At 35.2% G+C, this 260,727-nt stretch overlaps 2 protein-coding genes across 3 annotated transcripts; both read left to right on the forward strand.

The window, feature by feature from the left end:
- Positions 1-6,871: 6,871 nt before the first annotated feature.
- IGF2R (insulin like growth factor 2 receptor) lies at positions 6,872-156,321 on the forward strand. Its single transcript, XM_051998050.1, has 48 exons — positions 6,872-7,249; positions 43,907-44,043; positions 57,421-57,545; positions 59,006-59,104; positions 66,219-66,351; positions 68,295-68,415; positions 70,348-70,453; positions 74,439-74,601; positions 74,817-74,994; positions 77,742-77,845; positions 79,905-80,069; positions 81,262-81,402; positions 88,995-89,138; positions 89,982-90,119; positions 91,068-91,215; positions 91,754-91,931; positions 92,574-92,689; positions 93,689-93,857; positions 97,639-97,815; positions 101,161-101,259; positions 103,397-103,498; positions 108,840-109,035; positions 112,344-112,514; positions 113,751-113,894; positions 114,020-114,195; positions 114,595-114,682; positions 115,066-115,281; positions 116,328-116,458; positions 116,799-116,896; positions 117,429-117,565; positions 118,050-118,243; positions 120,094-120,220; positions 120,975-121,094; positions 122,454-122,710; positions 123,025-123,240; positions 125,070-125,219; positions 128,055-128,216; positions 129,603-129,810; positions 130,178-130,324; positions 130,923-131,157; positions 131,983-132,119; positions 134,652-134,766; positions 137,023-137,169; positions 138,125-138,312; positions 139,245-139,431; positions 142,549-142,698; positions 149,055-149,124; positions 149,821-156,321. Exons 1-48 carry the CDS (start codon positions 7,053-7,055, stop codon positions 150,235-150,237), a joined length of 7,524 nt encoding a protein of 2,507 aa, XP_051854010.1. The 5' UTR covers positions 6,872-7,052; the 3' UTR covers positions 150,238-156,321.
- An 18,812-nt stretch (positions 156,322-175,133) lies between these two features.
- Positions 175,134-239,763, forward strand: LOC127562389 (solute carrier family 22 member 1-like). 2 transcript variants are annotated; one of them, XM_051998052.1, is made up of 12 exons: positions 175,134-175,679; positions 194,811-194,914; positions 198,002-198,156; positions 199,009-199,177; positions 201,354-201,468; positions 202,001-202,110; positions 205,161-205,375; positions 207,720-207,828; positions 210,646-210,758; positions 219,791-219,887; positions 222,409-222,499; positions 239,606-239,763. In XM_051998052.1, the coding sequence occupies exons 1-11, from the start codon at positions 175,269-175,271 to the stop codon at positions 222,473-222,475; spliced, it is 1,665 nt and encodes a 554-aa protein (XP_051854012.1). In that variant the 5' UTR covers positions 175,134-175,268; the 3' UTR covers positions 222,476-222,499; positions 239,606-239,763. The 2 variants fall into 2 exon arrangements, with proteins under 2 accessions (XP_051854012.1, XP_051854011.1); XM_051998051.1 differs by lacking the exon at positions 239,606-239,763 and having other exon boundaries at positions 175,135-175,679; positions 222,409-224,157.
- The last annotated feature ends 20,964 nt before the right edge of the window (positions 239,764-260,727 follow it).

Consider the following 260,727-nt stretch of genomic DNA (forward strand, 5'->3'; position numbering starts at 1 on the left):
TTAAGGAACTTCTAATAGGAGAGGCCAATAGATAGAAGAGAGGAATGAAAAAAGAGAGATGTTTTGGACTGGAAAATTATAGGGCTGGTGAGTTAAACTATAGAGAAACTGATGAATATGTTCTCTCCAGGAATGGTAATGTTAATTTGACTTACGTTCCCTCTTAGGAGGAGAAAGGAAGAAAGAAGATACATTCAAGAATATTTGACTTGAAGATGGCTGGCAGAAGTTGTGGGTCTGAGAGGAGCTAATTATGGAGAACTCTTATAAATTAAGAGAGAGTAAAGCGCCAGGGTAGGAGCTGATAGTTTTGGAGGGTAGAAGACATTACATGAAGATTGCTGGAGAGAAGCAAGCAATAAATGTAGTTGATTTGGATTGAGCTAGTCTTGGAGTAGCTTATCAGGATATAAAGTTTCTCCTGACTTCAGTGGTACTTCTCCTCTGTCCAAGTGGAAGATTATATCTGCTTTCAAAACTGGAAGTTCTAATGAGAGAAGTTTCTCAAAGGCCTCTATCTTATATGTCTTTCTGAACAAATCTCAGATTTTTACATTATTTTTTAGGTAAAATCTATAGCCACATCTTTAATGTCATTAATATTTCTCAACTATAGCTAATTCTTTAAAATTGTCTTCATGTTTTATTTTTAAAAATATTTTGTGGCATTGTTATTCACCTTTTTCAAATGTATTTCCCCTTCCTAGAGAACCACCTCTTGTAACAAAAAAGAGTTCAGCAAAACTCATAACAAGTCTTCATATTTTAAAAAAATGTATTACAAATAACATGATCATTACTTCTACATGATGCAGATTAGCAGAGGCAACTTGTTTATTTCCGTATAGACTAAACTTTTCTGTGGATTATTTCTTGATTTTTGTTCTCATTGGCAAACTCTTCTTTTTAAAGAAGAGCCTATTTTAAAAGTATGAGCATAGTAGTTGGAAATCTATGAGATATGATTTGAAGGATGCTACTGCAAAATCCCATCTGTCTGCAAATAACAGAATCACAATTAGAAGAGTCTGGAATTTCAGAATTGGGAGAGACCTCAGTGACAATCTAATCCATTTCACACCAGGAAAGGAATCTTTTCTATAATTCATATACAAGTGGCCAATCTCTACTCAAAGATCTCCAAACCAAGGCAACCCAACACATATAGAAGCAGCTCATTTACTTTTGGACATCGCTAATTATTAGGGAGCTTTTCCTAATTTCAAAACAAAATTTGCCTCTGTAGTTTTCACACGTTGGTCCTGATCTGTCCTCTGTGACTAAACAAAACAATCTAAATCTTTCTTTTTCATAATCACTCATCAAATACTTGAAGACAGCTAGGCTTAGGTCTCCTCTAGATCTTCTTTTCTCTAATTGAGATTTTTCTAGTTCTTTTCAGTCATCCTCATATGACAAATCCAAGGCCTTTCACCTATCCTTGTTTCCCTCTTCTGGACCCTCTCCAGCTTTTTAATGTTCTTATTAAACATAGTGCTCAGAATTGTACTGTTCCAGATGTGGTTTGACTGAGGTGGAGTCCAGAGAGACTTTCACTTCCTTATTCCTGGAAGCTTTGCTTCTCTTAATGCATCCCAAGATCTCATTAGCATTAGCTTTTTTGGCTACCATATCACACTGCTGACTCATGTTGAGTTTGTAGTCCACTAAAACCTTCAAATCTTTTTTTCAAAGAGCTGCTTAAGGATTCTTTTGTATGCTTCTTGACCTTGTTGTGTTGCTGTTCCTGGTGTCCCACTGGTGGGGCTATTGGGAATTTCAGCAATTGTCAAATAACCTGCTCTATCCATACAAAATTGCTTGTCAAGGAATTTAACACATGTGAGCCAAAAAGTTGTATAAAAGTCACTTGCTACAAATGAAGTTAGCACCCTGGTAGAGGGTGGGTACTAGGGGTCTTCCCAAACTACACGTGGGCCTTTCTCAACCAGGCCATGCCATTCTTCTTTCTTCAGCCAAAGACTTTCCAGTAGTTGTTTTACTGTTCCCCTGGTCTCTAGCTAGATAAGATATTCTGTTCTGAATTCTGAGGTCTTCCTAAAGGTCTCCTTCTTCCTGAACTATGTTTATTTTAAATTAATTTCATAGAATATTTGTTCACCTAGTACAAAGGAGCATGCCCATAGTAGTTTTTCAGGGTGCTATATCTTGGTAAATTATCATTGAACATTCCATAGTTGAGCTGTGCCAGCTTATTCAGTTGGGCTTGTGCAAAACAAGGATGTCTCTCTCTATCCTTGAGCTATGAGCTTATTAATTCCACACATACAGAGGCACTAGCTTTCTCAATCTTTCAAATCTCTCAACCGCTATAAATTCTCTTATATTCTGAGAGTCTATAGAGGAGCAAGACTATAAAGGAAATGTTTAGGAATTCCCTTAAATAATCCTAAACAACTCTACAATCACTTATGGGCCACTGCGAAACACTGACTAAACTGAAGAAGTTCCTCAATGAGCTTGAGCAATTATAAGACATTCACCATTGGATAAAGGTAACTGACATAACACAGGGAATGTCTCATTGGCTGACTCAAGGATTAGCTTTACTTTATATGGTTTTTAGAAAGCAAGAATAAGGTCCAGAGAGTTTGCCTCTCATCTTTTCCCCTTATGTCTCTTGAAAAATTTAGTAACCTGGGGATAAGGTAGGGTAGGGAAAAGAAAGTTTAAGGACATCGCTTCCTGAACTACAATTTACCATGCAGAAAAGTGAGGATTCTTTGAGCAGAGGCAAAAAGGGGAGATTTTCAGGCAAGTACTAGATTTGAGACTTGCTTTATGTGTAACTCCAAGTTCAAGAGTTCTTTAGTTCAAGTTCCAAGTATTAGATGTTCTATAGCTAGAATTCTTAACATTTTTGTGTTATAACATGACCCTTTTATCAGGTAAAGCCTATGAACCTGTTATTGGAATAACATTTTAAATGCATAAAAAAAATACAAGCTTACAAAGGAAACCAATTATGTAACAATAATAATATTATTAACAATAGCTAATGTTTATACAGCTCCTACTATGTGTCTGACACATGAAATACTGTTAAGTGTTTTTTAATAGCTTTTTATTTTCAAAATATTTGCAAAGATGGCTTTCAACATTCACTCTTGCAAAACCTTATGTTCCAAATTTGTCTCCCTTCCTTCCTCCCCACCCATCTCCTTCCTCTAGACTGCAAGTAATCCAATATAGGTTAAATATGTGCAATTCTTCTAAACATATTTCCATATTTATCATGTTTGTGCTAAGTGTTTTACAAAAACCATCTCATTTGATACTCAAATAATTCTGGGGGGTAGGTGTTATTATTATCCCCATTTTACAGAAGGAAGCAGAACTGAAGCAAACTGAAGCAAAGACAGCTAGTCAATGTCTGAGACCAAATTTGAACTCTGTTATTGAGAGATAACTATTGAAATAATTATCAAAAATACTTTAAAAAACAAGTTCCCAAATGAATATAAACTGCTTGCATTTTTGTTTTTCTTCCCAGGTTATTTATACCTTTTGAATTCAATTCTCCCTGTGCAACAAGAAAACTGTTCGGTTCTGCAAACATATATTGTATCTAGGATATACTGTAACCTATTCAACATGTAAAGGACTGCTTGCCATCTGGGGGAGGGGGTGGAGGGAAGGAGGGGAAAAATCAGAACAGAAGTGAATGCAAGGGATAATGCTGTAAAAAATTACCCTGGCATGGGTTCTATCAATAAAAAGTTATTAAAAAAAAAAAAAGTTCCCAGATCCTAGGTTAAGAACTCCTGTTCTTAATGTGTCTTGCTCCTTGGAGAAGAAATAAGACAGTTGACATGGTTCCTATGCAGTGTTCTTGAACTTGAAGGATTTTGGCTAAGCCAGAAGCTTGAGAGTTTCAACTACAGACAAAAAATGTAATATGCATGGAAGCAGCATAAAGCAACATCCTGGGGAGCATTGTCTAGCAGTGACTAAGGGAGTAGCATGCAATAGAAACTTTGAGATCAAGATCCTTCAGAAAAGTACAAATATTTGCGGGCCTTCATCTCTGCAGCATTAGAGGAGTGAAATGGCTCTTTTGAACTATACCTTCAAATATACCTTAATCTGAGCGCTCCCTATATGTCTGCCTCTCTACTTATCACCTCTATGAGCAACAACTTTTCCTACTGATTTTAGAAGTATTCATTTGAGAATGAGCCCTAGATTTATGGGATATATTTTTACTGCTACTTTTTAAATAATATGGTATTTAAATAAATGCCCTTGTGATCTCTGGTTAATTAGTAGAAAGGAAGACCTATCAGTCCATCTCATGAGCTACAGTTTCCAGAGTCTCAATCTACAGAGTACCTTGAAGCTTGGGATCTTTTGTTGTCTAGACTACTCGGTCTGAGAGTATGAGTTGGGGAATAATCCAGAGAGGTACTACATGGATATATATCCCTATAATAATTCATAATTCACATAACTCACTGCCTTATGTATTGAATCTAAATATTTCTTTTCTACTTGGCATAGTCCTTATGGTGGGAGAAATATCTGTATTTCAGGTACACTTTTCCTTAAGAAGAATTGAAAATATTCTCAAATTAATTATGTGACTAAGGCTTAGGCCATTGACATAGTTTTCTGGTTGCACAATAATCAGCCTCCCAAGTTACTCTGAGAGGACTCTAGCATAGCCAACATGGAAAAAGGGATGTTGTGTTCAACTGAATCAATACTATATCCTTACTGAGTATCCTTTCTATGCCACAAGCTAAATAAAGGTCCTTTTTGTTAGCTTCTCAATAGTCTACAAGTGTTTCCTCTTATACTACTTCTGAAGCTAAAGCACCAGACTGAACTTGAGTCAAACTCAGACAACTTGTTTTCCTTTTGTCTCCCCCAAATATTTTAACTGAACTTTAGATTAAGTCATATTTAACTAACACAGCTAGAAGCCCATGGGGCTGTCATTTGCTTGTTAATTCCATGAACTGGCTCCCAGGAAAATTTCTCGATTCAGGCTTCCCATATGGTCAAATGCCCCGAGATTTCACAGTGTTGCAGCTGCCTCCTCACACTCCACCCCGGTTAGCAAGAGAAAAATGCCTGAAGCACTAATGACATGAATCTGTTCTTTTTAAAAGTTCTACCGAGCAATAAAACATGATTCAACAGGTATCTTTTGCCACATCCCAAAGCCTTTTCCAATTCACACTTCTATTTCCCTTTGATACCCAAATATGTAGAAACAGGCCTAGTGGGAGGCTGAAGCAACAATTGTTGCATTTTATCTGCTTTTCTTTAATCCTTCCTATCCTTCCCATTTTCCAAGATCTTCCCAAGTTCACTGACAATGGTTCAGCACTAGCATTTGCCAATTCGTTCAGTAACAAGGGTTCAGTATATCTGGATCAGGTGACACACTCATCAATGGTGTGGCACTCTCCTACCATTTCCTTACTTATCTTGGTTAATATCCCTCAATATCCATTTTAAAAAATTCTCTTTTCTGATCCAAAGATCATTCTCCTTGGCACATAAGAGGAGGTAAATCAACAGTGGGGCAATTCTATCTTTTCTTTTTCATGTCATTGCTGTCCTAACCCAGCCGTGGTTCTATCCCTTTTTTGTTCCTCCTCTTTCCCTCAATTTGACTTTAAGTAGTACAAGCTTATTAAATTGAGTTGAATCCAGGATACTATTTCAACAGGGCAGACTTTCTTGTTCTGGATACTTTGTTTCTGTCACTGAAACCTATCCATATTTTTTGTTACCATACATACAGGATTCATAGAGTGGGCGGTCTACTAAAATCCTCAGATTTAAAACCACAACTCCAGGGTGCCTTTCTTATGGCTTTTTTGGTAAAGTTTCATATTTATTATTAAACTGCATCTTTTTAAAGGTTTGCAAATTCTCGTTTATAACTGGAAGAAGGCTGAGAGGCCAGCTAATTCAAACCTATCTCTTGTTAGATGGGGAGGGGCTCAGAGAGATTAAGTAATTGGCTCAGCGGTCACGAAGATAAATAACTATCTAGTCCACCATCGCCCAGGTAGCCCTTATCATGCGTGCATACATTATCTTTTGGATTCCTGATTCTGTTATCCATTTGTTATCCTTCCAGATAGGCTTTCAGCAACTGTTTGAGGAATGAAGCAGGGTACTTTTGACAAGCTTCGAGGTCAGGATATTTGGCTACAGGTGATAGAGATGCAGCCAGCCCGCAAGCATTTCTTAAGAGCTTTCTGTGTGGCAGGCATGGTCCATATAAAGAAATCATAATAGTGCTTAAGTCGTACTTCAAGATTTTCATGCATTATCTCATCGGATCCTTACGACATCCCCGGGACGTAGGTGCTAAAAAGGCCCAACCCCCCCACAAACGACGTCTGCAATTTCCCGGGGCCGGATGATAACAAAAGCAAGGCTAGTTTTGGCTTGTAAGCCTGGACCATGGAAACCCATTCGCCCGGCGTCCGTGAGGCATCCTGGGAAGCCTGGGAGCCGGGGGTTATTACTTCCCAGAAGAGCGGGGGTCATGCCGTTCCTCCATCCTCCCGGTGTGGAGCCTGGGAACCCCCGATTTGGACTCGGGTGGCGACCAGATGCCCCAGGTTCACCGGCTTCGCCTCGGGCAGGCCACCTGGGCGGCCCACGCAATGCGGGACCTCTCCCCTCCTTCCCCACGCTCCGACCCCACGTGACCAGGGAGGCCCAGCACGAGCTAGGGGAGCGCGAGGATCACCTGAACAAGGCGGTCATGTGAGGCTGGTGGGAAGGCGGGAGGGGGGACAGGGGAGGAGGCGAAAGAGAGGGGGCGGTGCCCAGGCGGCTGCGGGGTCATGTGATGCGCAGTTACTGGGTCTCCGCCGCAGCCGCTGGTGCCGCGCTCTCCTCCTCCTCCACCTCCTCCACCTCCTCCTCCACCTCCTCTTCTTTCCCTCCCTTTCCGGCCCTGGCGGCTTGAGCATGACCCGGGAGCAGCCCGGAGCCGTTGTGCGCCGCTAGCCCCTCGGCCGCGCGTCCCAGTCCCCAGTCCTGCCGGAGTCCTGAGCACGATGGGAGGCGCCGCCGCTGCCGCTGCAGCCCTCTCGACCGTCGCCGCCCCGGCTCCCAGCGCCCACCTGCGGCCCTGGACTCGGCGTCCTCCTCGGCCACTGCCGCCGCCGCCGCCACTGCTGTTGCTGCTGCTGCTGCTCGTCTCAGCAGGAGAGATCGCCGAGGCCCAGAGCTTCGAGTTCCCGGAGCTGTGCAGGTAGGAAGATGCGGGGCGGGGGTGGGGTGGGGGAGGGGGTATCGGATGAGGGATGGGGGGGGCTGCTTCCAGGGCGGCGTCGTTTCTCCAGACTCTTTCTCCCCCCCCCGCCCACTTCGGCCTGCTCCCACCCCCGGCTTCCCCGGGGCTATGGGAGCGCGAGAGGCGTCCCCCTCCTCCGCCCCACTGCGCATCCTAGCCGAATTCACTCCTTTTTTACCTATAAGTTGTAATCTTTGAGGATGGAAGTGGGGGAGGGGGAAATCCTGAAAATTTCTTTCACCTAGCCTGGGGAAGAGGCAGAGTGCTGGAACTAGCAGCCCTGGGGCCCTGACCACTTGTGGCTGTCATTAAGTGCAGGGCTGCTTTGTCTGTGGGGGGGGAGGGGGGACTTTGGTCCGGCTGCCAGGGCCCATCTGGATGACAGGCGGCTGGTGTGTAGTTCCTGCTTTGCATCATGGTGCATCTGGGAAACTTGTTTCTTTGTGTGTGTGTGTGTGTGTGTGTGTGTATGTATGTGTGTATGTATGTAGGAGGGATGGGAAGAAGAGGGGGCAAGGCGAAGGGAAGGGTGTGCGTGCGTGTGTGTGTGTGTGTGTGTAGAAGGAGTGGGAGGAGGGGGGAGGCAAGAAGAAGGGAGGAGTGTAGGAGTGGGAAGAAAGAAGGGGGAGGCATAGAGGGGGGGAGAAAGAAGAAAGAAGCTAGGAGAAGGGAGGGGTATGACTGTATGTATGTAAGGAGAAAGAAGGGAGGAACTTATTTTCAGGGTTCACAAGTAGAGGCTCTGACTAAGAGACCAAGTTCTACCACAAATTCGTAATAGCTGCTTTTTGTTTCAGTTGCTCATTGCACCATGGATTTTTTTTTTCTTTTCTCAAGTAATTAGTGGGTTTCCTGCTTTAAGTGTGAAATGGGTGAAGGAGGGCAAGAAGGAATCATTCTATCTGAACTCTACCTTTCAGAAATTGTCCTTCATCCATCTGACAGCTATTTTCTTGTATCATGGCCAATAAGTCACTTGTTTAGATGAAGATTATTCGAGTTAGGGGACATTTGCCCTAAGAGCTACAAATGTATTACTGATGGATCTGTTATGTGATGTTAAATGACTTGCATATTGGTAGGGTCTTTCTTTGGGGTGGTTTTTAAAATCAAATTTCCCATTTGGGGCTTAGTTTTGTTTTTTTAAACCTTAAAATGGTATGAAGAGTTCTGAAAGGGTTTATGTAGTTTGAACCCACAAATGAGACTTTGAATACATAAGATCCATTCTATTTATTCAGCAATCACTTATTGAGCACCTTCTATGTGTAACATTTATACTTTTGTGATTGTTATTTGAAAAGGAGTTGGAAGGCTAATTGTAAACATAAAGTTACTAGGAATTGAGCATAATACAAAGGATCTGTAAAACCCTGTCTTTGCAACCTAATAGAACTTTTCATCATATTAATATTCAAGCTCTATTAGCTGGCTGCAATCTACCTTTTTCATTCCTTTTCTCACCCCAGTTTTACCCATTACAGGTATTCCAGCCAAAATGTACTATACTGCTCATTTCCAAATATTGTCCTGCTCTCGCCACAGTGCCTTTTTTGGGGGGGGGGGGAAGGGGAGACAATCTCTTTTGCTTCCTTCCTTTTATTCAATTGATATACTTTCCTTCCATCTGGGATTACATTTTTTCAGTTGAGATGTTTCCTGTCTAGAAGTGGTTCCTCTCTCCTTGAATCTCCATAGACATTCTGTACTAAATCAGCTAGCTCTGTGTTACAACACAATAGGAATTTTATGAATGCTTGTTAGATCATGGATTGTACACTTTATGTATTGCTTCCTCCCTCCCTAGTGGATTATAAACTACTTGCCAGTAAAGATTATGCTGTAGTCTCTTGGGATCCATAGCTCCTTTCTAGCCTCAATTCAAGTATCACCTCCTCCTACAAAATGTCTTTATTCTTCCAGTTGTTAGTCCCCTCTGTGTTTTTATTTTATATATTAGGAGTTTGCTTATCTATAAAATGGGGATAATTGCACCTACCTCAGAATTGTTGTGAGGATCAAATTGAGATATTTATAAGTACCAGATACATTTTAATTAAGTGCTTCATAAGTGTTAAACTATATTATTATTGATCTATGACATGTATATTCCTCATACAGATTGTAAGTTCCTTGAGGGAAGGACTATCTTTTTTGGTTTGGGTAGTTGGCTCATTTTAAGGGGGGGCCAGCAGTGATGTAATTGGAAGGAATTGGCTGAGAAAAGCTGAGTTCAAGTCCTGTCCCTAAATACACAAAGGCTGTAGGATCTTGGGCAAGTCACTTACTTATCAGTGCTTTAGTCAACTTTCTAAAATAAAAAAATTGCAGAGAAGATGCTGATTAGCATTGGTACATAGAATTTGCCCCACTAGGGAGTTTCCTACATTGATGAAATTACAGGTAGAATTTCTATTTCTATCCTGGCCTCTTAAGAGAATATCACTCATAGTAAATGCTTACTGAGATTTTGATCAATTTTTTTGCTGAGCACCCATAACTTGACTTATGGGAGTTTTCTTATAGAAGAAATCTTTCCTGGTCTCTTTAAATTCTATTGATTTCTGATTTCCGTGTATATATCTTGTTTGTACATAGTTGATTAAATGTTATTTCCCCCAATACATTGTGAGCTTCTGGAGAGCTGGAACTGATTGTTGGTTTTGTTTTGTTTTTTTGGTCTTTGTAGTCCCAGTCTTTGTCCAAGTTCTTAACCACGGAGTAAGAGCTTAAGATTCTATTGTTCATTGACTGACTTCTATTTTAGAAAGAATAGCGAGAATACTGTGGAGAAGTTCATTTCTGTTAGAGGCTATTATTTTATTGAGTTTATATTAGCATTTAAAGAAGTAGCTTATTGCTGGCACAGAAATGTATAATGTACTGTAGTGTAAGTATAGAAGATATATCTGAAATACTAAACAGGATGCTATCCTGAAGCCAGGTCATGGTATCATTGGGATCATAGTAATAAGAGCCTTAGACTTATCAACTGGGCAACCTTGAGCAATTACTTTAGGTCCTTAGGTCTTGGTTTGCTCTTCAATCCCAAGAGATCAGGCTCAGTGATCTCGGATCTCTAAAACCCCTTCCCCTGTTATTCTGTGTCTTTGAAAGGAGATTTAAAAAAAAGCCTAAGGCATTGTAATCTGTTGTAAAGTGATTTGAGAGAAACCAAATACTTAAAAAGCTACTTAAGACTTGCTCACTCTATATAAAATACTTGATTTTACTTTGTGAGACTACCTTCTGCCTTTGGCAAATGAGACTTGTTTTTACATTGTGATAATCACATGAGTGTATTAGCTCATACTCTTCTAGTGTTTCAATTAAGTAGGAAGTAATTTTTTTTTTTTTTTTTATCTTTAAAGACTTCTGGTTACAATCCGACTTGTGCCTAAATTGCAGATCAAACTGTCCTGTAGATAAGTTTTATTAAAGTGTTCACATGATGAAAGTTAAAAAATATTAAGTAAAAATTGAGTAAGCTATGTTATTGTAATCTTAGAGGTGTTTATGCATTTCTGCATGTCCACCTAATGTGAAAAAGAAAATAGCAATCCCACTAGCTTTCCTTACATTTTTCCATCCCAAAGATTTTGATGCATATTTAGACAGCATTGTTATATATACACGTCCTGAGGTTATGGGAACATAACCATGAAAGACAAGGATTATCCATTTTATATAAAAGTCAACCTTCAAAACAGAATTGTAATTAAAGATTAACTGGCTTTGGCACTGACTTCCTATATTTTCCTCACCTGTTAAATAAGGGAGCTCACTAAGGATGATGCCTCAGGTTTGCCCTCACTTTAAATTGTATGGCTTTTCTGTACTTATTATGATGACTCTTGTCTCTCCTTTCCTTTATTTAGCTTTGGACATGTACTCCATTTTTTTCAAAAATTAATTTAGTTTTTCAGTTAACAAACATTTTTTATTCTTACCATTTATTGAATACTAAAAAGAAGAAAAATAAAACTTATAACAAATGTGCATTGTCAAACAAAGCAAATTCTTTCATTAGCTGTGTCCAAAAATGTATGTCTTGCTCTGACTCCATCACCTCCCTGACAAGCAGTGGGGAGCATGTTTCATGTTCTGTCCTCTGGAAATAAGGATTATTATTTCATGGAGTGAAGTTTGTCAAAGTTTCTTTATAATGTTAAAATTCATACAACATTTTGTCTGACTCCAAATCTCTCCAATATACATATTTCATATCCATATGATATTTTGATTCTGGTAAGAAATGTTTGATCTTCAGGTTGTAGAACAACTAAGAATTTTTAAAGTGCAGTGTATTTTTGAAGAATGTGATTGGATGAGTTTTTTTAATCCAGGTGGCAATGCTGAGTGTTTACTGTACTGCTAAAGCAGGATGTGGTAAGATAGCTATTTGGTATAGTGGTACAACGATAATAGTTGACATTAAAACATTTCATACTTAGACTGGTTCCCATCTCCCAAACTAGCTACTGTGGGTGGAAAGGTATCTTACATTCTGCAAATGCCAGAATTGTTTCTGCAATTTGTAATTTATGCTCTGTTCCCGGTTTATTAATATATTCTAAAAGCTAAATAATTTGCTTGGCATTTGGTAGATGTGGACTCTTTTTTTTTTAATAGCCTTTTATTTACAAGTTATATGTATATGTATAGGTAATTTTACAGCATTGACAATTGCAAAATCTTTTGTTCCAATTTTTCCCCTCCTTCCTCTCACCCCCTCCCCTAGATGGCAGGATGACCAGTAGATATTAAATATATTAAAGTATAAATTAGATTATGTGGACTCTTAATCTTCAGTCCCCATATTAGCCTGTAGTCCTCCTCGATTGCCTTGCTGAGGTACAGTAAGATTAGGTCACTAGCTCTGTAACTTGGAGGAAATAAATGGTACAGCCTGCACCTCCTCACTATCAGGTTATTAATCTTTCTATTATAGTACATTGCATTCATAGACAAAATGAGACTTGAATTAGATATTGAAGGACTGATAATACTATGTTTTCTGAGATTATAAAATATATTTTCTTCAGTCACTAAAAAGCAGGGAGCCAAGGTACAGGTGTGCTGGAGTTGATAATCCACAATCAGCTGTGTGTGGGTTCAGATGACAGTGTTGATGTGGGAGGAGATAGGATTTACAGAGTTGATAGTAATTTAGTAGTATGCTGCTTCCTAAATGGTTTCTTAATTGTCTCTTTCTATACATATTCATTGAACCTTAAGGTTCACCTGCTGAATTCTTACTCTCCAAAGGCCGGATATCTACCTGAGTCTTGGTTGGACAGACCTTTGTTCCATCTCCAGGGGAAACTGATCAGATATGACCTGTATAACTCCAGGAACTATACAGCCAAGAAGTCTTTTTCATTCCCTCATTTTTAGAGTCTTTATACATATAGTACTGCAAGTCTTGCATGTAAAGGAAATTCTTTTTCTTTAGGATAAGAGGAAAATGCCCCATAATACTGGGCAGGAGAGAACTATAACTGCTCAGCCCTCAGCATGCCCTCTGATTAAGAGATCATATAATACACATGAGTGCTCTGAGAAGTGGAGCCTGGGAGCCCCTCATGGCTTGCCCTTGTTATATACAGGACCGGTTTTGCCAGTCCCTCATTCTTCAAGTTCACGGAGCTGGCCAGTGCTTATTTATGTTTGTTGTCATCCTACAAAGATGTTCTGCTCCACAAGATTGGCCTTTGTTAGTCTCTCTTTTTTGGTTTTAAACTTTTCCTTTAATTCCTTAAGATAGACCTTCTAATTTGTAGTCTATGTAACTCTGTAGGGATAACGTCTCTACACTTAGCTAACCTTGTACTTATCTAGCATTGCCTTTATGTTTTCCTCCTGCTTATTTATTCACCACCTAAATTCTTACTGTAATTGAATTTTACTATTAGAACTATAATTTCCTATTCCTATTTCTGTGAAGCAAAATAGGTTTTGCCTACCTACATCTGGGAACTGAATAAACTGTCAACAGCATTTAGTAGGGTGTCTGGCATATAGTAGATACTGACACATTTCCTCAGCCTTGAACTGCAGGAGCAAATTCCTTCAGTAATGAGAGGAGATTCCTTCCTTCCATCCTTATAATATGTACAGATGTGAACCCCCAGTGGGGGGAGAGACTGTTGGCTCCCTGAAGGGTTTTGGTTGGAAAGGAAGAGGTATTAGAAGAATAGAAGCCAGGAACTCTAGGACATTGGTAAGAGAAGATGTTTGAAAGTTTGTTGGCCTCTGGCAGTGATGGTAGGTAGAGGAGGGATGAGTTTCTGCTCCTCATATTGGGAAGCTGGAGCTGTTTATGGGAACAGAAGCTCTTAGCCAATTTAGGTGATAGAGATGTTGGTATCCCTGGTTGCAGTGGTGGTGGGAAGGAAGGAAGATGCTACTGTACAATGAGTTCTCACAACCATGTCTCTGCCAGTTTATCAATAACATGCTGGTGAACGATTGAATTTTAGAGTTGGAAGGGACCTCTTAGGCTACATCCATAATGTAGTTGACAAGTATCCAATCTTTGGTTGAAGATCGTCCATGAGGGGGAGCTTCCTGACGGTCTTTGGACATATCCCATTATACTTGTGGTTAACTCCAATTGTTTAGAAAATTTTTTCCAACATGAAACATGTTTGCCTTTTTGAAACTTCACACATTGTTCTTGTTCTCCCCTTTGGGACAAAGCAAAACAAGTTTCATTCTGTTTCACATTCTTCAGAAACTTGAAAATAGTTATCATATTCTTTCCTGAGCCTTCTCTTCTCCAGGCTTAACATTCTCACTTTTTTGGACTGGTTCTCATATTGAGTGGACTTGATTCTTCTTGGGGTGGGAGAATGCATTATGACTTATAGAAAATCAAACCAAAAGTTTTCCCGGGGAATGCCTGACTTTGTAATACATAGATTCTGAATGTGTTTAGTCTTTTAAAAGTAAATAAAAATTCTGCAGACTTTATTGTTAAATACTATGCCCTTTAAGAGAATGATAATGACTAAGTAGCATAAATCTTTAATGCCTGCTGTGTGATCAGCACGATGCTAAACGCTTTCTGTGTGTGTGTGTGTGTGTGTGTGCGCGCGCGCGCGTGCGCGCCTGGTGGTAAAGAATATTAGAGGGGTTAAAGATAAAAAAAGAAAAGTATAATATCTCTAATTATCAAGGAGCACATACTAGTCAGGAAGGTAACATTAACAATTAGAGCAATCCAAACTAGTATATAATTGAGTACGATACTGTGTAATATAAGTGTTCAAAGAAGGAGGAGATTTCAATGTGGGCTGAATGAATAGAATCATGAAATGCTAAAATTAGAAGGTACCTTCAAAAACTATGCTGTATCCTGATGGTAACTCAATGAGGCAAATGTTTAGCTGATTAATGGTAGTGTGGGGATTTGAACTAAGGTCTCCTGATTTTCCATGTAAGGTAGAGAGAAATAAGCAGAGGCTTACTAAGTTTATAAACATTTAGTTAGCAGCCACTATGTACCAGATACTTTGCTAAATGTTGGAAATAAAAAATGAAATGGCCCTTGCCCTCAAAAGAGCTTATATGTTTTATGAAAGAGAGAATATGGACATTCAGATAATAAGTTAATGTTGAGGAGGAAGCACTGTTAGCTAGGGAATCTCATGAAAGGCTATATATATGTAGGCAGTACTTGTGCTGAGTTTTGGAAGAAATTAGGGATTCTAAGATCTTTGAGGAAGAAGTCTAGTTAAAGGGGACAGCCAGTACCTAGAGCCCTAAGAGGACATGATAGGTGTGGAGAGCAGGTTAGTTTAATTAGGGTAGGCAGCTTTTGATAGACAGCAATAAAGAAAAAAGGGAAGGAACAAGCAAGGGGCAGCTATGCTAATCACTTTACAAATATCATCTCATTTGATCCTTAAAATATCCTGGGAAGGATGTCCTATTATCTTCATTTTACAGTTGAGGAAACTGAGGCAGGAAAAGATTAAGTGACTTTGAACTCCCCTGATCTTTGTGACTTCAGGCCCACAGCTTTATCCATTGGCCCATCTAGCTTCCTCTAAAATAATACTTTGTAGAGTAGTGATAGGATGGTAGTTCTGTGTTATGGGAAAGTAATTTGGATATGTTTATGTAGATTCAAATAATTGCCAGTTCAACAAGCATATATTAAATGCCTATCAAAAAAAATGAAAAAAAAAATTGACAAATAGGGTTCTATGTTTAAGTCTAAAGGTAATAGGGTGCCAGTTTGAATATTGCAGAAGGTACTTTCCAAAAATTGTTACTATTCAGGAGGGAAGGAGAATGTATAGGGTTACAAATTTACAGCCGGGAAAGATTTTAGAGGCAGTCTAAACCTTCATCTAGTAGATTATGAAATTGAGGCACAGGAAAGTGGATCAAGGTCATAGAAGGTAGCAAAGAAGTGGAATTTGAGCCCATTTCTTCTTAATTTCAGATCTGTTTTTTCCCCTATTACAATTGCACACTGCGTCAAAAGCTGAATAGAGGTCAAGGAAGATGAAGAAAAGGCCATTGGATTTACTTTTTTCGGTGATTTTTTTTGGGGTGTTTTTAAAACCTCAGACAAATTATTTCCAAATTCCTCGTGAATTTTGGTATGTGTGGGAGCCTTCTGTCTTTGACCTTTTAGTACAAAAGACTATCAGGTTTATCAATTAAAAGATTCTTTGGTAACTCTGGACAAAGCTGTTTGGTCCATTGCTGGAGTTAGAAGTCACATTGGAGGCAACTGAGAAATTTGTGATGTATGAGGAAAAAGGAGTTTGGCAGTAAATGAGAAGCTCAGTTTCAGACTAGAACTTTTTAGGATGGCCAGGCCAATTTAAAATTTTATTTTTTTTTATTATTTTTTTACAATATATATGTGCGGAAGCGAACAGTTCTCTTGTTGCACAGGAAGAATTGGATTCAGAAGGTAAAAAATAATCTAGGAAGAAAAACAAAAATGTAAACAGCTTACATTCATTTCCCAGTGTTCTTTCTTTGGGTGTAGCTGCTTCTGTCCATCATTGATCAATTGAAACTGAGTTAGGTCTCTTTGTCGAAGAAATCCACTTCCATCAGAGTACATCCTTATACAGTATTGTTGTTGCCATGTATAATGATCTCCTGGTTTTGCTCATTTCACTTAGCATCAGTTCATGTAAGTCTCTCCAACCTTCTCTGTATTTATCCTGCTGGTCATTTCTCGCAGAACAATAATATTCCATAACATTCACATACCACAATTTACCCAGCCATTCTTCAATTGATGGGAATCCATTCCTTTTCCAGCTTCTAGCCACTACAAACAGGGCTGCCACAAACATTTTGGCACATACTGGTCCCTTTCCCTTCTTTAATATCTCTTTGGGGTATAAGCCCAATAGTAGCACTGCTGGCTCAAAGGGTATAGCTTTTTGATAGCTTTTTGAGCATAGTCCAATTTAAAATTTTAAAAGAACTTAGTACTTGACTCTCTGTTAACAGATAAAGAGAAATCGAAGATGAGAGACTTGAGTTGATCAAGGGAACTTGAATGACACTGAGGTGATGAGAAGAGTAGTGATCTGTTATCTAACTAGAAGGTTGGCCTAAATAAAGAAAAGGGCTATTTGTTAGACTGGTGCAAAAGTTGAGCAAAATGGACTTTTTTTTTTTGAAGTATGTAATAGAGAGAACTCACAATGGTTAGTTTGGCTTCATTTTTCTCAGTAAAGTAGGAAACAAAATCCTTTGCTCATAGGGAAGAGGGGCCAGTGGAGGGTTTGGAACAGCCTTGGCAGAAAATAAAAGAAGAATAACTGCTACAAAGTAGAGATGGCACAGTTAAAGTTAGATAAACTTTTATAGACCCAATTGGCAATTGACTTCTTCCATTGTCTTTGGAAAGGGGATTAAGAAGGGATGAGGTAGAGATAATACAAATGTTGAACTTTGCCATGACATAAATCATGTTAGGGCAAGAGACAAGGGACTACAGGGTGAAGATCTTGTATAATTTAATGAATTGTTTTATTAAGACTAAAGGAGCTTGAGGCTAGACTAGGAGTGATAGCCAAAACTAGATGAAGGGGAAAAAGGGAAGGGGAGGGAGTGGCTAAAGTTGGTAATAAGGACAACGAATAATTGGGAGCCATGGTTCTTAAACTGGGGAAGGAATATATTTAAAATTCTTGTTAAATTCTTTGATATATAGGATTACTCTTTGGAAGGAGAGAAAAGAAGGGATGCAGAGGGCACTTTAGGCAGCATAAAGACAAAAGATAAAAATTAAATAAAAAACTTTGCATTTTGTACTTTCTGGATATAAAGCTCTTTTGAGAAAAGTAAGAGAGAATGACCAAGTAAATGTCCCCAGTCATTTTTATGAGATTCCACTGGCCTTTGAAAGGAAATTATGATACTTACAAAAAGGCTAAAACAATCAAAGTTTTATTTGGGCAGTTCTCAAAATACCTTTTTTTTTTTTTTTTCAGACTTTTGCTGTAGTCATTTTTAATAAACCTAATCCACTTTTAAATTTGTTTAGTCATTTTTTGCCAGGGTAAGCATTAGAAACATTGAAAATTGTCATGCTGTTGTGAAAGATAAAATTTTACACAGACATAAATATATATTTAGTTCCTAAACAATATATATATAAAATGGGGGGAAAGGGAGGAAAGCAAGAATTGGTAAACTACCTTGATTTAAAAAAAAAAACAAACCTCATACTAAATTGGTCAGATTTCCAGTTCTCAAATGCACAGTTATTGGAGAACATGGATTATTTTTTAAAACAATTTGACCAGCTTTATTTTAATACTTTAGTTTGCCCTCATATAATTGAGTATAATTTTTGGACAAATAAGGGTATGCCTGGTTTATCTCGAAAGTGCATGGTATCCATCTTTACTACATTTAGACCAAACTGCTCTGATTTTTCAAGGCCATTTGTAATCTAGCCTTATTTAACCAGTCCAAAAATTATTATCACCCTTGTGCCCTCCAATATACTTCGTTTTAGGTCAAGCTCCTTGTTTCACATTGTATCAAGGCACTTGTCTATATTGTATCCCACATCTAAAATGTCTTTCTTTTCCTTTGTTGGTCTAGTTCTTATTTTACACATCTTTTATACACACAGTAAGTAATATTTAATTATACAGTTCATAAATTCTCTAATTGTTGTCAGTTGAGGGGTATTACAACTTAATGGAAAGAGCCCTGAATTTGGAAATCAGAGGTTCTTGACTCTGCTGTTTACTTTTTCTGTGACCTTGAGAAAATAATTTTCAGTACTCTATAGTGAGTTGGATGAGTAAAGCCCATGGGCCTGGACTCTGCAAGATTGGAGTTCAAATCTAACTAGTTTCTTCCTCTGGAATTCAGAAAGCACTTGTCTTCCCCATGTCATTCTTTTGACTGGCTATCCATTTCTCAGATATGTGGTAAATTGGAGAATGTTTCTGATTCTTTTAAAAGTTATGAAAGAAAGTTGCTTTCTGCAGTGTTCACTAATGCAAACAATGATCAAATGCTCAGTTTTGGAGAATACTCCTAATCTCTAGGATTTAACTATTGGAGAAAAGATAACTCTGGTGAGTTTATAAGAAAAGACATGAAAAATCTAATTAGTTTGGAATTATGTCTCCCAGACAACATTTGAATGAGTGTGCAAATGTTAATATATGATGTTCCTCAACTCTTCCTTTAATATTTTGCTGAAATTCTTATTTTATAATTTAAAAACATTTATGCTATCCCAGAAGAGGCATCTTAAGTTATGCCAATTTTGGATGAGTTCTTACAAAAAGATACTTGGGTTTAAACTCCTCAGATCTGAATTTTAGAGTATGGAAAAATTGAGCAGAATCCTAAGGATGTGAGAGTTTATTAAAATCATTATGTATTTGACATAAAGACATAAAATGAAGCAGAATTGAAAATTTCTAGGTAAGGGGATGGGAAGTAATTGACAAGAGGCCTAATGGAGTGTGTCTAACATAGAAGGTGAAGTCGAGTAGAAAAGTTTGGCTTGGGTTGGAGTCCTGCTTTGGAAATTTGCTGGCTATTTTATTGAATTACTTGTTTTACTTCTCTCAGCCTTAATTTTTTTATTTGCAAAATAGGGATAATTATTTGATCCAGCTTCAGTGAAGAAGTCACTTTGAAAACTTTAAAGAACTATGTAAATATGAGGCATTAGTTTTGTTTCTAGTCTCTTATTAACAACTAGTTGTATAACTGTGGGCAAATTATTTAACCTCACTGTTCTTTAGCTTTCTCACCTGCATAATAAAGGGTAGGATTTGGTAATTTCTAAAGTGCTTTTTAATTTTGAAATTCTTTGTTGTTTTCTTGTCTGTTGACTAGGACACTCAGTACTTTCTATTAAGGACCTCTCTGGTATGCCTAGAAGGGCTGGAGACAAGGCTGAGTTGAAAGCACTGAAAAACCCTAGGAAAATGCATACAGGATTCAAGAAATAGGAAAACACTTCCTTCAGTTTTCTATGTTAAATAGAACTAGATGCCATCCTTTCCAGCCCTTGATGTGGATAGGACAGTTTCTATATAATTTCTACACCAGAAGTTGATGGTTTTAATCCAAGACAGTTTAGTAGATGTCATAAACAATCCTTAGTTTGGAAGGGAAGGCAGTGTGTGAAATTATTCTTCTGCCAGTGCTTCTATTTGCTGTTTGTGGAGTGAATTAATGACTAATTTATTACTGAAGAGTTACAAAATACTACTTTTCCCCAAAATGCTTTGTTCCCCCAAAAAGTTTGGCTCTCATTTGGCTTAGTAGTGACTGGGCAGTGGAGGTGGGGGAGGACTGAGGACTGATTCTTTGAATCTTCTGGCAGAATAAATAACAGACTCCAATAATTAAAAATTACTAGGTAGGCCAAGATTTTTTTCCCCAACTACATATTATGTATCATAAAAAGCAAAAACAGACATTATGATCCATAATGTAGTTGGGAAAAACTTTACCCTATCTAGTAGTTTTAATTACTGGAGTCTGTTACTTATTCTGCCACTAACTTTAAGACTGAGCAAGTCACTTCATATCCCTAGATATGTTTCTTCACTTGTCAAGTGAGAGGATTAAACTAGATCCAAAGTAAAGTCCCTTCTAGAGTATAAATGACATTGAATGACATTGGTCATTTTTTGGTTTTGAGAATGCCACAAATCCTTTTAAATCAAGGTACTGATAAAATCTTTAATGAATGAGGATTTAGTGGGGCTTATTATTTAAAAAAAAGAGAATGTTATAAAGCCTATGCTTAATTTATATGAATTAAGCACATTTATATTTATTGCGGTAAGGGGATTGTCCTTTAAATTGTTTTGGGGAAAATACTAGAAGAAAATCTTACATTGTGAAGATGAGAGAATAAGTAATTCAGCTGGGAGTTGAGGTTGGCTTAGTTGTCTTCTCTGATGATCTTAGGACCATTTGCAAGAACAATGCAAGCATGTTGAATTTGAGCCACATGTTGAATGTGAACCACAACTTTTCATATATATGTTTCTTTAGAAAAGACTAAAATTGGTAATCATGGGTTCATTTACTCTGTTCTGATCCTCTCTTAATGAGTTTTGAGAACAGCTTCTCAACAATTCCCAATAGATTATTCCCAGTCAGACCTTCTTTCCCTTCTTTCTTTTGGAGAGGGAAGAGTTTTTATACAAGAGCAAAGTGGAGGAGAAAGACGCTAATGGGGAATCCCTTATAGAGATCATAGAGCTTATCAACTTTCATCTTTTGCAGATAAGGAACTGAAGCCCAGAGGAAAAAAAGACTTTACTTCATATTTCCTTGATGTTGGTGATGGTAGCCTAATTGAAAAGGGAAGAACCAGCAAGGATTTTTAGATTTGGACAGTTTACACAGAGTAGCTTAGCCTATCCTTCTTACCCAAAGTTCCCTTGTCTCAGTGTTATTTTAGTGGTTTGCTTTCTAAATTAAATTATTCTGCTCTCCCTCCACAATTCCTTGCAATGACTGTTGCTTTTTCTACCCTTAGGTTCTATTACAGCCTTTTTGAGTTCCACTAGCTTTCATCTCTTCATTTTCTGTTCTCAGGTTCATTTCTTTTTTAATCGCCATCACCCTGACTTCAGGGCTGTAATTTATGCAGAGAATTATAAAGCATCTCCAAATTTTTTGCTATGGTCATCTTTTTCTTCTGATAATGCGCTCTTTTTTCCACTGGTGAATTCTTCTTGAAACCTCCATTTTGAGGAAGGCTCCTAAACCAATCATTTGTGCATCTCTGGGATTTACTCACTGTGTCTTTATCTGGGCTCTTTTTTCCTTCCACCGTTCACTTTTCACTCTCTTTTATGAGTGATTGTCACTCATTAATTAGAATGTAAGCTCTTTAGAGGGCAGGAATTGAATTCATTTTAGCTTTGATTTGTGTCTCCAGCATTTAACCCAGGACCTGGCACTTCATATATGCTTCATGATTTGACTTCCTAAGTCTTCTCAAGGATAATCCTTGGGAGGGAAAAGAGGAATATCTCTGTAATTGAGGTAAAGTGACAGAGTACAAAGAACACTGTGTTCTCAAATTTTTCTCTTTCCTTCCCTCCTCCCCAAGACAGCAAGTAATATGATAGAGATTAAATATATTATTATGCAGATATTTATTATTCTCTCTATATATATTGTCTGATAGAGATTAAGCATATTTGTGATGTTGAACAAAAACAAAAGGGAAAAAACCAAGAAAGAAAAGCAAACAAATGAAAAAGGTGAAAATACTATATTTGGATCTACATCCAATCTCCATAGTTCTTTCTCTGGATGCTGATGGCATTTTTGTCCAAGTCTGTTGGAGTTGTCTTGAGTCATTGCTGAATGTAAGTTTCTTAGAGACTAGGACTATCTTCTTTTGTTTGTGTCATAAGTTAGCATAGTCTATGGCACATAATCACTGCTTCATGTATACTTCATTATTCATTCAAGGTTTTGACCTTGGTCAAGTAACTTAATGCCTCTGAGCCTCACTTTCTTCAGTTGCAAAATGGGGGAAATAATACCTACCCTTTCTATGTCATAGTCTTGTTCTGAGGCTTCTGTGAGGTAATGAATATCAAATAAATGCTGTTCAGCCACAAAGTTTTATTATTGTGTGTTTTCATTAGTTAAGTCCAACTGTGGAATCAGTTTTACTGAGATAAGGTGTTTATTGTACTTTTCAATATTGATAATCTTGAGATTGACAGTCTCAATAGAAAGATCACATTATATCTCGAGAGATTCTTCGTATCAAAGTGCCCACCTTTTAGGCAGCAGTTGTTCAGGATAAGTTCATTTTAGCCAGTGACGTGATTTCCTATTCTCCTTTTTTTGTGTTTTCTACCAGGGCTAATGCAATTCTTCTTTCCCAAGTACTTCATTTATTGGCTTTGTTTATTTTTTATTAATTTTGTATCTGCTTTAATGTATATATATAGTATATATGTTTTTCCCCTTTCATAATAGAGTGTAATCTCTTTGATAATAAGAATAAAAGAAACTTTATTCCTAGTACTTTGCATAGTGCTTGGCACATAGTTAATGCTTAATAAATGCCAATTGATTGCAAAGAAGCATGTAAAGACTTACATAAACTGTCACAAAATGAAGTAAGCAGGGCCAAAGAAACAGTATGCACAATGACATCAGAATAAATGGAAAGAGCAGCAATCAGATCTTTAAAAAAAATTTTTTTTACTTATATATGTACATTATGAATTATTGGAAGAGAAAAATCAGAACAAAAGGGAAAAGCCATAAGGAAAAAAAAAGAAGAAAAAGTAAAAAAAGTGAGTATAGTACGAATTGATTTACCAGTCATTCTCCATATTTCTTTCTTTGAATTCAGATGGCATTTTCCATACAACGTTTATTGGGATTTCTTTGGATCACTGAAATGCTGAGAAGAACCAAGTCTTTCATAGTTGATTAATGCACAATCTTGTTAGTATGTGCAATGTTTTGGTTCTGCTTCACTCAGCATCAGTATGTAAATCTTTCTAAGACTTTCTAAAATCAGCTTGTTCATCATTTTTTATAGAAATAATATTTCATTATTTTCATATAGTATGCATTATATTCAACATGGGCATCTACTTATTTTCTAATTTTTTGCCACCACAAAAAGAGCTTCTACACTTAGCAACTAGATCCAATGAAGACAAATACTGCAAAACTATATTAAAAAAGTTTGATTCAGTTTCAAGAAAATATTTTCTTGCAGAAATTGGGGATCATTGGGTATGACACAGTGCAGATAATTTTAGATTCTTTGGATGCATGATTTGAATTGGGTTCTTTCTCCTTTTTTTTCTTTAAGTATTATAAGAGATCGCTCACTGGTAAAAACAAGGTATAACTACAGATCTTTGAAAAAGATATTTATTGATTTATCTCCACTAATTGAAATATTGTATGTAGGTGTGTGTGTGTATTTATATGTTAAAAATCGTGTCTAAGTTTGAAGGGGCAGATCAGTTCTCTAAAAGCCCCCCACAGCTGTAAATCATAACAACCCTGAAGGAATTGCAAATCAGCCTTTACTGACACAGATGTTGCTTGTGGATTGGGAATGAAATAAATTGGAGGCAAGAGAGGAGACAGGTTAGAGACAACTGTCTCTCAGTCTCTATCATTATCGTCCTCTCACATGAAGGGATCCATTTTGCTGGGCTGAGTTGGATCCTTAGAGCCACTAGCAGGTGGCTCCCATAACATCCAGCAGCCACTAGCACGTTGCTACCGTAACATTTATATAGTTATGTATATGACACATTATATCTAACTCAACAGATCCAGATTGCAAATCCATTACATTTTTTCCCTAACCACCTTTGCCTCTAACTAAAGTGTTGAAAGTTCTTTTAGCCCTCCAGATTTGAAATTGTTTTCAATTTTTTATTCTCCTTCATAAACATTTACAATTAATTGCAAAGTCTGGCTGTTATTACCTATGACATCTTTTACATCTTTGCACTTTTCTACTGTAGTTTGGACATTCATCATTTCTTGCCAGGACTATTATAGTGGAACTCCTAATTATTCATTCTGCTGGAGAGATCTATTCCAATCCATATTCCAAAGTGTTTTTTTCCAATGTAGCTATATCATTTTACTTCTCTGCTTAACTTGTATGGTTCTTTACTGCCTCTATAAATAAAATGTAACCTCACCTCTATCCCCTTCACTTAGTAAGGATTTGTAAAAAAAAAATCTCCGTTTCTTTAGTTATTTTTCAGCATTAAAATTTTTTTTGAGAGGGTCTAGATTCTCTGCCTCTCTTCAGCCATTCCCCCACCCATTAAAAAGGCAAGAAATATGACACCTATTAATACATGTGAAGTCATGCAAAACATTTTTCCATATTAGCCATGTTGCTAAAAAAAGAAAGAAAAAGGTGAAAAAAAATGTACTTCAACTTTGCACTTAAGAATTCATCTGTTATCTTGCTGGAAGTGCATAGTCATTTTCTTCATGAGTTCTTTGGTATTATCTTATATCATCATATTGATCAGAATAGTAATAGTGAAGTCTTTTGTTATTTATCATTGTTAAAATATTGTTTACTATGTACAGTATTCTTCTGATTCTACTTCAGTTTGTATTAGTTTGTATATCTTTCTAGTTTTTCTGAAACCATTCTACCCATCATTTCCTATAGCACAATAGGTGTGCATCACATCATATACTACAACTTATTCCACCATTTTCTTGATTGATGGACATCCCTTGAATTTCCAATTCTTAGCAACCAGAGAAAGAGCTGTTATAAATATTTTTGTACATATGAGTTTTTTTCCCTTTTTCTTCAATAAGCATATATTGAATATTCATTGTCACATGCTGGAAACAGTGGGAAGATACAAAGTGTAAGACATAATCCTTTTCCTCAAGAAACTTTTAGTTGGTTGAGGCATTATATATATTCCCACTATTATTTCTTGAACATAATAGACATGCAATAAAAAATTGTTGAATTGATTAATCATAAAAATATAAACAAAATGGTAAAACCAGTAAGTGCTGGTGATAACAAAGCCCTATTCAAATTTCAGGTGAGATTTCTTGTCCATAAGCCAAAAAAATCTGTAGCATTTAAAGAAGTTGATTTTATGTTATCAAGGATCATGTGACAGAATATAAAAAGAACTTAGCTAGGTAAATATCTTAGTAGATTTCTGTTATGAATCCTATTTCAAATTGCAAATTAGTTTTTGGGGTTCGTGGTACTTCTCTCTGGTCCTTTTAATTGAACCAGAAGAACTATAAAAAGTCAAAAGTCTTCAAAATCAGAATCTTTACAGTTTTCTTTCTGTTTGTCTTTACATTTTTGTCCTTAAATGATTTTGGATGACAATATATAAATTCTATTTTTTTAAAAAACCCTTCATTCCCTGGGCCCAACCTATTTTTCCAGTGTCTTTATACTTTCTTTTCTCTCACTGTGTAGTTCAGCCAAATTGGCCTTCTCCATTCCCTTCACATGGCACTCTATTTCTTATGTCCATACTTTGTGTTGGCTGTGTCTCATATCTGGAATGTACTTTCTCACCTCATAAAATCACTCTTTCCTTCATGACTTCACTAAAGCACCACTATCTTATACTGGAATATTTTCTTGATAATTCCCATTTCTATTGGCCTTTCTCTATAATTACCTTAACCTAAACAATCTTCTTCCCTATATACATAACATAAGTCTGTGGTTTCCCTTGATAGAACTTTAAGATATTTTAGAATAAAGATTGTTTTTTCTTTTTTTTCTTTTTTTGGTTTGTTTTTATGTTGTGTTGTGTATGTTTGTTGTTTTTTTTTTTCTCCTAATGCCAGTCATGGGACCTTGTACTCAGGTACTCGGTAAATATTTGTTGATTGAATATAGTGCAAAGAGAAGTGTATTGGGAATCTGGAGACCTTGTCTTAGCACTTGTGACCCTGGGCAAATCATGGCATAATGTAGGGCCTGTGTTTCTAAAGTCCCTTTCAGTTCTGTCATTCTAATGATTCTAAATCACTCCTTTCTGAGTCTGTGTTTCCTCATCTATTAATCTAGTCCTCTTATAATTTACATATAAAATTTTAGAAAATACAAAAATTCTTGGCTGATAGTGCTGCTGTTTGATACTTACATTTATTGGAGTACTTTAGTTAGCTTTGTTCCTGACATACTGATAATGGGACCTTGATAGATGCCTATCCTTTGAAGAGAAACCCCTTAAAAATACTTTTCCCTATGTGTGGTCTGGGACCTTTTGAGTCTTCTATAGTTTGACAGTTAAAAATGGGGAGAGTGTTCTGTTGTGGGGAAGAGCCAGATGCCTTTAGTTAATGGTATTCATTGAGTTGTAGGGGAGGGTAAGAGCCTGAGCAGGGGTATTTAATTGGCATACTTTAGGGAATCTTTGTGTTTGGATGGGAAAATTTCTTTTATTTTTATTTTCACCAACCTTTGATTTTTCTTTGTAATCCGTTGCGTTTTATTGTGTGCATTTAGAAACATCTGACTAGGGGGAGGCTGAAGAGACTGCAAAGTGTCTCTTGATGCCAAAAAAAAAAAAAAAAAAAAAAAAGGTTATTAAGGAAATATAGAGATGGAGTTTGTGCTAATGAAGCATTGGTTTGACAGTAGGGAAAACCAATTACTATGCATCTGAAGGGGACCTTTGTAATTCAGATATCAAAAGGAGACTTTGGCTGAAAATTTAGAAAGTGCCAGAGTAAGCTTGTAATTTTTGTCCTCTAGAAATGGATCTTAACTTGGGATAACTCCTCCAGAATTAATTATTGGATTTTGGAAATTGTCTTTTTTAACCTCAATTTGAATTTTTTGAATTTTTTTTCCCATTAAAACTTAAATATTTTCTTTAAAAACATTAGGAAGGAGTTGTTTTTCACAAATCCATTCTGGCTAAAATTAGTCATCTTTTTTGTTGGTATGAGGACTTAGTTTTTCCACTTGTCCTTTAAATATTTCACTCACAAGACAGATGTAGATTTTAAGCCTTCTTTTGGTATTCTTTATAGAGCAAGCTCAGCTTTGGCAAGGCTTGTCTGTTGGTTTCATGACAGCTTTTGATCTTTGCATTATACATTTAATAATAGTAATTGTAATAGCTGGCATTTACATTGCAAATTAAGATTTGTAAAGCAGTTTATGTCATCTCATATGTCTGCCCTTACCACAACCTTGTGAGGTAGGTGCTACTACTTAGCCTCATTTTACAGATGAAATTGAGATTAAAAGGCTAACTGCTTACTCACGTAGCTAGTGTTTGAGGCAAGTTTGAACAAGTTTTTCAGATTCCTAAGTCCAGGACCCTATTTACTGTTCCTCCTAGTTGCCACCAAATCACTTATCTAACTTTTAGGGTTGAGTTATAGATTTGAAGCTAGAAGTGTTCTTAAATTACTTAGTTCAGTAACTTCATTTTATAGATGAAGATACTGTGGTCCAAAAAGTTGAAGTATCTGGTCACAAAAGTAGTAAGTGGCAGAATGGGATGTAAACTTGGGTCTTCTAACTTCAAAACTTGTTCACTTTGTTGCCTTCTAAGAATGGCTTTATTAGTAATTCAATACATATTTTCTATTGGGTTTATTATACGTTATTTGTCTATTTAAAGTCTTGTTAGCATGGACATTTGTAAGTGTATATCTGTGTTTTAAGGCGGTCATAAAATGACTGTGATGGCTATTTATCATCAGAGCATCTCCTCTTGTATTTTCCTGTGATTAGCCATCCATGTTGTGTGTTTGATCCCCCTTGTGAACAACCTACTTGCTTGGAGCAGAGTTTTTCTTTTCTATGAAGCTAATTGGCCTTTATGGAGATAGAGCACCTGACCTGGGCCTCATTAACATCACTCTGACAGAGCCAGCTGGTCCAGAGAGATAACCAAATCTGGTATTAGACATGCAAAACAGAAAAGCTAATGGAAAGGCTGTGTTACAGAAAAGGTCCTCATCTTTCTCTTATATGATTTGTTGTCAGATTGGTCATTGTTTTCCTTTGCCTCAGTGCTTTTATTGGCACACTGGGGTATAGTTAGCCACTGGGCCAAATTAGTTTCTTGTATGTTCATTTCTTAAAACTGTTAAAACTTTTCTGTTGTTTGGAAGGAAAAATTGGTTATTTATATTACTATTGTGAAGAATGAAAGACAATCAGGAGTCCTATATTAAGGTAATAACAGATAGCTTTTTTTAGATTTGCAAAAAATTTATATTTTTGAACTCATGATTTTCACAACAATCTTGTGAAGTAAGTATTGTTATTTCCTTTTTACAAATCTAGGAACTGACACAGAAGGAGGTTAAGTGTCTTCTTAATGGTCGCACACCAACTAACTACGAAGTGTCTAGGCAGGCTTTGAGCTTAGATTTTCACTACTAGTCTACTGCTCCATTCACTGTGCTACCTAACTAGAACACCAGTCTAATATTTTTGATTACCAACTTGATAGTTTTACCTGAATTCATGTGATTGGTTCCTAAGCAGTTAATTATCTTTTTTTAACCTTTCTTTTCCCTTGGTTCACTTTTTTTTTTTTTTTTTTTGTCCAGAGGATAACTTCAGAGTTATGTTTACCTCTTTCTTTTCCCTTACTTCCTATATACATTCAGTTGTCACAGTCTGTTCACTTTTCCATTTCCATTGCAAGCAACTTAATTCAATTCCTTAACTCTTACCTAGATATTTATAGTCTTTATGTGAATCTTCCTGCTTCAATTGTAACTTTTTCACAACACTATGATACATCATTATGATCACTTATTGTCTTTCTAAAACCTTTGTTTGCCTATCACATGAAATAGGAATTTCAGATCTTTGATATTCAAGGTGCTTCATTATATATGAATACTCTTACTTTCTAAATCCAACTAAAACGATTCTTCATCTTCTTTCCTCATCACCTTCTATTCCATCTTTGATCCTTTCTTTACATTGTGTCTTCTCTTTTCCTAATGCCTGGAAAGAATGACCTTTTCTATTCTTACTCTCCCCATATTCTACTTTTTTGATGGTATTACCTTCCCTTGACATTCAGTTCAGATGGCAAGCTTTTCCATGAAGTCTTAACTGATTCTACTTGAAATTAATTTCTTTCTTTACAGATTTATTGTAGCATTTTACCTAGATCTCTCCCTTATTTATCACATCATCCTTTATGTTATCATTTTTGTGTCAGTCTTCTACATTAAATTTTAAACTCCTTGATACTATCTTGCCTTTGTATTCCAATTGCCTAACCCAACTTCTTGTCCATAGCAGGTGCTTGATACAATGTTTTAAAATGATGCAAAACTCATTTCATAATTACTTTTCGAAATATATTACCATAAAAAATTATATAGTGAACTATATCTTTGGGCAATATTTAAAAAGAAGAAAAACAATTTTTACTTATTTTCTTTGTTCTTACACTATATTTGAAGGTAATTTCTGACTTAGGATTTCAAATCCTGGTTTACACTACTTATGTGTCCTAATTCTTGACTTTGCATAGTTTCCCATGGAAATTGAAGATTAATGAGTTATGTTTCCTTGCCTTCTCTTTAGATCATATATCTCTATTCAGCTTTGTGGGTTTGTTTAAAAAAAAAAAAAAAGGAAGTGAATTATTTCCTGTATGAGTGTTGTTATCTGCTGTATTGCATTGTTTTCATAACCCCCAGATCAGGGCAGAAATCCATCATTCCCAATAAGGTAGGTTTTTTTTCCTCCTCCCTGGATATTATTCGATTCTCTCTTGGCTCTTTACTGACAGCATTGAATATATCATGACCTGGACACAATGCTATAAATGTCTATTCTAGTTCTCTTCTCCCTTTTCTTCTTTCCCTGGATTTGGAAGATTCAGCTGTTCTCTTTCTCTCTCCATTTTCCTTTCTCTCCCCTTCCCTTTTCTTCTCTCTCTGTTCTCCTCTTCTTTTCCCCTCACCTTCCTCTTTTCTCTCCTCCTTTCTCTTCCTTAAGCTAATAAGTTGGAATACTAAATGTGAAAAAGGGCAGCACTAAGCAAATTGATTTGATGAGTAACTTATTTCACTAGCTTGTGTTATAAGGAGTGTCAAAAACTTAGGGGATATTCAAGTGGAAAATTTAAAAAAATTCTAATCATTTAGATTTATTAAATAAGATGACAAGGTAATCTTGGCACATAGTTTATGTAGAGTGCTCTCTTTCTTTTTTTTTTTCTTTTTTTTTTTTTTTTAAATTTTCAATAGTATTTTATTTTTCCAAATACATGCAAAGATAGTTTTCAGCATTCATTTTTGTAAGACTTTGTGTTCCATATTTTTTCCCTTTATTTCCCATGTGCATATTTTCCTGCACATATTTCCATATTTGTCATATTGTGGAAGAAAAATCAGATCAAAAGGGAAAAAAACCCCAAGAAAGGAAAAACAAATAAACAAAAAATAAAAGGTAAAAATACTATGCTTCACTGTATTCAGTCTACATTATTTTCTCTCTGGATGTGGATGACATTTCCCATCCTAAGTATTGGAATCACCTTGAAATACCTCATTGTTGAGAAGAGCCCAGGTCATCACAATTCATTATCACATAATCTCTTATTACTGTACACATTATTCTCTTGGTTCTCCCTTCACTCAGCATCATGTAAGTCTTTCCAGACATTTCTGAAATAATCCTGCTGATCATTTCTTATAGAACAATAATATTAAAATTACATTCATATATTTATAACTTATTCAGTCCAGTTGGTGGACATCCACTCAATTTCCAGTTTTTTGCCATTACAAAAAATGGCTGTTGCAAACATTTTTGCACAGATGGGCCCTTTTCACTCTTATGATCTTTTTGGGGTACAGATACAGTTGTAGAATGTCCTGTGTGAATTTACTTAATAGACACCTGGGATTGTATGTTGTTTTTTGACCTAAGTGTTCATAATTTGACATTCTATATCTACTGATTAATAATTGTTTCCTTCTATTATGTCATTTTTCTTTTCTTTCTCTGCATGTTGTTGGAGTAAGAGCACAGAAATTGAGAGGCATAAATAAGATACATTTGGTTCTTTTTTTTTTTCCCCCCCAGATTTTTGGGACATCTCACACTTATTTGAGTTTTTAGAACTGTGAGGAGTGGTGTACAGAATATTATCAAGTCTTGTTCATTCTATCTTTTCCACACCTCTAGTATATATCCTTTTCTCTCCTTTGACATGGCCACACTCCTCAGGTTCCCATCATCTCATGATTAGACAACTTTAGTAGACGACTGATGTTTGCCTGCCTTAAGACTCTCCCTATTTCATTCCTTTCAATCCATCTTCCACTCACCCCTCAAAATAATTTTCCTATAATGTAGATCTGACAATCTCCACCCCCTGTTCAATAAATTCCATTGGTTCCCTATCACATCCAGGATCTAATAAAATCCTGTGTAATCTTTGTAAAGTGCTTAGCACTGTGCCTGGCACATAGTAAGCATTTAGCAAAATATTTGTTTTCTTTCCTTCCCTTTCCCCTTACATTAAATGAGTCTTGTTATGCAGCCATGTTTTTATATTATATATGGCATCCAAGTTGTGGCAATATCAAGTAAGGAGCAACTTTTTCCTTCCTCTGAATTGGTTGTCAGTGTAGGACTTGTGTATTTCCATCCACTTGGCATTCTCCCAACATCTTCAGGATGTTATGAAATTTAAACTAACTAGGATTAAAATGAAACCCTTGTGCTCTGCACACAGATGTTGATTGGCAATCACACCTACTGGGACAGTTTCAGCAGAAGTAAGGAAATTGGAATTGGAGAGGAAAAGGTGTTACTTTTTAACTTCAGAGCTAGCAAGATTTAGAGAAAGCTTGTCTGCTTAGGTTGTATGTGAATTGATGTCTTAGAATACCTTTGCAACCACAAGACTTCTGGATATTAGAGGAGCTTTTAGTTACATTCCTCTTTTTTTCCCTTTATTTTTGAACTTTTGCCTTCTGTGCCTGATGTATTGGCCAAAAGGAAGTTTCCAAAATTATTGAAGACAGTTGTGACTTGGCCCATTAGGTTGGACTTATCAGTTAGTAGCTAATCAGTTATCTTTTTGCAAAGTGAATTTGAGATGGCTAAGGTAAATTTGGATATGTTTTTCTCTCTAGGGTTCAGAGCCTAAATTTGGATGCAGATGATGGTGAGAATGCAGTCAGTGAGGGAAAGGGGATAAACTATTAATTATTTTAGAGAGGGCCATTATGTGTTAGTAACAAAGGCCTCTCTTAAGAGGTTTGGCTATTTGAGATGTGAGGAGAAAGCAGAACTGCCTCAGGAGCCAGTAGTAAAATATGCTGTTGGGGTAAGAAAGAACTTGAGAAAAAAATAGCATGTCATCTCTAAGTCAATATAATCTAATAAGGTTTTCCTTTTTTTTTTTTTTTTTTTTTGCTGAGGCAATGGGGATTAAGTGACTTGCCCAGGGTCACACAGCTAGGAAAGTGTTAATAGTCTGAGGTCACATTTGAACTCAGGTGCTCTTGACTTCAGGGCTGGTACTCTTAACTGCAGCGCCACCTACCTGCCCCTAAGGTTTTCCTTTTTAAGAGGCTTCGTCACATTGAACCAAGCCAGTGTTATTTGCAATCTTTGCACTCAAGACTTTGAAAGAATAGAGAAGATCATATATTATAACAAAATCTGAAGGATTGGCCTAATTTTTGCCATTGCATAGGAATTTTATTGTGGTAACCATTTGTTACATTCTATCAACAGAGTGGAAATTTCTTCCGGATAAAAAGTTATGGTGTAGTAGAAAGAGTGTTGGATTCTGAGTCAGAGAGTTTAGGTTCAAAGCAAAATAAAATGATTTTGAATCAGGTGATTAATCAATAAGCACTTATTAAATGTCTTCTCTGTACTAGGTCCTGGGGTCTATGATTCTCTCTAGCTCCAAGACTAAGATCTTCGTGATAGCTCACCTCAGTTATATTATGAATTGCCATTTGGAATCTGTCCAACACTTTGAAATTATCAGAGGTATTGGTGAAATTTTGTCATGCCAAGTGTCCCAGCTGTTTGTTTTTTTCCAATTCAATATTATTAAAAATTTATTGAACAACTTCTGTGTTCTGGGTGCCATAGGAGAAAAAAGGAAATGAAACAACCCTACATTTGAGGAGTTTTATATACATGAGAAAGATAATTGAGTACATAACGCAAATGTCTAGTGAGGGGTATTTAGATAGCAAATGCCACAGAAAAAAGGAAAATTTAAGTGACATGAAAAGATATGGCCTGTTATCTATTTGAAATAAGCAGGTTCAGTTTTTGGAATAAGCCTATGTTTTTGTATGCTTAAATGTGTTCAGTGCTGGGCTACAAAAAATTTGCTTATCTTTGTGAATTCCAAAGCCAGTCTCAGCAACAATTCCTTGAATAGGTCGTTTTAAGCTCAGGGGAGCAGGGTTTCTAAAAAAAATTTTTTTAGGTTTTTTTTTTTAAATTTAATAGTTTTTTTTTATTTTTAAAATATATACAAAAATAGTTTTCTGCATTCACCCCTGCAAAACTTGGTGCTCCAAATTCTTCTCCTTCCTTTCCTCCCACTTCCTCTCCCAGACGGCAAGCAATCCAATATATGTTAAACATGTGCAACTCTTCTATACATATCCATCTATACATATCCATCATGCTGCACAAGAACAATCAGACCAAAAAGAAAAAAGAATTGAGAGAGGGAAAAAAAAGGCAAGCAACAACAATAAAGATGAAAATACTGTTGTGATCCACATTCAGTCCCTCATATTTCTGAATACAGATGGCTCTCTCCATCACAAGTTTATTGGAATTTACCTGATTACCTCATTGTTGAAAAGAGCCAAGTCCATCAGAATTGGTCATCACATAATCTTGTAGTTTTTGTGTACAATGTTCTCTTGGTTCTTCTCACTTCACTCAGCATCAGTTCATATAAGTCTTTCCAGGCCTCCCTGAAATCATACTGATTATCATTTCTTATAGAACAGTAATATTCCATAACATTCATATACCATAACTTATTCAACCATTCCCTAGCTGATGGGTATCCACTTACTTTCCAGTTTCTTGCCACTGCAAAAACGGGTGCTATAAACATTTTTACACATGTGGGTCATTTTTCCTTTTTTATGATCTTTTTGGGAATACAGTTAGTGGTACAGTTCTAATTAGGATTAAATTACTACTGGAAAAATTAAGCAAAATTTCATGGTCTTAGGGCACTGGACAGGATTTGGAGGAGGAATGGTAGATTGAAAAGGAGATTTTAAAATCACGAACTGTCCTAACAGTGTTTGCTATGTGTATGGGCATTTGAGAAGTTGCTGCTTCAATTTTTTTTCTCCAATTTGGGGTGGGGTTAGGGAAATTATTTAATTTATTTAATACAGTTACAATTTTAATATTTAAAAAATCAAAATAGATTGTTACTAATATCAGGGTTTTACTTCTTGTGTTTCATATCATGTTTCAGTTCCTTTATATGTTGGTCAGATATTTTTTCCCATCATTTCCCTTTTGCCTGCTTATGTTGTGACTCAGATAATGTGTGCATAGATGTCACCCTCATCTATGCAGTTTGTGGCCATTGACTAGTAAACAACTAAATTGCATTTGAGCAAAGATTTGCCTATGTCAGAGGATAATAGGATTGAGAACTAGAAGACTCAATAAGTTCAGTTCTCCCATTTTCTAGATGGAGGAAATTGAGGTTCAAGAAAGGTGAAGTTAAGTTGTTGAAATTACTGGTCTTTTAATGAGCTAACAGGGCCCAAGAAAAATAAAGGGAAGAAATGATCTGATGAAGAAAAGAAAGCAGGAGAAAAACTGCAGCAGCCATTTCCCAAAAGCATGTCCATTCAACTAGGAAATACTACTAAGCAGTTTTGTCACTTTGAAATCTCTTTTAAACTCCCTCACCTTTCATTTCCCCAAACTAACACTAACCCATTAAATGATTTAATCAAGGTTTCTCCACCTTGTGTCTGGAGCACAATTTAAACTTAGTTTAATTTGTAGTTTGACCCACGATGTCACTAGAGACTAGCCAGATTTCATTATTTTATTGCTTCCTTGTCCTGGGATCAATTGGGTCTTAATTTCTCTTTCTTTTGATTTGATACCTTTCCCAATTCTGAGGCATTAGTACTTTTTGTATGTGTTTTAGTCGAAAATTGTCTATGTGCTTGTTTGAATAGGCTTGTTTCCTCATCTAAAAAGTGTAAATGTCACAGTAGATAATTGTCAGGAAGACCCAATTCAATTTTTCCTACTAGCTATGTGACTTGGGGTAAATCACTTAACATGTCAGCCTTAGTTTCCTAAAAATCTTAAAATGTTAACTACCTCACAGAATTGTGAGAACAAAAAAAAAGATAACATGCAAAGCATTTTGCAAATTAAAAAATTTTTTTCTTTCTCCCAAATGTGAAGACAATTTTAAATACTAATTAAAAAACAAAAACAAAAACAAAAACCTTAGTGAGACTAACTCTAGGACTGTATAGCTTTTTAGGAGATCTGCTTGTTGCTGATCCTCTATACCAAAGTTCCAAATTCTTTCTCTTTTCCTTTCACTTCCCCTCCTTAAGATGGAAAGCAATTTGATGTAGATTATACATGTTCAATTATGCAAAACATTACCATATTGTTGTGAAAGAAGATACCCAAAGGGAAAAAAAAAGCCCCACAAAAATACAGAAAGTAAAAAATTGTATGCTTTGATCTTCAGGGAGGTTCCATTAGTTGTTTCTTTTTGGAGGGGGGATAGTATTTTTCAACATGAGTCCTTTGGAATTGTCTTAAATCATTGTACTGCTGAGAATAACCATGTCATTTTCAGGTGTATCATGCAGTATTGCTGTTAATGTGTGTAGGGTTCTCACTTCACTTTGCATCAGTTAATATAGTCTTTCCGGCTTTTTCTGAGCTCAGCCTGCTCATCATTTCTGATAGCATAGTCATATTCATCCTTCCCCAGTTGATGGGCAGCTCCTCCAATTCAATTTTTTTTTTTTGCCACTCCAAAGGAGTTGCTTATGAATATTTTTGTACTAATAAGTCCTCCCACTTCTTTTTCTTTTTATTTCTTTGAGATACAAACTTAGCAGTGCTATTGCTGGATCAAAAGATAGGCAGTTTTATAAAGCCTTTTGGACAAAGTTCTAAATTGCTCTCCAGAATGGTTGGATCAGTTCACAATTCCATTAATTAGTACTATTGGTACACTTACCAATATATCTCATTTATCCCTTCCAACATTTATTGTTTTTCTTTTCTGTCGTATTAGCCAATCTGATAGGTGTGAGGTGGTACCTGGGATATGTGTTAATTTGCATTTTCCAGATCAATAGTGAATTAGAACTTTTCTTTTCCATATGATTATAGATAACTTTGATGTCTTCATCTGAAATCTATCTTTTCCTTATCCGTTGACCATTTATTAGTTGGGGCATTTTATAAATCCTAAAGCACAGTGTAAATGCTTTGTTGTTGTTATACCTTTCTAGTCCTTTGGTTCTAGATTTTCCATTCAGGAGCTTCATGGCTCCTAAAGGAATGAAATGTAGAATAGACAAATTTAGGTGGGGGGAAATCAGATGTCTGACCAGGGAAATAATATCATGTATGAGCACAGTAGTGACTATTTCAGTTTACCAGTTTTTATATATCAGTTGAATTGTCTTTGTTCATTGCTTTTTCAGTGAATTTGCCCTCCAAATTTTTGGGGAGAGCTTTTTCAGATGTCTTGGATATGACATTCATATTCCTATACAAATATTGATTAGTAAATAAATCTATATATCTGGCCCAGACCAGTGATTTCACTGGTGCAAAGAGAGGAAGCTATCACTAATAATGCATATCTGCCACATTTAGTCTTAGGTGTGTAGGGGCACTGAATCTAAAGGACTTGTGTGTGTCAGAGGTGAGATTTGAACCTAGACCATTGAGATCAGCTTTCTAACCACTACATTGTGTTTTCTATCTGTAATCTGACGAATTCTAGGACAGTTAAGGCATTTTATGGAATAACTTTTCAGTATTGTCTTTAGGAATAATTTTCTTTTCTTTTCTTTTTTTTTTTTTTTAATAACTTTTTGATAGAACCCATGCCAGGGTAATTTTTTACAGCATTATCCCTTGCATTCACTTCTGTTCCGATTTTCCCCCCTCTCTCCCCCAGATGGCAAGCAGTCCTTTACATGTTGAATAGGTTACGGTATATCCTAGATACACTATATGTGTGCAGAACTGGACAGTTCTCTTGTTGCACAGAGAGAATTGGATTCAGAAGGTATAAATAACCTGGGAAGAAAAACAAAAATACAAGCAGTTTATATTCATTTCCCAGTGTTCTTTCTTTGGGTGTAGCTGCTTCTGTCCATCTTTGATCAATTGAAACTGAATTAGCTCTCTTTATCGAAGAGATCCACTTCCATCAGAATACGTCCTCAAACAGTATCATTGTTGAGGTATATAATGATCTCCTGGTTCTGCTCATTTCACTTAGTATCAGTTCATGTAAGTCTCACCTGTCCTCTCTGTATTCATCCTGCTGGTCATTCCTTACAGAACAATAATATTCCATAATGTTCATATACCACAATTTACTCAACCATTCTCCAATTGATGGGCATCCATTCATTTTCTAGCTTCTAGCCACTACAAACAGGGCTGCCACAAACATTCTTGCACATACAGGTCCCTTTCCCTTCTTTAGGATCTCTTTGGGGTATAAGCCCAGTAGAAACACTGCTGGATCAAAGGGTATGCACAGTTTGATAACTTTTTGAGCATAGTTCCAAGTTGCTCTCCAGAATGGCTGGATGTATTCACAATTCCACCAACAATGTATCAGTGTCCCTGTTTTCCCACATCCCCTCCAACATTCCGCATTATCTTTCCCTGTCACTCTAGCCAATCGTGACAGGTGTATAATGGTATTTCAGAGTTGTCTTAATTTGCATTTCTCTGATTAATAATGATTTGGAGCATATTTTCATATGTCTATAAATAGTTTCAATTTCTTCATCTGAGAATTGTCTGTTCATATCCTTTGACCATTTATCAATTGGAGAATGGTTTGATTTCTTATAAATTAGAGTCAATTCTCTATATATTTTGGAAATGAGGCCTTTATCAGAACCTTTGATTGTAAAAATGTTTTCCCAGTTTATTGTTTCCCTTCTAATCTTGTCTGCATTTGTTTTGTTTGTACAAAAACTTTTCAATTTGATATAATCAAAATTTTCTATTTTGTGATCAATAGTGATCGGTAGTTCTTCTTTGGTCATAAATTCCTCCCTCTTCCACAGGTCTGAGAGGTAAACTATCCTATGCTCTTCCAATTTATTTATAATCTTATTTTTTATGCCTAGGTCATGAACCCATTTTGACCTTATCTTGGTGTACGGTGTTAAGTGTGGGTCAATGCCTAGTTTCTGCCATACTAATTAGGAATCATTTTCTTGCTGAATTTTTGTTTCAGACATAATTCATAAGTGCTGTCAGTGATATCATTGAGGTGTTTGTTCTTGATATAGCTATTAAATGTCTTGAAACTTTCCTTGTTAATTTTCCTCACATGACTGTGATCTGGATTGATTTTCATCCTCCAAGTTACATGACAATAATCTACTTCCCAAAATTAAGTACTTCTGCCATCTCTTACAGAAAAGCACCCCAAAGCCAATTTAATGAGACCCCTAAAAAACAGGAATTTTTTGAGAGGAAAATTTTTTTTTGATGATTTGTACCATGTCTGCTTTCAAAAAGATGAAAGTTTATTTAGAGTGTTTTAAATTCAAATAGTGGTAATAATGTTTATCATTCTGTTGCTCAGTTTCTCTGTTGCTCAGTTGCTCTGTTGATCAGAGTTAGACTTCTTATTCTCTTCTCCACCCAATCTGAGAAATCTTTATTGTCTTCTGTCTCCCCAACTATGAACACTGATTATTTGTTTTAAGGACTGTTTATTTAAATGAAAAGGTAAAATATTAATAATAGTGATGAGCTTCTATTTTAACAGTGTTTGAACATAATGTAGCATTTTTGATGTCCTGCAGATCTTTGAAATGGACTCCTACCTAATCAGTCCGTTCTAAAAGATTGCCTTTTCACTTGTTCTGTTGTCATGCATGTAAAAAAATACACATGTTAAAATACATTATAATATATTAATATTTGCAGATCAGAGATTTCGGGGCTGTATATAACAGCAAGATTCTAAGTTGCAAAAGGGAATATATACATGTATATGTAGAAATGTTATATGTCTATACATTTTTTCTTGCTCTGGAATTGCTTTCTTTAAGTTTTTTTTCTGTCCTGAACTTAAATGCCAAGAGTTTTGCCCATATCTATATCTATATCTATATCTATATCTATATCTATATCTATATCTATATCTATGCATCTCACAACTTAAAAATAATTGTATTTCAAACTGAATTTCATGTTGCTTGCTTTTTAAAAAAAATTGTAACAACCATGTGTTACTCACAAAACTGCCCTGCTTATCAGTGTTTTGTTCTGTTCTGTGCATTTTTAAAAAAAGATTTTACTGTCTCTTTTGACATCACTTTTGATACCTCTCCTACTTATTCTGCCATTCCCTATTACAAACCACTCATGTACTTTAAATTGTGTAAAACAATTTAGTGATTCAACCCTCTAAAATTTTTTTGTTGGTTAGGAAGTTGATTTTCCCCCCCTTAGTTTGTAAGGAATTTAAGGTTTGTTGCTCTTAAAAACACAATCTTAATATTCTTTAAGTTCACATGAACTTTTGAATATTAGTTTTGATATTCCTTGAGGATTATTCAGGGTCAGCTAATTGGGCAAATGTTTTGCCACTACAATGTCTAGTGTGTATATTGCATTCTTAAAGCTTTGCTTATGATGTATTTTTCTGATTGCCATCTAAGTCTTCTTGGCTCCAGGAGGAATGTTTGGAGTACTGACTAGCTTAACTAACTATTGATATTTAAACTCACTGTTCAGTATATTGGTGTAGACAGGGACTAGGTTTCTAGATGATGAAGGGGATGTTGTTGCCTGGTGACTTTGCACCAGGCTTGATGCTAAATGAAAGATAGGTTGAAATGGGACACCTGGCCAGGGGTATCCAAATTAGGATGTTGAGTTCAAGTACTGCCCCGCCTGAGGCAATAAGATGTTGATTGACTTCTGTTGGTTTTTTTTTTTTTTTTTTTTTTTTTTGAGTGGGAGTTGCCTAGGCTGATAAAGATCACAGCTTTAGATAAAAAGTACTATTAGATGACTGAACCCTATTGTTCCCTAGTATCTGGAAGTGGAAGGTTGTAAATTAGAGAGCTTGGAGAAATCTCAACTTGTTATTCAGTAAACATTTATTAAGCACCTGTATTTCCACCAGGCCCCATCCATTTACTGGGGATACCTAGAAAAAGTCAGTCCCTACTCTCAAGGACCTTGATCTAATAGGATAACTACAAGCACAACTCTGCATAGAATAAATTGGAATAAGTATCACATACACCTTTGTTTATTTCCTATTTTTGGATAGGCTTGCCTTATTTTTTTCTTCAATTGAACTTCACATCCTAGCTGCCATTGGTAGGTAAGTTTAATTAATCTTGGTAAATGGAATTTTCTTTTTCTTTCCTGAAGATGATTTTGCTGTTCTCTTTCAATGTTTCTTCCATATGGTAAATTTACAGATGCTTACTTTGGGCTGCTTGGTGGTTATGTCATTAAGCATTAAGAACCAGCTAGTGCTAGGCATGAAAGGCAGGGTCATAATCCTTTCTTTCAAGGAGCTCAAAGTCTAATGGAGGGGACAACACGCAAACTTCAGCTATATACTTCTCAAGAAGCTGTACACAGGGTAAATTGGAAGTAATCAACAAATGGAAGGCAGTAGCATTATGGGGGAGAGAATGGCCTTAGATAGAAGGTGGGATTTTAGCTCAGACTTCAAAGAAGCTACGAGGTAGAGATGAGGAAGAACAACTAATGAGAAAATACATTTCAAAGATATTATGATTATGTCTTATTTGAGTAACTGAGAAGGCCAGTGTCACTGGTTTACAGTATTATAGAGAGTAGTGAGAAAACTGGAAAAGTAGTAAATGGTAGGTTATTTTAGCTCGCACTGGACACTGCTCTTCTGGTGGATTATAAAACTTGTCTGCTGGAGCCAGTGCATCTTTATCAAAAATTAACAAATGAATGGTCTAGAGAACTAAATTTAGAAGTTCTCTAGGGTCGCTGGCTCCCCCTTTCTTTTGTTTTTAGAGGAGTGTCTTAATGTCTCTGTTTCTTCTTTCTACAATTGCCTTGAGGATTAAAGGGTGTGCCAGTGGTGTGTAAAATCTTATACTGTGCACAAAAGTGTTCAAAATGTTTGGAAGTATATGCAGGTCCATTATCTGTTTTTATTGCTTATGGCACACCCATAATTGCGAATGCTTGTGTGAGGAATTCAGTGACCACTCAGGCTGTCTCTGCTAGTATTGCAAAACTAAATCCTGAAAAGGTGTCTACTACAACATGGATAAAAGACAGGTGACCAAAAGATTTATAATGGGTCACATCCATTTGCCAGATTTCATTGGGTCTCAAACCACGAGTGTTCTTCCCTGGAGGGGAGCGTAGGAGGGTAGGGTGGAAAGGAAGGCAAGCTGTACAGCTTTTTACTATGGTCCTAGTTCCTCTTTTGTTATCCCAAATTGTAAATGCAAAGTTCGAGCAGCCTGATGGTATTTATTTCTTAGTATTTAGTTAGTTATTAGTTAGTATTTAGTTAGTTATTTTAGTAGTAAATGGATAGGTTATTGCTGCACTAGAAAAATCAGAGCAATAAGAAAAAAAAATGAGATAAAAAACAAGCAAGTAAACAACAACAACAGAAAAAGGTGAAAAATACTGTTGTGATCCACATTCATTCTCCATTGTTCTCTCTCTGGATGTAGATAGCTCTCTTCATCACAAGTCTATTGGAATTGGCTTGAATCACCTTATTATTGAAAAGAGTCAGGTCATCACAGTTGATTATCACATAATATTGTTGCCGTGTACAGTGTTCTTGGTTCTACTCATATCACTTAGCATCAGTTCATTTCTCTCCAAGTCTTTCTAAAATCATCCTGCTGATCATTTCCTATAGATATTATTCCACTACATTCATACACCATTACTTATTCAGCCACTCCCCAACTGATGGGCAGCCACTCAATTTCCAGTTCCTTGCCACTACAAAAAGGGTTGCCACAGACATTTTTGCACACGTGGGTTCCTTTCCCTCTTTTATGCTCTCTTTGGGATATAATCCCAGTAGGGACATTGCTGTATCAAAGGATAGGCACAGTTTGATAGCCTTTTGGGAATAGTTTCAAATTGTTCTCCAGAATGGTAGTTCACAACTCCACCAACAATGTATTATTGTAAATGGGTATGTTATAATGTATTTTAAAAGCCAGGATTTTATATTTACTCCTGAAAATATGTAGGGATGTTTTTTTCATAGAAGGATAGCATGATCAAATTTGTGTTTTATGATTATTTTGGTAGCTCAGTGGAGGATGGATTGAATCGAGCAAGGCAGGTAGATCAGTTAGAAAGTTCTTGTAATGGATGAAGAATGAAATGATGAGGGCCTGAACCAAGGTGGTAACAAGGTAGTGTTAATTGATTATTATTTTGTAAAGGGAAGCGAAGATTTAGATTATAATATTATAAAGTAGTAATAAAACCAATGATAGTATTATAACTTAAAACCATCTAATTTAACATGTAATTTAAGTTTAAAACCAGTCTATATCTCTTATTGGTCATGCATATCTTATGCTTTTGTCTAAATTGAAATTTAAAACATTACTATTTATTACTTACCCCTTCAACATAAGATATCATTACTGTTTTTTTACCCTAATTTTAAAGCATTATTATTGTTATTTAACTATTCTTTGTTTCCCTACTTAGATGGTATTTTCTTTGTACTTATCGTACTTCTCTCCTTTCCGAACCTCAAAGCGCCTCTTACCTACACTCAGTAGGTTCCCTGTAAGATATTTGTTGTTGTGTAAAAACACTGAATTGAGAGTCTGGGAAACTGGATTCTAATCTTGATTTTGCCTTGAATCTTTCTTTGTGACCTTAGGAAAATCATTTAATCTCTCTGGGTATCATTTTTCCTTACTGCAAAAGAAGGGCATTGGGTCTAGATTTCCTTGACTGTTGCCTTCAGCTTTCTTATTTTTTGATTTTTGGAATAGTTGTATATCTGATCCTTGAGATGAAAGTAATGTGATGAGCTAGAAATGTACAGATTATGATTTTTGGAGGACTATCATAGTAATCTTTATAAGGTGTATATTTTCTTAAATCTAGCCAATATAAATCCACACATACTCATGTGTTTTTCCCCTCTTAAAGTTTATCATTTTAGGAAGTGTAGTCTTTAATTGTTGTGTGCTTGCAGTCAGAATAACAGTATGGTAATTTTGGAAGAATGAAGTGCATTTATTAATTATAGAGGCTTTCTTAAACAAAATTGACTTGTAAAATTGTTTCATTTTTATTAGAATGTAATGATTATTTTTTCTTCTTCCTAGTTATACATGGGAAGCTGCTGATATTGAAAGACGTATACTTTATAAAATAAATCTCTGTGGAAATATGCGTATTCCCAAATGTGAGTCTAGTGCCATCTGTGCATATGATTTGAAGAATTCATCTTATCGTTCAGTAGGTAAGTTAATCTACTTTTAAAAAACTTGTTAAAAATAAGTTCTAAAGATTCTTCTTCATTATAACCATTTGCAGTGATTGTATCCTAAATATAAAGTTGTTTATTCTCCCTGTGGCTTCTATATTTCTTTAATTATTTTAAAATTGAGGTTTTTAGGATTTTTTGTTTGTCAAATGTCATTGGGTTGGAAAAGCTAAGAGATGGTCCTTTTAAAAAGGTCTAGCTTTGTAAGATTTTTGAATATTTCATTAACATTCTTTAAGCTACTATAATAGAGTATTTTTTTTCTTTTTTTTTTTTTTAAATTTTTATTTAATAATTACTTTATATTGACAGAATCCATGCTAGGGTAATTTTTTTTACAACATTATCCCTTGCACTCGTTTCTGTTCCGATTTTTTTCCCCTCCTTCCCTCCACCCCCTCCCCTAGATGGCAAGCAGTCCTTTATATGTTGGATATGTTGCAGTATATCCTAGATACAATATATGTTTGCAGAACCGAACAGTTCTCTTGTTGCATAGGGAGAATTGGATTCAGAAGGTATAAATAACCTGGGAAGAAAAACAAAAATGCAGATAGTTCACATTTGTTTCCCAGTGTTCTTTCTTTGGGTGTAGCTGCTTTTGTCCGTCATTTATCAATTGAAACTCAGGTCTCTTTGTCAAAGAAATCCACTTCCATCAAAATATGTCCTCATACAATATCGTTGTCGAAGTGTATAATGATCTCCTGGTTCTGCTCATTTCACTTAGCATCAGTTCATGTAAGTCTCGCCAAGCCTCTCTGTATTCATCCTGCTGGTCATTTCTTACAGAGAGTATTTTTTTTTTTTTATCACAATTCATTTTCAAAATTAAATTTGATTGTCATGAAAATCTGCCTTTTCTCCCTCTCTCACTTAGAATGCAAGAAAAACAAAACCGTTGCTACAGATTTGTGTAGTCAAATAAAACAAATTGCCACCTTGTCCATGTCCAAAAACTGTTGGAATCCTTACTAACTGCTAACTCATTAGAGTTGATCTAATCTTACAAGAAGATGTTTTGGGCAGAACCTGAAACAAGGTACTAAGTAGAACTAATTAGTACAATGCTTGTGTTTGCACCTTTACTCATTGGAGTTCACAAGTATGGGAGATTCACAAAGTAAACTTTGTAACTTTGGGAATTCACACCTCCCTTGAAGCTCTTTGAGCCAGAGAGCTCTATGGGAGAAAACCCATAATCCCCCTCTCTCGTATCCCACAATTCATCCCTCTTATATAAAAGAAACAGACAGAGGCTCTCGGTCAGATTTCAGCGGAATTACGCCAGAAGCCCTCTCTCCGAGGCGAGGCAAGAAAGAACATATTTCACTTAGCTGGCTGGTCGCGGAAGAGAGTTCAGCTGCATTGGAGAGGAGCACTCTGTTGCAGACACAGAGCACGTTGGGAGATTTCACCGGAATGACATGAAGAGTGGTGCTGGCTGGAGGCTGAAGAAAGCAGAGGCAGAGGCTGAAGGACAAAACCTTTGGATTTGGAGACATTTGGAGGGGGGGCTCTAAGCTAAACCGGCTGTGTTTTGAGAAGAACAAGAACTCCAACATTTGAACTCACAACAAAAAACAAAAATCAATATTTTGTGCTTTTGAGTGTATTGCCTTAACTCAGGTAGTGGGTACCATGTTTCCTTATGAGTCCTATAATTATCATTGGTCATTGTGTTAGTCAGAGTTCCTAGGTTTCTCCAAAGTCATCCCCTTCATAATTTTTTTAAAACATAAAAGTATCCTATTATATTCAAAAATAAATAAATTGTTCAGCTTTTTTCCAGTTGATGAGCACTTTTTCAGTTTCCAATTCTTTGGCACCACAAAAAGAGCTATTACACAAATTTTTGTACATGTGGGCACATTTCCTCTTTATCTTTTAGTGAGTCCTAGTGGTATTTCTAGATCTCAAAGAGCATGCACAACTTAATAGGTTTTTGGGCATAATTCCATAATGCTTTCCAGAATGGCTGGACCAGTTCACATTCCACCAGCAGTGCTGTAATATACTTATTTTTCTCATAGCCCTTTTAGCATTTGTCATTTTTCTTTTTTGATAATAGCTTTATTAAAAAAAAAAAAAAAGTAAAGATAGTTTTCAACATTCACCCTTGCAATTTTTTCCCCTCCCTTCTCATCTCCTTCCCTAGCCAGTAAGTAATCCAATATATGTTAAACATGGCCCTCTTTCTTCCAAGTTAAAATATAAACTCTTCTGCAGGGCACTTAAAGACCTTCCCACAGGCTAACCCCAACCTGTCTTTCCAATCTCACTATATATTTCTCTCCTTTGTGCCTAAAATAGCCTTCTTGCTGTTACTTACATTTAACATCCATACTTCTCATCTCTGTGATTGTGCAATGGTTGTTCCCAACTCTCTTTACCTACACTTAGTTTCCTTTTAGATTCAGTAAAAGCAACGGTTATACTACAGGTAGGGAATGTCTAGCCCATGGGCCCTAAGGCCCCCCAAAATCATTTGCAGAGGCAACCTCAGATGATGATTAGCTGAAAACCAGGTACAACAACTTCCCATTTAATAGAGTTCTCTTAAGTTCTATAAGTTGATAATTTTTTATGGCCCATGAATGATATTATAAATATTTAAATGGCCCTTGGCAGAAAAAAGTTACTCACCCCTGACCCACATAAAAGTTTTTTTTGATCTTCCCTTAGCTCCTAGTGCCCTCCCACCAAAACCTATCTTCCAGCTGTATAGATAAATAGATAGTCTACACTTCCATGAATTAATTAATGAGCATTTATTAAGCACTGACTTCCTGCCTTATTAAGCATCGTGTTAAACAATGTGATAAGAACTATGCTAAACTCTGAAGATATAAATAATTCCTGGGCAAGGGAAAGAGAAGAGAAGCAAGGGAAAAACTGGATTGGCATCAAACCCAGAGCACAGCTGCTAAGAACATTCTCTTCTTTATAAAGTGGAGGCAGGGATGAAAGAAAGATATAAAACAGGACAAGATGAAATCAAATGATAATCACAATTCTGAACATGAATAACACAAATTCACTCATAAAACAAAAGAGAATATCAGAATAGATTATAAAGCAGAATCTAACAATACTCTATTTACAAGATATTTGTGAAACAAAGTCACACAGAATTAAAATAAGAAACTAAAAAAAAAATTATGTTTCAGCTGAAATAAGAGGTAGCAGTCCTCCACCAAGAGAGGCAAAACAAATTTAATTAAAAGAGTTAAACAGGAAAATACACTATGCCAAAAGATATCAAAGACAGTTAATTATGTATATAAAACAAATTCATGAAACACAAAAAGATAGGACAACTGTCAGTAAACCACATGTACAAAAATCAGATTTTCATAAAATAGAAAACTAGATGATGATTTGCTTTGTAATTGGATTTCTCTTTATAGAATGATGAACTATAGGATTCTTTATTTAAAAATTTTTAATTGATAACCTTTTATGTCACCCATTTTCAAACATATTCTGCAGTCCACCTCAACAGAATCATTTCTTTTAACAGAAATTGGGGAAGAATAAAAATACCAGTTTAGCAAAGAGTATAGTGTATCATATATAGTGTCTCACTTCAGTCATTATGTTTTATTTTTATTCTTAATAAGCACAAAATCAAATGGACATTTTCATGAAATTATACATTTATTGTGAACAGCTTGTATTAATAAGTCCAACCTGTAGCTTTCAAAGCTGTCTGGTTTGTCTACTTTAAAGTCTTGGACTTAACTTTTTTCTTTCCTTTTCCTTCTATATTATCTTCCCTTATTCTCTTTAATAACTTTTTTCCCACCTTACCCTCTCAAAAAAAAATCCTTCAAACAACCATACGTAATCTGAAATAGATGGCTAATTCTGCATCTTGAGTATCATCTCTCATTAGGTGAATAGCATGCATTATCACAATTCCTCTCTAGTTTTGGTTGGTCATTATGAAATTTAGAGATTTGAAGGAGAGTTTATATAATGTTAGTGAATACATTATACTTTTGGTTTTGTTCACTCACCATCAATTCATACGGATTTTCCTAGAAACCACCATATCATCACATCTTTCTTTATACTAATAGTCTATTATATTCATAAAACATAATTTTTTAACCTCTCCTCTTTCTTTGAATTTCTTAAATATAGTACTGGTATCACTAGATCAAGAAGTACACACAGTTTAGTGATTTCAGGTGGGAGTAGTAGTTCCAAATTGTTGTTTTGGTAAAAATAATTGCACTACATTAAGTTTTGTTTCATTGTTTTTCTGTTCGCTTTATTGCTATGTATATATTTTTTTCTGTTTTTTACTTCTGTTAGTCCATATAAGTCTCTGCTTTTTTAAATTCTTCATGTACCACAAATGAGAGGCTTTCTGGCATAGGAGATAAAGACTTTTCCAAGTCAATCTTGGTGGATTCATTTCTTTCCCCTTATATACTAAGAAGCTCTCTCTAAGAATATTAGTTGCAAAGTGGGTGAGCCTATCCTGCGATATTAAGTTTCCCTTTGGAGCTTCCTGTACCAGTGAAACAATAGATCTTGTCTGAAAGCCAAATTCCTTAAATACTGGGAATCTGCTGTTTGCAGGTTCCCAGTTCCTTGTTATATAAAATGGTGATGCAAGTGAGGAAAGAGGGAGAGGGAATACACACATAAACACACACTACCTCCTCCCCCCATTTCCCCACCCCTACCTTCCTTTCAGGTTTAACAGCTACCTCTTCCAGTGTATTTACAGTAAGATTTAAATTACAAAAAATTGTTTTTTTATACATCTCAGGAATATATGAAATTATTTATCTTTTATTTAAAAGGAAGAATTCAAAATAATCTGAATAAAATAAAAATTGAATCTGTCATGGTGAATCAGTTTTGTAGAGAGCTTCCTAATTTACTGAAAAAAGTGTAGGCAAAAATTAAATTCTTGAGTACTTTTCAGAAGAACAACACGTAGGGGAGAGGGTTAATAGAGTAAAAATTCTGTCATCCAGACGCTATAAGAGCAAATATATAACAGTCTTGGGCTTTCCCTTTTTCTATACAGCCCAAGTATGTATTTATGAAATTCATTTTTATTCTCCTGATGTTACCAATTTCAGAAATATGTACATGTGTGGGAGAGTATGCAGATCTTTGGAAAGACTGGATCTTGCCTGTGACTCGATTTTCTTAGGAAGAAAATGAGTTGGTTTTCTTAAGAGATTGCATTTCTTGGTTGTCCTTGGAGTTAGAGGTCTGGTTTTAGATCTCTAGTTGTGGTTTCTAGCTTTAGAAACAGGCCAAAATTTATTGTTTTTATTTATTGTGACCCAAGCATTAGGAATGTGAATCTATAACCTGAAAATGATAGCATATATCACTTTTAAAGTACTTTTTTTTAGCCCTAATTCTTACAGTACTTATTTTGTGGGATAGTGGTTAGCTACAAATGTTTTTTTTAAGTATTGGCTTTCTTTCATGTTAAATGAGGCTCCCATCATTTCTTGTTGGGAGTATCAGCTTCTTAACTCATTTTTTTCCCTAGTCCATCCTACATATTTGCTACCTGCTGAAACTAATTTTTCTACTTTTATATCATATGTCATTGTTCTAAAGAACTTATAGCTCCCCATTTTCTTCTGTTTTGGGGAGAGTCAGCCTGTAAACATTGATATAGGGAACACTTCTGTCAGTTCAGGTCATAAAGTTGTTGATTGGGTCCTGTGGAACAGAAAATATTGCTTTAGGAATAAGTTCCTGGGGGCAGGTAGTTGGCGCAGTAGTTAGAGCACCAGCCCTGAAGTCAGGAGGACCTGCGTTCAAATCTGGTCACAGACACTTAACACTTCTTAGCTGTGTAACCCTAGGCAAGTCAATTACCTCAGCAAAAAAAAAAAAAAAGTTCCTGAGGAAAGAAATAAATATGCAAGTTGAAAATAATTATATATCTAATATTACATAACAAAGAAAAGTGATGAGAGCTATACATTATATAGGAGGCCTTTTTCCCCCCTATTTCTTTGAGATTTAGCCAATGGGGTGGGAAGGGAGTTTGAAATATTCTATCAATGTTGATAGAACTACCAGAACGTGAAACACTTGGTCATACCTTTTATTTATTTTGTATTTATAATACCTTGTTTCTATAATACCTTGTTTAAACATTCTATGTTTATATTTCTATCTTTATATACTTATATATGTACATATTGGATTTCCTTATATTGAACTCCTAGGAGTAGGAGGTATTTCATTTTTTTCTCTTTGTATCCTCAGAGCCTAGAATATTGTTATAGTAAGTGGTTAGCAAAAACATACTTGATTTATCATAATACCTCACATCATGGATGTATTCCTGTCAGTGAAGAGGAGAAATATATAAATAAAAAGAAAAAAGTAGAACTAGGTTTCATAAGGCCTTGAATCTGGAGAATATTATAATACAGCTGGATAGAGATGAAAGCATTGGGAAGAAGACATAGTAGGAGGGAGGGTTTTATGCTTAAGGCACTGCTTGTTATTCCACACATTCTGATGAATGATCTTGTCAGCACTATACTTTAATTCCAAAAATGCTAACTTTGTGCAAAATGTTTTTTTGGGTTTCCCCTTTTGAAACTATCTTTAGAGCTTTGCATTCTGTCAAGTATTGTCTGTGGAGGTAGAGCCAGGATGGTGGAGTGAGCGGACACAGCAGAACTTCTCCACTGTTCCACAATGTATCATACCACATTTTTTTCTGCCCAGGGCAACTAAGGAAAAGAGAGTACATCTATGGGAATTGGGTTCAGGGTTTGGTCAGAAGCATGCATTCCATTAACCAGGAACTGATTAAAAGTTGAGAGGCACCTGACTAGCAAGTGCCATGTTAGAAAGAGATTAGAGACTCCTGAACTACTACTAGGTATAGGAATAGGTTCCATCTGGCAGCTTTGTTATCTGTTACCATAGTACGGATTGTATATATAAGATGGAAAGGAGGAGTTGTGAGCATGGGTTCTAGTTGTGTACTGAGTAAGGAACAAGTTCTAGGGAAAAAAATATGCCTATCTTTGTGACTTTGATCCCAGGAGCAGAATATTGACTCAGTTCTAGCCTTCTTTTAACTCAGCATGTGATTTTGCAGTTGAATAAACAGGATTGGAGTCGCAGACCTAATGGGAACCATCACTTCAGACACTCTGAATTGGCCCAGCATTCCAGTGGGATAACAGTGACCGAGTCCATTAGCAGTTTCCTGAAACTTCCAACCAAGGAAAAGCCAATAGTTCCAAACCTGGGTCAAGAACTTATACTCAGACAAAGAAGATAGTGAATAGACTTTTCCCCAGATTACACCACTTTTGGAAATCTTGCAGGCCTCTGTATTAAGCTATGAAAGCAAGAGAGGATATAAAAGGACAGAACCTGAGAGTAGATGTTCTACTTGCTTTCCAAGGAGTATACTGAGCCTAGCATTAAGATAAATTCCAAAGTTAAGAAGGTTGTCAGACTGAGTGAATAAATAAAAAGAAAAACTAGATCAAAAGCTACTATGGTGACAGAGAAGCTCAAGATGCAAACAGAAGAGAATGACTTTTTTTAAAAAACGTATATACATAGCTTCAAAGAAAAATTCAGTTTACATAGAAGTCCAACAAGAATTCCTAGAAAAAGTTAAAAAGCAAGACTTGGCAGGGGGATGGGGGTAGGAGAAAGAGCCAAACAAAATTTTAAAACCACATGAGAAAAGAAGAAAAAAGAAAAAAAGTTTCTCAAGTTATGGAAGAAACATGTGAAAAGAGAATTAATAGCTTGAGAAAAGGGGTAGAAAACCTTAATGAAGAGAATGATATCTTGAAAATTATTGGCCAAGTGGAAGATAGTAACTCCATGAATTATGATTATTGACTGTAGCATCAAATCTTCATCTTTTAAGGGTAAATTGGAATTTTGGAAACAACCATGACTAAGGTGAAATTTAAGAATGTGGTAAATATAATGTTGAGTGATTAGTTTGTACCTAAACTTTTTAAAAATCTATATTGTGTGCCGCAGTATTTTCTCTATAACGTCAGTTATTGGGCCACATATAATTTGTTCTTTTCCATTGCTCAAAAGCTGAGGAATTTCTAAATAGTAAAACTGCATTGAGTATTTGACCCCATGGATGAATTCTCTGTGAGCATTGTCATTGCTGACAAAGAAATAAATCAATACAGTTTCATATTTTTTGACACGAGTTTCAGAAATGTTGCCATTTTCCCATGCAAGTTTCGTTTTTGTGTCATACTGGAAACATGTTTCATCACAGGTTATGATCTTTTCCAAAATGAGAAAGAATAAAATGTAAGGTATTTGATGTTTCTTTCATCACTTAATAATCTAACATTTCTTTTCAAAAACTTGACAGGTTTATTTTCTTTCTACACAAAATTTACCAAAATTAATCAACTGTCATTTTCCTATGTCTGGTTGGTTGGTTGTCATGTACATTCTTTATTACCTTTAAAAACAAAACAACTGAATTTCTCATCCTTGAGATTTCTTTTTTCTTATCTCATCCCTCAAGCCTTGTTTGACTATTATCAAGCATCTCATTTGCCTATTTTACTTAACAGAATCTGTCCAAATCACCACAGATGCTGCCACAGGTATAAGTTAAGAGTATTCATATTTGTTATATATACCTTAATAATCTTTGATTATATGGTCATACTTCTTCAAGAGGGATTTATAAAGGAAAATCAGAGAAAAACTTTTAATAGTAAATGTGTATTCTTTCAAGTTTTGAGTCCTATGTAATGGCTAATTGTTTTCTATATAGTAATTTGCAATCTTTGTGATTTTTAGCTAGGTTGTCTTCTTTAGGGTCGATAGTCACATCATAGTAGAAGTAAGCCGGTTTTGCATGTTTGCCATGCCAGCTTTTGAGCCCTCAGATAAACATTTGTAAATTACTGTGGTTTTTTGTAGGGGGAAATGTCAGGATTTTTGATCTAGAATCTGGGTAGGGGATGGGAGGGCTCACATTTGTAAACTCCTCCAGTGCAGATATATGATTTACAGTTTTAATAAGTTGTAACTAGACTATGGCTGTACTAGGAGGGTTCGAACCTGAATTCATTCATTTTAGCTTGCTTCTCCTGAATTACATTTGTATAAATAAACCAAAAAAAAGTACTGGATACTTTGTAAAAAAGAAAAACTAAAAATTTAATGAATTAAGCAATTAAAAAATTTTTGAATCCCATAGACTTTTTTTTTTTTTTTTTTTGCTTTTAAGTGATTTTTATTTGTTTATTCCTAGAGACTTTTTTTCCTGACTTACCTAGTAAGGCTTCCTCATTTTTTTTTTTTTTTAAACTGTCTGAGGCAGCTTGGTAGCAAAAGTTGAAAACTGAGATGATCTTGGGAAAAGGCTATTCCCCCAGGATTGGTGAAATCCAGTGAATTCCTACAATTTTAACTACTTGATATTTATTGAACATCTAATGTGGTTTTCATTGCCTCCATAATACTGTACTGTTTGTGATACCAAGTTTCAAAATTGTTGAAGCATTTATTACTTTTTAAAAGGAACTTTATCATGTTAAAAGAAATGATGTGGCAGATTCTTGGCTACTTAAAAGACTTTATGATTTTAGTACCATAGCTTTTTCAATAGTTTATTATTAAATCCAAATTCCTTATATTTGATAGATTGTTTTCAAAAATTGCTATAATCATAAAATTCATTACTTGAAAGACCACTATGATGATGATAGACTCAGCCAGCATACAATTCGTGGCCAGATATATAATTAGCTTTCTGGTTTGGTGAGGACATACCTTTAAGAAACCAATCCCTTCCAGGCCGCAATATAAAGCATCACCAAGAGAATGTAGTTTGGTAAAGGCATAAACAAAACATTCAGTAAAAAAAACAAAAAATTTTTGTAAGTGCTTTGGGGGAGGTATGACGAACAGTAACATTTAAAAATTACATAAATTTAAAAATACATTTTATTTTTTCCCTCACTATTAAACAATTTTTAAACATTTATTTTTAAAGTTTTGAGTTCTAGTTTAAAATCTCCTTCCCATCCCCCACTTCCCTGAGATTTTAACCAGATAAAGGCTATATGTATGCTGTTATGTAAAGCATTTCCATACCAGTCATTTTGTACAAGAGGGCTAATAAAAATAAAAGAATGCCATTGTGAAAAATAGCATGCTTCAGTATGTATTGAAACTATTAGTTCTTTCTCTGGAGGTAGAACAATAAGCTTCAACATTAGTTCTTTGGATCATTGTATTGTAGAGAATACCTAAGTCATTCACTGTTCTTCATTGGACATATTGCTGTTACTGTGTATTACATTCTTTTGGTTCTGTTCAATTGACTTTGCATCAGTTCATGTATGTCTTTTCAGAGTTTTTGAAATATTCTGTATGCTATTTCTTACAGCACAATAATATTCTATTACAAAAATATATCATAGTCTGTTTATCTATTCCCCATTTTATGGGCAGCTTTTCAATTTCCAATTCTTAGCCATCACAGGAAAAGCTGTTAATATTGGTCCTTTGATTCCCTGCCTCCCTCCACCACCATTTTTGATGTCTTTGAGACCTAGCAGTGGTATTCTTAGATCAGAGGTTATACATAATTTTATAACCTTTTGGACATAGTTAAATTGCTCTCCAGAATGATTGCATCAGTTCACAAGTCTACCATTAGTGCATTAGTGACCCAGTTTTCTCACATCTGCTCCAAATCCAACATTTTCCTTTTTGTCATATTAGTCACTCTGATGGGTGTGTGGTGATACCTCAGAGTTGTTTTAATTTTCTGCGAATCAGTAGTGAGTTAGAATATTTTAAAATATGACTGTGTGGCTTTCCTTTTTCTGAATACTGCTTATTCATATCCTTTGATCATCTGTTAATTGGGGAATAACCTGTATTTTTATAAATTAGACTAAGTTATCTATATATTTGAGAAAAGAGGCCTTTATCGCCTCATTTCCAAAATATATAGAGAACTGACTCAAATTTATAAGAAATCAAGCCACTCTCCAATTGATAAATGGTCAAAGGATATGAACAGACAATTTTCAGAGGATGAAATTGAAACTATTACCACTCATATGAAAGAGTGTTCCAAATCATTATTGATCAGAGAAATGCAAATTAAGACAACTCTGAGATACCACTACACACCTGTCAGATTGGCTAAGATGACAGGAAAAAATAATGATGAATGTTGGAGGGGATGCGGGAAAACTGGGACACTATTGCATTGTTGGTGGAGTTGTGAACGAATCTAACCATTCTGGAGAGCAATCTGGAATTATGCCCAAAAAATTATCAAATTGTGCATACCCTTTGATCCAGCAGTGTTTCTATTGGGCTTATATCCCAAAGAAATACTAAAGAAGGGAAAGGGACCTGTATGTGCCAAAATGTTTGTAGCAGCCCTGTTTGTAGTGGCTAGAAACTGGAAAATGAATGGATGCCCATCAATTGGAGAATGGCTGGGTAAATTATGGTATATGAATGTTATGGAATATTATTGTTCTGTAAGAAATGACCAGCAGGATGAATACAGAGAGGATTGGCGAGACTTACATGAACTGATGCTAAGTGAAATGAGCAGAACCAGGAGATCATTATACACTTCGACAACGATATTGTATGAGGACATATTTTGATGGAAGGGGATTTCTTTGACAAAGAGATCTGAGTTTCAATTGATAAATGACGGACAAAAGCAGCTACACCCAAAGAAAGAACACTGGGAAACGAATGTGAACTATCTGCATTTTTGTTTTTCTTCCCGGGTTATTTATACCTTCTGAATCCAATTCTCCCTATGCAACAAGAGAACTGTTCGGTTCTGCGAACATATATTGTATCTAGGATATACTGCAACATATCCAACATATAAAGGACTGCTTGCCATCTAGGGGAGGGGGTGGAGGGAGGGAGGGGAAAAAAATTGGAACAGAAACGAGTGTCAATATAAAGTAATTATTAAATAAAAATTTTTAAAAAAAAAAAGAGGCCTTTATCAGAGATATTTGTCACACAATCTCCCTCCTTTTTTCTTAGTTTTATTTGTGCAAAACCTCTTAAATTTTATATAATCAAAATTATTTTATATTTTATGGTGATAGGACAGATAAATTATTCTATGTTCTAATTTGTTTGTGGTATTATTCTTTATTTGTAAATCATGTACCCATTTTGACTTTTATCTTGTTATATGGTGTGAAGAATAGTCTATAGCAAGTTTTTGGAATGCTATTTTCCAGTTTCCCCAGTACTTTTTGTGAAATGAGTTTCTGTTCCAAAAGTGTGGCTATTTGGGTTAACATATATCAGATCACTCTGGTCATTTATTATAATATAATTTATTCTACTGATCTACCTTGCTTTTTCTTAGTACTAGATTGTTTTGATAATTACCACTTTATTAAAAAATAAGATAATTACAACTTTATGATTTTGAGATATGTTATGGCTAGAACGCCTTCCTTCACATTTTTTTTTTTGTTGTTGTTGATTCTCTTGACATCCTTGATATTTTGGTATTCCAAATGAATTTTATTATTTTTTCTAACTCTATAAAACATTTTTCATAGTTTTGTTGGTATGGCACTGACTAGATTAATTTAGGTAGGATCGTCATTTTTATTATGTTTGCTTAGTGTGTCATGAACAATTAATATTTTTTCAATTGTCTAGATCTGACTTTATTTGTGTGAAAAGTGTATTATGGTTGTGTTCATAAAGATTCTGACTTTGTCTTATCAGGTAAAATACTGACTCCCAGTATTTTATATTGTGTACCATTGTTTATCTACTTTCTCCTATTTCTTGTTGCTGGATTTTGATAAAAATAGGAATACTGATAATTTTTATGTGTTTTTTTGTTTGTTTGTTTCCTGCAACTTTGATAAAATTAATAATTTAAAATAATTTTTAGTTGATTTTTTTGTGGTTCTCCAGGTATAACATATCATCTCCAGAGTGATAGTTTTGTTTCCTCATTGCCTATTTTAATTTCTTTATTTTCTTTTTCTTTGATATTACTATAAATAACATTTTTAGTACATCATTGAAAAATAAGAGTAATAATGGGCATCCTTGCTTCATATCCTTATTGTATTAGGAAGGTTTCTACTATATCCCCATTACAAGTAATGCTTGCACAGTAACATTTAAATCAGGAACTTCGGAGAATTAATTTTAATGACAGTACATTTAGAAACACTTTGTTGCATAGTTTGATTGCTAAGTAAAACTCAATTTAAAAATTCTACAACCGTTTTTGTATTTCACTGGAATTATGTTTGAGGTATATCTATTTTATAGTTGACTTTTTCTTTTTCCCCTTCATAGGAGACTTAACTTTGAAAAGTGGAACCAAATCCTTGATGGAATTCAATACAGGGGATTCCTGTCTCCAGCAAGATACGAGGACAACAGTGCATAGTAGTATTGCCTTTTTATGTGGAAAAACACTGGTTAGTCAACATAGATTCATTCTACATCTTGTCTGTTATCTTATAACAAGTGTGTTGTTACTTGTGTATTCTGGTCAAAAGTGAAAAAATAAGCAAAACTAAAAGGACTCTTTTTGTTACTTAAAGCTAACTATGACTCCTACACTACCTAGTGAGAGTCAAAATTATCTAGAGAGTGATGAATTAGAGTAGGTAAGTTAGTTGTAGGGGAATTTTTGTGTTGTTAAGTAGGTTCCTTCCTTTCTAGGGGAGATGAAGAGGAAGGATGGGATGAGGTGAGAGAGAAGATGATGAAAGAAGGGGAATGGAGGGGGAAGAGGCAGTAGAGGTTATAATCCTTGAGAAACTACTAAATGTTAAAGTGGATTTGAATGTATAAAGAAATGAAATTAAAAAAAATACTGAGCATACAGTTATTTGATTAGTCTGTTGCCATCAATGGTAATTAACAAGAGGATTTTTTTGGGAAACAACTTTCTTTTGAGAAACAGCTTTTTGTATTTGGGGGGGTTAAGAGCTGTTAAGAAGTCTCCGAGCTCATTTTTATGAGCAACTGTTGTGATGTTGTGATTGCCTATTGATAGATTTAAATCTGCCGAAAGCAGAGCAGATACCTCAGTGTTCAGAAATATGGAGTGAGTAATATTCTTTTTCTCTCTGTCTCTGTCTCTCTATATTTCTATATCTCTATATACTTAAAAGACTTAAAATCTTTATAAAATACTGGTGCCATAATTTTTCACCTGAAGGAATTTGAAAGTAGAACTTTTATTATTAATTTTTGATCAGTCTGGGTTACTCAGTTGTCTCAATTCCTTGTAAAGCTGTAAAACTAACAAATCCATGCTTTATGAAAAGCAGCCAACAATTAAATTTTAACTAATTAGCTTCATTTAATTAATTCCATCTTTGGTCCACAAGAAACTAAAAGTCGACAAATAAGAGATGCATCTAGAAACGTGCTTCCTTCTGAGACATATTGCTAGGCCATTTGGAATTGATCATCCTGAAACCTGTTATCTTCTAGGACATCCGAAGATAAATTATATTTGCATTTATTCTGAAATTGAATATCAACATAAGTAATTCTTCATGGAAGGAACCAAAATTTTGATTGAGCTTAAAGGGATGAGTCTTCCAACTCAGCTTGTGGTATAGAACTTAGCTTTGACATAAATGGTTTTTGATTAATAGGAAAAATCTGCAATTCGAGAATAGAAAAGACTGCATGGTTTAATTATCACAGTTGTATGTTAACATATTAACAGTGGTACGGTTGAATTGTATAATGCATTGAAGGTTTTAATTCAAAGTGACTTAAGACAATGCCAAGTGATCTTTAGATATAGAAATGGGCTAAAACCTTTAAATCATCTTGATTTTATTTTAAAGAAACTTTAAAAATTTTAAAGAAAACATCTTATAATTGTGGTTTTGATTTTTATAATTTTTAAAAATAGGGAGCGCCTGAATTTGTAACCTCAACAGAATGTGTGCATTACTTTGAATGGAGAACTACTGTGGCCTGCAAGAAAGACACATTTAAAGCTAATAAAGAGGTAACAAGTAAAATTTTACATGTTTTAAGTTCTAGTGATATACAAGGGTTGAAATGCTCATTTTGAGAGACAAAGATCATTTTAATTATCACACCCCAATTTAACAAAGCTAGTATATCTTAGTTGCCTATTTAAAATAGTTTTGAACAGTATCTAAGTTTAGAATGAGATATCCTAATTTTAAAGGGCATAATACTTAGATTGATAGTTTTCGTTTTAGGCCTTTTTACATATATGACACAGACTAGTCCTGGACATTATTTAATAAATTGCCTTCTCAAGCTCTGTGGGTTAAATGTTATACTAGTTATGACTAGATTATTCATTTTAAATAAATGAATCATCAGGATAAAGATCCTGGATTATTACGTATGTCTCTGCATGAACTTGTAATCTCTACGTATTCCTCATCATGGATGCTTTTTTTTTTTTTTTTTTTAATTTAACTTTATTTAACTCCTTTCTGTGTTCAGCATACTCAAAGACAGATCCTTAGTAAACAGACAAACTTTGTTGCCAGTATTATTTAAAAAAAAAACTTTTTATCTTCTAAAATCTAATAATTTTTTAATGCTTTGCCTAATCCTTAAAAAATGGATGCCTTCTTTACCTGCCTTGACTATTTCGTTTTTTTTTTTTTAATAACACAACAGCTATTTCTAATTAAACTATGCATAATGGGATCTAATATTCTTACTGTTGCTTCCAAATTCTTCTCCAGGTTACTTAATTTTGGCCTCTTTTGTTTCCTACTCGTTTCCCATTTTATATTTCGGGCAAACTCATTCAAAGCCCCTGTATCTTAATATTTTGCTCATACCTTTTTATAGAGTATACATTCTTCACTAATGTCTGTAGTCTTGCTTTTCTTTTTATCATCTAATAATCTCTGAAATTTACCTTCTATGAAAATGAAAGAGAAGTGATGACTGATGTCTGTTCATATCCTGTTTTTGACACTTACTGGCTAGGTGACTTTGGGTTAGAGACTTGTCTCAGTTTCAGTTTTGTTAGAATGGAGCAGTGGATAGAAAATGAGCTTTGGGAGACTAGCTTTAAGCCCCACTTTGGAAACATACCTGTAGAACAAGTCACTCAACCTCTCATTGTTCTACACGACTGTCCAAAACTAAAAATTGTAGATTTTCACCAGTTAGGGATTTACCTATGTAGTTCTAGACCAACAGAAAGAAAGAGAAAGGCAGAAAAAAAATACTTATTCTGTCTATCACAGGGTTATAAAGAAACATATACTTTGCATACTTTTAATGTGAGATATTATTAATCCCTTATTTCTAATTCCCTTGATTCTGTTTTGTTTTACTGCTATGAAAAATACATTTAACTTTTTTTAAAAAAGAGATTCTGTTTCTTTTGATACCCTATGTTAAAGGACTGCCACAGGTAGTAAAGAAAGCTATAAATACTGTAAATTTAATGCTACATATTTTATACTTGTGAAGCAGTAAAAAAAAAAAAAAGAGGCAAAAAAAAAAGACATGACAACAGAGAGGCAGAGGAGAGACAAATAGCTCCATTCTTGAATGGAGTAGAACAGATAGAGGGAAAATTATTGGTTGAGAGTGACGAAACCTGTGAATTTTTGGGCAGACAATATTTTGAGATGGAAATCAATGTTAATTCTTGAGTTTCCCTACCTTATCTGAAGGGAATATATAAGTGATACCCCTTATCTCAACCAAAGTTTGTATGTCATACCCATTCTTATTTTTAATTTAATAGAAATGAGTGCTTGAGTTAAAGAATCTTAAAACTGGATGGATCCTTAGAAATCATCTAGTCTATTTGATTTAGAAAAGAGAAGTTTGAGAGTTTGAAAGACTTGATGATTGGTTTAAATCTAAAGATCTAAAAAGAGGATTATTTAAAAAAAAACTTTTTATCTTATAAAATCTAATAATTTTTTAATGCTTTGCCTAATCCTTAAAAAATGGATCTAAAAAGATCTGGCACTGCAACTGAAGTCTCTAGGTTCCCAGCCCAGTCTTCTTTCCACCATACTAGGAGCTCAAATATTTTCTTAAGGGGAAATAATTTCCTTTTAAAGTAACTCATTGAGATATTCTTGAAGTTGCTTTAGAAATAGTCATAACTATGTCCTTTAGCAAGCTAGTCACATCATTTTTAATTTTCTTTTTTGGATTTCTGACCTCCTTTTGTTCTCACACTTCTCCTTTTTGGTTTTTATTTTTTTGTTTTATCCTGATAACAGCCACTGGTTTTTATTATCTAAATATCCCTCTTATCTTCGTTCTGCTAAGGAAAAAAAGTTTTTTCAAAGATATTGCTAAGCACTCATTTTATTTTCTTTCTCTTTTTCTAGATGATGTCCTATTTGTTTTCATTTCTTTCAGATGTAAATCTCAATTCCTTTTTAGAACAATTTCATTGTAGTATTAAATCATCTCATCTCACCTCAGTTTTGAAATTGACTTTAAAATATTAGTCTATTAGTACATTAATACTGAATAAGTTATCCTCCCTATGTACTGAAATTGCTGATCTATTGTTAGTGAGCTTTAAAAAATCTTGTACAAAAGAAAAAGAAAGTATATAGGAGGTATAGGAGAAGGACAAAAGCCTGCTGAACAAAAGGGAAAAGGGGATCTGAAAATTTCAACCAAATGAACTTTGAGTCAATTTCTGGTAAAGTTGAGAAGAGATTTTTGTGAACCTTTAGAAAATGAAGGTCACTCAGAGCCGTCATGGCTTCATCAAGCAGGTCACTTCAGATTATGCCAGATCAAAATGATGCTATAGATATAGTCTATCTGGATTTAGCAAAACATTTAGCAGAATCTTGTGCTATCCTTATGGATAAGATAGGGATATATGTATTAAATATTAAAAGAGATGGATTGAGAATTGATTGTGTAAACTAAAGAAGTGTAATGATGGATGATGTCAGCTTAGAGAAGATCTCTAATGAAAAGTTTCATTGATCAGTCCTTGGTCCTATATTGTTGAATTTTCTTATGAATGACTTCTTTGAGGTATAGATGGCAATTGTCACAAAGCTGGCATGGTTAGCTAATATAGTGGATCCAAAAGTTAATGTCCAAATATATTTTGGCAGCTAAATGGTGAGCCACATTTAATAAGAAAACAGTTCATGTACATAATACACACACACACACACACACACACACACACACACACACACAAATAAAAGTCACTAGGATTAAAAAAAAAATCAAATTCACAAGTAAGATGAAAATGGTGAGAGCAACTTTGAAAAAATTTTAGGAATTTTGGTTGACCAAGCTGAATCAATCAACAAATAAAGTGGTAGGATAAAAAAAAAAAAAAAGACCACATATACACTGGAATATTTCTAGCAGCATTTCTTGCAGTATCAAATAACTTGAAACAAAGTTTCATTTTTATAATGGGAATGCCTAAGTTGTGGTACCATACCATAATTTGTTCAGTTATTTTCCAATTGATCTCTATATAATTCCTTTTTTGCTTCTTTAGAAAATATTTCTTTAAATATTTCAGCATCCATGAAGCTTTTTTTTTTTTTTTCCTATTCTATTTTTGACCTCTTTGGGATATATGTTCTTTAGAATAAGAGTTCTTAATCTATGTTTCTTGTACTCTTACTTTCAGGGGGTCTGAGAACTTTGAGAAGGAAAAAAAAAACCTTCATCTTTCTTTTCACCAAAATGTAGCTTAAACATAGTATATCTTTCATTTTTAACATTTTCCCTAAAAACATTATTTTGAGGAGTCTAATCCTTACCAGACTGCAAAAGGAGATTGTGACAAAAAGAACATTTAAGGACCGTTGTTATAGTATGGATTCTCTGGGGCTAAGATTGAGTAGCTAAAGGGCATTTTTTGTATAATTCCAGCCAGGTTGTTTTCTATTTTAATTGAAATTCATAGCTCTGTCAATTGTATTAGTTTTTTTTTTTTTTTCCTGCAATCTGTCCAGTATTGAATTTTTAACTTTTATCACAATTGCCACCTTAGTGTGAATTAAAAGCTCAGTTTTCATATGCATGTCTCTTATTAGTAATTGGCAACATATTTATATGATTGATGATAGTTTGAAATTCATCTTTTGAAAACTGTTCTTTTGACCACTTACGATGAGGGATAGTTCTTGATCTTACTAACCGATGTCAAATTTCTATTTATAAGGTATTTTAGGAAAAGCTATTTCCCTAACGTCAGTTTTTCTTGCTATCATTCTGACTGAAACAGTTTTATATTTTGCAAAAAGCTGCTTAATTTTATTTTAAGTGGATTTATTTTATCTTTCATGATTACTTCTTTCTCTTTTTCAATTTCCATCTCAGATAATCCAAGTTTTATGTTACTTTTCTGAATTAATAGTCACAATAATTTAGTATGTGAAACAGATATTTTATCTTAATTTGTCCATGTTATGGGCGCAATGACCTTTAATTTTTTATTTATTTTTACTAGATGATTAGCTCATATGATTCATATATGAATAAAGGATAATCAGACCCAGAGGTTTTGGAGGGCTTGCAATGTGATCCCATTTTTAACTAGCTGTCAGAAACAGTTTTCTATGTCATCTAAACTAAGAAGTAAAAATTTTAAAGAGAAGAAAATATTACAAATTACTATCAGTAAAAAGATACGACTTAAATTCATTTATTTCCTCACTGATCTTATGCCCCTTGTTACTCTGAGAGATTTATTCTCTTCAATGAATCACTGACTGGCATGACAAACACTTCCTTTATCTCTCAGGCTTAAGGGTTTTAACATGATAGGTTTTAGCATACATATCATATATGATTATAAATCTAAAGCATCAGTGGGTCCAAATTCATTAGTGGGACCTTGATTTCTCCACATATGTGTGCACATATATATTCACACATGCACATTTAGATAGTTGGCAAAGTGAAAGGCAAATTTGTGAAGTCTTTGCTCTAACAGTATTATTGAAATCATTCCATATACTATCTGACCTTATGAGAAGTACAGTTCTATGAAATTGTATGACTCTATGGCAAATCTAAAGGAAATTTCTGAAAAAAACAGAAGTAGAAGAAAAGGTTAGTGGGTTAGAAATTTCCCACAAGCCTTAAGTTATGAAAGTCAAGTATAAGGTTAAGTAACTGGATTTTAAAAATAGACCTGCCTCTGAACGTTACTTTAGTTGAAAAAAACAGAAAAAAAATTTTTTTTAAGTGGGAGATTTAGGACAACCAGGAGACATAATGGATGAAGTTCCAGACCTGGAACATCTGCATGGGTAATTTTTTACATTATCCCTTGCACTCACTTCTGTTCCTGCCCTTCCCTTCCTCCACCCCCTCCCCTAGATGGCAGGCAATCTTATACATGTTAAATATGTTATAGTGTATCCTAGGTACAATATGCAGAACCAAATAGTTCTCTTGTTGCATAGGAAGAATTGGATTCAGAAGGTAAAAATAACCTGGGAAGAAAAACAAAAATGCAAACAGTTCACACCGATTTCCCAGTGTTCCTTCTCTGGATGTCCATCATTGATCAGTTGGAATTGAATTAGATCTTTTCTTTGTCGAAGATATCCATTTCCCTCAGAATACATCCTCATATAGTATCGTTGTTGAGGTATATAATGATCTCCTGGTTCTGCTCATTTCACTCAGCATCAGTTCATGTAAGTCTCTCCAACCCTCTCTGTATTCATCCTGCTGGGGAGATTCATCTTTTTGCGTTCAAATCTGGCCTCAGACCATAGCTGTATGACTGGGCAAGAAACTTATCCCAATTTACCTTAGTTTTTTCATCTGTAAAATGAACTGGAGAAGGAAATGGCAAACCACTTTAGTTTGCCAGAAAACCCTAAAAGGAGTCACAAAGGACTGAACATAATTGAAAAGTAAACAACAAGAAGAAGGGGAGATTGGACATTATGAGCACAATGAGTTGAAAATGATTTATGTACTGGCAGTATTTTACTGTCATCAGAATTGACATGACTTGGTCAAAAATATGGATCTAATATATATTCCTTGGAAGGGTAGATTAAAAGGATGCTAATGTATTTCAATACATTGTGGACAAATGAAAACTTGAAATTTGGCTTCAAACAGAGGTGTAATTATGGAGGATGATTGTATTTAGATGACCCAAAGACATAAGATGATAGAAAGAAATAAAAAAGCCTCCCCTGGATTTTGGAAGAGTTGCATTGTCTAATGAGTTCAGTGACATTTTTATTAAACTTCATCTGCTGAGAAAATTGTGATTAGGATAATAAGTTATTCCTAAGAAAAATTATATATATGGATGAAAAAAAAACTATTCATGTTAATATAAAGTCTTCAGAATCTTGGGGGAAAAAGCTTCTAAATATCATGGCCAGGTAGAATGCGCAAAGAGGAGAGTGGCCTCACATAAAAAGCAACAGTAGTTATTCATCTATGTCAAGCAAGATACATGTGAAAAATGTTACTATCCTTTCTTTTTTCTCTGTATAAAGTTAGCAAATGATTTTTTAATAAACTATATAATAGGATGTCATAAGGAGAGGCTGCCTGGCCCAGTGGATAAAAGCATTGGCCTTCAAGTCAGGAATACATTTGTTCAGGGCCTGCCTCTGATGAGGCCTTATTGGGGACCCTGAGCAAGTCACTTACCTTTTCAGTGCCCCTAGACAGCACTCTTAAGTTGGTAAGATGCTAAGCACATGCTAATTTGCATTGGAAATTTATTCTTCCTGATTTCCCTGTACCAGTCAAATCATAAACATTCTCATGTGTGCTTCTTACTGCATTAAGATACGCGACTGTGTGTTTTGTATGTGTGTGTGTGTGTGTGTGTGTGTACACACACACACACACGTTTATTTTTCCTGTATTGCCGATGCCCCAAAATTCATAAGTTTGTGTGTACTTTTTCCTTAAAGCTATTATGTTATTATATTTTTGTTTCAGATTTGCTTTAATTTATGTACATAGCTTTTATAATTATAAAGTAAAGTAGTAGTTACATTGATAAATCAAAGAAACCTAAATGTTATGAGGTGAAAAATTCTTAATACCAGTTTAATAAATGAAATATACTTGGTGAATACACGATAAATTATTTATTGACCTTTTTTTCTTTTTTCTAGGTGCCTTGCTATGTATTTGATAAAGAGTTAAGAAAACATGATTTGAATCCATTGATCAATACCTCTGGGAACTACTTGGTGGATGATTCCGATCACGATACTTCCTTGTTTATCAACATCTGTAGAGACATAGGTCTGAATCTGTGTTTGTGGGGAAATAATGTTGTTTGGGATTTTCTCAAGGCTCAAATCTTGGTTTCTGAAGTTACTTTCTCAAACTCTTTTCTGGTTTGAAATCGACAATTATAATTAAGTCTTATTAAAACACTGTAGCAGTTGTCTACTGTAAAATGGGTATTTTACCCCTTCTCTTTACTCATAATCTAGTGGTTTTCTGTTTTTCATTTCAGTCAGTGCATATTCTTGATCACACTGATCAGGCTGGAGCTCTTATGCTATGTTAGCTTTCTGCACAACAGGACTCTCATAGGTAGATCTTAATCCTGTAGTGTGTTACTGGATATCGGGCAATAGGGAAGTTAGAATAGGGCAGGGGTCCTCAAACTACGCCCGCGGGCCAGATGCGGCAGCTGAGGACAATTATCCCCCTCACCCAGGGCCATGAAGTTTCTTTATTTAAAGGCCCACAAAACAAAGTTTTTGTTTTTACTATAGTCTGGCCCTCAACAGTCTGAGGGACAGTGAACTGGCCCCCTATTTAAAAAGTTTGAAGATCCTTGGAATAGGGTATAGTGACTTTGCCCTATTTTCTGGTAACCTTTTGAATAAGTGATCTACAAAAGGATCAAATTAGATCTTCTAGATGTGCCCTGTGCCCTAAGGGGAGAAGATGAGTAGGCACAGTTGTGACTTCCTTGTATTTTAGGGAAGAATCCTGGTGGGGAACTTTTGTATCTGCTGACTCATGTAGTGCTTCATTTTCTAATTGTTGAGTGTGTCCCAAGACATCCTAGAATCTGTTGACAGGAGCCCTAGGAGTTTTGCCAAAAATAGTTGCCATAAGTTTTGAGCCAGTTGACTCACTTTTAAAAGTCTAAAGGCCCAAGTCCCTAGTAGAGTCTTGTACTTGGCTCTGTTTTAATTGATGATAAAGTGTTACGCTCTTCTATCAAGGGCAAGATGATCAGTTCTTCAAGCTACGGCTTTCTTTGGAAAGGTATTGAGAACCAAGAGCCAACTTCCTTCTCTAATTCTGGTAATCTAGAAGACGACCCTGAATTGAATTAGCTGAGTACTTTTGTGTTGTGTTCTTTAAGTTGTATTTTTTATTAATTTATAAACTGAAAAACAATTTTTTAAAAAATGGATAATTCTACCCCCAATTTCCCATTTCTTCCTTGGTATTTCAGATTTTGGACCTAAAAAAGTTAGACTAATTTTCAAAAGCTTTTTTTTTTTTTTTAATTTTTCCAGTGTTACAGAATAATTTATCTAAACTAATCCAAGATAATTTTCTTTTTTTGGTATTTATTTATGTTAAGAGATTTTTCTTGTTCCAGGGGCATCCTGTTAAAATGCATTCTTTTGGAGAAAAACAGTTCTTTATAGAGTGGATTTTTTCTCAGATGCATTGAAAACTAAAATTCCTTCATGATCAGCCAGTATCTTGTGTTTTATTGTGTATAGAGTTCCTATTGTCAGGAAAATCTGGTTCAAAATTTGCCTTTGATATTTATTTCCCAAGTAACCTTGGAAAAGCCAGCTGAGTTCTCTGATATTTAAGACTAACTCTGAGGTGTTAAACAGATAATCATAGGTCACGTTGGGGTTAATAACACTCCTAAGGACTGGAGAGTGTGGCCCTGCATATACTAAAATGAAAAAATTAAAATGTTTCTATTGGATTTTGATGCCCACTGCTGTATTATGACTGAATTACAGTCTTTATCAGGGAGAGAATTCTCACATCAAAGTCACAGGTCCTTGATTTCTTGAAATGGGCAAAGTCGTCTACTTAGTTATAGAATGAGTATGGTATGAATTATGGGAAGAATGGGAAGTTTGGAGATAACAAATATAACATGCATGAAAAAAATCTTGATTCCCAAAATTAACCTTGTTCATTGACCTACTCTGTAATCTGTCACTATTGATTTTTTTTTTCTTTTAAATTAGGTGGCTCAAATCAGGAGACACAATTTTGTCCCCCAGGTAGTGCGGCATGCCTGGTGAAAGGGAATCAAGCTTATGATGTTGGAAGGCCAAAAGAAGGTCTGAAATTAGCAGGCAAAGACAGGTTAGTCTGTAGAAGTAGTCTTCCCCTTTGTGTTATTACTTTAGGACAGTCTAAATTAAAAATTCTGCCTCTGTTTAGAACTGAGAATTATTGACATTTTGTTAATCTGGTGCTTAGGTTTCAGCACCAAACACTGCCTTTGATTTTATGCTTATCAGTGGCTGCTTTGGTTGTACAAATCTCCTGTGCTACCTTTAGGATTGTTTTCTCTCATTGCTTCCTGCAGGAGTGGGTAATTTGTTGAGGTCAGTCCTAGACATTTTTCATAATTCAAAACTAAGTAGATATTAATTTTGTTTTTTGTTTGTTGAATTTGTATTCCATCACCACTAATAAATATTAAGCTCTTACTAGGTGCCAGGCACTGGAGATGTAAAGAATGAAACCGTATGTACTCAAGTTGGCTATGTACTTTTTGGGGATATAATAAGTACACATAGAAGCGGAGTAAGTGTAAAATTATAAAAATAATAAATATAAAAAGAAAAACAGAAACAAATATAAGGAACTAAAATAGAAGTGAAGGAAAGAGATTGCTGTTTGAGGGATTTGGAAATGGCATCATATAGATGTCATAAAGGCAGTGGTTGAGCTGTATTTTGAAGGGAAAGGGAGGGATTTTTTGAAGTCAAGATAAGGAAAGAATATTTCAGAAATAAGACCATCAGCACAAAGCCTTGCAGACAGAATATGGACTGTTGTTATATGTGGGATCAGAGACAGGCAGTTTGATTGGGTTGCATAGTTCAGGAAGGGGGATTGATGATGTGCAGCAAGTCTAGGAAAATATAAGGCACACTAGAAACTAGAGTTTTGTTTTTTTTTTTAATTAGTTTCCTATTTTATCCCAGACTCAAGAGAAGAGTCATTGGAGTTGATTGAGAATAGTGTCAAAGAAGGAATGGCAAATAGTATCCTGTGTAGAAAATATTGTTATTTTAATATTATCTACTGCGAATATTTTGTGCTAATACTGTATCTTTGTGGGGTTCATTCTGCTGTTGGTCTTGTTTTTAAAAAAGAGCCGAGATTTCAGTCTGAGTGTATGGATTGGTGTTTTTTCCCCCCCTCAGTGTCTACAAATTTAGGATTCCCTAAAAGTCTACAAGTAGTAGATTTTCAGGAATTTTCAGTAATCTGGCATTGGTGGCATATATTTAAAAAAAATTAAAACATTATTTACTGCCATCTGTTTCTCAGATTGCAACTGAAAGAATTTCAATAGTATTGAATAAAAAATTTGAAGTAGAAAGATAATAACTGGGGAACACATTATAAAACAAGATGGGCTTCTGCCTTTTCAGTTGTTTGTTAATAAACTGTATTCACATCTTCAGTAGAAGGGGCCCTCAGAATATTTTTCCAGATTTCAAGGTAAGACCTTTAATTTGGATTATATATGAATCTGGCCATTTAATGATTTTGTGTGAAATTTTGTGGCTTCCTTACTTGGAAAAATCCCACTGAAGAACTTAGAGCTTTTAAATCAGTGATTTATTAAGCCAGTGGCATTCATTACCTTTTAGTTGGGGGGAAAAAAAGCGAGTAGTTTGCTAGGGTTTCTCTTATTTTAGTTTTTTGCTTGATTATGGGATAAGAGTTTATATACTATTAAGATTTAAAATTGAGAACTGTTTCTTTTATTCTGAAGATTTATATTATGTCTGTTAAAGGAGGGTTACTTTTTATTTTTATTTTTTAAAGAGACAGTTAAATGCTTTCACCACACAGTACTCATTCAAAGTCTCCATGGATTTTAGTTTTTGGAAATAAGGAAAATAATTTTTTAAGTGAAAGTTATTCATAATTTTTAAATTAAGCCCTAACAGTGGTAAATGTGAGTAAATGTTCTAAGCTCTGGAGACAAATAGTTCTTTTTGAAATGTAAATTTGACTTTTAATCTGTTATCTTCTGTTTAATTTGTATTTTAGGCTTGTCCTTAGTTATGTTAAAGAAGGGGAGGATCATCCCACTTTCTGTGATGGTCATATTCCAGCAGTGACTATTACATTTATATGTCCTTCAGAGAGAAGAGAAGTAAGTTATTTTATTACATAGTTTCTTTAAAGTTCTTTAGAACTGCTGCTGAATTATCATACAGCTTAGATACCCTAGGACTGGCTATGTTTTTGCATTATTGGATGTAAAGGGAAGAGCAATGAAGGATTAAATTTCTATATAAGTAAACATAGAAATTGAAATGAGACCTGTAGAGTTAAGTTTGGCTACACAGGAAGCCATTGCAAAAGTATAAACAGTTTACTGATTGATTTTTGTTTTTATTAATCCGAGAGACTTCAACGTAGAGAATTTTCTTATGAATTAGAGAATTGTATTTGCTAAGTTCTGATTTGTACCAAATTTAATAAGCTCTTCAGCAAGATGCTATTTTAGATAACAAGATACAGTTTATATTTATTTTTATTTTTATATATTATATATGTATTTATTTTAATTTTTTTAATATTCAAAACATATGCATGGATAATTTTTCAACATTAGTCCTTGCAAAACTTTGTTTCCAATTCTTCCTCACCCCCATTCCCTCCCCTAAATGGCAAGTAATGCAATATATATTAAACGTTCTAAAAATATGTTAAATGCAATATAGGCATACATATCTATACAATTATCTTGTTGCACAAGAAAAATCAAATCAAAAAGGGAAAAAAATAAAAAAAATAAAATGCAAGCAAACAACAACAAAAAGTGTGAAAATGCTATGTTGTAATCTACACTCAGTTCCCACAGTCCTCTCTCTGGGTATATATAGATGGCTCTCGTCATCATCACAAGATCATTGGAACTGATCTGAGTCATCTCATTGTTGAAGAGAGCCATGTTCATCAGAATTGATCTTAGTATGATCTTCTTGTTGCCGTGTACAAAGGGCCAGTTCTTCTTAATTCACTTATCAGTTCCTGTAAGTCTCTCCAGCCTCTCTGAAATTATCCTGCTGATTGTTTCTTATAGAACAATAATATTCCATAACAAGAATACAGTTTAATCGAGGTTTGTTTGCTGTTAACACAGTCAGATTTACTTATTTATTTTTTGCCTTTTATGAGAACAGTGGCTACGTTCCTTATCATTAAAGGTAATCTCTTTTCCTAAGAACTTCATATCCTTATTTTAATTTTTTTAGGTAAAGACATATCACTGGGCTGGGTCCCTAATCAAGAAACCTTAACTGATTCAGGTGGAGGGAAAGGGAGTAATTTTTTCTTTTTTTAAAAGCTGAATGATAATATGACATAAGCTATAGCATTGGCCTGTTGTGTTTGGGGAGTGGCTTAGGTAAGTTGGAAAGGAGAGCTTCTCTCCAGAAAGTTAGCCATCAGATATGGTTTTGTTGATGGTAGTGGTTGTTATTTACCATAAGAACTTATCTAAACAAATATCAAAGAATGATTTGTCTGTGTACCCACATCCATGCAATTAACAATCTTTACAATATTATTACATTATCTTTGTAAGTAATGGGTTTAGCAGAAAGCATTTATTTTTTAGGCTTGTTCAATTTAGCAAGCATTTACTGTGGATCTACTGTGTGCAAATTGGATCTTTGTATAACTAAGGAAAAGTAGGGGAGGCCTCACTATTTATTGAATAGAGACATTTAATATATAGATTTGTGAATTTTTATTTTGCCTTCTATTGGCCAAAAACTTGTAACAAAAATAGGTATGTAAGTTGAAATCTCTGAAGATGGTGCATGTCCAAGACTTACTTTCCAATTGTTAATTTCTTTTCAAAATCAACGTCTATAGGGACAGCTAGGTGGTGCAGTGGCTAGAGCACCAACCCTGAAGTCAGGAGGACCTGAGTTCAAATCTGGCCTCAGACACTTCACACTTCCTGGCTGTGTGACCCTGGGCAAGTCACTTAACCCCAGTTGCCCTAGGAGGGAGGGGAATCAATTTATATATTGATTTTAATTTAGTAATACCTGCATTATTCTTATTCTCCTGCTCTCCTTTACCATGTATATTAAGAATTTTAGTGGTTATTGTTATCTTTGACCACATCATTCTAATCAGTGTGTTTATTGTTATTTTGATTGAGCTATTACTTTTTAGACATCTCCTCCTAGAAATCTTTCATATTTCTTTGAATTCTTAATATTCATTGTTATTTCTGTTGAAATTTACACTGCACTATAGGTATATGCTGTTTACTCAGCTTACATGACACCTAGTTTGTTTCCAATTTCTTTTCATGTTTGTTGAACCTGTGTTGAATTTTGTCAATCCATTGTCTTTGCCAATTTTGTAGGGTTCAGGTAAAATATAGGGCTTATTTAATTTTAATTTCTTTTGTTAGCATTCTTGGACTTTTTAGTGTGATTATTGATACTTTGAACATATTTTGAGGCATCAGTCAAATCCATATTAGTGGAGAGGTTTAATTTCCAACTTATAGTTGATATAATATGACACAAATAGATAAATAAGTAAATAAATTTCACAGTCCAGGATTCAGATTGAATCTTTATTTTGAGTCTAGTTCAGTGATACTTTAGGTGCTTGATTAAATGTTATCAAAACTTACAATAATTTTAAGGGTTTCTTTAGGTTGTGAGTTGACTGACCATATTTGAATATTTCTGGAGGTATAAGTATTCTCTGAAAGCCCATATGGGAAGCCTATGATGGGCACATGGAACTACAGCCATTGTTTTTAGAGTTAAGTAAGTAAATCCTCTTTAGTCTTTAGATTGTGGATAAAGGATTTGTAGACTTAATGAGCTGGAAGGTCCCTTTGATATTATGTAGCCCTCATTTTACAAATGAACAAGTTGAGGCTTAGAATACATGACAACTGGGACAAGGGACACAGATAATTTCCTTTTTTTTTTTTTTTTTTTTAAGACAAATATGCATTTATTAAATGTTTACTATGCAACAATCATTTTGCTAAAAGTCAGAGATACAAATACAACAAATGTTTGCTATCATTTTTTAAATGTTTATTTTATAATAACTTTTTATTGACAGAACCCATGCCAGAGTCATTTTTTACAACATTATCCCTTGCATTCACTTCTGTTCCGATTTTTCCCCTCCCTTCCTCCACCCCCTCTCCTAGATGGCAAGCAGCCCTATATATGTTAAATATGTTGCAGTATATCCTAGATACAGTATATGTATGCAGTTCTCTTGTTGCACAGGGAGAATTGGATTCAGAAGATAAAAATAACCCGGGAAGAAAAACAAAAATGCAAATAGTTTACATTCTTTCCCAGTGTTCTTTCTTTGGGTGTAGCTGCTTCTGTCCATCAATGATCAATTGAAACTGAGTTAGGTCTCTTTGTCAAAGAAATCCACTTCCATCAGAATACATCTTCATACAGTATCGTTGTTGAAGTATATAATAATCTCCTGTTTCTGCACAGCTAATTTCCTATGGCACATTACTGCAGCATTCTGGGTTTCACAAATATGAGGAGCCGTGCAAGTCTCTTTAGTATATCTTTATGCAGTTTTACTTAGCTACTCTTTGAATAATGCCTTTTTTTTCCTTTAAAACTTATTAATAAAATTTTGATCACCAAAAATGTTTCCTCTCCATTTCCTAGTATTCAGATTTGGCTAGTAATTGTTCATATGTGTTTCTATTTTTGTGGGATTAATTTTTTGATACTAGTTAATGTTCTGAGGTGCATGCATATTTGCATGTGTATACGACCTGTGTCTCTAGTTTAATTCTCTCCATAGCAAATATTTAATATGTCTTTTCTAATATAGAGTCTATGTAGTACAAGATACTTTGTTCTAATTTACTCATTTCTTGGAATGTTGTGTCTAAATTGAAATGTTATGTTTTAAATTCAGTCAGGGAGATGAATATTTGGGGAATCCTCTAAAGTGAGCTAAAATTTCTAAATTAATCTTATTTATTTGGTCTTTTGTTTGTTGAACTGAGAACAAAGCAAACCTCCCATTTGGCTTGTGGTGTGCTCATCAAACATGGATGGAGCTTTGTGTTTTTAAATAACTTTTTTTCTGTTGGGTTTTATTAGGGCACAGTTCCTAAGCTTACTGCTAAATCCAATTGTCGATATGAAATTGAATGGGTAACCGAGTATGCTTGCCACAGAGATTATTTGGAAAGCAAAACTTGTATTCTGAATAGTGAGCAACATGATATCTCTATTGACCTTAATCCTCTCACTAAGAAGAAAGGTATGTATACTATGATCTCCTTATGCCCTCCTCTTTATTAATTAGTAAAGTTGTATAATCATTAGGCATGTCATGTCAAGCTTAGTTTGGGACCTAAATGAGAAATTTTGAATGACATGAAATGAAGGAAAATGTTTCTTTCTGATCCCTGAAAATGTAAGGGGACTCTTATTTGTAAGTAATTTATTTCATTTTGATTTATTTGTTATTTTTAGGTATTGAATCACCATACTTTGCTACAGATGGAAAAGAATATTTTTATTATATGAATGTATGTGGAGAAACTGATGCTCAGGTTTGCAGTAGTAAAAGAGAAGCTGCTGTTTGCCAAGTGAAGAAGGATGAGTCAGGACAAGTCAAAGTGGCTGGAAAATACCAGAACCAGACCCTCCGGTGTGTTATCATGGCCTCTATGTGATGATGATGCATACCTCTGTTTATTTGCTTTAAAAAAAATAATAATAAATTTGAGAACCTTATTATCTCCTGATGTCTCTCCTCCCCAATCCTACAAAGTAGACAGAAAACTTATCTTAAACCAGCATTTCTTCTTGCTACAACTAGGCTTGAAATTTTTGTAGAGCTGTTTTGATATCAAATCACCCAAATGACAAAACACTGAGTTTTGTTTTTGTTTTTTGACATGGTAATTGATCTTAAGTGACCTGCCCAGGGTCACACAGCTAAGAAGTGTTAAATGCAAGATTTGAACTCAGTTCTTCCTGACTCCAGGGCCAGTCCTCTCTCCACTATGCCATCTAGCTGCTCCTTTAAATACTGTTAAGTTGGAAATCTATTTGTGTAGTATGCATGAATGACACTGTGTGTTAAAATTGGTATTTTTTAAAAGAAGTGGTTATCATTCCAATAGAAGCAACAGAAATATTAATTAGATTAATGTGTAATTTACATTGTTAATAATACAATTAAATTAGTATGAAATTGTGTCCATAAATTCAAATCTGTGGGTTTTGTTTTTGAGATATTAGTTTTTCTATAACAACTTTAATGTTTGTTGACACTGAATTATAAAGGTATGAAGGAAGCTTGCAATAACTACAGGTAAGGGACAACTTCCAAAAGGCAGCTTCAGTGCAACTTTTGAATTTAAATGAACACTTTTTACTTTTAAAAATGTTGTGGATCTGTATAATTTTGTGAGATTATATGTTGACTTTTACCACTCTACCTAAATTTCCAACATTAATTTAGCTACATAATACTGCCGATAGAGTTCATAAATGTCTATAGACATTTGTTTGTACAGTTCATAATATGTCTATAGAGTTTATAAATGCTGGCCTAATGAATAGCAGATTTGGGGGTATGAGATGTCATTACTAAAGCATATTAGGGAAACATTAAGCAAAATATTAAGCCAATTTCCTAAATTGCCATATATTTTCCGTACTGTCAGTTGCTACTATTTTCAGCTGCTATGACTTAGGGAGAAGTCTAGTCTTAGTGACTTGTTTCATATTTTAGAAGTAGTAATGTTACCTAACATTGAGCTAAGCAAAGACTTGGATGCTTCACTTGCTTCTTAATTGAGACTGGCATCGGTGTTTTCTTCTCATGATATATGGTCTGAAAGTGGTCCGCTTGTCTGTGAGATACTTTGCTTAAATTTGGTCACAGCTATGTCTTTGATTTATGCTAAGACCTTTATCTTGTCTGAGGTCAGTATTGCACTTTTCTATATTGGCCTTTTAGCAGGACCCTAGGATCTACTTACCTTTGTGCCGTACTCTGAGCAACTCACATTCCATACCCGATGGTTAAAGCCACTCCAACCCATAACTCTTATGCTCCAGTCTTATTTACTACTCTACTTCTTGAAGTGTTGAGACTTGCTTGGTTATCTCTTGGAAAACAAGATAATCAAGTCTACAACCATTTATTAAGCACTTACACATGCCAGGCACTGTGCTAATAAGCACTGGGAATTCTGAGAAAGACAAAGATCTCAACAAAATAGAGAATAGAGCTAGAGCAATTCAGTTGAAGTTGACCAGGAATAAACATTGTAAAGTCTTGTAATTAAATTAAAATAAAAGGTGTTATAAATATAAGATGGAAGAGACATAGTTAGATATCACTTCCTCAGAAAAAGGTATGGATGTCTTAGTGGAATTAATGGGCTCAATATTGTGTCATCTATTTGGTAGGGCAGCCAGTAAAACGAATATTGTTATTACAACATTCAAAGAAAAGCATAGTGTCCAGGTTTCTTAGAGAGCTATATTTGATCTGTAGGGTTGTAGATAGCACATTTTAAAGGATGCACATTGATAATCTGGAGGATATCCAAAGGAAGGCCAGCCAATTTGGTGAAGTCCTGCTTGATCATGATGTAGAAGGATTAGTTGGAGGAACAGGCTGTATTTAACTGGGAGGGGAGAAAACTCATTGTGAGGGAGGGAGGTTGGGAAGGATATAATGGGTATCTTTCAGTATTGGGAGGGTTGTTAAGGAAAGGAAGTGCTATTAGGCGAGTTCTTTTGGCCTTAGAGGGAGGAACTAAAGTCGTAGTTGAGAGTTTGAGGAAGGTAAATTTAGGCTTGATGTAAGAAAACAATTTTTTAACATGAGAGAGCTCAAAATGAATGGCTTGTCTTGGAAGTTAGTTGATTGTTACTTTGAGGGCTTCAAGCAAAGGCTGATTATAGAACGTGTTATGGAGTGGATCCTTGAATTACTAGTTTTAGGAGATACCTTTTGAGGTCTTTACCAATATTGGAAGTCTGTGTTTCCTTTCTTTTCTTGTCCCCTAGAAATAATCAGTGACATCATAATTCTTTAGAATATTAGTGTTTTGTAGAACATTGTTTGAGAAACTGCTATACTTTGACTTTTCTTACATATGAAACCCAGAAATTTTTAATTTAGAAAGAGGAAAAATGTTTTACTACTTATAGCAAAATATCTTTAATTTTTTTTTTTTTTTTGCTTAAATATACTTCTTAACCAAGGCCAAAATGATTGAAAGACACCCCTTTAAAAATTTCAATCATTGAATAGCTTGCTGTCTATTGGAAAACTGATTGGTTCTTTGTGTGTTGAAAGTCTTAATTAAGGGAGGGAAAGTAGACTAAAAGAGAGAATTTTGACTGTAAAATAAATTTGTTAATGAATTCTAGGTACTCGGATGGAGACCTCACCTTAATTTATTCTGGTGGAGATCCATGCAGTTCAGGCTTTCAGCGAATGACTGTTATCAACTTTGAATGCAACAAAACAGCAGGTGAGGTTCTATTTGATATACTTGCTGCATTTGAATTCATGATCTTGTGCTCAAAAGAGTTGACTAGAGTGGTCCTTTTCTTGGGAACTAGGCATAGGCAGCCCCTTAATCACTAATACAAACCTTTTTCTCTATTGCCTTTAAGAGTGGTATATCTAGGCATTCTGTTCTGTGGCCCTACAGCTTACTAGAAATGGTTGTTTCACTTGTTCTGTACTGATGTAGTGTAGTAAATATAAAAGTAAATCCTATTATCTTAATCTCCTTGAAGTCTTTTTCATTTAGGATTCATCTCAAGTATTTTTTTCTGTAAGCCTCTTCAGGTGTTAACCAGGTGATAGTGATTTTTTTCCCCTTACCAGAAGCAACACTTTTCACTTAAAGTACACTTTAGTCTACTTTGTTTTAATTTTGTTATTTGTTTACATTTTTATCTTGTTTCTCCTTCTTGATCCTAAACATCTTAGGAGGCACTAACTATATCTTATCTATGTGTGTATTTTCTTCCCTTCATTTAATACTTAGAATAGTGCCTTTTCCATGAAAGACATTTAATACTGACACATAATGTTGAATAGTTATTCCACTGTTGGATTTTTAAAAAAAATTTACAAGTTACATTTAGAGGTTAACTTAGGTACTTAAGTTTTGCAATGGTTAGGCCATTGGACTTGGAGTCAGAAAAATACAAGTTCAAATCTGGCCTTAGATACTTATTACTTATCTAAGTAATTACTTGTGGTCTTGGGTAAAGCAATCTTCTTTCTGCTTTGGTTTCCTCATTTGTAATGGGGCTGATAATAGCATCTTCCTGCCATGGTTGTTGTGAAGACAAATGAAATGCTTTTAAAGTATTTGCAGTTTTTAGAATGCAATGTAAGTTTGTGCTGTCATTGCCATGATCTCGAATGTAGAAATAAATGTCTAAACACTCTTATGACATAAACATTAACTTTAAGGAAACTTTAATGACAACGGATTGTAGGAAAATAGTAGATGGCTAGGTGTCTGAGGCCAGATTTGAACTCGGGTCTTCCTGACTTCAGGAGTGGTGCTGTATCACTACATCAACTAGCTGCCCTCTCATCATTTCTTATGGCACAGTAGTATTCCATCACAAATATATACTACAGTATACTACAGCTATTCCCTAATTGATGGACATGTCCTCAATTTCCAGTTCCACAAAAAACTGCTAAAAATACTTTAGAATGTATAGATTCTTTCCTCTTCTCTCCACTTTCTTCTCTTCTCTCCCTGTGTGCCCCCCACTTCCCATTACTTTGGGAAACAGATCTAATTAGTGGTATTGCTGGATCACAGAAAAGTAAATTAGACCAACTTCAGGATGATAGGCTTAAAATTTTTCATTAATCTTTCAAGAAACTAAATTAAGAGTCAGACTTTTGAATGAAGACATTGGCATAACATACAACCTGAAAATCCAAATATCATGCATCATCAGGAAAGAGATTGAATGAAAGTATCAGGTAAAACGGTACAGTAGAATACTGTGTATTATTCTAATCTTTGAGCCTAAGGAAAATAAATGAAGCTATAAGATAAACTGAAATAATGAAGTGGGTTGAAGGAAATATAATGCAGATAAAACTTTGGGAAGAACAGATATGATGGAAGTCTTTAAAATCAAGAATAATATGTTTAGGGTGGTCTTGGAAGTGTTCATGAAACATTGCATTGGACAGTGAGAGAATTTGGAAAGTGTATTATGAAATTATACCTTCAGAATGTTAGTATTGGCAGTGGCATTGACCTTAGTTTATATTTGCTTATTATGCTTTTAGCATAATAAGATTTTAGATTTCACCGAACTTTTTCTAATTTGTGTTTTTTCTATATTTGTATCATATACATGTCTATGCTATTTGTTACTTGGTAGAATTATAACCAAGATACAGATTTGAGATTGAGCAAAAAATAATTTTTTAAAAACTATTTGAGATCCTAACATTTTGATTGTAACAATCACATTGTATGTATATGTTGTGTGTGTACATGTGTGCACATATATATGTGTGGTATACATGTTTCCCCATAGGCAATGATGGAAAAGGAGCTCCTGTGTTTACGGGTGAAGTTGACTGCACCTACTTTTTCACGTGGGATACAAAATATGCCTGTGTCAAAGAGAAAGAAGATCTTCTTTGTAGAGTCACTGATGGAAACAAACGTTATGATTTATCGGCATTGGTTCGTCACTCAGGTATAGGTCTTTGGAGCATTTGTTCTCTGCACTTCTTTCCTTACTTTCCCCTTCTCCTAATTCTTTCAAGTGGGTGCTATTTCTGATTATAGCCATACTTGAATTATATTGAATTTTAGGAATGGAAAAGGATATTAGAAAGCAGAAAATTTAGGTTGTACATGTTGTAGGGAGGAAGTAGGTCCAGAGAATTCAAATTACTTGCCCAGGGTCATTCAGTACTTTAGATAATTGAATTGAGAAGTTGACCTTTAAAGTACCTTCCATAGCTTCTTGTCTTGAGTTCTTAGGTTTGTGTAGATCTTGTCACTACTCAGATTGTCACTCTTATTTAATTTTTTAATTTGTTCTTCATAAAACTCTTCGTGTAGATATAGTGTAGATATAATTGCAGTTTTAAAAATGAATAAACAGATGCTCCATAGCTAATCACAAGCCTATAATCGGAATCCTAGGTTTCTTTTTAAAAAAATTTTTTGGAAGGATTTTTGGAAAGGATATTGCATTTATTCTATTATTTCTTATTCTATACCTCCATTTAGGTGTATTACTGGTGGCTTTATCATCTTATATTCTTCTAATGCAACTCACTTTCAAAAGTGTGTAATAAAGTATTTAAACTTGCTTTTTTTTTTTTTTTTTCTTTTTTTTTTTTTTTTTTTGCGTAAAGTGCTTTTTTTCAAATTTTCCTTTAATTTTCTTTCAGAAACCTTTGTCACCATATGTCCAATGTGTATACTGTTGAATGTCCAATGTGTATGTTTTTATTTCAAGATTATTGCTATTATTGACTGGTTATTTCTATGTGATTGTCAGATCACTGTGGAAATAATTGAATTCCCTCCTATGACTTAATTAGCTAGATGATCTTTGGTTAGTAGTTCATTAAAAATCTGAGTTTCACTATCCTTATCTGTAAAATGAGGATGAAAATTAATCTCAAGGTTATGAAGAACTTTCTAAACCCCAAAAGTGCTAAATAGACTTAAAATTTGATTTCACTAATATAATGTATTTTGATTATATGAAAATAAAATCCTTAAAAATCTCATCTCTTTTTAAATTTGGATTAAATTTCTTTTATAGGTTACCAAAATTTAACTCTAGTTTTGTTTAGATTAATTGTCTGTGGTGATAGTATACTTAGTAAGTCTACTTACTTTTTGGCTGAATGTAAAATTTTCTGTTTTAGAACTGGAAAAAAATTGGGAAGTTGTGGACAGCAACCACATAGAATCAGGAAAGAAACACATTTTCATCAATATCTGTCATAAAGTACTTCAAGAAGGGAAAGCTAAAGGCTGCCCAGAAGATGCAGCTATATGTTCTGTTGGTGAGTATAATAAGAAGATAAAACTGTAGTAAGTTTACTTCTAGAGCTTAAAAAACTTGATCACTTTAAATGCAGAGACAAATATCTCATTCGTGAGCTATAAAGTTGTATTGCTTAATGAACTTTGAGTCTCAGAGAGAGCTTCTGTGACTAGGCCGTAGTTTAGGATCAGAAATAAAGATTGGCTATAGATAACATGAAGAACCATTAAGAAAACACTCTGTCTTGAACACTCTTGTGTTTTGTGAATTTAAGACAGTATTATTGACAATTCTATAAATTAACTGTGCTTTTACAGTTAATTACTCAGGTCTTAAGTTGTGGTTTAAGGAAAAAAAAAACAATTAGAAGAATCTTTAGATGACCACATAACCTCTGATTTGTCTGGAATAGACATATTTTCAAATAGCCTACAAATTCTAGTGCTTCAGAAATTAGTAACTGATTGAATTCAGGCTGAATTTTTATTAACGTATTCTTAAGGTCAAAAGATGTAAAATATTTTCTGTTTTAAATTGTAGACTGAGAAAGCTCTGTGACTTCTCAGAGATCTAGCCAAATTGTCTGGTGTTTTATATGTGTTTATAGCTATATACATATGTAGTCTGACTGTTTGTGGTGTTCTTGGCAAAGTGGTGGGAACAACTGGCTACCACTTTTCCCGATATAAAAATTGAACATTACTTCAAGTATTAATATGTAAAAGCCTTAGTTATTATGGCTCCAAGGCAAAATAGATTGACTTCAGTGAAGGGCAAAATGATGAAGTGGATAAAGAGCCAGTCTTGGGGTTGAAAAGACCTAAGAAAGTCCTGCTTCTCATACATTTAATTTAGTTTAAACATTTCTAAATGTTTTCTGTATATCAGCACAGTGATAAGTAATGGGATGCCAAGGCAAAAAGAAAACAATTCCTGCCCTAGAAGAATTTAACTTCTACACATGTCCTTGTGACTGAACAAGTCTCTTAATCTTGTCGTGCCTCAGGTACCTCTAAGACTGAGTTACCTATGTTGATTCATTGGTAGAGGGTATGTACAGTATTCTGAAAAATGCAAGAGTAATTGCTGATTGGTTCTTGAATGTCAAACATATTACTTTAGTGAAGATAGTTTTCACACTGAGTCAAATATCTAGACCACAGTTAAAAGGTAGTTATGAGCATTGCTCATAGGAAAAAATCTGATATCACTTTATAGTCAGTGAAATGTTGTTGTCTTTATTAATAAATGTATATTTCACTAGCCAAATATAGTAGAAAATGCCTATATTCCCAGCTACTAGGAGGCTGATGCTAGTGGAATTTGATGGAGCTAAGGAGTTCGGAACTACAGTGGAACTATAGTTAATTGGTTGGTTGTACTCAGCTCAGTATCAGTATGGTGGAGTCCTTGGGAGTGGAAGGACTAGAATTGGGGGTTATGAGATAGGGGACAACCACTAGGCTGCTTAAGGAGGAAGGGATGAGAATTGGTTCATATAAAAGTTTCTGTACTGGATAGCATTATGATCAGGCTTATGAGTAGCCAATTCAAGATAGGGAGACATGATTTTCATCAAAACAAAACAAAAAAACCAGGTTTTTTTGAAAATGAAACTTTTTGCAAATAGAATGGTATTTGCATATTACATTAGGAAGATGTAATCAGAATTTCTTATTTTTAGAGTATTATCCCATGATAATATATATATTGTTTGAACCAAAACTTTTATCAGCAAGAACAAAATAGTAAAGTAGTTATCGACAAATTTTTATGAAGTAGGACATGATAATAGTGACTCTTCTAACCTCAAAGATTGAAAAGTTTTTACATCTAAAAAAAATAAAATACTGGGAGTTAATGCCAATGTTTTTGAACTTTTTCTTTCCAGGTGAGACAAGTTGATTATTAATGATTTTTCTTTGTTTAGTGTTGTAGCATATTTATTAGTAATTTTATCAATATGTCAACTGGATTGTTTGTCAGCTGAGGATACTAATATAATTTCAAAGAATCTTCTATGAAAAAGGAATTTTAGCAGCCGTTGCTCAAGTGATGTATGGTTGTGACACTTGCATGCATATATATATATATATATATATATATGTATGTATGTATGCTCTTTTGTATTTTTTTTTACTTATTTCATTAAATATTTTGCAATTACATATTAATGTAATTTGCTATACACCCTGGGGTATTGCAAAGCACATGTGTGTTTGATAACTCTGATGTAGATGATGCTCTTCCAAATAATGTGGAATATAAACATTTTTTCCCGTATTTTTTATAGTGTGAAGGGAATATATAAATGTGATTTTTATCATACAAAAAGATATTTTATTCCACTTGAGCATACTGTATTACAGAATGCCTGTTTTTGAAATGTTTCTTTTAACATATATTTTATCCCTCTGTTATTTTTACATCACCTTTGTTCCTATATATATTCTTCTCCTTAACCTGCAAACTCATCCTCTTAGTAAAAAAATAAAATGTAACAAATGGATTGACAGAGCTTCAGTTCATCAAAACTCAACAAAATTATCAACTGATTCTGATGGGATTTTCGTCACCAATATTCTCTCTTTATGGTAGCTTTTGTTTTATTTGTATTTCCTAACATAATCTATTTCCTTGTGTGTACTTCCTCTCTTCTTTCTTCCCTCTTTCCCCCCATGTTTTCCCTGAGAATCCTCCATGGCAACATACAACATAAAAAAAGGGAGGAGGGGGAACAATTTGGGAATATTAATCCACTCCCCAAGTCCAGCTATCATATACAGTGTTCAACTCTCATAGTTCCATCATGTCTGAAAAAGATATCTTCTTGTATATCTTCTTTGGAGCTTGTAGTGCTGCTCATTGTTATTTAATAGCATTCATTTTCTTTTTCTTTGCATTTAAATTAATATAGTCACTGTGTGTTTCATCCTGATTCTGCTTATTTCATTATATTAATTCATGTTTCTTTGTTAATTCTTAGGGCATTATATTCACTTACTACTATTTGTTTACTGTTCCATAGTGGATGGAAATATATAGACTCTGTCAAAAGTCTTATCATGGTTTTAAGCTTTTAATAGCTTAGTTTTATTTTCTTTGATACTTTTCAATCACATTAAGCTTATCATTATTTTTTTTTTCTCATCAAAATGCTTTCTATTCTAAAATTTTGGGATCCTTCCTCAGAATTTTACTCTTGGATCTAAAACGTTATCAATATCTATTTTTTAAAGTGGAAGACCATTCATGTATTGGTACAGAACACTGCATATGAAATATGTTTATATTTCAATTAAAAAAAAAAGTTAGACCTTTTGTTTCTCAGAATTGTGGAAGAAAAATTTGTGTAGGGGATTGAAGAGGGACCCTGGAAGAGAGGTCTATCAGTGGTAATGACAAAAGAAAAGAGGGTAAGTAAACTATTTTTAAAAAATGAAAAGCAGCTCAGATGGAGATGGTCAAGAAAGATAGCTTTGAAACTAATATGGTATTTTTTAAAAAAGCAAGTTGTAAACATCATGGATTCATATAAATATACCTATATATGTTATATATATATATATATGTAAAATCCCTTTTTGTTCTTTGAATATGAAAATGCTTGTGTTGAATTTGGAATAAAAAATAAAAATTATTTTAAAAAAATGTCTGTTTTTTTGTGACTTGTAACCACAACTCTTGCATTCTAATCTGATCTGAAGCTAAGATGATGAGTTTAATTCTTCTACTTGACAACTTTCAGAAATTTGAAGACAGTTGTCATGTTTATTCCCAGGTCTTGTCTTCTCTGTGACTTAATAAATGACTTCTGTTATAAATGTTCCCTGTTCCTTTAGTCAGTGCTCACATGTGCTCACATGCAAGTGACATCTGTGGTTTCCTCACTATCCAGATCACCCTCTGGATGTTCTAGTTTGCCATTATCCTTATTAAACGATGGCAGAGATGGCATGAGATAGAGTACAGCAAGGATCTCCATGTTGTGGAAACTGCCTACATTGATTTGCTTTTTCAAATTAGATTATGCTAATTTAGTTTGACCATCTAGTTTATTCATACTTTCTAACAATTAAGTTTTACGATTAATTTTCCTATACCATACTGTTAATTTTAGTCCATGTGGAAAATAGTGAAATAGGTCCTAAGTGTTCCATACTCATAGTTACCCAATAAATTATAGTAACTTCAGAAAGACAAATCTTTTAATATGGATTAGTGTAAAGGATCCCTAGTGTCCAGAACATAGAGATATTATGGCAATATCTTGATGTTTTTCTACTTTAGTCACTTACAGATCTAGAATTTTGTCCTGTGTTGGGTGCTATGTGTGTTTTTTTGGGATGGGATGGGGGAGAGGGAGGTTCAGAAAGGAGGAGAAACATTCTCTATTATTGAAGCATAGTAATTTGCTTTAAAAATATCCTGCATCCTTAAAAGTTCTTCCCCTTTAAAGTAAGTTTCAGTAATAAATAGCCAGCTGACTTCCTATAATCTGCTGCCAATCCTATTTCTAGATCTTTTTAACTTTTAAATGTGTAAAAGTGATCTACATTAACGTCTCCACTTCATTATCCACTCATCTTGCATGTTTTGGAATGTGATTTCTGCTTTTATCATTCTAAGGTTCCCAGTAGTTGCCTTATCCCCACTTTCTCATCCTTTTGGTAAGCACCTATTAAAAATTTTGACATGGCTTAAGAGTTTCATCTTTTTGGTTTCTTTTTTCTATTGCAGATCTCTGCTTATTCTCCCATCAATTTCTCTAGTTCTTTTCTTTCTGAAGTTGATGTTTATCTGTGGCAATCACTCTGAGCTCAACTCTACCTTTATTTTAATCATTCATTCATTCATTTATTTATTTGTGGCATATTGCATAAAATTATCTTTAATCCCTCTGTTCAAAGTTGCTGACCACTGTCTCCAAATTAATAGCAGATCTATATGAGAGAAACTGCATGGAATACTGGACAGAGAATCCATCTTGATGCCAGGAACATTTGCACTCACATTTTGCCCTTGTACTGTGGACTGGTGCCTTATGATATATATAGGACAAGTCATTTGACATTTAACATATCAGTGTTTTGATATGCATAGAATGAATTTCTTCATTAATGGAATGAAGTGCCATCTGTACTTGTCTACTAGAATTTTCTCCGGATAACTCAAAACTTCATCGACTTTGTCAAACCTTTGTCATTCATAAAATCAAAGTTGAATACTGCCTTGGATGTCACTCAGATAACTGTCAGTTTATTGGAAATGATCTCAGCAAATTAATGCACACAAGCACGGGTCCCCAGTGAAATGCTGTACTGTGTAAGGAGTGGCCGGGCTAATATTTGGGTCCAGATTCTCAATAAGAAATTAATTTGGTGCAGTGACTTTTGAATGTACTGCATCTCTACTGTTAAATATATTTGGGATGGAGGGTGAGAGGAACAAATATTTCACATATTTGTTATTATGGAAAGATCGATATGGAGATAGATCTCCATAGATAACTGGTAGTAAGATCTGTTCGAAAGACAGGGAAATAGGAAAGAAATTTTTTCAGTAGATTTGACTACTATAGTAGTCCCCCCTCCTTCCTTCCTTCTCTTCACATTATTCAATTCCCCATCCCACCAAGAAATAAAAAGGCATAACAAACCCAGGCTACTCAAGATAGAAAATGAGAAGTTAGCCGTAGAGCTTTCTGTGCTCTAAATAATTTGCAGAAAAGCGGCTGGGATGTGGGGAAAGTATGCACTGCGCAGTCTCGCTATGATGCGTAAAAGCAGTCACCATGCGTATAAGCGGAGTCACCGATCACGTCCCGAGGCAATAGCGCCTCCCCGTGGCTAAAGCCAGCACCTTATTATGCGACCTTCGTCAGGATTATGGGTAGTCCCGCCCTCTTAAAATTTTGCAGACCTCGTATCACGTGGCAATGACACAAGATATTGAATCCCGTCCGAAGGTTGTCGCATGCGGATATGACGATAGACCCTGTGATATGCCGCAGTCCGGTGGTTCGCTCGCTTAAACTCACACCCAAAACAGACTCCAAGCGAGGCATAGCTTCAGGGGCAAAAGTTTCCCTGAGGGTGCCTGCCTGGTTTTTTTTTGTGAGAGTTAAGACTCTGAGGTGAGCATATGGCCATTGGCCTGGCACCTTTTTTTTTTTGGTCGGCATTTCAGTGGCGCTTTCTGATACCATCAGCGGAATACCGGATATTACGCATTTGCGGTACGCTTCAGGACAGAAATTGTGATTAAAGGCTCGTTGTGAAGCCCCTCCTCTATTGGAAGAACTTTTTGACCATTCTGAAGACCCGTCTAGATAAACATTTGACTACGTATAGTCTACGTGTTCAACATTTACATGTACATACATACCTAGGTATACCTGCACACACATACATCCATGCTCAGGGCCACTAGGAGGCGCTCCGCCACCAAGCCTGAAGCAAGCCCGCCACAAACTAAAGGGACAGTGAGCAACTGCTCCTCCCACTTACTTTGCTCCAGATTAAAATCCTTCATACATACGTACATACATACACACACATGCACGCCCGCGTGCTTTTATTAAGGACTCTTGGCATACATATAAAACTTTAGGACTATTAAAGAAAAAAGAAAAGAAAGGAAACGGGGGAAAAAAAGCCATATCGTATTGTGTGGACATTTGGCCTTTTAATACTTTCCCAGCTAGAGAGTTGGAAAGGACCTGGGAGATAGGCGGGCATATCCCCATCACGTTACAGATGAAGATTCCTAGTTCCTAGATTTAGATTTGGAAGTAATTTAATTGCCTCGTTTCGAAGACGAAGATGTATTCCTGGATTGAATGGAAAGGGACCTTACGAAGTATAAATAACTGATGCAAATAACTCCTGATTTTATAGTTGAAAATAATGAAGCACTGAAAAGTTAACTACGTTAGCCAAGATCTGACAACGACCCACATGATTTGCATCCTGGTTGTCTCCATTCCAAAACCACCGTGCTATTGTTTATTTCTTCTGTATACGTATGGAACAAAGTTCTGTCTAGCCCTCAAAGAGTGAGGATTCCCTTAGACAACGTATAGTAACTCACACTCACACTCATACTCAGCGTTAGGAAAGTCCTTCGCTCTTCTTTATCCGGTGACATAAAATAATAAAAAAAATACCAAAATATAAAAGAAACTGCAATGTGAGGAAATATTTATGTAGCATTTTTAGGTTTACAAGGTGCTTTATCAGTATTATTTCTTGTAATTTTCACTACATGTAATCCTGGAAGGTGGGTGCTATTATTTGCCGCCTTTCACAGTTGAGGAAAGTGAGGCTGACAAAGATGTTTCTTGCTCAGCATCATACAGTTAATAAATTTCCAAGGTGAGATTTTGAACTCCAGTCTTCTTGACTCTGCGTCGATCACTATCCAGAGTACCACCTTACTACAAAAGAATTGTTTTGCTGGTAAGGTACACTTTGAGTGATTAGGGAATATCACTAGTATGTTCTATTTACATTTATTAAACTATTTGATTATTATGTTTTATTAATTTAATTTTTACTTAATATTTTGTTTAATATGTTCTTAATCAGATCTTCTCTTTTTTCTCCCCAGGTGATCAAAGTTTTAAAAATCTGGGCAAGTTTATGTCTTCTCCAATAAAGAATAAGGAAAATATTCAGATTTCTTATTCTGATGGTGATAATTGTGGCTCAAACAAGAAAATCACAACTATTATAACACTTATATGCAAGCCAGGTAAAAATATTTTAATTAGTTCCCTTGACTTTTGTATAATTTATATATTTCCTTCATTCATTTTTTATTTTCAGCCACTTGTGACCCCCTTTTCACCCAAGAGATTTTGTGTATCCTACAGGTACATAGTTATATAAAATAGGTATACAAATTAAATACTGATTGATAGTCATAATTTTATGACCCCCACAATCAATGAGAAGACACCTTATGGGGTCACAAACCACAGTTTAAGAAGTTTGATGTAGAGTTCTGACCTGTTGCTTCAGTGGCTTAGCTCAGAAACTGTATCATTCATGAAGCCTTTCAGGATTTCTATACCCTCAACTTCCTTTTTATAGTTATTTTGTATATATTTGACTTCTTCCTATGTATCAAGGTCTCTGTCTTTAGAATTTCAAGTACTTGAGTAAAGGAAGTATTTGTTTCAATTTTGTCTTAATTTATCCCACATCTAGCATATTACTTAGTAGGTGCGTAATACACACTTGTTGAGATTTGAGAGTAAAAGTCCTTAAACTAGGCATTTTAGATTTTAAAATTTCTGATTGGGCTCAGGCATTTGGATTTTGTATGTTTTCTCTTTTAATTGCTATCCTGATAGTTATTCCCCTTTAATGCATCTTAAAGCTTGTCATTTGAAGTAGAAAGCTTCTGGAGAATTTTTTAGATAACTGAATAAACAAAAAATAATATAAATTGATTAGTACAAGAGCAAAAATCATTTTGATTATTAAACTTATTTGGAGGTAAGTAATAGGTCATTCTGGTTTATTAGGATCAACAAAGGAAGCTTTTTGACAATGGAGATTATTATGTTAAAAAAATTTTTTTTATTGATAGGTGATCTAGAAAGTGCTCCGGTTTTGAGAAACTCGGGAGATAATGGCTGTTTGTATGAATTTGAGTGGCATACAGCTGCTGCCTGTGTTTTGTCTAAGACTGAAGGAGATAATTGCAGAGTTACTGATTCAGAGGCAGGTATGTATCTGAGCAGAATCCATAATATTGTGAGTGCTGTTTTGTAGTTGTGGTAATGTAAAACTTTTTACTTTCTCAATTAGCTTTGTGTAGTGAATATAATTATTCTCCCTTTTGATCCATGTTAGTACATTTGAGTTGAAACTACTTTTAAAACTCTAAAATAATAAGGTTTAGACTTTTGGCAGTCCAATTAAATTATATGATTGCGGCTTCTTGTCTTTGTGTTGTTAGAAATAAGGGCTTGACTCTTAAGGTACAGAGTTTTATTAAAACCTAACTTCACTTTTGCTCATCTTAAGAAGTACCCAAATAGGAAGCCACTTTTTCCTATCCTAGAGTTTAACCCTATTTCCTAGCAATTCATCCTTTCGTCTTTCCTTCTTGGCCTGTTAATTTATCCCCATTTTAATGGGGAGAGAATCTCTTCTCCACTATAATTAGTAAGTAGATCTACTTTGTCTGCCTACCGTGGTAGTCTGCTTTGGTGGATCAGGCATTTTCTTGCCTCTTGAGCACTCCCATTCCTTTTCTATCTGCCTACAGCTCAACTCTCCTATGCAGGGTTGTCCTTCTCAGTTAGAGAATATACTTCTTGAAAGCAATGAGTGTCTTTTTTAAAATTGTATCTCAAGCACTTAGTAAGTATAATCCTTGCCAAATAGTAAGCACTTAATAAATTATTTTCATTTACTGACCTACTATGAATAAAGTGATGATCAAGGAAAGGCAATTGAATATAGTCTTTGTGATGATTTCATGTCAGCATTAACTGAAAAAATTAACCCATCAAACACATAATTTTGTCATTTTGATGGCTACTTTGTTTTAAACTTTGCCTGTAAGATAAGTTCTTTTGACATAGGTGGTAGCTGAGCATAAAAATGAACACAGTAAAGAATATCTATTTTAATTATTACATGTATCTTGTCTTTTATTTACACTTAGGGTTTTCTTTTGATTTGTCACCTTTGACTAAGAAAAATGGGGACTATTTGGTTCAAACAGAAAAATATAAATTCTACATAAATGTTTGTGGTGCTGTCTTTCATAATGTTTGTCAGTCAAATTCAGGAGCATGCCAAGTGGAAGAAAGGCAAGTAGTTTCTGTTCTGTTAGATATGTTTTTAAATAATTGATGCTTCTTAAAGATTTTGTACTATAAAATATAACAGGAGAAATTTTAGAGCAGGTTGTAGTCTCCTAGGAAAGACTGAAGCTTACCATATATTTAAAACCCTGTTTTGATTGTATTAAGAAAATCTGATGTGATGATTAAAATATGCTGATAATTTATTTTTTAGTATTACAAATAGAAACCCTTGTAGAAGTGTGTGGTTCAGATTCTGGTCTTGGAGTGAAGATTTGAAACTGTCACCTTATAGGGTTTTGGTAAGAAAAAAACCAGAAAATTGACAATAATTGTAAGCTGTTGGCTGTTATCATCATTATGATTAGTGAAATTCTGCTTTAGCTACCTCAGCAGCTTAATGTATAGTTCTTTACTATTGGGAAGCATCCTTTCACCTAAAGAGAATCATATGTTGAATAATTAATGTTTTTTTTTTTTTTTTTTGCAAAAATATTATTGCTTTTAATTTTTCTTTTGAGATGACTTTGTGCTTTTCTTTTAGTTTAATGAAAGCTTGGAATCTGGGACAGAATAGTTCTGCCCTTTCTTATTATGATGGGATGATTCAGTTGAGCTACAAAAATGGCACAGCTTATAATGATGAAAAAAAGACACGACGAACTACACTTATTACTTTCCTTTGTGATAGAGATGCTGGAATAGGTGTCCCAGAGTACCAGGTAAATACATCTTCTTCTATATGAAAAATAAAATAAAACTAAAAGAGGGGGAAGGCTAACTAAGTATTATGTTTAATGAAATTGATATAGCATTTCTGAATTAAAAGGGAAATGTCATGAATAGTAGGGAAAGTATGAACCACAAAGTTCTTTACACATAACCTATGATGCTAACTGCTGTATATTTTTTCCCTAAACTTATCCAGGAAGCTGTCATGATGTTTTTCTTAGAAGTAGAGCTATTAGTCTGGTTTCCTGGCCAAATTCTTGTCTGCTATGAATCTGAATTGCTTCTTTTAGTTTTGCCAGAGTACACTGGCACTATTCATTTTCTAAATCGTTTGGTGTCATGAATGCCTTCACTTAAGCTCCAGATGGTGTTAGTATAGTATACTCAAGTATGGAATGCTACAGAATTTTATAGCATAAAACAACAGGCTCCTATGTTCTCATTCTCTTTGAGCAATGATGATATGAAGAAAATCCTGGAATCTATGCTTAATTTGTGATAATTTAAGAATAAAACAAATTTTGCTTATTTTATAGGTTAATAGGAAGCTTGGTCATGTTCGCTTTTGCCATGCCTCAGTCTGAGAAATTTTCATGTTTTTTTCATTTTCTGTCCCCATTATGGTTTTTTAGGAAGAAGATAATTCCACCTATAATTTTAGGTGGTATACTAGTTATGCATGTCCAGAAGAACCACTGGAATGTGTGGTGACGGATCCCAATACCCTGGAGCAGTATGATTTATCCAGGTAGGGGAGTTCATGGCTTTCCATTGTTCATTAGAATGAGTGCAGATGACTATGCCTGGTTTTTTAGAAATTGTTAATGAATGAATATGTACTTGAGTTGATGTTCAAAAGTAAATTTTGATGTATGTGAACAAAATGGGGATTTGGATCAAAAGATTGAAAGTTTAGATAGAAGGATCTTGAGATCACACATTTTCCTCACTTCTAAAGTTTAGGAAATTGAGAAATAGTGAGGCTAAAACTGATTTTTTCAGAATAATCTAGCTAATTGTCTGGGGTGAAATGTGAATCCAGACCTCCCTGACTCCAAAGACCAGGATTCTATTTTCTGCCTGTATGGTAGAAGAAGTGATATATTAATAGCCATTGAGTGTCATAAGGAAGATTCAATGTAAGGATCCATTTCCTATCTCTGCATAAAGTTTTCCCTTAGTTCAAGAGACAATTCAAGTACAACTGCTTCCCTTTTAATGCTTTATTTCTCCCCATTGAACTAGATATGATATCTCCCCTCGGCCATTTTTTCTCATTGTTTTGCCTAGACCTTTCATTTGCTTTCAACACTTTTTTCCTTGTATCATAATAAGTAATTTGTCTATGTATCTTTTTCTCTTTCACTCCTCTGCTGTTAGATTGTGATCTTCATAACAGGGCCTAAATTTTTAAAAATCTTCCATTCCTTATATATACTTGATACTTAATAAATTGCTGATTTTAATTGAATTAATTCCATAGGCTTGACATACTTGATGATTTTTTGTGTATTTTTCAGGTTAGTTGGTTTTCATACATTCATTATATCCTTATGAAACTTTTAAATAAAAAATAGTTATTTGTAATGGTAGGAATCAATAGCTAACAAAATAGCATATAATTAATCCAATTTTACTAATTTTGATAGGGGACTTTTTAAAATTGGGCATATTTTTCCTTGCTTATTTTAATTACTCTGGAGATGTTACATGTTATTTAAAGAAGTGTTTTATTTTTAAATTTTAGTTTAGCAAAGTCTGAAGATAGTAGTGGCAGAAACTGGTATGCAATGGACAACTCGGGAGAACATAGCACATGGAAGAAATACTATATAAATATTTGTCGACCTTTGAACCCAATTCCAGGCTGTGATCGAAATGCTTCAGTTTGTCAGATGAAATATGAAAAGGAACAAGTAAGCCTTGTATTCTAGTGGCTATTTTATTTCTTTAACTTATTCTAGTAATTTTAGCTTCACTGTAAATATGAATACAATAACTTAGTCATAAGTTATAGGCATAGACTTTGAATCAGGTCAGCTTGCTGGCTGATGAGATTTTATTTACATAATTTTTCATATTTAAAATGTTAAAAAATTAAATTAAGAAGTTGTAATGTTAGTAACTTTGTTTTTGAAGGAATGGAGGTACTTAGTAATTCTAATTCAATGACTTTTGAATGATTCAGCATTATTTTTCTGAAATATGTGAAGTTACTTCAGTATCATCAAGAAAATCTTGCTTTTGGATTATTTAAAAAATTTGAAATTTAGATAATTGCTTTTTAAGGACACTAGTAATTTAGTAGTAAATGAATTCAGATACTGGAAAAACTTCTGCATATTTCCATAGTTGTGCTTGAATATGCTAATTCTTGAATGAAAGATACATTTGTGCTCCTGTAAAAGATACATTTGTGCTCCTATAAAAAGTTTTTTATAGATCCTTTGCGATTTACTTTTCTTGGCTTTCTTTATGTGGCAGCTTGAAGGTTGTTTAAAGAAGGAGGAATGTCCAGCAGGGTGTAGCAAGAAAGACTAACTCTAAGCCTAGGTCCTGTCACCACTTCATAGTATGAAAGATACAAAAGAAAATGATGAAAATGGCGAGAGAAAGGAGGGAAACACTTTTACATAACTCATTCTAGGAAAAACAAAACAAGACATCTGATCAATGAGTTTTCCCACAGATTATTACTGCTGCTGCACTTGAACTTGAAGCTTTGTGTAGTTGTAGCACCATCTCTCCTGTCTTGTTGGAATTTTCTCTTGTCCTCTTATCCATACTAAGGAGAGAGAGCATTGAACTTGCCCAGTCCTAGTGTTCTGGATGGATGAACTGTGAGAGATTCAGCAGTATAGAGCCATTTAGATAGTATATAATACAGAAGAGAAAGGGGCTTCTGAGAAGGCTAAGGAAAAGGTGGGACATAATCTCAGTTGCAGCAGTTTTTCCTTTGGGTGTTTCCTTTATACAGTGATCTAACTAATCTTTTCCCCATCCCTGGTGAGCCCTCCCCACCTTTAATAATAGGAAGTTATTGCACCCAATCAGATATAGTGGATTAGATAGATTAAAGTAGTTCAGAAGAGAGGACAATAATGAATAAATATGACAAAATGAGAAATAGCATTTCAAATCCTAGATAAAAAGGAAATGAGCCAGTCATTTCTGTAGATTCTTCTTGCTCCTCTCCTGTCTCCCCTTGTGGTAATAAGGTTGTAACTAGAAATTCTAACATGATTAAACAAGAAATAAACAAAATAGAATTATTAAAAGAAGAAACTAAGGATTGAAATTAGGATGAGAATCAGAACATTCAAGATATAAAAGAACAAATGAAAATCAATTTAGAACTTAGTGCAGAAAAATCTCTTTATAACAGAGGCTCTGAAAAGGGACATAGCAGATCTTGAATTCAGAAATATAATAGAATGGAAGAAAATTTGACAGAACAGGATCAAAGGATAATATAGGAAGAATACATGTATTCTATATTAGCCAAAGTGATTAACCTTGGAGAAAGAAACTATGGAGATAACCTAAGGTTGATTGGTTTAGATAAACATAATGATATATTTTTTAAAAGGCAACACAAAAAACCTGACTATCACTCAGGAAACTGTGGAAGTAAATTTAACAGGGAATAATTTAAGTTTTTCCTTCAAGGGAAACCCAGAGATTACACTCAACTCTGAAATATTTGAACTCAGTGATCCAGGGGGGCTTCATTTATTATTTGAAGACAACAAATCTCAGATTGTTGGAGATCCCAAAAGAATATCCAGAGTCAAAAGGATCCTGAATGAAAAATATCTGAAGGAATTAAAAGAAGAGGGGGGAAAGAAGAACTGAATGAAAAAATTTTATACTACAGTCTATAGTATCTATAAATGACAAGTAATCAGTATTGGTGGTGCTTGAGAAGTACAGAGTAAAATTGCTTTGGTGGGAAGAGGGTATTAAGAGGAATTTTGAATTGTAATGCCAAGTTACATGGCATGCGCTTACAAAAGTGACAGTCTAGTTGTCTTTTATCCTCTCTGAGAGAGTGTGGGAAAATGAGAGAATGTAAGGAAAAGATAATTGTGTAGGAATGGGGGAAATGGTAAAAACAATTTGAAGGTGTTAGGATCTGTGTTTTTGGAATTTTAGGGGGGTGTGGCACAATGGGGACTTGAAATATGTCCCATTTGGGAGAAATGGGTATTTTAGGAAGGTTTCTCTTAAGGAAATGTGTTTTTTGAGATACAGTTCTGGGATGGGAGTAGAAGGGAGGAGGGGTGGCTGGGCTTCTGAGAGCTTCTGGTACAGAGGGTGGGTAAAAAGAGGCACATATGCTGAGAGGTAAAAACCTTGGCATAGGTAGGTAGTGATTGGAAAGGGAAAGAAAAATTGATTGGGGGCCCCTGTTTACACAGGGCTTCACAAATGAATTTTTAACATGCCACCACTACTCCATTAAAATTTTTATGTTGGTGGGAGCGAATTTCCCTTGTAAAACCTTAAAAAAAAAAATGAGAAAATTATGACAGTCTTGCATAGGTTTGTAAATATGTGTGTGTATGTATGTGTGTGTATGTATGTAGGTATGTATGTTTGGGTTGGATAAAGAAGGCTTTTGTTTTTTAGATGCCCCATCTTGTATAAGTAACATAAAGTAAAGAAAGAATAATCAGAAAACCCATAAATAGGAGGTTAGATTTCATTGTAACTGGAAACAGGAAAGGAATGTTGAAGAAGATGAATTAAATGAATACTTTTGAAAGGGATACTATAGATGACTGCCTTCCAAATTAAGAGTTTGAATGGAAATGAACCAGGGAGTATTCTGAATAGTACTTATGTATGGAATGGGAAAACTAAGAGTAAGTAGACTTAGTGAATCTGAGATAAGTCTTACTTTGTAAGGACTTAAAAACAGAATGTCATGGAATAATTTTAAATGTGAACAAAGGGGAGTGGCAGAAAGGACTAACAAAACTAATTTTAACTATTTGTTTCACATAAGAAGTAGGTTAAAAAAAAAGGAATGAAAATGGGCTGGAACTTTTTTTTTTTACTGTTTCCAAAAAACAGAAGTTATAATCTGATTTCAGATAATATGAGTAAAATGACAGAAACTGCATTATATTTAAAGATCCTCCCAAAAAATGAATGACTAACGTTCATAAAAATGTGTGCATAAGGTCAGCATGATAATTACTGAAAATCTTAACTATCCTTTTTCAGGATATGTTCAGGATATGGACACAGGATAGTGTGAGATATGTAATAGCAAAACAAACATGAGAATGTAGAGCTGCACAAAGTAGGACACAAAAACAACCATCAATTATTCATATTCTTATGAAATCAGTACCCAAATCAGAAAGAAGAAAAAGAATTAGAGGCCATTTTCACTAGTGAATGTTGATATAAAATTTTATTTTATATTTATTAGCTTCTTTCATTTGATGAATTAACATGTACATTGCCCTGTTTACTAGTTTCCTTTGAAGGAATATCTTAATTCCTTTCCTTTTGTCAAAGTACACTCTCCCCTCTTATGGAAAATTTAGTTGTAATTTTCAAAAGATTATTTTATAATATTACTGATGATTAGATTTGGTTGTGTGGGGTATGTTTGTGTGTGTGTGTGTGGGTGTGTCTGTGTGTGTGAAGAAAAATTTAACAAAGCTTTTTGTTTTGTTCTAGGATTCATTTTCTGAAACAGTGGCAATCAGCAACTTGGGCGTTGCAAAAACGGGTCCTATAATTGATGGCAGTGGTAGCCTCATTTTAGAGTATGTGAATGGCTCTTTATGTTTTAATAGTGAAGGAAAAACTACTTATTCCACAAGAATCCATCTTATCTGTTCTAGAGGAAGTCTGGTAAGATATAATGAATTGTTAATGATTTTTTGTTAGTAGTTTAAAAAACAAAGCTGCAATACTGTGGTCACTCAATTGCCATATTATGCATATAACACTTAAGACCGTGAGAGTTTAATTTTCCTACTGTGGGATTAGTAAGTAGAAAAATTAGGGTAATTATCTTTAAAGATGTCTAAAAGCAGTCTTTGCATTTAGTATTTACTGTGTTCTAGACCCTGGAAATACAGAGACAAAAAAATTACCCCTCCCCTCAAAGAACCTACTTTCTTTTAGGAGAGATGGTACATAGGTATTATACTGAATAAAGACAAGGTGTGTGTGTGTATATATTTATTTATTTATTGTGTGTATGTGTACGCACATGGGAGTAGTGCACTAACTGTTGGGAGAAGAGTCTAGGGCAGGTTTTATGTGGAACAAAATTTTGGGGGAAATAAGAGGTAATAAGAGATGAAAGTAAGAAGGGAATGTATTTTAAGTTTCCTGGACATCCAGTAACAGGATGATGGGAGATGAAATGTCATTTTAATGGGAGCATAGGTTAGATTGTCCAGTTTGAAACATCTAATAAACAGTTGATGAAGTGGAACTGGAGGACAAGAAATCAAATGTCCTTTTTTAATGTATGTGTATGTGTGTAATGTGTATGTGTGTGCACTTGATGTACATTTGCGTGTATATATACACACATCTGGGATGACAGATTGATTATGGAAGTTAATGAAATCACCAAGTGAGAGAATATATAGAAAGTAAATATACATCAATATACATCTTACCCACAATCAGCAAGTGTGTGGTGATAAGAATGTTAAACCAGCAAAGGTGACTGAAAAGGAACAAATGGGTAGGAAAACAAAATTTCATGAAGCTATATAGAAGAGAATATCTAAGAAGAGAAGAGCCAACTGTATCAGATACTGTGATGATTGCAATGCAAATTACAAAAGACTGATTTATGATGTAGGATGGAAGTTACGTAGTCTTTTCTGAATGTAAGAGAGGTAAGGTATAGAATGATAGCTTGAGGAAATTGTAGAGTCTCTTGAGGGTTTTTTGGCGGGGTGGGTGGGATGGAAGGAGACTTGCATATTTTTGTAAGCATCTTGGAAGGAGCTAGTAGATAGGAAAATATCGAAGACTAGAAAGATGTGATGATGAAAGTCTGATGAATAAGGTGAGCAAGGGTGCAAATAATGTGGATAGGTTGATCTTTGGGAGAAAAAAGGGTCTTCTTTTAAAAGTCTGGGGTAATAGGAAAGAGAATAAGGGGTGATAAAGGGAGGAAGGTTGAAATGTAGAAAAGATGAGAAGAGAAAACTCAATGTAAGAACATCATTCATGTTCTATAGAAGGCTTTGGTATGTATCATATGTGCAGTATATTTACATGGAACTCTCAACAAAAATTCTTATGTACTTGTAAAGATTCATCAAATTTTTAATTAAAAAAAAAATCAGGGCTTTTATTGTTACTGCTGCGTGCTGATCATTAAAGCTTAGTTTCAGAATTGTAAAAACAGAATGTCAGCGCTATCGAGCTCTTTTAGTCCAACCTTTTCATTTTACATAAAAAGAAATTCTTGGTAATTTTTTTTAAGATTCCACAATTTCGGTTGGAAAGTTACTTATAAGTTTCAATTTCTTCATCTGTAAACTGATAGAAACTATACAACCCAAAGAATTTGGTACATGATCTGAGGCTTTCCCCTTATCTTTGCCCACGGATAAAATATTTTGATTCATGATTAGTCCAGAAATGATTTCCATTAATTAAATCTTTAGATAAGTTAAAATTAGAGATATTTGATAAATCAGTAATTTTGATTTTCATAAGAAAATAGAATAAAAATTTATGTTTGAGCTCTCAAGTTATTGCAAAATAAAAATTCAATCCTGATTCAACAGAATAATATTGTTATACTAAAATGCTCATTGGGCTTTCCATAGGAAAATCAAAAGTATATTTTTGATTTTAAGCCAAATAGCCTTTTTTATAAGTTTCATTTCCTTGATGCTCAATTGTGTATTACAGAAGAGAAAGGTAAAACCCATTCATTAGATTGGCATATAGCTGTTCTTTCTCTTATATGTACAACATGAAAGAACTACAATAAAGAAGGCCCTTTTATTTTATTTATCATGTGTCTAAGGAAACCCATTTGTCTTTTACTTTCACCTGTAATCATATAGGAGTTTATATAGTTACTTGCCCCTCTTCTTTCTGGGATTATTTGTACTCTTGACTCTTATACCTGTAGCACCAAACAAAAATGATGATATTTAATAATGGAAATAGCACTTCATTTGGAATAAGTATATCCTGGTTTCAATCTGTTGAACAGCAAGCCTTGTTACTTGCTGTGTGGGCAAGTCTCTTTGACTTCCATTTGTATTAATTTCCTGATCTGTAGAATGATAGGGTTGGACCTCATAAAGTCTTAATTTCCATTTTATTTCTAAATTTTGTATTTATTTTCTATTAACTTGGATATGTACATGTCCGTTGTCTCCCCTCGTCCCCCCTGTTAGAATGTAAGGTTTATGTTCATGAGCATGAGATCATTGGTTTTTCCCTTTGTTTTTTTTAATGTGTTCCCAGCTTCTGGTACATAGGAGGTGTTTAGTCTGTATTTGTTAATTGGTTAACACCTTTTGAATATTTTGTTTTTACTTCTCTTGTCAAATTACAAAAGTACAAGCAGGTAAATATTATATATGAGTTGAACTATACCTGCAGGAAGGAGGTAAATCTAAGAATCTGTCATCTAAATTTTCATATAATTCCTTATGCTTCAGTTTGACTCAGTGAGCATTTACCACACATTGACTATGTGCAGTGCTGTGATACATACAGTGGAGACAGACAAAACCATCAATAGTTCCTTCCATCTAGGTACTTGCATTTAGGCCTGTTGACATATAACATCTTGTATTTTTAAAGCATTTATGATTTCATTTGATTCTTACATAATCCTATGGGGAAGACTAGGGATGGCATTTCCCTTTTTTTTTTTTTTTTTTTTAAAAGAGGGAAAAATAAAATCCACACAAGAAAAGGGACTTTTCTAATGCCTTATTTGTAGTCTAAGCCGGGGAGGGGTCTCAAACTTTTTAAATAGGAGGCCAGTTCACTGTCCCTCAGACTATTGGAGGGCTGGACTATAGTTAAAACAAAAACTTTGTTTTATGGGCCTTTAAATAAAGAAACTTCATAGCCCTGGGTGAGGGGGATAATTATCCTCAGTTGCCACATCTGGCCCGCGTGCCATAGTTTGAGGACCCCTGGGTCTCTTATGCTGCAGTCTTTATATTTTCTGTTGTCTTGGATTTGATTTCTCAGAACACCCACCCAGTATTTTCTATTATTCGGGAATGCACTGCCACTTTCCTGTGGAATACAGAAGCTGCCTGTCCAATTAAAACAACTGATGAAAATCAGGTGAGTGTTTTCTCTACCTTAAATCAGAATATGGAAAAGAAAAAAATAGTTGCAACATTTGTGATAATGCTAGTTTTTTTTTTTAATAGAAGTTGTTTTTAATTCTGTCTGATGCAATATTCTACAGAAATTGTTGATTTGTAATCAGTAAATTAAATCATTATAGGCAGATGAAGTCAATCAGGTAGTCTGCCTCCAGAAGCGGATCAGTAGGCAATGATAAGAATTCTTGTTCAGTTTATTGAGTATATGTTGAATATATGTGTACTAGTTTATAGAACTAAAAGGAGTTAATAAGATGGAAGATAAACTTAGGGCTTCAAGTCCTATTTTGTTCCTTCAGCTAAATGCCTGAAAAAAAGGAAAAAAGGGTGGAAAATCATTATGGAAGCATGTGGAAAAGGGGCAGGAAAACTTGTGTGTTTAGAAAATGCAGTTACATTTATAAGGAGGCAGATGATGTCTTTTAAGTAGCAGTAAGCAGTTTTGAAATTGTTATCTTTGGGAAGAAGTTAATAAATTCTTTTCTTTTAAAAATTCACCCTGAATTTTAATTTAGTATTAATATACTATTTTAGGAGCAATCAAAAATTAGGAAATAAAAGATACTCATATATCTTCAGAATTCTTTTTTATAACATTATTTTAAAGAAGTAGCCCAAGACTTAATTAACAAAGAGATGTGTTTTATCACAAAACTATGATTTGAAGATTTATAATTAAATATTTGACATAAAAGTGGGACACAAAGCTGCTGTTTTGAATATTAGAAAACCATCCTTACCTGCACTACCCAACACTAAGTGGCAATGTATTAAAATTACTGGAGATATTCTTAGACCCAGAACCATAAGTATTGAAAACATGAAATTTGATTCATAGAAGAAACCAGTAATTATATATATATACACACACACACACACACACACACACACACACTATATATATATATATATATATATATATATTATATATATATATATATATATATATATATATATATAATATATATATATATATATATATATAAAGTACTATGCTCTTTTTCTTGACCATTTGTGGCTTGATTTCCAGAATATCTCCCTTGTTCTAAAATTGGAATCCCATTATGCCCATCCCATGTTTAGACAGTGTCTAAACTTTTGCAGTATCCATGTTCCTATGAGTAGAGAGTATTCTGTTATCTGCCTTAAAACAACCATTGGAAATTGTTTGCTTTTAGCTAGACAAGGAAATGGATAAAACTTTTTGAGTGGGGTCGGACATGACAGTTCTAAAGTTGTTCATGTTTTCTCTACCTTGTCTTCTTTGATCCAGCTGATAAAAATATTGCCCAATCTAATTCCAGCATGCCATTGCTCACATCTCAGAGGTTTATTTTCCAGGGGCTTGGCACTATGTCAAGTGAACTGGAAGCTAGAAAGGAAAAATCTGAATCCTTTGTTGGCTAGTTAAGATAGAGTACAATTTACATGGCTCCTATTCAGTTACTGATTTCTGACAGGCCCTGCATATGTTGAGGAAAGTGGAGTGAACAGTAAACCTGGAGACTAAGAAATCAAAGAACTTAGCTTCATCTTTTGGAATGTAATATTTTGTGCATGGGTTAAGTTATAGAAAGGTTGAGGAAGATATTAGACGTAAGATTTGTTAAAAATTTATTGGAAAAATAATTTATAGATAATTTTTTGTTAAAAAACCAACTTTCCCTATAATATATCCCATATACTTTTCTGTAAGCATTTGGTAACAAACTATTGGGTCACATAAATATGCTAAACCTGTAGTGTATTGTCAATAGGAACCTATGTACACTTATGATTGTTACTGAAGGGGATATAAGAATACTCTTTGGATGTCATTGAGATGTCAGGGAGTAGTAGATGTCAGTTCCCATGCTGAACTTAAAGCCTTAGTGACAAAATTATTTTGTACTCTATTGTGATTTTAAAGTTAACTTCCTTCCTGCCAACTATTGACTTGCTTCAGTACTGATTGTGAGGAAATAAAAAAGTTTTATAATATGTTGGTGAGAAATTCTTTCCAAGGGAATTAGTACTTTGTTTCTACGGAATTTTTGCATGCACATATTTATCTTTTTCTCTGTCTGAATCTCTCTCTCTCTCTCTTTTTTTAGGCCTGCTCTGTAAGGGATCCAAACAGTGGATTTGTGTTTAATTTTGATCCATTAACTAAACCAGATGGATATGTAGTCTCTGGTGTTGGAAAGTCTTTTATGGTAAGAGTTATGCCATCAATTCTTCTGATTATGAACAATTGAATTGCTTTAAAATGATAATAGCTAACACTTATATAATACTTTACTTTTACAAAGCACTTATGGGTATTATCTCATTTAATGACTCACAACTATGGGAGGTAGATGCTATTTTACAGATGAGAAAACTAAGATAAAGAGCAGTCAAGTGACTTGCTTAGGTCTCACAGACAGTGAATATGTGAGACCAAATTTGAACTTAAATCTTGTCTTCCTCCTTCCTTTTTTTCCCCCTCAAAAAGATGTATTTTAATTTATTTCATTAAATATTTTCCAATTACATATACACATTGAATATTCATTTAAAAAATTCCAGAATTCTAAATTCTTTCCCTCCTTCTGCCCCTCCCCAACCCCTTGAGAATGCAAACAACATAATATTCATTATACATGTGAGGTCATGCAAAATCTATTTCCTTATTAGCTACATTGCCAAAGAAAACATTTAAGAAATGCAACCCCGCCCCCACCTCCCCCCCCCCCCCCAAAAAAAAAAAAAAAAAAAAAAAGGAAAACGTGTTTTTCAATCTGTATTGAGAGTACATCTTCTCTCTCTGAAATGTGTCCTTTGGAATTATATTAGATTATTGTCTTGATTAGATTAGCTAAATCTTTCATACTTAGATCATTCCTACAATGTTGCTACCACTACATAATCTCCTGGTTCTATTTACTTCACTCTGTATCAGTTCATGTAAGTCCTGGTTTTTCTGAAAGCATCCTATTCATCATTTCTTTTCCCACAATAGTATTCCCTCACAATCATATACCACAAACTTGTTCAGCCCATTCACCAATTAGTGGGCTTCCTCTCAGTTTCAATGTTTTTATTACCACAAAAAGAGTTATTGTAAATATATTTTGTACAAATAGATCCTTTTCTCTTTTCCTTAATCTCTTTGGGATGCAAATCTAGTAGTAGGATTGCTGTGTCAAAGCACTTGTCTAGTTTTCTAACACTTTTGGTGCAAACTCTAGTGTTCTTCACTCCAAGTCCTAGGGTCAGAATGGAAGAAGAAGTGAGAGCTTCTGTGCTAATGAGTATTGGGAGTGGACCTAAAAATAGCCATTTCACTTCAAGTCTGGGTGAGATAGGGAGACCTAGTCTTGCCTTTTACATCTTTCATTTGCAAAGTTTGTCTTTTAGTACATTTATGTATGATCCAGTGTTCTGTTATTGAGAAACTGTGGAGTCCAAAGGAAATAGTAATTATGTTACTCAATTAAGGAAAAAAAGGAAACACCCTGGTTGATTATGTGCCATAGAATCTTCTGAACATACTTCCCAAATGTATGTGCATGATGTTATAACTGGAAAAAAAAGATCAAGGTTTATTTATATTTCCATTGGAAACTGGCATTTAATTAAAAGGGGAAAAATAACCACCCACATGTGGATTTCTTGCTAGCAAAACCAGCTGTCCAGAAGAGAGAAGTTTCTGTTTGAAAATAAGTGAACTTTTCTTATTTGATAAGATGGTTTAATAAAAATCTGAAGCAAAATAAGCATTCCATTACTATATAGTGAGAAAGGGGAACAGAGGGGAACAGTTTAAGGACAAGCTTGTGAAATAATGAGTGCCTAAGGGGATCACCATTCTGGGGCTTCCAATTAAAGCTGTGTTTGCCACAATCCTCTGAGCAAGGAACATAGTGGTTAATGTGGATGACTTTTCAAGGCATTTGGACTGTGAATAAGACAGTTTAACAAATGGAGACATTCTGAGGTGAGAGGTCACTGCTTATATTCCTTGTTTGCCTATAGAATTAGAGAAAAAGGGATTAGATACTAATGAAGATTATTGTATTAGAAAGCACAACCTGGATTAAGACCTAGGAAAGAGTATCTTTTGGACAAATGGAAGTTTTTAGAATGTAATAGTGACTTAACCCTTTTTGTCTTTTGGACCTTTTGGATATTCAGGGAAAACCTATTTATGTGGATTCCATCTTAGAATAATATTTTTTAAATTCACAAAACAATGCATAGGGTTACAAAGGAAAATAATTATATTGAAATAATTATGAAATTATTCTCTAAAAATTTATGGAAACCATGAACCCTGTTAAGAAAGGAAAGAATTTTAATGTATTTTTTTTTTCCCTTTTCTTTGGTCGAACCAATAGTTTTATTTATTCTTTGAAATAAAATGTATTGCTATCATGTTTTTATATCCCCTAAATTTTCCCCTGTACATTTCTTTTCTTTAACCCTTTCAAGAGGGTCTATGAAAAGTAATATTTTTAAAAGAAAAAGAAAAAATAGCAAGAAGAGACAAAAAAAATCAGCAAAACTGATCAATATAGTGAAAAAAAAAACCCCACCCTGAAATTACATGTGATGTTTCACACCTATGACTCTCCTACTTCTGCAAAGGTGTGAGGCAAGTTATCTTTTCATATCATAAAATTTTAAATCACTATTGAATAGGGAGGCACAAAGATCTCTTTTATACAATTCAAAGAAGTAATTGATTTTGTTTAATGTTTAGTTCCTGTTGATCTTTCCTCAAGAGATATAAGTCAAATCAGTGAACAATTGTTAAATGCATGCTATATGTCAGGCAGTATGTTAAACTCTGGAAATATAAACATAAACATAAGTAAAAAGACAGACCCTTACTTTTTATTTTGTGAACGGTAAGTAGCTTTATTTTTTTCTCAATTTTATTTTTCCAAATACATGTAAAATAGTTTTCAACATTCATTTTTGTAAGACTTTTATGTTCCAAATTTTTCTTCCTCTTCTATCTATACCTTCTCCAAGATAGCAAGCAAGCTAATATAGCTTATACGTGAACAATACTTTTTTTTCATGTTTCTATTTTTATTTTCATTTTTCATAATTATAACTTTTTATTGACAGAACCCATACCTGGGTAATTTTTTACAACATTATCCCTTGCATTCACTTCTGCTCCGACTTTTCCCCTCCCTCCCTCCACCCCCTCCCCCAGATGGCAAGCAGTCCTATACATGTTAAATATGTCACAGTATATCCTAGATACAATATATGTGTGCAGAACCAAACAGTTCTCTTGTTGCACAGGAAGAATTGGATTCAAAAGGTAAAAATAACCCAGGAAGAAAAACAAAAATGCAAACAATTTACATTCATTTCCCAGTGATGAACAATACTTTTGAAAATATTTCTGTATTTGTCATGTTGTGCAAGAAAAATCAGATCAAATGGGGGAAAAAACTCTATGAAACAGAAAAAGCAAACAAACAAATAAAAAAGGTGAAAATACTATACTTCAATCCACATTCAGTTTCCATATTTCTCTGTCTGGATGTGGATGGCATTTTCCATCCCAATTTCCAATTGGAATTACCTTGGATCACAGTATTGCTGTAAAGAGCTAAGTCTATCATAGCTGATCATTCCATAATCATATTATTAGTGTGTGTGGTGTTTTGGTTCTGCTCGCCTCACTCGGCATCAGTTCATGTACATCTTTGCAGGCTTTTCTGAAATCAGCTTGCTTGTCATTGTTATAGAACAGTGATATTCCATAGCATTCATATACCATAACTTATTCAGCCATTCTCCCCACTGATGTGCATCCATTCAGTTTCCAGTTACTTGCCACTACAAAAAAGGCTGCTGCAAACATGTGTGAGTTCCTTTCCCTCCTTTAAGATCTCTTTAGGATACAGGCCCATTAGAAACACTGCTGTTCAAAGGGTACACACAGTTTGATAGCCCTTTGGACATACTTTCAAATTGCTCTCTAGAATGGTTGGATCCATTCACAAAGGAGCTTACCTTCTAATGAAAGAAAACAATAACAAAAAAGATGAAAAACAAAAAGGATAGGGAAGATGGAACTTGGAAAGGACTGAAGGCATAGCCATCCTCTTCCTCCTTTAAATGAAGATTCAAAGGAGCTTTTCTGTTTTCCCTTCCTCTTTCTTCCTTCTGTCCATCAAAGAAAGAAACTATAGGGGCAGAGAATACCTGTATTTTGTGAAGTCTACAAGTAGAGTGATTTTCCAGTAGGAAGAGGTTTCTGAGATATGGTAAGAGAGAATTGAAGACATGGTTGATATGAATCTCCTCCTTCAAATCGTGGTTCTGGGAGGAACTAGCAATCAAAGGGGAACCAAGCCACAGGGGCTGGGGATGTTTGAAATCAAGGATGATGTGAGCTTCCAGAGTGAAGATGTTTCTAGGGCATTGTAGAATGCAACTAGATCTATTTGCATATTGTCTTGGAAGACATCCCTTGCAGAGTCCAAGTGGAAGAAGTATTTCCTAAGATATTGAAATCCTTAAGATATTCTTCTTTGTAGATGACAGTGTGATCATACAAAAACTTAAAAAGCATTTTTTATGTATTTTTTGTTCTCTAATATTCAAGTTTTTAGTGAAATTATTGTCAAACATTGTGGAAATGATTGATTTCTATATTTTAATATCCTAAATCACATCCTTTACAAAGGGGGGGAAAGGTAGTATATTCAATGCATGTATTTCTAAAACTTTAACCAATACTTAAAAGTTACAAATAGGCTCAATGCATGCAAATAGATTCTTGTCTATATTCTTTAAGTACACTAAAGGGAGGGTCACTCATTGGACTATATACCTTCAGCTGTTGATTCTGACATGAATGTATCAGGTAAACACTTGCTATACACACATTGAGATCTCTCATTCTTATGTCACCATTTTCTCTTCTCCCTCTCTCCCCAATTTTTTTTTTGGGGGGGAGGGGTGGTGGTGGGAAATGACATGTCTTTCTCTGAGGAGTAACAACTTTAGTCTTTCTGTGAAGTTCTTAATTTTTCTGTCATATCCTTCTGACCCTCATCATGAACTGCTTTATTGCCTCTTGTGTGATACTCTCTCAGTTCTTCAGTAACAATTAATTGTGCTCCATGTCCCTCAAGTACACAGTTCTGCAACTTATAAGATAATGAGAAAAGAAAAAAAACAGTTTAAAATCTCTAATTTGTCAGTACTAAAAAGTGCAGTCATTAAACTTTTTTTTTTTTTTTTAAAGCTCAGAGGACCTTATTTCTGGAATGTATATGTTTTGTTTATAATAACTAATGAGAGGGACAGCTAAATGGTACAGTGTATATACAGCAAGACATTGAGTCAGGAGAATCTGAGTTTAAATCCAACCTCAGACACTTGACACTTAGGCAAATGATTTAAACCCCCCAATTGTCTTGCAAAAAAGCAAACAGTGAACAAGAACAATAAAAAAACTAATGAAAGAGTAATACAGCAATAAATAGCATAATGTAGCTAATGGCTGCTGTTTTTATAAATATCTCTCTCTCTTTCCAGTTTAATATCTGTGGAACACTGCCTGTCTGTGGGACTATAGAAGGAAAGGAGGCTTCTGGATGTGAAGGAGAGATCAGATCAGGAGACCTAAATACTCTAAAACCAGAAAGGAAAGTTGGAGCTAAAAAAAGTCTTCACTTGACTACAGAGGGTTATATAACACTTACTTACAGAGGAGCCCTTTCACCATCTAAAGGTAAGTTTAAAAGCCATCTATATCTCAATCATTGACATAAGAAGTGAAGAGTAATCATATAGGCCTTGTTTACTTTTTGAGCAAGTTATGTTTGTGTGTATCTTGTAGACTTTATTTTTGTATTCTTGAAAGAAAATGTGCCTCTATTTGCTAGTAAAAATTATAAAAAAATTTTTTAGGCCATTGATTGTGTTTTATTAAATCTAAAGAAATTGTTTTGCTTTCCAATTTTTCATACCCCCCTCATTCTTTTCACTTTTGACTTGAAGTTTGTGTGTCTCATTTTTAAATCTTACAGCTTTTCTTTTGTTTTATTTTTAGGTGTTATAGAGGACCATGTCACGGATATTAAAAATTATTTAATCTGAAAGGGCAAATTACATTATAATTCTTTCTGTATCTTGCTAAGCTAAAAAAAAAGTTTTTGACATTTTCCTGCCCAAATATAAAATGTATTCTGCCTTTTTTTTCCTCTCTGTTTTTTTTTTTTTTGTTTTTTTTTTTTTTGCTGAGGCAATTGGGATAAAGTGACTTGAGCAGGGTCACACTCAGGTCCTCCTGACTTCAGGGCTGGCGCTCTATCCATTGTGCCACCTAATGCCCTCTGCCTTTCTATTTTAAAATCTATTCATAGCTCATGTTTTCTTTTTTTTTCTTGTTGCTTTTGGGGATACAGCTATTTGGGGGTATAGCTGCTTTAGGGGATATTATGTAACTTCCTCTTGAGAAGCATAATATTGAGATGAAACAATAATTGCAGTTCTTACAGTGAATATTTGGATCCTGGGGTACTACTATCTTCTGTGTTAAAATGTAAACTGAAGTCATTCTGAATTAGGGCATCTTTATCAGATCTGTGCTCTTCATGCCATTTTGAAAGCATTGTTTTAGAACTCTTCTATTTACCTAAGAATTGGTGATATCAGAAGTCACTAATTTTTTTGTTTTTATAATTGGACTTGTGATTTTATTTGTATAGAGACTGCCTGATGAAGAGCTAATTTTTATCAAGGTTAACTCATCTCTGTTCTGCCAATTAGATTCTTTCAGGCTTCCTCAGTATTCCCTAGCCTGGGTAGCTGAGAAGCAGCTCTGGATCTGATTCTGAATCCCACCCTTTATTCTTGTATCACACTGCTCATGGTTTCTCTTAACAGTACTAATATTGCCTCAGTGTGCCTACCTAACTCAGATTTAATTACTGTGGAATGGAGCTTCATAGTTTGTCAAATGATCAAAACTTTTTTCAAAAATCCTAATATTCCCATTAATTCAGTTCTAAGTCTTTCTAGGCTGAGTCTGTACCTACAAGCCTTCTGTTGTGAGAACAGAAATCTGTTTTACTTTTCACTTATTTGAAATTTGTTTTGAAGAAATGAGCATGGTTAGATTTTTGGTCAGTCTAGCTTTCTCAAATACTAGGTTCTAGTATGAGTTTTGCTTAGACTAAAATAGTTCTAAAACTTACTTGCCTTTTTATGTTTTCTCTGATACTTCTTTTTCAGGGCATTTTTAAAGATATAACTGGTGGAGTCCATATTTATGTTCTGTACTTTTCTTTTTTCTTGCCTATCACAATTCATCCCTTTTTCTTTGTGACAATTTGGAATTATCAGCAAAAAGTTCTTTACAAATTGCTAATGTTCGTGAAATGACTTCTATCCCAGGAGCTAACTGCTTCCCTCTCTACCACTCCAGAAAATTCCCCAATAAAACAAAGCTTAAATTTTTAAAATGGATTTAATCATCACTTTCAAATTCTCATAAGACATCTCAGATCGACTGTTATAAGATAAACTGATTCAGTGAATCATTTGATCTTAATTGTATTCCTGTAGTTTTTGTGAACTACCACTTCCTACCATTTCTCCCTTTTCAGTCCTTTAATATGCTCAATTTTCACCCCCCCCTCCCCGAAATTAGATTCCGCCCCCTCTTTCCCTTTTTATGTAGGTATAATTCATTGTAATAGAGCACTAATTAGATCCAAGTTCCAGTCCTGTCAAGACATTTACTAGTTTTGTTATCCTGGCCTAGTCATTTAACTTCACTCTGTGTTAGCTTTTCTATCTATAAAATGGGATGACAATAACCCTAGCTCACAAGTCTATTTTTTCAGATGAGATAATATATGTAAATCACTTTGTAGACCAAAGTGTTTTATAAATGTTATTTTTAGCTATTATGTGCCAAGTTTGTCAAAGAACTTTAAAATATTTTCTATTAGAAATTTTTTGTGTTGTAACAAAAATTCTATTCATTGATATTATATGGAAGATATCTTTATGACACTTAAATTTTGTTTAAAGGAGCTAAGTAAGTTAAAGAAACAATTAAAAGAAATAGAAGATTATGGAATATTCAAAATGTTGATAGAAAACATGATTTGTTTATAGCTTGAAACTAATCATAATATGGTACATTCTTATATAAATTAATAAAATCATATCCTATGATGATCTTCTTCTTTAAAATATAATGGTTCTCTCTGAGAGCAGATTTCTTGGGGAGGTTTTCTGGAGGCAGCCTTAGTTTCAGTTAAAAGTAATAATCACCCAAATACAGCCAGCTGATAAAAGTTCTGATCTTTTATTGTCTCCAATAGCCCAGTTAGTTTTCTTAGAGGCCTCTCTCTATCCTTGGTTCTAAGAGCTCTTGCAGCTTTGGCCTTTGCTTCTGCCTCTGCTTTCTTCAGCCTCCAGCCAGCACCAAGGTGAATCTGTCTTGCTTCCGAGAGAGGGCTTCTGGCTCTCAATCTCCCAGAGTGCGCTGTGTCTGTCCCAGAGTGCTCCTCTCCAACCCCTGGGAATGTTCCGAAGTAAAATTCTAATCTGAAGCTAAGAGCCTCTTTATATATGATCTCCCAAAGGTTGACTCCTCCTTCTGGAGGCAGGGATTAAGGGAGGTGTGAACTCAGATATCTTATACTAAACCCTGAAATCTCCCAAACATGTGAACTCCAATGAGTAAAGATGTGAACACAAGCATTGTTTCTCAGTTTCACTTAGTATCTTGTTTCTTCTGACCCGTAACATCTCTTTGTAGGATCAGATCAATCATACTGAACCATGCTAAATTAGATAATTATTGTCTCTATCAATTCTAATGACTTAACAGTTTGTAAAGATTCCAACAATATCCCCTGAAACATGATGGATAATCTGGTACAATCTTTCAGGTTAGTTTTATTTCCTAACTCCCAGCATCAGCATTCTGAAGGAGTTCCATTGTTTTTCTAGCAAATGTTTTGTATACCCTTTTGCTTCTGTTTTTCAGAAATTTGACCTTTTTTTTTTTTCCCCCTACAGGTGCTTCAGATGCTTTCATCATACGTTTTATCTGCAATGATGATATCTACCCAGGAAAACCCAAATTTCTACGTCAAGACATTAATTCTGAATTAGGAATCTACGATACTTTCTTTGAGTTTGAAACAGCTTTAGCCTGTGTACCTTCTCCAGTGGATTGTCAAGTTACTGGTAAGTTCCTGAGATCAAGTAAATAGAAAGTGTGTGTGTGTGTAAGGCAGGAACAGCATGTTAGCCCATTGTTGCATTAGAAGTTTTCACTAAAGTTTTGGTATTTATGAAAATAAAGGAATTTACTTACTTACATCTTGCAAATGTTGATCATACCTAAATTTTTAGTGGCAGTGGAAATATATTTTAAGATCAATTTTTTATCGGAAAACATAGTAAAAGGGGAAAATGTAGTCGTAATCAGTTTTAGAATTGCCATTGGAAATTATTTTCAATTGGTTTTTCTTTGATATAGTTACATAGTTTCATAGACAATACATTTTTTATACAGAAATGATAATTTTAGGGGGAAAGAAAATCATAATCAGTAAAAGCTTGTATCAAAGGTACTGGGATCCATAACTCTGAAGTACAAAAAGAACAAGATGTGCTCCTGGCTCACTAGACTAGGGAAAAAATATAGACATAAAATTGATAAAAAGAATGATGAAAGATCTTGTACATAGTGTGTCATATTTACCTTGTATATAGTAGAGGTCAGGCAACATCAAAATCTTTTTAAGGCTTTGTGACTTTAGCGACAAAACAAAGTATAAAAAAGACCATTGGTTCTGTATTTTAAAAAATAATTCTATATGTACTATATTGCATAGTTTATGTAAATGAATACTAAAAAAGCAAAGGGTGATAGTTTCTCCAGAATCTATTGCTTTCTACCTAAATTTAACTTTCAGCATGTCTGAAATTTTCTGAGTCTCAATTTCCTAATCTGCAAAGTGAGGAGGATGGGTAATAAGTTGTGGATGGTCTTAAGGTCCTTTCAAGCTCTAAATCTGTGATCTTTTTCCCAATAGTTTTTGTGAGTTTGTTTTTATTCTGAAAACCTAAATTAAAATCATTAACTATAAGAGAATCTTCTTTAATCCATTAACACAGTGCACTTTGAAAAAGAAAGTACAACTATTTCAAAGTCTGATTCTTTTTGTGCAGCAAAATAACTGTATGGACATGTAAACATACACATATGTATGTATATGTAAAAGATATACTTTAACATATTTAACATGTATTGGTCTACCTGCCATCTTGGGTAGGGGGTGGGGAAAAGAAGGGGAAAAATTGGAACAAAAGATTTTGCAATTGTCAATGGTGAAAAATTACCAATGCATATTTCTTGTAAATAAAAAGCTATAATTAAAAAAAAAAAAGTACACTGTGTCTCAAATATCTTTTCAGATCTTGCTGGCAATGAATATGATCTAAGTGGCCTGAGCAAAACAAGAGAACCTTGGATTGCACTTGATACTTCAACAGAAGGAAAAAAAAGAACTTTTTACTTAAATGTTTGCAATCCTCTCCCTTATATTCCTGGATGTCATGGTGAATTCTCTTTTATCTTTTTATTTTGATCTTCTTTTATCTTTGATAAAGTGATTTTAAAAAAACATTTGACTTAGAATTTTAAAAGCACTCTACTGAAATGCTAGTCTTTCTTAATCCTCCAGGTAGTGCATTGGGATCTTGTGTAAAAACTGGTGACATAGGCACGAACCTAGGTGTTGTACAGATCAGTCCTCAAACTGCTGCTAATGGATCCCTGAGTATTGTTTATGTGAATGGCGACAAATGTGAAAATCAACGTTTTTCCACACGTATCATCTTTGAATGCGATCAGACACCTGTAAGTTTCTGGACAAATGTTTTGCTTGTTTAAGAACAAACATTTCTATGTATTTATTTTAATCTTTCTGCTTAAAAAAATTTTTTTTGGGAACTCATTGGAAAGGCCTTCACATAGAAGATGTCTTTTTTTTTTTTTTTTTTTTTAAGGGATTTAAAGCTATGGATGAGATAGCATTATGCTCTTGAATCCTCCAAGAAAGTTCAAATATTAATTCCTTAATATTGAAGAAAATCATGTATTTGAAGCCAAGCTAATTTTGTAGCAGTTAAATCTTAGGTCTTTTGATTAATGCCTTTCTAGATTACTTGTTTGAAGCTACCATTTTATGTTGACTGCTTTTGATGAATATAAAAAGAACATCTTATACCCAAATGAAATGTTTGCTTGTGTTTTTAGGGATCACCAGTGTTTCAACATAAGGACGATTGTGAATATGTATTTGTCTGGAGAACCATAGAGGCTTGTCCTATTCGCAAGGCAGAAGGTGAGATCTGGCTTTTTCCACCCCAAAAGTTTTCTTTTCCATTCATCCAAAATTTCATATTAATCATTGCAAACATAGTAATGTAATACATTTTAATATTTCCTAGACTAAGGCTTTGTTTCTCAATACTTTAGTATGAAGAACCTTTTGAGAAGCAGAACTTTTAAGCAAACTCTTAGAGAAAATTTATTGTTGCATCCAATTTTTTCTAAAATTGATTTTTAATTTTTATAATCGTAAAATAATATAAAATGTCTTGTATAAAATTATGCATGCTCTTTTTATTCAGTTTTTAAATTATAAGAAAGATGCGTATGAATGTAATGTATTTTCCTCTTTGCTCTATCACTTAAATTTTTTTTTTCTCACATATGTCCTCAAAGGAGACAATTGTGAGGTAAAAGATCCAAGACATGGCCACATTTATAACCTGAAGGCCCTCGCTGTAAATGACACAATAGTGACTGCGGGTGAATACAACTATTACTTCAGGGTTTGTGGGACCCTGTCTTCACATGTGTGCAAGTCAGCAGATAGCTCTAAAAAAGTTTCATCATGTCAAGAAAAGAAGGGTCCTCCAAGTTTCCAGAAAACTGCAGGTAGGGTGCATTTGCTTCTTTTCAGGATAATGTTAAATAGTGAACTTAAGACATGATATTTGAGTTGGATAAATTACTTCGTTTGTGGATTTCATTTGACTTTTTATTCCCCCAAGCAATAACAAAATGTTAAATTGGTTTGACTTTCTGTTTTCTTTAATGTTTTATTAGTGGCTTTTAGAGATTGTGATGTAGTTGTGTATGTAACAGTTGTTTTCCAACATCAAAAGATATTGTATAACAGAAAAATAGGTCCACAAAACTGATGATGTCTGTAACATTTTTGTTCCATAATCTTCCACTTTTGTATCAAAAACAAGAAAGTGTAGTTTAAAATCATTTGTTCACTGACAGCAAGATTATTTACTTCAATTGATTTCTTTGTGGTTGCCTTTTAAATTTTGTCTTCATTTAAATTATTTTAGATATTGTGGGTATTATCTTATTCTGATTCACTTTACATAAATCTGTTTCTCTGATATCCTAATTTATTTCTTATGAGGATGAGGGGAGAGGAGAAGAGAACAAGCATTTATATAGTATCTACTACATTTATATACTCCTAAGTGCTTTTACAAAAATTGCTTCTTGATAATTTGTTTAAACAAAGTAGGAGTGGTACTCAGTTAAAGAGCCAAGAACTGGAGAAACCGTGTTTTTGTGGTTGTCCTTCAAAATTAAGTGAAGAGCATTCTTTTCATTTGTTTTGTTTTGCCACTATAACCAAGAAATACTGAAATGACTGATATGTTTTCAGGGTGGTCATTTATATATTTAAAAAAACAGCATGAAATAATGGTGAGATCACAGTTATTGGATTCAAGAAGATCTGTATTCATATCTATCTTTTGACACTAGCTATGTGATCATATGGAAGGCTAAGTCTTTAATGGATGAATAGTGCATTGTAAACCTTAAAGTACTATATAAAACTAATTTGCAATGATTATTATTACTTAAAAAAGGACTGATTTTCAAGTGCAAGAATAGATTAATGTATTTAATGTGTTTACTTTTCTTGTTTTTCTAATTCTCTCTTAAAATAGGGTTACTTACCCAGAAACTGACTTATGAAAATGGATTAATAAAGATTAATTACACTGGTGGGGACACATGCCATAAAATATATCAGAGATCTACAACCATATTTTTTTATTGTGATCGCATCACTCAGAAGGTGAGTATGTTTAACATAGTAAAAGAGCCCCAGGATGCTATCTAGGCAGTTTGTTCTATTAGAGAGAAGAGAGAAATTGCCTCTAAAAGTAAATTAATTTTTCATTTAGTGTTCTGCCATTTTCTGGTTGTGAGATACCATCATTTTTTTTTCCCCTTCTAACTTCAATTATTGAACTTGGTTTGAACTGTACAAACTAAAGCAAAGCATATCAGAGTTCACTGCATCTTGCTTAGATTTTTGATGAGCATAATCTCATTTTAATTGTCTTCATTTTAAAATGATAACATCCAGTTTTTCATTCTCATAGTGACACATATTTATTTTTAATCTTCTTTAGCCAGTGTTCTTGAAGGAGACTTTAGATTGTTCTTACTTGTTTGAGTGGCGAACCCAATATGCTTGTCCACCTTTTGAGTCCATTGAATGTTCATTCAGGTAAGTTTGTATTTTTATACTTCCGGATCAAAAGATAAAATCATACTTAAATTTATCCCAAAGTTAATTTGTAGCATTTAGACATTTTTAGAGGCTGTCAGGAGTGGTATAGTTAGCTAAATATATTCTTTTCATCATTAGTCTATATTGAGGTGGCTTATAGACATAGAGTTTATATGTCATGATGCCATTTGAATAACTTTGAAAGGTAGTGATGGCATTTTGGTTATGTTTGTCTAGTCAACAGTTCAAATGATCATGTACATCCCATACCACACCTTCTTTCTGCCTCCAATCACTTTTCAACATATTATAATATATTACATATATTATAATATGTTATACTATATCAATATATATATTGTAAAATAATCATGAGATTTTGAGACAACAACACTATTGTTGCTTGTACTAACTGAAGATCCACAGATAGGATGTTTATGGTATTAAGGTAAACTACTAATGTTTGATTTGGCATATGGTGGCAATATTCTTAATTGTGGTTGAATTGAATCTCTATCCTTCAATTTAGAGATCATGAAGGAAACTCCTTTGACCTTTCACCTCTATCACGATACAATGACAACTGGGAAGCAATTACAAGAACTGGTGCCACAGAACGTTACTTCATCAATATCTGCAAATCCCTGGCCCCACAGGCTGGCATTGGTGAGGAAAGGATCACTAATTTAGTTATGACTAGTTAAGAGTTGATGGTCTTCATTATTTTCATCATTATGTTAGGTTAGACCACATTGAGAGAGAATGAAACTTATAAAACTGAGTAATTTTTCTTGCAATAATTGGCAGGTTTGGCCATTTAATAAGATGAATAAAGCATTGTTTGGAAACAAAGGTTTTTATAGTGGCATTTGATGTGTTGTTACTGCTAGATAAAACTAAGGTTCAAATATAATTTATATTGAAGGTGAAATGCTTTATAATCTATTTTATAGCATGGGTGCAGTAGTTAAAGCTGGTAATCTTCTGGTTACTAAGCTAGGAAGGAATAGAGTGTTGAGAAAAACCTGGTTTTGCGTTCTCATCCTTGACAAGGTATCTGGACAGCCTACTGCTTCATTGGAAATCTCAATATTGTACAGTGTCATAGAAAAAAAAAAGAGGAAAAGCCATTCTCTGTGTTATGTTTCAGGATCATGCCCTCCTGATGCAGCTGTCTGCTTGGTGGAGAACTCTAAATATACAACCTTGGGCAGGGTGAGTGATGGTCCTCAGTGGAGTGGTGAAGGCACTTCCATTCTGAAGTATCTCAACGGAGACTTGTGCCCAGATAAGATTCGTAGAAAGATGACAACAATCCTCCTGACATGCAGTGAGAGTCATGTAGTAAGTGCCTTTGCTTTGTTTAATAGCTGCTAACTGTATCTTATTATAAATGGGAATGTCTGAGCTGAAGTAATCAGATAGCCCTTTGCGGGTGGGATAGAGCACTGCCAAAACACTTTATGTAGCACTTTGAGGATAACTTTATACATATGCTTTGGTTCTCATAATCTGGTGAAGTAGATGCTATTATCTCCATTTTGTAGAGGAGGGCATTGAGGTCCAAGATAGGATAAGTGAATAAATAACACAGCTACTAAGTGTTTTGAGGCAAGATCTGAATTTGGCATATTATTCACTAAGCCAGCTAGTAAGCTCACATAGCTTACCATATGATTAAGGTAGCAAAATCAGTGACAAAAATTTTTGCTCAAGAAATATCTACTCTGAATGTTTTTAATTATTTAATCATGCTTGTGTTTAACTCTCATCTTGAATATATTATGCTGCATAGTGTACATACATGTGTAGTGATTCTCTGTCATTCCCTTAATTTGTATCGACAGTTGCCTTTTGCAACTAATTGGTATATGGTACCAAAGAAGTTTTTTTCTGCATAAAACTGCCTTGCAGTACTGTAAAGTACTAAAAAACCCAACTAAACAAGTTAATAAAAAATTAGGTTTTTTTGTTTGTTTGTTTTGTTTTTTAGTACATAACAGATTGTGGGGCAGTTCTATACCTATAGGCTTAAGTAAGCATTGTCCTGGCTGCCTATATGAGATGATAGTTTAGGGATCCAGGAGTCAGACCAGGATGAACTACCCTCTTGGCTATCAAGGTAAAAGGCCTCTGGGAGGCCTTGATATCCTAGAAGACTGAGATAGGAAAAGGCTCTTAATCATGAAGTCTCTCTGTTCTGCTTGAATTGAAATTAGACCTTGTGTAGAAGTGTCATAGTTAGGAATTTTTGGTAGCTAAAAGTCTTCAAAGGTATTGCTCATTTCTGTCCCCTGTATCTAAGTATGGAATCATAAATGTCAACTAAGAAGATTAAGAAAGAGGGAGGAGGAGAGGAAGAATAAGAAGCATACCTTTGGGAGATCACAAAACCCTATCTAATGAGAAATAGAGAAAGAATATACAGAGTCAATAGGATTTTTGACCTCAGAGTAAGTGTACTACAGAAGAGAACCATTTAATTTTCTGTATTAATTTCAATATGCTTTGAAAAGAAAAAGGCACAATAGAAATGTAAGTAAGGAAGATGTTGTGGGAGTTAGGAAGACCTAAGCTGTAATCCTACCTTGAGACTTTTTATTAGCTTTGAAACTTTAGGTAGGCCACTTAATATCTCTCAAGTTTAGTTTTTTCCTCTGTAAAATAGAAATAATAATAAAGTGTAGGATAAAACCCACTTGATAGGGTTATAAATATAAAATGAGATAATATAAAGTATTTTTGCTAATCCTAACTCATTTCTTTCTGGGTTTTGTTTTTGTTTTGTTTTTTATTTTTTGTCTATCAGATTAGAGACACAATGTCTTGTAATTATTACTTGGTCTCTGACAACATCTTAGACACCATAGAACATGGTACACAGCAAGGCAATTAATATTTGTTGTATCTAATCCTACTTGAAAGCTCTCACTCTTGTGACACTGTTTTGTTGCTTGTTTTTTCAAACTTTCATAGCTTCTTTCAAAAGTTAATTCAACCCTAGAGTTTGGTACTTGGCATCTACTTTGTTTTAGGAACAAATTCTTTCTCTATTCTATAATCATGATATAGCACTATTCCTTCTCCCAGAGAGGCATTGAATATGTTTTTCCCCATGTTTAGAGCAATTTGATGCAAGCTGGTATTGTTAGAGCTCATCATAATACTGGACTCTTTCTGTATTTTGCCTATAGGATTCTAAGCCCATGTTTATAAGTGCAGTGGAAGATTGTGACTATACTTTCTCATGGCAAACTTCAGCTGCATGTCCTTTAAAGAGAAATATACAGGATAACTGTCAAGTTACCAATCCTGCTACAGGTAAATCCTCAGAGGGATTCTGTGAGATCTACTTAAGAAGCAGAGGGTGGTGGTGGTGGTAATAGTCCAACTTGAACACATCTGTGTTTTTGTACATGCATCTTTTCTTGAGAATGGTCCAGATCGACTGTTTGGACCAGGAAGAAGAAGACATATGAGTAAGTGCCTAGGCTGTAGTGACACACTTCTATCTTTTCGGGTTCTTGGCTCAGCCCTTTCCCCTTCCTGTTGCTGTATTGGGGGGCCTACCTCTGTTAAGTTCACCTGAAAGGGGGACACAGACTTCTCCACTATGGTTTAAAAGAAAAGAGAACCTTGGAGGTTCTCAAAATGTCCTTATGTTTGGAAACTTGAAGTGCAACAATTGGGAAAATCCAAGAAACTAAAGTTTTAGGGGTATACATTTGGGAATAAACAACACATTTGCAGATTGTGCTTATTGTGTAGCAGTAGGAGGGAGAACATATTTTGAGCCACTTGACTCCAGGAAAATATCAGAACCTTCAGTTAGAAATTCAGGGATTAAGTGACACAACCTAAATAAGTGTTTCTATGTTGTCAGCTAACTTTTTGGTCACAATTTTTTAAAAGTCTTTGCAGTAGAAGAATTTTGATAGATTTTTAAGTTTAGCATCAGTGGCTATTACATATAATGGTGTTCATAAGAATAGAAATCTGCCCTGGAAATATTCTGATTCCCTATCTTTCAAAATGTCTGTTATTTAAGAGACTAAAGTTTTTCCTTTTCTTACAGGTCATCTATTTGATCTAAACTCTTTAAAGAATGACTCTGGCTACTCGGTTTCTTACAGTGAAAAGGGATTCATTTCTATAGGTATTTGTGGAGGGACTAAAAACTGCCCTTCTGGAGTTGGTAAGTGCCAAAATAGGTTTCCTCTTTAAAGTCCTAATGTCTTAAAACATCAAAATCTTTCTGTGCTTCCTGCTCTTTGCTATGAGGGAAACTAGAAAATGAAATATTTTCATTTTGCTATTTTATCATTTTGGTGAAAATTAAATTCTGAACTTAAACATCTGTATATTAAAGAATTTTTTTTTACTCTTTTTCTCTTTCTCTCTCTTTTTTTTTTTTTTTTTTGTATCTCAGTGTGTACAGTGCAAATTGGCATCTGTTTACAATTTGGTGTTTGTCTAGAGACACTGAGAAGTTAAATAAATTTGATAAGAACTTCTAAATTAAGTCAAAGTATGCTTTTAATATTCAGTTATATATACTTGTCTAAATTACTTTTCACAGTAATGAAAGATGCCCAGTGTAAAGTCTAGGTGGAAGAGGAATTCTCTGTAGCAAATACAGTGACTTAGATGTTTTTGAGGGATTACCTTGTATTGATGAAATCAAACTCCACAACATTGCATAGCTTCCTAAATGATATCCTTAGTCACTTAAAAGGGTTTGACATAACTCTTACTCCCCATATATGGAAACCAGATTGAGATTTACATATTGTGTATATGTATTGTACTATATGTATATAGTGAGGGCACACCATTGCAAGAATGTAAGGTAGGTATAGAATGGGAAAAAAAAAGATAGATTGACTTATCTTTGAGGAATGATTCAGGTTTCTCCCTAAAATGAAGAACCATCTTTTAGAAGATGTAAATATTTTTCTTAAGATGCTATTTGAGAATCATGGAATAGCACTTGATAAAAAATTGAAATTGTGGATCACCCAAGACATGAATAGGTAGTTGTGGCATGAGTAGGCTTTGATATTTACCAGTAAAGAATTGCACAAAAAGTGCCATTAAAGATGTCATCAGAAATCTATAATGGGGCTGCAGTCAAATAGTGAGATAAGAGATAATAAAGAGATAATTATTGGGCAACTGATATGCTCCATTGATAATGTCACAATAGAAGATTTAAAAGAAGTTTTTCAGTAATGTTTCTCAGACCCCTTGTGGAGGGAATAAAAGAAGACATGAGGTAAGGTAATAGTTGTACAGTTTAAGAGTTTATAGATAAATTACAATTAATACCATTGGATGGAATGATATTGCAGATCTCTTGATGGAGGTGTGATATACCTTTTGGATAAATGGTAAGTTGATAAGTTGATAAGTTGATACAGTCTTAAATGTACAGCATTATAGTAGGGCTTTTAAAAATAAGTATGAAGTTTAAATATAATCTGGATTTAAGGAATAATTTAGTAAAAAAAAAAAAGGTACCTTGTATTATATTTTTCCTTTCCATTTGTTTCAGGTGTTTGCTTTGGATTGACCAAAATAAATGCTGGAAGTTGGAATAACAGACTAATTTATGTAGATCAAGTCTTACAGCTTATTTATGATGATGGAGCTCCTTGCCCTTCCAAGAATGCCCTAAAGTATAAGAGTGTAATTAGCTTTGTATGTACACACAATTCTGAGACAACCAATAAGCCTGTGTTTGTTTCCTTGGATAAACAGACATGTACTCTTTACTTTTCCTGGCACACCCCACTGGCTTGTGAGAAAAAGGTGAGTCCACTGAAATATTGTTAACTCTGAAAGAGATTTTGCTTTGGCTCTTGGTATCTGTTCTGAATTTCTTGTATCTTATCTTTTATATTACAATTGTATCATTGATATTGAAGGTAACTGAATCTACCCAGATTGTGCTAGGTATAAAACACTTGATGGAAGATATCCAGATAAATATGATGAAATATTTTTTAAAAAATTAGCTCAGCAGTTGTGTTTGTTGTGTAGTTTGCAAGTCATCTGACATAAATATGCATCTTTGTGTCTTTTGAGTATGCTGATATATGACATGACCCAATTTCCTACAATAGGAGGAGTGCTCAGTAAAAAATGGAAGCTCTATTATTGACCTCAGCCCTTTGATTCATCGAACTGGTGGCTATGAAGCTTATAATGAAAATGATGATCTATCTGATACCAAGCCAGATTTCTATATTAACATCTGTCAGGCTATAAATCCCATCCACGGAGTTTCTTGTCCTGCTGGGGCAGCAGTGTGTAAGGTTCCTGTTGATGGTTCTCCTATAGTAAGTATCACATGTGAAAGTTTGAAAAACAATTTTGGCAATAACCTTTATGCAGAGTTTTTCTTTTTTCAAGTAAAGGTTCTTCAAGAAAAAAGAATCTGAAAATAAAACTCGTATTATACATACTGTCTTTTGACATGGAAAGGCTAAGGAACCACATAGTGTGTGTGTTTCATTATCCTTGAATAGAGATTTTTTTATCTCAGAGTTAAAGGAAATGGAAAGTATATTTGCTGACCCTGACTCCTTGGTTGAAGTATAAGACTTGTACAATTCAAAACACTTGTGAAATGCAAATGTTTATTTTTAGTTAAGAATTCTTATTAAAACCTTTTAATAAATTACACAGAAACATCATATGTTTTGATTTTTTATAGTATTGGGCATCTACAGATTTTTAATATTGAGAGCATTTTTAGCAATCATTTTTTGTATTTATGTTTTTGAGAGAATAAATGCCATTGTAAAAGATAGATGTAAAAGGTAGATTCATTTGTGAATTGAATTGAATACTCAATATATCTAAAACTAACTTCTTATCTTCCCCCCCCCCCCCCAAACTTGTACCTCTTTTTTAATTACCTTTTCATTGTCGAAGGCACATCATCCTCCCACTCATATTAATTTATAACCTAGGTACCATCTTCGCCTCCTCACTGTGTCATTTCTGTTACTTTCATAGATCTTTGATGTAGTCTCCCTTCTCTCCCTTGACATAGCCATGCAGGGCAGGTTTTCATCTCTTTACACATGGACTATTATAGTAGGTGCTGTTTTGGGGGACTCTTGCTGCAAGTCTCTGCCCATTCTAATCCATCCTCTAGATAACTTATCAAAATAATCTTTTTAAAACACAGGTCTGGATCTGACCCTGTCTCTCTTTATCTTGTTTGCATAACACACACACACACACACACACACACACACACACACACACACACACACACTCCCCCAACACTCTTCTCTTTCCTCCTGCATTGGTTCTTTGTTACTTGTTCCTTGTTACAGGATCAAATAATCGACTCTTTTCTTGGGTGTTTTAAACTCCTAATTGTAACCTGATACCTTTCTCTGAGACCATATATTAGGAGCTACAAGTCACTGGAGATTCTTTGAGAATGAGATACAAATGGAAATGATTAACAGTTATGATAAAACTTTTTATAATTATCACAATAATGAAATAGCATCATATAACCTCTGTGTGGCAAATATTTTGGTCTTAATTGCATATAAGTTCATAGATGTATTTTTTTTTTTTTGCATTTTATTTTAATACTTAATCAGCTGTTGTTGGAATTCTTACAAGGTGCTAAGTCCCTGGAATTAGATAGAGACAATAATTATCTAATTTAGCATGGTACTTAACAGTTCTCTGATTCACTAATGTACTTAATACTTATTAGAGTTCCACAAGATTCACACCTTTAAGAGAACATACATAAGGAGGAGCCCACTAACACACAAGCCCATTCTTAGAGGCGGAGTCAGATTCATTCCATATTCCACCTTTGTGCTGGCTGGAGATTCGGAGGGAGTTAGAGGCTGAAGCTGGCAGAGGCAAAGAAACCAAGGAGAGAGATAGGCCTCTAGGAAAGCTAACCAGGCCCAAGGAAGGAGACAAGACTTGGAAAGAAACAATAAAGAATTTGGACTTTAACCCCTGGCTGCATTTGGGGTGATCACTCTTAATTGAAACTAAGACTGCCTCCAGAAGCCCCTTAATAAACTTGCTCCCAGAGGAATATTACACTTTAGAGAAGAACATTACAAGCTATCTCTTGAAAAATTGTTTTCCTGAGCTAATTTTTTTTTCTTTTATCTCTTAGGATGTTGGACGTGTCACTGGACCTCCACAACTTAATCGTGCAACTAATGAAATTTATATCACTTTTGATAGTTCTACCCCATGTCCTTTAGATAGAAATGCTAATTATTCCTCAATTATTTTATTTCATTGCAAGAGGGGAATAAATATGGTAAGCAGTTTCTTTTCATGATTTAAATGTTAACATTTTATTTATTCATTTGGCAAAAGCAGGTTTATGAAGTTTATTTATTGTCTAAGGATAATATTCTTCCTTTTATTTAAAAAAGAACCCAATAAAGTCGATCTGTTTTGTATAAATCTAATCCCAGTCATTGGGCTGGGAATCTTCAGACCTGAGAAGTCTGTTAACATTAGCTCTGCAGCTGTTGGGGGCACATTGGAATGGGTACTAGAGCTGAAGTCAGAGAGTCTGGGGGTGTACTGCAATTGGCAGTAACCTAGAAGTACAGTATCTGTAAAATGAAGGTGTTGGAAAAAAGACCTCAGCATTCTCTGCCAGCTCCAGGTCTGATTCTTAGGATGACATTGGCAGGTTATTTAACCTCTCCTCATTTGGAATTGAACTTCCTGATCTCCAAAATCTCTTCCAGTTCCCAGTATTCATGATTCTAAATCAAGGATGGAAGCAATAATTAGTGGGCAATAATGAAGCCTAACAATAAAAATACAAATAACACTTTTTTTTAACATGCAGAAAGTAAGTAGCAGCAGTATATTTTAGAGTATAAAACTAGGAGTTTAATTTTAGCAATATAAGGAAAAATAGATCATGGTGCAATGGTTAGAGCACTGGGTTTGGAATCAGGAAGATGTCTCTTCTTCAGTTAAATAGGGTTTCAGACATTTATCACCTGATGAGCCTGGGCAAGTAATTTAATCCTGTTTGCCTCAGTTTCTTCTTCTGCAAAATGAACTAGAGAAGGAAATGGCAAACCAATGAGGCCACAGAAAATCAGACATGACCAAATAGAAACATAAGGAAATACTTAAGAAAAAAAAGCCCTAAAAAACACAACTCCTATACAATTATTGTGCTGCACAATTTGAGCATTTCCTATCTCAAATAGTCTGCCTATAGAAACTATAGTACTACTTTTCAAGGATATTCTTAGGATTCATGTTTTGGGTGGGGGTTACATTAGACGACCTTTAACATTCCTTCCAACTCCACTTCTGTGATTCTTAAGCCTCTCCATAGCCAATAATAGTCATGGGAAGTAGGTTTTGTTATCCATCTTTTGCCCATGAGGAAAAAGATGCTTAGATAAATTGACTTGTACACAGACATTAAGTTTATGGAATAAATTCCCAATCCCCCAAGGAAGGAAAAAAAAATAGAAGGAACATTCTGATGGCAGAATTAGCAATTACAGTCTTGTGTACTTTCAGGAAAAGGCTATGAACCTACTGATGTATGATGTAGATAGATCTATTGTTTCATCCTTTACACCCATTTTAAACAAGTTTGGCTATTAACTAGGAATTCAGAATGGATTTAGGTAAGACTCTCAGGAAAATTGAAGTGGGGAAGAGTGGTGATAAGGTTGAGCAGTTTATCAAGATTTCTCGACAAAGGTACTGTAAATAATGCCCCCAAAAAGTCCAAAAAAACTTTTAAAAAATTGAAAAACAGAGTAATTTGGGGTCCATTTAAGGTAGGGACAGGTAGCCTCATATACCTCCTGAGGTTCTCAGTATATTTCAACTTAGTTTAAAAACTGATGTTTATAATATTGAATAGTTGAGAAAGTGTTTGATTATATTTAACACATTTTGAAGAGAAACATACAGAATAATATTATAGAAAAAATTTCTATCAAAGAAAAAAATATGAAAAGTTCCTTTATGTAGAACATTATTTCTCTCTCAGTGCTAGGTAAATGAAGCATTATGCTTCATTTAGGATTACACATAGGAAGAGAGTGTACTCAACACCATGGCTAACCTTTGGAGTAGCTAGCTACATGTTGGCAACAAGTCAGTGTTTGCTTGCCTTTGGAAGTCTGGAGACTGACTATTCCATATTTGTGGGGCTTATTTGAAGTATTTTCCCCCTTGTGGTTTCTTTCCTTCCTGAGTGGTATGTACCATGTAGGAGCAATTGAATATAGACCATGTGGAAAAGAAATCTTTAACATCAAACAGAAAATTGACTTTTTGGCCTAAGGAACATATTTCACCCTTTTCGTCTGTTTTAATTGGCTTCGGATTGTAGAAATAATGAATGCATATGTTTTGGCAGAGGTGGTAACTTTAGTTGTACACAGAAGTAAGCTGTTGTGACAACCTCTAACTGTATTTCAAAGCTGTTTTCCTTTTAACCTTCAAAGACTACTTAAAATCTTAATTTCGTGATATGGATTTGCAGAGTTTCTGGGGTAGTATGACATAATGGAAAGCCATTGCTCTCTTAGGATTTGGTGGAACTGGGATAAGTAATTTAGTGCAAGGTAACAGCTTACCTAATTTATAGAATTATTTTGAGAAACTAGTGAAGTTTGTGAAAGCCCTTTCATTTCATAATGCATTGAATAAATATAAAAAATCACTTAAAATATTATTAGTGATTATATCTAGGAGTTATGTAGATAGTTTCAGATAACTGAAAAAACTAGGAATTTTGGGGGCCCTTGTCCTTTGTAATAGTTATGCCTGATTTTCTGGACTTCAGAGAAGACCTCTTCTAGATTGCCTGCAGCCTTGGAAGATTGCTTGTGTCTGGACTCTTTAGAGCCTTTGTTTTCAGTGGCATTTTGCTATTGCTGATATGCCATATAGGTATTCTTGGTACCCTGAAGTACAGGTGTATAGTGTCTTCTGGTAGGTCTTCTCTTTTAACCTTAGGGCCAATTTCAGGATACAGTTAGGATATCTTAATAAGTCAGATGCTACATTTTGTGTCATCTAGAATAATAATGACATTTTAAGAGAATTATAACTTCCTATGAAGTTAAACTTTTCTTTCTTTCTTTTTTTAAAACAGGGATCACCAAAGATGATAAGAACTAGCGGTTGTGATTATGTGTTTGAATGGGAAACTCCAATTGTATGCCCAGATGATATAAAAACCGTGGGCTGTTCAGTGACAGATGAACAGCTACACTATAACTTTAACTTGTCTAGTCTTTCTAAAAGATCAGTTAAGGTAATATTTAATTTTTAGCACAACTAGCTATGTGTGTGTGTGTGTGTATCTATCTATGCATGTGCATTATGAACTCAAATATTTTTTGAAAGAGCTAAAATTCTACTATAAAATGCTTTGAGAATTTTAAGTGTCCTCTGTACTATAATGTATTTAGTATTTTTAAACAAATAAGTCACTATAGGAGCAAAACTTCTTGTTGTTTTTTTTGCTCCAGAGCTGGAATACTGTTAAATAATTCTGTGCTTGTGAAGATGGAGGCTAATCTTGATGTAGGGTCTATGGGAGTCAAGCTACTACAAAGGTGTTAAGATTTTGATGAATAAAGCCAATTTCTTGCCCTTTTTAAATATAAGAACCAATGATAGGTATTCATTTGATGTATAATTAAGTATATCTGTTAAATTGTAATATACTATCCTCAAATTACTGGTCAGCTTTTTTGAAATATGTGTATTTATGTGTAAATTAGTGTAACTATGTGTGATTATAAAATTTTAATTGTTCATTAGACACTATATATAATTAATGTCATGTGTGGAATATTTCAAATGTTAGCCAGTAGTTTAATATGTTAAAATTTTTGACTTTGACTTTTTGACTAATTTGCTAAAAAAAGATTAAATAGATAATAATCAGTTCACCAGAAAGTGAGGTTACAGGTAAGGAAGGGAATCCAACTTCATTGAAGTATCTATGCCTGTACAAACTGTACTTTGTAAGCCCTGCTGTGGTTTGCCAGTATCACTGATATTTAGGTTGTGGTGATATCTTCCAAGTGATGTATCTGCTTAGTGGGAGCCTTGAGTGTTGTGATCAAGTCCAGTTTGCAAAATTATAACTTTAAGATCAACTTTTGGAACAGAATTCTACCTTTCTTTGAGGTCTGAATGTGTGTGCATAGCCTTCTACCCACTATTGCTCAGAAGCCTCAGTTAGGTATAATGGAACTTAGAAGGTGGAATAATCTTAGCAAGTATGTGAAAGGGTAAAAGAGATAATTTGAGTAGCAGACTTAAGGCTTTGGTTATGGATAGTCAGGCCTGCTTGTGTATGAAGCCTAGGGCATTAGACTGGAAACAGAGCAAAGGAAAGGAGGAGAAATCAGAGACCCTAAATAAATAGAGATTCTTCATAGACTTCCTAGAGTGGGATGGTTGATTAGACTAAGGGCATGTGAGTGGCAGTGACATATCTATATAAACTTTTAGCAGGAAGAAAGAAAGGTGTGAACTTAGCAAAACTGTGACAAAAGTGAGAAGTTTGTACATGTTAAACAGTTCAAAATATGTGGCCTTATTTAAAGACAGATTATTGAATAGTAAAGTACAAATAACTGATGATTTATATTCATAATAATCCATGAAGTATTATTTGTCCATCTAGGTAACTCATGGACCCCATACTTACAACGTGGGTGTGTGTTCTGCAGCAAATAGTGATCCTCAAGGGAGCTGTAAAGATGGAGGGGTGTGCTTGCTCTCAGGTAGTAAGGCCTCTTCCTTTGGACGACTAGCATCAATGAGTTTAGATTATAGACATCAAGACGAAACAGTCATTTTAAAATATCTAAATGGTGATCAATGTCCTCCAGGTGAGTCATTATGATTTAGGTATATTATATCTTAAATATGAATTTTGGGAATTACTAGAAAAACTGGGAGCTTAAAACACCAGACACAGAAACCTATTGAAATCTTTGCCTTGAAATTGGAAGACAGAACGTATAATTCCGTGGAATAGTCATAATTAGTATAGGCATTTAAAAATCATTTCAATAGTTCTATATCCTGAGGAATGTTTTATATTTAATGACCATGGCTTGTAATTATCATTGTCTGAGTCAGTGAATTATCTAATGGGTGGTTACATTATTAATTCCTGCTTTATATTCTAATCCATACCTAATCCTTTGGCATGGGCAATGTACAACTTGTATGATATGTGGTACTTATTTTCAGAAACTGAACAAGGTGATCCCTGCGTCTTTCCTTTCATATATCATGGAAAGAGCTATGATAATTGTATTAGAGAAGATAAATCAAAACTTTGGTGTGCTACAACAGAAGATTATGACAGAGATCAAAAATGGGGATATTGCAGATTTTGTAAGTAGCAGTGTTGGCTATAACTATGAAAGAACACTAGTGATCTTCACACACGCAACACACACACACACACACACACACACACACACACACACACTCTCTGAAATTTTGTCTTAATTCAAGTTGTTACAGGTGAGGCCTTTTACAGTCATTATGAGAATAATTTCTGTAATGAATTCTCTATGCTTTTTTGATTTAATATTTTATTTTCTCCCCCAATTACATGTAAAAATTTTTTTGGCATTCATTTTTAAAAGAATTTTTGAATTCCAAATTCTTTCCCTCCCCTTTTTCCCCCTTCTCCCCATTGAGAAGGCAAGCAATTTGATAGAGGTTATAAATTTTTATATATTTGTGCAAAAATCTGTTCTTGGTGCCATTAAATCTACTAAGAAGAATTAAATAATAAAGTTAAATAATCCAAGATTACATGATGAGAAGTAGGGAGACTTTATTTCCATGGCATTTTAATGACATAGACTTTTGTGTCTTTATGATTTAAAGAAGATAGATTCTGAATTTTGTCTTGAATTTTAGTTGTTTTTTAAAATCAGGAAAGCCCAAATATAATCTGTTTCTTTAACATTGTTTTCCATAGCAAATAGCTATCGATCATCTACTATCATATTCAGCTGTGATGAAAATATTGACATTGGGACACCGAAAGTCTTCAGTGAGACCCATGGATGTGAGGTGACTTTTGAATGGAAAACAAAAGTTGTCTGTCCCCCAAAGAAGATGGATTGTAAATTCATCCAGAAACATAAAACCTATGACCTACGGCTGCTTTCTTCTCTAACTGGGTCCTGGTTGTTTGTTCATGATGGTACCTCGTGAGTAGAAGTTTCTGTTTAACATCTGCCAGATAATAGTAGTGAGAGAGTGTTAGGTGGACTTTAAAAACTTTTGATCCGGAATTCATTAATTGGTAATACAGCATCTTTCTTCTCTCTCCCTTTCCTCCCCCCAGTTTAAACTGTCATTTTAGTCTCTTTGGGTTTAAGTAACTTCAGATATATCAAATATTTGTCATTTAATGTGTGCAAAGCACTGTGCTATCTCTTGGCTGCACATAGTACTTGAGTTAAAGTTTCTGCTCCTTATATTATTGGGAATAAATACTGCTTAAATTAATGGGGGAGCTGTTCTATTAGGTAGAATATGAACCATTGCCCTCAAATGAAAGTCAGCAATTTTGAGTCATCCGGAGGGTATTGTTTAAATTTATTGAAGGTGTTTTAGTTTTTATTCTCTGCTAGGGTGTCAGGTTGTCTTTCAAATTGTGTGTGTGTGTGTGTGTGTGTGAGAGAGAGAGAGAGAGAGAGAGAGAGAGAGAGAGAGAGAACTAGCACGTGCGCCAGAGAGGGAGACACACAGACAGAGAAAGTTAGTTATATGATGTCCTAATATCTACTTCCTGAACTTTTTTCTTTAAAAAAAGTTTGAATCTTAATTGATTTTTCTGAATAACTTTCATTTATAATGAATTTATAATATAAATTTATAAAAATTTATATTTTTAATAAGAACTTTAGTTTTTGAAAATTTAGAAGAGTAACATTTTTAAACATTTCTCAGTGCATTAGAATAGAGCATTAATGTCTTTTGGAATAATCATAGTGCGTTTTCCCCAATGTTCTTCTCCTGTTGATTTCTAGGTACTATATTAACTTGTGTCAAAGCATATATAAAGGACCCTCTGGCTGCCCTGAAAGGGCTAGCATTTGCAAAAAAAGTATAACTGGTACTGTCCAGGTTTTGGGACTTGTTCATACGCAGAAGCTAGATGTGACAGGTAATGCTATTGTATCCGTATAGTGATTGATTAAAGTTACAGTCCTTTTTCTTTGGAAAATGAGAATGCATTCTCTTTAGTGTGACTTGGGTCTATGAACGATTTGATGAATTGCTTCTAAAAGTTGTACACTTAATGCTTCTACACTTTGACTCTGAATAATCCCTATGCACATCAAATAAGCCTCTGTTGACTTTTAGCCCATTTCGGTGACTGATCCAATCTGGCCCCGTGTTCAAGGTTTAGTAGCCCCAAGTATCTTGAAATCTGACTTTGGCCAGATGTGGTGAGAGCCAAAATTGTTCCATAAGTGGCATATATGATGTACTGTTTATCTGAAATCCATATTGTTATTATTTGCTTAACTGGATATATGCTAGTATGAGATGTAAAAGTCTTAAAACTGTTTCTGCAAATATATACTTGTTTTAGCAATTTAGAAAATTGCCCAGAAACCTGCTGAATATTTATTTAAAGATATATTTTTGAAATTTGTTTTAGTTTATTCAATTTGATTACTTCATAACTTCTGTAATTTTTATCTGTATAAAAACTTCTTCCACCAATGCAGATTATAACCTTTCTAACTTTCTTTCTTTTTTTTTTTTTTTTTTTTGATAACTTTTTATTGATAGAACCCATGCCAGGGTAATTTTTTACAACATTATCCCTTGCATTCACTTCTGTTCCGATTTTTCCCCTCCCTCCCTCCACCCCCTCCCCCAGATGGCCCCCTTTACATGTTGAATAGGTTACAGTATATCCTGGATACAATATACGTGTGCAGAACCGAACAGTTTTCTTGTTGCACAGGGAGAATTGAATTCAGAAGGTATAAATAACCCGGAAAGAAAAACAAAAATGCAAGCAGTTTATATTCATCTCCCAGTGTTCTTTCTTTGGGTGTAGCTGCTTCTGCCCATCTTTGATCAATTGAAACTGAATTAGCTTTCTTTATCAAAGAGATCCACTTCCATCAGAATACACCCTCAAACAGTATCATTGTTGAGGTATATAATGATCTCCTGGTTCTGCTCATTTCACTTAGCATCAGTTCATGTAAGTCTCTCCAAGCCTCTCTGTATTCATCCTGCTGGTCATTTCTTACAGAACAATAATATCCCATAACATTCATATACCACCATGTACTCAACCATTCTCCAATTGATGGGCATCCATTCATTTTCCAGCTTCTAGCCACTACAAACAGGGCTGCCACAAACATTTTGGCACATACAGGTCCCTTTCCCTTCTTTAGTATCTCTTTCTAACTTTCTACATTTGAGTTGCTGTGACCAAAACCAACAACAAAACAAATCACTTGTTAACCAACACTTCCTCCACTGATGAGCCTCTTCAAACATAGCTAAGCTCATCCTCCAGTGACCACCTGCACTTGCTGGGCCTGCACTTGATCCTTTCAAACTGTGTAGGCACTGCCCAAGTTTTCCTTCGGCTCAGTATAGCAGATCTGGTTGCTTCTGATGCTCTGATACATTATCGTAAGAGGACTGTAATGGAGAGAACCACCTTATCATATTCCTAAAATAATTCCCTTTAACTCTACAAGTCTTCTTAATATGGGATCTCTGAACTTTTTTTTTTGTTGTTGTTGGGGGAGGGGAGGGCAAGGCAATTGGGGTTAAGTGACTTGCCCAGAATTACACAGCTAATAGGTATTAAGTATCTGAGACCTGATTTGAATTCAGCTCCTCCTTCAGAACCAGTGCTGTATCTTCTGTACCATCAAGCTGCTCCCTGAATTTGCTTTTAAAATATTTTGATAACTGCATTTCAATATGATTGCTTTTCTTGATAATTTTATGTATTTTACTTTATGTAGTTAAAAATATTATTCTGAGAAGTACAGAGGTTTCACCAGATTGATAAATAAATCCATTGCACTAAAAAAAAGTTAAGAAGGAACCCCTGAATTTGCACTGAAGTTGGATGGTTGTAATTAGAGAAGTTGTAAATGAATATACATTGGGAAGTGAGACTCATGCATGTTTTGTCCAATAGAATAGGAAAATAATATAGATTAAAATATTTTATGTAAATCCGGAAAAAAAAGTCAACACCATTAAATTTGGACCTTTTCCCAAAGAGGCATCAAATAATGGTAGCCAAGCAGAATCTTCTAATTTTTAAAATAAAAACAGAGATTTTAGGTGGTATATTGCATGTAAAGAAGATTTGAATTCAATTCAGATCATTGACATGAATCTTTTCTCTATATAAATTAATAGGCCAAAGCCTGTATGTTAAAAAATAGCTTACTTTCCCAAGACACTTCAAAATGAGCAATTAATTTTGCATCTTTAGTAAAGATTTCAGTATGGTATAGTGATGTGAGTTATTAATATTATGTTACCTGGGACTTTTTAAACTCATTAGAGCAATGATTATAAAGTTTCTCTTTAGCATAAGAGAATTTTGTTTTAGACTTTAATATTGTATAGATTTCACTAAAATCCTTTTTATTTCAGGATACTAGAACTATTATTTAATTAAATTATTTATGTATTGCAGGTGACAAAGTCCTTGTAACTTACTCAAATGGCTATGAGTGTGGACGAAATAAGACTGCAACCACAGTTATAGAACTGAAATGTGCAAAGACAGTTGGCAAGCCCATGCTTAAGAGGTAAGGATTGCTTTGATTTGAATTTTTTATCAGATTTGGATTGTGGAAATTGTATACTGACAAGAATTTTTCTCAGTGGTTCCAGACCCTACATAGCTACCTTGGGTCCAGAAAAATAATAAATCTTATAATTTTATTTCTGAAAAATATTTTGTACTTTATAAAATTTATCTGCTTCATATCCAGACCCTGCCCTCTACCCAAACTCTGGATGTAAACGCAAGTATTGGATTTAATTAGTTAACATGCAGAAAAGCTTTGTGTATCAAAGTGTCTCAGATTCAAATACTACCAGTGCTTTAGCACAGAACTGATAGCACATATGTGTATAATAAATGCTTGCTGACCTTTGTGACATTGGGCAAGTCATTTAGCTTCCTTGGATCTCACTTTTTTCTTCTGTAAAATAGGTAAGTTGCTTCCAGTCTTTAAGACTATGACATGTTGACAGGGCATTGAAACAGAGAGTTTTTAGGCAACTAATGGTATGATTCACTAAGCTTCCTGATCTATAAATTGAAAGAGTTGGAATAGAACTAGACTGTCTTCCAACTATGATCCTATAAGTTTTATGTAAGCACAAATCTATATATTCAATTCTGGTCTTTCTCCTGAGCTCCAGGAGCTGTAATACTAATTCCCTATTGGACATTTCCCACTAACTGACTGGCTTCTTAAAATCAACATTCCCAAGGCAGAACTCATCTTTTGTCCAAACCTACCCCACCCCTTTTCTTCTAATTTTTGGGCACCATCATTCTATTATCCAGATTTTCAATTTTATAGACAGATCTCCAACTCCTACTTTCTTTACTCTTTACCTCTATATCCAATCAGTTACTGATTGGAAAGATTAAAACCACATGTGTTAATGTCGACTATGTTCCAGGTGCTAATAATAGAAAGACACCTCTCCTTCCCCAAATATCATCCTCTATCTTCCATGAGATTATATTCTATCAGGAAAGGCAATATATACACATGAATATAAATAAAATACACACAAAAATAATAAAAGGTAATTTTTTTAAATGAGGACACCAATATGAGAAAAAGCACCAATTTGGCAGAATTGGGAAGGGGGAAAGAATTACAAAAAGTCTCATGTGGTGGTCCCTATTGCCTCAAGGTTCAAATACAAATTCCTTTGTTGGCCATTTAAAGTCTTTTGTGGTCTGTTTCCTCTATCTTTCCTGGCTTATTAGACATCACTCCACTTATTCTGGGTTCTGCCAAATTAGCTTTCTTATTTGTAAACTATATTTCATCTATCTAGGTGCTTTTACAAAGGCTGTCCCTATCCATCTCTGCCTTTTAGAAGTCTCTAACTTCTTTTAAAGTTCAGTTCAAGTGCTACTTCTTACATGAAGAAGTCTTTCTTGATTTCTTTTAGCTAGGATTGCTTGTTGCTAAGAATTTTTTTTTTTGGACCAGGAATTTCCATTCCCTAAAATCAACATGTATTTACTTTGAATAGGTCTTCTATAATCCTAAATATGTCCATGTTTAAACTGGGTCTGCCAATAAAGTATAATTTCTCTGAGGCCCTGAACTGTAGGATTTTTGTCTTTGTCTTTCCAATGTCTGGTACAAAGTAAGTACTTAAATGTTTTTTGAATGATTGATTTACCATGTGTGAATTGTCAGGAGAAAGTTGGCCAGTAGAGGGAGTATGTTAGCTAATGTTGATATATAGATCTATCTGCTTCCAAAAAGCTGGAAAAAATAAAGTCAAATAACTTAAACTTGACATGCCTTGAATTTCTGTGGGTTTGGGAAAGGGAAAATTCAGAAACTAGCAATGTTTTAAATAAATTCAAAAGATTCAAATTTCTGAAAAGTTTGCAAAAACCAAAATCAAGAATTTTAAAAGCAAATAGGCTTCATCTTTTAACTTTTTTTACTTAAAATTTTTTAAGTATATATTTTTATAGGTTTTTAAAATGTTTGCATACTTTATAATAATGCCAACATACTGGGTGGTCTCTTTCCCTAAATATCTCTTATACTCACTTTGATGTCAAAGATATGAATTAGTATAGGAAACTCCAGGGATTATCTGGGTGTATTTGTGACCAAAGGAATATGACAAGAAAGATAATCTTATGCCTGAACACTGAGAAGTGACTAGTTGCTTAGTGTGTTTTTGAAAACAAATGAGTTTGATTTAGGTATTCCATAAACTATATTTTAAAAGTTAACAATCTCCTAGACTGTGATCATCAAAACTCAAGATATATTCATTCTTCTTTATAGGTTTGATAGAGAGAGCTGTACATACTACATTATGTGGGAAACTCGAGCAGCTTGTGCAGTGAAGCCACAGGAGGTGGAAATGGTGAATGGGACCATCATCAATCCTGTGAATGACAAGCGTCTCAGCCTAGGAGATATTTATTTTAAGTAAGTAAAATATTTTTCTTTTGAGTACCAAAATGTGTTTAAAATTAAACCACTAATTTATCAGCATGGGGCAAAGCAAGATAAATTTAGTGTTGTGTTTTAGTTACTGTAGCTAGGGGTAGCTATATTTTTCCTTATTATGGGAGAAAGTATTACTGAACTATTAAGTTTAGCACCAAAGATGGTGAATTTTCCAGTGTGTAGTTTTCTGTCCCTCCTTCTTTCCCTCCTTCAGTCTTTTTTAAAATAAATTTTTATTGATATCTTTTGTTTTTACATCACCGAAATCCACACACCCCTCCCTTTTTCCTTTACTCTCTCTCCAAAGAACCATTTCATATAACAAAACTATTTCCCTTAGTATTTGTAAGTTTGAGGAACAGAAATTTGTTTTGAAATAACCTGATTGGAATGCTAGGAAGAAGAGGGTTAGTTCTTTATGCTTAATAATTTGTAGAAAATTTGTTTTTTGTTGCCTGTTTTAGTTAGAGATAGTAATCTTCTGGAAGTAATTAACAATCAAAAGGGTGCTGGCCAGAGTGAGGGAAGGTAGAGTGTAAACATTTCCCAGGTATATTTAAGGTTCCAGAAATGGCCATGAGTAACAGTATTGTACACTATAAAGAATCTCAGGCATTCAGAGAAATTTTTTTAGATGCTATTTACCTCTTTAAGTGTAAAAAAGGCAAAGTGAAGTGATATGGCTCTAGAACTATCTTTTTCTACTTTGAACTTTCATTAGGAGAAAGAGAGGCATTCCTGAAGCTGGTCACAAAAGAGCCAAGTTTGGACAAGATTATAAGACACAATACTCTATAAGTATTCTTCATCATATATGAAACTGTTTGCAACCATTCTATACTTCATAACAAAACTAGAAGGCAACTTCTGTGGTATAGTTGGTGTGTTTCAGAGATTAGAGAGGCTATAATGATATATTTTGTTTTTATTTCAGGTTATTCAGTGCTTCTGGGGATATGAGACCTAATGGGGATGCTTATATGTATGAAATTCAGCTTTCTTCTATCACAAATTCAGCAAATCCATTGTGTTATGGAGCTAGTATATGTCAAGTTAAAACAAATGATCAACACTTTGGTAGGCAAGTTGGATCTTCAGATAAAACTAGATATTACATTCAAGGTAATTACTTTTAATTCTTCTGGGTATCTTCTTCCCAAAATGGGTTTAAATTCTTAGGTGGATTCCTTTCACTCTTATTTATTTCCATTGAGGGGAAGGGTTGATAAAATATTTTTGTTATAATATTTTGGCATTGATCGTGTCATAGTAACAGTGTCAAGATGATGGTCTGCCATGTGTACTTTTTTTTGTTTGTTTTCAAAAAAATCTAATAATGTTTATACTACAATTCAAATGACCTCAATAGGGCTTTCACATGAATTTTTGAACATAATAGTTAAAATTGAACAGGATATGAAGAAGGTCTTACCTAGTAGAAAGGAATATTTTTACAATATTTTTTATATAAAATCTTAGAGTTGTAATGTAGCGAATCTTAAGAGACTGATTTCAGCTATCCCATTTTATAAGTGAGACAACTGCAAGTCAGGAGAAACTAAAGGATTTGCCCAATATTGCATAAGGCTAGGACTGGAATCAATTCTTTACTCTACAGTGGTCTTTCTGTAGCCCATACTTTCTTCTAGCTTATTAAATATAGTAGTTTTGGGGAACAAAGATAAAAATGATACAATCCCTGCCCTGAAAGAGTTAATATGCTATTGAGTTCTAGATGTTGGGTTCAAAAACTTGTTTTTCAACAGTTACTCCCCAATTATGGAAGGCAGCCCAGAAAAACTCAGAATAGAATATAATGTTTAAAGTTTGTAATGATAGCTGAAAAAGACCAATAGGGCTGGAAAACATGAAATGATGTCATCAATTTTATACCCAAAAATATAGATATATTTCAGAAGACTAAATCATTTTTTTATTTTTTATAAATTTTAGTTCTTTTTTATTTTGAATCTATGCTAAATAAAGTGAACATAATGAAATTATTTTAAAAATTGTTATGGAATTTCAAATTATGTGTTTCTTTCTTTTGGTAGATGATGACCTGGATGTTGTATTTTCCTCTTCCTCTAAGTGTGGAAAAGATAATACAAAATATGTTTCTTCTACCATCTTTTTCCATTGTGATCCATTGGTGAAGGAGGGTATCCCTGAATTTAGTCACGAAACGGCAGATTGTCAATACCTCTTTTCATGGTATACCTCTGCTGTATGCCCTCTGGGGTAAGTACTTTTTTTTTTCTTTTTTCCCCCTTGTAACTCTTAGATGATCCCTTTCCAGTTCTGTTTACTTAGAAACATAAGTCAGTAAATAACTGAGCACTCTACTATATGCAAGACCCTATGCTAGGCACTATTGGGGGATTCAAAGGAGAATAGAAAGTAGGTTTTTGTCTTAATCAACATAGCTACTGTAGGACCTTGAGAGATTAACAGAAAACTGTCCTCCTTAGTTATTCCTGCTATTTAGTGTTAGACAGTGTAATAGGAACACTTTATTTATATTGATCCAATTCACCCATATCCATTTCTACTCTATGGTAAAAGTGCATATCAAGATCAGAGGAGATTCAGATCCCCTTTTAGATGCCCTCCAGACCTAAAATTGACAAAACATTCCATATTTGTAATTGGATATGGAACATATGATAAGAGGACTTAAGTTTCACTTGCTGTTTCTGTTTGTTCCTACTTTATGATTACATATTGCTTTCCAACCTCCATGTCCCAAAGCTGTCAGCTTCATTGTCTGGTGTAGATTTTACCTTACTATATATTCAAGTCTTATTCAACATCCCACATGTTTGCAGAACTTATTAGTTGCTACTCTTGTTGATTCTTTCCAAGAACTAATATATTGTAAGGCATGTTTAAAAATTCATTAAGAATTCAGAGGAAGAAGAGACTACTATTGAGAACCTGGGAAAATCAGGGATGGTTTAATGGAGGAGATAGTTTTTATTTTGAGCCTTGGAAGATGAGGTAGCACTAAGAAGAGATTATTTTGGGCAGAAAGAACAGTATAACATGAGATAGGAAAGGGCAGAATTATATTCAAGGAATATCTGGTAGTTAAGTTTAGGTCATAAAGTGTGTGTGTGTGTGTGTGTGTGTGTGTGTGTGTGTGTGTGTGTGTGTGTGTGTGTTTTGGGGGGAAATAAAGTTAGTGTTAGGTCTTTGAATGCCAGACTTGGGCAGTTGAAAGTGTTAGAATTTTTGAGCAAGAAAATGGCATTGTTAAGATGGTATTCTTTAGGAAAGTTAATATTTCAGTCATCATGGGATGAAATGTAGTAAGAAGAAACTTGAGGGAAGGAGAATCAGTTAGCCTGTCAGAATGATAGGCACTGGAAAATTTGGACTAGGATGGAAACAGTGAAACTGAAATAAAAGGAAGGGAGGGGAAAAAGATTTAAGAGGGAAGACTTTGTGAAGGAAAAAGCAACAGAATTTAAGTGATTAACTCCTCTCCTTTCTTATATATCTATATCCATCTATATTAAGATATGACCCTAAGAACAAGGGTACCATTAGAAATCCAGGAGCAGATAATGGAATAATTAATTTTTCTGAAAAATTTGATTTGCCTTTTTTGACATCTTAATCTGTCCTTCTCCCTTTTCCCAATCCCCATATTCCAGGGGTTTACCATATTAGTGATCCTGGGTTTAGTGCAGATACTTTATTGATTTATCCCACTGAATCTCAAAATTCCTTGTTTAAGAGATCTACCAGTGTCAGCCTGCCCAGTAACAGGGTCCATAGGCATGTGCATCATATGCAACCATGGATATCTTTGTGAGATGTTCTGACAAAACTGTCAACACCCTGTTATCAATCTGGTAATGAGTTGTTCTGAATTTAATTAGACTAGTTCTTGGACAGTAACAAGGATTATACTTGTTGAAGCATTTCCATCTTAGTAGTATCTACTGGATGTGTGCTCTGTTTACATAGATTTCAAATGAATGGTTGTATAGACTATGATGAAACCTTACAGTAGGGCTTCAGTAGACTGCCAGCCTAAATTATTTGGGGGGAATTAGGAAACAATTACAAAAAATGCTTTTAACTCTGTGCAATTAGGGCATAGGATTTAGAAGTAGAAAATGCTTTAGAAATCATCTTCCCCAATCCAAATGTACTATACATGAAACTGAGATGCAAAAGATCAAATGATTTTATTTGGGAAGCAGAAGCAGCATTGGAATATTGCTCTTAGCTCTTTTGATTCTAAATTTAATGATCTTTTTACAGTACTATATTTCTTGTAGAAAATGGAGTTTTAAAAAAGTAATAATTATGTGGATATCTGCTTTTTTTCAAGACTTTTTTCCTAATTGCCTTTAAACAGAATTTTTGAACACACTGTGATTTTTAGATTTAATTGTGTAAAATTCTCCCTCTTTTGAGGACTGCAATCTCTTGAGGGTTAGGGCTTCTTCACTGTGCTTTATTAATGCTGGTAGCAATAACTGCTTAGGAAGCAAGAGATACCTTAGGACTTAGCATTTTCTTTTGCTGAAACTTTTCATAAATTTTTATCAGAGACAACACATTTCAACCCACAGTTATGGGTTGCAAATTTTTAGATGGTAATTGTGTAATCCAAAACTATAAAATGATTGATGTTCCTGAGTTAATAAAAAATGCTTTTGGGGATAGAGCCATGCTTAGCTAGATGTATATACACATGTACACAAACACACATACACACATATAATACAGAATATATAAAAATGAGGCACAAATATAGATAAGCATGATAATGTGTTAAGAGGAAAGGACTTATGGAAGCAATTTTGAGGAGGAAAAGAGGATGCTTTCATCTGGAAGGAGGTGCATACTACTTAAATTCTGCCTTGAAGGCAGAAAGATTTCAGCTGGGGGAAATGTGGAGGAAAATTCATTCAAGCTATTTCAAGAGAAATGCCTTAGCGCCCTGGGGCAGCTAAGTCCCTGGACTGGCTTTATGTTGCCTTTTGAAAAAACTAACTTGACCCATGTGATGTTGGTAGAGGAAATCTTAATAAATAATGGTCCTATTAAAATAGGAAAAGGTATATACTGAGAAAGGAGGAAGTAAAGGTAGATGGAACTTAAATTATGGAGAACCTTAAATGACAACATAAGGAATTTGTTTTTTATCTAACAAACAAGGAGGCACCATTGAAGATTTTTAATAGGGGAGTAGCATGGTCAGACTTGTACTGTCATGTGAATACAAACATTTCCTCTAGGAATCAAAATAAAGCTGTTTTTTTTATTGGAAATCCTTAGGGTAGACTTCTAAAAAGCGAAAAAATATTTAAGTGATGACACCTTTTTTCTTCCTTTTAGGATGGAAATTATTAATGATAGAGATGAAGATGTGCTGAATCACAAGGGTCTCTCTGGAAGAAGCCAGGCTGTAGGGGCAATTCTTAGTCTGCTTCTGGTGGTCCTTACTGCATGTCTCTTGATTATGCTATTGTACAAAAAAGAAAGAAGGTAAGGAGAAAAGAATTGAGAAGGATCAATATATGATTTGGTTATTAGGGTTTGAGAGAAGCCAGTGACGATAGAAATACTATTGTCAGTAATAGCATTAGAGTTTTAAAATCTCTCTGGGTGGTAAATGTAAATCTTTTAAATTTGAGAAAATGGATTCTGTCATTTCTGGGAGGAGAGTGTGCTGATATCAACTCAGTGATTTCAGAAATGGTTTGGTGTGAAGAAGTTGGACACTGTTGAATCTGATTCACATCCTGTTGTAGCTCTTGATATCCTGCATGTTGAAAGTAATACATTTATCAACCACTTTTCTAATAGGTTATATAATTTCTATCGATTTTCAGCTTTGTTGTTATTATTGTTGTCTCTTCTACCTAAGACTTAAAAGGAATTAAACATATTGCCAAAAAATGTCTTTCTGTTCAGATGTTTGTCTGAGGTCTACAGAAAGGGAAATCAAGGTCTAGGAAATGTTGCCTTTGTTCTTTTGATCAAGAGCAATCTTTTAATGTCCCTGTCCTGTTAGTAATTGAAATGTGAAAGTTTATAAATGGAAAAAATGTTTTCTGCCCATTGCTTCAACCTTGGGAATATATCAAACTCATAGTCCATCTGAGGAACAGAATGATACTGCTTAACCTTGGTACATAAGATGATTTGGGTTCAAGTTCTGCCTCTGATGCATTGACTATGTAACCCTAAACAAGTTGATTAATCTCTCCTAGTGTTCTAAGCAATTCTCTTAATATTTTTATCTGCATATTTATCTCTGCAGCTATTTGTTTATTCCTTTTACTAATGAAATCACAGGTCTAGTACCTGTCCTCTTATCAAAGGTCCATTTGGATTTCATTCGCCTCACATAAACTTATGTATGTCATAATGTCAACATCTCCTAGTATAGTTCCAGAATGTCCTCTTTAAGCAACTACTATTGGTATAGAGGGATCTATGCACATTATGTGATGATTCCATGTGAGAATTGTTCATATAAGTCGCATGAATATGCATCTGATAATCTTAAGTAAAAAGAAGACAAAGATGTTTGTCATGATTTCTCTTACTTTGAGCATCTTTGGGTTTAGGATCATAGCTTTTGAGCTACAAAAGAATTCATCTAGTCCAATCCCTTTTATTTTATAGGGAAGCGGGTATGTAGAGAAGTGAAATGATGTGCCCAAAGTCCTAAACGATTTTTCTGGGCAAGTTATTCTTAGTTGTAAGCCTTTATCTTTAGCTTTTGTGAATATTGTATTCCAAGCCTTCTCCTTTATAGATCTTGTATAGATCTTGCTCTCAAGTCTCATGTGATACTTGTAGCTCCTTGGTACCTGAACTCTTAATAACTGATCATGATGTTCCTGGGAATTTTGAATCCTATCCATTTGTCTTCTAGTTTTGTTAGGTTTCAGTTGTTATTATTCATGATTTCTTGAATTTGACCATCCAGACTTTTTTAGGTGGTTGGGGTGGGGGATGGTAGCATGGATTTTTGAATGGGAGGGGAGGGTGATTTTAAAGAAGTCAAATGTTTCTTTATCTTTCCTTTTCTATTTTTTTGATTACTTATGATAAGAAATAATTTATTTTTTTTTCAGTCTTTTGAATTTGTTCTAATGTCTTTTACATTGTCATTGATTTTGGTTTGATGCATTCTAATTTTTAGGGAATTTGTTACTTGTATAAGATTTTGTAGTTCCTCTAGAGAGGTATTTATTCTCTTCCCATGTCTTTTCTCTAAAGTTCTCATTTCATTTATATTATCATTTTAAAACTCTTCTTTCTATCAGGAATTTTACATGATATACATGATATTTCTTTATCTTCATTCCTTCTGTTTATTTTTTTCAATTTTTCTGAACTGGATCTAGGCTTTTTACACTTCTGGAGGGTAAGATGAAAAGAAAGCAACAAACATTTACTAAGTGCCAGTTGTGCACCAGACATTATTCTGAACACTTTACAAATATTATCTTATTTGATCCTCACAACAATTCTGTAAAACAGGTGTCATTGGTATCATTCTTATCCCCATTTTACAGATGAACAAGCAAAGATTAACTGATTTGTTCAAGGTCACATATTGGTAAGCATCTGAGAATGAATCTTAAGTCAGGCCCAGACCCAACACTCAATCCACTATGCCATTTAGTTGCCTTGTGTGACCTTGTCTGGAATCCTGCCACTGCTTCCTTTGGCTCCTGAGAACTGAATTCTAAGATTTGGGGCTAACTCAGGCTAGTGAGTGGCAAACATTTAGAACAGATCATTATTTTTCCAGCATGAACTTCAGGTCTAGCTTCGGGCATTTCTAGCTTCGGGCATTTCTAACTTCCATGCCTTATTGTACTAGTTTGGGCTTTTTGGACCGGCCCTCTTTCCTAGAATCTATAGTCTACTGGCTATCTTTTAGTATGGACATGAACTGGGAAAATATATATATGATGATTTTTACTTTTCATTTCTCAATCATTGTTCAGTCTGTTGTTCTTTTTTCCTTCATCCATGCTAGAATTTTTTTAAAAATTTAATTCAATTTAATTTTTTAAAAATAACTTTTTATTGACAGAACCCATGCCAGGGTAATATTTTACAACATTATCCCTTGCACTCACTTCTATTCTGATTTTTCCCCTCCCTCCCTCCACCCCTTTCCCCAGATGGCAAGCAGTCCTTTACATGTTAAATATGTCACAGTATATCTTAGATACAGAAGGTAGAAATAACCTGGGAAGAAAAACAAAAATGCCAACAGTTTACATTCATTTCCCAGTGTTCTTTCTTTGTATGTAGCTGCTTCTGCCCATCATTGATCAATTGAAACTGAGTTAGATCTTCTCTTTATCAAAGAAATCTACTTCCATCAGAATACATCCTCATACAGTATCAATGTTGAAGTATATAATGATCTCCTGGTTCTGCTCATTTCCCTTAGCATCAGTTCATATAAGTCTCTCCAAGCCTCTCTGTAGTCATCCTGCTGGTCATTTCTTACAGAACAATAATATTCCATAACATTCATATACCACAATTTACCCAACCATTCTCCAATTGATGGGCATCCATTCATTTTCCAGTTTCTAGCCACTACAGACAGGGCTGCCACAAACATTTTGGCACATACAGGTCCCTTTCCTTTCTTTAGTATCTCTCTGGGATATAATCCCAGTAGTAGCACTGCTGGATCAAAGGGTATGCACAGTTTGATAACTTTTTGAGCATAATTCCAAAGTGCTCTCCAGAATGGTTGGATTCGTTCACAACTCCACCAACAATGCGTCAGTGTCCCAGTTTTCCTGCATCCCCTCCAACATTCATCATTATTTTTTCCTGTCATCTTAGCCAATATGACAGGTGTGTAATGGTATCTCAGAGTTGTCTTAATTTGCATTTCTCTGATCAATAGTGATTTGGAACACTCTTTCATATGAGTAGAAATAGTTTCAATTTCATTATCTGAAAATTGTCTGTTCATATCCTTTGACCATTTATCAATTGGAGAATGGCTTGATTTCTTATAAATTAGAGTCAATTCTCTATATATTTTGGAAATGAGGCCTTTATCAGAACCTTTAACTGTGAAGATGTTTTCCCAGTTTGTTGCTTCCCTTCTAATCTTGTTTGCATTCGTTTTATTTGTACAAAGGCTTTTTAATTCGATGTAATCAAAATTTTCTATTTTGTGATCAATAATGGTCTCTAGTTCATCTTTGGTCACAGATTTCTTCCTCCTCCACAAGTCTGAGAGATAAACTATCCTATGTTCCTCTAATTTATTTATAATCTCGTTCTTTATACCTAAATCATGGACCCATTTTGATCTTATCTTGGTATACAGTGTTAAGTGTGGGTCCATCAAGTGGATCTCTTCAATAAAGAGATCTAATTCAGTTTCAATTGATCAATGATGGACAGAAGCAGCTACACCCAAAGAAAGAACAATGGGAAATGAATATAAACTGCTTGCATTTTTGTTTTTCTTGCCAGGTTATTTATACCTTCTGAATCCAATTCTCCCTGTGCAACAAGAAAACTGTTTGGTTCTGCACACATATATTTTATCTAGGATATACTGTAACCTACTTAACATGTAAAGGACTGCTTGCCATCTGGGGGAGGGGGTGGAGAGAGGGAAGGGAAAAATCGGAACAGAAGTGAGTGCAAGGGATAATGATGTAAAAAATTACCCTGGCATGGGTTCTATCAATTAAAAAAAAAGTGTGGGTCCATCCATGCTAGAATTTTAAGAAAGATAGACTATTCTTACTTTGCCATCTTAGCCAGAAATCTCAAAAATCTACTGTTAAAAACCATGGAATGAAATTGCTAGCCATTCACCTTCTAACAAAGCGAGATGATGAACTAAAATACACACAGAGAGAGATTTTCAGATATAATTAGTATGGAAATTTGTTTTGCAGGATTGTGCAAAATATATTGAGGAATTTGTTTTTCTTAATTTGCTCAAGGGTGTTGGGAAGTAGTGAAAAGATCAAATTAATAGGGAAAAGAGATTGAAACAAGGTTTGCATCTTATGTATTTGATGTATTGCTTCTTTTTCACAGTGAAATGTAGAAGAGTAGATATTAGGCAGATAAATGATGTTATGGATTGACTAAAAGGGAGTCAGGAAGACTTGATTGAATCCTGTCTCAGACTCTAACTCTGGGGCCCTATTGTCTGTAATATGGAAAATAAAAATAACATCTCATAGGGTTGTATAGTTGTTTGCCCTTCATCATTTTCTTTAATTAATTTTTTTTTTATTTTCAGTAGTTATTTTTATTATAGGTTTTTATTTACAAGATATATGATTCATGGGTAATTTTTCAGCATTGACCCTTGCAAAACCTTCTATTGCAACTTTTCCCCTCCTTTTCCCCACCCCTCCCCTAGATGGCAGGTAGACCAATACTTGTTAAATATGTTAAAGTATATGTTAAATACAATATATGTGTACATATCCATACAGTTAGTTTGCGGCACAAATATTTAGAAATAAGGTAAAATTAACTTGAGAAGGAAATAAAAAATGCAAGTGGACAAAAATAGAGGGAGTGGAAATGCTATGTTGTGGTTCACACTCATTTCCCAGAGTTCTTTCGCTGGGTGTATCTGGTTCTCTTCATTTTCAACAAATGGAAGTGATTTGGTTCATCTCATTGTTTAAGAGAGCCATGTCCATCAGAATTGATTATCATATAGTATTGTTGTTGAAGTATATAATGATCTCCTGGTCCTGCTCATTTCACTCAGCATCAGTTCATGTAAGTCTCTCCAGGCTTTTCTGAAATCATCCTGCTGGTCATTTCTTACAGAACAATAATATTCCATAACATTCATATACCACAATTTATTCAGCTATTCTCCAATTAATGGGCATCCACTTAGTTTCCAGTTTCTGGCCACTACAAAGAGACCTGCCATAAATGTTTTTGCACATACAGGTCCCTTTCCCTCCTTTAAGATCTCTTTGGGATATAAGCCCAATAGTAACACTGGTGGATCAAAGGGTATGCACAGTTTGATAACTTTTTGAGCATAGTTCCAAATCGCTCTCCAGAATGGCTGAATCCATTCACAATTCCACCAACAATGTATCAGTGTCCCAGTTTTCCCACATCCCCTCCAACATTCAGCATTATCTTTTCCTGTCATCCTAGCCAATCTGAAAGGTGTGTAGGGGTATCTCAGAGTTGTCTTAATTTTGCCCTTCATTCTTGAAGAGAACCATGACATCAGGGGACGTGATGCTATAATAGTTGAGTATTTGGATTTAAGTGAGGGAGGGCTGTGCAAAGTTATCAGCCTCGCTCTCTCATCAGAGCTGTCTGGGGTAAGTGACAAGATATAAATTAGGACAACTGGAAATGGTCCTGAATACAGTGAGAGACTTAGGCCTTTTTAAGCTGAAGTCTTTTCCAGGTCTCAGTTTGACTGAGCCAAAGCCCATTCAATGATTAAGGGTTGTTGTGAGGATCAACTGAGATAACATACATAATGCTCTTTGCAAACTTCCACATATATTATATAAATGCTACTATTTTAAAACCATTTATTGCTTGAAATGAAAAAAAAAAAACAGTTTTTTAAAAGAAAGAAATGCCTGATAATATAATCCTAGGACTTGGAGAAATTGTATTTGAAGATAATGTAAGTATAAAATTCTAGTAAATACATCTGATAATGACATTGCTATTGTGCCTGATTTTAATCCTTTAAGGGCTCACCACAAAGCTGGGACCAGAACCTTGGTCTCCTGAATTCGATTCCACTTTTCTGCTGTTTCTTTTAAGAACAAAGAGAAGTTATTAATTTATTCTCACCATCACATATATATGTTTTTCTATAGGGAAACTGTCATGCATAGAATAAGCAGCTGCTGTAAGAGAAGCTCCAACGTGTCTTACAAATACACCAAGGTAATTTTCTAGACTCTCAGGAAAAGAACTTTACATTCTCAGATGTGAACACTTAAAGGAATTCTTCTCTCTCTGATTTAGCTGCACTTTATCCTATCCCTTTCCTCCCACAATACTGTACATCTCTGTTATCTTAAATTCTATTTTTTGCTAAAAAGGAAAGTTCTGTCAGATTACTGGTCCAAAGAGCAGAATGTACAAATTTTAACTGCAGGGATGTGGGAAGTCCTCCAGGTACTTCTGGCTTGGGAGGATAATTTATGAAAGGTGCTTTTCTCCCTTTTCCCCTCAACAATTGCAAAAAGCTTGTCTAAATGATCACATGCTACATTCTTGTTTTTCTACTCCTGGTCTGTTTGGTTCAGACATTGCCATGAAGCTTTAGGCTGGAGTTCCATCTAACTTGTGTTGGTCATACCAGCCTGCTCTATCCCGGTCTTTAGTAGAAAGGGGTCAGGTGTTGCCAACTGCTGTCTTCTTGTCCTCCCAGTTAGCCATAACCAGAACTGGAAAAATAGCATAATTGGCACTATGGGGAATTGACCTAAAGGAAATGAATCTGACACTGAGAACACTTTCTTCAATGAGGTTTCATTTGAGGAGTGGTGAGGGGAAGGAGGTTTAGAGGGGGGAATGTTAGAATTGTAAACAGGATTTGCAAAAACATGTTTTTGCTATGCTGCTGTTTTTTGACAGGTAAACACAGAAGAAGAGGCAGATGAAAATGAAACAGAGTGGCTTATGGAAGAGATTCAGCTGTCAGCTTCAAGACCTGGGAAGGAAGGGCAAGAAAATGGCCACATTACCACCAAGTCAGTGAAATCGGATGCCCTAACTTCTCTGCATGCAGATGACCAGGATAGTGAAGATGAAGTCCTGACCATACCTGATGTGAAAATTCATTTAGCAAGAGGCACCCAGTCAGGAGGAACAGACAAGGCTAGAAATCTGCAACGGAAGACATTCAAGCATGGCAATGATGACACAGTTGGTTTGCTTAAAGGAGAGAAGGAAAGAAAAGGAAAACCTAAGTCAGGACAACAGAAAGCAATGGATTCTGCATTCCCCATGTCATTTCATGATGACAGTGATGAAGATCTGCTCCATGTCTAAAACTCCCTCTCGTGCCTACAAGAGAAAATTTATTAGTGGGACAGAAAGCATCTCCAACCAAATATGAAGACTTCACAACTTGATGCTTCTATAATTTTTTGCCTTTAACAAGAACTCATTCAAAAGGGAAGATGTTTTTGTGCTGGTGACGGGGAGGAGGGAAACGATGGCTTGGCTTATTCCTGTTTGTTTGCAGGTGATGGAAAAGTCCTTGCCTAAGTTAGCCAGATAACATTGGTACTCTGACTCCAGGGTTCTGTCCATGTCTGCATTTATAAGCATAGCCATTAGAAGCTTATTAGCTTTTATTTAGTGCAAATATACTCCCAGAAGGCAGGGTTTGAATTAAATGAAGGGGAGAAAAAAGCCCTGATACTTTTAGACCATTTAAGATACTTGATTATTAGCATTTTAATTCTCTCTCCACCCCCTATTTATTGACTTTGACTTCTCAGGTTTGCTGAAATAACAGTAACAATTTCTTCCTGCCGGCAGGGGGGTATTCTATTGATTCACCCATTGTAGGAGAAAGAAAAGGTGTTAATCCATATGCTGGGATGGTCTGAGGTGAAATTTTTGGACCTGGTATTTAATTTTATCTTTTATGTTAAAATATTTCATTTCTGGACGTTGGATTTTTTTTCTCTAAGAAACAAAATGCTCTTTAGTTTCTTGGGTGCTTCAAAAGGTTCACATTCTGTATATGGCTTTAGCCAAAAACAGCTGCTGCTTTTTGCATGTTATTCTTGGTCCTGGTCATATGAAGCTAATCTATCAGTATTTTGCTAGACTTCTGGTGAACCCAAACAACTGACCCAAAGATTGATTTCCTATGGAGTTGAGACTTGGTGCCATACCACAGAAAATAACCAGGTTTCTCAGGATTGTGGGTATAGGTCATCTCAGTATCATCTTCACTGTCTAATCATATTTTTTAAAGAAAAAAAAAAGAACTTTGTAAACCATTGGACCTACAGAAGCCTTAATTTGCACAATGTGTATCTTTATGGAACTAATTGCATGAAAAAGGATGGGCCAAAATCTTTTCAGTAGTATCATACTTCAATTCATCCTTTAACTGGAGATCCTAATTATTACTCATAGTATTGCCTATATAGAGTGGAAATAATGGCATTCTTCCTCTAGCTCTTAACTCCTTTCTGAAAGTGTTGTTGAATTACCTTCAGGGGGATTAACCTGATATTGTAGAGTTGTATATAGCTATATGGTATTCAAATTCTTAAAAACAAATAGAAAAAGCATAGTCCCCTGATTTGTACCTGGTTTGGTGGGCTTATTTGGTTTCAACATGAGTGTATTTTTAAAGGTTGATTTCTCTCCCCATTTTTCAATAAAATTTACTGTAATATAAATAAAGTATTCTGCAATTTCAATAAAAGATAAATTATTGATTTGGTACTACAGTTTATTCCCCTCAATGGAGAGAGAACTTCTAAAACTTTTATCTTAAAAGAAAAGTGTCTTTTCAACATAGTGTCCTAGCTCTAATTTATGAGTCTTGGTTTTCTTGATTCTATTTTCTCTGTAGAAGGGTACCAAATCTTAATAGATCTGATATGTTTCTTTCCTGTCTTTCATTTCCATCTCATATGTTTTCTCATATGTTTCTGATTTCCTAAATGGTGACCTGGAGTCCCAGATAAATAACAATACAATGGAACTATATAGAATTTAATAGAATCAATCATTAAAAATGAATTAATATTGATCTGAAGGAAAAATTTCAAAAGTGGGGTTTATTGTGTGTATGTTTTTTTTTTGTTTGTTTGTTTTGTTTGCCAAAGAAGGAGACTAGTTTTAAATCAAGAGCGAATATATTAACATTAAAGCAAAACGAATACAGAGTCTGTACTAAGAGTTGGCTCATCTAAGTAAATTTTATTTTGAGAATATGCTATTTTTGATTTTATAAATTCTGAAAGGAGCTGTCTTTCTAATTAGTAGGTTTGAGTATTACTAAGATAAGCTTAGAATAGTGTTACATATTCAGAGTATATGAAGAACTGGAAAATGATAGAGGAACGGGTAAAAATGTTACATTTTTCTCTTCTTCTCTCTAGCCAACATTGGGGTAAATGCTTGAGTTGTATTTATGTTTGCAGAATTACTTGAACTTCTTTCCCCTTTATGTTTCAAGTTAAGGGAAAATATATTTTATAATAAATATTAGATGTTTTTACTTTTATTTTTATAGATATCCTCTGTTATCACATTTATTTCTGAATGTGTCCCTGCCCCTTCCTGTTCCAATTCATTAAACCATCTTTTTAAATGTTAAAAGAAGAAGGAAGGAAAAAAAGTTCAGCAAAACAAATGGATACTAGACTAGATCTTTTCAAATAATAATTGCTCTAAGTTTATCCTTTCTCTGCCCTAGATTCTGATTGTAGATTCTGAATCAGATCATTCACCTTTTGACAAAAGATTGGAATGCATTTTCTGTATATTTCCACTCTGTTGATTGACATTATTTGACTTACGCAGTGGACTTCTTTAGTTTGCTTAGATAAGAGAAACACAGATTAGATTGATTTAACTTTTAGAATCTCATAATATTCATATACTTAGATACCCCTGATACTGTAAAATCAAGACTAATAATCAATGGTTTTTAGTACCTTAAGGCCATAAATGGCAAAAAGAAGAAAAGGACTTTAGTATGTTATCCTGTTCTTCTAGCTTTCAGGAATATTTACCTCAAGATGGAAAGATAACTTGAATTCAGAGACTTAATCAATATGAGATCTAGGATGTTGTTTCTAGGTTGATGTTTCAATATTTTCTTCAAAGAATTAAAAGAATAATTTTGTTTCATTAAGAAATTTTCATATTTTTTTTCTCTTCATGGTTTTTAAGAGGTTTGCTCATCCCTAATTATAATTTTTATTGTCTTTTTGTGGGATTCTTCCTCTCTCCTTCTCCCCAAAGAAACTAGTGAAAATTATAATTCACTGAAATTCACTTTTAGTTCTCTGTGTTGTAAAATGAAGCTATTATTGTATATTCATTTGTTATTTCTATAAGGCAACAGCCTTGGATGAGTTGGGGCTAATTATACTCTATCTTAGAAATCTTCTAAAAAGTATTGTAAAGCAAATGAAAAAAGGTTAGATTGTGTTTTTAAATGTTTAAAGAAAAAAAAAAAGTTTGGCCCCTTTCCAGACACAAACTGGCTTAAATTAAACAGTCTAGGGAATTATTGAGTTTGATTTATAAAGATTTTAAGAAAAAGTTGTTTTGAAACTTCCCCAGGGGCAAGATAGGTTTTTCTGGCCTTGTACTAGAGACTTTCTGGGAGGTTAGAAAAAAAGGCCAACAGTCCCAGAATTTTCAGTACTTGTGAGCCAGCTCATACATTAGAGAAAAGGACACTCAAAAAAGCCAAAGCCGAGCCATAAGGGAAAAGTTGTTTATATTACTTTTAATTTTGTTCTTCATTATGTCATTATAATTTTGAAGCACAGTAGAGATTAATTACATGGCTCTTTGAGTTTCTTTAGAAAAAGCAATTATGTTTTAATGCAAACACTACAATTAGTAAAGAAGTATTCATTAAGCACTTAGTATGTGTCAGGTACTATGTTAGGTCCAGAGAACATAAAGACAAAAAAAAAAAAAGCAGGCTCCTACTCTCAAAGACTTTGTCTTATAGGAGGAGACATCATAAACATAAATATATGCAAGATGTATATGAAATAAATACAAAGGAGTTTGTGGAAAGAGCTTGAAGGTTCATAAAAAACCTCATGGAGAAGGTGATGAGCTGAGCTTTGCAGGAAACGACAGTTTCTAAGACATCATGAATGCAAAGGCATGGAGTCAGGACATGGAGTATTCTTGTGAAGTCGAGAAGTACTCTGATTTGGTTGAACCAAAGAGTATATGAAAGGGATTAATGTATGATAAAGGTGAAAAGGAAGGTTTAAAAAGAATATTTGGTGAGAGGAACAGCATATAATGTAGGGCAAAGATTACAATTGAAGTCCATTTCTGCCATTAACCTGATGTATGACCTTGTTGGATAAGGCAAACTTCATTAACCAAAATTTTCCTTAATGACAGATTAATGATGTAATATGTAAGATAGCTTCTACCTCTAAATGTCTCTAATTGTTTAACTGACACTTAATTCTAAATCGGTGTTGTGGAAAAAGAAATACACCAGTTACTTTACCATTTGACTGTAGTTTTGGGCAAGGTACAGTTGGCCTTGAATTTGTTTGGAGGTAATTCTTGTACTACCTACTCCTTTCAGGATAGGATTGAGTACTGGGCCTAGAGTTGGAAAGACCTTAGTTCTTGGTGTGTTGGAGGAGAGTAAAATGTTAAAAGATTAGGGGGAAAAAAACAGGCCAGGTTCTAAAGAACTTACAAGAGTAACTTCTATCACTTTCTGTTTTTGATCTTGGGGGTAACATGGATTCATTGGAGTTTATTTGGTAGGGAATTACATAGTCAGATCTGCACTGCAGGAAGATCATTTTAGCAGCTGAATGGAGGATTGAAGGAAGGAGAGAAGAGGGAGAGAGACCACTTGGAAGGCTATTGTAGTAAGGGAATGAGGTAATAAGGGCTTCCACCAAAATGATGGCTATGTGAATGGAGAGTAGGGAATGTATTCAGGAAATGAAAAGGCAGAAACAAACAGATCTGGAGTGTCAATTGTGAATGGCTACCAGGTTAGTGATACCCTTCATAGTCCTAGAAAAGCTAGGAGAGGGCCTGGGAGGGAAGGCTGACGGATTGAACTTGAGTTTGACATAACATATGAGGTATCCAGGCTGAGGTACCCAAAATGTGTTTTTGTGGGATTGGAATTTGAGAGATAAACTAGGACAGCATAAATATGATATGTAAAGAGAGTTAAAGACAAGGCCTTTAAGGACATCTGTGGTTAGTAGACATAACCTGAATGAAATCCAGTGAAGAAGATTGAGAAGCAAAGAGACAAGTGGAAGCAGTGTGGAGAGCTTGGGGCACAAATTTAGAGCCCGAGAGCATACCTAGAAGAAGAGGGTGATTTAGCAGTGACAAAGGCTACCAAAAGGCCAAGAAAGATAAAAACTGAATAAGGACCATTAAGTCAGGCAATTAAGAGACCAGTGGTAAAAGAGCATTTCAAAGGTGGTGACTAAATACTGTCTTTTATTTCACAAGCACTAGGAGCATAATTGAATGCCTTTTGCTATTTTCAGCATCATTTTGATCAAAGTAAAAAGATACAAAAGAAAAGTTGAGCTTTCTTTGTTTTGTATAAACTTATACAAAAAGGATTTTGCTTCCTGAACCACTGAAGTCATGGTTATATCTAATTCATTCCATAAATGTAGAGGAGGGAGTGCCTGTTGGGTCCAAAGCCACATATAAGTAACATGAAAAAATTCAGTTTTTTTTCCCTTTAAAGCATAACTCACATTTATATAAGACTTCAAAGTTTAACTTCTGAAGGGGAGGAAAAACAGACAGAAGCCAATCTGATTTTCAAACTATTCTATAATTGGCTGCGTATTTTTCCAAAAATGTAGGTCATTTCCCTGCTCAATAAACCAGAGGCTCCCTGTAATCTCTATGATCAAATATCAAATACTCTTTGGCATTTAAAACCCTTCACAGTCTGCAACCTATCCACTGTTACTGTCCTCTTAAACTTTCCTCCCTATAGCCTTCAATTCAGCCATACTGCCCTACTTGCTGTGTTCCTCAGATGAGGTACTCCATCTCTCATCTTCATGCCTTTGTACTAAATGTTCCTAGGTCTGGAATGTCCTCCCCCTCCTTCTCCTTACCTTTTAGGATCCTTAACTTCCTTACAGATAACCCGAAGCTGCCACCTAATGCAGGAGGTCTTTGTGAAGCCTCACAGGCATCTAGAGCCTTCTCTTCTAAGACTACCTTGTAGAGACTTTGTATATGTTTGTTATATGTAGCTATTTATCTACATGTTGTATCCCCAATTAGAATGTAAGCTTCTGCTTGAATGGTACTATTTTTGACTTTGTATTTCTAGCACTTAGAAGAGTGCCTGGCATATATTGAGCTCTTAATAAATGCTTGTTACATGTTGTCGTTTTTGCCTTTGTTTTTCAGTAATGACTGACTCTTCATCACCTCATTCGGGGTTTTCTTGGCAAAGAACCTGGAGAGGTTTGACATTTCCTTCTTCAGTTCATTTTACAGATGAGGAAACTGAGGCAATTAGGATTAAGTGACTTGCCCTGGGTCAAGTAGCTAATACGTGTCTGAGGTTGGATTTGAACTCAAGTTCTTATGACTCCAGAATCATCCTACAATTTAGCTGACTGACAATAACACGTTCAAAACTGGGGAAAGAGCAACATATATAAGGCAATAGGAATCGAAATAGCTAGAGAGAGTTTGCAGTTGGTGGCAGTTCTGAAAAGTGAAGAATGACATCTCTTACTTTAAAATATTCTTAACACTGGCTAAAGAGTGGACTTGCTTTTCTGCTTTACCATTCAAATTACTTTGCTTCTTCCCCAAATGTGCTTAATCTATATTTTCATTAACTCAACTTATAGGAATAGGACCAAGAAATTAAAATAAAAGCAAAGGAAAATGGCTCCACTTTTGCAATTTACTTATGTCTAAGTAATTTGTCCAGGCAAATCTACATGTAAGTAAATGTTGGCAGGTTGTTAGTCTGCAGAGGTATGGTTGGGAGGGACAACTTTTGGAATATTGTACACATCAATCCAGCTTTTATTGTGTTTCCTATGTATCAAGCACAAGGATTGCAGATTACAATGAATGAAAAAAAACCCCATACTCTCAATAAAATTATATTCTAATGTAGGAGGAAAGTACTATACGTCAAATAAATATGAAAAAATGCATTCAAATAAATACAAATTGCACTAGTAATCAGGGGGTCAGAAAGAGTTTGGGTAGAAATTAGTGCCTGAGCAATCTCTCCACCAATGGAAGCATAAAGATGATGGAGGTCATGCACAAAGAAGAGAATAAGTGTCAGATTAGTTGGATCACGGAGTGCAAAAAGGAGTACTTAATATATTTAATCTCACAGTTGGGAACTGTTGAAGTGACAGATCTGTACTTAAGGAAAACTACTTTAGCAGTAGCACCAAGGATAAACTGGAATGTGATGAATATTTTAAAATAAAACTGCTTAAACTGTGTATTGTGAACTTATGTGGGGTCATGTGTCTGAATGTAGGGGTTGCAAAATGATGATTTATTATCAGTAAAATTTAATGTATGTGCCTGTGTTCTATATCTATAAGGTCATATAAAAATTTCTTGGGCAAAAAGGGGTTATATAAGAGGAAAAACTTTAAGAAGCCCTACCATAAGATAGAAGCCAATTAAGAGAATTACAATAATATGCAAGAGGAGATAAGAAATGGAACCACCATGTTGACTACATGAATAGAAGTGTAGAAACAGCAAGATCTTGCAATTCATAAGTATCTAAAGTAAGAAGTTGGTAATATTGAGGTTATAAACATGGGAAACTAGAAGAGTTGTGATTCTTTCAGTAGAAAGAAGGAAGTTGGTGAAGAGGGAGCAAAGCAAGGAATGTATTTTATTTTGGAAATCTTGAGTTTGAAATATCTCTGGGACAATCTGTGTGCACTGTCCAAAAGACATCTGGTGATCTGGTCTGAAAGCCCAGGAAAGAAACTGGGATTGGATGCGTAAATCTATGAACCATCTGCAAAGAGATGTTAAATGCCTGACAACTGATGAAGTGATAAGAGTTTAGGGAGAGAATGGGGACCCAGAATCATCATTAATCAGTATAATATGGAGGATAAACTAGGAAAGGAGACTGGAGAGGAACAGTTAGGAGGAGAGCCAGGAGAAAGCACAGTTTACAGAAAAGCCAGAGAGCAGAGAGAATTAAGGAAGAAAGTGGTTAAGTGTCAAAAATGAAGAATGGGGACTTGAAAGATCTCCAGAAAGAGTAGAAGAGTGAATGAGGAAAAATGGAGACAACAAATTTAGATAATTTTTTTGGTAGGAGTTTGAGAATAGAAGGAGAAAAATAAGGTGATTAGAATAAGATGGTGGGGTCTGAATAATTTAAGGATAAGGAAAACAAGTATTTGAATGCAGTAGAGAAGAGATTAATAGCTCTGGAAAAGTTGAAGATAAAGAGGAAAAGAGAAAGAAGGAGGTGGGATCAAGAGTATAGGCAGAAATTGGTCTTGGCAAGGAAAATGGGCCATTTCATTGTCAGAAACTGGGGTAAGGGAAGGAATATTGAGATGATGTCAAGGAGTTTTGAAATAGAGCAGGGGAGAAAAGTAAGTTCATGTTAACTAACTTGTTTCAATTTTGTAAGCAAAGTAAGAGGCAAGATTTTCAATGTCAGGAAAATACTAGCAGGGTGAGGAAGTTGGGAAAGGTTTGAAGAGAGAAGAAAAGATTTGGAGTAGATCCTATGGCAATGAGATAAGAGAATCAGTTGGGAGGGGATGAAAGAATTGCCTTGATGCAGGTAAGAGTTTTTTGAAGTTGGGTAATATGGAAATGGCAAACCATTCCAGTATCTTTGCCAAGAAAACCCAAAATGGGGTCATAAAGAGCCAGGCACAATAGAAATGACTGAACAGCAATATTATAAATTGTAATTGTGAATTGAAAACTAGTTGCTAAGAGTTTGCTCTCTTTTTCTTGAGAAATGTACAAGTTGGAGTAGGAGAGGAGGGAACTGAAGATCTGGATATTACTTGTAACATATAAAAGAGAACACTGGGAAACCTCAGAGGCTTTCCAAGAAAGTAGTATCAAAGGGCATATTCCACTCACATTAGCACCTTTACTACCCTGTTAAAAATGACAAACATTTAGTAGCCCTAGTATTTGCTTGTTTAGTCTAAAGTGCTTTTGAAGGCATAGAATCACAGAGCTGGAAGGGGAAGTCTAGTTTGATAAGAGATCATCTAGACTAATTCTTCATTTTACAGAAGAGAAAACCAAAGTTCAGAGAGCTAAGTGATTTCACTAAGCTCACACAGAGGTAGTATTGAGCTTCAGAGCCCAGATAAAAAACCTGTATTCAATACTAACTCTAGAACTCTTTATCTTGAGATTTGCTATATGTTATGCAGCAGTGTTGACCCAAGCTGAAGTCTTTAAAAACTTTTCAAGGATTTTATAAACTCCTAGATAGAATCTTAAATTCTGGAAGATTAAAAATTTTTTTCTTTAAGCACCATAAGATATATATCAAAAATTAGAATAATAATTTTCAAGTTTGTGAATTTTTTTTCCTTTTTTAACTGGAAAAGAAATTTTGTTTCAGTCATCTAAAGAATGGAAATGGGTGGGGAGTTGAAACATCAGCTCACAATACCTACAATAGCAGACCAATAAGGTGCTTACATAATGTTCATTTGACAATTTTGACCCAATATTTATCAGCTCCCTCTTGTGTAAACTCATTAATGGAATAACCAGATGTGTGTCATTCCTACTGTTAAGTAGGGGGAGGGGAGAAGAAGGAAGCAAATTATCTAGGTAGAATAATATCTTGTAATGAACGTATCTCAAAGATTTTAGCACTTATTGACAGTGACAAACAGACTGTGCTTCTATACTTAGCATTTTACTCAAAAACCTTCTGTGGATCTCCATTGACCTCCCATAAAATAAAAGTATATTAGACTGGCTTTTAAGGCCAGTCTAACTGTTTTCAGCCATCTTTTCAGTATTATTGTTGAGGTTGAGCAGGTGATCCCAAAAGTTTGGAGTCACAAACTGGTGTCATGAGGTATCTCAAAAGAATTTGCAGGCTTGAACCCACTTCCTTTTCAAGAGATAAAGTTTATTGTAATTGTAATGCCAATTACAAGCGGACTAAATTCCAAAAGAAATTAATAGAGAAACAGAAGCAAGGAGACACATTCATCTAACTTTCTATCATTGACATGCTAATTCTATGGCCCAGAGGAGTGGTCTCCAGAAGTTGGTTCTCGCTGATCCGATTAACACTGACCAGATTATTAGTCAGCAGCAAATTGAGGAGTGGTCTCTGGAATCAGACAAGATTGTCAGAACAATAGTATTCCTAGGTTGGGGGAGGGGGTCAAAGCCAGAAGACTTTGGAATTAGATTGCCAGAACAGAAGCCCCCTCCCCCCAAATCACCACTATATTTCCCTGGACGTTATCCTTCATTCCCCTCTCAAGCAGTTGGTACCCCAAATTTATTTGGGACAAAGGGAAGGAGATCTCATTTTCTGGAGTTCTGCTTCAGGCTGATAAGAGGCGAGGAGCTGTCCCTTTGCCTAATGGGAGTCCAGACCAGGGGAAGGGAGGTAAGATGACAGCAGCAACATTCAGAGAAGTGCTGAGTGTCAAAATCAATTAGCTAATGATATTCAGGGTGAACAAATAGTTGGGAGTTCTTAGCTTGGAGCCTGGAGGAAACAAGTCTCACAAGTAGGTTAAAAACGCAGGGGCCAAATATGAGAAACAAAAAATAATTAAAAGTAAAGTTAGTAGGGACAATATATTGCCAGGGAATCCACCCACAGGAAGAATGAGGAGGGGGGATTGAGTACATCATGAATGCCTCTCATCCAAACAGCTTTTCCTAGCAAAATACCAAAAAAAGTTTTCCCCCAAATCCTCGTTTTGTCTCCTTGAAGGGGTGGAGGCAGTATCTGAAACAGTGGCATTATACACAGCGAAAGGACCACTCAGATGACCTAGAGTACAAGAATTGGGTAGACAGGATCACAGGCAGAGTGGAGATAATTAATCTTAAATGAGTTTGACTTGCTTTAACAAAAACCTGAGTCACAAGGGAAGGCTTTTACCCAATTAATAAAGGTGACAACAAAAGCCAAAAAGCCCTTTGAAGCCACTGGGAGGGGACATATGTGTAAAATCCATCTACCAGTCCTACACTGGGTGTGTACCCCTCTTGCAGATAGGCTTCAGGATGGGGGGTTAGCACCTTTCACAAACTGAGCATATTTGACCCATCTGTTTAATTGTTTCTTCTCGCTTGTGACCAATGAAAATGGGTTTCACAAGGGATTGGAGAGCATTTTTTTTTTCAATTGAGTAACTTGGTATAAGCTATAGATAAATTTCCATGGGTTGACTTTGGAATTCAGAATATTAGTTCTCAGGAGGTTATAAAGAAGCTTCAAGTAAAGAGGTGTAGAAGCACTATGAGTGAGTTTGCCAGAATGATTTTGGAATGGATATCCTACAATTATTTTGTGTAAGAAATCTTTTCCAGCAAGAAAACAGAGGATAGTCAGGTTAAAGTTATTCCCCGGGGGGGGGGTAACTAGTACAAATGGGGTGACATTCAGAGTGGGAATGGTGACATCTGGGAATGGGGTCTTTGCAAATAATGCATCAGGTCGAATATATGGGTTGCCTTGGGGATGCTGAGGGCACACTCAATAATCCTGAATGCCCCCATTGCCCACAGAATTCCCTTGCTGGACTAAAGCAGGGGTCCTCAAACTTTTTAAATAGGGTCCCTCAGACTGTTGGAGGGGCAGACTATGGTAAAAACAAAAACTTTGTTTTGTGGGCCTTTAAATAAAGAAACTTCACAGCCCTGGTTGAGGGGCTCAACTGCTCAAGCTCAGCTTGCTGCATCTGGCCGCAGGCTGTAGTTTGAGGACCCCTGGATGGAGTTATCTCCCCACTGGCGGGGGCCACAGAGTGATCCTGAGAGATCTGGGGAGAAATACTAAGAGCAAAGCTCTCATCCTTAGAGTATTGTTAAAGGTACACCTGGGAAAAAGTGGAAAATAACAAGAAAGGAAAAAAGCTAATCTTAAATGTCTCAGCCACCTTTTGAGTTATATAAGAAGTAAAGGCTGGGCCATTGTTGCTCTGCCAAGAATTGAGCAGGCCTGAAAGGAGTTCCCACTGGTTTGCCTCTGGGATTAGAAACTGGCCTGAGGGTGCTTGTTTGAGACTATAGGGAGAAAGGGTGTATCCCCTTTCTTCTGACCTGGGGAAGTAAAGGTACCATGGTCAGGGTCAAATGGGCAGCAGCACAGGCAGCTGAATCTGCAAGCCTGTTTCTCTTGCATGTTTAGTAGGAGAATTTTTTTTTTTTTTTTTTTTGCTGTCAAAAGTCCCCTTTTTTTCCCCATATAATTCCATGAGTGTGCAAAATATGAAAAGCATATTGAAGTCAGTATAGATGTTCAATCTCATTCCTTTCCCCAGTTTCAGAGGTCCTTGTAAGGGCAATGAGTTCAGCTTGTGGCTTAGGCTCCAAGGTGCTATTGAGAATAACCTGTCTTCCTTTCCCCATTTTCAAGAAAATTGGATGCATCTGTAAGGCATTCACCGTCTGGGTTTTAACGTCACCTGAGTGAGTGTTCTCAGGGAGCAGAGAGGCGGGTTAAGGGTATGGCACACTAGGGGAGTCAAGTCAGGGGTGTCTAGCAGGAGAGTCTGCTATAAACCTCCCACTGATGCCCTTTGGTTTCCAAAATGCTCTGGGAGTTAAAACCTAGGGTGAGTTTAGTGGCTTCCTCAATTAGAAGGGCCAGGGAATCACAGGCAAGAGGGCTACCCTAAGGACACTGAGGCGTTTGTTTGAGAAGTGGGCAATGGGTCCTGGTCTGGGATAAGGCCTGAGTCAAGGCCTCTAGGGCCTGGCCCTTCCTTTCACCACCACACAGAGTCAGGCTTTAGGTCCGTCTAAGGCTGGGGCTTAAACTTTCAGGGACTTAATCAGACTGATAACATTGAGTGAGCCTTTAAACAGAGATACTTCATAGCCCTGCGGTGGGAAGTGGGGTTGGAAGTTAAGGGTTTGTATGGCTGCAGCCATAGGAGCCTCTCAGGTAGGGCTGCAGATCAAGATACCCTGTACATATTGGCCATATGCATTGGTGAGGGATTACCGCTCCTCTGAATTTGTCCCTTCAAGGGCAAAAAGAAATTGTGAATCTTTATGCAATGGTATACAAAGGAAAGCATCTTTTAAGATCTAGAATGGAAAGCCATTGTGTCCCCTGGAATACTTGTATTGGGCTCATGACTTTTACTGACCATTTGCTGTGATTATAGAAATTTGTTATAAAAAGAAAAAGCAGGGACATAATTATAATAGCATCAAATTAGGCCCTTCAGACCTCAGCCTGAGGGCACATATATCACAGGATAAGGTAGCCTTAGTTAGATTTGTTTGACAACTGATCGTATAGTAATAACTCCATCAAGTAGCCAGATACAGGAATAATCAGGTGGGAAGCAAAGAGACAAAACTGGGAAACTGAGTCAGAAGGTTCCCACCCTAAGCAGAGGCTAAGGTCATCTTCCTAACTCTTGCCCAGAGAAGTTGTCCTCCTAGACATATTTCAGTAAGGCATTTTCTGAGTAATTTATGGCATTTCTCTCTTGAATGATGGGCTACTGATTTAGTGACCAGGCAATCAAATTTAGGACTCAAAAGAATATCAGTTATAGTCCCAAGAGATTTTATCTCTAATAGCAAATTCTACCAATCGCAGTTTAGGGCTAGATAGGTTATTTTAAAAGTTTACCAGGACTTAAACTCATAGGAGACTCTGTTTATCATGTTTTATATGTTTAAACTTATCCTGATGCAAAGGATCAATCATTTAATAAGCTTATAGATTCTTAGTAAATGCATTCCTTGTTGAGAAATTATAAATCCTAGACAGGCTCATTTCTCAGAGCTGATAACCTTGCTTATCCTGATGATTTCAAGAAAACTGGCAAACATAAATTAAGGGAGGTTGACAGAGACACCAGGGGGGAAGCTGAGCTTGCAGTTGCCTCCCCCAACTATTCTTTGTGTTTTTGTGGACTGTGCTGTTTGATATCTCCCCCCACTCTGAAGGGGGAAAGGAGTTGCACACCTCGTACTTGGAGATAAACTGATAAGGCTGAACATGATGACAATAATTCCAAATAACTTAGTTAACAATTTTAGAATTTTCCTAAGTAAGTGCCAAATAGTTTTAGCTGTAATTTTCTGTTCCCTTAAATGAGTTTCCCTTTTGTTTTAGGGAGAAAACAAGACTAAAATTGAGATAGAACAGATTTTAAAACCGACAGCTTTAGTTAATGAGATTGCCTAGATTCTGATTAAATATTCAGACAAACTGAATTGCAATTTAGTTATTTTCCAATTTACATAAATCATTTCTCTTTTTGTGGTGCCAATTTTTACTGACAGGGTCCTCAGAAGTCTGACTCTAGACAGCTAGAGTTTTTAAAGTAGTAGCAAACTGCTTTTCTGTTTTCCTAAAGTTCCAAAACTCTTCTGTTAACACTCTCTGTGCAAAGAGATTACAACTGACATATCCCTTTAGTGGGCTTTAAATAGAACTCCTTTAAAATTGCTTTTACTATCATCAGATAAATTTCCAAATTACTTTACACACACATAGAAATCATTTATCTGTTGGTCACATTTGAAAAAAAAAACCCACAAAGTTATCAAATATGAAGCAATTATATCCAATAAAGTAGTTAAAATTCATATAATATGTTTTAAGTTAAGCACTTTTGTAATCATATGGTCTTTACAGCAACAATTATTATTTCTTTTTACAACTCAGAAAACTGGGCAAAGATAAAACAATTTGCCATAAATTACATAGCTAATACATATCCACAATAGAGATAGAGAATGGTGGTCTTACCAAATGCAGAGGCTGACTGGCTTTTTCACCTCATATTGCCATGCTGGGAGGTGCCAGGGATACCCGAATTTTTTCCCAGGCAGTTCCTGGACAAGACTGGCTGAGAGCTGGGGTGACTGGTGTCATGCTATCCCTTTAATGGTAGTTTCAGGTGCCAGGACTTGGGGAATGCTGACCATGGAACCTGACCCCCACTCCATCCCCATTTCCCCCAAGCTGGGTTAACCTTGTGGGTCTCCATGGCTGCTTCTCCTATTTCCATAGGTGAGGCAGAATTTGAGTTTTAATCTGATCTGAGATGAAAAGTGTTAGTAAACAGAGGGACTTGGGCTTTATTGATCTTGGTAGCAATCCCCACAACTGAGATACACTCAGGACCACTGTGGGGAGTAGTGTGGAGAGGGTCCCTTAAAACCTTGTGGGGTCCTTTCCCAAAGGAGCAGAAAGGGGACTTCCAACAAAATAGGAGTCAAGGAAGGGCTAGTAAAAAGTTATTTACCTGATTTGTTTTTCCCTTTTCTTCTAAAATGGGATAAATTCCTGGAATGATCCCCAATGTTCTAGGAATTTTCCTTGCAATCTAAAAATCACTAATTGCCAAATTTCTTAATCATTGCTTTCAAAATTTTGAGAATCTAAAATGTTATTTTAATTTTAATTAGCCAACTTTTTTTGTGTAGCCCCGAGCTTGGCCAGAGCTGAAGTCCACAGGAAAAAAAAGTTAGGCTTTTAAAGAACATTTCCCAGCATTCTAACTACAGCATAGAAGGTTTTTTTTTTTTTTCCTGGTTTGTGTTTTAAATCTTTCCAGGTAATAAAATCTAGCACATAGAACAAACACAACACAGACATTCTGCACAGAGAAGCAGACACAAACAAAATGACATGAAAGAACTGTTCCATCTTTGCCAAAAGCCGTGAAATTTTTCCAAAAGCTATCCTATAGTACTTCCATCTTCTCTGGCATCCCAGAGAAGGTGAAAGGGTGTCAAGGTTAACTTTGCCAAAAATTGCAAGAATTTCCCAATCAAGGAAAACTTGCTAAGTGAGGAGCTCATGATGACCCAGACGAGCCTTCTCCCAGTGGCTTGGGGTGCCCTGCTATGTAATTGTGGGGAAAAAATGAGGGGTTTACTTTGATAAGGAGGGAATCAAGCCAGGGGAGGCCAGATTCTCATCATACTGGGCTACCAAATGTTGAGGTTGGGAAGGGGACCCCAAAAGTTTGGAGTCACAGACCGATGTCACGAGGTGTCTCAAAAGAATTTTCAGGCTTAAACCTATTTCCTTGTTAAGGGGCAAAGTTTATTGTAATTGTAATGCCAATTACAAGCAGGCTAAATTCCAAAAGAAATTAGCAGAGACACAGAAACAAGGAGACACATTTATCCAGCTTTCTATCATTGACATGCGAAATCTATGGCCCAGAGGAGTGGTCTCTAGAAGTTGGTTCCCGCTGACCAGATTATTAGTCAGCATTGAATTGAGGAGTGGTCTCCAGAATCAGACAGATTGTCAGAACAATAGCATTCTTGAGTTGGGGGGCGGGGGGGAAGGAGGAGTCAAAGCCAGAGGACTTTGGAATCTAATTGCCAGAACAGAAGCCCCTCAGAATCATTGCTATATTTCCTTAAAAGTTATACTCCTTTGGTACTGTGTGCAATTGTAAGGACCATCTCTGGAAGTACCTCCATGCTCCTGAGCTCCTTCCTTTCACATCTTCTGGCATTCTCTATCAAATACAGAGAGAGCTTGTGACTAATGTCTAAATATTCTCAGGCTCATCTTTTTTATTGCCAGCTAAATTAAGGACTGTGATCTGTAATCAGAAGGTCACTGTAGTAAAACTAAGCAGAAGTACTGGCTTATTAGTCCTGGCCTGACATGAAATGTGTGACTTTCAGCCCATTTCTTAATTTTCTGAACCTTGTTTTCTAAATCTAAAATTGAGGGGATTGGAGAACCTGGATTCCCATGTTCTCTCTGCTTACCTGTGTGACTTCTGGCTTCAGTTTCCCAATGAGGGGGTTATACTATATAACCCTGAGGTCTATGTGTTGCTTATAAAAGTTTAACAACTGGATCTCCTAAAAATAAAACAAAATTTAAAAAACTCAGCACTTGACCTACTTGTAAATTCAATTTACACAATTAGCAATTCTTTTCCATTAATATAATCAACAAAACAATAAATCAAACCCTGATTTGCAATGTTTGCAGAAAGCTGGCTCTGGTGCACCTTTGCCCAAGGTCCTCTGAGTCTATGATCTTTAAAAGTCTTTCCTGATCAGAGATTTATGTGATTTTGTGATTATGGGAAGCACAACACTGCCAGGAGCACCATATGTCAAAGGGGAATCATGGGAAGCTGAGAGTAGTTTTTAGAGAGCTGATAGAACTCCTTTTGTTCTATATTCAGCATTTGACTAAGTGCTACCTTAGAATATAAAATGAACTGATGATGCAGTGGATTAAAATGCTGGACCTGTAGACAGTACAACCTAGGACATTTACTGACTCAGTCAGATACTGTGTGATGCTGGGCAAGTCACTTAAATTTTGCCTCAGAAAAAATTGGGGATTTTAAAGTGGTTTGCCATTTCCTTCTCTGGTTCCTTTGACAGATGAGGAAACTGAGAAGGAAATGGCAAATCATTCCAGTGTCTTTGCAAAGAAAACCTCAAATGGAGTCACAAAGAGCTGGACACAACTGGAAAAAAATGACTGACCAATGACTAATTGCTACCAAAAGGTTTATTATGTACAGAAGAACTTTGTTAGCCCAAGGAAGCTGTTCAGCAGGTAATCAGGTACCTTTTATCTGATATGAATAGTTACGCTAACAAGAACATATTCTTTCTTTTATAACAAGTGATAAACATCTTTTGTTATTACAAATATACCTATCTTCCCTGGGTGATCAACAGGTACATCTTCCTTTTTGTTGTATTCAACAAATGGGTAGAAGAATAAGAGACAAGAAAAAATATCACTAGTTGAATTGTAACACATACATCTCCATTATCTGCTGGTGGAGTCTGAGCTCATTTTGAGTCTGTCTCCTGTACTGGCTTATTAAGGCAGTGGCTAATCAGAACCTGAAAAGAAACAAACAATATTTATTAAATGCCTACTATCTACTGGGCTCTTTGCTAAGCTTGAGGACATATAAAAGTGTCCTTAAAACATAATCTTTTACCTCAAAGAACTGACGATTCCAACAGAAGAAGGAAGGGAAGAGAAAATATGCAAACAAATATATACAAACAAGCTGTCTATAGGATAAATAGGAGATAATTATGGTAGAGAAGGCACTAGAATTTAGAGAGAGTTTAAAAGTTCCTATAAAAGATAGGATTTTAATTGAGAAAAAAAGCTAGGGAACTCAATAAGTAGAATTAAGGAAGGAGAGAGTCTTCCAGATATAGGGGATAGTCAGAGAAAATGCCCAGAGAGGAGAGATGGAATGTCTTGTCTATGGAACAACCAGGAATTGTGTCATGGAATTGAAGAATATGTGTTGAGGAGTATGATGAAAAAAACTGCAAAGATTGCAGGATATTAGGGGGTGCAGTGGATAAAGTACCAGGCCTGGAGTCAGGCTTAGTCATCTCCCTGAGTTCAAATCTGGCCTTAGACACTAGCTGTGTGACCCTGGGCAAGTCATATCACTCTGCCTCAGTTTCCTCATCTGTCAAATGAACTGGAGAAGGAATTTGCAAACCACTTCATTTTCTTTGCCAAGAAGACTCCAACTAGGATCATGAAAAGTAGGATGCAACTGGAAAATGACTAAACAATAAGAAGACTATGAAGAATTTTGATGATGATGGAGCTACTGGAGAAAATTCATGCACAGAATTGTATGTACCTAATAAAACTGAAGTTTGTAAATCAGTTCTAATCTGGCCTCTTATATATACTGTTAGATTTTGTTCAAGACACTTAATCTCTCGGTGATCCAGATAATTCTCTAAGTCTACAGAATAATTATCAATCTATATTAGTGCTAGGGTTGGTGGAGAATTTCTCACCTCCATCCAAAACTCCAGGCAGGGATGATTCCTTACTTGATATTCCACATACCAAAAAACATCCAGATCTAGATGCATGGGGAAAAAAAAAACTAGATTCTATCTTCAATTGTTTCTAAGATACTCAAAGGATAGCAAATGCTTTCAGCATCTTCTCAATTTTGTCATTATGGAACAGGACTCCAGTCATTCTGTTCTAATAATGGCTCTGGATATGTGAACTGTTTCTTTCTTTCTTTTTTTTTTTATTATAACTTTTTATTGACAGAACCCATGCCAGGGTAATTTTTTACAGCATTATCCCTTGCACTCACTTCTGTTCTGATTTTTCCCCTCCCTCCCTCCACCCCCTCCCCCAGATGGCAAGCAGTCCTATGCATGTTGAATATGTCACAGCATATCCTCGATACAATATATGTGTGCAGAACTGGACAGTTTTCTTGTTGCACAGGGAGAATTGGATTCAGAAGATATAAATAACCCGGGAAGAAAAACAAAAATGCAAGCAGTTTATATTCATCTCCCAGTGTTCTTTCTTTGGGTGTAGCTGCTTCTGTCCATCCTTGATCAATTGAAACTGAATTAACTCTCTTTATCGAAGAGATCCACTTCCATCAGAATACATCCTCAAACAGTATCATTGTTGCCATGTATAATGATCTCCTGGTTCTGCTCATTTCACTCAGCATCAGTTCATGTAAGTCTCGCCAGTCCTCCCTGTATTCATCCTGCTGGTCGTTCCTTACAGAACAATAATATTCCATAACATTCATATACCACAATTTACTCAACCATTCTCCAATTGATGGACATCCTTTCATTTTCCAGCTTCTAGCCACTACAAACAGGGCTGCCACAAACATTCTTGGCACATACAGGTCCCTTTCCCTTCTTTAGTATCTCTGTGGGGTATAAGCCCAGTAGAAACACTGCTGGATCAAAGGGTATGCACAGTTTGATAACTTTTTGAGCATAGTTCCAGATTGCTCTCCAGAATGGCTGGATGTGTTCACAATTCCACCAACAATGTATCAGTGTCCCTGTTTTCCCACATCCCCTCCAACATTCTGCATTATCTTTCCCTGTCATTCTAGCCAATCTGACAGATGTGTAGTGGTATCTCAGAGTTGTCTTAATTTGAATTTCTCTGATTAATAATGATTTGGAGCATATTTTCATATGGCTAGAAATAGTTTCAATTTCTTCTTCTGAGAATTGTCTGTTCATATCCTTTGATCATTTATCAATTGGAGAATGGTTTGATTTCCTATAAATTAGAGTCAATTCTCTATATATTTTGGAAATGAGGCCTTTATCAGAACCTTTGATTATAAGAATGTTTTCCCAGTTTATTGTTTCCCTTCTAATCTTCTCTGCATTAGTTTTGTTTGTACAAAACTTTTCAGTTTGATATAATCAAAATTTTCTATTTTGTGGTCAATAGTGATCTCTAGTTCTTCTTTGGTCATAAATTCCTTCTTCTTCCACAGGTCTGAGAGGTAAACTATCCTGTGCTTTTCCAGTTTATTTATAATCTCATTCTTTATGTCTAGGTCATGAACCCATTTTTACCTTATCTTGGTGTACGGTGTTAAGTGTGGGTCAATGCCTAGTTTCTGCCATACTAATTTCCAATTTTCCCAGCATTTTTGTCAAATAATGAGTTCTTATCCCCAAAACTGGGGTCTTTGGGTTTGTCAAACACTAGATTATTAAAGTTATTGGCTGTTTTGTCCTTTGAACCTAACCTATTCCTTTGTCAACTAGTCTATTTCTTAGCCAATACCAGATGGTTTTAGTAATTGCTGCTTTATAATATAATTTTAGATCTAGTACAGCTAGGCTACCTTGTGACCTGTTTCTTAAAAAAAGATTATCTCATGTTTTTATATCATCTTTATTCTTTATCATAATACTTCCTGCCTTTTATCTCCCTTGACTCATGCCTTCTATCAAAGAATTAAAAACAAAAAGAAAAAGGTCAATTTAGTAAAACCAAGGAACACAACTGATCATGACAACACATACAATGATCCCCTGCCTTGATCTCTCTTTTAATGGAACAATTTACAAAGCTAACACATAGATTGTGTGAATTCTTAACAATCTTAAATTATTATATTACTACAAAATAACTCAATCTAACAGTATAGATAAATAGGTCAGGCACTGTTTAAGAGATAGAGATATAAATATAAGCAAAAAGAAAGATGCTCCCTGTCCTCAAGAGGCTTATATTATAATGGAGGAAGAAACTTATAAATGTGTGGGGTACATAAAAAGCTTAAATAAATGCTCATTGACTGAATAATTAACTTAGGACTCCAGGTAATTCTTTTAAGTTGCAGAAAAGTTTTGGATCAGTTATGGGAGAGCTTTTCAGGACTTACCACCCCAAGCTTCAGCTGCAGACTCACCTCAAAACCTCCTGGGGCATCCATACATCTGCCCACTTTGGCTTTTTCACAATGGAACATCTCTCTGCCATGTTGACCCTCTTCTCTCATTGGTGAGTTCCTCTCAAGGGCTTCCATTTTGGGGGAGGGTCCAGGTGGTCCCTTCCCTTCCAGGTACTTCTGACTTTTTGGATTGCTTTTTTTGTCTTTCCCCATTAAAATATAAGCCCCTTGAGGACAGGAACTGATCTCTCAGCACATAACTCAGTGCCTGGCCCTGCGATTAATAAGTACTTGTGGCCTCCTAGCTTGCCCTATGGGGATGAAAGCACAGGTCTGGACAAAAATGAGGTAGTAGAGGTCAGTGTCCACTCTTCTTGTGAAATCCAGGCCTACCAGTCACCAGAAGTTACACTTTTGGATAGCTTTCATCACACTATCAATGAGCCAGAGACAGGACAGTCACCATTCTTTATGATAATGACAAACATTAGAAACCTAAATACGTCATCTCTTGGGAACACTGAAGCAACTATACATCGAAATGATCAGAAGCTGGAGAAATCAAAGATGGATCAATCAGTGTCCTTCAATCAATATAGCCTAGATATGAATGATCACAAAATACTTAGAATCAACAGATGTACTTGTGCACTTATCTGTAAATTAGGGGCTTAATTTAGATCAGGATTCTTAATCTTTTCTCTGTCATGGATCCCTTTGGCAGCCTGGAGAATTTCTCAAAATAATGTTTTTAAATGGATAAAATAAAATATACAGGATTGCAAAGAAAACCAATCATATTGAAATCTAGTAATTGAAATGTTTTTTTAAAAACAACCTCACAGACTTCCAAGTTAAGAACTCCTGGTCCAGATAAATTCCTACTAGCTCCCTCATTTTGGACTTCTGTTTATCTCTCATCCAACATATCCATATACAGCCAGCCCATTTCACCTTGGCAATATCTCCAAATATGTCTTCTCTCTCCTAATACTTCCTCTCCCACTCCCTTTAGTGTGATCAGTTATTGCCCCATCCCTAACAATGGCTTGACTGTGGTCTGCCTGCCTCAAGTTTACCCAGATCAATCCATTTTCCATACAGTCAGCAGATTTTCCTAAAGTTCAGGTCTCATCATTTGACCTCCTCTCCCCTCAGAGAAAACTACAGTAGCTCCCTATCATCTCCAGAATCAAATGTAAAATTTTCTGTCATTTAGAGCTCCCCTTCAACTTTTCATACCTTACTTTCTTACCCATACATGTCCATCCAGTGACATTAGAATCATGGGTAAACCGTGATTATATTTCTTGGCTCTGAGCATTTTCTCTGGCTGTCGCTCATTCCTATAATATTCTTCTATCTCTGCTCCAATCATTGATTTCTCTGGATTCCTTCAAATCTCAATTAAAAATTTACCTTCCATGGGAAGTCTTTTCCAAACCCTATTAATTACAATGCCTTTTCTCAGGTAATTATTTTGTATTAATCCTGAATATAGCTTGTTTTGGATATACTTGTTTACATGTTGGCATTCATTAGTTTGTAAATTGATTGAGGGCAGAAACTGTCTTTAGCCACTTTTTGTATTTCCAGTGCTTATCACAGTGCCAGGCACATAATAGGAATTTAATAAATGTTTATTGATTAATTCAAGTCAATGATCCAATTTTTTTAAAGATTTAAAAAAAAATTAATTTTCAAAGCATATGCATAGTTTTTAACATTCACCCTTGTAAAACTTTGTTTCAAAACTTTTTTTTCTCCCTCTTTTTCTCTCACCTCCTCCCCTAGATGGCAAGCAATCTTATATATGTTAAACATATGCAATTCTATACATATTTCCACAATTATCATGCTGCACAAGAAAAATCAGATCAAAAAGGAAAAAAATGAGAAAGAAAACAAAATGCAAGCAAATTACAAAAAAGATGAAAATACTATGTAGTGATCCATACTTAATCCCCACAGTCCTCCCTGGGTGCAGATAGCTCTCCCCATCACAAAACCACCGGAACTGGCCTGAATCATCTCATTGTTGAAGAGAGTAATATCCGTCAGAACTGATCATCGTAAATCTTGTTGTTGCTGTGTATAATGACCTCCTGGTTCTGCTCACTTCACTTAGCATCAGTTCATATAAGTCTCTTCAGGCTTCTCTAAAATTATCCTGCTGATCGTTTCTTACAAAACAATAATATTCCATTACATTCATATACCACAATCTATTCAGCCAATCTTTAATTGATGGGCATCCACTCAGTTTCCAGTTTCTGGCCACTACAAAAAGGGCTGCCACAAACATTTTTTGCACATAACAGGTCCTTTTCCTTTTTTTATGATCAAATCCAGAGAGATACCTTTGGATCAAAGGATGTGCACAGATTAATAGCCTTTTGGCTATAATCAATTCTAAAGGAATCTTCTTTTTGAGCAAAGGCTTTTAGGACAATTGTGAATGTAAAAGGCAGAATAACTTAGCAACAGGCTGCCCAGTTCCTTACCCTGAGAACTCAAGCACTTCAGTTACCTGGGCCTCAGGGGTTTTCCTTGTGCAATGGAGATAAGTGGATTATTTCTAAAGCTTTTTCAAAGTTTTAATATTCTGTATTTGAATACATTATTATTTGTAATTAATATGTAGTATTCTAATATTCTGTAAAGGCTTAAGTGGGATTATTGAAGCCCACCTATTCACTTCCCACCTTTCCTGAATTCTTACCTTTGCTCCCTCTATGATCCAGTGCAACTGGCTTTTTTTTTTTTTTTTTTTTTTTTTTTTTTTGCTGGTCTATCAAGAGCACTCTTTATTCACCAACTAATTGCCTTTTCACTGACTGTCTCTGACGCATGTAATGGTCTGGCTCTCCTGGCTTCTAGAGTCAGCTCAAATCCTACCTTCTGAAACAGTCCTGCCTTCATCCCTTCCCTTAATGGGTCTGCATTTACCTTCAATTTACTCCGTAGATATCTTGTATGTACAGAGCTATTTGCAAATCATCTCTTCTCCTCAGGGACTCCTTAAGAATTGGGGCTGATTTTGCCTTTCTTTGTATTCCCAGCTCTTTACATAGTGTCTCATACATATGAAGTACTAATCAACTGTGAACTGACTACTGATGCAAACTCTTGGAAGGAGGCAATTTGGAGGAGGGGATTTAGATCTAAGTCCATACCATATATTAGGTTCTCTTCTTATAAATTCCCTAGCAGATAAACATGGAATGATAGAAATCACAGATTGAGCTAGAAGGGTCTTCAGAGACAATTTAGGCAAATCTTATTTTACAGATGAGGAAACTCAGGGCCAGGGAGGTTAATGGGCCCAAGGTCATATATACACACACACACACCTATATATATATTTAATAAGGAGTTAAGTTGAAATTTGAACTCAGATTTTCTAAATCTAATAATCTTTTCACCCTACCATGAATAAGGGAGCCCCAAGAGTGAATGATGAACTGATTAGAAATTTTGGCAGCGAGCCTGTGGCTAAAGAGTAGTCTTTGATAATTAGTGGCCTTTGGTATGTCTGGGTAATAAAGAAAAATATCCAAATAGATAACGTCTTCAGTACTTTTGAAGTAATTTGAGGATTGATTTTTCCGTTAGCTGTCAGGGTGACATGGAGTTTTTTAATGTCTCTACCTTATTGACTTTTCCCTCAGTAAAACAAACAATCCAGCCCACTGTTAGTCTTCAGCCTCCCCCTTCCCCACCCTTGCCCTGAAAGAGTCACAAGGAGGTGAAAGATTATTTCTGCTTGGTTGTGTTCCATGTTTATCATGCCTGAACTTACTTTGAAATGGTGCAATCTGAATCAACTACTAATAGATTATTCGATGCTGTTAACTTAGACTGTGCAGTTTGGAGCACATCTAGCAATGAAGTTTATTAGTTGTCTGAAAGTTATTGCCTGGTCCAGTTATGCCAACTTTAGATGACATTTTAGAACACGTTGGGGAATTTGATTTATTCCAGAAACAAGCCTTTTTTTTCCTATGTCTGCTCTCGGCTACTTTTGCCCCCATTTATGTGGGAATTGTCTTCTTGGGCTTCACTCCGGATCACCACTGCTTCAGTCCTGGTGTTTCAGAGTTAAGCAAGCGATGTGGCTGGAGTTTGGAAGAGGAGCTGAATTACACAGTGCCGGGTCGGGGCGTACCGGGAGATGCTTTTACCAGCCAGTGCCGGAGATATGATGTGGACTGGAACCAAACAGCCCTCAGCTGCACGGACCCTTTAGCCAATTTTACTGGCAATAGAAGCCACATCCCTCTTACCACTTGCCAGGATGGCTGGGTATATGACACTCCAGGCTCTTCCATTGTGACTGAGGTAATAGCAAACCAGAGTCCCCATATCTTTTCTGGGCTGCTGATGGGGACCAGTGGGAGGGTCGGTTTCCTGATAGAAGGGAAAATGAGCTCTGTTTGCTTGCTTGGGTTTTGAGAGAGATAGCATAGCGGAAATGGCTAGGTGGCAAGGTAGATAGTAGGCAGAAAGATTCATCTTCCTGAGTTCAAGCTGTGTGACTGAAGCAAAAAAAAAATCAGTTTGCCTCAGTTTCCCCAGATGTAAAGTGATCTGGAGAAAGAAATGGCAAGAAAACCCTAAAAGGAGTCACAAAGAATCAAACAACAATAACAAACAGTATGGTGTAGTGGGTAGAAAACTGAACTTGAGACATACTGACTGTTTAATCCCAACTAAGTAACTCAGGAACTCAGTGTATCTATCTAAAGAATACAAGTTGCAAAGAAGGTGTTAATCTGCATTGTCAGAGGAATTCCCAATGTGAATGAAATCACAAGTCCAGTACTTATTCCTTTAGGATACTTTTCCTTTTAATGAACAAGGCTGGTAGTATAAGGATTATTGTTCCCATTTTATAGATGAAAGAGACTTGGAGAGATTGACTTGTCAGCAATTCTCCAGCTATTAAGTGCCAGAAACAGATTGGAAAACTTTTTTTTTTCCCAATTGAGTTATTTCTTTTCTTTTCTTTCCTTTTTTTTTTTTTTTTTGGCAAGGCATTTAGGGTTAAGTGACTTGCCTAGGGTCACACAGATATTAATTATGAAGGATCTGAGGCCAAATTTGAACTCAGGGCTTCCTGACTCCAGGCTGGTACTTTATCCCCTGCAATATCAGACTACCCCTGCTTTTCACCATTGGAGAATTAGTATAAGTAGATATATACAACTTGTTGCCTAGTCACAGATGGACCGAGTTTATGTGTTTATGTTTCTGGATTTGTGTATATGTGATGTGACTACTTGTCAAAAGGAGACTGTTTGAAAAGATAAAATGCATTTTGTAAATTTCAAAATCCCAGACAGCTCAGTCATAGAAGCACTTGCTTCCAACATATTTTTTGGTTCATCTGGAAATTTACTCCTAAACTCTAGTTTACTCTAGTATCCATCACTTCGAGTGTCAAAGGAGTTTGAGGTTGTGAAATCTGGTTTTTCATTTCATAATCAACGTGAATGACTGCCTCAGCTCTTGAATCAGAGCCACTATGTACTATGGTAACAGGTTTAGAATTCTGAGAAAAACAGACAATTCAGCAACAGACTCCTCCACAAGAAAGGATAATATCTTAAAGGGACAGTGTCTCGCACTAGAAATGTTGACTCTAGTGAGATTTCTGTTTTGATCTCAAATTAACATATTCAACAGCATACAGTTGAAATGATCAGGCTATGAGTGGTTCTAATTGTATATGTTGTTCAGTTATTTTCAGTTGTTTCCAATTCTTTGTAAGTTTGGGGTTTTCTAGGCAAAGATTCTGGAGTTGTTTGTCATTTCCTTCACAAGCCTGGATGAACACACTGAGGCAAAAAGGGATAAGAGATTTGCCAGGGTCGCACAGCTAGTAAGTATCTGATGATGAACCTGAACTCAGCTCTTGATGATTCCAAGACTGGTGCTCTATCTACATCATCTTGCTATCCCTCCCTGTGTATAGGAATGTGTGTTCCTAGATGTCTTGATACCTGACAAAGGTGACACTTCCTTGAGTGGCTTGCTCTAATAAGAATGAATTCTGGTAGGGATTCCACATCCTGAGAAATAATTCTCCCACAATATTTTAATAACAGTGGGTGATCTCCAGCTCCTGAAGAACCTTTGCATCTTTTGAAATGATCAGGAATAATAAGATATAGCTAATATTCTTAATATTTTCTTTAAGCAATAAGAATTGATAAAGTCAAGTTCCAAAGTTTTGCTAGTATTTATCTTCTCCAGATATATAGCCTAGCTTGACAATTTTTTTCTTTGCACATATTAAGCAGAAGTTTCACACTTAAAAGTATCTGCTACCATCGTGGGCAACTAGATGGTGTAGTCATTAGAGCACCAGACTGGGAGTCAGGAAGAATCATCTTTCTGAGTTCAAATCTGGTCTAATTGTGTGATTCTGGGAAAGTCCTTTAACCCTTTTTGCATCAGTTCCACATCTGTAAAATGAAATGGAGAAGGAAATGGCAAGCCACTCCAGTATCTTTGCCAAGATGATCCCAGATGAGGTCAAGAAGAATTGGACAGAACTGAAAAAAATCATTGAACAGTAACAAACCATCTTGGTTCAGTAAGTCTGAAGGTCCTCTTTTGACCTATATGTCTAAAGTCATCTTATAGAACTACATGTTCTTTCATGATCACATACTGACTTCCTGGTAGTATGTGGGGGATCAATCCAGTCCAGGCTAAAACTCCATTCTAGAGAATTAACTTTTGACATTGTCTCAACAGCAACCTTTAAGCTACTGAAACTTAAACCCTTTGACATTACTTCCTTACTTCTTGGTTCGTATCAATTCTTTCAATTATTTATCTGCCTTCTACTTTTGCTGTCAGATATCTATAGACAACTGAAGTAAAGAAAGTTGGTTCTAATTAATAATTTCACTTATATTTCTGGCATTCCATTTCATGAAGTCCCAAGGTATCAGCCAAATTTTCACTTGATCACAATCTTTACATCTTTCTTCAGTATCCATGTGGCTTTGGAGATAGCTTGCAAGATAAGGAATTCTTATTCATATTAGTCTTCCCTGCCCTGCAGCAATTATTTTCCTAGGTGCCCATCTTTTCATTGAATCCAATAATTTTTTTTGGAAACTTTAAATTTATTAGGATATCTCCCAAATATGTGAGAAATCCTTTTCATTCAGTACACCAATTCCTAGTCTAGTCATAGATCACGATCCTCAATTATCTTTGAAATAATGATTGAAATGTAAAGGTAACTTGAGATCCTCTGTTCAGGACTGCATCACATTCCATACTCTCAGTGTCAGGATCACTTCTGAGTAGAGGGTCCTAAGAATTCTACATGGGACAGATCCATAAACAACTGAGTAAGATGTTGTAGTTACTATTTGGGGATCCAGGATAATCTGATTTTTTGGTACTGTCTTTATTTCTCAGTTCTAGTTCAGTAAGACTAAGATTGCATTCTCTCCATGAGTAAGTCCAACATATGACCATCCAATATACAATCATAATGGAAAACGAGTCTAGTTTGCTTTTCTGGATAGGTCTTGGTGGTGGCTTTAATATATCAAATCATTATGGCTTTTGTTCCTTGGACCTTTATCTTAACAAAGAGTATATGTTTGCTAGTGAGCTGTTCTATCCCTTACTTGATCCTTAGTGGGTTTCTGTTTTCTGCCTCAGGATCTTTACTAATACTTTCACTGTAGATAAGACCAAAACCAGATCCCCTGAGCCAGTGACACAATGGACCTGATTTGGTGAACTTTTTAGGATAGAACTATGTCTCCAAAGGGGAGACTACCTTTTTTGCTTCTATGGGTTGAGAAAATATTCCTGGGTCAATCAAAGTTGAACTTTCTTTGCAAAAATTATGGTGTGATAAAGATCTCTGTTAGTATTTGCCTTCTCTTGGCTAATTGTGGCAATGGTACCCATCAGTCAAGACTAGTGATGTGCAGATGTAGATCACAGTTGCATATCATTGTTCTGCACAGTTATTGTCTACTTATATCCAATTTCTTAGGAACAACTGTACACTCTGTATTAGTATATGTAAATGGAAATTTATAAAGTGAGAAGAATCTTCCTTTTCCCTTTAGGCAGAACAATACAATTGATTAAGAGTGTATATTTTTCCTGAGGTCTCAACATTGCTACCATATAATGACATTGTTACTTGTTTTCAATCATGTCCAATTCTCCATGATCTGCATTTGGTGCAATTTGCCATTTCCTTCTCCAGCTCATTTTACAGATGAGGAAACTAAGAAAACTTAGTTTCCTCAAGTCAAGTAACTTGAACACAATCACACGAAAAGTATCTTAGGCTGGATATGTACTCAGGTCTTCCTTTCTCCAGACCTGGTATTCTATCTATTATACCACATACCCTCCCCATATAAGTCCTAAATTGCAAAAATTACATAGAGTTATTGGAAAGTTTAAACAAATTATATTAAAACCCCTCTCAAAATAGAGATGCGTTCAATACAAGCTAGAATAACCTCCTCAAAATAGAAAAAAAGATGAAGTAAAGTAAAATTAAAGAGGAGAGGAAATTCCATTGGAGAACAAAACAAAGCAAAATTTACAATAAAAATTTAAACAGATTTAAATAGTCACATTGGAAAACTATATCAGTGAATAAATACCAAATACTTAAAATTAAGCAAATGAGATATAAAAAGTCCAGGAAAAGTGAACAAGATAAAATTTTTTCCAGCCAGCATCAACAAAAACTGGGTTAGGAAACAGTTTAAAATTCTAAGCCATCACTAAATCCCAATCATGAGAAAATATTAAAATAGCCTTAGAAATAATAAAACCATAAATATTTCTAACAGGAAAATATTAATCTTACAAAAATTCATCCCCAAATACCCCATTTTTTGTAGTTTGTGACCTTTAGGATTCTTATGATAAGAGATGAGTAGCCTCCCCTTTGGAGACATAGTTCTATCCTAAAAAGTTCACCAAATTGGATCCATTGTGTCACTGGCTTAGAGATCTGGCTTTGGTCTTATCTACAGTGAAAGTATTAGTAAAGATCCTGAGGCAAAAAACAGAAGCCCACAAAGGATCAAGTAAGGGATAGAACAGTGAGCAAACATATACTCTTTATTAAGATAAAGGTCCAAGGAATAGTTTGTAAAAGATGTCCTGTATAGTTTCTATAATAGCAAGAAATGGGAACAAGGATATTAAGGATGCACGGGGTTCTCAAATAGGGTAATGCCTTGATTCTCCAATACCAAGATCAAGGGGAGATAAGCTTAGAACACTACTCTCAAACTACTTATCCTGCTTGAACTCTCATTTGCCTTAGGTTTTATCTTTCTTAGGTCTAAATTATGCAAATTTAAATACATGTATGAATTATGGCATCTTCTTATGTACTCTATTGATGGGAAATTTGTGTTTGCCTATGGGTATGATTAAAAAAAGTTGAATGTTCAGTTTTCCCCAGAACATCAATTTATCCAAAACTTGTATAATGTCTTTCCTCTATTTAAAAGGAACAAAACTTTTTTTTTTTTTTTTTTAACAAATCTCTCTGCCAGCACTTTACAAATAAAAAGGGTATTGGGGGCCACTAGAACTTTTGTTTATAATCCCACATCTTAGATGATGATGCAATAAAAGAATTCAATTGGGGGCAAATAATGTAAATAAACAACTGGCATCTTTTTATGACAAGAAAGGCTGATCTTTTTCTTTCCTCCTGTTTCAACATTCCCTAATTGAGGAAGCAGGATGAGGCTGGTAGACAGCATCCCTTCAGTTATGATTATTGCCATTCTGCAACAGCATTCTACCTGTGTGCTTCATTATTATAGCACAAGCCATTGTTCATCTACTCTTCCTACATGAAACAGATTCAAACTACCCATATGGCACAGGCAAAGGAAGAGGAAGGGGGCAGAGAGGCAGACATCTAGAAATCAGTTCAGAAAATCAATCCACAAGTCTTCAAGATCAGGTTCACAAAGACTCCACAAACCTGGTGAATTCTGAAACAGCCTATAGGAGATTTCCAATTTGACATCTCTATGGAAACGTTCTCTTAGCAGCAGCCTGGGAACCAGAAGTTACAGGAGAATTGAGATCAACTTAATTTCTCTTTGTCTCTCTCTGTCTCTTTGTCTGTTTCTGTCTGTCTTTCTGATTCTCTCTCTCTCTCTCTCTCTCTCTCTCTCTCTCTCTCTCTCTCTCTCTCTCTCTCTCTCTCTCTCTGTTTCTCTGTATTTCTCTCTAGAATATAGAGATTAGAAGATCCTTTAAAGTAGGCAGAAAGGGAGGGGGATTACCACTGACTTCTCTGGTTCTAGTTGGTTGCTTTAGGGACAGAAAGGTGGAAGTAAGCATATTTTTGTTTTTCTTAATTGGGGAAAAAAAGGCAATAGTTGAAGGTAAGTTCTCTCAGATAAGTTGATAAATGCTGGATTGGATTTGCTGAGGGAAGCTCAGGACATTCTCTGGAATCCTCTTAATTAAAGGAAAAATAAAAGTGTTTATCCCTGGTGAAACTCTGCCTGGCAGCAGGGGAATTGAGCAGGACCATTCCTTTCCAACCCCAGCACTTGATTTAAAATGATTTAAACTAAATTTAAAACTGTTTAAAATTCTTGATAATAAACCATGTTTGCCCCTTAGAAACTTGGACATTATCCTGGGTGTGTGTGTGTGTGTGTGTGTGTGTGTGTGTGTGTGTGGGTGTGTAGTGGTCATTTGGTTTTAACTGGAAACAGCACTGCTCTGCTGCTTTTAATTGGGTCTGGAAAGAAAAATCTTTATTTCTCCTTCTGTTCTTTCATTCCCTAATTGAGCAGGAAGCAGGATGAGGCTGGTAGCATCCCATCAAATGTGATTATTGTCACATAGCAGGGGTCTTTGGGAGCTGCTTGGGGAATTAGGGATCTATTGGTAATGAGAGGAGAGAAAGGGAGATTATTGGATATACCAATTTTTATAGAGTCACACTTGTATAGCACTTTATGAGGAAAGGAAGGGGAAAAGTATAAACATTTACATAGCATCTAGTATGTGTCAGGTACTGTACTAATTGCTTTTTTTTTTTTTTTAAATCATCTCATTTGATACAATAACCTTGAAAAGTAGGTGTTATTCCCCATTTTATAGATGAGGAAACTGAGAAGTTAAATGTTTTGTCCAAGGTCATGTCTGAGCTTAATAAAATTTAAACTTATTTTCCTGAGTTCCTTCTTTTCCTTTGAATACTTGCATACTTTGACCTTAGAGACCCAAACAATTTTCAGAAACCTGAAGTTGTCAGGCAATGAATGATCTGCCTTGGCAAAGGGCCTTTACTTGCTGGGAAATCTTATAGTATTCACAGTTCTATTCTTGTTCCTTTTTCTCCTCTTTGCCCCCAACAAAAGGGGGCTTACAATACATTATGTATTATATATACTATAGATAAACACACACCTATATATGTGTGTGCATATACATATATACACATGTATATATTACACACACACAAACACAAACATATTTCTTTTGCTAGTAAATGACATGAAAAGCTATGTGCCCTTAATCAGTCATTTCACTGATAGACTCAGGGCCTCTACATGGCAGCTTAATGGTTTATAAAATACTTTCCCACAATAATTCTTTGAGGTAATCAGTACAAATATTATTATCTCTGTTTTACAGATGTGGAAACTGAGGTTCAGAGAGAAATAGTATTACACAGAGCAGCAACAACTGGACCTGGAGTCAGGAAAACGTGGGGTTGAACCCCATTTCAGACACTACCAAATTTGGATTTCTTAACCACAAAATGAGAAAAATACTGTAATATTTAATACATAAGATTGTGTCAGACTCCAGTGAGATAATGCGCGTAAAACATTTTTGTAAATTTTAGAGCTGTTTATTAGTAACAAGAATTAATAATAATAATATTTTAATATTTTAAAGTAAGTTGCTCATGGTCTTCCAGAACACCAAATGGCAGAGATGAAGCTTGAACCTTGGTTTTCTGGATCCAAAGTTAGAGATTCTTCCTCCGTTCCTGAATCCTGTTGGGTTATCTCCTGATTTTGGGATTAACAGTAGTGGTGTAGGGGCTAGAGCATTGGGGCTTAGAATCAGGAAGACCTGAGTTCAAACTTATCTTCAGATACTTATTAGCCATGTGATCCTGGGCAAGCCATTTAACCTCTGTTTATCTCAGTTTCCTTAACAGTAAATGGGGAAAATAATAGCACCAACCTTCCAGGGCTGTTGTGAGGATCAAATGAGATAATAATTGTAAAACACTTAGTAATGCCTGGCATATTGTAAATGCCACGTTATTATTATTAAGAATGATAGGAAAATCTTCCAGAGGCACTGATTTTTAAAATTATGACATAAACAGTCAAAAGAAAGGGAAAATAATAACACCTACATCCCAGGGTTATTGTGAGGATCAAATGAGTTAATAATTGTAAAGCACTTAGCACAGTGTCTGGCATATTATAAATACCATGTTATTAAGAACGATAGGAAAATCTTCCAGAGGCATTGACTTTTAAAATTATGACATAAACAGTCAAAAGAAAGGATTGAGGTAAATTTGTGGTGGGTAGTTTTTTAAAAATAGAAATTAAATTAGGTTTGATTCATGGTCATTTTAATTTATTCCAATGTGATTAAGAATAATAACTTATGGTTCTATAACTTGGAGCTTTCCTGAGAAAGGCAGCCCTGGCATAGTAGATAGAACATTGAATTTGAAGTCAGGAACACCTGACTTATATTCATATTCTGTCAGTGACAAAATTAACTATAAGAACTTGTATGTTGAGATCTCTTCGCAGCTTAAACAATTTTCAAAAGCTTCAAGTTGCCATGATCTGCATTGGCAGAGGGCATTTCCTCAGTGGGAGAGCTTTCCATTATGCATGGGTTCCATTATTCCCAAAAGGAAATGTATAATGCACTTAATACATTATTTGTTTTGCTAGTAAATGGCATGAACAGCCATGTGACTCAGCCAAGACATTCACTCCTCAAGACGCCAAGTTTTTTCGTCTGTATAGGATGAAGGTTTGGACGAGATGAACTATACGAGTCCTTCAGGCTTTAACATTATGGATGAAACTTGTAAAATTTAAGAGAAACTCAAAAAATAACTGTAGTGAATCCGCATGGTATAGTGGACAGAACACTGCTTGTGGATCCAGAGGATCTGGATGCTTGTTGATCATGTGACCATGGGCAGGTCCACTTTCCAAGGACTTTTGTGTCCTCATCTGTAGAATGAAGGGGGTTGGACTAGTGAACCTCCGAGGTCCTTACTGTGATCCAGTAGATATAGCACATCACAGATAAGACATTTTGAAGGAGAAGCAGTATAATATAAATAAAACATCAGAGAAATAATGTTCACAAGCAAAAGATAAAAGGGCATTTGTCAAGAACCAGCCCATACTGGTATTGACCCAATGTCAAGAACTTAAGAGGAAGGCCCCCAGCAGTTAGATGTCACCCCTCCCTTCCCTGGCGTATTTGTGAAAGAATGTAGACAAGAGTCACATCAGGTGAGAAGACCTGTTGGATTGTGATTTGTGTCATTGCAGTTGGAGAGAGCGCCCATGTTGAAACCATCAGTGTCTTATAATGGCAAACCATGTTGGGAAGATGTAAAAAGGAAATTGATGTCCCAGTCTCCATCCTTGTATTATTGTGAACAGAAAAAAGATCAACACAAAACAATGGGATCGTACTTACAAAATAACATTGTCAGTAGTTTGCTGTTGTGTGTCTAGTTTGTGTTATGATCGATTCAAACTTGGGGAAAGAGTAGAAGAATGTAGGAGTCAGCTGGGTTAATCAGGATAAGATTTCTGCAAGAGGAGGTTTTAGTTGAACTTTGAAAAAAAGGGAAGGCCAAGTTGGTGGAGAAGAAAGGTGAGAGTGAGGGTAATTTTTACCTTAGCTTGTGCTACAGTTTTGTGATAGGCTACAGGAAAGGATCAGTCAGTCATTAAATAAATATCTTTTAAGCACCTACTATGTTCCAGGCATTGTGCTAAGTTCTAGGGTTACAAAAAGAAGCAAAAGATAGTTCCTGATCTCAAGGAACTCAGGAGGAAGATAGGCAAATAAATACCCACAAACAAGCTATAAACTTGGATAAACAGGAAATAATTAACAGGAGAAAGGCCCTAGAATTAAGAGGGGTTTGGAAAAGGTTTCCTGTACAATATTTTAGTTAGGACTTAAGGGAAACCAGTAGGCAAAAATGAATGATTAAACACTGAGAGTCAGTGGATGGAGGCCAAGCTTGGCAAGGGTGGGGATAATAAAAGATATTATATAATATGCTAACTTTTTCCTTTTTTTTTCTCATAGAAAACAATCTCCTTGTAAGATAACAGGGTGTATTCTAAAACACCTAACTAGAGAGAAATAACCACTGCCTGAGTACAAAGTCCAAGAGATCTAGTAATAATTGACTTTAAAGGGAAAAGAGAGACTATAGCACATTCTGATTTAAGAAATATATTTACTAGTAGGGATTAAAAGGATTTTAGAAAACAGATTTAATCTTAAAGAACAAAACCAAATAAATAAATACATACATGTATGTATATGTACATATGTACATACACACCCATGTGTGTATATACATACATATATGTGTGTACACATATACATACAAAAGCATAGCACAAAATAAAGAGTTTACCATGTTCTAAGCATCATGTTAGCCACTGCAGATACAACAAAAATTAAGCCCTTCTTCAGGTTACAGTCCACTTCGAAGTGGGGGAGGAAGAGGGAGGGAATAAAGGGAAATAATGTGTCCATAAATCAGTATATTTAAAATTTAGGATGTGCCATTCTGCATATAAAAAATAAACAGAAAGTCATTAGGAGGGGATTATGGGAGAGGGGATGGCTCTTATGACTGGGGACATTCAGGATAGATTTCCTGTAGAAGATGCTATCTGAGCTGTGGAAGGAAGAGGCAGAGCTAGGGAGAGAGAACTTTTCAGTGACATGCAAAGGAATATCAATTATCTTGTATCTAGGAATATCACTTTGGCATCTGCAGGGAAGATGGATTAAAAAGAGGGGAGAGGATAAAATAGAATCTGTTTTAATAATCTTGCTGAAAAGGGATAAGCCTGGGCTACGTAAGTTGAGTGGAAGGAAGGATAGATAAGAAAGATCTTTTGGAGGTAAAACTGATGATTCAACTACTCATTGATTATATGAAAGTGAGCTAGAACAAAGAGTTGAATATGGCTAAGGCTGCACATGGGGTTGACTACTCAACAGAAATACAGAAAATAGGAAGAAGGGATGATCAGTGATGTCAAACTCAAATAGAAATAGATCTCTGAGACAACATACTGACTTAGGAAACAAGTTAGCATTATTTATATTGTTTTGTATTTGTGTTTATTCAATTAAATATTTCCTGCTTATATTTTTATCTAGTTCACCACCCCCAGCTGTGGGACTTTTGCTTTGTCCCTAGGGTGACTTTGACACCTTTGACTAGCTTGTTGTAGTTCAGAGATTTTTTCAGTTGTGTCCAACTTAGCTCATTTTAGAGATGAGGGAACGGAGGCAAACAGGGTTAGGTGACTTACCCAGGGTCACATATCCGAGGCCAGGCTTGAAGTCAGAAAGATTAGTATTTTTTTTTTTTACATGCACAATCATTTAAAACATATTTTCATATTAGTTATGCTGTGAAAGAAAAATCAGAACAAAAGGGGAAAACCATGAGAAAAAAATAAGAAAACTAAACAAAAAAAGGTGAAAATAGGATGCTTTGATCTTCATTCAGTCTCCATATTTCTTTCTCTGGTTGCAAATGGTATTTTCCACCCTAAATCTATTGGAATTTTTTTGGATCTCTGTACTGTAGAGCTGAGCTAAATCTATCATTATTGATTATTACACAATATTGTTATTATATACAATGTTGTCCTGATTCTGCTCACTTCAATCAGCATCAGTTCATGAAATCAACCTGCTCATCATTTCTTATAGAACACTCAGATTTCATTACATTCATATGCCATAACTTATTCAGCCATCTCTCATTTGATGAGCATCTACTCAATTTTCAATTTCTTGCCTCAACAAAAAGAACTATACAAACATTCTTGCATGTGTGGGTCCTTTCCTCTCTTTTATGATCTCTTTGGGATATAAGCTCAGTAGTAACACTGCTGGATCAAAGGATATGAACAGTTTTATAGCCTTTTGGATATAGTTCCAAACTGCTCTCCAGAATGGCTGGATCAGTTCAAAATTCCATCAACAATAAATTTGTGTCCTATTTTCTTACATCCTCTACAACATTTGTCATTAGCTTTTTCTGTTATCTTAGCCAATCTGCATTTCTCTAAGATTAGTGTTCTCATACTAATGGACTCCAGGCCTGGTGCTCTATCCACCATCCTACCTTAGCTGCTCCCTCTGCCTAGGAAAACAGATAATGAATTCTGTTTTGGACATGTTGACTCTTGGATGCTCACAGACTATCCGACTGGAAATGTTTAGGAAATCATTTGTGATCATAAGTATAATGGATTCAGAGCAGGAAGGGCCCCTTTAATCCTTTTATTTTTATAAATGAGAAATTGAGGCTCAGAGAAATGAAGTGATTTTCTCAGTCCCACAAATAATAGGCAGCAGAACCAGATCTCTGATTCCAAGTTTGCTGTTCTTTACCTTGGGCTGTGTTGTAATACTAGAATCTAAGGGAGAGATGAAGCCTGAATTAATAACATTTGGGAGTCATTTGCAGAGAGATTTGAATTCATAGAAGCTGGTGATTTACCAAGAGAAATAGTATAGAGAGTGAAAAGAAGATGGCACCAGATAGAGCCCAAGTGTATTGCCACTGAAGGGGCATTCCAGGAATGATGATCTAGCAAAGGATTGTGAAAAGTAAGGATTGGGCAGGGAGAGAACCCAAAGAACTGAATGTCATGAAAACCTTAGAGGAAGAATCATGCAAAAGCTGCTGAGAGTTTAAAAAAAAAAAAAGGGAGGGCTGAGAAAGGGTCGTTGCTTTTATTTTATTTTTTAGAAAACAATCAGGGTTAAGTGATTTGTCCAAGGTCACACAGCTAATAAGTGTCTGAAGCCAAATTTGAAATTAGGTCCTCCTGATTCCAGTGCTGGTGTTCAATTCCCTAGATCACCCAGCTGCCCCCAGGCCATTGCTTTTGATAGGAGATCATCTTGAAATTTACAGAACTTTGTTTTAGCTGAGTAGTAGAAAAAGAAGAAAGATTAAATAGAGAGGGAGAGATGAGGAAGAGGAAGTAATAAGTATTAGCAAATTTTTCTAGGAGTTTGTGGAAAGGAAAAAAAGTAATTGGAAAATAGTAAATATTTAAAGAAAAAAAAAACAGATAAAACTGGTGGTCAGTGACCTTCGTCCTAGTCCCATGAGCAACCCAAGTCTTTCCTCTTTACATTTGTCTCCTCAGTATCATTGTCTTGTGCCACACTCAGCATAGACAGAAATCATTAGTATTTAGTTAATAATTTGTTGTAAGGAATGTGACTAGGAAAAATAAAGATGCAGCCCTTGGAAGGATGGGTTGAAGGACAGGAGAGATACCCACAATCCCTTTCTAAATGTTCTTTGTTTTTCTTCTTTCCCTCAAGTATCACTTAGCATTTACTCCATATTATCCTTGAAGATAAGAGTGAGGTTACCTTTTGGTCTTTTATTGAATCCTTGGTTCTTTGACCTTTGTCCATAGCTGCTATTTTCCACAACTTGAATTAGTTTTGTAACAGTTTGAAACCTGAATAAATTATTTAATACTCAGGGCAAGTACTGCAAATGCCATATCCACATAATTTTTCTCTCTATTGAAAGCATTCCTGCTACTGGATCAGAAGTGAATAGAATCTAATCCCTTTTCCACTCTGCCTCTGATATCATTGGTTTAGCCAGTCAGATGTTTATCTGGGTTATACTTCCAAAGGAATATAGTCATTGATGTGGTGAGAAATATCCTAGGAATAATAATGGCTAATGTGAGTAATACCATTCAATGATAATAAATCAATATGGATTAATCTACTGTTTTAACAAGCACTAAGCCTTTGAAAAGTAAAGAATTCATTCCAGTTAGAAACAAAATGGTTTAATGGAAAGACCTCTGAACCAAGGCTTAAGTCTTCCTCTTGCCACTGACTATTTAATTTTTTGGGAAAAGAAAAAAAGAAAATGGATTTTTATTTATTTATTTTATTTCAAGGATAAAGTTATTGTGGATGAGAATAAAAACCAACAATACTAGTTTGATTTTAGCCTCTACTTGGGATTATTAATAGCATCTGACATTTGTTTTTCCAATAACAAAAAAATGTTCCACATGGCTAGGATTTAAAATCAATTACTGATTATGTATCAGTTGTGACTATGGGTTTAAATATATCCATTCAGTTTAATTCAACTAATTTCATTCAATTCAATGATTATGAAATGCTTTCTACAGTAGATGTAAGACATTGTGCTACTTGCATAGAAGGATTCAATTATAAACAAAATACCATCATCCCTACTTTGGATACTTTCTCCTTCTTTCTCAATTTCCACTCTCAACAAAATGACAGTTGGTTAACTATCTCAACTCAACACTACCCTCTACTCTCAAATCTTTTTTCCCCTTGTCTTATTATGGCTCATGTTTTCCTAAATCCCGTCTTCAAATTATTCCTACTATGTGCCTTCTCTGCTCCTGTGCTGCTGAGCAATTGATAGAACTTGTCCTTTCTATCCCTACCACATCCGTTTAAATATATACTTTTCTTTCTACCCACGCAGCAATCACCCTAATCTGAATCCATATCATTTTTTACCTAGACTATTACACATTTCTTCTGAGCTAATTCAATTCTGCTTTGCTCATAGAGCACAGCACCTTCTCTGATGAGGGTACACCATGCTGGGATGTCTTGTGCTAATGTCTCCCATGTCATACAATTATGGGAGTTCTTTGAGAGTGTCCTTGTATTACTTTTTTTTGACCATCTTGCCATATATGAGTGCTTCATAAAATAATTTTTTTGGCAAGAATACAAAGCACAATTGAATTAGCTCAGAAGAAATGTGAGATGTGCAGAGTTAAAGAAGGCATCTCAAATGTTCATAAGGACTATTTGTGTCCGACCTGTGGCAGAGCATTCTGGGCTCATATTGGTCTGATCAGCCACACTTGAATTTTATCTCTATCTCAACTCTATCTAACATGTGGGTGGTATCATTTTGGTCCTTTTTGAAAACGAAGAACAACAGACAGACAGCCAACCAACCAACCAACCAAGACTATTTTTTCCTTGGAGAAGATAGGATTTTATTTTTTAAACATTTTTTAATTAAAACTTTTTATTTACAAAACATATGCATGGGTAATTTTTCAACACTGACCCTTACAAAACCTTCTGTTCCAAATTTTCCCTTCTTCCCTCCCCACTCTCTCCCCTAGATGGCAGATAGACTAATGCATGTTTTTTTTTTTTAAATAACTTTTTATTGACAGAACATATGCATGGGTAATTTTTTTACAACAGTATCCCGTGCACTCACTTCTGTTCTGACTTTTCCCTTCCCTCTCTCCACTCCCTCCCCTAGATGTCAGGCAGTTTTATACATGTTAAATATATTAGAGTATATCCTAGATACAATATATGTGTGCAGAACCAAACAGTTCTCTTGTTGCACAGGAAGAATTGGATTCAGAAGGTAAAAATAATCTGGGAAGAAAAACAAAAATTCAAACAGTTTACACTCATTTCCCAGTGCTCCTTCTCTGGGTGTAGCTACTTCTGTCCATCATTGATCAATTGGAACTGAGTTAGATCTTCTCTTGTCGAAGAAATCCACTTCCATCAGAATACATCCTCATACAGCATTGTTGAAGTGTATAATGATCTCCTGGTTCTGCTCATTTCACTCAGTGTCAGTTCTTGTAAATCTCTTCAAGCCTCTCTATATTCATCCTGCTGGTCATTTCTTACAGTACAATAATTTTCCATAACATTTATATACCACAATTTACCCAACCATTCTCCAATTGATGGGCATCCATTCATTTTCCAGTTTCTAGCCACTACAAACAGGGCTGCCACAAACATTTTGGCACATACAGATACCTTTTCCTTCTTTAGTATTTCTTTGGGATATAAGCCCAGTAGTAACACTGCTGGATCAAAGGATATGCACAGTTTGATAGCTTTTTGGGCATAATTCCAGATTGTTCTCCAGAATGGTTGGATTCATTCACAACTCCACCAACAATGTATCACCAGTTTTCCCACATCTCCTCCAATATTCGTCATTATTTTTTCCTGTCATCTTAGCCAATCTGACAGGTGTGTAGTGATATTTCAGAGTTGTCTTAATTTGCATTTCTCTGATCAATAGTGATTTGGAACACTCTTTCATATGAGTGGAAATAGTTTCAATTTCATTATCTGAAAATTGTCTGTTCATATTCTTTGACCCTTTATCAATTGGAGAATGGCTTGATTTCTTATAAATTGGAGTCATTTCTCTATATATTTTAGAAATGAGGCCTTTATCAGAACCTTTAACTGTAAAAATGTTTTCCCAATTTGTTGCTTCCCTTCTAATCTTGTTTGCATTAGTTGTGTTTGTACAAAGGCTTTTTAATTTGATATAATCAAAATTTTCTATTTTGTGATCAGTAAAGTTCTCTATTTCTCTGTTGGTCACAAATTTCTTCCTCCTCCATAAGTCTGAGAGGTAAACTATCCTATGTTCCTCTAATTTATTTATAATCTCATTCTTTATGCCTAAATCATGGACCCATTTTGATCTTATCTTGGTGTATGGTGTTAAGTGTGGGTCCATGACTAATTTCTGCCCTACTAATTTCTAGTTTTCCCAGTAGTTTTGGTCAAATAGTGAATTCTTATCCCAAAAGTTGGGATCTTTGGGTTTGTCAAACACTATACTGCTATAGTTATTGACTATTTTGTCCTGGAAACCGAACTTATTCCACTGACCAACTAATCTGTTTCTTAGCCAATACCAAGTGGTTTTGATGACCATTGCACTATAATATAGTTTTAGATCTGGTACAGCTAGGCCACCTTCGTTCACTTTTTTCCCCATTAATTCCCTTGAAATTCTTGACGTTTTGTTCTTCCAGATGAATTTTGTTGTTATTATTTCTAGGTCAGTAAAATAGTTTCTTGGGAGTTTGGTATAGAACTAAATAAGTAGATAAATTTAGGTAGTATTGCCATTATTATATTTGCTTGACCTATCCAGGAGTCCTTGATATTTTTCCAATTGTTTAAATATGACTTTATTTGTGTGGAAAGTATTTTGTAATTTTGCTCATATAGTTTCTGACTTTCTCTTGGCAGATAGATTCCCAAATATTTTATACTAGCAACAGTTATTTTAAATGTAATTTCTCTTTGTAACTCTTGCTGTTATATTTCGTTAGTGATGTATAAAAAATGCTGATGATTTATGTGGATTTATTCTGTATCCTGCAACTTTGCTAAAGTGGATTATTTCTAATAATTTTTTAGTTGATTCTCTAGGGTTCTCTAAGTATACCATCATATCATCTGCAGAGTGATACTTTGGTTTCCTTATTACCTACTCTAATTCATTTAATCTCCTTTTCTTCTCTTATTGCCAAAATTGTATTTCTAATACAATATTGAATAGTAATGGCGATAGTGGGCAATCTTATTTCATTCCTGATCTTATTGGGAATGGTTCCAGTTTATCCACATTACATATGATGCTTGCTGATTGTTTTAAATAGATGCTACTGACTATTTTAAGGAAAAGTCTATTTATTCCTATATTTTTTAGTATTTAATAGGAATGGGTGTTGGCTTTATCAAATGCTTTTTCTGCATCTATTGAGATGATCTTATGGTTTTTGTTATTGATAAAGACAATTATGCTAATAGTTTTCCTACTATTGAACCAGTCCTGCATTCCTGAGCATGGTGTATTATCCTGGGAATGATTTTCTGTAATCTCTTTGCTAATATTTTATTTAAGATTTTTACATCAATATTTATTAGGGAGATTGGTCTGTAATTTTCTTTCTGTTTTCATCCTACCTAGTTTAGGTATCACTACCATGTCTGTTCAACCAAGACTATTAAAAAAGTCTCCTAATGTATCTCACTGCCTCCAGGGTCCCCTCTCCAAATCATTCTTTAGACAGCTGCCAAAACAATTAAGAGACACTATATCAAAAAGAGTAGTGTGAGTATAACATGAAAAGGGAAAGGGTATTGGTTACTTCCAGTGCCTTTTGAGTTACTTTGGCCACATGTAATTAGTATGAGTGTTTCTCTCTACTAGTATTCACCATTTATGTAACCAATGTTTCCACTGATGCTGTGTGTAGTTGTGGGAGAGTACTCAACCACAATTTTATTAGGAGGTGATCTGTTGCTATTGTTCTTACAAAACTATGTCAATAAATGTCTCTGCTTTGAGTTATTTTTTTTTTCCTACTGGCTAACTATTAAAGGTATGTGCACAGGTGAAGGTTCATGAGAAATAGGAGTACAAAATTACCTTGAATTTTGGGGTAGTCATTCAACAAAACTTTTCTCATCCTCTGGGACACAATCTGTAATTATGAGTTGGGAGAGATAGTCCAAATGGAGAACTATACACATATGTATACAAATATGAAACATATTCAAAACAAATATAAGATAACCTAGAGTAGGAATAGAAAAGGACTAGTAGCTAAGAATGATCAAGAAAGCCTCATGCAGACATTTGAACTGAGTTTGAAGGAAATTAGAAATTAGGAAGGTTAAGAGGAAAGCACCATGAGGCAAATTGCCAAAGTCAATTGTGTAATAGATATAATCAGGGCAATTTCCAGTTTTCTGTCATTCTCTTTAGTAGCAATTCACTTGATCTTGCTCCAAATTTATTCCTGCTTCTTCTAATAAATATGCCATGTCCTTCCATCAAACACATTTGAAAAAATAAATGCCTCTTACATGACAAATGGTATGACAGTAGAAAAGGCACTGGATTTAGTGACCTGAATTTAAATTCTGGCTTAGTCTTTACTAGTTATATCATCCTGGGAAAGTCTTTTTGCTTTTCTAAGAATCAATTTCATCATCGATAAAATGAGAGGGTTGGCTTAGATAATTGCTAAAATTTATTTCAATTTAAAATCTAATGGAAAATATCAAGTTTGGAAAACATAAGATGACATATATATCAGAAGCAGAAAAATTCTTAAAGAAATATTTTATAATACCAATTACTACAATAGATCTTTTCTAAGAAAAGAAAGATGAAGACAGGCAGAACCCATGAGATGTGCCTAAGTGATGTGTAATATGTTGGCTTTAAGTGAGCTCTGGATTACAAAATAGTTTTTGTTTCTTTGGAATTGTATTTCTTCTAATAATGGTTTATTTCTCCAGTTTAACCTGGTGTGTGCCGATGCTTGGAAGGTGGACTTGTTCCAATCCTGTGTAAATGTGGGATTCTTTCTTGGCTCTCTGGGAATTGGCTATGTAGCAGACAGGTATGTAGAGACTTCATTTTCCCAATTCAGTTAAAGAAATATTTGCTTCTTAGAGCCAAACTAGATGCTATGTAGAAATACACAAGAAATCTGATATAATCTCAGAATTCAAGAATTTGTGGTTACTGTGTTTTAAACAGAAATAGTAGAGTCAATGGAGTATTGGGGAAAAAATAATGGATTTGAAATCAGAAGAACTGGGCTCTGATATCATCATTGCTATCTTGATGTTTAATAATATAATACCTTATAACTAATTAAAGGCTTTTATACCAGGGTAGGATTAACTTAGAACAGATCAGGTAATTGGCTTGGACTAGAATGCAATTAAATATTAATGGATCATAAAATAAAATTTAAAACAATTTTATTTACAATAACTTAAAAAAGAAACAAATATAATTTCATTTGATCTTCATAACAATTCTAAGAAGTAGGTGCCATGATTATTTCCACTTTACAGCTGAAAAACCTGAGACATATGTGATAAGGAACTTGTCCAGTCCTACCACTAGTAAACAAACAAATATTAAAGAACAGATTTGAATTCAGGCCTTCCTGACTTCCTGACTCCACCTTTAATCACTGTGCCAACTAGTTTCATGTTTAGGATAAGATTGAGAAGGATACATTTCAGATTATACCCCTCCACTTTTCAAATTCACCACCGCAATTGGGCAATATTCTGCCAGAAAGATAATTGTGCTTACCATAAGATGCAATATGGTGTGATGAACAGAGAGCTGCCCTTGTTTCCACGAAGCCATGGCTTCAAGACCCATCTCTTACCCATAGAGCAATATTTGGGCAACTGGATGGTAAAATGGTTAGAGGGCCAGACCTAGAGTCAGGAAGACCATCTTCCTGTGTTCAATTCCAGCCTCAGACACTTCCTGGCTGTGTGACCCTGGGCAAGTCACTTAACTCTATTTGCCTCAGTTGTAAAATGAGTTCGAAGAGGAAATGGCAAACTACTCCAGTATCTTTGCCATGAAAATCCTAAATGGGGTCACAGAACTAGACATGTTGTTCATGAGTGAACAACAAAGAAACCTCTGAGTTCAGCACTCTCTCCACGGCACCATTTTGGGTTGAATACTTACCCTTTCACTGGAAGAGATCACAACCTTTTCATGGGCTATTCTTGTCCCCTTTCTCATAAATCTTGTAAAGGGGGTTCTGACTCAATGTAGGGAGATGCTCCTCTGAGTCAGTGACATTTCTGGGAAACTAGTGCAGGCTTTGCTCTACCCTTTTGTTATCCCTCATTTCACAAGAGTGTAATCTCTTTCAAAGACTGGTTTGGTTTAATCATCATAACCTCAGATGCCTTGGACATTGTAATTGCTTAATGATGTTTATTTGAATTGAATTATATTGTCATACAACGACTCCACCTTTGTTTCTAAGACTAAGATCCCTTATGAAGAGGCATGATGACACTGTCAAGAAGTGGGGGTCATTTTTGGTTTTGCAAAAATCTGGGTTTGATCCTGCCTAATACTAGCTGAGTATTGATGGACACAGGCTGTCCTTCTGTGTCTCCAACATCTCTCCAAGATTCTGGGGATCCAGATGAGTGGCTGAACCACACTAGTAAACTACGTTGATAAAATAATCAATCAAATCTACAGCTATACCACACGGAACATGCATGATCTTGTCTAATTTCAGAAATAACCAATCAATCAATAAATCAGCATTTATTAATCACTGCTAGGTCCTGTACTAAGACCTCCGAATAAAAAGAGAGGCAAAAAACAGTTCCTACCCTCAAAGAACTCAAAATTGAATGGGGCAGACAATATGCAAATACAAATCACAGAAGAAGCCAAGAAAAAAATCCCTCAGCCCACTCCTTATGCCCCAATCATCTGAATTCATGGCAGCCATAGAAAACTAACTACAATGCAGTCCTGGTTTCTTTGGGGTGGGAGTGGGGTATGTATATATGGATATATGCATACACACACATGTCTACGTATATAGATTTATGTCACATCAAATATATATCATATATACCAAACATCAAATATACCATAAATTTATGTATTATATATCAATATATCACAAATATATATCATATATACTACATATATCATAATCAAATATACCATGCATGTAGATATTATATATCAGTATATCACAAATATATATTATATATTTCACATATATCACATCTCAAACATACAATAAATTTATATATTATATGACAATATATCATATATGTAACATATGTAACACACAAAATATACCACACATATATTATATATCACAAATATATGTTATATATTACATATATAATGCATAAAGTATACCATACAAGTATATATTTCACAAATATATATATATCCCATATATCATATATCAAATATACTACATGTGCATATATTATATATCAGTATATCACAGAGATATATCATATATCAAATATACCTCACATGTATATATATTGTAATATATGAATATGAATATATCACAATTATATGTCATATAGCAAATATACCATACATGTATATGTTATATATCAATATATCATAAATATATATCATATACATCAAATATATCTTATATCAAATATAACATACATATATATTAATCAACATATCACAAATATATATTACATATCATATATCAAATATATATAAATATATCACAAATATATATCATATATACCACATATATCATATATTTATATATTATATAGATCATAGATATATTTCACTGATTTTAGTGGGTTTATGGGTAGTAGTGAGTGGAGAGCTTGGATTCTAATTAAGATCCTTTGATTCCAAGTTCCACATTCTTTTTATGCTAACAATATAGTTTTGATTATGCCCCTTTTCAATGGGCCAAATACCACTGAGAGTTTAGTGCCAATGAAGCAGAGTAAAAAAAAAAAAAAGATTTTTCTTGATAATCTTAATAATGTGCCTTTTCTAGATAAAACCACAAAATCCCATAGAGATGAGTAGTCCTCAGCTCTGCTCATACATTCTGTTGTATCTGCCATACTGCCCCCTCTTCAATTTTAAAAAAATCTTTTATTTTGGTCTTGATTTCATCACTACATTTGTTTCTCTGCAGGTTTGGTCGCAAAGTGTGTCTCTTAATTACAGTCTTCATCAATTCTCTGTCTGGAGTCCTCATGGCCATCTCCCCCAACTATGTCTCTATGCTCATTTTTCGTTTGCTGCAAGGACTGGTCAGCAAGGGGAGCTGGATCTCTGGATACATCTTAAGTAATTATTGATGGTTTCATCAACTCAAACAAAACAGAAGTTAGAGGATATGATAAATTTGGGACTAGGCCAGAAAGGTTATTTTTGTTACTATGCATGAGGGATGGAGAAAGAGCTACTTTTGAGCACAGTTGGAAGATGGAAGAGAGGGAATCCAGTTTGAATCCAGTTTCAGACACTTAATATTTTTGAGATGGAAATATAGGAAGAGCTAAAGGGAAAGAACATTATTAAAGGGAACAAAACTCCTCATAAAGCCCCCCCACAACCAATATCTAAAACCTGAGGAATGGATAAATATTTTATATTTATATATAAAGTGTCCTTTAAAGATTGAGAAGGAAACCCTAAATCACAAGACTGTATAGGATCATTGATTTAGAACTGGAAAGGATTTTAGAAGCCATCAAATCCAAGGCCTTAATTTTATCCATGAGAAAACTAATATGTCCTAGAAAAAGGTAGTCTAATTAATCTTACTTTGAGAAAATAAAGATTCCAGAACCCCAAGTTTCTGACAGCAAAGGGTATAACATTTTCCTACTGGTTATAATCTGCATCGATGACCATGGATGTCTCTATTTTGTGGGCAGTGAAATAGTATAGTAGATAGAGTTTGGGGTCTCAGCCAAGAAAATCTGAGTTCAAATCTGGCCTCATACACTTACTAGTAGTATGACCTTGAGCAAGTAACTTAACCCTGTTTGCCTCAGTTTCCTCACATGTAAAATGAGCTGGAGAAGGAAATGGCAGGCTAGTCCAATATCTTTGCCAAGAAAATCCCAAATGGGGTGAGGAAGAGTTGGACATGACTGGAAATGACTTAAGAGTAAAAAAAAATCTCTATTTTAGTCACAGAATTTGTTGGTCCAGGATATAGAAGAACCGTGGCTATTCTCTACCAGATGGTTTTTACTGTTGGCCTTGTGGTACTCTCAGGGATTGCTTACATGATCCCCCACTGGCGATGGCTCCAGCTTACTGTTTCTGTCCCAACCTTCCTCTTTTTGCTCTATTACTGGTAAGTACCACATTGCTCCTTTTCATTTTCAATGGCAATAGAGCAACTCACCCAGAAGGAACAGACATGGATGGCTTAGGATCTGCATTATCCTTTTCCCCAAACCTATATCTTTATTGAATGTCTCTATTTCTTTTGAGGGAAGAACTCTCCTTAATTCACCTTAATTCATATCTTTGGAGCCATCCTTAAACCCTCCCTCTCACTCCTTGTATCTAATCAGGGGCCAATAATTCATGGGCCAAATACCACTAAGACAAAGACAAAACCCTCATTTAGGCCCCCAGCATCTCTCACTGGGGCCAGTGCGACAGATTCCAGTATGATCTGATTTCCTCAAGTCTACCTTATCTAAGCCATCATCTCTGTAGCTGTCAAAATGATTCTCCTAAAGTACTATTCTGACCATGTTGCTTCCTAGCTGAATAAACTCCAAGGACTATCTACTAAATATAGGATGCAATACAAATTATTGTTGTTCAAATGTTTCTTGCTCTTCTTGACCCCGTTTGGGGTTTTCTTGGCAGAGCTACTGGAGTGGTTTATCATCTCCTTCTCCCACTCATTTTTCAGATGATGAAACTAAAGCAAACAGAGTTAAGTGACTTGCTAGTTAGTGTCTGAGACTGACTCCTGTTCTAAATGCTCTGTCCATTGAGTCCAGCAGATTCTCCCTAAATAAAAGATTAAAGGAAAGAGGTTAAGAAAGGATGTAAATATATATTTCCTGGCAAGAAGCCTAAGACTGAGACAAAGCTGGTAAATGATTATAATAGACTAACATTTGCAGGCTATTTGAATAATTCAGGGTCGAGGGGAGAGGCTGAGAATGTAAAGGCGTGATACAATTTTGATCTAGACCTAATCCATGTGAGTTTTTTCTCTCTCTGTCTCTATTTCTCTCCATCTTCTCTCTGTCTCTGTTTTCTCTCTTCTCTCTATTTCTGTCTCTATCTCCCTCCTTCCCTCCCTTTATATTTTCCCTGTCTCTCTCTGTCTTTGTCTCCATCTCTCTCCTCTATCTCTCTGTGTGTTGCTGTCTTTCTGTCACTATCTCTCTGTTTCTGTCTGTCTGCCTGCCTGTCTATCTCTCTGTCTCTCTTTAACTCTGTCTTTGGTGCAGGGCAGAGAGATATATAATTGAGGACATACAATTAGTAATAGTCTGAAGTGATATTGGAAACTCAGGTCTTCCTAATTCTATGTTTAGAATTCTATGCATTATGCCAAACTGCCTCTTGACCAGAAGATCTGGTCTCTTCTTTATTCTTAATTTAATTTAATTGATCACATGTTTTAAAAAGACTTGCTATGTTCTAGGGATAGTGTTCTAAATATTAATCTAGATGTTCCAGGCATTGTTCTAGATACCCAAATATTCTGGCATTTTCCTGACAGGTTTGTTGTGAGGATACAAGGGGATAATATTTGCAAAAAAAATATTTAGCACATAGTAAGCAATATATAAATATTCATTTCCTTCCTTTCCCTCCTATTGGATATAACTAATTTGAAGAAGTCTCCCTTGTTTCCATCCTGTTCTAAATTATATCCTATTTTATCTGCCTTCTAATGATCCTTTTCCCCCACCCCCATTAGACCATTAGATCATTGAGTATATATGAAGGGCTACAAAGGAAGCCCTTAATTAGTGCTTGCTCAGTTGAGTTCTCTTAGGGTCTTAGATACTGTTCATTCTATATAACAACAATGTGGGCTATTAACACTGAGTGCTTCTGGAATTAGTGTGATTCAGCCAACTCTCAATGCCTGAAGTAGTTTTTTAAGACAACTCCCTTCACTGGTAGACAAGAACCTACCATGGATAAATTTCAAGGAGTCTGTGAAGCTGGATGGCTTAAAAAATGACACCTTTATTTTCACTAAATAAAGTTCATCTAAATGAACGTTAGCATCTCCTTCAATTATTCAAAAATATTATTCTGAGAAGGGGTCCAAAGACTGCCATAGGGGTCCATGCTACAAAAAATGGTGGAGAAACTCCTGGTTTAAGACTATAAATTGCAGAGCAGCTAGAGATTTGTTTTGGTTGAGAGAATTTCTTCATTTGTAGTTCCCTATAACAATGAAGTCACAGGTCCACTTCCATTCACTCCCTTTTTTTTACCCTTTATTTTTAATGAACAAAATTTCAAATCATTGCTTATAACTACAGGTGTGTACCTGAATCTCCTCGATGGCTGTTGTCACAGAAGAAAAAAACCAAAGCAATAAAGATAATGGACCACATTGCCCAAAAGAATGGGAAACTACTGCCTGCTAATCTCAAGGTAATTGTTATTCAGTCATGAAGGACTCTTCATGAACCCATGGATCATATTGTCCATGGAGTTTTCTTGGCAAAGATATTGCAGTGGTTTGCCATTTCCTTAGATTAAGGCTTGCCAGGGTCACTCAGCTAGCAAATTCATAAGGCCAGATTTGATCTTTGCTTTTCTTGACTACAGGCTCTAACCACTGAACCACCTGGATGCCTCTAAACTCAAGGTAATAGAGTTAGGGGGAAAAAAGATATTGAGTCTAGGAGTATAAAGATATAATTGGCTTTTATCCTGTGTGTGTGATATAGATTTGCTTCACATTTGAATTCTTGCCTTAAAATTTCCAAAGGCAATAACTGTATTTCCTATTGAACAGAAGCCGTGTGTTGCACTGGAATTTCAGGTTGGATAACTTGGAGCATTTAAAGATCCTTGGGTCAATCAGAGACTGGTTTGAAAATTGACCCACACCTAAGCCATCTGCCACATGATCTTGTCATTTCTGGGACAAGTCTTCTATGATGATATATCTCTTTTCTAGACTCTTTCTCTTGAAGAAGATGATGATACTGAAAAGCTGAGTCCTTCCTTCAGAGACCTATTCCGAACCCCACAGATAAGGCGGTACACTTTAATCCTGATGTACATCTGGTAAGGAAAAGTTCTGAAATTTTCCAACCCAAAGACAAGGAATGACCATTTGGCAACTGGTTAAGGAGACTAGGACGTTTCAGACTGAAAAAGAAAACTAAATAGTGATTTGATGAATTGTGTGTATGAATTATTCTAATAAATAATACAGTTATGAATTCCTCTATATATTCTGTAAGGAGTGCATAAGAAGAAAGACACTTGTAAGTCAGTGAGTGAAATATGTAGGTTACACAGACACACACACACACACACACACACACACATCTGTGTAGAAAGTACTCAGAGACAAATTAAAAACAATCTACCCTCTTCACTCCCTTGGGAAAATTAACAGAATTCATAGCATCAGTGTGTCTTTGATCATCCACATCATGACTCTCTTTTTTGCTCCTGCTCCTTGGTTCCAGCTCTTGATTTGATCCAGAAATTCCTCTGTGCAGCCCTCTTTTGGTTGCTCAATGCACATTGTTCCCTGGAGGGATTTCATGAATGTGATGACTTCCCTTTAGGGAACTGAGTCCAAGTCAATGGGTTCTCCCTCATGTTTCTGTATTCCTTTGTCCCCAGATTCCTAGCCTCTCTTCCTACGTGTATTGCTACTCCTTAAGTTAAGTTGAGTAGCATTTATTAAGCACTAATACTATATGCCAGATACTGTGCTAAGTACAAGGAATGCAAAGAAACATTCTCTACCCCCTCCAAAATACATTCTAGTCATTGCTCTCAAGGAACTCACAGTTCTAGTTGGGTAGCGATCCATAAACCATTATGTACAAATGATAAATATAATCAATTAATGAATATGGATTTATTAAGTGACTATTATGTTGTCTAAGCACTGGGGATACCAAGAAAGGCAAAAGGCAGTCCTGGTTCATAAGGAGCTCACAATCTGATATGGGAGACAAAATGCCAACAACTGTGTACAAAAAAGGTACATACAGGATAAACTAAGAGATAATCTACAAAGAAGGAATTAGAATTAAGGGGGATACGAAAAGTCTCCTTATAGAAGAAGGGATTTTAGTTGAGATTTGAAGGAAGCCAGAGAAGTCAGGAGGCAGAGATGAAGAGGAAGAGTATTCTGGGTTTGGGAGTCAAATAGTGAAAATGTCCTGAGTCTAGAAATGGAGTGACTTACTAATGAAACAGCCAGGAGGTCAGTGTTACTGCATCTCAGAGTATATGGAGGAATGAGATGTGAGAAGGCCAGAAAGGTAGAATTGGGCCAGATTATTTAGAGCTCTAAAAGCCAATTTGTCAAGGTTCAAGTTCTCTCTCTTTTTTTTTTTTTTAAATTGGCTGGTAACTTATTTTTTTATTTTTTTATTTTTTAAATTAAAAAAATTAATTTTATTTTATAATAACTTTTTATTGACAGAACCCATGCCAGGGTAATTTTTTTTTTTTTTTACAACATTATCCCTTGCACTCGCTTCTGTTCCGATTTTTCCTCTCCCTCCCTCTCTCTGCCTGCTCCCCTAGATGGCAAGCAGTCCTATATATGTTAAACATATTGCAATATATCCTAGATACAATATATGTTTGCAGAACCGAACAGTTCTCTCGTTGCACAGGGAGAATTGGATTCAGAAAGTAAAAATAACCCGGGAAGAAAAACAAAAATGCAAATAACTTACATTCATTTCCCAGTGTTCTTTCTTTGGGTGTAGCTGCTTCTGTCCATCTTTGATCAATTGAAACTGAGTTAGGTCTCTTTGTCAAAGAAATCCACTTCCATCAGAATACATCCTCATACAGTATCATTGTCGAAGTATATAATGTTCTCCTGGTTCTGCTCATTTCACTTAGCATCAGTTCATGTAAGTCTCTCCAAGCCTCTCTGTATTCATCCTGCTGGTAAGGTTCAAGTTCCTCAACGAGACACAATCAGTCTGGTGTTCAAGATTGCCAGCCATTTTGCCAAGCCAGAAAATACAAATGAAAGGCCCTGATTTTAAGAAACTTCATGATCTTGCATTTTTCTGTATTGACATTTTAGAGATTTTAAAAATCAGCCTTTTAAAATGGGTTGATCCAATTTTGTTTCCTGGATAGAATAGTTGTCCAGTAATAGACCAAGTAATGGGTTGGGGGGCAAATGGTCTATGTAAGCTGGCTGCAACATATTACCAATGAGAAATGTCAAAGAAAAAATGGAATAAAAGAAGCATTATCAGTAAAGTGAAAGAAAAAACCAAACCTAGTTATGAGATGAGAGTAAAGGTTGGTAGATCAAGAGCCTGAATGCTTTACTGTAATCCCAAGTTGCTAGAAGAACGAAGGAATGAAATAGAACTTTTAAAGTACATAAATGAGGGCCAAACACATTTTAAAAACTCTATAGTTAGTTTCCTCTAAAATAATTTGGTGAATTTCCTTAATGTTGCTTAGAGTATTTTATCTGTTTCTATACTAAGTCCATATGCTATAATCTAAAGACTGCTATCTTATTTAGCACAAATATGAACACAAACACTACAGGATAAAAGAGAAAATGGCTTTTAAAAGCACATTTGATCTTAAAGAAAGCCTGGATATAGTTCATAAAATCTTATTTTGATATTCTTCCTGAAAAAAACTTTAGCATTAAGAACTGTTTTAAAAATTCTGACAATTATTCTTAAATCTTCTCTCTGATTACTGTTATGTTCTAAATAATACCTGATGTTAATTTTTCATAAGTCATATTTATAAGCATTTTCTTCTCTGTGAGGAAGAAAAACTAGCAAATTATAGTAGATGGAGCTCTGGGTCTGGAATTGTGATTTCCTGAGTTCATATCCCACTCATGGTTACTAGTGTGGGACCATGGGCAAGAAATGTAATCTTTATCATCTTCAGTTTCTTTGACTGTAAAATGAGGTTAATAATAGCACCCACTCACAGGACTGTTGTGAGAATCAAATGAGGTAATTTTTGCAAAATGCTTAATTCAGTGGATGCTTCATAAATGCTGATTCCCTTTTCCTTCTCTCAAAAAAGGTCACAAATTCCTCATTTTTCCAGAAATCTAATTGTAACTCGAGGCATCATTTTTTGTTCAGGTTTTCAAGTTCTGTGCTTTATCAAGGTCTCATTATGTACATGGGGGCCACAGCTGTTAACCTTTACCTGGATTTCTTCTACTCTGCTTTGGTTGAGTTTCCAGCTGCTCTGATCATCATCTTCACCATTGATCGCGTTGGTCGCCGCTATCCTTTGGCTGCCTCCAATTTTATTGCAGGGATAGTTTGCTCTATCATGATATTTATCCCCAGTGGTGAGTGTCCATTTTCATTATTTTCCCATTTGTCCATTTGGGAAATGTTATGTCTTTGATAAGCTTTTGGAACTAGAATAGAGAAAGTAAAGTATAATATATTACTCATTGTTGTAATCCAAGATAAACAGAACCAGGCAAATTCTTCCCAAATTTAAGTATGGCAAATAAACCTCCTCCTACATTCCTTGTCAATTCTAATTCTTTTAAATAAACAAGAAGATAAAATTTATTATTTTCCTAAGTTTTCATGAACTGTTTATTGGACCTATTAGAACTCTGGGTCATTTGACACAGTTTCTGTGAATAATATTTTAGAAACTGCCTCATAAAATTTGGATTCTTGATTATCTTGCTTATCCTGAACTTGAGAGGCACGGTGGCATGATAAATAGAGAGCTGGCTTTAGAATGAGAAAGATCTGGGTCCAATTTTGCCTCTGGACATATATTGAACCTGATTTTGATGTGACAATTTTCTAATGCCAAAAATTAAAGAGCAATTAGTGATTGTGCGTATAGAAGAATTTTCTGACCAAAGCTCTCTATGGTAATGATATCAATAGACAAAGAAAAAGAAAAAGTAGAGTTGGAGGTGAGTGTAATTCATTTTCAATCCTTTCTCTGGCAGCTAGGTGGTACAGAGCATTGAATCTAGAGTCAGAAAAACCTGAGTTCAAATCTATCCTCACTGGCAAACCCTAACCCTACACAAGTCACTTAACTTATTTGCCTCAGTTTTCTCAACTGTAAATGAGAATAATAACAATATCTACCTCCTAGGGTTGTTATGAGGATCAGATGAAATGATATTTGTAAAGTACTTAGCTCAGTGCCTGGCATGTAATAGGTACTTTATAAATGCTTATTCCTCTTTCCTCCCTTAGAAAAACTACTAATTCCTTTTTTCTTTTTTCCCTTTTAAATAGAAACTGAAGAAAACAATTCAATAAGCATTTATTAAGCACTTCCTATTTATAGGACATTACAAAAAGAGGAAGCAAAACAGAGGGTTTCACAGAATGGTGATTACTCAAGTAGAAGTAGAGGAATGAGATTAAAGCCCTCTTAAAAAATTAGGAATTAATCTTCTTTGTATCATCTTTCTGCAGGCAAGGTAGTTTTCTTTTTGAAAATTATAGTGCAATCAAATATTTATTCAGAATTTACTTTGTGGCGGTGTTGTGCTAGATGCTGGGGAAAAGACAAAGATTAGTTAAGATGATGCATGCTGCCATTATGGCATTTACTGTCCTAGGTGACAAATTAGTATAGATTTAGAATTTAGTACACATCAGAGAACTCTATAACAAGAGAAATGAGTCTGCTTCTAAAGTTGTCTACTTTTCTAGTGTGTGTGGGTTGTATTTGTATTAAGGATTCAATGAGTTTGATATTTTAGATGATACAGTCTAGAATTTAAAAACAATCATCTCTCTGTAGATCCTAGATTTTAAACATGTTATTTCTGGCATAGGAGATATAGTGGGTTGCTGTTTTGGGTCTTTGTCTGCTCCCAAGAAAGAGTTCTCAAGTCCTTGATTTATCCATTAAATTTCTTCTCAAAGAGAAAGCTGAGGAAAGAAGGTAAGTGAAGTGAGAGGCACTGAATTCGTCAAAGTAAAGAAAGTCCTTAGATACCTATTTTCTCTCTTGAATGAAGCCTTGAGAAGAATGAGTCAAGTTTTATATCAACAATGTGTAGCTGGAATCAAGGATAAAGATCTGGTACCATCTCTACATCTTATAAGTAGTCTGTTTGATCATAGACTCAGGGTTATATGATATTTGAGTTCTGACAATAATTTATGGCACTTATTGTTTTCAACATAATCAATCTATGATAAATAAATAAATATATTTATATATAATTATAATTAATACTTGTGAATTTATTATTAATATTCACATATATTATCTCATTTGGTCTTTACAACAGCCCTGAGAAAGGTAGGCACTATTACTATCCCCATTTTATAGATAAGAAAACTGAGGCCCATGTCCCTATCTAGTTTCCTTTAAAAACATTTGACTTAACTTAGAGTCTCTACAAAATTGTAGTTCCTACCAAAGTACACAGGCTTGTAAATAATTGACAAAATATTTGAAATAGGTTTGAACTCAGGTTTTCTAAATTTTATATCCAACACTATCCATTATAGCTGCTTTGAATCAGTAGAGAAATATTTTTGGACTAATCAAAGAGGCCATTTTTTTTAGTTCATGGATGCTTAGGTTATCCAAACCAGTTATGAAGTAATATGACGATCATGGTTTTTTAATGTAACCCAAAGGGCAGAGTTCTTGCTCATCTTTCAAACAATTTCTCTGTATTTTCTTTGCAGATATACACTGGTTAAAAGTAACCGTGGCATGTGTTGGTAGAATGGGGATTACTATTGCGTTTCAGATGGTTTGTTTAGTGAATGCAGAATTATATCCCACATTTATCAGGTGAGTGACTCTTTCTAAATCTGAAAAAAGTTAGGTATGGCTCCTGAAATTGGTGGGTAAGTCAGATTAATGTGAGCTACACAGATTTAATTATTTCTCCTTAGATACTTCTACTTAGAAGTACTTCATTGAAGTAGGTCAGATGGCTTATTTTGAGCTCTTTCTCTCTCTCTCTTTCCCCCTCCCTCTCCCTTATTCTCTCTCTTTCTCTCCTCCCCTCTCTCTGTCTCTCCATTCATATAATAATGTATTTATTATATTTTATATATAAATGTATTATATTTAATAATTATTATAAAATAAAAATTATATAAAAATATAATTATGTATATAATATAGATGATGTATACATATTGTAATAATATATACATATATTTATATATTATATATTTATACATATATATTTATGTATGTACACACATGTGCATATGTTTTTTTCTGATCCACATATAGAGTACTATATGTAGATTGGTCTATTTGTGGTTTCAGTGGACAAAATTGAATTCACTTGACAAAAATTGAGAACCTACTGTGTTCTAGAGCATATGATAGGCATTCCTGGCACATGTAATACTGAAGAAAATAGAGTGTCAATTTTGAGAGATCTTACAATCACAAACAGGAGATAAAGCCTACATATAAATAAACTTAATACTTTAATGTTTGGCTTCTTAAACTGAGTTGTGATCCCACATGGGATCTCATTATTGAATGTGGGGGAATCACAAAATTTTGATTTATTATCAATAAATGTTTGATTTATATATTTATCTATGTACTTATATAGCCAAGGTCACATAAAAATTTTGTAGAAGAAAAGTATTCGAGGATGGAAAAAGTTTGAGCAGCACTTGTTTAATGGATCCATAATGTCAGCATTTCTTCCACTAATGAAGAGAGCAACCTGTTTATACCTTCTCCTTCTGTATGATCTGTATCCATATTCTCCCTTAGGGTGTTGGTTGTTTTTTTTTTTTTTTTTTTTAAATAGAACTATTGAAGGCCCTTCTCAAAATTTTCTTTTTTAAACCAGCTGTGAGAGCCACACTTGAACTGCTTATCTGTGCATCTTGTTCTCAGTCCAGGTTTGGCTTGCTGTTTTTTCCGATCATATATGTCTTGTAGTATATAATATATAACCATTATTAAAAATGTGGTATAGTGGACTTATACCTGTCACACAAATTACTATACTGCATAATAGATGGCATATATATCTTTACAATGTGTCCATAATGCATTATATTATTTATGTCAAAATACAATTATTCCCAGAATTGCCCTGTGAGGGAGGTTATTCAAACATCACCCTCTACATTACTGAAATGCAGATAGACTAAATATCTTCTGGAAAGTCACATGGTGATCAAATGCCTGAGCTTGAACTTGGACCCAGAAAGGTACAAACAAAATCCTGTCATCACTAAGGTTTCCCAGTTTGGGGAAAGTCCATTTATACCCAATAGAACAAAACAAGATGTTGATCAGGTTCACATCTGCTATGTGATTCTACCACTTGATTAACTATCTCTGCTTTCAATTTTTTCCCTATTAATCTCTCCATTCCTCTCTCATTTAGTACAGTAATAGCATATAGTAGGACCTGTTAAGTCCACATTCTGCTGCTGATTAGCCCTTTGACTTTGCACATATCTAATGAGATAATATTTATAGGGTTTTGCAAACCTCTAAGCACCAGATAAATGTTATCTATTATTATTAATAAAATTATCTTTACCTTATCTCTTTGAGTTTCAGTTTCCTTGGCTATAAATGGGGAATAATAATATTTGATTAGTTCCCTTGCAGCATTGTTGGGAGAAAATAATTTCACAAGCTACAAAGTATCATAGGAATGTGAATTATTATTATTAATATTTTCTGCCTCTTCCCTATCCCTCTCTCAAGTGCTTGTGAGTGGGAGGAAACTGATTGGAAACTTGCAAGGTAAAAATTAAAGCACAAAGCTCTCTCTTGAATTCAGTGTGTCTCTCGCAGACCTGAACCAGAAGTCTAAAAATAGCAGAGCAAAACAGTTCCATTGTCATGGCCACTGGTCCCCAAGGGCTTGTTTAAATCTTAAAAACCCAAAAATTCTGTGAGCTTGGTCTTAAAAGGAAAAAAGTCAAATAATATAGTCTTCTGAAGGACCCTGAATATTTGTGAAGAAAGTCTGTTGATATATAGGTTTAACAAGGCTTCTTTTAAAAAATTAGGATGATAACCATGAGTGCTTTTTGCTTTAGGAAATATGTTTCTTCTACTATCTTGTTTTTCCTTTACCATAGCTCTGTGAAGTTGGATCATAGGATACAGAGTTGGAAGGAACCTTGAAATTCGTCTAGTCTAAGTTTCTTGTCTCATTTTAAAACTGAATAAGATAATGAATGCCCAGGAGATTAAGGAAATTGTTCGAAGGCATATCAGATAGTAAAGTTGGAAATTGAGAGTAGGGTCCAGTCCTCCTTCTGCTACATTCTATTGCCTCAGTAATATATGTATTATTACTTTTATTCCTATTTTCCAGATGTGGAAACTGAGACTTATAGAAATCCATTGTGTTGTCCAAAGCTACATAATGAAGTATATAACAGAACTGTGTAATACTCTGCCATTGTTTTTGGTGTAATTTCCCATGATCATTAAGTGATTATTTTTTAAATCAAATTTTCAGGTTATTTTAGTGGTAATTTTCTATTAATTTTCATATATTTCATATATTTTCAAAGGTGTGGATGTTTCATTTACTATAGTATAAGTTTGACATTTGGGTAACTTAAAGAGCTTAATCTTTTTTTGTTCTTTTCATTTTATCAGGAACCTTGGAGTGATGGTCTGTTCTTCCTTGTGTGATGCGGGTGGAATCATAACCCCTTTTATTGTCTTCAGACTGACAGAAATTTGGCATGAGCTACCCCTTATTTTATTTGGTAAGATTCCATTCAATGCTATGGCAGATGGGTTCTGTCTAATACAAATGACAATGCCTACGGAAGTTTCAGGTTCCCACTTCAGTCATCAGAACCATAACTAAGGTGAGATGACAGGAGCTTTTCCTCAGGGCACTGAAATTTAGAGGATGATAGGACTTGCAATACTTAAGCAACATAGAAAAAAAAACCTGTATTTTTTCTAGCATCTAGTTAGTAAAAAAACTTTGTCAATATAGGAGTTAACCAGATGCTATATATCTCTGAATAACTTGAGGATGTTTCAACATCTCCAGCTCAACAGGTTCAAGACAGATTTAAAACCTTGACTCTATCCTCAATTATTTACTCTTTCTTAATCCCCACATTTATTTAGGTTTTGAATCTTGTCAATTCTACCTTCATAAGATGCTATATTTGGTTCCTTCTTTTCACTCAAAGCATAACTAGCTTTATTTAGTCCCTTTCCAATCCTGATCCTGACCGTTACCATGACCTCCTAATTAGCCCCACTGTATCCAGAACTCTTCTTTCTGAATGCCATTCTCCAACACAGTTGCCATTTTGATATTCCTTTTTTTAAAAAACTTTTTATTAACAGCATTTTGATATTCCTAAAGCACAAATCTGCTCATGTAATTCACTTGCTCAAGAAGCTTCTATAGCTCCCTATTACTTACAGAATAAAATACAAACTCCTTTGATATTTAAAAGCAAGTCACTCAACTTATATATGCCTCACTTTCCTCATCTATAAAATGAGAATAACTATTTTATTTGTCCCACAGGGTTGTTGTGAGGATCAAATGAGTTAACATATGTAAAGTACTTTGTAAAACTTGAAGTATTATATGAGTGCTGGTTAGTAAAAATATTATCTTATAAGTTCATTTAGCTATTCTCATTTAGCCTATATTTCTACATTTTTTCTACAAGTATAGCAAAAGAGCTTAGCACACAAAAGTGTGCTAAAATTAAGATAACCTACAATATTTCTTGATCTGCCATTCTAATAACCCTTTCCATAAAAAAGAGACCAGAAGAGTTTGGCAACATTTATTCTTAGTGAACTAATTCTGGGTCCTGAGAATCACTGTCTCCTTTCCTAAGTGTTTACTTATAATCTTGAATTGTTTGTTCTAGAATTTTCCCAGGAACTGAAGATCACCAACCTAGAGGTTCTGAACTATTGTGTATTTATTTTATGTGTTTGAAAATCAGGGAATTTGATCATCTTTAATTTTGTTGCACCTCTCTCTGTATAATTAATTTCCCAAAATTAACAAATAATAGATTCACAATAACATTAGCTAGTATTTTCAGTCCCCTTTGATGTAATCCATTTACCCTCAGAGATATAAATATATTTAAAGCAACTAGACCTTCTCTTACCATCTTTCCTATTTATCTTGAGCAAAAAAGTCTTCTTTAACTTACTTGTCTGATTAAGGAATAGAATAAAAACAATTCTCTAAAAATCTTTTATTTTTGGTTGTCTTTAGCATTTTCTACAATCTTAGTTTATTTTGGAAAGTTCTGGCATTATTTTTATGGGATTATGCTAGTATTCTGTATTTGTCCTTGATTATATGAATCTTTTATACATGTCCTTTCATAATTGGAGTATATAAGATAGCGAACTCTGTAGCCTTGATTTTTTCCCCACAATCTCTTTCTCTCTCTCTTTTCTCTCATTCCCTCCCCCCCTTGTCGCTGTCTCTGTCTCTATTTCTCTGTCTCTGCCTCTCTATCTCTCCATCTCTCTGTCTCTGTCTCTCTGTCTTGTCTGTGTCTGTCTGTCTGTCTCTTATTGATGTCTTCTGTTTTATCAAATCATTTGCACATAAATGTCAGCAAGACAGTTGAATTAAGAAAGATCTAACACAGCAACCATTTGATACCACGTACTACTTTCTGAATCCATAATCTCCCATATCTCTGAAAGAAAAAGGAAAATATGAAGTTTTCCTCTCTTTTTCTTATGGGTCAAGACATTACATTTGTATAGTTTTTAGCATTTTCCCCCATCTTCTTTTCATTTATGTTGGTCTAGTCCTTATGTAAATAATTTTCTTGATTCTGCTTATTTCACTGTGTATCAATTCAAGTCTTCCCATGTTTCTCTAAATTCCTTATGTTCATTAGTTTTTAATTCAAAATACTCTATTAGAGTTATATCATAGTTTGCTTACTATTTTCCAAACAATGAATGCCAACTTTGGTTCTAGTTAGTTTTTTTTTAACTCCCACATAAAGTATTGCAGTTAATATTTTGGTTTATTCTTTTTGTCTTTGGCCTCCTCAGACAGGAACGGGGAGCAGGAAGAGAGGATTATATGCTTAACTGTGAAATCTCTGAATCAAAGCAACAGTTCATTGACTTTTCTTACATAATTTCAAATTATTTTTTAAATTGGTTGGACTACTTCATAATCAGATCAACAGCTTATTTGTGTGCGCATCTTCAAGAGCTTTCCCAACACTGATTATTTCTTTCTTTTGTCATCTTTAACAGTTCGCTGGTTGTTATAATTATAACAATTATAATTTGAATGTGGAGCAATACTTTAGTTGGGTATTGATAGTTTGCAGATTTTCTTTTGAAAACTTTTAATGTTTTTTTTCTTATCTTTTGGAAAAAGGTTCTCGATCTTATATATTTGTGTCATTTCCCTATATGTCTTTGATATCAGGCTTCTATCAAAGAGATTTGCTACAAAGATTTTTTTTTTCTCAATTGAAAGTTTCCTTTGTCTTGGTTACATTTGTTGAATTAAAACTTTAACTTTTATGTAGTCAAAATTTTCTCTTTCCTCTTTTATGATCACTCTTCTCTCTCTTATTTAAGAATTCTCCCTATAGTGAGAGATATGAAAATTATCTCCTTTCCTTTTCCTCTAATTTTTTAATAATAAGATTTTTTATACTTAGATCATGTATCCATTTGGAACTTTGGTATATGATATAAGATGATGATTAAAACCTTTTTTTTTTTTTACCAAATTACTTTCAAAATTTTCAGCTGTCCTTTCCCTACAGATTGATTTCCTTACATTTATTGAGCAGTAGGCTCTGATGTTAAATAGTTTCAAATTCTTCCTTATCCTGTTTCTTTGATCTGCTTTCCTATTTTTAATCACTATCAAATAGTTTTCATGTTTATTACTTTATAAGAAAGTTTGAAGCCTGGAAGAACTAGGTCTCCTTCTTTCCTACTTTTTTCATTATTTCCCTTAAGCTTTAAGAATTTTGGTTGCTTCAAATGGATTTTTTTTTTTTTTGGGTATAGGTCTATCAAATAACCCGAGTAGTTTGGTATAGCACTAAATCAGCAAATTAATTGGCTCATTATCCTTTAAAAATATCATATCGGTACAACCTAACCACATGCAATGCATATCCCTTTAATTATTTACATCTTTCTTTCAGGTTCAGTATTGATTTAACAAACATTTATTAAAACCATGTCAAATGTGAAACCTTGTTCTGAGCTTTACAGAAGTTAGAAATGTAAACAAGAAATGGTTCTGTTACTCAAGAATTCTTATTTTTCTTTCCCCGGGTAAGTTTTTTATTGGACTGCCAAAATCAATAAGATTTGGCAACTGGTTGGATATGGAGAATTTAGGATGGAGGGCATGTGTATGAGAGAAATGGAAGTGTCAAAGATTAAATCCAAACTATGAAACTAGGTGACTTAAAAATGATGCACAGTCACTTTTGCCAAGTTTGTGAATTTTTATATAGTCTTGAGGTGCCAGATATATTTACTCCTGTAACCTAGCACTGTTCCTTTACTTCTTTTATTAGATCATTTTATTTTGAATAAGGTATACTTTTTCATTGACATATTCCATTCAAGAGTCCTATCTCACAATATTGATGATAATTATGAGATTAAATTTATAATCTTTTATTAAAATGTCAAGTTTAATTTGTAATTCTACATTGATTTAGAGACACAAGATGTCATAAGTAATGTTCCCAGTTCTTTTTCTTGTTATTTCTTCATGAAAATTGCTGTCTACTGTTGTTTTGAAAGATGAGGAAACTGAGTGGTTGCATGACTTGCCCAAAGTCACATAGGCATAATTAGTGGGATCAGAACTTCAGTCCAGGTTTTTTGACTCCATGATATGATTTGAGTATTGCTAAGTAGGCTTCTTTATCACAAAATATCTTCTCAACTGGTGCCTGAAATTCCACCATTAACAATTCTTTCCTTTGTGTTTGTGGTCTCTTTTTACAATGGTACCTTCTCAAAGATGGATGATATCTTAGTGAAAGAAAATATAGGGCAATGGATAGAGATGGAACTGACTTCGAGTACTGAGTTCAAAACCTATTACTTCCTGACTATAGGGGAGGCCATGGGAAAAGAGTTGCAGTTTTTTTCAATAAAGAATAGAATAGTTGAGGGCAGCTAGATGGCACAGTGGATAGAGTACTGACTGAGTCAGGAGGACCTGAGTTCAAATGCAGCCTCAGACACAATATTCTCTAGCTGTGTAATCCTGGGCAAGCCATTTAATTCCAATTGTCTCTCAAAAAGAAAGAGAAGGATGGGGGAGAAAGAGAAGAAGGAGGAGAAGCAAAAAGAGGAATAGCAGGAAAAATAGGGAGAAGGAGGAGAAGGAGAAAGGGTGAAAGAGAATGGTGGAGAAAAAAGAGAAGGAGGAGGGGGAGAAAGAGGAGAAAGAGGAGAAGGAGGAGGGGGAGAGGAGGAAAGGGGAGAAAGAGGAAAAGGAGAAGGGGGAGAAAGAAAAGAAGGAGGAGGAGGGAGAAATAGAAGAAAGAGGAGGGGAGAGGAGAAGGGGAGAGAAAGAGAAGAAGGAGGAGAAGCAGTAAAAGGAGGAAAAGGAGAAGGGAAAGAAAGAGAAGAAGGAGGAGGAGGGGGGAAGAAAGAGAAGAAGGAGAAGGGAGGGAAAGAGAAGGAGGAGGAGGAGGAAGGAAGAGAAATAAAAGAAAGAAAAGCTAAGGGAGGAGGGAGGAGAAAAAGGAGGGGGGAAAAAGAGAAGAAGGAGAAAAAGAAGGAAGAAGAAGAGGAGAAGAAGAATAGTTAAGTGAGTACAGTCAATTTTCTAGTGGAAGAACTATACTTTGAACATTTTATTGGGTACTCTGGGGTGCTGGCTTAACTCTTAGACCTCTCAGACCCTGGTTCTTAGTAGGTTGCTTGACATCAAGTCCTTGCAGAAATGAGGGATGATGGAGAAAGTCCCTTTTGCCCTCATAAACTTTATTGTTAGACATTTACCAATTCTAGTTGGGTAATTACTGAGCTGTGGTCACTGCCAGCCTAGAGAGTTGTGAGCCAGTTGGATTCCATTTTGTTTTTATCTATGCCCAGGGAGATGAGGTGAGAGGCTGGCAAGTATCCTTTAGGTACCTCCTTCATCTTCTCCCTGTTTCTTCTCTCTCCCTTGCCTATAAAACAAAAGGATCAGGGTCTAGAAGCTTACAGTGGATTAGTTGTCCCTAAGATATTGAGAAGTAAAATTAGAAAAACACAATGCATTATGGTACAAAGAATAATGAATTAGGAATCAAGAGCCGTGGATTCATGGGGTCATCAATTTAGAACTGAAAGTGAACTCATACGTCATTGATCTTGACCATCTTTTTTTAAATATGAGAAAACCATATTTTTGGTTAAGAGGTTAAATCATTTGCCCCGTCATACAAATAGTAACAGAGAAAGCTACAATTTAAATTCAAGTCCGTTAATCCCCAATTCAGCACCTTTTTCACTTGGTGACTCTATTTTCATCTTTGTCCCAAACTGACTCTGTGACTATAGACAAACTAATTAACCTCTTGCTTTCTTTATCTTCTCCTTATAAAAAGGAAGTTTAGTTCAATATTCCCTATTCTCCCTCTCCATTTGAACTGGAGGTTCAGAGGTGTTAAGTGAGTTGCCTAATGTGACATGACTAGTAAGGGTCCTCTGTTTAATAATCATATGGTTGGGTTAAAATTGCTTAATCTTATACTTACCTATAGGCTGAATCTGCTTTACTCTATTCCCTCTTTGTGTGGACAGCTTGTTCATTGAGGCAGTCAGTGTAGGAGGAAATAAGAAAACAAATATTTATTAAGCACCTACTATGTGCCAAGCACTGTACAAAATCCTTTACAAATATTATTAACTTATTTGATCCTCACTATAACTCAGGGAAGTAGGTAATATCATTATCACTTCCTTTTACAGTTAAAGAAGCTGAGGTAAATAGGGACTAAGGGACATGCCCAAAGTCACACAGCTAGTCAGGGTTTGAGGTCAGATAATAACTTGGGTTTTCCTGACTCTGGATCTAGCTGTCTGCTTTACAGATGGCCCCACTGTGCTGGGCTACTTCTGGCTGCTCTGCTGAAGAGATTTGCCAAAGGGATTCATGTACTCACAGAATTAGCTGGAGGGAACATAGGTCAGAAGTCACAGGAGCATGGATTTAGAGTTGGAAGGGACCTTTAGGTCACTTAGTCCTATTCCAAAGGGAAAGGGGTTGCCTAAGCTCTTTCAGGGAGAGAGTGGTACAAGCCAGACTTTGAAACAAGGTCCATCCTTTACTGACAAATTTATCCATCTTTGCACCCCTTCCTTGCCTTTCCTCAGCTCCCACCAAAGCCCAACTGGAAGACAGAGCTCTTCTTACTTGGTTCATCCAACTCTAGACTTCACATTGCCCTTACTTGACTTTTTTATTTCCCTTTCGGCTGCCCTGGTGATTTTAACCTGATTTCATTGACATGCAAACAAACACTCAACGAAGGCACAATTCTACAGTAAGTGGGGTCTTGCAGAAAGCAACAATTTTCTTCAATTATGCAATATTCTTGATGTTTACTTCACTATATTAAAATATTTGGTAACCATAGTTAGAAACATCGCAGTATTTTCTAAGACATCTATAAATTAAAATGTTAAAACACTAAAATCAATCTCACATTTAAGCAACTATTAACAATACAATATATGGGAGACCATCCATATATTCCAGTCCTCCCCACCAAAGTTATTAATGGGTCATCATCATTTGTGGTGATTACCTTTATCATGTGTTTTTCCTGTTAGCTGATACTAATTAAGAAAGATTGAAGACAAGACCTGTCTTGTAGTTTTGGACTGTTTCTCTACCTAGTTGCAATTACCAATAAAATTTATTTAATTTACTCACTCATTAATTTATTCATTTTTATTTCTTTCTTTTTATCTATTCCTTCCTTCTTTCTTTCTATTCTCCCTGTCTCTGTCTTTTTTTCGTTCCTTCTTTTCCCCTTTCTTCTCTCCTCTGTTTACTTTTCCTTTCCTCTGACTCTCTTATCTTATCCTCTTTCCCCTTTTTCCACCCTCCCCTTTTCTTTCCTTTCTCCTTTTCTTTTCTTTCCCTCTTCTTTCCTTCCCATTTCCCCCTCTTCTTCCCTTTCTCCTCCTCCTGCCTTTTTCCCTTTCTCTTCCTCCCCTCTTCTTTCCTTTTTTCTCTTCCTCTCTTTTTCCCTTTCTCTTCCTCCTATCTTTTCCTCTTTCCACTCCTCCCTCTTCTTCTTTCCATTCCTTCCCTCTCCTTTCCCCTCTTTCCCTCTTCTTCCCTTTCTATTCTTCCTGTCCTTTTCCTTTTCTAGTTTTCTTCTCTTTCCATTCCTCCCCTCTTCTTCCCTTTCTCCTCCTCCTCTCTTTTCCCCTTTCCCTCCTCCTTTATTTCCCCCCTTTCCTTTGTCCCCCTCCTTTCTTTCTCTTATTTGATATAACCGACAACTTTACTTGCCAGGGGGAGAGATTAACTGAATTGCTCAAGGTCACACACAAGGTCATTGCCTGTTAGAGACAGATCTTAAACTCAGTTCTTTCCGATTTCTGGGCTGCAGTCTGTTCACTACACTCTGCTGCCTTGGGGAAGGACTTTAAGAAGCTAGAGAATGTAGAAGAGGAGGATCATATGGTATATGAGGATGTGCAGAAGGATCTTTCAGTCTGTCAATAAGCATCATTAAACATTTAGAGTACAAAGAAGGAGGGGGCATTTAGCTTGAGATGAGAAGACATGCCAGTCCACGATAGTTATTCTCAAATATCAGAAGGGTTTTAAGGTGTAAGAGAGATTAGCTTTGTTCTGCTCAGCCCTGGAAGGCAAAATTAGGAGCAAAAAGACACATTTCACCTGTTCTGAAGGGAAAACTTCACTGCTATTGCAATGATTCACATGTTTTTGGGGGGCTCATTCTTGTCTGTGTCATAGACAGGAATGGTCTGGTTTGGAGAGCCTTGGAGATTCCTTCTGTGAGCCCTTATAGCCTCCTCCCCATCCCTGATTCTGAAGGTTGTAAACCACCAGTCCTGTTCTGGAGCCTTGACTTTGTCCCTTTTTATTGCTTGCTTCCGTATCAGGAAAGCCTGGGGCTGAGAACAAGGGCGAGCCTTTTTTTAGAGCTGTCATAAACCTTCTGGGTTTGAGCCTATCTAAACGTTAAGGTCAAGCATGCAAGGAACTTTCTTTACTCAGACGTGCCAGGCCTTTTATGCTCAACTGCCCTTTAGAGTAATGAATTACATTTGGTTGAGGACATTGGCTTGTCTGGCCTTGGACTTGTAAGGATGTCCATGAGGAATCAGACTCCGTGGGTTGACTTCCTAGTATTTAAGTTGCCAGCAGCCTTCCTCATTATGTGGGAGGGAAAAAAATAATATGAAATTGCCTCTTCTAATCCTAAACTCAGTTCTCCTCCTGTATGTTATGAAAAAAGGTTTCTTTTTTTGGGGAAAGAACAATTAAAAATTTCTAATCTGCTACATACCCTTCTCCCCACACCTCCTTGACTTGAATTCATTGATAAAAAATGAGTTCCAGGCCCCCTACCTTAATTAATTTGATACAATCAGTGTAAGGGCCTGATAAAGCTGTAAATGTCTAAACACAATGGTTCCCTTAATGTGATCCACATCATTACCATCAAATTTAAAATGATCTCAGAAATATCTGCTGCTCATTAATTCTCTTACCCTTTTTTAATATACTTTTTTTTTTTTTTTGAAGCTTTGATTGGTGTCCTTGCTGGTGGAATGGTATTGCGTCTACCAGAAACAAAGGGGAAGATGTTACCAGAAACCATTGAAGATGCTGAGAAGCTGGGGTGAGATGCTGCTACTGCAGGGACAGGAAGCTTTCATCACAAATACCATCTGCAAAGGATCAGGCTTTAGCTTCTGCATCTTTAGCTCTCTGCTTCCTATAAGGAGAAGCGAGGCAGGAGTTCCTAATTCCACTACTAACATCGGGCTGGGGAGAAGAGAAGGTGGACCTTTGTGTCAGGAAAGGAACATACATTTAGAGATGACAATCATTGTTTAAAACTGAGGCAACAGAATGAGGAAGTTCTCTGAGAACGGTTGTCCTCTCCTAGTGGGATAGGTTTCCTCCTGATTTATAGGGGACTATAAATCTGTGGGAAACCAAACAAAAAATCTCCAATCAAACAAAAACCTTTGATCTGTTTTGAGAATGATCCCAAATGTTTGTACTTCATGTTGTTTTCAACAGAAGCTTATTTTTCAGGACCCAGAAAAAATGTTAATAACCTTGGTGGTTTTAGTGGTTCAAAGGAGAATGCATGTGTCAAAGTGGGGAAAGATGCTATTTATGATGTGATTGAGTTTGGAGAGATTATATAGATCAATGTATTAAACTGAATGTAATATTATGTGTAATATTAATTTTTACACATTAATTTATTTATTAGCTGTGTGCCAGGCCCTAGGAATTCAAAGAAAAAATGAAGCATTTCCTATCCTTAGGGAACTAACTTTCTTAAAAATTTTACATTTTTGAAAATGATCTTCTGTTTCAATTTTTAGATTTATTCTCATTCCTTTGTCTCTACTGATTGATTCCTTTTTTAAAAGCTTTGTTACTACTTTTTGGTTTTATGGTTATTAACCACAAAGGACCACTTCCTTGTCACAAAAATATTTATTCACTGACCAGCAGATGCAATAACATCTGATGTGGCATATATCATATTCCACACCTCAACCCTTTATTTTTGAAAAGGGTTTCTAAAAATGAGGTCATTCATTACAGCTAACTGATTGAATTTTATTGAAGAATGCAATAAATTCTCAACCTATCCATCAGAACAACATGTATCTAGTGATATCATTGGCAGGTCATTCACATTCTATGGAAATGTTGTGGGAGAATGAGAATAGAATAATATCTATTTTAATGATTAATTCACTTCTTTGGTTCTATTAATATATCTTCAGTTCTAATGTCTTTTTATTGTAAATAATTTTAATGGTAATTGCTAATGTATCACTATGAAGTCTGTAAAACAGTTTTTGGTTTTCATAATGACCCTGGGAAGTTGGTGCTATCATTAGTTCCATTAGATAGATGAAGAATCTGTGGATGAGAGAAATTAAATGACTAGCCCAAGACTTCTCAGTTAGTGTTAGAGGCAGAATTTGAACACAGATTGGATCATAGATCAACCAGCTGGAAGGAACCTTATCTATTCTATATAGGTTATCTAGTTTAGAGCCTTTATTCTACCAATAATGAAAACCAGGAATTAAAAGATAAAATGACTAAAGTGCCCAAGGTCACATAGTAAATTTCCAAACCAAAATTCAGAGTCAGGTCCTGTGATTCCAAGTTCATCACCCTTTCCATGGCACTACTCCACCTTTAATGACGATCATTATTTCTCAGTGTTTTAGAATTGCCATTTCAGTCATTTATAGTCCCAAAGAACCACATGATTGGTTCAGGCATAGAAGAAAAAGTTCATATCAATTCTTCCTCACCTATTGTTAAAGAGATCATTTTTTATCTTGTAATTTCAAGGGAAAATGTCAAAGGAAAGGACATAAATATTTGGTAATTTGATTTGAAAGTTAAGTAAGGATATGTTTCATATTCTCTTGAATATGAGTAATTTCCATCAGTGTAACAATGTGCTGATATATGAAGGGTAGAGTTTTCTAAATGTTGTCCGTTGACTCATGGTAATACTTCTCCAATTGTTCCTTTTTTCCTCCTTCTTAATGACATAGAAGAACATGCTCAATACTCTGGCATTCCTCCTGGAATTATAGGTCCCACCTGAAAATGCCTCATTATGCTTATAAAGGACAAAGTAATGTCTGGTACTTAAAGATATTTAACGTTATTATTGTTTGTCTTTTGTTCTTGAAAAAGACAAATGACATCACAAGAATGACATCCAACTTTTGTGTGAATTGTATTTAAATGAGGCATAGCTGACAAAATCATTATCCTTCCTCTTTCCTTCAGAGTGATCAAAGTTCAGTGGCAAGACAAAAATCAAGAAGATGGGTGAAGACTCAGGAGGCAATGTGTGACTTTAGTCTTGCTAATTTAAGGTCTTTTCCAGTTCTATTTAATAAGATAAAAGTATATATCTCCAAATTCTACAGAAAAATAGTTGAAAAAAATTGGAATTAGATGTATATAAATTGCTTTGTAAATCTTAAAGCTCAATGCTAAGCCATTCTAAGAATTCTATTTTTTCTGATGTATTTTAGTTCTTTTCTTATTGCTCTCTCTCAATGACTCATTTTCCTAATTCCCAAACTACTCCTTTACTAATAGGTTGATTAAGTTTGTCTTGTTTTGTGTTTTTGCTATAGGAAGGGAAAGCCCAAAGAAAACAAGATCTTCCTTCAGATTGAAAAATCCGAAGATGTGGACATCTGAAAGAGATGTGGCCTTGTTGAAATGGTTTGTTGGATAAAGGAAGATTGATTATCATTGGAAATGCATGAGGAGAAGCACACCTTTTCTCTTACTCTTGCTCCATTGGTGCTACTCTGACACTTGTCCATCAGGTTTTTGCTGAGAGATCCAGAAAGCAGTGACAATTTTAGAAAAATCATTTCTGGTTTTAATGGTGTTCTTCTACTAATCCACTGAAATCATCACCGACTTTTTAAAAAAAATCTATTTATCTTTTAAAAAATCAAGATTTTGTGATTGTGATCATAATATTATTAACAATCAATTAAAAAGCATGTATATACCAGGCACTAGCTCTGTGATCCAGCTAAGCCACTTAATTCCCAGATTATTCTCTAACATTGTAAATCATCAGAGGAAATTATAATCTGCACTGGTAAGAAGAGTTGTGTTTTTCTGGAGGTTCCTACACCAATGAGGAAATCACAAATCTAATGCCTCGTCATTTTTTTTTTTTTGGTACCCTTCTAAAAATGCAGCTATTTTGAAATAAATGTGTTAGATTATGAAATATTTTTGATATGAATAACTCATAGTCAGAGGTAATGGAGATAATGATTCAGTGATATTATGGTTCTCCATTTGATGATATGAAATGGAATTTTCTCTTTATAATTATTTTGTCTTTAGTCTCTAAATGACCTCTGAAGTTCCCCTCTAGTAAAAAGTTTATGATCCTAAACATAAAATCTCCTGGGGTTATATGAAGGATATCCAACTATTTTGTTAAGTTTTATAAGAATAGGGCAGGCCTGTTATAATGGAGCTTACAGTTATACATTTACTGATTTTGGATGATGGTCTTTTTTTGTTAGGAATAAACATTCATCTCTCAAAACTTAGGATCTTTTTCTCTGATATGTAGTGAGTTCAACTTCCTTGATAACTTCAGTAAATATTTCTCTAATAATTTTTATAGATTTTTTTTGTTTTTATACTCCTTTCATTTCCAAATATATCCCTTCCTCCTCTCCAGTGAGTCATGTTTCTAAAAAAACTAATAAAGCAAAACTAATCAAGACATCAGCCCAGACTGATGTACACACTTCTTCCATTCTTCCCAGGGGTACCTTTTGGTCATTATAAATACACACTGTTCAGGTTGGCTATTGTTTTTTCCATTTATTTTGTTATAACCATGTGTATATGTTTTTCTGATTCTGCTTATTTTACTCCGTATCAGTTGACATAAGTCTTTTTTTTTTTTTTTTACTGAATTCTTCATTATTTTGACAGTGAGATAATATTCCTTTACAATCACATATCACAGTTTGTTTAGGATTGGGCGATCTTTCTGAAACAAACTTAAACCAAGTGTCTAGGTATTCCTGGACATTATTTTTCCATTAGGATTTCTTGCATTTCAGCACAGAACAAAAAAAATTTGAGACTCTTTGTGGTGCAAAGACTCTCTCGTACTTGTTAATATGTTTTCTTTTTTGTAAAAAGATTTTGATCATGAACTAATATCTGCCTGTGCAACCAAGAAAGCATCAGATTATTTTTTTTTTGGGGGGGGCAGCTAGATGGCACAATGGACAGAGCACTAGTCCTGAAATCAGGAGGAATTGAGTTTGAATTTGACCTCAGGCATTTAATATTTACTAGCTGTGTGACCCTGGGCAAGGAAAAAAAGAAAGAAAGAAAGAAAGAAAAGAAGGAAAGAAAGAAAAAAAGAAAGAAAAGAAATGAAAGAAAGAAAGAAAGAAATGAAAGAAAGAAAGAAAGGAAAGAAATGAAAGAAAGAAAAGAAATGAAAGAAAGAAAGAAACAAAGAAAGAAAAGAAAGAAATGAAAGAAAGAAAGAAAAAAGAAAGAAGGAAAGAAAGAAAAGAAGGAAAGAAAGAAAGAAAGAAAGAAAATCAAACATATTATGCCTCAATAGCCTGTGGAAGTAAAGAAATAGCCTTGAATCCTTTCCAAGTTGTTCAGTGATTCACTTTCCCTCAAAAAGGTCTAATGTGTAATTGCAGTTAAAGTGGGACTTAGAAGGATCCTTTCATCTCATTGCTTCTTTTCCTTGCTACTTATTTCTTGCAGACTGTTAGCATCCAAAAGGGCAAATCCTTCCAAAAACATTAATATGAAATTTGATTCTCTGCAGTTATCAAGAAACAGAATTGTCAGGGTGATATTCAGTGTGATAAATACATTATGATATAGGCATTTGAAGGTATGAAAAACATTGGAGCTTTAGATATAATCATAATAATGAGAAATTGCAAGGCATTTATATAATAATGATGACATTAATAACTAGCACTTTACAATTTGCACAAAGCTTTACAAACATTCACTCATTTGATTCTCACACCAACCCTGGATCATACAAAGCCATAACAGTCCCATGAAAAGTAGGTAGAAGCTAGTCTTAATACACGCGCACACACACACACACACACACACACACACACACACACACACACGGAATTTATCTTACCCTGTAAGAAAGTAGGAGAGAAAAGAGATATGAGAAGGAAGGAAGGTGATAGAAAAGAGAGCATATTAGGGAAGGGGGTGGTCTGTAGCAAAACATTTTTGAGGAGGGTCAGGGTAAAAGAGAGAAAATAGAATATACAAGAAGAAACAATAATAGTAATTGGGAAAATAATTTTTTAAAATTAAATTAAAATTTTTATTAAAACTTTTTAATTTTAAAAAGATATGCATTGATAATTTTTCAACATTGACCCTTGCCAAACCCTGTGTTCCAATTCCCCCCTTCTCCCTACCCTCTCCCCTAATTAGCAAATAATCCAATAAATGATGCTAAGTCCAATATATGCATACACATCTATACAATTATCTTCCACAAGGAAAATCAAATCAAAAAGGAAGAAAATGAGAAAGAAAATAAAATGCAAACAAACAACAACATAAAAAGAATGTTATGTTGTGATCCACACTCAGTTCCTACAGATCTCTCTCTGGGTGTAAAAGGCTTTCTTTATTACAAGGTCATTGTAACTGATCTGAATCATCTCATTGTTGAAGAGAGCCACAACCATCAGAATTGATCATTGAATAGTCTTCTTGTTACCGTATACAATGATCTCCTGGTTCTGCTCACTTCACTAAGCATCAATTCATGTAAGGCTCTCCAGGACTCTCTGAAATCACACTGATGATTATTTGAGCAATAATATTCCAAAACATTCATTTACCATACCTTATTCAGGCATTCTCCAAATGATGGGCAGCCAGGGAAAAGATTTTTGAAGCAAGTTTCTCTGATGAAGTCCTCATTTCTCAAATGTATAGGAAATTGAGTCAAATTTATTTTTAAAAAAAGAGAGAGTCATTCTCCATTTAATATATAATCAAAACATATGAACTTATGCTCAAAGAGATATAAAATTGTAGAGAGTCACAGTTAATGGGGGAACTCTGGGTGAGGTATAAGATCCTTCAGCCCAAAAGGAACCTGCTGACTGTCTGGTTTGGTTTCCCATCTCCCCTAAGGGCTCTTGGGCTTCCTGAGAAGTCAGGGGGCTGTGACAACCTGTGTTGTGATTGAAGTAGAGTGATAGCAGGAGGCAAACTACATACAATAGCAAGTTGTTTATATGGTCCCAGGTATACAGTATATACTTAGCTTATGCCCAGTATTGTTTTGGTGACATAAAAGTATGAGGGTATAAAAAGGAGAAAGTCCTTGGAATAAACAGACTCCATTTTCCCACCATCCTCAGAGTCTCACCTCATGACTCCTCCACTAAGATATATGTTTTTTCACCATGGTGTGGGGGCTCTAGAAAGCAGGGCACAACATAAAATCATGCTTCTCCTTTGACCTAACAATACCATTGCTAGACGTGAATCCCAAAAGAGATTTTTTTTTTAAAAAGGGAAAGAACCTATGTGTACAAAAATATAGCAGCTCCTTTTTCAGGGCAAAGAATCAGAAATTGAGGTGATATCTATCAATTGGGGAATGGCTGAATAAATTGTGATATGTGATTATGATGGGATATTATTCTTCTATTAAAACTGATGAGCAGGATGCTCTCAGGAAAACCTGGAAAGTCCTCTATGAATTCAAGCAAAGCACTATGTGGTAAATGACTTTGCTGTTTTCAGCAGTACAATGATCCAAGACTACTCTGAAGGACTTATGATGAAAAATGCTATCCATACCCAGAAAAAGAACTGATTGTGTCTCAATACAGACTGAAGCATACTTTAAAAATTATTTTTCTTTATGTTTTCTTTTACAATATGACTTTTATGGAAATGTTTTACATAACTTCACATGTGATTTCTCAATGTGGGAATGATGGGGAGGAAGGAAAAGAATCTGGAACTCAAAGTTTTTGAAAGAAATGTAAAAAGTGTTTTTCATAAATTGGGGAAATATTAAAATTTAAAAAATACATAATCAAACTACAGGAAAGAAGGTCTTTTTTGGTATTTGATAAGACTATGTTAAGCTGAGGTGAACTCTAAAATGATTAGTATCTTTGAAGAGAAACTGTATCCAAAAAAAGGCTTGAATTATATGCTTAATGATAAGTCATTGGATTTTGTTCTAATTGCTTAGGATTCCCATTTCTGTGTGGGAAATAAGCTATCTATTTCATATCTTATTTACGCTAAAGCATTTTAAAATTGAACTAAGATTTTGGGGACATCCTCCTCCCTATTGAGTAATTAATTTACTTCTATCACTTTGGGGGTAAGGTCCTGGATTTGGGACAAAGGTGGATTTGTTCCTTGGGAATTTGATGTGTATATGTTTGTATGTAGAGTTGGGAGAAGTCAGAATGAAGTACTGGGAAAGAAAATCCTGTTATGGAGAAGCTATTTAACCTCAGAACAATGAATTTAGGACAAAGAGAGAGGGCAGGTAAAAAAATGGGAATTGGTGAATTCTTTAGCTCTTGTGGCTTGAGGAGAATGACCATATTCTATTACAGTGGCTTCTAGTTACTGTGATTTTATCTATTTATACATACATATTCATGTATATATACACATACATTATGAAGCATTTGTATATACATATATATATAATTACTTATTCATTCATATACACATAAAGCTTTTTATCTAAGCTTTATCTATCTAAGCTTTACTTATACTTCTATATTTCTCTCTCTCTCTCTCACTGTCTCAGTCTCAGTCTCAGTCTCTCTGTTTCTGTTTCTCTCTCTGTCTCTGTCTCTGTTTTTCTCTTTGCCTTTGTCTTTGTGTGTGTCTCTCTCTGTGTCACTTTGTCTCTGTCTCTATTGCAATAGAAAATCTTCAATAAATTATTAGATATTAGAGAAACAGGAATAGAATAAAGTTAGCTACCTCTGAGGCTTGTTAGATATCCTTTTTCTTGCTACATTATTATTTCACCTCCCTTTCCAGTCATGCTTCTCTTTGAGGTCTTTTATGCCATTTCAAATAATTACAATATGCTGTAACTGTCTTTGTCCTTTGAGTAATCTTAAATTGAATTATTATGTGTATTTGAGAGAGGCAGAGAGATGGAAGGATAGAAGGGTGGAGAGGGGGTGAAGAATTGGGGAGAGAGGAGGAGAGAGAAGCAAATATAGGGAAAAGAGAGGGGAACGTAAGTTTCCGAGAAATAGCTGCTCTCTCCCTCATTTGGTTTTGCTTCCAAAGGTTCCTTTCTTGCGATCTAAAATAAACATTTATTTCCCCATACTTTTATTTCTTAGTGCTAGGTAGAAGAAAATGAAAGAAAAAAGAAAAAAAAGAAAATTACTCTTAAGTAATCTTCTTCAAGGATGTATTTTTCAGATTAAAAAAACAAACAAACCCTCAAATCCATTAAGCTTGAAGCAGGATATGCTATAGGAAGTGCTGCTAATTCTTTAATGCTGGTTTTACATATTCAACTTAATGCTATGGAGACCAAATCATTTTCATTACTTGATTGTCCTACATCCTTTTCTGATCATACATATCCTTAAAAATTGGACTAGATCAGAGCTTCTTAGCCTGGGATCCATGTAGAGATTTCAGGGAGTCTGTGAACTTGAATTTTTGGGAAACAACACTTACATTTTTATTTTCATTATCTTCTAATTGAAATTTGACATTTTCTTCAACAATTTAGAAACATGATAGGAGGGGAGAGGAAAAGGAAGAGAAAAAGAAGGAAAAAGAAGAACTGATCTGTGATTCAGGAAGATTTGTGTTCAAGTCTTGCTTTTGTCACCAATTAGTCATTTAATCCTAGACAAATCAGTGTCCCAGTCAATTTTTAGATTGTGTAAGTTATTGAACTTTTATAGATACAAAGAAAATCATAAAAAATGACATGAGTGAGAATTTATATAGTTCCTTAAGGTTTAAAAAGTGCTTTCCTAACAACAACTCAATTATAAATACTTTTTTTTTTTTTTTTTTTACAGTTGAGGAAGTTAAGACTCACTGGGATGATATGACTGGCCCCTAGTCATTCAGCTAATATCAGAGCCAGGATCCAACCCAAATCTCCTATTTCCTTTGTCAGTATGATGAGGAAGCCCTGGGAAGAATGTAGATAATATAACACTTGAAAAAACAAGGGAATACAAAGCCTTGGAAAAACTTTGCTGCAGAAAGTCAGCATTCCTTAAAAAGTGGCTTCTCATCTTGAATAGTTTGGGTTTTTTTTTTTTTTTTATCCTTATTACCTATAACATGCTTGCTTGAACTCATTTTGGTGGATTGTTTTCCAAATGAGGAAATGTTAGAGTAGTTAAAACCTGTTGTAGGTTTATCTCATTATTCATTTCTATCTATTCTAAAGCAATTTCAGATGATGGAGGGTCAGGAATAAATCTTCAATTCATTTTGGGTTGTATTCAGAGATTCTGTGGCAGGAGAGTGTTCCAAGCATCCTGTCCTCACTTGCTGTTTGTTCTCTCTTAACAAGTGTTCTTGTTCCTACTCCAAGTTCTTGTCTGAGTTGTCCATCACTTTATTTAGTCTTGCTGTAAAAGGAAAGATGACATTTTTCATACATTCATATAAAGGCTCATTTATGGGACTGATAATAGCTGCAATGTATTCTCCTGGATTCAGTTAATTATTTAGAGTGGGGATTTTAAAACTATTTTTGTGTCATGGCAATCTTTTTTGACAGTTTCTGAACTTTTCAGAATAATGTTTTAAATGTATCAAGTAAAACATATAGGTTCACAAGCTAAACTAATTATATTGAAGTATAATTATACACACACACACACACACACACACACACACACATATATATATATATATATATATGTATGTATATGTATATATATGACAAGTCCATGGACCCAATTTAAGAACCCTTGACCCTTGATTTAATGAATCAGAAGAGTCTACTTTCCTGTCAGTGTTGAAAAATGGAGATTATGTTGCCTATGGAATGGCATGTGCCCAGGATTTTTCATTTTTCAAAGGAAAACAAAAGAGACTTATTAGAGGAGGTGTGAGAAAAGCTCTTACACCCACCTCTTGTCTCATCTGTCCAAGTCTGTGGGTAGTTATAACAAATCTGGAGCCATATTTATTATTCCTGGATCTTTGTAAGAAGCCACATATGGGATCCTTTGTTCAGAATGAGAAGGGACCTTATAGGCCAATTAAGTCTAATCGTATCATTTCACAGATGAAGAAATTGTCCAGAAAGAGATTAAATGGCTTATCCTTTAGGAAGCAAAAGGAGTGTCAGTACTATTTCTACTATACTATGCTGTCTCTGATCATTATTCTCAAATAATGTGTCCCTTTTCTATTAGGAATGGGTTTATCCCACCCAAATGCAAAAGGTCTGTGTATGTGAGTATGTACTTGAATACAACCATCCTTCAAGAATAAAAGGATGGGAGCATCTAGGTGGCACATGGATAGAGCACCAGAAAGGATCTGAGTTCAAATGTGACCTCAGACATTTATTAGCTATAAGTCTCTGGGCAAGTAACTTAATCCCAGTTGCCTCTCTCCAGAAATGGAAGGATGAAGAAAGGTGATAGGTAGGAAGAAAAAGGAGAGGGAAAGAAACAAGTTAGGATAGATTTAATACAGTCTTGGGAAAAGAGATATCAATGAAAGAGATATCAATTAGTCTAAAACCAAAATATCCTGTTCATTAGAGATCTTGAGACTACCATTTGTTATATGGCTGGAGTTCCATCCTCAGAGATTAATCTGTTTTTTGATACAATTGAAGGAGTATGACTCTGGACCGTTTTGGATTGTCTTTTTTTTTTTTTAAATCAAATAATTCTTTCTGAATAACTCCTGTTTTCCAGTTTATTTATTTATTTATTTAGCAAAATCTATTTTTCTCCCTCTCATGTTCCCTATTGGGGAAAAAAAAGGAAAAGAAAATTCTTAGAATAATTATGCTTTAATTTTTCAGTGAACAAAAATCTCCATTTGTTTATACCCATCCTATTGGGAGCCTTTTCCTACTGATTTAAAAATGTTTCTTCTCTGACTCAACTTGCCCTCACTTACCCACCTCTGTTATTTCTGGTTTTTAGCCTGAAATCACTCTTCTCTGAGATAAATAGTGGATGCTTGTAAAATCAAGGAATGCAATTTATCTCTCTGCTTTCACATCCAAATCCCTACTTAATTTCTGAAAGTAGGTTTAATGTTAACCTACTCTGGCTGAATCAGTTCAGGCAATAATAACTGTCACTGATGCTGGACATAATTCCTACGTAGATCTAAGGAATCTTAAAATACTTTAAACTTTCTTATAGAACATAGAGCTTCTTGAGATTAATTACAACTTTGTTCCTAATTTCCATTTTCTCTCCAAGTTTGTGGGACAGAAAAGATTGTTAAAATCCATATTTGGTTTAACTTGAACCTTGTTGAAAAGAAAGAATGAGGATAGGTTTTATCAGACACCTGTGACAGCTATTTAAGGGTCATTTAAATTACATTCCAGCAGAGCCAGAAGAACATTGTACACAGTAACAGTAAGATTATATGATGATCAATGCTGATAGACTTAGCTCTTTTCTGATCCAAGACAATTCCAATAGACTTGAAATAGAAAATGCCATCTGCATCTGGAGAAAAAATTATGGAGATTGAATATGGAACAAAGAATAATATTTTCACCTTTTTTGTGGTAGTTTGCTTTTTCTTTCTCATAATTATTCCCCTTTTGGTCTGATTTTTCTTGTACAATATGACAAATGTAGAAATATGTTTAAAAGTTAAAAAAAATTACCTTCCAGGTATAGATGACTAAGAGAAATGGCACATTCCTGCTACTGTTGGCTATCAAATTATTTTAGTTTCCTGGGTTCTTGTGGAAGCTGTATCATTACTCAAACAGTTCTCATGTTCCTGAGTATAAAAACATTAGAATCTTTAATTCTCAAAATAAGATAATAATGATAATAATAAAAAAATCTGTCATCCATACCATGGAGGATGGGGGCAAATGGCATTGAAGGAGGATTCTAGCCAGATTGATATATGGTTCCCTGAGAACAAGGGATAGCTCTGAAGATCTGACAGGAGCTCTGAAACATGAACTTAGTTCTGGAGAAATTACTGGTTGGGTTAACCCTCCAAACAATTGTTATGGTCCTATAAGTCTAGAAAATCAATAGGGTGGGGCATAGGGCATAGGATGGTTCTACTAGAAACTGTCCTAAAGATATACTTGACATAGATGCTGGCAAAAGGAGTGCTGCTCCTTTGTGTTATAGTACCACAAGAAAGCAAGATATATTGGATCAAATCAGAAATACCACCCCCCCCCTTTCCACTACTTAGTAGAAATGCTTCAATGTAGATGCTCATGATTAGATATAATTTTCATATCTTAAGTATGCATGACATGGACTAAAGACATGAATACTTTATTATGACTAATAATAAGCTTGTCTAGTAGCATTTTAAGGCTTGCAAAGAAAAATTGTTATCTGATTTAATCCTTTCAACAACTCTGTAAGATAAGTACTATTATTATCCCTATTTTACAGATGCAAAAACAGGCTCAGAAATTAAGTGACTTGTCCAGAGTAATATACCTAGTCAGGACACTGACTCTAAAGCAGGATTTTAATTCATTTCTTTCTGACTCCAATGCTAGTACTATGTCACAGCAAAATCAGAGGCAGACCTTCCAGTTATAGGCAAAGACTCAACAGCGACACTATCTGCTCCAGGTCACACAACAATATTTTGCCAGTACAAGACAATAAAAAAGAATAACTTTATTTCTAAATTTTTGCTGTTGTTAGTCATTATAGTGATGTCCAACTCTTTATGACTCTATTTGGGGTTTTCTCAGCAAGGATACTGGAGTGGATTGCCATTTCCTTTTCAAGCTCATTTTGTAGAGGAGGAGACTGAGGCAAACAGGTGAAAGAAGTGACTTGCCCAGGATCACACAGCTAAATCTGAAGCCGGATTTTAACTCAGGAGGATGAGTGTTTCTGACTCTAGACTATCTCTGTAACTACTCTACCACCTAGCTTCTAGTAGTAATAGTAATGGTAGTAGTAAAAATAATGATAATTAAGATTTATATAGTGCTTTAAGTTTTGGAAAAGACTTTAAAATTATTATCTAATTTTATCCTCATAATACCTCTGAGAAGTAAGTACTATTTTTCCTATTTTACAGGTGAAAAAACAGAGCAGATAAAAGCTACATATCTAGGCTTACAGAGCTGGTAAATGTCTGCATAGGATTTGAACTTGGGTCCTCCTTTTTCCAGATCTAATATAAATAATAGTTATAATATAGATAATATAATTATCCAGCGGGTATAAATATTTTTCCTATTCATGATTTTTACATTTATTAAAATAAAAGAAGAGAGGAAAGAGGGAGAAAATTCAGAACTGAAAACAAAATAAAATTGAATTTTAAAAATAGCAACTTAAAAAAAAATGTGCAGAAACTAAAATACAGGCAGTCAAAATGTTGTAGAGATTATAAGATTTAACAATGGGTGGATATATGGATTGAATAAGAATAAGGAGTCCAGGATATGTTGAAACTGCAAACCCAATGTGGAAGATGGTGGTATCTTTAACAATGAGAAGTGAGTTTTTGAGGAAAGAAAATAGATTTTGTTTTGGACATATTGAGTTTGAGGTGCCTTTTAATAGCCAATCCAATCACATAGATCAGTAGTTCTCAAAGTATAGTCTAGAGAATCCTGGGGATCTCTGAAACCCTTTTAGAAGGTCTACAAATTCAAAAATAGTTTTTATTTCCAATATGGTAAATGACTATAAATATAATCCAGATAAACAAAAACTCTTTGGAGAGATCCTCAATAATTTTTAATAGGATAAAGATACTGAAAACAAAAGTTTGAGAACCACTGACATAGATGATCATGCAAGATTAGATCTCAGAAGTAAAATGAAGAGTAATATGGAGATGGATGTCATCTAGATAGGACTGGTAATTAAACCCGTATGAACCCAAAGAGATTTTTAAAAAAAAGAAGAGAGAAAATGTAGAGAGGAAAGAGAAGAGGGCCTAGGATAGAGCCTTTTGGTAGACCCTCATTTAGTGCAGAGGATATGGATAAAGATCCAGCTAAAGAGAACAAGAACAACTGTATTTAATCAGTTTTGATGAGACTTTATTTAATTGGAAACACCTATCATCCTAACATTTTTTTGCTGATATATCTACAATGTTTTAGAAACAAAGCTTCTGCTAACCTTTTTGTCAGATCTTACTAAAGCTGAATTAGAAAGGCGATCAGAAGATTCTCTTATTTGGAGATTTTCTTTCCTCCCTACATTAGACTCCTCCCAAACATACCACTCTGAACAACATCCTCTTGTATCTAATAGACAGATACTCTTCATAAAAAAAAGAAAAATGTTTTGGCTGAGATAACTGACATGTCAATGTGCATTGGTGGGGGGTCTAATCTTCAGCCATTTATTTCCTAATTAGGAAAATTGGAACTGCTAAGTGTTATTCTGGGTAATTGCCAGACATGCATGTTGGAAGGCAGTGTCTTGTCTCAGTGGTCTAGCACACCAAAAACAAATTCTTCCTGTAGGCCCTCTGAAGGTACATTGTTTTTATCTTCTCTGTTTTTTGTTTCTAACTTAAAATGGTTCTGGATTGAGATCCTGTGTGGTTTATAAATTATACAATCTCTCCTGCTTTATGTTGCAAAATACATGAATCCAGATTCTGTCCATCTGTGTAGGGTTAAATGGAGTGTGAGGATTCCGGCCAAGGAGGCTGTCTTGCTTACAGCTCCCAAAGGAAAGTAAGCTCAAACTAGAGGGATTATGGTTAGTTGGGGGCTTGGGTTTTCAATGTTGTTTCACACAGATGTCATAAGGGAGTTTGAAGTAAGCATCATTAAATGATGAGTAGTTTGTGTATCTGTGTTTATGTGAACATATACATGTGCACAGCAGTTTCCCTAAGGCAATTAAGCATCCAGTCTTTTCTGGAGTACACCAAATGATGCTTTATTTATATTGGCCATCCAAAAACCTATGGGAGAATATTGTGAAAGGCCCCCACCAAAGGCTTTCCCTGAGTTCATACTTTGAGCAATTCCAGTTAAATTGTATTTCACATTTATCATTGGGTTGTTGTCTGCAGCAACCAAATATTGTGCCATGAAGATAAAATTTCATTGGCTTGATTCCCTCCCTGTTCTGCATCAGTGCAAACGTCAATGAATTTAACCCATTTACTTCTCCTTTTCACTGAAACAATTTAAGGCTTTCCCTTCAACACAGAGTATCCTTTGTTATTTTACAGTTTAGCATCCAAAGGGAGGAAGGAAAGTAACATTTAAAAAAACCCCAGAGATTTAAAGATCGCAGCAGTAAATCTTTCCTTTAGCATTAGTGTTGGCTTTCCCTTTGTCAGTGTAGAAAACATACCACTTAGGAGGTGAATTTTCCTCTCCAATCCATAATTGTTGTTTGTCCTTTGTTCTTAAAGAGGTCCAAGATATCAGGAAAATCATATAAGTGAATTGGATCTGAGTGATCTTCCTCTTTCTCCTCTGGAACCATCTGGACCAGATATAGATATAGATATAGATAAGGATGACTGGAGATGGCTCTGGAGGCAGTGGGAGATTCTCTTTTTAAGTTGTCTTTAACAGTCTCAGTTTGATTGGGGCAACTAAGGCTAGGTAAGAAATGAGGCAGAGAATAGTCTTTTTTACCTAGCCAAAACCAAACCAAAACAAAGGAAATATTTTAGCGGGAAGAACCCTAGGTTTCTAGCCAAAACAGTAACAATTGCTATCTGAGGCAATCAGGGCCAATACAAAGACCAAGTTGGTTTGGCCTGGATTTCTTTGTGGATCAGTCAATGAGAGACTGAGTAATTTGAGTTTAAGATTGGTCTTTAAGAAAGAAATCTGGCTCATGAGCTCTAAGATATCCAGGAAAGAAGGAAGGAAGAAAGGAGAAAAGAAGGAAGGAAGCTAGCAAACAAACTAGGAAAGCGTTGCTAGGACAGAGATGATTCCTTATCATCTAGGCAATTAATATTCTATTATCATAGGATACTTATTTCAACTCTGCCAATGGTTATTGATCTCCTTTGTATATCTCAGAATGACTAGTTACCTCATCTGTCTGTCATAAGCAAAGAGGAATTAATAGATGTCAATACCACTGTTGACATGAAGGCAGCGTGGTGCATTGGAGAGATCATTGGCTATAGAATGAGAGGACTAAGTTCAAGAACCGCCTCTGATGTGACTCCAGGCAAGGTACTTAAAATTTCTGGACTTCAGTTTTCTCATAAATAAATGAATGAATTGAATTATGTAGCTTGTAAAATCCTTCCAGGTCTAATATATCATGGTATCAGCAAGGGGATGAGAAGAAGGGAATTTTTAGGGCTAAAATTCTCCATAGAATTGATTCCTTCTCTTCCCAGCATTATAATATTGGGAGCCTAAACCTCACTGGAACATGTAAATATTCTTTCTTTTCCAATTCTGCTGTTTTGAGGGTAGAAGGAAATTTAGCAACCTTCTTTTAGTTCTACTTATAGACAGGAACAATAGCAACATTTATACTTAAAAATTGTACTAAACATTCCATTTGTCCATCCATCTGTTTAATAGAATTTGATCTCCTGGAGGGTAGGGACTGATTTTTATTTTCCTAATCTCACACATAGTAGGTGTTTCACAAACATTTGTTGAATTGAATGAAGTAAGAAGGAGAATTTGATGACCTCCAAGATCCCATTTATCTCTACACAGAGACACAGAAAAAAAAAGCTATTTAGCTATGAAAGAATTCCTTACACAGCTACCCCAGTTAATAATAACACATGGTGGGTCCTCCACCCCTTCCTTCAATATGTCTTTCAGACTTCCACATAATAAGAGAAATAAACAGGAGGTGAATATTGCCATCCTTCCACATTCTTCTCTTGACGCTTATTTACAAGTCCTCCAAAATAAAGTGAGGTTTGCCTCCTAGATTGAATAACATCCAAAAAAAGTTTGTCTTGATTCTTAGCTGTTTGTTAATGTTCACACACTCTGGCCTTTATTAATGGCTTCTATTGCTTACTTTACTTTGGCATTTTTCAATGGTTCCCATCTCTGACTGTGTCTCTAATACCTCCGAATGACCCTATCACATCCTTTTTTATTCTGTTTAACTTCTGGGGTTTGAAAAATTGTTTGCTATCTTCTGCTAAATCCCATTCATGTAATTAAAGCTCACACAGAGCCTGTGATATTTCCCACTTTACTGTAAATGCACAAAGTTTTGTTTTTTGTATATATCTTGAAGAAAGAAAGTACATGTTATTTTAAAACCTGGTTTTCAAAGAATGTTTAGCTAAACAATCTATCATCAACTGGTCTGAATGAGTAAAACAAAAAATTCACTTTATCCAGTCAAGTTCAGGATGGAGGCCTTTATGGCTTAAGTGACTCAACATTGTTTCCTAAGGTAACCAAAAAGGAGCGTCCTTTGGCCAACAAACTTGAACTCATATAGTGTGCTTCCTTCATGGATATCCATCTGCTAAGTCATTTGCATGGGAATTCACAATGTCTTTGCTCAGTGAATGGATGGAAAGGAGCCTTGCTAGGTATTTTGAATGGAGATAAGGGAAGGGAGTTCTTGGAAATGTTGATGTAACTTGCATAAACTTGTTTACAATTCACTGACTTTTGGATATATGATATTTGGAGTGGGAAGAATTATGCCAGATATGACCAGTGGAAGTTTTTCTCTGGAAGACATGCAGAAACATGGGGTGGGGTAGGGAGAGAAGGTAAGAAGTCAGTCATGATGAGACAAGCTGTTAGGAGCATATATTTGTACAACCTCCTGATATTATAATGATGGCACTATGATTACAACACCCAGAAATGGGAAGGTATTTTGCTATCTAACAGGTAGATCATCCTGGAATTATCCTGGAATCTGTATTCTTCCTGATACCATTTAATCCAATCTTTTGCCATATTTTGTCATCTCTACCTTCAAAATATTTCTCGTGTTTGCCTCTTCTCTACACACAAAACTATTAGCTATCATCACTTCTACATTATTGCAATAACTTCCTTAAATTCGTCTTTATGTCTCAAATCTCTCACTGATTCAATCTATGCTATAACAATCCTAAGTAATTTTCTTTTCTTTTTTTTCTTTTGTTTTTGTTTTTTCTTTTTTGGTGGAGGCAACTGAGGTTAAATGACTTTCCCAGGGTCACACAGCTAGGAGGTATTAAGTGTCTGAGATCAGATTTGAACTCAACTTCTCCTGACTTCAGGGCTGGTGCTCTATCCACTGCACCATCTAGCTGCCAAAGTAATTTTTTTTAGGCACAGATCTGATTATGTTGCTCTCCTAATCGATCAATGCTAGTGACCCCTGAAAGATAAAGCATAAATTTTCTGTTTAGTTTTGAAACCTTTAAACAACCTAACCCCAAACTATCCTTTCAGCCTCACTGGACATAATTCCTCCTAGCAGACTGCACCTAATCATGATGGCTTTCTCTCTATTCCATTCTATTTCATTTGCTATGGCCTTCCCTGGATGACTCCAAAGGGAGTCCTCTCTTTGTCCCCTTCCAATTGACCAGATTGAATAATCATTTGTTCCAATTCAAATTCAGTGTCTCAGGGAACTGTGAAATGAAAATGGACTCACAGTGATTTTAAGGTGTCCTGATACATTGATATCCAGAGAACTGGTAATCAAAGGAGAAACACAATCATCAGCAGAGGGCAGCAGCTCCAGCTAACTGTGGTGATAATATAGGAATCCTTTAATATTTTTCCTCACAGCAACCCAGTAAGGCAACTAGTTCAAGTATTATCCTTTCCACTTTTGCAGATGAGACAATGAGAGTAATTAGTAATTTGGCCAAGATTATCAAAAATCTCATATAAGGTCCAGAACCAGGATTTCAAAATTGATTTACCTCCTGTCTGTAAGGTCTTTTTTTTTTTTTTTTTAAATTGCACTTCCCTTTTCCTTATTGCCTGGAAAATACGGGAAACTGAGAAAGAGAGAAGGGAACCTGATGATTTAGTGTTTTATTTTTTATTAGCCTTGGGTAAGAAGGATAAAAAGCAGGTTAGTGGATAGTGAGCAGGGTCTACAATCAGGAAGATCTGAATTCAAATTTAGACACTTACTGGCAATGTGAATCTGGGCAAGTTACTTAGCCTTGTTGCCTCAGTTTCCTCATCTGTAAAATGAGCTGGAGAAGGAAATCAGTATCAAAGAAAATCCAAAAGGGTCATAAAGAGTAGGAAACAAATAAACAACAAATGTAGTGAAGATACTCAATGGTTTCTGCTTGCACTTCCACACTATGATTTTCACAATATTGTTAGGATCTGTGGTTTCAGGGATATAAGAATCTCCAGTCATGGAAAACTCCTTTTTTGATCCAGATCAGTAGTTTTTCTGTGACTTCTGTTGTTAGAGAGCTGCTCAGGGTGCTGAGAGGTTAAGTGATTTGTGCAGGCTCACACAGCTAATGCATGTTGAGGTGAGCCTTGAACTCAGCCTTATTAACTTAAGAGCTCCTTACTGAGTCCAGCCAGGCTGCTTCTCAAAAATATTTTTTGGACTGGATATGTTGTTTTCTTGGTCTCCTCTAATAAGGAAACTCTTTCTCCCAATGCAGGTTGGAATCTTCTCTGGCACTCTAAGTCTTAACCAGTAGCCTGGGACCTGGGATTGACTTTCTCAGGGCCACACAATCAGTGTAGAGACCACATGCGTAAGCAGGCAATCCAAACACTTTCATAGCTAAAATTAGACTTCTAATGTACCATGGCTATTTCTGGTTGATTGTTCATGAGCTGTTCACTTTTGATTGTTTGTTAGACTTTTTTGCCTAATAAAGAATTAAAAAAATTAAGTTTTTAAGGCCGTGACATAGCAAACACAATTAAGAAACTAAAACAAAAACATGTATAACCCATTTTAGATTGCTTACCATCTTAGGGCAAGGAGAAGGAAGGGAGTGAGGGATAGAATTTGGAACTCAAAACTTTTTAAAAATGAAGATTAGAAATTGTTTTTACATGTAATTAGGGGAAAATAAAATATTATACCCATAGATACACACACGAGGATTGTAGATACATATACATACTTATATGTATATATATATACACAGAGAGAGAGAGAGATGCATATTTATATATAAATGAAAGTGAAGCAAATTTTAAGGTCTTTAAATAATTCAATGACCTTGCCAATGCTCAGCAGACAACCTAAATTGTTTTGTGTTCCAAGTACTTTTTTCCTTTTCTTTTAAGCACTGGATATCCCTAGAAGGCAATTTGAATCATGTATCTCTGACATTTATATTCAACTTCCCAAAATATTATTTTGTAAAAAATGTCAAATAACCTTTAGGAAACTTTTCGTGTACCTCATTTTTCTGAGAAACAGACGTTTGTTTTGCCAAAGAACAAAGGGACACAAATATCAGCTGATACAGCTCAAAATGCCCAATCCTCATGGCATTTATTTGCCCACTTCCATATGACAGGCTTTGGGTCATACTTTTCATCTTTTCTTCCAGTCTCTGTCATTATCACCAAGAGGAAGAATGGAATAGCACTTACTTAATATTTAGTGCTAAATTAGAAAACCTGGGTTCACATACCATCTCTGTTGTACAACAAAACCTAAAATCATTTTTTAAAAGATCTAATGGTAGATTGCCATGGTGGGATTCACCGGTAAATGATACCTCTGATTTCTAATTTAGATAATTCAAAGCAGGAATAATCACCAGTAGCTGGATGGCAGGATCAGAACCACAATGAATTCTGATATGATCATAGGATATTTTTTGAATCTCCTTGTTTTTTCACATTGGTAAAAGGGAGAGAAAATCACACAGAAGGAAGAGGAGATTACCTTAGTTTTGTAACACAAACCTTATTATGTTTCCCCTCAAACCTATTCCTTTTCTGAAATTTAATATTTTTTCCAAGGGGACCACCATTTTCCCAGTCACTCATTTGAAACATCAGGGTCTTCCATGATTTGTCACTTTCACTCAGCTCATATATTCAATTAATCAGGTATTGAGAGCCCTAATTAGGGTAGTAGTTTTCTGAGTGGAGAGAAGGGGATGTATAATGAGTTGGTGTGCAGACAGAAATCACAAAATTTGGTGATTCATTGAACACTGGCCTCAACTCTTTCCACTTCAATCTGTAATCTACAAAGGAATTTTTCTACAAAGGGAGTTTCAGGAAAAAAAGGAAAGAAGGAAGGAAGGAAGGAAGGAAGGAAGGAAGGAAGGAAGGAAGGAAGGAAGGAAGGAAGGAAGGAAGGAAAGAACTTTGGTTCTAATTGATTAGCCAGCAATTAACAGGCCAAGCCCCACTTGGTCTTTGGGTCCAAGTGACTCAAATGAATGTAAATAGCAATTATTTTCTGTTTTGGCCAGAAACCTGAGAGTCTTTCCCTCCAGGACTGACCAGTTAAAAGAGGCCATTTTCCGCCTCGTTTCTTAATCACTGATTGTGTGTTGCCTCAGTCAAACCAAGACCTGTTAAAGAGAATCCTGGGTGCAACTGAGGTAGATAACAGACATGTGGAAATAGCCACATCCAAAATGCTCCTCTGTGTATTTTGTTATATATAGAACCAAATTAGCAAAGGGAATAGAGAAGTGGGATTGGTAGAGATATGGAAAGTGAGCTAATTTAGTTGGATAAGGAATTTGTCTGATCTCCAGTTTCTCAATCTGGAATTATTTGTTCAAAGCTTAATCAGACATAAAAGAAATAAAGCTCATCCATTGAATATTGGGTCATCACTAGTTATTTTTACTTTTGCTTTGCCACTGGATTTCAGTTAATCTGGGAGAATGGGGCTAATGACTGTGCAACTCTTTCTCACTTAAATTCAACTCCAATGGGTAATGAAGACATTATGATTACATTGGTTCTTTTTGAGATGGATGAACATCTTGGAAATATGTAACTAGAAGCTTCTTATCTAGGTTCCAAGAGAAGTCAACTATGTTTTCCAAACTTGTTATTTTGAGATCAGTGCTCTGGGAACTGCTATTATAGCCAGACGTAAAAGAAAGAAATTAAAAGAGAGATAGTTTCACAAAATTCTTTTCTCACAGTATTAGGGATGCAAAAAAGCTTACAGAAGGAATCTGATTGTAGTCATTTAGGTTTTGGTGTAAATTTTTATGACATGTTGCCACCTCTTCCTTTTGTGACATCTCAGATTTTGGAATGAAAAGCCTTGTCTCCATTGTGAAATGAGTTTTAGAAAATACCTAATCAAATTTTGAATGAAATGAGCAGAACTAAGAGAATATTGTACACAGTAACAAGAAGATTTTGTAATAATCAACTGAGATGGACTTGACTCTTTCAACAGTGAGGTGATTCAAGGCAATTCCAATAAACTTGGGATAACTTGGGATGGAAAGTGTTATCCAAATCCAGGGAAATAACTATGGAGAATGAATGTGAATCAAAGCATAGTATTCTCACCTTTTTGCTACTATTTGCTTCTTTTTTTTTTTTCCTCCTTTGATCTGATTTTTCTTGTGCATCATGACAAATATGAAAATACATTTAGAAGAATTGTTCCTATTTAACCTATATTGGATTACTTGCTGTTTGGGGGAGGAGGTAGAAGATAGGGAAGGAGAAAAATTTGGAACACGAGGTTTTGCAAAAGCAGATGTTGAAAACTATTTTTGCGTGCATATGGAAAAATAAAATACGCTACATAAATAAATAAATATTCAATTATCAGGTAGAGGAGGATTTCTTTTGGGGGGAGAGCTAGTTTTCTAGAGCTAGTTAAATGTAGTAAGTGATTCATCTCTCCGTTACCTCTGCATATAAATGATCCAGTTCCGTAAAGGAGTCATTATCAAGAAATTTTGAGAATGAAAAGTAGAGTCAAGTTAGAAGAGACCTTAGATATAGTCTAGCCCAGCCTTTCACCAGTAAGGAGTGCCCTCTACAGGTAGTTATCTGCTTGAACACAACATGCCTTTATTCTCATATTGATGACCATAATGAGCTCATTTCTTCTGGAAGAACTGATGTTAGGAAATCGTATCCAGTGGTTGAGAAAGGAAAAAAAAAAATACAAACCCCACAGTCATTTTAATATTAGAGACTCAAAACATATAAAAATATTCCCAGTAATAGATATAACAGACATCAATATACATATTGATGTATATATATATAACAGATATAACAGAGGATGCTAAAATGCATTTTCTGGTCATACAGATCCTATAGACATCATAAATTTATAAATGTAGATATTGAAAGGTTCTTGACTACAATGGCTTAATTTTACAGAAAAAACAAACAAGAAATGAGTCCTAGAATTTTAAGTGACTTGCCCAGGCTTACACAGTTAATTAACACCTATGATTGAAATCAAACTGAAGTCCTTCTGATTCCAAGCTCAGTGTTCTCTCTGATATGCTATAGTATGAGTTCATTGTCTTGAGGCAATTTTTAGAAGAATAGAAAAGATGTGTGAGAGAAGATTCTGACTTTTGTAGGTGGGACACATGAAGAACATATGGGTAAAGGATAGAAAAGTAAGTCTACAGTAAGGACAGATTCACAGCCTCCAGGAGTACTATGGAGAAATCAGAGTGAGCTTGTGAAACCTAGGAATGTGAAGACAAAGGATGGAGAGAATGACAGAATTGAGAGTAATCTATGAACTAGAAAAAAATTGATTAGTTCATGGGAGAATCTCCCAAGTAGAACATGACAAATTGAATCAAGATGGTAATGCGGTCATAAACAATCATTTTGTGGTCCCTTAATTGGAAATTATATTACATAGAATTTGGAAAATTACAATGCCCTTTCACAGATTTCTCATAAGAGTTAGGAGATATTGCATCCATTAGGAGAGTGAATCTTCCCTCTCCCCACCCCCATTTTATAAAACAGTCATTTTTATGGAAGCATTTTCATGCCAGAGTTTTACTTGTTTTCTGTCTTTGAGGAAAATATTCCTTAAATTAGGAGTCTAAATTTGACAATATGCTTCATTATTTAACTTTGAGTGCCTTCATGTCAATGTTCTCTGTGTTAGGAAGAAAAGTCCTTAAAAACACAAAAGTTACTATTTCATCATTCTATGGAAGGTTCTAGAGTATTATACAGGATATAAGATTCTGGATGTACCTGGTTGTATTTCTGGGTTTTTTTTTTTCCTGTGTAGCCTCAGCACTTGGCACAATTTTAAGAGCTTAACAAATATTTGTTGAATTGATTGGGTACAATGGCCTGCATTAACAATGCCAAGTCTTATAAGTATGGCTAGAAAGCAGGAAAATGTGATTTATATACTGGTACTGAAAGGAGGAAGAGACAGTACAGTTTGGGGAAAGAGAGTTTGCCTCAGAATCAGGAAGAGATGGGTTCAAGTCCTACCTCTGACACATATTATCTGTGTGATCTTGGACATGTAATCTAACCCCTTAGAAGCAACTCTCTATAGCATTAAGTTGCTCAGAAAGTACCAACCTGTACTGATAGAGGGAGTTATTCATCTCCTTTTATAAGAAGATTTTATATATATATATATTATATATATATATATATTATATGCATATATAGGGATAGGGAATTATATATATACGTATATACATGTATATGTATGTATATATATATGTATAATATTCTGTACATACTTCCATTTATTAGTTCTCTCCCACTCTTTCCTAAATAGCCATTTAATTCACTTAACTCTTTTGAATACTGAATTTATAAAAGGTTTGGATTTCTAATTCCTATTTGGACCTTTGTAGTGCCCCACCTGACATAGCTCCTTTCCCTGTGGGCTCAATCCTAGTTGTGGCTCTCATCACCTCCTGGTCATATCCTCACATGCTGGGCATTTTCGTGATCATTTTTTGTCTCTCTTCCCATTGCAACCTTGGACTCTGTCCTAGAGCCACTTGGCTCTGAAAGGTGAGCTTTTCGCTTTATCTTGCTGGAGTCCAGTTCTTCATATCACTTCCCAGTGATTTCACTCCATATTATGACAAGCTGCCATCCTTCCATATGCTCTTTGATATTGCATTCCCCCTCCCTATCTTCTATCCCCTTTATAATATAAATTCTGTGAGAGTAGAGGCTAATTTTCTTGCTTTTATTTGTATCCTCAGCCCTTAGCACCATGCTTAGAAATAAGTACAGACCCTTTTTGCTTTATGTAAATTCACAATACACAAATTTTACTTTATGTAAAGGATTCTGAAAGGCATGGGAAGATGTAACAGAAATATGCATAAAGAAAGTTTGGAAAGTTTATTCTCAATTTATTTGTTCAATGAAAAAGAAAACTAGTGTATTCGAAATACTGAAACACAAACACTAGTGTTTGTGGAATTGGGTTCAAATCCAGCCTATTTCTAGGATAAATCACTTACCTTCTTTTGCCTCAGTATTTTCATTTGCAAAATAAGAAATTGGTCTAAATCAGTGATGTCAAACTCAAATCCAAATGGTGCCCTGTTAGTGGCATCTTTGACTTAGAAAACCACAAATTAACATTATTTATGTTTTGTTATATTTTTATTTATTTTGTTAAGCATTTTTCAATTATATTTTAAACTCATTAAACCCATAGTGTTTAGGGTAGAATTTGACACTTCTAGTCAGGAATCCTAAAAATCCCTTCTTCTAGTAAATAAGTAAAATCCACTCTTTGTCTTGGCATTGCAAGGGTAAAAGTAAAGGACACAAGCTGCTCATTAACTAGTCCTAGATTTCATTTTGCAAACAGCTCAAGTCTTTTTTAATCATTCATGTCTTTGATTAATTCTTTTCAATTGCTTAATTAATACATGTTATGACAGGCTCACATTTACCATAAGCCTCTTCGTTGCCTCCTGAGTGATGCTTATTTTTTAATTTTTTGGAAAGTGTACAGTTATCTCTTCCACATCATGGAAGTTAGGGACATGACCTGGAAAATCTGTATAAAAATTTTTGACCTTCCTTTTGTATCAGAGAAGAAGTTTGAATTTTTTCTTTTTCATTTGTGAGTATTTACATCATCTTATTGTAAAATTTGGATTAATATTTTATAATACTGTACACATATTTTATGCCTTTCTAAGTTAATAAACCTTTTCTGTGTCATTTTCTGGCCTTTGTGTGACATCTGCAGATTCCACAAAACTCCTCAAAAATTCCTATTTAACTTCTTATGTTAATCCATGATATTGAAATTGCTATGGAGAAAGCAGTAATGTGAAAAGAAAAACTGTAATATTACATGATCTCTAGCCATATAACAGAGGTTCTTAATTTAGGTTTTGTGAACTTTAAAAAAAAATTGAAAAGTGTAATCCTACATATTGTATGTACTTAGGTAGATAAAACACTATTAAGTCCCTGCTATTTGTCATCTAATGTGCTAAGCAATGAGAATTCACAAACAAGAAAAGAAGTTCGTTTTTTTTTTGAGCCAGGTAGCCACGGAACAGAGATGGAACAGGTCAGAGCTGGGAATAGATTGCACATTGTGCCTTCTAAAGCTATGGAGATTTCAGGGATTGTCTCTTTAATCTTTTAGTGGGTGATACTGTCCCCGGGGCATCAGGCTGTCAGCAGAAAGGCAAAGCAGTCTAGAGGTGAAGTCCAAAGTAATGAATAAGAGCACATGATTTTAAAAACAAGATTCTGAGGAGGGGCTCTTAAGTTTTGGCCAGATTGCTCAAGTAGTCTATGACCCCAAAAGAATTAAGAGCCTCTGCTTTAGCTAGATGGTAATGGCCTACTTTATGCTTCTCTTGTGAAATGATTTATTCTGGCCTCAGGTCCCATTATGTGGTGAGAGAAGAGGGAGTAGGGGAGGTGGGGGGGGGAGAAAAGGGGGGGTGGAATGGGTGGGTGGGATCCTAAGGCTTCTCTCTTTTCCTGAGCCTCATATTTAAATACTAGCTCTAATTTGAGCTTTCTTAGATGGTGCTTCTACCAGAGTCAAAACTCTGGTAACCTGCCTTAAGCTTCCTGATTGTTGGCCAACAAACACATCTTCAGATGGATGAACACTGGGTACTTGTTCTTACTCTAGGTGTCTGGTTTGAACCATTTCTTTATTCCAAGGATAGCAGGTCATTAGAATTCAGATTTACAATTGGAGAAAAAAACCTTTAAAAGCCAGTAGAGACTGATGGAACTTTTCTACCTTGTCTCCCACCATCTGCATCGAGGAATCTGGTATATAGACATATTATCTTGTCATAGAGAGACTTAAAATCCCGGATTTAGAGCTGGAAGGGATGTCGGAAGTGATCCAGTCCATCGGTCATTCAATAGGTTATTAAACATTTGTTAAACAGCTACTATGTTCCAGGTACTATGTTAAATTCTGGGGATACAAAGAGAAGTAAATCACAGTTCTTGCCCAGAGGATCTTACAATCTAATGTGAGAGACAACACATGAACAAAAATATAAAACTAATTATACACAAGAAGTAGGAAATAATCGAGAAAGGGAAACAATAGAATTAGGGGGCTCAGGAAAGGCTTCCTGTACAAAGTAGAAGTCCTGGGACTTAAAGGAAGCTAGGAGACAGAGAAGAGAGAGAGCATTCCAAGCATGGGGAGCAGCAGGAGAAAATGCCTTGAACTGAGAGATGGAGTGTTTTGTTCCTTAACTTCCAGGAAGCCAGTATTGAAGAATATGAAGCTGAGACTAAGGTGTAAGAAGCCTGGGCAATGTAGAAGAGGGCTAGTTATGAAGTCTGCCCCTTTTATTACATAGATGAAGAGGAGAGCTCAGAGCAAGGTCAAAGGGGGAGCAAGTGACAGTTAGGATTGAAACCCAGCTTCCCTGACTCCAGGTCAAATGCTTTTTCCATTCCTAGGGCAGCTCCTCAGGAGATATACTTTGAGCAGCACAGAAAGGACACCAGAAATTGGTTTCGGACTAAACCTACAAATCTGGGTTTAGGTTTGGGTTAGGAAGGTAAAGCTACTTGTTGAGGGTTACCTGGTAACTAAGCAGTAGATGAAGAATTTATACCTATACTGATTTGATTCTGTAAGTGTTCTTTCACTATATTGCCATAGTTCCTGTGTTGTCTTATTATGATTAATAGCCTTCCCTGTCTTTTCACTACACAATGATCTTTTTTCCTTCAGATCTCACATAGCTTTTTTCTTGATTCTCTCTAATACATTAATTGTATTATTTTGTATTAAAGTGATGTATGTTTATATCTCAAGACCCTACTAGACTATAAGCTCCATAAGAGAAAGGACTGACTGTTTTATCTATCTCTGCTTGATCTGTGACCTAAACTTTGTGTTTTTCCCAGCACAGTACTTATAGATTTATTTATTTATTTGCTGAGGCAATTGGGGTTGAGTGAGTTGACCAGGGTCACACAGCTAGGAAGTGTTAAGTGTCTGAGGCCACATTTGAACTCAGGTCCTCCTGACTTCAGGGCTAGTGTTCTATCCATTATTCCACCTAGCTGTCCCTATAGATTCTTATTAAAAGTATCTTGTTGTTGTTTTTTTAAATAAAGTAGGATTTATTCTTCCCTTATTTAGAGAAAAATTAGGGAGAGAAAGATGACTGATATTGCAGATTTGGAAATTAAAACAACCAAGAAAATGGTAGGCTAAATTTAGACTCTTCAAATTGTCCTAGCTTGAAAACAGTAATATTTTAAGTTAAACACATGACCAACACTAAGTCATCCAATGAGGAAATCACAGTTATATCTGCTTTGGAAAGGGCAATTTTGCTAAGTGATTTTATTTTCCAAAACATAATTGAGATCATTCAGTTTCACAATATAAAATTGCTCATGAGACTTGTGTTAAATTATTGGCAAACAAAGTAGGAAAAAGGTGGATAGCATCATTTTTTTGTGTGTTTGGTCTTTCTCTTGAAGAAATGGCAGTGTTTAAACACATTATCCTTATTATAAACCTGTACTTCAGGCCTCTATTATCTCATTCCTGGAATATTGCTATAGTTGCTTAACTAGTCTTCCTAAGTTTAATTTCTCCTTCTTACCCTTTCTACCCTGCTCAGTTTGATTGATTTTCCTATAATATGAATTTTACCATATCAGTCTCCTGTTCTAAAATATGCATGTACTCATCAAATACCTGAATGTCTACTATGTTCAGATAATGTGCGAGATAATGAGTGGGACACAGAGATGTATATGATAACATTTCTGACTTTAAAGAGCTTAGTCTAGTTGAGGAGTTATGACCTAGAAAAACAACTATAATGGAACCATAAACTCATGGTCTGATAGGGCAGATTTAAAAGTTTCAATTTTGTAGTAATTCTGCCTTTGACAGTATAATAAAACATCATAACAAGAACAACAATTGCTAATTTTTATGTAATATCTACTATGTGTCAGACATTATGTGAAGCACTTTGCAAATATTATCTCATTTAATCCTTACAATAGTCCTGGGAGATGAGTGCTCTTATTAACCCTGTTTCATAATTAGGGAAACGGAGGCAAACAGAGGTTAAATGTCTTGCCGCAAGTCACACAGCAAAAGGTCAGAGATTTTTACCTCACGTTTTCCTGATTCCAGGTTTAGCATTGTAGCCATTGGACCACTTGGCTGCTTACCATAACTAACAATTGGTTTGGGAACCCGGATCGTAGATTTGTGCTAGGAAAGGTCATTCTCTTTTGTGAAACTCCTAAAGTAGTCCTACAGCATTATATCATGAACAATGGAAGAGAAGGAAATGTAAAGGACAGGCTCAACCACAGAAATTTATGAGAAAAAAGATTCCATCAGTCAGATGTAATCTTTAAAAGAATGAAAGAACAGGATTAGAAGTGAGTGCTGGTCCCACCCATTGGAAGTAAGGTAAAAATGGGGTGGGTAAGGACAGCTTGATCAAACATGTTTGTTTTATTTTTCCTCAGTGCTCCATCCACTTGACTCCATCATAAGAAACAAAACAAATTGTAGTATTCTACCTTGCCACAGGTCCCCTTTAGGATCTTCCTGCCCAGTGTCTCAGGAGGATGCAGCGGTTTGTTCCACATGTCTGAAGGATACTCCTTTCCTTTCTGTGCGTTTTTTTTTTTTTTTTCTTTGTTTTCTGTCTCCTTTTAGTTCCAACCCAGTCCAAAAACAAATGATATTTCCTTGCTTCAAGAAGTGACAGAAAGGCTTCTAAAGTCCAGTTGTCTATGCATGTCCAAACTATTCTTATTCCACTCTAGGGAAAGCATTACAATAATAAAAGGGTGATAAGTAATACAAACAAGGAATTTTAGAAGCTTCCCTGAAGGGGATGTTATTGCAGCCTGGTGAAATCAAGAAAGTCTTCATGGAGGATTGGGCTCTTGAATGATAATTAGATTTTGACAACTATTAGGTGACAGGGAAATGGGTAAAGTACTCTAGTTAGAAGGGATGTCATGAGCAAAAACAGTCAGGAAGCTATGAGGTAAATTGGAGAAAGGCAAATAAATTATTTCTCTACCTCATCTACAGGACAATGTTTAGACATCTTAACATGACATTTAAGGCCCTCCATAATCTGATTCTGACATGCTTTTAAAATTTTATTTCCCAATAGTTCCTCAATGTGAATTTTTCTATTCACTATTCATTTATAATTTTTCTTCCTCTCTATTTCCACATTCCTATCACCAAGAATTTCCTCTCCTCCTCCTCCTCTTCCTGCTTCTCCTCCTCCTCCAGTTTGTCTGCACTTCAAATTTGCAGACTAAATTCCATCTCATCTATAAAGAGTTTATTTTTATGTTCAAAATGTTTTTTTTTAACATGGTGGATCTGTTACTTTTCTTTCTTTTTTTTTTTTTCATAATTATAATTTTTTATTGACAGAACCCATACCTGGGTAATTTTTTTTTACAACATTATCCCTTGCACTCACTTCTGTTCCGACTTTTCCCCTCCCTTCCTCCACCCCCTCCTCCAGATGGCAAGCAGTCCTATACATGTTAAATATGTCACAGTATATCCTAGATACAATATATGTGTGCAGAACCAAACAGTTCTCTTGTTGCACAGGAAGAATTGGATTCAGAAGGTAATAATAACCTGGGAAAAAAAACAAAAATGCAAACAGTTTACATTCATTTCCCAGTGTTCTTTCTTTGAGTGTAGCTGCTTCTGTCCATCACTGATCAATTGAAACTGAGTTAGATCTCTTTGTCGAAGAGATCCACTTCCATCAGAATACATCCTCATACAGTACTGTTGCTGAGGTATATAATGATCTCCTGGTTCTGCTCATTTCACTCAGCATCAGTTCATGTAAGTCTCGCCAGTCCTCTCTGTATTCATCCTGCTGGTCATTTCTTACAGAACAATAATATTCCATAACATTCATATATCATTCTCCAATTGATGGGCATCCACTCAGTTTCCAGTTTCTGGCCACTACAAACAGGGCTGCCACAAACATTTTGGCACATACAGGTCCCTTTCCCTTCTTTAGTATCTCTTTGGGGTATAAGCCCAGTAGAAACACTGCTGGATCAAAGGGTATGCACAGTTTGATAACTTTTTGAGCATAGTTCCAAATTGCTCTCCAGAATGGCCGGATGTGTTCACAATTCCACCAACAATTTTCTCATTTTTATATTCTTAGCACCCAACATAGAACTTTGAACATATAGCAAGTCATTGTTTTTTCCTTCATTCTTGAAGTAGACCATAACATCAGGGAGATGATTCCATGACAGGCAAATGAATTGGATTTAAGTACAAAGTAAGCAGCCTCACTTTCTCCATCAGAGTCAACTGGATCCTTGGCAACCTAGAAATCAGGAAGATAGAAGATGCAAGACAATGGCCTTTTAAAGATGATGTCTTTAACATACTAGATACTGAATTAAGTTTCTTGAATTGTTGATTGAATTAGCTCTTACCCCCAAATCTTGTTTTCCAACATATTTTTCACTGTTCTTCCATATACCTACTATTGTATTGAAGTCAATTAAGTATTAAAACATCTCTTCTTGATGATCACCTCTTCTTCTCTATACTCCCAACCTGCATTTGTAGATCAGGTCTTCCAGCAAAGTGACTGCTCTATTTTAATGTATTCTATAGTTTTGTGTTCCTAAAATTATACCTTATAAGCACCAGGGTACATTTCTTTTTAATCTGATTAGACAAAAGGCACAACAGCTCAATATTACTAAAATAGCAAGGCATCTCCATGTTTTCCCCCAAATCTACCTGAAATCAGTAGAATGGACACACATAGAGATTTAAAAAATGGAGCATCCCATATGTAGGAAATACATATAGATAATGTAATTTACACCTCTGGCATTGTAATGTCTTTTGGTTTCTTCAGACCAAAATAAGCAATGAATTATACACACTCCATTTCATCTCCTTAACAGCTTCTGAATCACTCCCTGTTTCATAACTTTTACAACCCAGCCACAAAGAGTCTGAATCGCTAAAGAATTCATGCCCTCTCTAAGTAACCAAATTTTTCAAGGGACAAAATCTTAAAAACTTATTCATTCAGATTTGATGTCCCTAGTTACCTTCTTCTCATTATAAAAGTGTATGTTGATTTAACTTGGAGTGTCTTATAGATTCCTTTGAAGATTTTTAAAAGCATATTCTATAGCAGATCTTGGTGAATAAACCACAGTTATTTTCATGGTGGTTTTGTAAAATTTTATCCTAAACACTGTAATATGAAATAATAAAATATTCCTTAAAATGATATATCTTGTTGATCTTGGGTGCACCATAGCAACTGTATCAGTTTCATTAGTTATATCCCCAAGAAGAGTCTGCAATGCATCCTTCCATTTAGCTATAACTTTCTTTTGTCTTCTAGTTTTATTTTTCAGAGAGAATACCAAGATTTCATTATTATAGCTATTCTTGCTTTTGTTCACTTGTTTATGATGTCTACATAATTCCTTCTTTTTTTGATAGTTTATTTTAGATGAAAAGTTATGATTTTAGTCACAATTGTTTTTTGAATCCCAACTCAAGAAAATTCTTAACATTTAGGCAGAAATTAAACTTTCTGCCCAACTTTATATTTATATCTAACTCTAGCTAATCTTTGGACAGCTCTGTCCCAGTCCTGGAATCAGGAAAACCCTTCTTCCTGAGTTCAAATCTGTCTTCAGACCTTACTAGCTTTGTGACCCTGGATAAGTCACTTAACCTTCTGGCCTTGGTTTCCTCATCTGTTAAATCAGGGAAGAACAGAAGACCACTCTAGTATCTTTGCTAAGAAAACCTCCAATGGGGTCTCACAGTGTCAGACACAATTGAAAACAGCTAGTTAATCTTCGGTCTCTGTGACTGAGGCAAAATTCAATTTACTAGAAATCTTTGGGTAGGAAAACATTATATTGTTATATCTGTGTATAAACAGGTGCCAGGTGGGAAGTTGGGAAAGGTGCTGTTTGGGTCTTTTGTTCTAAGATTCCTGCAAAGTATTATCTCTCTTTATATCTCTTTTCTCTGCTACATTTCAGTCCTACATTTAGTTCTCAGAGGTGTGCTGGAGTTCCAACATGCTCTATACATTCTTTACTTCTATACCCTTACGATTTCCATCTGGTTCTGGAATTTCTCTTTCCAAGTCTCCTCCATAATAACTTTCATTCAAGGAGATAGACAGGTTCTTTGTATATTTGGTTGTGATTGAATCAATGAATTACAAAAGTAATCATCTTTCATGGATAAGATAGCTTTTTTCTTTGTTTATGACTAAGGTACACTATCTGTATCAAAATATTCATAACAGTGTTATTTATCATAGTAAAAAGTTGACTGAATTATATGCCCAGTGACTGGGAAATAACTGAATAAATTGTGTGTTATGAATATGATGGGTTATTATTGACCAACAGTGATTGGAAAACAAGAATTCAAAGTAATATGGGAAGAATTATGTGACACTATTTAGAATGGGGAAAATGAATACAAAATAATATAGACTCCACAATTATAAATACATTAAATGGCAACAATGCTTATTCTAAGGAAGATGGACAAATTTGATGCTGACTACATATACCTTGTTAAGTTTAGAACACTCAGCCTTCTTTTTTTCTTAAAGCTTTTTGTTTTCAAAACATATGTTTCAAAACATAATTTTTAACATTCACTGTTGCAAAACTTTGTGTTCTAAATTCTTTCTCCCTTCCTTTCTCCTCATCCCATCTATAAATGTCAAGTAATCTAATATATGTTAAACATGTGCAATTCTTCTACACATATTTCCATATTTATCATGTTGCACTAGAAAATTCAGATCAAAAAGAAAAAAAATTGAGAAAACAACAACAAAAAAATGAAAATATTAATGTGTGATCCACAGTCTCTCTCTGGATGCAGATGGTTATCTTCATCACAAGATCATTGGAACTGGCCTGAATCACTTCACTATTGAAAAGAGCCATATCTCTCAGAATTGTTTATTGTATAATCTTGCTGTTACCGTGTACAATGTTCTCTTGCTTCTACTCATTTCACTCAGCATCAGTTCATGTAAGTCTCTCCAGGCCTTTCTGAAATCATCCTGCTGATTGTTTCTTAGAGAACAATAATATTCCATAACATTCATATACCATAACTTATTTGTCCATTCTCCAACTAATCGGCATCAACTCAGTTTCCAGTTTCTAGCCACTACAAAAAGAACTGCTAGAAAAATTTTTGCACATGTGGGTCCTTTTCCCTTTTTAAAAAAATGATCTCTATGTGATTACAGATACTGTACAGATACAGATACGCTGGATTAAAGGGCATGTACAGTTTGATAACCCTGTAGGCATAGTTCCAAACTGCTTTCCAGAATGGTTGGATCAGTTTACAACTCCACCAATAATGTATCAGTATCCCAGTTTTCCCACATCTCCTCCAACATTCATCATTATCTTTTCCTGTCATTCTACCCAACCTGAGAGGTGTGTAGTGATACCTCAGAGTTGTCTTAATTTTCAGGCTTCCTTTGAAAGGAAAACAGACTACTAAAGAATATAATTTACTATATAATCCATTGCAATTTCTCTTTTGTATTGCTTTGTTTTCCTGTTTTATAGTATCTGCATAGCACTTTAAGATATGCAGAGCATTTAACAAATGTTTTCTCATTTGATTCTCACAACAACTCTGGTATGTAGAGCTATTGTTGTCTCCATTTTAAAAATGAAGAGAGAGAGAAAGAAAACATGTATATGTATAGAGACAGAGACAGACAGAGGGAAGGAAAGAAAGAGGGAATGAGGAAGAAAGAGAAAGAGAACAAATCTTACAGTGGCTGGATTTGGAGTCAGGAATCAGTCAAATAATATTTATGAAGCACCTACTATGTGTCAGGAGTGTACTAAATGTTGAGAATATAAAAAAGGGAAAAACATTTTTGTTCTCAAGGAGGTCATGGTGTGATGGGAGAGACAAGATATATTGTCAGTTACAAAATTAAGATTAAGGAGGACTGTGAAAGACTTCTTGGAGAAGGTAGAATTTCAGCTAGAATTTAAATGAAGCCAGAGAGGCCAGTGGACAGTCATAGATGAGGAGGGAGAGAATTCCAGGCATAGGGGCAGCCAGGAGAAATGCATGCAGTTGAGAGAGAGAATGTTGTGTGAGAAGATGATTATCCTTTATTGTAGTATATCGGGACTAAAGTATAGGAACATGGAAAGATGGAGTGAATTCAAATCTTACCTTACATACTTATTAGCTTAGAGGATCCTGGACAGATTATTTAACTTCTCCCAGACTCAGTTTTCACATTCATAAAATGGAGAAAATAATAGCACCTACCTCACAAGGTTGTTGTGGGGGTTGAAGGCGATAATATGTGTATATATAATACTTTACAATCTTTAAATCACTGTATAAATGAACTAATTTCTCTTCCTATTTTTATTTTTGTTCAGGGCTTGTGCATTCCTAGTCAAAACCAGAAAGAGATAGGAGGAAGCCTCCTGGAGCTCCGGCATGCAGTCATATGTTCTGGTCTATCTTTTTAAAAAGTCTCCTTCAAAGAACATTTTGCCGGAGACAGAAGGAGTCATGTAGGTCTACAAAGAATTATTTCTATGCATTATTACTGCCACTCAGTGCACCATTAGAAGGGGTTCATCTATATAGGGCACTGAACTTGGAAGCAAGAAGCATGGGTTTTAATACTGCCTCAGATTTACTATCTAGGTGATTTTGAGCAAGTCATCTTTGTGCCTCAGTTTCTTCATTTCTAAAATGAAGGATTTGTACTTAGTGGCCCTTGAGACTCCCTTTTGCTCTAAATCGATCATCTATGAACGATAGTAAATTCCTTAACTCCTTCTAAGTTATCAGAGAAATGATTGCCCAATAGGCTGGGGGAGAAACAAGACATGCCTTCAGGGCAGATGTGAATATGCTTGGATTGCTTTCTCCTATCAGCCATGATGACATCTTTATTTGACTGCCAAACTTTATGGACAGACTAAAAAAATACAATTACAACTCTTCAGGTCTTCTTTCTTCCTGCTGGTCTTGAGATGTAAGAATAGTTTTCATTGCTATGGAACCTTGTGTGTGGTATGCTCTTACCTCTAGTTATTCTGTCCCCTGAATTCATGGTCTTGCAGGCAAGCCTCTAGGTGGGTTGGTGCTGCCTTCTCTTTATATCTTTTTTCTTTTAGAGAGACTTTGTGAGATCTCAAATGGCAACTAGTGTCTCTCCTCCTCGCCTTCTCCCTTCCCCTCATACCTTTTGGGCCATAGTGACTATGGGAGCAGTTGTAGCAGCACCAGTTGAGGCGATGAAAGACTAGTGAAGGGGTGGATGGGAGGAATTGCCCTCAGAGAGAGAGCCCACCATAAAGAAAAGAGCCCACGTGGTGCTGATTAGACTTTTAGCAGTCGAGTTGAAATATAACATAGCTAACAAATATCCCTGTTGCAAATGTAAAGAGGAAATTTGAATGCTGACTTCTCAATTTACTGTGATCATTCTCGAGTTGTTTGTTAGCATCTTCTTTTCTCTCTGGGAATAGAATAGCCTTTTCTATATCTTATTCACATTGATGCTTCATTTAATCCTCTACAGGGGTCCTCAAACTACGGCCCACGGGCCAGATGCGGCAGCTGAGGACGTTTATCCCCCTCACCCAGGGCCATGAAGTTTCTTTATTTAAAGGCCCACAAAACAAAGTTTTTGTTTTTACTCTAGTCCGGCCTTGCAACAGTCTGAGGGACAGTAAATTGGTCCTCTATTTAAAAAGTTTGAGAACCCCTGAATCCTACTCTGCTACTTTAGACTAGAGTAGAAATGGGATTGTTCCCTAAGATCTTGAAGTGGAAGCCTGGTTTTCCTAGTCTTCCTGACTTCAAGTCCAGTACTTTATTCATTGTACCAGGTTGCTCTTAGAATAGTCAAATGATGTCAAAATGATGTAGATGACAAGTTTTATTAGACTTGAAGAGAGCAAATGACTGTTAAATAGATTTACTCCCTATTTCTTAATAAAGAGCCTACATTTACTCCCTTGTAACTGGGTCTGAGAGCATCTCACTGTGTTTGGCTGAATGAATAGAATGAAGGGGGTATTCTCCTTTGCCCTATCCAGTATATAAATTCCACAAGTAGTTGAGTGTTTGGATTGGATTAATTTGTTTTTGTTAATTCCAGCTTCTAGTCACATGTTTCATGGAGCAATCAAGGGAACCACTCTTTGTCAAGCATACTTGCAAAACACCAAACATACATCAGTGAATAAATAACAATATCCAGGATGTTGCTGAACTTCCCTAATGTTCAATATCTTTAAGCCAGCTTTGGAAAGGTGTCTCTTTTAATTAATCTAGTGGTAACTCTCTTGGCGGATCATTGCATGGAAAGCAAATTCAGCTTTATTTTCCTCTCCCCCTTTCAGAAATTGTTTGGAACCAGATAAGGAACTTCTCAGTGAAAAGTAAGTTACTCATGTAAAGTGGAGAAGGAAGGGAAGCATGGATAGGAATGTTACCATATTACATTGGAAGGAATACTGGCTTTGGAGTTGCAGGAATTGGATTCAAATCCTGCCACTGACACAAATTACTTGTGTGATTATGGTCACATAGATGCTCAAGTAATAAGTCACTTAAACTCCCTGTGTCTCAGTTTCTTTGTCGTGGTAACATGATGACATTGGAGTAGATTTCTTCTAAGGACTCTTTTAGCTTCAGATACATGATCCCTGCAACATTACTGAATAGTTAGAATCAGAAAATTGGAATGAGAGACATTAGTCAGTGTATCATTGGTGGAAGGGAAAGGAATGCTGAACTTGAATTCATTAGAACTGGGTTTTAGTCTTGACGTTCCTGGGTCCCCAGGGGTAAATTATTTAAGTTTCTCTGAATCTCAGTTCCCTTATTAATAAAATGGGGATAATAGTTTTTTCAAAAGATCGTTGCGAGGTAAGTGTTCTCTAGAACCCAGAAGCAGCTAGGAGACACAGTAGACCTGAGTTCAAATGTGGTCTCGGACACTTACTAGTTGTGTAATTCTGAGCAAGTCATGAACTCTGTTTATCTCAATTTCCTCACTTATAAAATGGGGACAACAATATTATCTACCTTCTGGGATTGTGGTCATGATGAGATAATGTTTGTAAAGTGCTTTGTAAATCTTAAAGCACTTTCTTTCTGTCTCTTGTCTCTTTCTCTGTGTCTATCTGTCTCCATCTGTTTCTCTCCCTCTCCTCTCCTCTTTCCTTTTCTTCCTTCCTCTCCCCCTTCCTCTTCTTTTCTCAGTCTCTGTCTCTCCTAACTACAAATTTCTTAAAGCACCTTCTTAGCACTTAGCAAAATATGTGTCATCTACTAAGGGAAGCATTGAGGCTGGATTTGGAATTTGAATCTGGGCTCAGATTCTGGCTACTACCTACTACTACTAAGTAGCTACTATCAGAACTTGCTCTATTTTTACAAAGAACATATCCTTTTGTTCTAGCATCTGCCTAAGTATAATATAATATATGGATACCAATCTAAAAACAAAGTTTGGATCAATAAGTCAGATATTTACTAAATATTGGGATCATGTATCCAGAATTGAGAAGTTTAGAGACTATCTAATCCAACTTTTCCATTCTTTTTTATTTGTTTGTTTGTTTCCATTTAACCTTGAATCTTTCTTTCTTTCTTTCTTTTTAAAAAATTTTTATTTTATTTTATAATAACTTTATATTGACAGAATCCATGCCAGGGTAATTTTTTTTTTTTACAACATTATCCCTTGCACTTGTTTCTGTTCCGATTTTTCCCTTCCCTCCCTCCACTCCCTCCCCTAGATGGCAAGAGTCCTATATATGTTAGATATGTTGCAGTATACAACTTTTCCATTCTTTAGATGAGCAAACTGAAGCTTAGGAAAGAAGGGGAATTCTTTTCTTAGAAAGAAAGTAATAGAGTCAGAATCTGAGCCCAGATTCAAATTCCAAATCCAGTCTCAATGCTTCCCTTAGTAGATGACACACATTTTGCTAAGTGCTAAGAAGGTGCTTTAAGAAATTTGTAGTTAGGAGAGATAGAGACTGAGAAAAGAAGAGGAAGGGGGAGAGGAAGGAAGAAAAGGAAAGAGGAGAGGAGAGGGAGAGAAACAGATGGAGACAGATAGACACAGAGAAAGAGACAGAGACAGAGAGAAAGACACACACACAGAGGGAGACACACACACACACACACACACACATACACACACACACAGTCAGAGAGAGAGACAGAGAGAGAGAGACAGAAAGAGACAGAGAGAGAGAGAGAGAGAGAGAGAGAGAGAGAGAAGAGAGAGAGAGAGAGAGAGAGAGAATCTGACTGAGACATAACTCTTGACCAGGAAATATAGTTTAAACAATATTATTAAATCTGAGGGCATTAGCTACCTGGGAGTGACTCTGCTTTCTGATCCTGAGAGACTGGTGCCTGGAACAGAATTCTCCTAGAGCGTTAACACCCTTTTTAGCTAACAAACAAGCAGATTACTACCTGGGGGGGGGGTGCCTATGTGTTTTTTTTTTTTTTTCCCTCCCATCAGAAGATTTGTGGAATTTTTTTTCTCTTTGTTCCCATGAAAAGTTGTGTTAGGTTTTCAGTTTTTTTCTAAGAGAATTATAGCAAAGAAACCACATAGAATTTTCAACTAAAAGAGCATGGCAGATCCACTTTTCCAACTGTGAGGAAGACATAGCATTCCAGCTAAATACACAGACTGAAGTCAAAGATACAATAAAATAAATTGTACAACTTTATGCTCCATGGAACTCAATTAGTGGAAAAGTGGCATAGAAGTATATCATAATAATACCAGCAGAATAAATTAATTTGCCTGAAGCATCAAAGACATGAGTTGTCATGTCTACATATGTTCCTTTCATATGTACTCCTATACTAAACACTGGCAAAACATGTACCTTATATATGTGTAGAATTCACTGAGAGGGTGATGTTTGTGGGGAAATGGGGCCCAAACATATGGGAGAATCATTTAACTATTATTTATTTTCCTCTATGTCCAATTTTTGCTTTTGCTTTTTACTATCTCAGTTATGAGATCATAAGTTCATAGAATTCAAAATGAAAAGCTATTGAGAGCCCATGGGGTTCATCTCCCTCAATTTAAAGATGAAGAAAATGGATAACAGTGTCTACCTTAAAGGGTTGTGGTGAGGATAAAATATGATTACTATTATTATAATTATTATTTTTGCTGAGGCAATTGGGGTTAAGTAACTTGACCAAGGTCACACAGCTAGG

This window comes from Antechinus flavipes, chromosome 4 (assembly GCF_016432865.1).
Source record: "Antechinus flavipes isolate AdamAnt ecotype Samford, QLD, Australia chromosome 4, AdamAnt_v2, whole genome shotgun sequence".
In the NCBI taxonomy this organism is placed as follows: Eukaryota; Metazoa; Chordata; class Mammalia; order Dasyuromorphia; family Dasyuridae; genus Antechinus; species Antechinus flavipes.

Bases quoted from the DNA above. Each gene is read 5' to 3' on its own strand.
- IGF2R (XM_051998050.1), top strand. From the start codon at position 7,053: ATGGGAGGCGCCGCCGCTGCCGCTGCAGCCCTCTCGACCGTCGCCGCC. The intron at 101,260-103,396 runs GTGAGTGTTTTC...CTCTTTTTTTAG, and splicing joins AAACAACTGATGAAAATCAG to GCCTGCTCTGTAAGGGATCC. The intron at 120,221-120,974 runs GTAAATCCTCAG...CTTTTCTTACAG, and splicing joins AGTTACCAATCCTGCTACAG to GTCATCTATTTGATCTAAAC.
- LOC127562389 (XM_051998052.1), top strand. From the start codon at position 175,269: ATGCCAACTTTAGATGACATTTTAGAACACGTTGGGGAATTTGATTTA. The intron at 199,178-201,353 runs GTAAGTACCACA...TTATAACTACAG, and splicing joins CTCTTTTTGCTCTATTACTG to GTGTGTACCTGAATCTCCTC. The intron at 207,829-210,645 runs GTGAGTGACTCT...TCATTTTATCAG, and splicing joins TTATATCCCACATTTATCAG to GAACCTTGGAGTGATGGTCT.